Below are 288,358 nucleotides of genomic sequence, written 5' to 3'. Positions count from 1 at the left end.
CAGGCAGCTGCATCTGGTTCAGTCAGAGACAGTGCCTGAAACCTGTTTGTCAGACGCACCGAGGAGGCTTTCTGATCAGCCTTCGGGGACGTCTTTCGCTGCCTGCCACGCCTTGGAACGACCTCCCAATCAACCACAGGCGAGGGCTCAGCCCCACTGCGGGCAGCAACAGGGGCAACCACAGCGGCAGACCGATCTGGGGACAGACGGGACGAGGTTGACATCCCTGTGATACCCAAGTCCGGCTCGCTACAGTGGTGCCCATTGGCAACAGCCTCAAGTTGCGCGACCAAAGTCAGCGCCGCTTGCAGCTGTGAGCGAAGGGTTGCCAACTGAGCCCTCATCTGAACACTAAATGTACTAATTTTCGGTGCCAAAGTGTATAGTGTTACCATAAAAGTTTCTTCTCCACAGGTAACTGATAAGCCACACAAATTGAACGTATATGAAAAGTAATTTTGCTTTGATTATTACCATGAACTAATTTCTGAAGTTAATGGAACTTAATACTTGAATTACTTGCCTTAAAGTATGAACATCTAAATTATTTCAAGTGGGGTTAGAAATCAATACTGGCAAATTGCAATTTGTTTCTGAAATAGTCACAGAATTTGCCTTTACAGACAGTTTCAGATTATGGGTCCCCACTATATTCTTTTCTATTATAAGAAAGATAAACTAAATACTGTTTTCGATAAAGAAATCTGAAGGATTTCCATAAAAGTGTGAATATAAAAAGTGCCTGTGTAATGTTACACTCCTGGAAATGGAAAAAGAACACATTGACACCGGTGTGTCAGACCCACCATACTTGCTCCGGACACTGCGAGAGGGCTGTACAAGCAATGATCACACGCACGGCACAGCGGACACACCAGGAACCGCGGTGTTGGCCGTCGAATGGCGCTAGCTGCGCAGCATTTGTGCACCGCCGCCGTCAGTGTCAGCCAGTTTGCCGTGGCGTACGGAGCTCCATCGCAGTCTTTAACACTGGTAGCATGCCGCGACAGCGTGGACGTGAACCGTATGTGAAGTTGACGGACTTTGAGCGAGGGCGTATAGTGGGCATGCGGGAGGCCTGGTGGACGTACCGCCGAATTACTCAACACGTGGGGCGTGAGGTCTCCACAGTACATCGATGTTGTCGCCAGTGGTCGGCGGAAGGTGCACGTGCCCATCGACCTGGGACCGGACCGCAGCGACGCACGGATGCACGCCAAGACCGTAGGATCCTACGCAGTGCCGTAGAGGACCGCACCGCCACTTCCCAGCAAATTAGGGACACTGTTGCTCCTGGGGTATCGGCGAGGACCATTCGCAACCGTCTCCATGAAGCTGGGCTACGCTCCCGCACACCGTTAGGCCGTCTTCCGCTCACGCCCCAACATCGTGCACCCCGCCTCCAGTAGTGTCGCGACAGGCGTGAATGGAGGGACGAATGGAGACGTGTCGTCTTCAGCTATGAGAGTCGCTTCTGCCTTGGTGCCAATGATGGTCGTATGCGTGTTTGGCGCCGTGCAGGTGAGCGCCACAATCAGGACTGCATACGACCGAGGCACACAGGGCCAACACCCGGCATCATGGTGTGGGGAGCGATCCCCTACACTGGCCGTACACCTCTGGTGATCGTCGAGGGGACACTGAATAGTGCACGGTACATCCATACCGTCATCGAACCCATCGTTCTACCATTCCTAGATTGGCAAGGGAAGTTGCTGTTCCAACAGGACAATGCACGTCCGCATGTATCCCGTGCCACCCAACGTGCTCTAGAAGGTGTAAGTCAACTACCCTGGCCAGCAAGATCTCCGGATCTGTCCCCCATTGAGCATGTTTGGGACTGGATGAAGCATCGTCTCACGCGGTCTGCACGTCCAGCACGAATGCTGGTCCAACTGAGGCGCCAGGTGGAAATGGCATGGCAAGCCGTTCCACAGGACTACATCCAGCATCTCTACGATCGTCTCCATGGGAGAATAGCAGCCTACATTGCTGCGAAAGGTGGATATACACTGTACTAGTGCCGACATTGTGCATGCTCTGTTGCCTGTGTCTATGTGCCTGTGGTTCTGTCAGTGTGATCATGTGATGTATCTGACCCCAGGAATGTGTCAATAAAGTTTCCCCTTCCTGGGACAATGAATTCACGGTGTTTTTATTTCAATTTCCAGGAGTGTATTTAATATCATTTGTGGTGTCTGTATGCTAGTTAAACTAGGACTCTTGTCATCCCCAATTTTAGTCTTGTGAGGTCTTTCGTAACATCTTAGTGCTGAGTTAGCTATTGATTGCAACAGTATCTATTATTACTATGAGTGAAATAACTATTAAATTTCCTATGATTGCTAATTTGTGTAAATAGTAACTACTGCTACCCACTACTCAGTTCGGCCAGTAGTCGTGTGTATTCATTGTACTATTTAAAAGGAGTATTAATGAAAGTCAATTTAGTAACTCATATTCATGTTTGTTGAAACATAATGTTTCAAATTATGATGCCTAATTAGGATGGCGACCATTTCTTATTTCATTTTTATGCATTTACTACTTTCATTATCACCGAAATAAAGCCTTTCAGTTTTCTATTAATTGCCATAGATACGAAATTAATGTTCGATACCGTGTATTCATTAGGCAAACACACAGTCAAACATTTCAAAATTCCTCTCAGAGGGTAACGCTAGCTTGCAGGCGAGTGTCATACTTGGCACTAACTTGCAGCCCACATGTTATAGGCTCCAATGTGCCACATGAGGAGCACGTGGTAACTTTCACCAATTCACAGGCTACAAGAAACTTGAAACTCGTGAAATGAATTTAAAACTGAAACATGGAAAAAGAATTCTAATACGACGAACGGACAACACACAATACATCCACGCGTAAAAGTCTCACACTAACTGAAACGAGACGTAGGTTGGACAACCCACTCTCCCGTCTTTAAGTGGCAGTAGGACAAAGAATCACACTAAATAAGTCAAATATTAATGAGCAAAGTCTCTTTCCCTAACGGAAATAGATAATACAGTATGATTTACCATGGCTTACTTCTAAGGAACGTATTAGCGTCTCAGGCTCAACCAAATCCTTTCGCATTCCAACTACCTAAAGACCCAGCCAACGCTGCCATTCCACGTTTCCGGGCAGAGATCCACTGATAGTAGCGGAAATGGACGGAGAAAATGCGTTCCAGCAAGCAGCACCAAATTATGTAATAGCTACTGGCAGGTGTCCCCTAATTTCTCCTTGGGCCAGCAGAACACTATTTAAACTGTACACCAAACTTAGCTAAACTGTCACTACTATTGACAGAAGTCGCGCCCGTGGATCAAAGTATATGGAAGCATCACACACAGACACTCACAAACTCTCTCTAGCAGAAGAGATAAGAAAGAGAAACAGGAACCCAGAAATATAGTACTGGACACAAAAACATAGTATGGGTACGAAATAAATAGCGTTATAGGAACAGATATATACTAAATATACCTTCAGATGTGTGAGTCGTACAATATTAGTTTAGGAAATACATCATCTGCATATTAAAGCGCCGCTGTGACTATCTAATGAAGCACTCTACTGTTCATTTTTCTCTCTACAATCGAAAGCATAGACGCACCGACAAACAGATGTGCTGCGAAGTATAGAGAGACAGAAAAGCAGTTCAATAGAGCCGGTGGAGCGGCCCACACTGAGACGTTTACCCATACTTACCATCTCCGCGTCTGTGCTAAGCAGGAGGGAATTTAAGTATTTGCCGAACCTAGGCAGAGAAAAGTACTTCCACCTCATTTCGATGTAAATGTACCACCAAGTAACTCATATCTGTACTAACTGAGTACCACGACTGCTACTGCCAATGATAATAATAAAAATAACGATAATAATATTAAATGCATGCGTATTGAATTCATCACACTCAAGTTATGAAAAGCTGTTTACGACGCACTTTGTTTCTAGCAAATTTGTCGATGATATATTCATAGTCTACTTGCTCCGTTTTATCAGAATTCATCGAGGCGACGGCAGGGCTGTTTATTAGATCCTGTGACATGCATGACTGAAAATAATCCTCGAGTTTTTTGAATAGTGAGAGAGGGCGCTCCGCGGAGCAATTGGTTGTAGCGGTTGACATAACAATCCTTGAAAGTCACATAACACTCTATACAAAGTGCATTGTGAGGAAGTTTTTATTTAATTATTCTCCACGTATGTGTTAAAATGAAAAACCTCATCACTCAAAAATTCTTCCAGTCATATTTGTAACGCTGTTGCAGTTTTCTAGCACATTTTAATAGTTCATTGTTGTCTCGTCAAGACAAATTACTTAGGAACTAAAAATTGCTACAAAACTCGTAACTATTCTTTTCTTTTCTGCAGTTCAGATATCAATCGGTCTATAAAAATCAGAAATATACTCACCTGAAAGTCTTCCTTTTCTTCAAAACTAGTATCAAGCTCGCCTGTTTCTTCCGCTTCCAGTTTTCTTTAGTTTTCCCCATTTGTTGCTGTTTTGTACATATTCATCCTCCTCTTCTTGAGGCCAGCGTTTTCATAACACGCCCCGCAAACAGAACGATTTTTTCGAGCGTATTTAAGTAAAGAACTGTGCAACTTTATTTTAGTCCCAATATCGGCATCAACACTTTGCAACAATTTAATTGTTGCATTACATCTCTTCACTATCACTGACCAAAAAGTAGTGATTATCGCAGTTTCCAGGATTTGCAGACTGCTCAGCATTCCAATCGCCTCTCATCATTGTGGAGTCTTGTGGATTACTTCATCTTGAATTACTTTCAAAGTTGATATTATTTCTAATCAGCTAACATTCAGACTATAACAGGCATCGTAGCTCCCTGACAAGCATTTCTCTGAAGACCGTTTAACGGAGAGTGAACTATTTAATTTTGACTGCAAAATATCACACTCATCGAAGCAGGTATGAAAGTGTAAATTTTTTGTGACAAACAGGAAAATGAATCTGCTTGAGGAGAACATACTCTTGCACATAATTCTTCTGCAGCGACATCTACGTCATACTCCGCAAACTACCTAATTGTGTGTGGTCCAGAGTACTTTTTATACCACTAACAGAGCCCTTCAACCCTGTACCACTCGTGAATAGTGCTCCGGAAAAATGATTGTCCGTAAGCCTCTGTACTGGCTCTCGAATTATCTCATTGTGGTCATTACACGAGACTTATGTGGGGGGAAGTAATATGTTGTCCGACTCTTCCTGGAAAGTGCTCTCTAGAAATTTTAGTAGTGAATCTCTCCGTGATGCACAACGCCTCCCTTGTAACGTCTGCCAATGGAGCTTGTTGAGCATCTATGTAACGCTCTTGCGCCGGCTAAACGATCCCGCCACGAAACGCGCCGTTCCTCGTTGGCTCTTCTCTATCTCTTCCTCTCTATCTCTTCCATCAGTCCTACCTGATAGGGATTCCAGAGAGATAAACAGTACTCAAGTATCGGTCGAACAAGCCCCTTGTAAGCCACTTCCTTCATGGATGAGTTACATGTCCTTAAGATTCTTCCCATGAATCTGAGTCTGTCATCTACTTTCCTCACTATTTGTTTTTTTGTTGTTGTTGTCATTCCACTTAAGGTCTCTCTAGATAATTATTCCTAGATATTTTACCATAGATACTGTTTGCAGCAGTTTGTCAACAATAGTGTAGTTGCGCAGTAGTGTATTTCTTTTCCTATGAAAGCGCAATATGTTACATTTATTTATGTTCAAAGCCTGCACCATTCATCAGTTCACTCAAGGTCATTCTGTAAATCGTTACTATCTTCTGGTGTTGATACTTTGTTATTGACAACCGCACGATCTAAGAACGGCCTTGAAAAGCATCCGAGAATTTCTACTAGATCATTTATTGTAGACAGTAACGGTCCTGTCACTCTTTCTTGGGGTACACCGGAAATTACCTTTACATCTGTCGATTTTGTTCCGTTAAGAGGACGTGTTGAGTCCTATCTGCAAGAAAATCTTGAATCCAGTCACAAATCTGGCCCGATAATGGATAAGCTCGTATTCTTTTTCCCTAAGCGGCAGTGCGGGACTGTGTCAGATCCCTTGCTGAAGTCAAGGAACACTGCATCAACCTGATTGCCGTTCTCTACAGCGCTGTGGATCTCATGGTGGAACAGAGCGGTCTGAATTTCGCAGGATCTCTGTTTTCGAAATCCATGTTGATTTTTGTAGAGGAGATTCTCATTCTCCAAAAACTTCATAATTCTTGCTCGTAAAACCTATTCCATAATTCTACAACAAATTGACGTTAACGAAATAGGTCATTGTAGTCGTTTTTCTATTCTGCGATCGGTTATCTAAATATCTGCCGTTTCGACGTTCGTACGACGATTGAAAGAAGGGACCCTGTTACGATCTTCCGCGGTGAAACAATTTTGGAAGATCGAATTCAGTTTTTCTGTCTTTTATCTGCTATGTTTCGTTTCGGTGCAGGGATGATCACTGAGTGAACGAATAGAAGATTTTGACTCAAATACCTCTTAGGGCTTTTACCCAGATCGACTGACGAAGTTTTACATTCAAAGTTATTGAATGCTTCTCTCATTGTTCTCATTACACTCATTTTTGCTTCTTTCAGCTTTTGTTTGTCAACTAGGTTTCTGCTTCTCTTGAATCTGAGATGAAGTTCCCCTTGTTTACGTAGCAGTTTTCTCACACGGCTATTAAACCATGGTGGTTCTCTTCCAGCCCTTAAGACCTTACTCAGAACATACTGCCTAGGGTATATTGCACGATGCCTTTGAATTTTTGCATTTGTTCTTCACATGTTCGTCGTCATCAACGGTTATTTGATGCTGACTTTTCAGACATTCTGAAGTTTGTACCCTGTCACTCTTCCTAAGCAAAAATATCTTCCTCTCTTTCTTCACATTCTTTGTAAAACCCGTTCAACTGATTCGATAAGTTAAGGGAGTGAGCTGCACGCGTAATATACACAGCAAGAGTATTGATTCTAGCTCTGAGACAAGAGTAAGTACCACCCATATCGCTTGTACTGTCATATTGTGGTGTCACCGCCAGACACCATTAGGTGGTAGCCTTTAAATCGGCCGCGGTCCGGTAGTATATGGCGGACCCGCGTGTCGCCACTATCAGTGATTGCAGACCGAGCGCCGCCACACGGCAGGTCTAGAGAGACTTCCTAGCACTCGCCCCAGTTGTACAGCCGACTTTGCTAGCGATGGTTCACTGACTTCTACGCTCTCATTTGCCGAGACGATAGTTAGCATAGCCATCAGCTACGTCATTTGCTACGACCTAGCAAGGCGCCATTATCAGTACTATTGATATTGTGAAATATGTAACGTCAAGAGCGACGTCCATCATTAATGGATTAAAGTTGAGTATTCCACCAGCTACCGTTTATCTCAATTGTAATTCCCTTGTCATGTTCCAGACCTCAAGCCAGCCTGCGTGAGCTAAAACGCATGCATTTCGGCCTCCTTTAGTAACACGGTTGGCTCTCCTGCCAACCACAACACATATGATTGACTTCTGCATTAGTGAGTGGCCAAATCATTTTCACTTAATAAATTTATCAGTGAATCATCTAACTCCTCTGATTTGTGCCCTCAGTTTAGGCCAAAACAGTTAAATCTTTCAACAGTAGATCCACCGTTGGATAAATACGTGGTAACGAAAGACAGCTTATCCGTGTGTATAGTACGGCGGTGGAGTTCAATATGGTGGAAAAATATTTTATTTGAGTCACTTCATCTAAAATTAACATTACCACCCTTTCTGCCAGAATTGACACAAACTCTTCAAACGTTTGAAAAGAAAGATATGCTGTACTTCCTTTTCCTTTGTTTCCATAAAGATCTGTAATATATTTAGCTAGCACAGTATGGAATTCTCCTATTAGCTATAGTGCCATCTCGAAATTTGCGCACTATATTGACCCCAAACCCATAGTTGTGACCCCTGAAACAACTCATATTAACAGGTGCCTCCAACGTTTCTGTCTCAAACTGATATATTAGTTTCTTATCTGTTCTGCCCCTGACTTGTCCTCTATCTTATAAAGTTAATACACATTTCCCATGTTCAGTTGCATTTTCTGGGTATTTAATAGGGACTGACTGTTATTCCCGTCATTAAATCTCCTATTAGCTTTTACAAACTATGATGTTCCCAGACAGTAAACATGGGACACAAATTACACTACCCTTCCTTTGAGAGTCCACTAAAAATGGTCTTTCGTGTTTTTAAAGGGTCTGAAAAGAAAGTGTATTTAGGTTACTCAGAGGGTCGGTATAGCGCCTGCTTGAAATGCTGAAATCATAATCCATATTCTGTGCTACATGACCTTGTTTATCGACGTGATAGTGAAGGAATTAATTTAAATCCAGTAAGCAGGCCCGTCAGAAACTGTATCACTACCATTGGCTCTATCTTCGTTATTTGGATCAACTGAAATCGTTGTTTCTGCGCCATTATTATTGTTTCTGATATCTAAAATGCCTCACTCAGATAGACGACACGCTGCGCTATTTTCAATATTGTTCACCACATTATTATACTCCACGTTACTACACACTGATGTTTGTAGACTTGAGCCCGAGCTAGAACTACCTGGTTGTGTTTGATTTTTAAATAACGCCTCTTTTTGCGCACTAATTCTTAAATTTTGTCTCTCATCATTGCCTTATCATTCGCGATTTTGTGGTACCGAGAACCACTTACTCTTCTCCGACTGTTACTCACTTTGATTAACACTAAAATATAAATCATAAAAGAAACACTGAACGACTGCACTCTTTAGACTTTCAAATTAAACTGAATTGTCAGCCAGGCGGCCGACCGTTAGAATAAGTGGCGACATTTTACTTGTCCTTGAAGTTTGAATGGGCGTTGTTGGGTGTCGACAGTGACAGTGTTAGTAGCGCCTCCCAACACAAAGCTTAATTGGGGGAACGGCATTTGCCGTCCTAGCGTATACCACATGAAGACGCACGACACATCATTACTAGAACAAACCCTCTCCTTTTTCCGTTACGTCACCAGACCGTGCATGAAATCTGAGCTAGTTGTTGCTAATGTTAATCACATCCATTTTACTGTGAGTAAAGTTCTCATTGTCTTTTTAAGAATAATGACTGAAATGTTATTAAAGAAACAGCAACAGCTTGTAAGCCATTCCTTAAATTCCGCTGCCCCTTAAAATCTGAGGCTCTAAACAGCTGCCTAGTCTGTCTAGGCCAAAACACGCCTCTGGTGCTAAAAGTCTAATGACGTTGTTGTTGACAGTACGTTAAACCTTAATCTTCCTTCCTTTTCCCAAGCAAATAACCAAAACAGAGTTTATCGTAATTTTCACTACACGACGCTCAAATAACAACGTTTGTTCCACAGTGGTATGAAACGATGAGTATGTAATATTAGTAATTTTCGCCCCACAAACATTAATATACGCTCAATAGTAAACGCCTGATGGCCTAAAGTTATCGAACAATTAATGCTCAACGTATGTTATTATAATAGTGTAATCAATCCCTGATTCTGTTGCCAAGTGGCCCACCAAAATATTCACTTTTTTGACATAAAATAAAATAAAATAAAAATAACAATTTTTTTCACTTCCATCCCCCCCCCCCCCGCCTCCCCCCCCCCCCCCACAACCAAAGAGCAACGCTACAAGTATCAACATTGTCCGTTAACGAACAATATTTTCTCACGTTTTTAGCAACGGGATAGCTCTGAAGGAAACTGTAGCTTGGTTTCCTCCTTTTTAGAATGCCTAAGCGCAGATACAGGCGATTACTCTTGCAGGCGGCCCGCTGGATCTGGTTCTCGGCTCTTTGACGTCACGCGGAATTCCCCAGCCAGCAGGCTGTGTTTTGGTGCCGCAGTTTGTAGCTGCTACCCGACTTCGCAGTCCGCAAGGCTAGTGCTGCCTTCCTGGGTCGGGAGATCCCGTTGGCCTATCAGACTACGAGTCCTCCGTCGAAGTTGCTTATTTTTATGTCGCGTTCGTCCCGTTTCTGTACGGTATCTTCCGGCGTGCATACAGGTTTTCAGCTCTGTCTTCGTAATTGGAAGTAACGTTAGCTAAATCATGGAATACGGGGGGAATTTCCATGCGTTCATAAGTGTGTGCGGAACGTAATCCATGCCATGCGTTGTTAACATGCGTCATTTATATTTTGTGGTGTGTATTAGAAACAGCCGGCCGTGGTGGTCTAGCGGTTCTAGGCGCTACAGTCTGGAACCACGCGACCGCTACGGTCGCAGGTTCGAATCCTGCGTCGGGCATGGGTGTGCGTGATGTCCTTAGGTTAGTTAGGTTTAAGTAGTTCTATGTTCTAGGGGACTGATGACCTCAGAAGTTAAGTCCCATAGTGCTCAAAACCATTTGAACCATTTTATTAGAAACAGAAATCGAGAGACAAGCCGGAATTAGATTAAATAGATGCTTTAAACTACAGAGAACGTGTTTTCCCGCGGATTAGTTATTTATACCGACTCATGGAGCGAAAAACAGCTTGGCTTGTTCCTTGACTGAGCAAGAGGTGTACGTCTCTAATTTATTGAAACTGAACAGTTTCAGATCGCCGCTGGCCTTACCAAAATCGGATTTAAAGCTCATTGGTGCCCTATCGATTAATACTTTCTTCACAATCATTAAAGTTAATGTGAATACGAAAAACTATTTACTCATTTAACGTGGATTACGATTTTGATATTATGTGCGTATGCTTTTGTTTCTCTTATTACATCTAGCTTCTTGCTATATGGCTGAATGCTGGATCTAGCACCGTCACTTATGTTGGTAAAAGGACGATTCTTCAAATGATGTAATCGAAAATGTTAATATGTTCTCAGAACTGGAAGACGTTTCTGACAGTAAGTCTGCAGTTAATAAGCTGAGAGCGAGAGAAAAGCGATTGGTGTCGAGTTGGGGAATTTGACGAAAAACAAGTGAACGATAGCTGCAAAGGGCGCCGCAGAACTAAATGTCGCGCTCACGAGCTCTGTCTGCACCAAAACAACACGCAGGGAGCTCCAGAACCAGGGAGAAGTAGAATTCCAAAACCAGACACTAGCGTCGCAAATGCCCGTAACAGGAAAACGTGGTACCGAAGCCATAAAATCTGGATTATGGAGCAATAGAATAAAGTCATTTGGTCGGATGAGTGTTGTTTCCCATTGTTGTCGACTTCTGGCCGAATTTACGTCCCAAAAGTGAAACACGGCGAGGGCTCGGTGATGATTATGGTAGGCACATTGTGGTATTCCATGGATCCCTGGTTACTCTGCAAAGTCGCATTACTACCAAGGATCATGTGACCATTTCGGCTGGTCAGGTCCAGAACATGGTACAACGATTGTTCCCAAATGGTGATGCTCTGTTATAAGACAACGGGGTCTCCACCCATACAGGTCGCATTGTCCAGGACTGGAATATTGTGAGCTGCGAGGATGAATCGTATCATCTTCCATGGGCACCATAGTCACCATATCTCAATATTATGAGGCTTTGTGGTCTACTTTTGGAGATAAGGGTGCATGAACGCTATCACCCTCCATCATCGTTACCTGAATGTGCCACTATTTTGGAAAAAGAATCGTATAAGATTGCCACGAAAACCATACAGGATGTGTATTTACAGATTCCGGGACGTCTGAAAGCTGTTTTGAACGCTAACGGGTTTTCCTACACTGCGTAAGGCATGGTAATGTGTTGTGTTTTCGTTGTTCCCAGATTTTCGACTACCTTTGTACGTTGCTATGCATTTAAAGGAATAGTATCGTACCCACACCACGAATGTATTGCTGCATTTACCAGATTTATGAAATAATCGAGTAATAATCGAGTATTGTGTGCAGCCGGCCGGAGTGGCCGAGCGGTTCTAGGACTACAGTCTGGAAGCGCACTACCGCTACGGTCGCAGGTTCGAATCCTGCCTCGGGCATGGATGTGTGTGATGTCTTTAGGTTAGTTAGGTTTAAGTAGTTCTAAGTTCTAGGGGACTGATGACCTCAGAAGTTAAGTCCCATAGTGTTCAGAGCCATTTGAACCATTTGATGCAACTTTGTGTTTAATATTTTGTTTATGGTATGTTTTGTGTTAATGCCGTGGCTAAGCTTCGTTTCATCTGATCTAACTGTAAGTTTAAGAAGTGGCGTTGTTTTTGCGACTTTTCTCAGTATTGTGAAAACTGGTGTAAAAATTATGTTCGTTTCAAGCATATCGTTCAAGAACTCCTCGAGGCTGTTGAAATCCTGAAGGCGATCGTGATTCTGGATCGGTCAGCTCTGAAGTATCAGTCACTTTCGAGACTCTCCCCTCTGCACAGTTTTTAACCCAGCTGGACACTGGATTACCCAACCTCACGTCACCTAAAGAACTTTTCACTGCCAGTAGAGAATTCTACGTCTTGTACTTGTCACATACGCTTTTTTCAAGAGGTGTAAATCAAAATAAGCTACTGCAAACTTATGATTGAAAATCGTAAGCTAAGAAATCGCCTCAGCTCTGAGTGAAACATATAAACTGTGATCGGTCCAGTATTCACCAGATAAACTTGAATGAGACGACACTTGTGGCTGATAAAGCGTCAATCTGTGTTGAGCAGAAATCCTTTCAGATTTTCTCCTCTGCTTTCACCCTTTTCGTCTTCTTCCACTGTCTTCCCCTTCTTACTTTCCAATTGAAAATCATCAAGGCAGCCGTCGAGTTTAACGTCCACATCCGACAGCTGGGTCACCAGCAGCACTGTCATGTGCACTGACTATGAGACACTGTACAGAGATTTGACATTTAATCCATGACATTGATGGGTAGTCTGGTGACATCAGACCTCTCCGTTCGGGGTCAAATATTGGTCATAAGAATTTCGTCTACCCACAAGGTCAAAACCGAAAACCTCCTGATAGAATATCAGCGAAATAGGCATATTAACCTCGCTCGCTTTGACGGTATTTGTCATTCTAAAGTAAATAGATATCACTTGTATTACGAAAAAAAAGTGGTTCAAATGGCTCTGAGTACTATGGGAGTCAACTGCTGTGGTCATCAGTCCCCTAGAACTTAGAACTACTTAAACCTAACTAACCTAAGGACATCACACACATCCATGCCCGAGGCAGGATTCGAACCTGCGACCGTAGCAGTCGCACGGCTCTGGACAGCGCACCTAAAACCGCGAGACCACCGCGGCCGGCTGTTTTACGACTTTTCAGCAAAACCACTATTATAAACCTTTCACACTGATAATGTACACTATCTAGTATTATGGGTAACTCTAAAATATTTCTGTTTGCTGACGACACTAGCTTGGTAGTAATGGATGTTGTGTGCAACATTGACTCGGTTTCAAGTAGTGCAGTACATGACCTCAGTTCATGGCTTGTAGAAAATAAAGTTAAAGCGCAGTAAGACTCAGTTTTTACAGCTCCTAGCACACAATTCAACAAAACCTGACGTTTTAATCTAACAGAATGGGCATATGATTAGTGAAACTGAGCAGTTCAAATTCCTAGGTGTTCAGATAGCTAGTAAGCCGTCGTGGAATGCCCACGTTTAGGATCTTATTCAAAGACTTAATACTATCACTATTCGAACGGTATCGAAAGTGAGTGATACTTCGACACGTAAATTAGTCTCCTTTGCTTATTTTCATTCACTTATGTCTTATGGTATTATGTTTTGGGGTAACTCTTACAATTCTAGAAGGATATTTTTGGCTCAGAAATGGGCGGTTCGGGCAATAAGTGGTGTGAGTTCACGAACCTCTTGTCGACCACTGTTCACGAGTCTGTGTATTTTGACATTGGCCTCTCAATATGTATATTCCTTATTGTCGTTTCTTGTTACCAATATTAGTTTATTTCCAACAATAAGCAGCTTTCACTAGGCTAATACTCGGCAGAAATCAAACCTCCATTCGGATCAGACTTCCTTAACTCTTTTGCAAAAAGGTGTGCAGTATACTGCTGCATCCATTTTAAATAAGCTGCCACTCGAATTCAAAAATCTTAGCAGTAATCCACGCGCTTTCAAATCGAAACTGAAGAGTTTCCTCATGGGTCACTCCTTCTATTCTGTCGAGGAGTTCCTTGAAAAATTAAGCTGGTTCTCATTGTATTGCTGATAGCGTTTGCTTAAACTTATGGACTGTTTTTCTTTCAGGTTCATGAACATTTATTTTTATCTGTTTTTGCTTTTATGTTGTAAGTTCATGTACTGACACGTTCCATGACCTTGGAGATTTGTTCCTCAATTTGGTCCTACGGAACTTGACATGTAAATAAATAAATAAATAAATCTGATCAAAAGTATCTGAACACCTAGCCCGCCCGGTTAGCCGTTCGATCTAACGCATGGCTTTCTGGGCGTGAAGGAGCGCCTGGTCCCCCGCACGAATCCGCCCGGCAGGCTTGTGTCGAAGATCGGTGGGCCGGCCAGTCTGGGGACGGTTGTTAGGCGGTTTTCCATCTGCCACGGCAAATGCGGGCTGGTTCTCCTTACTCCGCCTCAGCTACACTATGTCGGTGATTGCTGCGCTAACAAGTTCTAACGTACGCGTACACCAACATTAACCTACCACACAAACATAGGGGTTACACTCGTCTTGTGTGAGACGTTCCCAGGGGACGTCCACCGGGTGCCGAACTGCACAATAACCCTGAAAGAGTTGTTCGGTGTGGGGCGGCGGAGGGGTGAAGTGGACTGTGGTAGTCCAAAAATGGTTCAAATGGCTCTCAGCACTATGGGACCTAACATCTGAGGTCCCCTAGAACTTAGAACTACTTAAACCTAACTAAACTAAGGACGTCAGACACATCCATGCCCGAGGCAGGATTAGAACCTGCGACCGTAGCGATCGCGCGGTTCCAGACTGAAGCGCCTAGAACCGCTCAGCCACAACGGCCGGCGGACTGCGGTACTCGTCGTGGGGTTGTGGACCACTGCGGTTGCGGCGGGGACGGAGCCTCTCCGTCGTTTCTAGGCCCCCGGTTAACATACAATACAATACATACAATCAGGACACCTATTACATGTCAATCTGCATGACCACTCCGCAATTTATGATTCAAGACCTGGTAGAGGGTTCATAGAGCCACCTTCAAACTATTTCTCTATCGTTCCACCCTCGAACACTGCGCGGGAGGAATGAACACCTAAATTTTTCCGTGCGATCTCTGGTTTCTCTAATTTTATTGCGATGATGATTTCTTTGTATATTGGTGGGTGCCAATAAAGTATATTCGAATTCGGAGGAGAAAGTTGGTGGCTGTAATAAAAAGCACATGTGTTTGAAGGACCTTAGCAAAGATTGTGACAGCCTTTCGCCTTTATGACGACTCTAACTCTGCTAGGAACTCTTTCAATAAGCTTTCTGGATGCCTGTGGAGGAATGACACGTCATTCTCTCTCAAGGACCGAAGCCAAGGAACGTAATGATGTTGAACGCTGGAACCTGAAGCGAAGTCGACGTTTTAACTCATCCTCAAGGTGTTACATTAGGTTCACGTAGGTCTCTGGCCAGGTAAGTCTATTTCAGGAATGTTATTGGCCACGTACCATTGCCTCACAGATGATGCTTTATGACAGGGCGCATTGTCAAGCAGATACAAACAACCATAGTCTCCGAAGTGTTCGTCTACAGTACGCAACACACAATGCTTTATTATGGGTTCATATCACTCCCCATTTAGCTGTTTTTTAAGCACAATAAGGAGACCACACTATCACCACGGAAAACACCCACATACCGTAACATCACCTTCTCTCTACTTTACCGTTGGCTCTACGTGTGATGATTGGTAACGTTCTCCAGGCATTCGCCAAACCCAAACCCTTCCATCATATTGTCACAGCGTGTAGCGTGTTCATCACTCCAGATCACTCGTTTCTAGTCATCCACTGTCCAGTGCCGTCACTGTTTACAGCACTTCGAGGCTCGCTCAGCACTGACTTCTGAAGTGTGTGCCTTACCAGAAGCCGCTCCACCATTGTACCCCGTTATTTTAAACTCCCGACACGCAGTAATTGTGGTGGCTGGCTGTGGGTAGGACTTTGGAAATAACGAGTGAGGCCTTCCGACGATTTCTTGCCATTTCGTACAATCAACATCCGCAATGCTCGACGGCCAATATCTGTCAGTATATAAGGTTTGCACGTGGTTTCCTTCCCGTTTTCACTTTACACACACACACACCACCAACAGTAGCCTTAGATGGGTCGAAATATTCCAAGTGGATTTCTTACTCAAGTGACATCCAATGACTTGTCCACATTCCAAGTCTGAGCACTGCTGCTCAATGCATTCTCCTGCTACTGCTTCTCTACTGGCAACACATTACTCCCGTCTCCTTTTATACTGGTAGGTCCGCCTCTCGTGACACCTAACTTCAATTTCGCATTAATTTGAGGTATCCAGATAAATCTGATACGTTGTGTATGATAAATATCTTTGTATTTGCTTCGCATTTGAGAGGACAATGATAATTAAATGGCACTAATGCATCTCGTAACTTCCCAATGACCATGAATTAACCAGATTCAAAATACACACAACAGTATAATAGCTACTGGAGTTTACGAGCAGCTACTTTACAAAGTAAACATGTTACGCTGCTATAACAAAGAAGAGTATTAAAAAAAATTGTTGCTCATAACGTAAACATTAAGGCAGACGGAAAGGAAACTGATCTTATGAAGCAATGAAATCATAAAGATGTGGAGTGAGTAGGGCATTTTTGATTGGGAGGCCCCTTTTGTAGAGTCCGGTCGCCAATCTTTTAATTTATGCCACATTGGCGACTTGCATGTCGATGAAGGTGAAATGATGATGAGGACAAAACACACACACACACACACACACACACACACACACACACACACAGTCTGCAGCGGAGAAAATCCCCGACTCGGCGTCGAACCGAACCGGGGGGGGCCATGATCGAGGGTCAGCAGCTCTGACGACAAAAGACTGCTGGCTGCTGACGAGAAATATATGTCAGCACATAAACCACAATATAAGGAAATGTTGAAAACTAATGAAAGACATACAAGTCCACATATGACCGCAAAACAACATAATAAACAAGTGCATGCACTATTAAATCCTAAGAGCGTGAATATTCTACAAATGGCGCATAAATAAATTGTAAAGTTTGTCAAATATACACTGCTGACACAGAAAAAAATAGTTTCATAAAAGGTGTAAGTAGGATGTTTAGGTTTTTTTTTATTGGTAACGCCGCCGCCACGTAGCGCTCTGTATGATAATCACTGGCTGTGCCGTGTGCAGTCTGTGGCTGGTTTGCATTGTTGTCTGCCATTGTAGTGTTGGGCAGCGGCAGCTGGATGCTTACAGCGCGTAGCGTTGCGCAGTTGGAGGTGAGCCGCCAGCGGTGGTGGACGTGGGGAGAGAGATGGCGGAGTTTTGAAATTTGTAAGAATTGGTGTCATGAACTGATATATATATATATATTGTGACTATAAAGGTAAATACATTGTTTGTTCTCTATTAAAATCTTTCATTTGCTAACTGTGCCTATCAGTAGTTAGTGACTTCCGTAGTTTGAATCTTTTAGTTAGCCGGTAGTAGTGGCTCTCACTGTATTGCAGTAGTTCGAGTAACGAAGATTTTTGTGAGGTAAGTGATTTGTGAAACATATAGGTTAATGTTAGTCAGGGCCATTCTCTTGTAGGGATTATTGAAAGTCAGATTGCGTTGCGCTAAAAACTATTGTGTGTCAGTTTAAGCACAGTCTTGTATAAATTTTTCTAAGGGGACGTTTCATATGTCGACCCTTAGCCGAGGATACTTCACTTCTGATTTTTTCTTGTAGTTTGTGTAATTAATGTAGATTTTGTTTATTGCTAGCGCGTAATTGTAGAGAGAATCTCCTTTGTAGTTGTAGTCGTTCATTGTTGTACAGTACAACAATTGTGGCATGCATGTAGAGTTGCACCAAGTATTTCGCAGCTGCGCTTGCAATTAACTAGATATTATTTTCAGTGCTACGTTAATGTGTTCTCTTATTTTTGCTCTTCAAATTGTGCTTTCCTGTGTTATCGTGTGAAATATTGTGACAATAATGGCGTGTGAAAAAGTAATACTAGGCTCCAAAGTAAACTGAGAAATGACAGTGAAGACGAAAGCAGTGTGTTAGCGCCACCGAGTAATGAATTAACTAATGTTCAAAGTAGTAATTTGGTAATTGTACATAGGGAAATGGAGCGGGCTGCAAACAATGGTGTAGACAGTGAAACAGTTAGTGAACAGGGAAGCATTATCGATCGATCGGTCGGCAACAGCTTGCCTCAGGAATCCGAAATGACAGAACACAATCTTGCAAATACTGTACATTCAGGTTTTGCGTCCTCACCATTTCTCAAATAAGTCAGGACACATTTTTTGCTTGTCAAAATGTGAATGTTGCCGGTGCAAATGCACTGCCGAAAAGTATAGAGGAACAGATTCCAGACACTAATATATTATTATTGCAACAAATGAAACAAAATCAGAGACAAACACAGCAACAGTTAGACACAATGGAACAAAATCAGAGACAAACACAACATAATCTTCATAAGTTAGGCACAATGGAACAAAAATCTTCGTTACTCGAACTACTGCAATACAGCGAGCGCCACTACTGCCAGCTAACTAAAAGATTCAAACTACGGAAGTCACTAACTACTGATAGGCACAGTTAGCAAATGAAAGATTTTAATAGAGAACAAACAATGTATTTACCTTTATAGTCACAATATATATATATATATATATATATATATCAGTTCATGACACCAATTCTTACAAATTTCAAAACTCCGCCATCTCTCTCCCCACGTCCACCACCGCTGGCGGCTCACCTCCAACTGCGCAACGCTACGCGCTGTAAGCATCCAGCTGCCGCTGCCCAACACTACAATGGCAGACAACAATGCAAACCAGCCACAGACTGCACACGGCACAGCCAGTGATTATCATACAGAGCGCTACGTGGTGGCAGCGTTACCAATAAAAAAAACCTAAACATCCTACTTACACCTTTTACGAAACTATTTTTTTCTGTGTCAGCAGTGTATATTTGACAAAATCACTGGCTATGCTGTGTGAAGTCTGTGGCTGGTTTCCATTGTTGGAATTTGCTATTGTAGTGTTGGGCAGTTGGCTGTTAACAGCGCATAGCGTTGCGCAGTTGGAGGCAGTTGGAGGTGAGTCGCCAGCAGTGGTGGATGTGGGGAGAGAGATGGCGGAGTTTTGAGAGCGGATGATCTGGACGTGTATCCATCAGAGACAGTAAATTTGTAAGACTGAATGTCATGAACTGATATATATATATATATATATATATATATATATATATATATATATATATATATATATATATATATATTACTTTTGAACACTATTAAGGTAAATACATTGTTCTTTGTGATAAAGGATGTTGGAAACCAAGAATCGTACTTTAAGAATTATGAAATGTGTGTAAATGTGTGAATGTATCACAATGCCGGCGAAAATTTTTTGGATACTGTTATATTTATAGGATTTTGTTTCTACACATTTGTAAAGCAAATTCTCGACCTGTGAAATATTTTGTATGTGACTGTCACTGCTGTCGTAAATATTTCGGTAAGAAAGTTAAGTGACCTTCACGTAATGCATTGTGGGCGCCCAGCTGTGCCACCTGCCTGGAGAAGAAAGCCATTAGGTAGAGAAAAAAAACTTTCTCCCGCGATTATCTTCATGCTGCTGATGCCAACTCGTTGAGCTACATAACAGTTCATCTCTTCACTACCAATAGTTCCAGTGATAACTGAAAATATATCCTTAATCAGAAATAATAAGAAATAATGGCACTTTTTTCAGAGAACCTCGTATCTTCTCAGTATCAAGATTATCTCTGGATACAGAGGAAGGCCTCACGTACAGGGCATCCCAGAAATGTTGCAAGATACTTCGAGTGGCTATAGGTGGTGTCTTGAGGAACAAATTGAGAATAGGACCCCGTGCCTGGAAACCTAATCCAATGACATTACAGAGCGTCGACGTTACAGGCGCTACCGTCTGCCATTAGGCAATACCTTGTTCAGCAAACGTGACTTTGCACGCTGACCATAGACGGAACATCTCGCAATGTTGTTTGTTGTTCAGTGATCGCGACTGACTGCCACGATTTACAGTGGAGAAGCTGGAGCTAGCTAATGCGTAGACAGACTTTGCACCCTATGAATGCCATACTCTGTTGCTTTGGTGGATGACGGTTTCAGACACGTGTGTCTGTCTGCAGTTTATTTTTCCCTTGTATACCGAAAAACATTGGAGATTTTATACGATTTCATGAGAAAAATAAGCTGTGCATGGAAATTAGTATCTGAAAACGGCTTTTACCAAGGCAACAGAGTACCTCATCCATAGGATACAAGGCCTTTCTATGGAGCAGCTAGCTCTATCTCCTCCCCTGGCGATCGAAACAGTCAGTGTGTGATTACCAAATAGCAAAGAACACTGCGAGTCGTTCCGCCTACTGTCCGTCAGCATACTAAGCCACGTTTGCTGCAGAATGAATGGCCTAGTGGCAGAGAACGGTGCCTACAACTTCGACGCTTGTAGCGTCGTTAGATGATTTTTCCGGACGCGGGTTTCCATCATCACATTGTTCCTGAAGACACCCTCTGTAACACCCTGAAGTTTGTCGCAATATTTCTGGGACACCCTGTATAAATGTGGTCAAGTTATTCCAGAATGTACTCCAGTGAAAATCTGTATTTATTCACAGATGTGTTGGAGGCGCAAGATAGAAGCAACACAATTCATTATGCCACGACCATGAGTCAGCACTTCATAATCCTTCATCACAGGTATTAAGACTTGTTCTATGATCACGACCAATCAGGTGCACGACCAGAATTTTTCAGTACAATTGATAGTGAAGTAACGCTCAGCCAGCCCGTCCGGTTAGCCGTGCGGTCTAACGCACGGATTTCCGGATTGGGAAGGAGCGCCTGGTTCCCGGCAAGAATCCGCCCGGCGCACTTCTATCGAGGTCCGGTGAGCCGGCCAGTCTGTACATGGGTTTTAGGCGGTTTTCCATCTGCCTCGGCGAATGCGGGCTGGTTCCCCTTATTCCGCCTCAGCTACACTATGTCGGCGATTGCTGCGCTAACACTTTCTTCATGTACGTGTACACCACCATTACTCTACTACACAAACATAGGGCTTATTCTCGTTTGGTGTGAGACGTTCCCTGGGGGAAGGGGGAGGTTGGGAGGGAGGACGAGGGGGAGGTTGGTGGGGTCCACCGGGGGCCGAACCGCACAATAACCCTGAAAGTGTGGTACAGTGTGGGCCGGCGGAGGGGTGAAGCGGGCTGCGGTAGTCGTCGTGGGGTTGTGGACCACTGCGGCTGCGTCGAGGACGGAGCATCTCAGTTGTTAGTATCAAGACTTGCCGTTAGGTGTCGGTACTGGTACGACGATGTAGGGTTGAAACAAAAATCACAGTTGCTGATAGTCAACATGGGTCTGGATAAGATGAATGGTTAAATCTGTTTTATCAAAACAACAGCAACAGGGCTGCTACTCTTCGCGAGTATGGACGCATTATAGGAATATGGAGAGGTCTTCTTTTTGCATCGGAGTTGCAGAACATGATTCGGAAGTTCATACTAACTAGCGATTTGGGAATTACTCCAGCCAGAGGTCGATGGCTATTTGCGCCACAAATTCTTGAAGAAGTTACTGTTGCCACGGCTGAGAATACTGGACACAATGAGCGATCTTCAAGCCGTGCACAGTGCTGAGCAGAACAAACCAGCCGCAGCGGTATTAGCTGAGCGGTCTCAGGCGCTGCAGTTACGGACTGTGCGGCTGGTCCCGGCGGAGGTTCGAGTCCTCCCTCGGGCATGGGTGTGTGTGTTTGTCCTTAAGATAATTTAGGTTAAGTAGTGTGTAAGCTTAGGGACTGATGACCTTAGCAGTTAAGTCCGAAAAGATTTCACACACATTTGAACAGAAGAAACCAAAGCCTTCGATTTGTCCATAACATATTCAGAAACTGCAGTACGCCTGCGGAAGAAATTGTTTACAAACACTTGTGTGGGCTAAACTGGAATACTTCTCAAACGTATGAAACTAGTGGAGGACAACGAACGTATACTCGTATAAAGGACAGCACAATGGTTATAGGTTTCTTCCTCACATCCGAAATTTTAATAAGTCGCCGTGACGGACACTCGAAAAAACGAGCTTAGTTTCAGACCGGAACTTTCTTGCAAAGGAAACTTCCCATCGCGCATCCACACACACTTAGTCGTAAAATGGCCCAATTTTAGTCCGTAAAAACTGAACACAGATCAGTCATGAAAACAGGAAGAAGCTTTAGTGAACTGTGAAAAAATAAGAAAAATAGAAACAATGAACGGTCCAAGTTCAATATGTGCAACGTCGCGTTAATTACAAGAATCACAGCGTCGTGGTTGTGTGGTCACGGTGTTTGAACTTCCCGTCCGGTCACTGACGTGTTTGTTCTCCTTCTGTAGTCTTGGTAGTTCATACAACACATTGGTTACAGGATATGAGTTACGTGGTAAGAATATATTACCGTTCCAAGTACATTTGATGGCGAGAAACCGCATAGAACTTTCACAGAAACGAAGACAACAAATAACTATGATACAACAAAGAAATTCAGGAGTCAAAACTTCGAGAACGGAACGCAAGAGTCATAACATGTGATAATTGTGAACAACAAATAGGAGGCACGTACTTCTCGAGGCCCCTTCCTTACACCTCACTGTTGCAAACGGACGTTACACCACTATACAGACAGAAATTTGAACACAGCAGACACGTCAGTGACCGAACAGAAGACAGTTCACAACTTTGTGAAACAAAAAGGGCACGAGGGTGATTTCAACACGGATTTCGCCCTTTGCAGTCCAACACAACGACCACAGAACCACGAAGCCGCCACTATTCCAATACGCACGATGTTGCACGTCTTGAGTTCATTTTTATTTTTATTTTTAACCTATTTGTGCAGTTCAGTACAGCTTCTTCCTGTTTTCATGCTTGATCTGTGTTCAGTCTTTGATCGGCTATCCGCTGACCATCTTACCACTAAATCTCAAGGGGTCGGTGGGTGGGAGGGGTGTGGGTGCGTCTGGTAGTTTCCCTGTTAGAAATTTGCAAGGACCAACTTTCAGGAGATTTTTAATGAATATAAAGCAAACTCTACAAATCGATCCTGTGCAGAACTTGAATATAAAATTATTCTTATAGCAACTGTTACAGAGGGGTACAAACTATCGTTTCTTCCCACATCTCATTCGTAATTATAAAAGCAAGAAATTCCGATGTAGTGTGCAATGAAAGTGTAGCCTCTTTCACCAATTTATAATGATATGCAGAAAATAGATGTAAAATTTGGTGTCGAAGTGCTCATTAGCCACCAGTGTTGCACAGCTCTACTTCATTGTATATGGTTTCCCCATCAGAGTATTTTACTACATAATTGCCGTAAATTTCTCCTTATTTAATTTTAAACTTCCTTAACTTAATTTTCCTTTATTTAAATTAATATCAACAAATGCAGTCAAAATAAGTTATATGAGAGTAACGAAGAGCTATTGGGAAATATAGTCCGGCCCGTTAGGTGATTGGACAGTTGGCTTTCAGCCGTGATACCGTGCGGACGGGCTCTCCGCGCAGGGCAGCGCTCCGCAGGTGTTGTTTACCCGCAGGTGTTGCGTCGTTGTATTGCCTCATAGTACCTGTGCCGGCCCGCCATGGTGTTCTCAAATCGAAAAGCTACAATCAAACAAACGTTCAACGCATCGCACACGAGACCGAAGGCCCGTGAAATTGAACGGTTTCTCCGAGACATCATGCACAGAGAACCGCAAGAACTGATAGGCATTAATTTGTCTATTGTATCCTGCACAGTGTACCTCAAACTGATTGACGAACCGGCATGCGACAGACTACTCCAACGATCCGCAAACGGCTTTAACTTCTGTCACGCAGACGGTAGTGTGAGCGTGGTAGGAGTTGACCATGCTGGTTCGGGGGTGCGTACCGTGCGCATCCTTGAACTACCGTTGGTAGTTCCTGCCAACATTGTCGTTGATGCGCTGCGACCATACGGCACAGCCGAGGAGAAATGGAACCCATTCGAAACGTACCCTATCCTGAACGGGGTACGACAAGTGCGCATAGAACTTAAGAAGCACGTTCCATCATATATTTTCGTTGGTGGCTACAGCGCAATTGTTATATATGATGGCCAACCGAGGACCTGCACGGGCTGCGGCCAGGATGACCATGTTAGAACTGAGCGTCTGCAGCGCCGCCTCGTTCAGGTGACCCTCAATGAGCTCCCCCAATGATCCACGATGACATCTCTCCCGCTCACGTGTGTGGAGTAGGCACGACATGATGTGATGTGTGATCAAAACTTGTTACCTCCTCAGACCGCTGCGAGCTCCGTTGGAGAGTCAACGCCATCGACGACGCCGCAGCCAAACGGTGCAGAGGATCCTACAGCCTCTCCCCACCGCAGCGTCGTGGGAACCCAGCCGCCGTCACTGTCGGGATTCCTGGTGACCGAGACCGTGTCGAGCCCCGCCCTCCAGTGGATTTCGAATCCCGGACCCGCAAGCAAAAATAAACCAAGCGACACAAGAAGAGGCGATTGTCAGTTGAAGAACGGGACAGGGATGTGAAGCGGAAGACATCGACTTCGTTGACTCGTCCACAGTTGCAACGGACTCCAGTGGCATCATTCACCAGAAGGCGCTTGAAGACAAGAACACTCTCCTACATATGGTGACCCAGAAAACGAGGCCCATTGCGTCGACACCCAAAATGTGGGCTGCTGTGAAAGCGACCAGCCACTTGATATGTCTCAGTATACCGTGTGGGAACAGTCAATGTCAGTGGTGTCCACTCCACTGTCAAGGCCCGCATGTTACACGACATGATCAGAGCGGCAGACTTGGACATTGCTCTTCTCCAGGAGGTCAGTCCTAAGCTGCGTTTAGACATGTATGGCTACACCACCTACAGCCTGCCCACAGGTGATGGAGCAGGAGGAACGGCCATCCTTCTCCGAGATGGCACAGACGCGACGGACGTGACGTACTTGTCGAACGGGCGAGGCATCGCTCTCACACATGGCGCAGTCCACCTCATTAACGTCTACGCTCCCTCCGGTAATTCGCACCGTGGTGACAGGCATGTCTTCTATTCAGAGGAGGTAGTCCCACTTTTACAAGGAAATATGGACCATTACATGGTGGGCGGCGATTTTAACAGTGTTCTGCGGCCAGAGGACCAGATACCGCATTACGTCCCATGCCCGGCTCTTCAAGCATTGATACGGGACCTCGCACTCCACGACACATGGCTCTTACATCATGGGAACCAGCGTGGATATACGCGCTTTACCAGCCACTCTGCCAGTCGTCTAGACCGGATATATGTCTCACGTGCCCTCCGCACAGCAACCCGTGATGCAAAACTCTGGCCGACGGCCTTCACGGATCATCTCGCGTATATCTGCACAATCACCTTACCCCTACAACTCACAAGACACAGCAGAGGCCCGTGGACGCTAAACGTCTCCCTCCTACGCGAGGAAGCGTGTCGGCAAGCAGTTACTGACACGTGGCGTCGATGTATCAGGCACCTGCACATGTATGATTTCACGTTTCTGTGGTGGATGGGATGTGTCAAACCTGCATTCCGAAAGACCCTGATGGCCTACGGGCGCGACAGATCGAACTGGCAAAGGAAAACATCGGAATTATGCTATACAGCGTTACGTGACCTGGCGACGCAACCGCCGCCTCCCGAACGTCGGATGTCCGTACAATGCATCAAAGCTCGTCCACTTCGCCTCAGGGCAGAGCAGCTGGAATCCGTGCACGAGTGCAAGACTGTATCCCCAACGAAACGGAATCAGTCTATCACACTGTGCGCGAGAGGCGCCACCGCAAACGCCAGCTCATTGGTTCAAATGGCTCTGAGCACTATGGAACTCAACTGCTGTGGTCATCAGTCCCCTAGAACTTAGAACTACTTAAACTTCACACACATCCATGCCCGAGGCAGGAGTCGAACCTGCGACCGTAGCGGTAGTGCGGCTGCAGACTGTAGCGCCTAGAACCGCTCGGCCTCTACGGCCGGCGCCAGCTCATTACTGTGGTAAACACGGAGGAGGGCGGCCGCGCAGTGACGCAAACGGACATAGCGCACACGTTCGCCAGACTCTATGGGACCTTGTACATGGAAGGTCCGCGAAACGTACGTGATTATGACTAGCTGTTGCACGATTTTCCCGCCCATAGGGACGTGGCACCCGATGATAGTCTGCTGTTGCCCTTTACATCCGACGAGCTGACATCGGCCTTGGTACGTGGAGCACCGAACAGGTCGCCTGGACCGGACGGTATACCCCTGGAATACTACCGCACTTTTTGCGACCTTATGGGCTACAAGTGGCTCCAAATGTTTCAAGACCTGATCCGCCCTGATTTCACTGTCCCCACTGAATTCACAGACGGCATCTTGATCCCAGTACCGAAATCGAATGGTGGTTCTAGGTGGCAGGACTTTCGCCCACTTACACTCCTCAACAACGACTACAAGATCTTCGCCCGCATCCTCCGCCCGCGTCTCCACACAGCTATCCGGAAAGCCATCCACACCAATCAGACATGTTTAGGTGGTGTCAAAAAAAATGGTTCTAATGGCTCTGAGCACTATGGGACTCAACTGCTGTGGTCATTAGTCCCCTAGAACTTAGAACTACTTAAACCTAACTAACCTAAGGACATCACACACATCCATGCCCGAGGCAGGATTCGAACCTGCGACCGTAGCAGTCGCACGGTTCCGGACTGCGCGCCTAGAACCGCGAGACCATAGGTGGTGTCAGCAATATTTATACGGCGTTAGGAGCATACCGAAACGTAATTGCTTTGACGGCGGCCTGCAAAATACGAGGTGCCCTTGTCGCTGACTCTCCAGAGTCTGCACAGGTGGTCCTTTGACTGGTCCACGGAGCGCGCTCCCGCATGATGGTCAACGGTCATCAGTCTGGTCACACAGTTGTCGGACGGTCAGTGCGACAATGGTGCCCCATGTCGGATATATTATTTGCGGAAGCGCTTGAACCAGCTTTACATGGTCTACGGCAGCGATTAACTGGTATTTCCATGTGGCACGTGACCTTTCGTTGTGGTGCAATCGCCGATGATGTGCTGTTCCTGACCAGATCAGAGGATGAAATGTATATGGCGCTAAAGTGGCTACGCCAGTATGGGGCGGTCGCTGGGAGCGTCATCAACGTGAAGAAGACAAAATACTTGGATGTCGGAGGGGGGCTTTCCCACGCAACGGCGGTGCCCTTTGACAAGGTGCCCGTACTCAAGTGTTTAGGAGTGCAATTCTATCGCAATGTTCGCCGCACGGCGGCGGCTACGTACCGCCGTCTCCTACACCAGACACATGCTCTGCTGCAGGACAACAAATTGCGTCGCTTGGATATGCTCCTCAGAACACGTTATGTCAACACCTATCTTGTCTCCAAACTGAACTATTTTGCGCATGTCCTTCCCTTGACGGCTACAATGGCCGACAGATTTCAAGCAGCATATGGACATTTCGTAAGCACCGGCTTTGTTTTTAAAGTCCGATACGCCACCCTGACACAGCCGCAGCGGGTGGGAGGTATCGGTTTAATTCACGTATATAACCGTGCGCGATAGCTTTATCTCAACACTACGTGTCACACGTGGACCTCTGCCCACACCACTCTGACGGGCACCCTGATAGCGGAAGTGGCACCACACACTCTGCATACCTCGGTTTCTGTAAGACACATTTCACCGCCACTCGCCCACATCAGAGTTCTTGATTGACTTCAGCTACTTACGGTCAGAACTTCCGGAAGCGCAGCACGAAAGACTGTTATCGCCTCTATCAACAGCAGCGACCTATAAATACAGTCGCCTACAGACATCCTTAAGTTGCCTGGAACATGGTGTGGCGAGCGGTTCACACGCCTTTTCTACCTACGACGGTGCGTTCATTGTGGAACGTGGCTATGAACGGGAAGTTCGCTACACGTCAGAGGCTACATTTCATACATCTGACGGACGACCCCTTGTGTCCGACATGCTCCGTCGTTGACTCGGCTACACGCCGTCTGATTTGTGCCGCGACCAGGGAGTGCTGGCTACTGACGCAGCCCGTGCTGGCATTACCCTTGCGGCGATTGCCGGAGTCTATCTCCCCTGATGATATTTTGCGCCCCGACGACGTATACTTTCCATCAACCAGGACGAACGGCGTTAATTGGCTAAAAGACATGGCCTTTTACTACATATTTTGCGATGCTCCCAAAGGCACACTCGACTTTAGGTCCCCACTGATGACGACACATGCAGCTTTCAGCCGCCACACGAAGTACAGAACTCGTTTCGCAAATTATTTAGTTTCATTATTTGCGGATCCTCCTGCTCACTGGGGCGTTCAGGGTATGAGACGCTGAAAATGAAGAAGAATCCTGGAGCATATTGATCCTCTACGCACGGAATAGGGGGGAATCCCTCCCAACAGACGAGAAGACGACTCGGACGCTCGGCTACGGCAGTTGTAGGATCTTTTTTTTCTAATACAACAAAAATAAATCCATAAATACAATACAAAATAAAGATTAAAAAATAAAAATGTTATAAAAATTAAATAAATAAATAAATAAAACAACATAGACAAACCCAACACATCCTCTTCCTGATCTTTCGATCCTCGAACACGTTGCTTGGGCGTGGCGACGGGATGGCCAGGCTTCTTGTTTCGACCCCTGCCCTACCCGTCGTCCAGCTCCTGCAGCGGTTCCTTACACACACACACACACATACACACTCACACAAAGTGGAAAGAGTTCAGAAAAAAAAGTGGTCAGCGTGGCGGTGTGTCACGCCAAGTGGCCCGGGTTCGATTCCCGGCTGGATCGGAGAGTTTTTTCCGCTCAGTGACTGGGTGATGTGTTGTCCTCATTATCATTTCATCATCATCAGTGAAAGGCAACGGGAAACCACCAATGGAATCACTTCCCTAGACTCTCATGCGGTGGACCTCTCTGACGTGGCTCCCCCCATGACAAGACCTGCCGCAAGGCAGAACACAGAGTTAAAAAAATTGGGAAACATAAAAGTGACCAACCCGATATTGTCTTCTTAGGCAGTTATATTGTGAATATTTCTTGCGGAATCGCTAAGTCACCCCAACAGTTGCTCGTGAACGTAATGCACTTGATACCTGCTTAACAAACACGAGCTCTCCAGATGATCAAGCTGCCACTCTTACTATGAGAAAGCTGTCTCTGACACTGCTGTGCTCTGATTGCAACATTCCTCCAAGGTGAACGACCAGACCTGAGACCGAAACTCGAGTGGCCTTTCACTGTCCCTGCTCATGCGCCTCTCTCCTCGCCGTCACACTCATAAACCAGGCCAGAACTGACCTACGATCAAAGCTCCGTGTTGCGAAGTGAGTGTTTTCCAACACGCCATTATTTGATTAGGGCTAAGGGATTAGGCTACAGTTTCATAACTATGCAATATAGATCGTTGCACGCTGAAGTTTTTTAAAATTACCTTCGTAGAATCAGTTTTAGGCGTAAAGATATTTCTTCCAATACTTGGAACGATCTGGTAAATTGAATAAAATGAACTTTCGGATTTGTCGTACAATTTAAGGACTTTCTTGAGCTATTGTCGCTAAATTTTCTCCTTAATAAGTATAAGTTCGGGAATACATTTTCACTTTATAAATAGTAATAAATGGGAAATTGATGAAAATTGACAAATGGTTCTTGGATTTGACCATGTGAAGCGGTGTAGGGGCACCTCATTTAACTTGTGTTCGAATATAGCGGTGTTCCGGCCCTTCTTACTTCCGTTTTATGCGGCTTTCGTGACTGCGTGACAGTGAGTGCACTTCACCTGCGTGCTACCATTGTTCAGAAATGCTACCGTTTTACTCCCTTATTATTTGCTTCTTCTGCGTCACGTAATGCTTCGTTTGCATTTGAACAGAGAGTAACAAGGTCATTCATCTTCGATAGTAAGGAGAAACGAGGTATAAGTAACGCGCATGAAAAACTCGTTCACTAGATGAGGAACAACAGGCGAATCCAAAATAGAGTTCTTGAATGAGGCATAAAGTTCTAGCGGGTAAGATTTGTTGTTGTCTTCATTGTAGCATTTTTGTCTCATTTAAAACTATCCAGCTGTTTGTATGTAAAATTTTCGTTCCGAAGGATGAGGAATAAATGGTCAGGAAGAGAGTCGATGAAGTCGAAATCGAGTCAGACCACACGCCACTCCTTATTAGATGCATCAAGCAAATCAACTTTGAACTCTTTAAGTGAATGTCAAGAAACCAGATCTTTCTTCTACACTCACTCCATAATATACAGGAATATGAGCTGAATGCTAACCCAGTCCACTGGAGTAACTTTATCATTGGAAACCATACGTAGCCACCAATCTAATGCAGATGTAAGTCTGAATTTCTTCAAGCCCTCCAATCTGAACTGGCAAACAGTGAAACGTACTTCATCTCTATTCAGCGTACGTGGTGACGGTGGATGTAATGTATTATTGCTGTTTAATTCTATTCTATTTTCGGTTACAGATGGAGCATGAGAAAAAAATTGATTGTACAATCTATCTACGCTGTAATCAGTCTAACAATGTTTTATCTATAGCACTTCCTGGAATGTTGTAGGGTGCAGAATCCTCTTTCTTCTCGTAGACTGACGCTCTTGGAATTCTTCTCCCCAACGCAGCTAATATCTCTTTATTATTTACTCGATTTACCCATTTAAACTACAGCATCATTCTGTAGCACCACGTTTTACTTCCTCACAAGGCTTCCATTCAAATACTTGTAGAAAAGACTTTCTAATACTTAAATTTATTATTCACCATGTAGCTTTGAAGCTCTGGTAGTAGCTTTGTTTCCAGACAAAAATTACTTGATTTAAGATCCTCCTTAAAACATGTTTCCATTTTACAAAAAATGGTTCAAATGGCTCTGAGCACTATGGGACTTAGCATATGAGGTCATCAGACCCCTAGAACTTAGAACTACTTAAACCTAACTAACCTAAGGACTTCACACACATCCATGCCCGAGGCAGGATTCTAACCTGCGACCGTAGCGGTAGCGCGGTTCCAGACTGAAGCGCCTAGAAGCGCTCGGTCACAAAGGCCGGCTTGCGTTTTACAGAAATGAATAAAATTACCCTCAGATGTTGGCATAAATATGCTGAAACATGTTTATGCATTTATTAAAAAGCAGTTGTGTGAGTAATAGGCGGACCAAAAATGTAGCAACTTCAATTTGTGATTGATAGTTGCAGATATCTACTGTTCAGAAAAACTTTTCTACCTACTGGCCAACAGCCATGCCGCAGTGGTAACAACGGTTCCCGTTAGATCACCGAAGTTTAGCGCTGTCAGGCTGGGCTGGCACTTAGATTGGTGACCGTTCAGGTTTGCCGAGCGCTGTTAGCAAGCGTAGTGCACTCGACCCTTGTGAGGTCAATTGAGGAGCTATTTGATTGAGAAGTAGCGGCTCCGGTCACGGAAGCTGAGAACAGCCGGGAGGGCGGTGTGCTGACCACATGCCCCTCCGTATCCGCAGCCAATGACGCCTTCGACTGATGATGACGCGGCGGTCGGTCGGTACTATTGGACTGTCTGAGGCCTGTTTGGACGGAGTTTTCTAGCTACTGCCAGTCTGCATTTTATATCGCCTTTCCTTTTCCCGTTATATATTGATCACTTCCAGCGTCAAAACTCTTCTAATGCTTTAGTGTCTCGGTTCGTAATCTGATTCGCTGAGCATCACCTGTTGAAATTCGCCACACTCCATTATCTTTGTTTTGCTTTAATTTATGTTCATTTTATACCCTATTTTTAAAGTAATATCCACTAGCGTGAATTCCTGAGATGAACTTCATTCAGACTCAGTAGCTGACAATAGCCTTCTTGTTAGAATTCAAAACTTACGAAAATGCAGTTTGGAAACGTAGGTACTAAATCAGCACATTCCTAATATTCATCTGAAGCCGTCAGTCCATTTTTTTGTGGTGGCCGTGAAAGTACTTACATTACACTCATCGCTGTCATAGACGCGTAAAGTGTCACTGTCACTGTAGCTATTTGACAACGTGATCATTCCTTTACTGAATTTTCTGAAAGCCAGTGACGACCTGGTATCGTAATGACTGCGTGCCGATACGTTTTCGCCAGCTCGTCGATTTTCTGTTTCGGATACAGGGATATGAGTTTCATTTGTTCCGTCATTTTCTGATAATAATTTATTTCGACGTTGCTTAGCTGATGCCACTCATTCATCTTCCTCTCTTTCACTGAATAACATATGACGAACTTCCTTCTAACATCGTTCAGTATCACAAAATACGTAATACTAATAAAAGATATAACATTAACCCCCTAATAGAAAGAAATAACAGCTAAATCTCAGCGTGCAACACTAAGCTTGCTGAGGCACAGTGCAAACAGCTTGTGTTGTAGTGTAGGGGGTGGAGGTTTGCCAACGGCAGGTGACTATTACGGCTGCAGGTCTCCTGATATTGGCTCAATGCGAGCCCTGCCTCTCGCTTCTGACTTGTCCCACCATTTCCTTCATAGTTGACAATCTTACAGAAATGTTGAATGGAATAGGCTATAGTCTTACGTTTTTGATGTAAATACTCGTACTAATTCCATGTTTCCTGAAGCAAGATGCTGCGCACAGGAATAACATCGAATTTACAATTACACTGCTTTTCACTCGGCTCTTTTACTCAGTATCCGTGTATGAGAACAAATATTTAATATCTAATTCAGTTGTGGTATCATTTCCGGGAAATGTTGCATCGATAACCGCAAGTAGATTGCAGTGAAGATGTCCTGTATTATATTTCCCCACATGTGCGTGTTACTTCATATGACTGTCCCAGGCAGAAATAATTTCATTACTCATCTCAGCTGCAAACGAAAAGTAGGCATGATGAGTCAAGGAAATCGTGACTGAAAACAGACAAGAAATGTTTCAGAAATAATCACACGCGACTTGTGATGAAGCACTTACCGTTACTACAATGTCAAAAAATACGCCAGGAGTGTCTGCGGAAAAAAAACTCAACCAGTAACTTGCAGTTCTTGGTACTACAGACGAGGACACAACGGGCTGCTTAACAGACGGCGATAACCCTCGCCCGAAAATAGTTGCGCGATTATGGTTGAGAGCTGCGGGTCGAAGCATTGTTGTTGTCAGCTTTTAGACACAGGCAGGGAAAATCTGGATTTTAGTAAACGTGTGTGGAAAGCTTGCTATGTGCCATACTTGAAAGATGGGGGGCATATAGGAACCAGGTGACTATAATGGCGCGAGTAAGACGAAGTTTCAGCAAGCCACAATTTATCAGCAAGGACAAAATGACATACGAAGTAGAAATGGATTCAAAAGTATACCGGCGTCACATAATGGATTCAAAATCTAATCTTCTGGGTTTCTTTTGCGGCATTTTTCTGGTCAACACTGAAATTATAGTTGTTAGTATTTTACGTAAAGTAATATTACTTGCGTACTGTGGACTGAAAAAGATTAATTTGATCTATGTGTCACACTGCACGAAGGTATGTTAGAGTTTAGCGTCCCGTTGACATCGTGGTCTTTAGTGACAAACACTAGGTTTCGATGGGGACGGACATAGTGGTCGGTTTTAATTAAATAACGATTTCGGTATTCACCTGATGTTCTTCCTTGAATGTTTTTGATTTCAAATAACGTAATTCAAAATAATTACAGAAACTCTCTCGAAATTTTTTTAGACGTCACTGCTAGAAGGAAAACTGATAGGAATCGGATTTAGACCTCTACAACTGGAGAGTGTCTCTTTTTGATATACCAGCACACACTTGTCAGGTAGGGCAATGAAGACTTGGAATGCGTGACACTGCCTTTAAACCAAGTGTTTGTCAGATGTGACGTCAGTTACATGATTCGAAACAAGGCAATGGATGGAACTGTGTCATCACACATAAAAGCTATCCAAGAATAAATTCTATTCAGATATATAATGGCATATTCATAAAGCAAACTGCTTGGTAACCAGAAACAAGTAGCTCAAAAGTATTTTAATCACAATGGACAAGAACTCAACCCAATACAGAGAGAGAAGATAAAGATATCTTGCAGTGTAATCGTTAGGGACGCGTGTCTTGGTATTCTTTCTGTGGTGGTTGGTTGGTTGATGTGGGGGAAGGGACCAAACAGCGAGATCATCTGTCCCATCGGATTAGTGAAGAATAGGGAAGAAAGTTGCCCGTACCCTTTCAAATGAACCATCCCGGAATTTGCCTGCAGCAATTCAGGAAAATTATGGAAAACGTAAATCAGGATGGCCGGACCCGAGTTTGAACCGTCGTCCTCTCGAATGCGAGTCCAGTGTGCTAACAACTGCGCCACCTCGTTTGGTCTCTCTGTAGTGTCGCTGCTGCATAAGGAAGGTGTCCGGACGTAGTCATGGGAATGGTTTGAAGTGTGTTGTTGCTGCGTAAACCCTCCAAAGTCTCATAAAATGATAAAAGCCTGTGAGCCTGTACTTACATATACATTCCTCAAGCCACTACACTGTGTATAGTGCAATGTGCTTCCTACCACAAGTGCAACCACCACAAGTTCTGGAGAGGCCAAAAAATCCATGATTTTTTATACGAGGCAGCAGCCATTTTATTATTGCATGGGCAACAGTCTGGAAGATTCACTGCTCTGTCTTTGCAACATTAGTCAATACGGACTTGCTAGGCTGCCACTGAGAACGTCTGAAAGCAAGGGGAAACTATAGCCATTACTTTTTCCCAATAGCGTGTAGTTCTACTGTATGGTTTCATGATGATGGCATTCTCTTGGGTAAAATATTCCGGGAGTAAAATAGTACCCATTCGCATCTCTTAGCGGGAACAATGCAAGAGGATGTCATCATAAGGGAAAAGAAAACTGAGATTCTATGGGTCTTAGCGTGGAATGTTAGAGCCCTTAATCGGGTAGGTAGCTTAGAGAATTTAAGAATGGAGTTGGATAAGTTGGAGTTAGATGTAGCGAGATTTAGTGAAGTGTGTTGCCCGGAAGAACAGGGGTTCTGATCAGGTGAGTACAGGGTTACAAATGAAAACTTAAATGGGAGTAATGTAGCAGGAGATTTAATAATGAATAAGAAAACAGAAATGCGGGAAACTATTATGAACAGCATAGTGATTACATTATAGTAACCAAGACAGGCCCGAAGCGAAAACCCCTCACAGTAGTACATGTTTATGTAGCTACCAGCTCTGCAGATTATGAAGCAACTGAAAGAATGTGTGGTGAATTAAAAGAAACTATTCAAATAGTTAAAGAAGCAGAAAATATAATTGTAATGGGAACTGAAATTCGATAGCAGGAAGAGGCAGAGAAGGAAAAATAGCCGAAGAACATGAACTGGGTAAAGGAATGAAGAAGATGCCGCATCGTAGAATTGTGAACGGAACATAATTTAATAATCGCTAATACTCAGTTTAAGAATCATGTAAGAAGGCCATATACTTCGAAAAGACCTGAAGACATTAGAAGGTTTTAGACTGATTATACAATGATAAAGCAAAGATTTACGAACCAGATTTTAAACTCTGAGGCATTTCCCGCGGCGACTGTGCACTCTAACCATATTTATAACTGCAGATTAAAACTGAAGAAACTGAAAGAGGTAGAAAATTAAGGCGATTAAACCTGGATAAATAGAATGAACCGGAGGTTGTTGAGAGTTTCAAACGGAGCATTAGGCAACGTTTGACTGAAACAGGAAAAAGGAGTTCTGTAGAAGGCGAATGAATAGCTTTGAAAGATGAGATAAGTAAGGACGCAGAGGAAAAAATAGGTAAAAAGACAAGGTTAAGTATTTATCTCTGGTATTTATCCCTGGATAGCAAATGAGATCTTGAATTTAACCGACAATAGCTGGAAATTTAAAATTTATCAAATGACACTGGCGAAAGGGAATAGAGACGTCTAAAAAATGAGGCTGACAGGAAATGCAAACTGGCTATTCAGGAATGGCAAGAGGACACCGGCAAAGATGTGGAACCATGCATAACTAGGGGAACGATAGATACCGAATATAGGGAAATTAAAGAGACCTTTGGAGAATAGAGAATAAGCTGCATGAATGTGAAATCTATGGCAAGTCAGAATTGAGCAAAGAGAGGAAAGTTGAAAAATGAAAGGAATGTACAGAAGGACTATACAAGAGAAGTGAACTTGAAGGCGATATTATAGAAAGGTAAGAGGAAGTAAATGAAGAAGAGATTGGAGGTACGATACGTCGAGGAAAATTTGACAGGGCATGTGAAACAGGCGAAATACCCTCAGACTTAAAGAAGAATCTAATAATTCCAGTTCCAAAGGAAGAAGGCGCCGACAGGTACGAATGTTATGTAGAGAATTGGGGAAAAAATGGTACTCGTAGAAACTAACCTCGGGAAATATTGCTTTTGATTCCACAGAAATGTAGGAACACATGAGGGAATACTGACTCTACGAAGTATCTTAGAATAGAGGTTGACGAAAAGCAAATCGAAGTTTATAGCATTGTAGGTTTAGAGAAAGCTGTTGACAGCGTGGAATTGACTACATTTTTTTAAATTTTGAACGTAGTAGTAATGAAACACAGAGAGCGACAGATTAGAATTTTTGCCACTTGAACAGAAGAGGGACTGCTGTTATGAGTCGAAGAACATGAAGGGGATAGTAGTGGGACAGGGTTGTAGCCTGTCCCTGAAATTATTCAATCTGTACACTGTGTAAACTGTGAAGGAAACAATGCAGAAATTTCGGAAGGGAATTAAAATTCATGTAAAAGGAATGAAAACTTTGAGGCTAGCAGAGGGCCCTGTAAATCTCTCAGAGATGACAAAGGATTTGGAATATCAGTTGAACGGAATGGATGTCTTCAGGAAAGATTATAAGGTGAACTTCAACAAAAATCAAAACAAATCTAATCGAATGTAGGCAAGTTAAATCAGGCTATGCAGAGGAAATTATATTACGAAATGAGACGCTAATAGTAATAGATGAGTTTTGCTATTTGGGCAGCAAAACAACTGATAATTGTTAAAACTGAGAGAACATAGAGTGAAGACTAGTATTAGCAAGGACAGCATGTCTGAAAAATAGGATTTTTTAAACGTTTAATGTAAGGAGGTTTTTTCTGAAGGTATCTGCCTGGAGCGTAGCCCTGTACGGGAGTGAAACATGGACGACATGCAGTTCATACAAGAGGAGAATAGAAGCTTTCGAAACGTGTTGCTACAAAAGAATACTGAAGATTAGCTGGACAGAGAGAATAACTAATGAGGAGGCAATGAAAAAATGCAATTTATGGAAGAAAATAACTAAAAGAAAGAAGCAGTTAATAGTTAAAGGAATAGTCAACTAGGTACTGGAAGGAAATTGTGTGTGTGTGTGTGTGTGTGTGTGTGTGTGTGAGTGAGTGAGTGTGTGTATGTGTGTGTGTGTGTGTGTGTGTGGGCGTGTGGGGATGGGCGTGGAGGGGGGGCGGAGTTAAATTCTAGAGGGAGACCTAGACACGAATAAAATAAGCAGGTTCAGAATATGTAGGTTGCAATAGTTACTAAGGGAAGAAAAGGCTTGCCCTGGATAGAGTAGCGTGGAAATCTGCATCAAACCAGTCTTCGGACTGAATGCTGCAACTATAAGATAAAAAGGCCTCTGTTTTTTTAGTACTTTGTTTCTTTGAGTCCGATGAAGTTTTGATTACTAATGAAAGACGCTAACCCTAGACCACGAGTGGGTACCCACCAGAAACTCTCTTATCTTATTTTTATGGTCCTTAAGAAGATATGCGATGTAGACAAAAATATTTTTGCTGAGATTTTCTCGAAAATCCATTAGGTTTCTGTGAGAACAATTTTGTCCTCCTTCCAAAGATTCCCTTTTACGTTCTCCGAGCATTTTCGACACATTTTCGTTTAGATTACACCGGTTTTCTTACTTTAATAGTAGAGCAATCCTAGTATTTCTATTTCGCGTAGGCCTACAGAGTCGTCAATTTCTTGTAAAGACATTGAATAATGTTAACCAATAACGCTGCTATAATAGTATTTTATTCAGCTGTTCTTCTGGCTATGAGCTCATTTCGACACTATGGTCATTTCCAAGTCACCTGAAAAAGCGTATAAGCTGTTGATAGAGAATTTTTGTACGTTTCCATTAATTATAAATTACATTATAAATTTTTCGTTACAATTTGGAAGTACTTATGTCCTTAGCAAACCGTTATCTATGGTACTGTCGAAATTTATTACATGTTAATAAGCTGATAGGGTTTTATTAATCTGTAGTTTCTGAGCACTACTATTGTGTCTACGAACTGTTTTGCATACAAGAGGTTTTTACTGAAGTGCTGATTCATTGACAGAAGCTTCTTTTCCTCATTCTCTAGCATCTTGAAACAGGTGGATGTTAACAATAATGATCTCTAATTCTTTGTATCCGTTCTCTAAACTTTTTTATAAACAGTTCTGCCCTGCGCTCTTTTTCAGGCATGTGGGAATATTCGCTGAACGAGAGGTTCTCGATAAAAGTGAGTTTGTCTACAGGGACTAATTCTGCACTGTATGGAATGTTAAGTTTAATACAGATTTTGTCAGACATGATGCTTGGTTCGCTTTGAGCTGCAGTAAATGATTTTTCTGTATTGTGGATGTTCATTTCAATATTTGTCGTATGCAAACGAAGGCAGCGGTCTGACATTGATATTGCGATATCATCATTCTTGAATACATGTTTAAATGCGGACTTAAATAAATTACACGGAAAATGCGTTTTTGCCTTGAGAGAAGACAGTTCTTCTTATTTAATATTAAACAGATTTCGGAGAAGTTCCTCCATCTTCAGTGGGTTCATTTATTTTCTGTCAAATAAATTATTAAGAAAGTTGCATCATAATACACAACAATTTTCGAGTTATGGTATTTAAATTAATAAAAGATTAACAGAAAAGCATTAAGAGTAAAAATATGTACCTCAGTATTACACACTGATGTTCCTTCGACTGTTTGATATTCGCAGTACAACTACAATTGCTAAATTTACCAAATTACGTAACATAACATGGAAAACCCAGATAAACTGCAGATTACTGGAGCAAATTAATAACTGTATTGTGAATGTCTGACAAGCGCATGACTATCAACGTGTAATGTTGATGTAATATATAAGTATATATTTTTCTGTTAGGACTTTTATTAAGGTAAATACCGTATACTCAAAAACTTTATGCATTTTGATGCAAAAATTCTTCATTCGAGGGTCATTTTAAAAAGTTCTGCACACTGTACATGCGTTTGCGTGATCAAGTAGTGACCACGTTTCTATGTCAAATAAAATCCCTACGTGGAAAGAACACAACAAAAATTTACGTCACTTGGAGAGAGTTGTGTGGGAATAGTGAAATGTATCATAGCACAATATCACGTTGGTCTGCTCGTTTCCTTGAAGTTCGGGTAAGCACTGAGAACAATCCAAGGAGTAGCAGGCCATCAACTGCAACTGACTACACTTCTCAAGTTTTGGTCAATGATATTTTGAGAGAGGATCGACAAAAACATGTGAGGAAATTGCGTATGGGGACTGGATTGCGTCACTTCAGTTTACAAAATCGTTACTGAAAAGCTGAAGACGAGAAAAGTTGCTGCTAGATGGGTTCCGCATGACTGAGTGAAGAGCGGAAAGTAGGCCGCAAAAGAATCGAGGGAAAATTGCTTCAACGTTATCGAAGTGAACGATAACAATTTCTGAAAAAAACTGTTGCATTTGCTGAAACCTGGATACTAAATTTTGAGCCAGAACGGAATTCTGAGTCATCACAATGGACAAGTGTCTCTCAGAGCCCGTAAAAAGTTCCACCGCCAACAGTCAAACGAGAAACTGATGATGATCTAGGCTTGTGACATGAATGGAATCACAGCTACAAATAAAGTGCCTCATGGGACATCTGCAACATGCGTGTACTACAAGTTGTTCCTGCAAGATGTTTTGCACCCGAAAATTCGTCAAAGAAGACCTGAGATGTTTGCAGCTGGTGTCCTCATTTTGTATGCTAATGCAAGACCGCATATTTCCATACCAGTGAGAGAAACGCTTGACGAAGACCATAGAGTCTTGGTATGAGCCACCAGAACGATTTGTTTCGCAAACAGGACGAAACTTCGTGGAAAACGTTTTGATTCAATTGATGAAGATTCTAGTAAGGTGAACCGTGTAATGATACAAGTCAACAGTGAAGGTACCCCCTCCGGGATACTGAAGTTGAGAAAACGTTGGAAAGCTGTCATAATAAAGAATGGGGGTTATATTGCAGGCCTGTAAAGGTATTTTGTAAAATAAATTGTTTTCTTAAATACTGCCTTACAGTGTGCAGAACTTTTGAAATGATCATATGTTAATTGGCAGACACTAAATAAAACCACTGAAGATGGAGAAACACCTCCGAAACATGTTTGGGCATTAAAACAAGAATTATGTTTTATAAAGGGAGAACCACATTTTCCACATTATTTATTAGGAAGCAAACGAAGACTAGAAGAAAGAGTTTCAACGACAAGCACAATTTAATACTTCGACTTTCTGTCTATTCTCTTTAGTTTTATCACAAGTCTGTTTCGCAACAGATTTTCTTTCCTTTCAAACCGTTAACTAACTTGAATGACATGAAAAGGAATTTCTAAGATTTTGTAATAAATATTTTGATAGTTTTCCGCCGACAAAATTGTTGTACTCTTCACAAATTGAGTTCCTTACGGATGCACGAGTTTTCATAGAGTATTCTGCTTAATTTTCCCTTCATTCTCAGTGGTAGTGTGAGTGCAGCAGTGTTTGTTTTCGCAAAGTTCTGTTATTTGGTGAAATTAACCTGTGTTATGTCTTTGCAAATGCAAATCAATCAGAAAAAATGGGCCCGAAGCTCTTCAGTTCATACGTGAGCTGTCCCTTCGTACACTGTGTGTTAAACGTATTTTAAAGTGAAATTAAAAGTGTATGCCACTTTTGAATGGCTTTCGTCTTTCCTGTTCGCTCAGCAACTGAAAGCTTCCTGGTGTTACTGTGAGCAGGTCAGCCCATATTCAAATGACTGACGTCAAACGGAACTTGAGGATAACGACTGGCTGTGTAACAGCTGGTAATGCTTATGTCAGAATTTGAGAGGCTCATCGTGGTTCTCTTCATGCTGACGTCATTCTAGGAGTCGTCTGTCCTTGTGTTCTGTTGCGTGTCACCCGACTCCGAACCCACAGGTCGTCTTCTCGTACAGGCAAATGCTGCAGACGGAAAGTTGTGCTACAATTCCTGTTTGCTGCAGCGCCGCGCTTGGGAATGAGACCCTGTCCTGGCGGAAGCTTGTGATTGGATACAACCTAGGTCAGGTGACGAGGTGCTAGTGGATTGATTTGTTGACGCTGTCGTTCTGTTGCGAGATTACGTTTAAATCAGTAAGCGGATCCGAGTGTGGAGGCAAGTCACCACGATCTGTTTTTTGCTCGCGAGACACTTTCTCGCAGTCGCGTGGCGCGGGTTGTGCTTATTGACGACACTAAATAATTAGCAAAATATCGGCGCGGACCACAAATATTTTTCTACGATTAAAACTTTGGAAATCATACGGCACAGCCACTTTTCTTGACAACAATCTCATTACCTCTATTGTTGTCGTCACCGGCAGTAAAGATATATGAGCAGATCTTCGGAACAGCGTCAGTGCTATATTCGAATTAGAGAGGTTGCTACGTAAAGCGTAAGATTACCGATTACCATAAACTGAAATGAAGAAAAATCAGAAAATTATTACACTCGGATGAAGAATAATATAAATGTATTCTTACTAAAACTAGTCAAGTAATTATTGCGGGAAATAATTCGTATTTTTCGAATTGGTATAACTGACGAAAGTTAAGCTCTAATTTAGAAATTTTAGGTAACAGTAAATAATTAATAAAGCATAACTGTAAATTAGATCAATACCGACAAAAACCAAATTCCGTTACAAAGGTGGAAAAACTGGTAACTAGAAAGTAAGCTTTACAATTTTTAGACAAACAAAAGGACAATATGAGAACAGTCAGCTCCGTGAAACTGAAGAACACACACACAAAAAAGCAACACCAGGACATTTTATAAAACTTTTAAAACAACGCCAGATGTGTACCAACCACAAAATCTCTGATTCAAGAAGAAAAGTGGCAGCTGGCACAAACAAAAAAGAAAACTGCAGAGAACTTCGCAGATATTTTTAAAAACTTCTAAAGTGCCCTAAGCCCACAGAAAGATTTCCACCAGAAATTCATCTAAAAATCAGTCCCGCTTGACAAACACTAAACGAAGGGAAATTGCTGGACAAATTAAAAGGTAAAAAATAACAAAGAACTTTATGAAGACGGAATTGTTACAGAACTCCTGAAATCGGCTGGCCCTAAAACCTTAGAACACATTACAGCGAATATGCCAAACTTACGGGAAACTCAGAAAATTCCGTACGACTGGTATACTTTATTGACACATTCACTACATAAATAGGAAAGCAGAATAGATGTTAGTCTTTATGTAGGGATTTTCCTTCTTCCTTTCCCATAGAAAATTCTATCTCACAAGAAACACCTTGAGTGCGAGGTCACAAGTTCAATCTTTAGTAAGGCTCATTTGAAAGCGTTGTATGAACAATTATGACAGGAGAAATATTAGCTGCTAATGATCCACCGTGTGCATAACGAGGGCGACATAAAATGAGTGACCCAGAGGTGCAGAAACCAAACGTATATGGGATGTACGTATTACACTTTACAAAATGGACATCGTCGGCATTCGAGAAATGTTCAAAACAAACCATTAACTTGCACTATGAGCATCGATTTAAGAAAATGGTGGGCCACAGCTATCACAATGGTTTACACAGGAGGAAGAAACATAGGGACAGAACACTTCCAACCTCTAGTATCACAATAAATAACTTTCCAGACCATTTACCATCCAGTTTAACAGTTTGCAGAATAGCACACAAATGCGTTGAGGCATTGATGTTATGTATCTTGAAACAACTCTCTTGGTGCCTCTAATTTCCAGGGTTCCTTCCATATGCATTTTCTCTTCAAATCCCGGTTGGCCGGCGTTGAAAACATATTCCTAACTGAACGATGGGATGAGTTTGCTTATCTTATCTGCTAATTTTCGTATCGATTCCATACAGTGCTGTGCATCGTCAAGTTGACGCTATGTTTGAAATTTCCTTATCTTACGTCTCCCAGTTCTGTAGCACTGTTTGAAGTTATGCAACCATCCACTGTTTGCTTCGAAATCACTGTAATTTACGTCCCGCGTAATTTCAACGTAGTAGGTCACTATCATACACTTCCTGTAAATAGTATCAAACAACCTTGAAATACGCAGACACCAGGTTTTGCAACAAGTGGCCCTTGTCCTCCCTTGAATATCCGTATAGTTTTTCTTATGCACTTCGTGGTCATATTGCTGCGGACTTATAAACGTGTTCATAGTTGTTTTTTATTATGCTGCGGATGGTCTGCCGTGTGCGTAGTTGTGTTTGGTACCCACTTCATGGACAGCGTTTTTCCCTTACTATGGTCCACTGGAGACGACATTTGTGGTTTCCTGTCCAACAACGATGATGAACTACATAGCTACACATATGTTTCAGTATCACTTTCACTTGTTAAGCAAGTATCATCATCATTGCACTCCTCATTTACATTGTCTGCACAGTCGAGAATATACGACACTACACATTCCACTGACTTCCTTTGCAGAAACACTAATATTTCATCTGCCACTTCTTTCTCGCTCTGCAAAATTCATTGGGTTCCTTTCTGATGAAATGTCAACTTCGGCAACTGTTGTAGATATGAAGTAATGTTATCTTTTCTTTGTATCAACACCACCAGCACTGCGGTTAGTTACTTGTCACAAAATAAAAACAGCCTTCACGTTTACAAAAGTCATCGACAGCAAAAACAATGGATGTCCAGTTACACCAGACTAAGACATTACAACGCAGTCATCAAACCAAAGTGTTCTTATGGGGCTGAAGTACACGTTTTAAAAGGATAGAAAGACACTGAAGAAGTCCAAATGAGAGAATAAAAAGTAATCAGGAAAATTTTAAGGAAGCTGATAAATATACGCAGATATCCGAATATGAAGAAACACCGGCTAATATTCTATAGACAATTTACAAGAATGGAACCAACCAACTTGACTAGAAAGGTTTTGAAATTCTAAGAAATTCGCAATAAATCAGAAATTGATACATTAAAATGAATGCATGCCGTAAAGAAGACCCAGAAGAAGCAGGAAAAACACAGCTTGTTTTTCCAGACAGAAAAAAATTTTAGAACGAAAATTCACGACTTGACCATTGGCAAGCAGGAAAACCCAAGAAGACCGGACGAACAACTTAGTCTCAAGAGCGGCGAAGACAACATTCTGAGAAGTTGAATGTATTATGGACACAAAGAAAATCAAAAAGCATTAACACAAGAACTTAATACTCTTAAAGAAACTATAATAAATAATGGATAATCAGGAAAACCAGTTGACAAAATATCCAGCAACAGGCCAACATCATTAACAGATGCACTGCAGGAATAACAACTGACACGATACATAGCTTCACAACCATTCCCTATCCTGGCACAGCGTTACCCAAAATTTTTAACTTGCTTAGAAACATCAACTTGGCAACACTTACCTCACACAGTAAACATAAGCACCCCGATAACAGAATACATTGCAGTACATAAATTACAATGTAACAGTCACCCTGAAGTTTACATAGGCAAAACAGGAGGAAATTTCCGTACATGTTAAAAAGTACACTCTAATGCTTTTGGACTGAACCACTTTGCAAAATCCACAGTAGCTAATCACATGTACGTTAATAGACACAGACTAGTGACATTCACAACAGCCTAATTGTACTCCACACAGCAAACCATATTACAAAAACCGACGTGCAAGAACAATTAGAAATAATGTTACACAAAGAAAAATCTTTTGAAAACATATAGAATGAACAAACGGCGTTTACAAATGTACAGGGGAATGTAAAGTGTATATACGACTATGTATATAAACACGTCTTCTCATGCTGTACTTCAAAACAATGTATCCACTACTGGAAACAGTAAGCTATTTTTTGATTTGTCATGGTTTTGTAAACTTATATTCACGATGTGCCACTTTGTAATATACAAATATAATCTTACTAGTCCGCAGCTCGTGGACGTGCGGTAGCGTCCTCGCTTCCCGCGCCCGGGTTCCCGGGTTCGATTCCTGGCGGGGTCAGGGATTTTCTCTGCCTCGTGATGACTGAGTGTTGTGTGATGTCGTTAGGTTAGTTCGGTTTAAGTAGTTCTAAGTTCTAGGGGACTGATGACCACAGATGTTAAGTCCCATAATACTCAGAGCCATTTGAACCATTTGAATCTTACGAGGACCAAAATTAACCGAAATTTGGAAAAAAGAAATTGATGTAGACTGTCAGAGTCCTTGAAGATAAGTCCCCAAAGTGCGAAATGCCTAGTTCACTGAAATAAATTCACAATTTATTACAAGATGGTTGTTTCTTATTTTACGAAAGCACTACAGTCACAGAAAAAACACTTATAGCGATGGATCAAATTATAGTATCGTTATATGTTGTAGAGGTATAATCTACCAAATTTATAGCTATTTCTTGTTGTCCACTTGGTATATTTATCCGAGGTATTGTGATTATAGACCAGTATAAGACACGCAAGCAAGGAAATTATTCCCTGATGAAATCATTCTGAATTATCAAATGCATTATAGCGAACTCAGTAGTTATAAAAGGAATGGGAGAATGCCACAGGGTGGCGGATTTTGTCACTTCTTTTACTCGAATTCGATATATAAAAGACAGTAATATACCTTTTGTATAAACAATTAAAGGGTTCTTTGCTCTTCGTATCGAAAAATTGTATGCCTGCTTTATTGGTAGTTTGCCATTAAGTTGCGACATGATTCCAGAAGAGAGATGCTGAAGTACATTGTTTTCATTAGCATTACTGTTCTTTGGAGTCTGTATCAGTAATGAAGGGCGTGTAAAAAAAGCTGATGGTCTGTTAGCTTCTTCACTGAGTGAAGAAATAGGCTAGTTAATTCAAGAAATGCAGAGATAATTGCAAAGTCGGAAATAGAGCTCACATGTTGGCACGATGAATATAATATTGCGGTGCGAAACGTAACAGCCTTGTTTCAGGTGGAGAAGACGCGCAGACAGATCATGGGCGTCCGACATATGGAACAGTCCATCTCCGAAACGGCGTAAGCACTGCGTTTTCCGTCAGCACCTCGATTCGGGTGAAACCACCACCGGTGTCATCAACCATCGTTGGTGACAGGTATCGCTGTCAACTGCTATGTATTGTAAAAGCGGATTGACGGGCCAAAATTCAGCATATCACTCGTTAGTTGAAATTTTCACAACAAGCGGTAAGTAAGCACACAATACAGAACTATCGCGTCGCTATGAGGTACAGGAACCAAGGCCAGCCGCAATTCTACCAATACTCACCGCATGCTACAGGTCGTGGACTGAGAACAAAACGACTGGAATCTCGAAGCGTGGGGAAAGGTGCCCTGGTCTGACGAAACGCACTAATGAAGAGCTCTACTGCGTGGCTCAACGCAGTACCGTTCATGCATGTGGTAAAGGGTCGTGGTATGAAACTGACCCCCTTACACGTCTGCCATATTCTTATACCAACGAACTCTATGGAAACCTACTGTCCGATGGTGTGGATTCGTTTGTACTTCAGCAGTATTGCACATCCAGTTTGTTCCTTCAGAAGGTTTGACGGAGATTCTGCGGACATGAGTGTGCTAATATTATTAGTATTTCATCTGTCCTCACTCCTGTTGGAGACATAGAAGCTGGAGTCGACTAAGATGTACGCGCTTTGGGACCACCAATCGCTGATATTTTCAGTATCTCGTAGTGTCCTTGCCATGAGGGGTGGCTATCGTCATAAAGACGAAAGGGCGCACCACTAGGAAGATGTGTCTAATTTAATACCGAGCGAGGTGGCTCAGCGATGAAGACACAGATATCGTATTCTGAAAGATGGCGTCTCCAGTCTCCGTCCGGCCATGCAGATTTAGGTGTCCCTAAATCGCTGGAGGAGAATATTGGGCTGCTTGAAAAGGTACGGCCGATTTTCTTCCCCGCTCTTCCGAATCCTATCATGGCTTTGCCCCTAACGACCTGATCCTCGACGGAACGTTAAACCTTAAACTTCCCTCCTTCCAATTCAATTGCTAATTAACTAACTTGGGTGATACTGGAACACAAACTCGGTGTGAACTCAACTACATATCCCAGGTATTGATTAAATGAAACATGAACTGTCCTCAATTTTTACACAAGTTATGTGGAGCTTCTAGCTTGCTAAAACTTAAGAGAATACAAAGTGATAAAATAATTTCCTGGAAGTTTTACTTTCGCTGCATATGGAAGTTCGATATCTCCTTCGAAATCACTGGATCGATTTCAACCAAACTGGGGTACACGTACCACTTACTGTCAGTGGTGTAAAAACCACTTAACTGTCAAAGGGTTCGGGGTGGGGTGAAAAAGCAATGTAGCCCATGGAGCGCGAATATCCATACTTCAGTCATCCAGTAGTTAAGAATGAGAGAGTTGCTAAAAACTTTACATATAATTTCAAACCGTTAAGAAACACTTTCTCGTTGATGATCGACAATAAATGATGAAAGAAAAAAGTTTATCGCTTACTTCATTTTTGCAGCTCACGCAATAAAACTGCCGCATTTAGCATGAAATTTTAATTTATTACTTCTTTACTACTACCTTTATTCACGAACACATTTCGCAGACAGTATCCACGTATACAACACAATTTACCAGAAAAATTATATTATTGCACGACACATAGTTCAAGAGATATGACACGATAAACACAGACGCGGGAAATACTGCCGCATCATGCATGACTTTTTAATTTATTATTTCACTGCTTCTAACCCTATTCACAAGATGTTTCGCAGACAGTTGCCACTTATACCATTGGATGTACATGCAAAATTATATCATTGCAAAGCTCATAGTTGAAGAATACGACATCATAAACGTTGAGCTGTGTGAAAATGAACTGCAGAGCGAAATTCGTTAGGAATAGAGGTGAGCTATGTGTACCAATATGTGTGAAATATGATAAATGTAATATGTGAAATATATTTGATATGTGTGTACAATGACAAAGCCACAGGTAAAATGTTAATCCTAAGACCCTGGAACGATTTCAATCACATTTAGTACAAGTATTAGTTACTGCCTGGAAACGAATACTGTTGATGTAAGAAACAACAGCCTCCTACTGCAGTTAGCGTGATAACGTACAGAGAATGGGTAATGGGAGCTGGACACACAGTGAGAGGAAAAGAGCAGATGGCCACAGATCGGGGGAAGGAGAAGACAGACAGGGAGAGGGGAGAGGAGTAGATGGACAGAGAAAGGAAAGAGGAGGAGATGGAGAGAGAAAGGAAAGAGGAGGAGATGTAGAGAGACAGGGGAGGAAGAGATAGACCGAGAGAAAGGGTAGGAGGAGAAGAACAGAGAGAGGGAAGAAGAAAATGGACAGAGAAAAGAAAGATCAGAAGATGGATAGAAAGAGAGGAGGAGCAGATGAACAGAGAGACGGGGAGCAGGAGACGGACAGAGAGTCAGGGCGGGATGGAGGAGGTGTATTAATAGAAGATTAGAATAAATACACATCCGGGCAAACACCGCGTACCCAGCTAATTAAATTTAAGTTGTAGACAGCCTCTAAAATTGTACAATATTCATAGTAACTCAGCGGTAATGTGTCATAATAAAAGTTTCTTCAGCTCGTTGGGTGCAGTAATGCCGCAATTTCGCGAAACACACGTACATTGACTTAGCAAACAATTTCCACGTTGACTCAGTCTATATCCGCAGCATTTTAAAAGAATTCAGAAAAGTGGTGTAAAATTGAATATATGTGGCACAAAGTGATTGACAGCAGAATTGATAATATGCTCGAACGAAATATTTTAACTGTCCGTATTTCCATGAATGAACAAAATAATTACGCAGAATACTAAGGTCTTCGTTCTTTTTTTCAGTGAAACCACCGACGTCTCGGTTATGCTCTGACGGAAATGAAAAAAATTACACCATGAACACTGTGACCGAATGCAACTAAAACGGTACTACAGCATTTGCGTGCCTATGATGAATTTCGATTAAAATTTCATCCTTATGCGATCTTATTTACAGTACAGAAAAAAGTTGTTCCCATAGATAAATAATGGTGTGAGTATGTGACGAGTATTGGGTGTGTCTCAAGTTACTGGGACCTTCCAAGCGGAGATTGCAACACACCATGCTCAGAGGACGTGTAGCTCAGTGCCTACTTTCTGACTTTGAGAAATTCGAATAATTGGCGTGAGGGACATAAGGGAATCGCACTAGCAAGTCGCACAGACAGCACGCTGTAGTTCAATGAATGCGGAATGCGTGGTGGCGCAATGGCAGCAGGACCACGGTGTGTAAGAAGAGCGGAAGAACTAAACCATGAGGAGCTCTTAGGGTTGTTCGACTGGATCTGACGAACGGGCAGATGACAAGAGCTAAAATCGGGGCAGGGGTTACTCGTGGATTGTATCAAAGGACCGTCGGGAACAGATTATTCGAAGCTGGGTTGAGATCACGAGTGGCGAAGCGTTGTTTACCGCTAATGCCATACCACAAAAGACAGAGCTTTCATGCTGTAAAGCCATAGTCAATGGGTCGTAGAGTGGCGTATTGTGACGTTCAGCGATGAGTCTGAATTCCGTCTGTGGTGGTCAGAGCGATGCTAACGTGTTCGTAGGCGACCTGGTGAAAGGTGATGGACTCAGCACTTCTCGAGACCCATACCTCTCCAACTCCTTGAATCATAGTGTGGGGAACTATAGGATAGGGTATGACTACAGAAATTATTTGATAATAGTTGAAGCGAGGATGAATGATCGCGAGTATATGGAAATAATGGTAAATCTTGTTGTCATACTCTACATGACCAGTGAACTAAATGGTGTACTGCAGTAGGATAATGTAAGACCGCACGTTGCAGATGACAACAAAAACGCCTTGGAGACTGTACAGGTCCTTAACTGGCCTGCCCTCACCCCAGACTTGTCACTGACAGAGCAGTCCTAAGATACTATGGGAAGAAGCATATTTACATAACAGCCTCTATCCATCAATTGTCATTAACTGACAAAGCCTGTGTTTCAACCATGGCAATAAATTTCTCAAGATGGCAGTCGAAACTGTTTGTATCTGTGCCACAATGAATACGAGGGGATATTCGTGCCTGTGGAGGTCACAGCTCATACTGATGTTCGTGATGGAGATCAGCTCCAAATGGAATGAAAATTTAGTCATTTAATATCCATTTTATGACGAACGTCACCGCGAAGTTTGATAAATATCGGCCTGGATTTTAGTGGTGTAACACCTTGCATTTCAGATCAATGTATGCGTAGGTATCCAAAATACTTTAAGGTTCTCTTTAGCGTTACGATTATTCGTAGGTAAGTGTGACTTTCAGTTCGTCTTGGGAAAGCATTCTAACATATCAATGTGAAACGTCATGTGTGAATACTAGATTCAGCGTTTTGTTAGTATTCTGTTATTTGAGAGTTATTCCATTACTTAGTACTGAAAACGCTGAAAAAGCATTTAAAAAGTATTGTTCTGTTTGCCGAAGATGAATTAGATCCATGTTTCTTTGGGAATCGATAAACTATAAACTTTGCTGTATGGAAAAGAAAATGGCAGCGGGTCAACACGTTATGTGAACATTCATTGCGCATTATCTTTCTGAAGATAGTAGCATAATACTCTTTGCTTGACGGAACCGATAAACAGGAGCATTAATGTAGCACAGATATCGATCACATTGTGTAGGGGAAAGGTGCATTTTCTTATTTAACACTATCCACGGGACACTCTAGAAGTTCAAGTCTGGACCTGTCCTGTGCAATTGTAACTGTCACGGCTTCCAGCTGGAGGAGCAATATGAAACGATTTTCTGCTAAGTAAAATAGGTTTTAAAGCATTTAAAATATAATTTTCGTTGATATTCACTGATAATAGTGCAATATGAATAAAAAGCTCTGTGTCGTTCACGGTGCCCTTCTCTTCATCGACAGTAGTGTGAACACCAATTACTCCGGGCACCTCAAAACTAGTCAAGACGCGTCCCGGTCGTTTTAAACAATAACCGGTTCGTAATTTAACAGAAGAAACGTAAAAAAACTGGAATGAGCAACAAAAGTGAATATGGTTTGTTGGTCACTTACAATAATGACATCTTGATGAACCAGCAAGCTGCTATATGGATAATAATCGTTTATTGAGAATCAGTTGCCATCACTGATATTATCAAAAATGGTTCAAATGGCTCTGAGCACTATGAGACTCTACATCTGTGGTCATCAGTCCTCTCGAACTTAGAACTACTTAAACCTAACTAACCTAAGGACATCACACACATCCATGCCCGAGGCAGGATTCGAACCTGCGACCGTAGCGGTCACGCGGTTCCAGACTGTAGCGCCTAGAACCGCACGGCCACACCGGCCGGCGATATATTATCAGTTGGTCGAATAATATGAAACAAAAGTACAGGACAGCGTTTCTCATATCACTGGTGTTGCATAAAACTCTAAAGATATGATGCTCCCACAAGATTATGAACATTATAGTTGCTTAAAACGAAAATTCTTTGGCGATACAGACAAAGGCAGTCGATAAGTTTCCATCACATTGAGCATAATGAGTCTATGAAAATACTCCATGTGATGGAAAGTTTCCACTTGTTCATTTATCTGATATCAATAAAGATTCATTTCAAGCAAAGACTGTATTGATAATATTACATTACGTTAATAATTGTTCCATAGATCACGCATACGACATTTCATAATGACACGAAACGTGTCAGTTTGACATAAGATTTCTTTACGTGATATTTCAATTTTTTCCTTTTTTTACAATTACTGCTTCAGATCTGAAAAGTCATCTATTGAGTAGAAGGAGTTGTAGTTCATAAATTCTTTTAATGTGTTTTCAGATGCTGGTTGGCTATCTGTCACACTTTTAATGCTATTTGATAAATGACCAAAGACGTTTGTTGCAGCATGATTCACCCGTTTCTTTAAAAAAGACAGATTTAATCCACAATAGTGAAGATCATCCTTTCTATAGTGTTGTAGTTATGCACATTGCTATTATTTTTGATAAGTTAATACATGTTTGTGAAGGTACTAATTCCTTAACTAACTGTGTGGTAGGTAATCTTGGTTGGGCTCCAGCTATTTTTCTGACTACACGCTTTTATGCAATGAATAACTTACCTATTAATTATGAATTACCCCAAAATATGTCATATGAAAGCAGTGAAAATAGGCATAGTAGACTAATTTACTGATATACACTCCAGGAAATTGAAATAAGAACACCGTGAATTCATTGTCCCAGGAAGGGGAAACTTTATTGACACATTCCTGGGGTCAGATACATCACATGATCACACTGACAGAACCACAGGCACATAGACACAGGCAACAGAACATGCACAATGTCGGCACTAGTACAGTGTATATCCACCTTTCGCAGCAATGCAGGCTGCTATTCTCCCATGGAGACAATCGTAGAGATGCTGGATGTAGTCCTGTGGAACGGCTTGCCATGCCATTTCCAACTGGCGCCTCAGTTGGACCAGCGTTCGTGCTGGACGTGCAGACCGCGTGAGACGACGCTTCATCCAGTCCCAAACATGCTCAATGGGGGACAGATCCGGACATCTTGCTGGTCAGGGTAGTTGACTTACACCTTCTAGAGCACGTTGGGTGGCACGGCATACATGCGGACGTGCATTGTCCTGTTGGAACAGCAAGTTCCCTTGCCGGTCTAGGAATGGTAGAACGATGGGTTCGATGACGGTTTGGATGTACTGTGCACTATTCAGTGTCCCCTCGACGATCACCAGAGGTGTAGGGCCAGTGTAGGAGATCGCTCCCCACACCATGATGCCGGGTGTTGGCCCTGTGTGCCTCGGTCGTATGCAGTCCTGATTGTGGCGCTCACCTGCACGGCGCCAAACACGCATACGACCATCATTGGCACCAAGGCAGAAGCGACTCTCATCGCTGAAGACGACACGTCTCCATTCGTCCCTCCATTCACGCCTGTCGCGACACCAGTGGAGGCGGGCTGCACGATGTTGGGGCGTGAGCGGAAGACGGCCTAACGGTGTGCGGGACCGTAGCCCAGCTTCATGGAGACGGTTGCGAATGGTCCTCGCCGATACCCCAGGAGCAACAGTGTCCCTAATTTGCTGGGAAGTGGCGGTGCGGTCACCTACGGCACTGCGTAGGATCCTACGGTCTTGGCGTGCATCCGTGCCTCGCTGCGGTCCGTTCCCAGGTCGACGGGCACGTGCACCTTCCGCCGACTACTGGCGACAACATCGATGTACTGTGGAGACCTCACGCCCCACGTGTTGAGCAATTCGGCGGTACGTCCACCCGGCCTCCCGCATGCCCACTATACGCCCTCGCTCAAAGTCCGTCAATTGCACATACGGTTCACGTCCACGCTGTCGCGGCATGCTACCAGTGTTAAAGACGGCGGCGGTGCACAAATTGTGCGCAGCTAGCGGCATTCGACGGCCAACACCGCGGTTCCTGGTGTGTCCGCTGTGCCGTGCGTGTGATCATTGCTTGTACAGCCCTCTCGCAGTGTCCGGAGAAAGTATGGTGGGTCTCACACACCGGTGTCAATGTGTTCTTTTTTCCATTTCCAGGAGTGTATTTATCACCAAAATTTGCAAAAACCCTAATTGCATAAACAGCTGAATTCAAAAACTTCAGAAGATCATCAATTATGTTTGCTCCAATTCAATGTCTCATCAGTTCACACACCAAGAAATTTTGAATGTTCTGCCTTAGCAACATACTTCTATATTTATCAACTGTCTTATGCCATTTAGTGTACAGAAATGTATGTACTGTGTTTTTTCAAAATTTAGTGAAAGTCCATTTGCAGAGAACTACTTAATAATTGCCTGAAAGACATTATTTGCTATTTCCTCAGCTAATTCTTGTTTAAATATCTGACGTAATAACTACAGAAGACTCGGCGTAAATCACTGTGTTTCTGCTATAAATTAGACATTACTCACGTTGGAATACATGTGGCCTGGCCGCAAAGCACCGAGCTGCGGAACAAGTTCTGATGTGAAATATGTAGTCAACGATTTCTTTATCAAGGCCACCGCCCTCCTCCAAAGATCAAAGCGCTCTCATTTCATAATTAATGTTATTCATGTGAAACTTGAGTTTGTCCCCGCGTATAAAATGTTCGGACTACGTACGGGAATGCAGTCTCAGGCAATTAGCGCTACCATACAACCAAAGCTGTAGTTGTTTACAATGTGTGTGTCCTATAAAAAGTGAATCACCTAAACCTTGCACCGCGAATGTTGGCGCAATGGGAAGCGCTATTGATGTGCGGTTTGCACAGAATGCACTGGTGGTCAGGGGCTCATATTGTTAGTCAATAAAAAGGTTGAAACAATACTTAGAAATTCTTGAGTTTCTCCCGGCGTATTTGATAATCAAAATATCCACGGGTGTACTGCCGGTCTATAGTGTCCAACGGTGCCCGTTGGACACTATAGACCGGCAGTGCACCCGTGGATATTTTGAATACTTAGAAAGTGTGAAAACAGGCACTTTTTTAAATTGAACGATGCCTATTGACATTGAAAAAACTACAAGTAGAGTAATTATAATGTCAGTGGTGTTTATTGCAGGATTCCAGTGCAAGTCGTTTACGGCATATCGTATTTTAACAAGTTTTCACGGCGATCCTTGTTTGTGTCTTTCAAGTTACTTCGTTGCTGGGTACGATGTTGTTATGTTTGCTTATAGTATGCTTGTGTGTTCCCTGAGTGCACTGAGACTTCCTAGACTTTTATTGTGTGACAATCTAAGCAGTAGGTAGTGAGTTGATGATGGAATTTACTAAAGCAGAAAAAACTGTCATGCTCATGGTGTATGGAGAGTTTAGGAAGAATGCAATTCGTTCTTGTACGGTGTATGCGGCAAGGTATCCCAATAGACGTCAACCATCGCTGCTATTATTTGTGAACATCTTCAACCAGTTACGTGAAAGTGGTAGTGCTCACCTAGACAACATAACGGAAGGAAACAAGTGACGATAGAAGAGGGGAAAATTTATGTTCTTGCTGCTATCACAGTTGGTCCACACGCTAGCTCCCGCGCAGCTCACGAGGAAGTGGAATGTGTCAGACAAACGTCCAACGCATCCATCAGCATAGGTTCCATCCCTATAATATCTGTCTCCATAAAGAGCTGCATGGAAACAATTATGAGAATCGTTTTGTTTTATTTTTGTTTTTATTTTGTTTTAGGGCGCAAAAACAACCGGGATAACACGCACCCAAGTCAAAACTATAGAACACGAAGACAGAGAGGAGCCAAAAAACGACTATACGTCAACCCCAACTGACATAATAAAAGACAGCCAAAAACAGGCCCGTGGAAAAAATACACCATACAGAAACGGAGGTCCAAAACTAAAAACCAAATGGCCTTGGCCATATTGCTTTGACGGATAAAAAGTAAAACGCGGCCAACAGCGCGCGCGTCATTTGCTAAAACGGCCGATAGCTCAGAGATTCGTATTAATCTCCGTACATGGCCATTATGACAGGGCCGGCCGGGGTGGCCGAGCGGTTCTAGGCGCTTCAGTCGGGAACCGCGCTACCGCTATGTTCGCAGTTTCGAATCCTGCCTCCGGCATGGATGTGTGTGATGTCCTTAGGTTAGTTTGGTTTAAGTAGTTCTACGTTCTAGGGGACTGATGACCTCAGGTGTTAAGTCCCATAGTGCTCAGAGCCATTTGAACCATTATGACAGGATGACGTGATGTAAACTGCCGAAACAGGCACCGTTTGTCTGTCGACAATCCTCGTTGGCTTCGTCAGGAGGAACGTCCCGTCCATTGAGTGTAAACCCGTGGTGTGGGATAATTAACTATCGGCTCATAGGACCGTTTTTCATAGACAGAACACTGAACGTGCACAAGTATTGCAGCCTCCTAACAGACTACCTTCCACAGACGCTAAAAGACGTTCGCCTGCAGACGAAGATGGCTGTCCAGCCCATAGTGCACGAAGCGCTACATCATATCTTCACGAATTATTTCCAAATTGCTGGACTGCACGCAAAGGACCTGTACCTTGGTCATCCCATCCCCTGCTTTCGACGCCTGTAGTCTTTTTCCTGTGTGGAAAGCCGTAAGATGTTCTCTTCAAGGACATATAACTACAGCCGATGATATGCGATGATGTGTTACTACAGCCTGCTCGGACATCTCCTCTGAAAAGGTAGCATATGTGCAGCAGTCGTTCCATGCCAGTCTGGAAGCGTACATTGCCGCTGCCGGTGGTAATTTTGAATTCACCCTGTGATGGTCAGTTGTCTCGTTAATGGTCAGAATGCACATAACTAGCGTATGCCGTTGTCTTCTTATTTAGTGTGTACTACCATAGGTATTGTGCAGGTGTCGGTGTTGGAACTTCTCAAAATACGATATCTCGTAAAGGACTCGCAGCAGAATTCTCTAACAAACTCCGCTGATATTCTAATTTACCCTACTTTTAGCTTTCTAATATCAATAGGCATTGTTACATTTAAAAAAATTGTATTTTTCCACAAAAAATTCACTTTCTAAGTGTTATTACAATCTGTTGATTAGCTAACAATACGAGCCCCTGACTGCCATTACATTCCATGAAAACTGCAAATAAATAGCACTTTCCATTTCCGCAATTTTTGCGGTGCAAGTTTTAAGTAAATATAACTGCGGCGACGCATCGTAGCATGTAAGCAATGAGGCCTTGGTTGGTCGCTGGTGGGAGTTGATATTACAACTGCACACACGAGTCACCTAATTCCCATAAATTCCTGGGAGGGAGGCTATGAGCTCTGATGCCACGTTCAGCCACATTCCAGAAGTGTTCGATCGAGTTCAGATCTGGCAAGCTGAGGGGTCAGCACTGCAACTGGACATCGCCACTGTGTTCCTCAAACCACTCCATCACACTCCTGGTCTTGTGGCATGGTTTATTACTGTGTTGAAAAGTGCTACTGTAGTCAGGAAGTATGATTGTCAAGGTTGGGTGTGTGTGGTCTACAGCCGGCCTCGGTGGTCTCGCGGTTCTAGACGCGCAGTCCGGAACCGTGCGACTGCTACGGTCGCAGGTTTGAATCCTGCCTCGGGCATGGATGTGTGTGATGTCCTTAGGTTAGCTAGGTTTAAGTAGTTCTAAGTTCTAGGGGACTAATGAGCACTGCAGTTGAGTCCCAAAGTGCTCAGAGCCATTTGAACCATTTTTTTGTGTGGTCTACAACCAGTGTACGATAGCCCTTGACCGTCATGGTGCCTTGCACGAGCTCCACTGGACCGATGGATGCCCACGTGAATGTTCCCCAGAGCATAATGGAACCGCCGCCAGCTTCTCCCTGTCCCACAGTACAGGTATAAAGGATCTGTTCCCCTGGAAGACGACGGATTTGCTTCCTCCCAATTGGCATGATGACGCAGGTATCGGCATTCATCAGACAATGCAACGCTCTGACACGGCATTAATATCTAATGCCGATGGTCACGTGCCAATTTCTTCCGTAGTTGCCGGTCTTGTTGTGTTAACATAGGCACTTGCATGGGTCGTCGGCTGCATAGGAAATCGTTAGGAGTGGTCGGTGCACTGTGTGTTCAGACACACTTGCACTCTGCCCAGCTTGAAAGTCCAATGCTAGTTCCTCCACAGTAAGCCGCCTGTATTGTTTTACCAGTCTGCCCAGCCTATGATGTCCAACATCTGTAATGAGAGGTGGCGGTTCAACCTCACGACGTCTGGGCGTGGTTTCACCTTGGTTTCGCCACGTGTTGAAGACATTCACCACAGTACTCCTCCAACACCTAACAAGTCGTGCAGTTTCTGAAATGCTCGTAACGAGACCTTGGGCTATCAGGATCTGTGTGTGTGTGTGTGTGTGTTGGATTTTCTTTTCTCGTTAACTATTAGTATGACAACAGAGTCAATTACTTGTTTATTTTAAAGAATGTTATGGCACTAAGTTTGAATCATAAGAGTTTTTTAAATTTACAGCACGAAAAACTTCTGTAAAAGTTTATGGACTTTCAAATAAAACAATTTTTTTTAAATTGCATTCTATCAGAACAAATATTCATATGTGTGACGGAAATATACACTACTACCGTTATTCACTACAAAATTAATTATTGATCACTGCTGTAACAAAATTGGCTTTCAGCTGTCACTTTATGTCGCTATGGTCGCAGGTTCGAATCCTGCCTCGGGCATGGATGTGTGTGATGTTCTTAGGTTAGTTAGGTTTAAGTAGTTGTAAGTTCTAGGGGACTGATGACCACAGTGTTAAGTCCCTAGTGCTAAGAGCCATTTTTTGTCACTTTATGTGAAAATTTAAAAGCCTGTTTAAATTTATTTCACTTTTTCTACTAAAAGGGTCTTCTAATAAATAATGACTGTGAAATGCAAATATTAATTAATAAAAATACTACAAATTTCTCCTGTGATTTGATGGTATCTATCAGCAAACCTTATACATAGATGCTTTGTTCTGAATGTAGCAATATTCAGTGGTGCTGGCTATCTGATGTTATTAACATAAAAGTGCTTAATTTTTAACAGTATAAGAAATAGTGCTGGAAGATAGGTAATAAACTCCATTAACAATCCTTTGTTCTTGAATTCTTCTACGTCGTTTATAAAATTGATCAACATAATAACAGCAATACCTCCAAGTAGTTTTGCCTGTAAGTGTTGTAATTTCTCTTCTATGATTACTTAATTCATATTCCTTATACTATTATGCATACTTTCTTATATTCTTCAAGGAAACTTATTTTATTTGGTTTATTTTATCTCTTGGCTGTTAATTTTACTGTTTACTCACTTCACATTGTAGTTCCCAATATTATCCCATAAACGGGTGACTACATATTCTTGTGCTTCCTTGTTTCACCATACTAATTTGTGAGACAAGCTTGGACACCGAAACTAATTGAAATGATGTCACTAAGGTTAAAAGACGGCCAAATGTTATACCTTACAGTGTTAAGAAATATTTGAATAGCAACACTTTATACTGACTGCAATATTTCATACAAAAGAAATAATGAGGGTAATGCCACAGTGTCTACTATAGTGGTAGTTTTGAGAGAAAATAAATGAAATTAGGGGTATTATTCAAATCCTCAGTAAATAAAAAATATATGCAGTTTCAAAGTATTTAGTAAGCAGTCTGAAAAATTATTCCGCACACATTACTATCTGTCTGTTTAACTAGAAAGTAAATTACTTTAGTATCAGATGAGTACAAATTATTGTTCCAAATTTGATCATAGTCACTGGATAAAAAAGTAAAATGGTTTTAGTGTTACTGGCAGTGATTCTGATATGGACCATCACAAGCTCTCAAATAGCGCTATTATTTCCTAAACTTTAATAAATATATGGAGACATTGAATGATTATAAACAGTGTCAAAATCAATTACTTAATAGCAGAAGCGTTTTAATAAATATGTGGGAAATAATAATCAAATTTAATAAATCTGTTGAGAATGAATTTCCTATAAATTAATTATAAGTGTTTATTTGAAATACAATCTGTGTAAAATACACTCCTGGAAATGGAAAAAAGAACACATTGACACCGGTGTGTCAGACCCACCATACTTGCTCCGGACACTGCGAGAGGGCTGTACAAGCAATGATCACACGCACGGCACAGCGGACACACCAGGAACCGCGGTGTTGGCCGTCGAATGGCGCTAGCTGCGCAGCATTTGTGCACCGCCGCCGTCAGTGTCAGCCAGTTTGCCGTGGCATACGGAGCTCCATCGCAGTCTTCAACACTGGTAGCATGCCGCGACAGCGTGGACGTGAACCGTATGTGCAGTTGACGGACTTTGAGCGAGGGCGTATAGTGGGCATGCGGGAGGCCGGGTGGACGTACCGCCGAATTGCTCAACATGTGGGGCGTGAGGTCTCCACAGTACATCGATGTTGTCGCCAGTGGTCGGCGGAAGGTGCACGTGCCCGTCGACCTGGGACCGGACCGCAGCGACGCACGGATGCACGCCAAGACCGTAAGATCCTATGCAGTGACGTAGGGGACCGCACCGCCACTTCCCAGCAAATTAGGGACACTGTTGCTCCTGGGGTATCGGCGAGGACCATTCGCAACCGTCTCCATGAAGCTGGGCTACGGTCCCGCACACCGTTAGGCCGTCTTCCGCTCACGCCCCAACATCGTGCAGCCCGCCTCCACTGGTGTCGCGATAGGCGTGAATGGAGGGACGAATGGAGACGTGTCGTCTTCAGCGATGAGAGTCGCTTCTGCCTTGGTGCCAATGATGGTCGTATGCGTGTTTGGCGCCGTGCAGGTGAGCGCCACAATCAGGACTGCATACGACCGAGGCACACAGGGCCAACACCCGGCATCATGGTGTGGGGAGCGATCTCCTGCACTGGCCGTACACCTCTGGTGATCGTCGAGGGGACACTGAATAGTGCACAGTGCATCCAAACCGTCATCGAACCCGTCGTTCTACCATTCCTAGACCGGCAAGGGAAGTTGCTGTTCCAACAGGACAATGCACGTCCGCATGTATCCCGTGCCACCCAACGTGCTCTAGAAGGTGTAAGTCAACTACCCTGGCCAGCAAGATCTCCCGATCTGTCCCCCATTGAGCATGTTTGGGACTGGATGAAGCGTCGTCTCACGCAGTCTACAAGTCCAGCACGAACGCTGGTCCAACTGAGGCGCCAGGTGGAAATGGCATGGCAAGCCGTTTCACAGGACTACACCCAGCATCTCTACGATCGTCTCCATGGGAGAATAGCAGCCTGCATTGCTGCGAAAGGTGGATATACACTGTACTAGTGCCGACATTGTGCATGTTCTGTTGCCTGTGTCTATGTGCCTGTGGTTCTGTCAGTGTGATCATGTGATGTATCTGACCCCAGGAATGTGTCAATAAAGTTTCCCCTTCCTGGGACAATGAATTCACGGTGTTCTTATTTCAATTTCCAGGAGTGTATATAAGATATTTAAAAAATTGGAAGATGAATACACTGCAATATTCACACAATTAATAGATGATGTACTATCCACTATGAATTAGAATTCACTAAATAAGGTTTTTTTTGGGACAAAATGAAACCAATACTGAACCTTGATCTCAGTTCATTACCTATTATGGCAACTCTGTATAAACGGATCTGAGATTTTTTCAACAGACTGTCTGGGGACAGACTAAAGGTTCCAATCTGGCAATACATCTCTTTTATTCTTTCGAATTCCACACTAGTTTTGCTGTGGTACCCAGTCTTAATTAATTACAAAATTTCACATGTAAATTTCCTAGTTTATCTTCTAAGTTGTTCTTCATTACATTGTTGGGTCTAAGGCATCAAATGCACTAAACTCCAGGTCAAGACTGTAGGTAATGATTTTGGTGTGTCAGTACTGCAGTACCATCAAGATGTAACAATGAAAGAAACTTACTACACAAAGTGCCATGAGCTACTGGATTACATTCTGTAACATGATAGTGCAGATATCAGTCATAATATAGAAATTCAAATGATAGAATTCCTTTTAGTTTAAAGGCTGCAGGTCATTTACAAGAACATTTCATATCAACTCTGCTTCCAAAAATGCACAGTCTTCACATTCATTGTCTCACAGCTTTTTTTATTAATTGTATGATACTGCTAATTACATGTATCGGGAAAAATTTTAAACTAGTCGGTAATTTAGTATATATATTGCAATAATTTATAGAATTCTTGATGATTCTTCTGTGTTTGATGTTATTTTGAAACGAAAAAATTGAAGTTAGGCCTATTGTAAATTTTAAAACAATAATTAAAAATAAATTGAAATCTGGAAAAAGACAACATTTACCATATTAATCTTGTGCAAATCTTGTTTCATAATTTACATGATTTTCAGGTAACTTTGGTCTTAAATATCTGGACTGAGGATACCCTAAAAAATATTTTTAAGCATTTCGACAGGATGCACTAAAGTTACGGAATTGAAATAAAAATATTGATGTATGGATAATAACACTTCAGTAGAAATTCTTAAATAACTGTTTTTCCTTGTTACCCAACCACGTCCACATAATAAAGTTACTGTAGACATTGCAGTGAATGCCGAATTCTAACAGACACCATGTGACTGGGATAAACGTGCTTTACTCACAAAAGGAATCACTAAGTGCTTCTTGGTGGCCTGTGGAAACCCTTCCTCGAAATCTAATGATGGAGGATGCGGACGAGCTGACAAGAGCACTGCTTCCTACTGTAGAGAGCTGACCTAACTATTAAAGACTTGTGATTAACAGAAAGGACCCGCCACCAGACGCCAGACGGCTTTCTACGCTAGGAAAGCACGTTCTATCGCTAAACATGGGCCTTCATGAGAAACATTTATGCAGGTGTGCAATCACCCTGAAGTCACCTGCAGACTCCTCGATAGGGCTAGCATGTTAGCCACAGGCCGTAAGCTGCCATCCTGCTGTACAAGGCCGTGATACACTTGCTGGGCGGATGTACGTGAAAATCTGCCGAAAAAAGCGAAAAGCAGGCTCCCTGAAACGAGGAATAAAGAGGAGGGGCACTGCCCAGGTATGGATCGCATATTGGTTGTCGCTGATGTATCGTCAGCCAACGATAAGATGCGAGGACAAAATTTCAGAGCTGTGGAAACGTAAGAGCAGGGAAATCTGCATAAAAAGCGGCGAGTTGGAGAACTGAGAGTCTTGCTTTCAGTAGAGTGATAACATCCAGTGATAACATTAGGATGACTCGTCTGGAGGAGAACAATGAGTAATGAGTAAGAATTTGTGGCGATTCTTTCGAGAAACGTGGTATTCAGGGCCGGTTTAAGACCCGGGCGGCTTGAACTGGCAAGCTGAAAAAAAGGTTCAAATGGCTCTGAACACTATGGGACTTGACATCTAAGGTCATCAGTCCCCTAGAACTTATAACTACTTAAACCTAACTAACCTAAGGACATCACACACATCCATGCCCGAGGCAGGATTCGAACCTGGGACCTTAGCAGTCACGCGGTTCCCGACTGAAGGGCCTAGAACCGCTCGGCCACAGCGCCCGGCTACCAATCTGAGAAGGGCGCCAGCGGCACAAATAAAAAAAAAGAAAACTCTAAAGATGTTACCACGAAATAACATCACCAATTCCTACGGAATTTCTAAAATAATCGGAGGAAATGACAACCAAATGACTATTCTGGTGGGTTTGTGTCTAGGGAGATGCTATCAGACTTTCGGAAAAACATTGTCCATACAAGTCCAACGGAGGAAGGCAACGGCATATCACCTTCATTAGGACCTTGCCTAGTGCGGCGGTGCGGGTCTCCCGCATCGTTCACCTACGCTGTCAAGAAGCATGGCACTTGATTTCCATTTCCATACAATTCCAAAGGTAGAAACGGCAAACAAGTCCGAGAACTACAGTAGAGTTCACTTAGCAGCTCTGGGTCCTAGTTTCTGACAAGAATAACAGGCAGAAGCCGGCCAGAGTGGCCGAGCGGTTCTATGCGCTTCAGTCTGGAACTGCGCAACCACTACGGTCGCAGGTTCGAAACATGCCTCGGGCATGGATGTGTGTGACGTCCTTAGGTTAGTTAGGTTTAAGTAGTTCTAAGTTCTAGGGGACTGATGACCTTAGATGTTAAGTCCCATAGTGCTCAGAGCCATTTGTACCAGTTTTGAACAGGCAGAAAAGTGGAAAAGAAAATTGATAATTTGTAAGATGAATATCGAGTTGGCTATAGGAAAGGTACAGATACCAGAGAGGGAGCTCTGTTGTGCGCTTGTAACTGGAAGCAAGACTCAGGAAAAATCATGACACGATATAGAAAACAGCATCAGACAACGTAAAATTGTGCGATATGTTTGAAATTCTTAGGAAAAAAAAGTGCATGTTCTTGGGAAAGTTTTTTCCTCAGAATTTCCCGTGACTTTCTTTCAGTAGAGTGATAATATTCGGTGATGACATCAGGAGCACTCTTTTGGAGGAGAACAGTGAGTGACGAGTAAGAATTTGTGGTGATTATTTTGAGAAAGTGGACGACCAAAAATGAAGTGCTCGTATTTAAAAGGGTATAAGACAGGGAAGTAGTAATTCGTCTCTACGATTCAGTCTCTACATCTAATTATTCAGTCTACACATCTAAGAAGAAATGACGGAAATAAAAGAAAAGCTGAAGAATGGTATTAAATTACCGGCTGAACGGGTATCAACCATAAGATTCGCTTATGACGATCCTAACAACAGTTAAAATAAGAAAGATTGCAGGACCTGTTAAAAGAAATGTATAATGTAGAGGGTAGAGAACATGGATTCAGAGTAACCCAAAGCAGACGAAAGTGATCAGATGTAACAAAAATGAGATTCGCAACATCAGAAGTGGAGACCACAAAGTAGAAGAAGTGAAGGAATTCTGCTACCTTGGAGGCAAAGGAACAAATAATGGGTGAAGCAAGGAGAACATACAATACAGAATGGCACAAACAAAGAACAAATTCCTGTGGTGCCATGGAAAGATGTTGAAAATTATGTGGAGTGATAAGACAAAAAGTAAGAAAGTTCTCTGCATGGGACATGTGTGAAGACATCAAGGAATAATTATTACAGTGGTAGTCGAGGAAGATGTAAAGAGTAAAAACTGTAGGGCACGACAGAGTTTGGAACATATCTAACAAATAATTAAGGTCGTTATGTGCAAGCGTTACTGTGAGATGAGGAGGTTGTTACAGGAGGAATTCGTGTCGGTCCGCATCAGACGAATAATAATAATGATGGAGAAGGAAATCCAGTTAAAACCTGATTGGGCAAGGAGGGAGGGGCGCCAAACTATATGTCGCTTGTATGGAAAAATATCCTCGAACTGACTCTGTTCGTGCTGGAACTTCATCTCAAGACGTCGTAATCACTACTTGGTTTGCGCTTGCCCTTGGTACTGATCGTATTTCGTGATGAGTTTAGTCCAAACCATATTGTTCTCACTCCCTTTGCTGGATTTAAATCCAGTCTTGTGCTTATTATCATGAGTCTTCAAGTTTGCTTCCTATTCTGAATTCAGTCTTCCATCTCTCAGCTCAAATTACTATCGCAGTCTGATTCCAATAGTGATTGGAGTTTTCAATGTGCTGCTAATGAATCGCTCTCACGATCCCTGCCCGGTTACAGTAAGATTCCTTGGGTGGCACCTCTGTAATCTGGGCTCATACACAAGTTCAGAGAGCTGACCCACATAACAGAACTACCTGAATGTAAAACGCAGCGACTGTGTGGAACCGGCGACAGCTGTCAATTATTCGTCCCAACGTAGATATGAATGAGAAGATAACAGCCAAACACACACGCCGTCACAGATCGTCGTCCGCCGACACCCAACTCTGCACTGCCGACAGCCGATTCAAGACTTCATTGAGGTCTAACTGCTAAGACAGCTCATCAAAAACCCCATTTGTGCCGCAGCTGTGCAATCCAAGCTCCCCCAAACTCTTTGTTTAATGATGTTTCTTGTTTTTTGTTGTAGTTTTAATAAATTGTTTTGCTTTTACTACGTTCACCTCTCGGTCATTCCAATATTTTGCATATGTTCAGTGAAGGTTAACAACTATTATGAAGGCTGGTGTCCTGCTAGTATTTTCCACTCACCACAGTTTAGCGCCCAACGTGCGATAGATATTATGTGTGTTGCCACACATTTGGCACCCAACATGGGGATCGAAAAGATATGAGTTAGCAAAACGTCTAACCTGCCTCAAGCAGCGACAGATTGATTATAATCATTCAGTACATCTGTCGATCAACATCATGAAACGTCATCAGAGATCAAACCCAGCCCCCAAGCATAATAATAATAATAAGAAGACTGTCACGTTAGAATGTAACTTTTTATTATTATTTATGTGTGTGTTTCCATTTACACTCCTGGAAATTGAAATAAGAACACCTTGAATTCATTGTCCCAGGAAGGGGAAACTTTATTGACACATTCCTGGGGTCAGATACATCACATGATCACACTGACAGAACCACAGGCACATAGACACAGGCAACAGGGCATGCAAAATGTTGGCACTAGTACAGTGTATATCAACCTTTCGCAGCAATGCAGGCTGCTATTCTCCCATGGAGACGATCGTAGAGATGCTGGATGTAGTGCTGTGGAACGGCTTGCCATGCCATTTCCACCTGGCGCCTCAGTTGGACCAGCGTTCGTGCTGGATGTGCAGACCGCGTGAGACGACGCTTCATCCAGTCCCAAACATGCTCAATGGGGGACAGATCCGGACATCTTGCTGGCAAGGGTAGTTGACTTACACCTTCTAGAGCACATTGGGTGGCACGGGATACATGCGGACGTGCATTGTCCTGTTGGAACAGCAACTTCCCTTGCCGGTCTAGGAATGGTAGAACGATGGGTTCGATGACGGTTTGGATGTACCGTGCACAATTCAGTGTCCCCTCGACGATCACCAGAGGTGTACGGCCAGTGTAGGAGATCGCTCCCCACACCATGATGCCGGGTGTTGGCCCTGTGTGCCTCGGTCGTATGCAGTCCTGATTGTGGAGCTCACCTGCACGGCGCCAAACACGCATACGACCATCATTGGCACCAAGGCAGAAGCGACTCTCATCGCTGAAGGCGACACGTCTCCATTCGTCCCTCCATTTACGCCTGTCGCGACACCACTAGAGGCGGGCTGCACGATGTTGGGGCGTGAGCGGAAGACGGCCTAAAGGTGTGCGGGACCGTAGCCCAGCTTCATGGAGACGGTTGCGAATGGTCCTCGCCGATACCCCAGGAGCAACAGTGTCCCTAATTTGCTGGGAAGTGGCGGCGCGGTCCCGTACGGCACTGCGTAGGATCCTACGGTCTTGGCGTGCATCCGTGCGTCGCTGCAGTCCGGTCCCAGGTCGACGGGCACGTGCACCTTCCGCCGACCACTGGCGACAACATCGATGTACTGTGGAGACCTCACGCCCCACGTGTTGAGCAATTCGGCGGTACGTCCACCCGGCCTCCCGCATGCCCACTATACGCCCTCGCTCGAAGTCCGTCAACTGCACATACGGTTCACGTCCACGCTGTCGCGGCATGCTACCAGTGTTAAAGACTGCGATGGAGCTCCGTATGCCACGGCAAACTGGCTGAGACTGACGGCGGCGGTGCACAAATGCTGCGCAGCTAGCGCCATTCGACGGCCAACACCGCGGTTCCTGGTGTGTCCGCTGTACCGTGCGTGTGATCATTGCTTTTACAGCCCTCTCGCAGTGTCCGGAGCAAGTATGGTGGGTCTGACACACCGGTGTCAATGTGTTCTTTTTTCCATTTCCAGGAGTGTATTATTATCTCTGCTACAGTGCAACCGACCTCTGATGATGTAGTCGACCTGCTAGGTTTATAGGAACAGGACTCGCTGCCACAGCATAGCAGCAGCACCCACCTGCCTTACCGTCCGACTTTGCGTCTGCACCACAGCTACAACGCACTGGTGGTACATCACAGCAACAGGACATACAAGAACTCTTCTTCCCAGACTTTCGTTACTGACTGTCACCATTGTCGGGCAGTTACAATGATATATATGATTTTATTCTCTGTAATGTACAATCTAAATATAGTAAACGTGTGGTTGGTGAAATTTCCTCTAGTGTTGAATTGAATATAGTGGTAGTGTTTGAAAATCCCAAGTATAGTGGCATGAAAGCAATGTGTTGCGGCCACATGTAGTAAGCGTTGCTTCACGCAGTGGAGAATGGCAAAACAGAGGCATGTACAGATAGCATTGTTCATCAAAGAAAAGGGTGCTGTCAGGAGTGTCCCAGGAAAGTCTGATAAGACCGCTCTGTTATGGGAATGAAGACTTCCTCTGCGTATCTCGATGATGAAGTTTCCTTCGGTTATCAGGCGAGTAAAGACGTCGTTCTGCGGCAAGGTTTCGATAAATTTACTGCCCATCTTCAGTCGAAGTGTAAGGCCCATGTCCAATGCTTGACTTTATAGCAGCAGGATCACAGGCTTTTCTACAACGCCTGTGCCAATGGCGGGTCTCCGGAAGGGGTGCCGCGGAAGGAGATGGTGAGGCACGGCGCACAGGAGGGTTCGGGCGTAGCGTCACTCGTCTCGCTCACCAATTTATTTCCGTCCGTGCTAGCCTATCCTGTACAAGCCCTGAGGCCTCGGTCATGGGGGGGGGGGGGGGGGGGGGGGGGCTGACCCGAGGCGTACTGGAGAGTTCGGGCGTCGCGTAGCTCGTCTGGCTCGTCTATATGTCTCCGTCCATGCTAGCTTGTCCAAGCGTTATCGCCTCGCTGTTGGTTTCGAAGGGGGGAAGGGGGAGGGGGGCTAGCGGCGCTCTTTTTGGGTCTGGCATATGGCAAAGGGAGCCAAAGGCGCCGCTGTGGTTCCTGCTCAAACGGGTCAGAAACGATGACAACAACAAGTAGATTAAGGCAAAGAAGGAGGAGTGTTACCGCTGCAAGAAATTGGGACACGTCGCCAAGTTCTGCAAGGCCCAATCGTGCGTTTGAAGTTCGAGAAAGCGCATGATACACGCGAATGTGACAAACCACGAGATGTGGCTGCCACATGCGTGAACTGAGGTGGTGCTCACGCCTCCAATTCACGCACCTGCTGCTGCATCAACAGCAGAAGCCAAGGGAAGAAGCGGCGAACAACTAAATGTTATGGCGCCAAACATGAAGAGGTGGCACCATGTGGCACGGAACAAGAAGCAGCGGCCGCCACGACCCCCACTACCTAGTGGTGGAAGCAGGCCGCGCAACTGCGGAGAAGATGGAGACATGCACGTCAAATTGCGTGCGGCTTCCGACGACACAGGGGCTGACCTCACAGCTAATATGGACGCGGAAGATGGTACTAAAGGCGTAAGTCGAAGACATCCACCGGCAGCTGCAGCTGTCAAAGAAAGAGCTGAGGGTGTCAAAAAACAAGAAACGTCTTCCCCCACCATGACGGACGCCACCAAACAGATGGACGTCCCACACTCCCCACCAACCACGGCCCAGGCAGAAATGGAGGAGGCCGAGTACGTGCCCTTGAAGACAGAGACGCTTGTTCACCTTTGTGAAGAGAAGGTCGCATAACAAACATAGGATACTGAAGTGACGCCTACAGTGGCAGCCCACCAGGAGGAGGCTGCGTCTGCGGAGAAACCAGACGCCTGCTCGCCACTCCCTGACGAGCACAGCATGTAGATGGTGCTAAAGAAGATTACAAAAAAGTGGTTCAAATGGCTCTGAGCACTATGGGACTCAACTGCTGTGGTCATTAGTCCCCTAGAACTTAGAACTACTTAAACCTAACTAACCTAAAGACATCACACACATCCATGCTCGAGGCAGGATTCGAACCTGCGACTGTAGCAGTCGCACGGTTCCGGACTGTGCGCCTAGAACCGCGAGACCACCGCGGCCGGCAAGAAGATTACAGAGTCGCTTTGTAAAGGAACATATCTTCACCTTGTGGTACTGAGCTCTTCACCCCCCCCCCCCCCTAATGATTTTGAACTTCCCCTCCCCCACATGCAGCACAATTTCGCTGAGTCACAAGGAATCGTGTTCGACGTCATTTAGAAGAAGGAACTGAAGCTCATTCGCCCCAGTGGTCTGTATAAGTGACATGGAAGTTTCGGTCCAGTGGATAAAGGAGGGGTACCGGTTGGGAAGAAGAAAACCCAGCCAAGAGGAACTGTAGATCCTACAACATATGAACAACAAGAAGAAGAGGAAGTAAAAGACAAAGTCTTTTAATAACCGGTAATCTGCCAGTAGGCTGACAAGATCATCACGGAGCAATATTTCCACTATCTCCTTGATGATCGAAACCCAGAACCTGTTCACCCAGCGCAGCACCTCACTCTACTCAGGAATGTCGGGATAAGGACGTGATGCCAAGGTTTGCTCAACTGTGACATCCCATCAACACGACGAGGACAAAACAGATTCTACAGCATGCTAGTTCAGCCCTGGTTCAGGATCGTAAATACATCGAAAGACTTGAACTAGACAAAATCGGAAGTACTCTACTCACCATTCACCTGCTACTGGCATCTGGTCTCTCGCCCTACACGTGGGACTGGATAGGTGGAAAAATCTTTGGATTTGGTAAAATCTAAAAGCCCATAGCTGCCTTGATGCAATGTAAGAAGCCTCACTGACTTCCAGAGGCTCATACGCAGAACTCTGACACTATGAGCTAGAAGACCATCATCAGTTGGCTCGAAAGGAACCAGAGATGGCGACAACGTCCATGCTGACAAAAGGACTAAATTTTGCACCGATTCCTGATCACTAATCAAACGGGAAGTCATCAGCAGCTTCGAGCAAGCGATTCTAGGACTTCCCTCTGATACCGCGGAAGAGAAGAGGAGAGAGGCCTGCAGGGTCCTTGACAAAGCAAAAAATTCCGAAAACTAACATCTCTGTAACATAACGCAGAGCTAGACATGACCTCCTCCGAAAAGATGAAGATACAACCATTCTAGCAGCTGATATAGGCAATCTGATAATACTACTATGTACAGTTGACTACTTGGAGAAGATTGAGATTCTGTTGCTAGACCCAGCCTACAAGCAAGTAGAAAATGACCCTACACCAAAGGTGACAAGGAAAAACATGTCACTCCTAAACAACTCAGGGATGGAAGGCTGTACACAATAGCAGCAATACTACCAGGGTTGCACGGCCTCCCAGAGATACATAATAAGGGAGTTCCATTACGTCCAATGTGGATACGATAAATTCACGAACGTATGGGATAAGTAAACACCTACCATAGTTACTAAAGCCTCTCGTGGCCCACTGTTCATACCACGTCAAAAACTCATTGCAATTTGTGGAGGTGCTTCAGGAAATGTATATGGACAAAGAGGATCTATTGGTCAGTTTCCATATCATGTAACTTTCCACATGGGAATCGCTAGAGGACTCCTGGACTTTATTCGGGAGCCACTTGGGCCAAGGCACTGTGGAACTGTTCCGCCTTGCACTCACTACAACCTACTTCTAACATGGTGGAAAGTTCTACCAACAGTTAGAGTCGCCAAGCGATCGCTCCTAGCGCCAGACATCGCAAACTTATTTATGGAGCACTTAGAAGAAAAAGTTATTGAAAACAAGTACCTTAAACCAAAGGCACTCTACCGATATGTGAAAGACACATTCGCAGTGTGGCCACATTGAGCAGAAAACCTTCAAAAATTTCTTAACTCTTTAACAGCGTACACGACAATATAAGGTTCACCACGGCTGTAGAAAGAAACGGATGGCTGCCTTTCCTCGATATCCTGATAAAGAAGAAAACTGATGGCACGCTTGGACATTCTATCTACAGAAAATAGAAGCACATCGGGCTGTACCTAAACACCAGTATTGCTACCACCCAGCACAACAGAAATCTGTGCTTTTCACCCTGGTGTACACAGCACGAGATATGTGCGACACTATGAGTCCACTCACAGACTTGCAGCATCTCTGGGAAACCTTTCGCAAGAACGGCTACTCGGAGACACAGATAAGACGCCCTCTTCAGCCGAACAAGAAGAAAAAAGAAGACGACCTGGAACAAGACAGAAAGCGTTTGGCGTTTTTTCTGTACGATGGCAAGAGAGCTAGGATTCTGGAGAAAAATAACATCAGAACTATTTTCCGTTCATTGGCTAAAATCGAAATTACGCTCAATGAAAGACAATTATCACTACGGACAACTCGAGTCTATAGCACTAATTGTGGGTGTGGCAAGCGATACATCTGCCAGGCACAGTGGAGTATTCCGTAGCGAGGCTCAGAACATGCGAGGAATCTTACCCACGGCCAAATCTGCAGTCGCAGAGCAATGCCTTACGAAGATCACATGTTTAATTTTTAACAGGCCAAGTCGCTGTGCCTAGTGAATAGGGTCTAGAACTCAATCATCAAAGGGGCAGTGGAGATACGGTTCCACGATGATATTGTGAACCAGGATAGTGCTTTCCAGCTGAGATCTGCATGAGATGTGACGATTTCAAGAATACAGCAAGAGCGCTCTGACGTGAAGATGATGAAGGTTGCAGATGGAATAGCGAGGCAGCGCCAGGACGCGACGCCTGGTTCCTCCAGTGCACATACACAGACAAACAGAAAACAGAGTAAACGCTTTGAAAATGTGGAATATGTGGGATTGCGGCGACTGGATGCAATCGAGGACAGTGCTTTACTATGCCTCCCGATCAGAAAAACAGCGCATTTCCGCTATGTGTTGGCAGCTGTACAACATTTACAAGCAATTTTAGAACACGGAACGAGAGGTTATATCATGATCGCATGGGTAGAACTGACATAAAATCGATAGAATTGCGAAAAATGGTACTACGCAGGTATATCAGTCTGGGCTGACCAATTTGTCGGCACAAGCTGGGCAGATTGTCGTTCGACAGTTAGAACCCGCGTGCACATCATCGACGGAACCACACTACACAAAAACGCCTTTGAACAATATTAACGTTAGCTTTATTGATCACAGCCATAGGAGAAAGCAAAGAAGACATGGCTTGTTCGCTCGTTCCGAGCTTACAGTTGAAAATAACATGCAAGGAACAAAAGCATCAGCGTTATCTCATAACTATGTACGAACTACTACTGTTAGCATGGAAGATACAAAGGCAAAACACACATACACAAAACACAGCACCTCTGTTGGCTGGCGCGCGAACTGGTTGACAGCGCTATTGTAGCGCTCTGATGGCTGGCGTGCGAAATGTATGACGGCGCGGTTTCGAAACACACGCAGACGACCCGCGCGATTCAACACTACGTAGCTGCACGATATTGCCACAACTCCCATAAGCACGGAATGATAGATTCTGTTACAATGTTTGTGCATCGTAGGCAGGTGTGCTGACTAGCTATCTTAAATACCGCTAAATGCTTATTGATTCTTAAAAATCTCCATGACCACCTAATTATGGTGACAGTCATTTATACTTTCGCCTATGTTGTTAATACAGAACGAAGTCCAGTTACCATGGTAGAAACTTCGTATGTAGACTAGAGATCAACGCCGCGCTGAGTGGTCGCGGGGTTTGAGGCGCCAGTCTGCCGCCGGCAGTGCTGCGAGGCGTTCACGCGCCACAGCGCTGCGGGCGAGGCGCGCACGGTGTGTTTGTGTTTACTTCGGCCGCTGTAAGTGCCGTTTTCCTTCTAGACCACCATGGCGCACAACTATCGGAAAAAGACATTACGTTTCAACTTTTGTTCCGGCTTCGCCCGACCCAAGGCCCTGGAGGTAGAACGATTTATTCGCGATGAAGTTAAAACACCACCAACGGATCTAATTGGTATCTACTTGTCCATAGTTAGCAGTACCGTCTACGTCAAAATGATCAACGATGCGGCGTGCGACAAGGTGCTTCAAGAGGCAAAACGTGGACTGCGCTTCTGTCATTCCGACGGCAACGTCGCACCCGTTACCGTCGATCACGCAGGTCTCCGCACACGGACGATAAGGATCTTCGAACTGCCGTTCGAACTACCTGCAGACGTCGTCATCGAGGCGCTCCGACCCTATGGCAACGTTCTTGAACATTTTGCCGAACGATGGGTACAATTTCAAACCTATCCCGTTTTAAACGGTGTTAGACAGGTCCGCATCGAGTTGCAGAAACACGTGCCTTCCTATCTACGTATCGGAGGCTGCCGTGCCATTATAATGTACGACGGCCAACCTCGGACCTGTACCGGTTGCGGGAAAGAAGGTTACCTACGGTCTGAATGCATTCAACGACGTGTCGCTCAGCTCCCGTTGTCGGAAGCGTCCGTCACACCCACGATGACCGCCCTACCGGTCACTTACGCAGCGGCTCTTGCCACGTCTACAGTTTCGTCCAGTCCGTCGGCACGTCCCAACGTCCCAGTCCCCTATGGACGGTGCGGACGTCCCGCCTGACAACCTTGCCGCCGAACAGGCTCCCGCACCGGACGCTGAGGAGACCAGTACTTCTTCACAACACCCATTTGAAAATTTCATTGTACCCACCGACGCCCTCGAACCAGGTCGACGCTCCTTCTTGCCGTCGTCCGACACTGAGGAACACGTGCGCAAACAACGCTCGCCACGTAGGCGCAAACGCCGTCGCCGTTCACCCACGGGCTCTCAAAGCGTCGCCACCAGCGACGAAGAAGACGACACCCAACCAGCCGACATTTTCACGCAGAGGCCGGCGGACAACTTTCACGATGAACAAGACGTTTCGCAGGACGGGACCACTATGGAGGTCGCCACGCACAATGTAACGATCGGTGCGCCGGTTGGGACGCCTGTCTCCCCGCCGACATCTCCAGATCTCTCTCGCCACGACGCAATTCCCATGGACATTGGACAGACCCACAGCACAGGAGCATGGGCCGACGACATTGATGAAGATACGCCCCCTCCTCCTGATGAGTTGTCTCCGCCGGACAAGGCTGCCTGTTAACATCAAAAGGGAGGCACTGCAGCTGATGGGACGGGACTTCCTATCGGTGCCCTCCTCTTACTTCCCTTGGTGATGGTAGAAGCGCGTCCACCACCACTGAAACAAACGGTTTGCCACACTGAACATCAACATGATCGGCACTGCACCCAAGCTGCAACTCCTATGTGACCTGCTTTGGGCCTCTGACGTCGACGTCGCCCTTCTTCAGGAAGTACGCGTTGCCACACTACCACCAGTCTACAGCTACGACTCATACACGTCCACATGTGATCAGTCGTGGCGTGGAGTGGCTTTCTACATACGCGAAGGAATCCCACTCAAGAACACGACAATCCTTCCCTGTGGAAGAGGCATGGCTGTTACCATCTTCGACACGCGCGTCATCAATATCTACGCTCCGTCTGGCTCCACGAACCGACGGCAGCGGTCCACTTTCTTCGCACATGACGTGGCGCCTCTATTTTCTGGACGCTATGATCGTCTTGTCATGGGAGGCGATTTCAACTGCGTCCTCCATCCGCAGGACAAAATGCCTGGTTATTCGCCATGCCCGGCGCTGCTCACCTTAATCGAAGATTTTCATCTAGTGGACATTTGGGAGAAAATTCATGGCAATACCCCCGGTTTTACCCATTATACAGCACATTCTGCGAGCAGACTGGTCCGGTTTTATGTCTCTGCCCACGTTGGCAACGAAGTCCCCAAGCTGAAAGATGGCCCCTTGCATTTTCGGACCACTGCGCCGTCATTTGCTCCCTGGCTCTGCCACCTCAGTCAGTGTGGCTCAGCAGAGGTTACTGGACGCTTAATACCTCCCTCCTTAATGATCCACACTGCCGACAATGTATTGCCACTACATGGGCGTCTTGCGAAAGACTCCTTCCCTAGTACACATCCACGTTCCATTGGTGGCTCCAATGTGCCAAACCTGCAATCAGAAAGACGTTCATACAGTGTGGCAAGGAAGCAGCAGCATGGCATCGAGACACCACAAATTTTCACTACGCCGTCCTCCGTGAGCTCGATGCGCTCCCTCCATCACCTGACACCCATAGGGAACGACAACGCACTAAAGCTCGTCTCCTCTCTCTTCAACGTGCACGACTGCATGGTGCCGTAGTTCGCTCCCGACGACAAGACCTCCTCCACGACGAAACCCCGTCCACAATCCATGCCGCATCCGACCATAGTCGTCGACGTCGACTTTTCATCCCCAACATCACGACCTCCGATGGTGTTCACCACACAACACAGGCGGCAGTGGTGTCGGCCTTTGCTGAACATTATCGTCAATTTTATGACGATGAACCGATTACGACGCCCATTCCTGATGATCTCCGTCCTTCCCCTGATCGGACCCTCACCGTAGCGGAGTCAACGTCCATGATGTCAGCAATCACCGCAGAAGAGGTGGTAGATGCGATCAACAAAGGAGCCAAGAACAAATCACCCGGACCAGATGGTCTCCCAGTGGAGTTTTCACGCTCGTTCACAACGTTAATGCTTCGTCGCTGGACGGAAATGATTCAGGAACTCAGCAGCGCGCATACTCACCGTCTTTCCTACGGTCCTTTCCCCTGAGCAGACTGCACGTGGTTGTGGGGCCACCTTACAAACAGCCCTAGGAGAATGCCGTGACCTCATTGCACTGGCGTCGGTTTGTCGCCTTCGTGCAGCATTGGTATCCGTCGATTTCTCGAGTGCCTTTGATCGCGTTCGACACCCATTCCTCCTCATGGTGGCGACACGTATGGGGTTCCCATTACTTTTTGTCGTTGCCATTCGCCGGTTATTACTTCCCGCGGTCTCGATGGTACAAGTCAATGGGAGGCTTGTAGGACCGATTCTTATACGCCGCTCTGTGCGTCAAGGATGCCCTATGTCTACTTTACTGTATGCCATTGCACTTGAGCCCCTCATCACTGGACTTACCTCTAGACTGCAGGGCCTCACTTTGCGTGACTACACCTTTCACTGTAGGGCTTATGCGGACGATCTCCTTTTTCTCACCTGTTCCTCCACGGAACTCAATGACGCCATCCAATGAATCCACCAGTATGGACGTCTTTCTGGTAGCATTCTTAATGTCCGTAAATCGACTATGATGCACACTGGGCGCGGCCTCCCGGCTATGGTGCCGACCCCACTCCCAGTCAGTGCCACCCTTCGTTACTTGGGTATCGAATTTACGAGCTCCACACACCGCACAGTGGCCCTGGCTTACCGGCGGCTTTTGCAGTCGATTCGGCACCATGTTCGCGGTCAAGTGCACCATAACTTAAACCAACGTATGTCCTATGTCAACATGTATGTCGCCCCTAAACTGGTAAACGTCACCCAGATCCTCCCAATGCCGTTACTCCTTGACCGAGGCATCCAATCAGCCTTCGGATATTTCGTGTCAGCAGGGGCACTTTTTCGAAGTCCGCTACAACACTCTAACACTGCCTCCTGCAAATGGTGGCCTCGGACTCGTCAACGTGCGGGCACGATCTTCTGCACTCTTTGTCCACACTCTGTTGCGGCACTGGCAGGTGCCGGTCCCGTCCTTAACACGCAGTCTCTTAGATATCCTCCGACCAGCTTCTCTCGATCCACCCATCAATGTGGCTCATATTTCCCCATTATTGTACCTCGTCGCCAATTATTTCGTAGAACTCAGCTACGTTCGGGCCGATCTTCCTGTCACCCGTTCTCCCCGTACGAAAGATTATTATTGTTTGTTTATGCTGTCCAACCCTTGCGACCCCATGGTGCTACAGCATCCTGACATTAACTGGCGCACGGTTTGGGGGGGGGGGGGAGGGGGTTGCATGCAGCCTTTTTACCGTCGCCTGTGTCCGCACTATGGTATGTTTTAGTCTATGGAAAATTCCCGACTTATAGTCGACTTTATCGCATAGGACTGGCCACCTCCCCTCTCTGCCCTGACTGTCAGCTCGAAGACACCGACGAGCACCATCTTACGTGCCCCCTGAAACAAAACGTATGGCTCCTCATCCAACGAATCGTGGGCTTTTACCTCCGTGCCCCGCCAACGACGGTAACCCCGGATTTCCTGTTGTTGCCCCAGACATTTCACTACCCTCTTGCTAAGCACCATACCCTATTCTGGTTACGAGGACAGGCTTTAGAATACCTCTTTCAGAGTGGTCCGCATACAGTCCTTGACTTCTGGTACAAAGTTGTGACTGCGCATAACACTCTCACCCGAAAACTATCTTACCGACAAACTTTTGCCGGTTATCTCCGCAGCGTCTTCCTTGACCCCCCTCAAAGTTGGGGTGTACCATACCTACCTGTCACATGATGCAACACTCTTATCCACGTTCTCATGCATTGACAAAAAAAAAGAAGACAGAATATGTTATATTTTGTTGTATTTAATGTTTTTCTTTTTAATATTTTTTTGTTTAACTAACAGTCATTTGTATATGTTTAAATGGTACCTTGAAGAACGCTTGCATAGTGAATATATATGTACTTTTAGTTTGTTCAATACAAATAATTATTTAAAAAAAGAAAAAAGGCGGCAGGTCATTGACTGCGCGGTCACTCCTGCCAGAGGTTCGAGTCCTCCCTCGGTCATGGGTCTGTGTGTTGTTCTTAGCGTAAGTTATTTTAAGTTAGTTTAATTAGTGTGTAGGTCTAGGGACCGATGACCTCAGCAGTTTGGTACCTTAGGAATCCACACACATTTGAACATTTTTTAAAGATCAACGCTGGAAACAATGTTTGAGGAACTGACAATCCAACTGCAAACACCTAGCCAATAGCGCTATTGCGTGTATGTATATATGATATATGAGATGATTTGTCACATGGTTTGGAAAGGGGGGGCGCATTCGGACTAGCTCCTTCCAGCATTAGATCCAGAGGTAGATCCACATGCATTACAAGCAGAATAATGTTCAGAGGCGGGTCCACCAGTTTCATGTCTGGTAACAGTTCGGGTATGGAGCTACCCGTGTTGCATATGGAATAGTTTGTGAGGTGGATTCACCAGTGCCATGTCCAGGTATGGTTCAGATGTGGACCCACACTAGTTATATCCAGGATAGTGTTCGGAGGTGGCTCCACCACCATTTTAAATCAAGGGTAGTAGCATCCAAAGTAGGGTGTGGCCACTCCCCCAACCACTATAACAAACCTACACACACTCTCTCTCTCTCTCTCACACACACACACAAACACACACACACACGAGCAAATGCGCAATTGGGCAATTGGATGACGTCAGTTCCTTGAACATTATTTCCATCCTGTAACTTAAGCGTGTGCATGTAGATTTGATAGCCATAGCTGTACAGTATTCTATCAACGTAGGGGATGATATAAATGGGAGTCACTTTTGTTATGTGGTGATGAAGCTAGTTTTCCTAAGAATCAGTAAGCATTGTGCTGTAGTTAAAGCAAACACACCTGCCTATGATGTGCTAACTAACACTGTAATGTAATCAAAAATGTTCAAATGTGTGTGAAATCTTATGGGACTTAACTACTAAGGTCATCAGTCCCTAAGCTTTCACACTGCTTAACCTAAATTATCCTAAGGACAAACACACGCACCCATGCCCGAGGGAGGACTCGAACCTTCGCCGGGACCAGGCGCACAGTCCATGACAGCAGCGCCTGAGACCGCTCGGCTAATCCCGCGCGGCTGTAATGCGATCCCCACATTCACCACAATCCTAGTGAATATAAGGATGGGTTTTGACAGTTAGCACTGTGTAAGATAATGGGTTTTTTAGAGGCTGTAAAGAGAAGAAGTTAAATGACAATTAGAAACAATAAAGTAACACCAATATGGAATCCAGATGACACCACAGTTGATCAGTACTGGACAGTGGAGTGCGTATTCTGTAGCTTCACAACCGACTCTGTGTTGACAGGCTATACATACTGCAGGGTCATATTGCAGCACAACTGTGACAATTAAATCGCATTGTCATATTGCAGCCCAAATGCGACAACTAAATCGTCAGCCCTGGCCCAAAACTTTTTGCATGACCCACTAATGCTGATGTTATTATGACACCAGCATGGAGTAGCAGTATTTAAGGACATACATCACTGAACTCTTCTGCAATAATGTGACGTTGAGACTGTGCTCCTGTGTGCCACGCTGATGATGCAGGCGCTTCTGCCTCAGCCGGAACATGAACTACTGCCTACAGCTCAAGCATTAGGGTGCCAGGGACAGCCCCACATTTGGCTGCCATCCTGTGAGTATGACAAGAGGTTTCAGCCATCTCTGCCCTCGCTGGTGTACCAACAGAAGACCACAACGCTCAGAGCCCTGGAGCAGGACGCAACCAGTTGACCTCAGAGCCACAGCCGATGGCCCCACCATCACGACCTGGCAATGCAGCAGCAGCAGCAGAGTGTGCAGTCAGTGGCTGGCGGAAGACACCACTGGCGAGACACCTTCATATTCTCCACACCAATCGCTAATGATAATAAGCATCAATAAAGAAGTCATTTTAACCATTATCAGTCCTTCTGCAGCTGCATAACATTCTTCCTCAGCAGAGAATCCTAGCCAGTCTTAAGCCATCACAGCCATCCTGCTATAATTGGTATCGAAACAACTACTGAATATGAAGACGAAGATAGACAGCCAGAAGATATTAGCCAAAACCACGGCTCTTCTGTAGCAGGGAAAACATACACAGCAACGCGAGTAAGTGCTGAATTCAAAGTTTTGTTCTATGATTGTTTTTCTATCATTTCTTCTTCCTTTCGTTCTGTGAGTACATTGGTATTTGGGTTGATAGTAAACAGACAATATGGAGAAGCAGATTTCGGATCAGGACGCTGCTCAGCAGCTAATAAATCAAATAGCTCTGATAGAAGCAGAATCAGAGCATCTGAGGGCTCATCCTCTGTATTTTTCAATTACTTGGACACAACTGCTATGTTTAGAAATTGGAGTAACGAAGAACTGAAGGGTGCAGCCGAGCTAAAATTAGCAAGGGACGGTAGGATATATGTGATGAGCCACAAAATGTTATGGCATACACAGTCATTCAATGTCTCTCAGGGAAAGTTTGGAAGGCAGGTATAGGGGCCGCACTGAGATATAAAGTAACACATCAAGAGGGACAAGAGTTTTAGAAGAGTACACTGCGTTGTTTGCTCCTCTTGGCCCACTGTCTGCCACGCCTCTAGCACAATTTCATATTCCTACTAGAATAGAAGCATGTGTTTATAAGATACCATATCATCTTCCTGGAGCCCTACAGCCTGCTGTGGAAACTTATATAGGCTAACAGCTTCAACAGGGCTCATAGAAGCAAATAATACCCTCTAGAGAGCATCTGTCACTTGTTGTCATCGTATTGAAAAAATTACAAAATGACAACCAAGCATATCTGTGCTGTTGTGACTACCTCTACTTAAATCAGACAACAGTGTCAGTTGCCTATCAAACGAGGGTGTTTTTATAAGTCTGTTAAAAATGCAAGAAAAAACGTTTGACTCGTGAACAACTCACCTTACTTCTCGTTTAGTCTCCTTTGACATTTACACTTGGCCAACGATCCTCCAACTTTTTCATCTCATCAGAAAAATAGGTTCTCTCAAACACTGCAAAACAATCGTTGACTGCAACTATCACTTCCTCATTTCATGAAAATTTCTTCCCAGCAAGCCAAAGTTTCGAGTTAGGGAACAAGAAGAAGTCATATGAGGCTGCATCTGCTGAGTACAGTGGATGAGGAACAGATTCGAAGCCCAGTTCATGCACATTCTCCATTGTTATCACTGATGTGTGGGATGGCCCATTGTCCTGTTAAAAGAGTACTTCCTTGTGGGTCAAAATTGGTCTTTTTTCAGTCAATGCAAGTTTCAAACGATCCAACAATGAAGCGTAATGTGGTCCAGTTATAGTTCTGCCTCTTTCCACATAATCTATCAGAATTATTCCTTGCGAATACCAAAAAACAAAAAGAACAGTGGCCATCAGCTTACCAGAGAGCAAAATTGTCTTTGCCTTCTTTAGTGCACTTTCACCAGCCCTTGTCCGTTGTTTTGACTGCTTCTACGATTCTGCTGTGTACAAATCGATCCAGGTTTCATCAACATTCACAAATCAGCGCAAAAGGTGTTGCAATTAAACATAGCCAGTAATCGTGTTGAGATGTTGTGCCAATTGCAGTTTTGGTTCACTGTGAGCAGTTGTAGCATCCACCTCGCACACAGGCTCCTCGTAGCTGATTCTCCAGGTACGATTTGGTGCTTGTACAACCACGTTACAATTCATTCACCCGAAAGTAAATGATCTTCAATGACAGTGAAAAATCTGTGTGAACTTCATCCAGTCCTGAAACTTCCTGGCAGATTAAAACTGTGTGCCCGACCGAGACTCGAACTCGGGACGTTTGCCTCATTCTGGAAACATCCCCCAGGCTGTGCCTAAGCCATGTCTCCGCAATATCCTTTCTTTCAGGAGTGCTAGTTCTGCAAGGTTCGCAGGAGAGCTGCTGTAAAGTTTGGAAGGTAGGAGACGAGGTACTGGCAGAAGTAAAGCTGTGAGTACCGGCCGTGAGTCGTGCTTTGGTAGCTCAGATGGCCTCGCCGCGTCAGCCGTGCTGTGCGGACGTGTGCTGAGTTTCGTGCGCCGCGGTCTGCTGTGCTTCGGCGTGGTAAGTCGCAGTGCTTCTTGCACCGTTACAGAAAGTCTACGAGTATTGAAATTTGAAATATGAATTCATGATGGTCCACTTGAACAGACAAGATACTTTGAAATTCTCGTTTGATCGTAATTACGCCCGACCTAAACTACACGAAATCGAAGATTGGTTGGAATAAGAAGTGAGAGTCGATTCAGAGGATGTCATTGGAATGCATCTTTCGATAGTGAGCAGCGTTGTATTTGTGAATTTGAGGAATGCTAACTTATGTGACAAAATAATTGAGTCTTGTGGAGGAATTATGAAGTTTAAACATTGCGATGGAAACGTAGGCGAAGTCACCGTAACACATGCAGGGTTTGGAATAAGAACTATCAGGATATTCGAACTACCATTCGAAGTACCGGCGGAACAAATAAATGCAGTGATAGCGCCGTACGGTAAAGTTCTCAGCAATGTTGCCTAACGGTGGTCCAACGCGCGCAAATTCCAAGTTCTCAACGGAGTGAGACAATTAAAGGTCGATTTGCACAAACATGTACCGTGATACATCAGCGTCTGTGAATACCGAGGTATCTTTATATACGACGGCCAGCCGAGGACGTGCGCGGCGTGCAACTCTCCCGGCCACGTCCGCGCCAAGTGTTTACAGCGACGAGTGGCGCAGCTGCCGGCTGGCGAGGCGCCGCGACCGCCGGCTATGACTGCGCTGTCAGCGACTTACGCTACGGCTGCCCGCGGCCAAGTCCTGACCCCAAGCCCTGATGTGCACACGGAGAACCATCCACCCCGAGAAGAAGCCCAGATTGCCACCACTGACACAACAGAAGCTAGACCACCCGAACCTAAGGAAATCGTGACAGCGGTAACGGTTTCAACACAACAGACACCGAAAGATATTGGGAACCACAGCAAATTCTCCGAATCCTCTGCCGTTGAGAATGACATGCAAGAACCATCCCGGAATGAGCAACCTCATAGTGAACCGATTTCTCTATTGACACCATCATCCACCAGGAGCTCGGTCGACAATTTGGCTCGAAACACCACCCGCTTAGAAGATGTGAAGCATGCTGAGGAAGACAACATCGCCGGCCGCGGTGGTCTCGCGGTTCTAGGCGCGCAGTCCGGAACCGTGCGACTGCTACGGTCGCAGGTTCGAATCCTGCCTCGGGCATAGATGTGTGTGATGTCCTTAGGTTAGTTAGGTTTAAGTAGTTCTAAGTTCTAGGGGACTAATGACCACAGCAGCTGAGTCCCATAGTGCTCAGAGCCACTTGAACCATTTGAAGACAACATCAGACAAAAGCCGGTGAAACCTAAACGGCAAACACGAAAACAGAGCCCTGAAGAGTTTCAAGAACTGGAAAAAAACTGTCCCGTACCAAAAAAATCCTTAAAACGGATCGAAACGGCAAGCAAGGCGTGGCAGACATCGGAAAACCAGACATCCCCAACCCGAATGAGGACGTACTGATGAACCTCGCCCCTCCAATTGAAGAACCAATGGACACTGTTGACCGTTGTGGACCTGATACGGGGACAGCATGGTCTGACTACACTGAATGCGCTTAGCTGGATTACCGAATGACGCAGGCGTTTAAAATCGCTACTCTCAATGTAAACAGAATAGTTTCGGAGGTAAAGTTACAATCTGTGAAGGACTACTTATATGCCACCGACATTGACATAGCGATGTTACAAGAGGTAGTTACGACCAAACTAGCGGATGCGTACGGATATGAGGCGATCTTAAACATAGCCAATGAATGTGGAACTGGAATATTGTTCAAACACGGCATACCATGTACAGCAAAAGCAATACTTGAATCTGGACGAGGCATCACTGCACAAATATATGATCTGCTTCTTGTTAATATATATGCTCCCTCTGGGTCCAGCGGCAAACGAGCAAGGGGCAACCTGTTCCGGGACGAAATTGTCCCATTAATAACGGATCCTCGGCTGCACAGAATTTTGGTTGGAGATTTTAACTGCGTATTGCGTCCAGAAGATCAAGTCCCGAACTTCAACTTTTGTGAGGAGCTGTTGTTGTTAACTAACGGACTAGACATGATAGATGCTTGGTGCCATCTTCGCCCGCACACCCGAGGATACACGTACGTATCCAATACTTCGGCAAGCAGACTAGACAGGCTGTATGTAACTGCGTATTGCGTCCAGAAGATCAAGTCCCGAACTTCAACTTTTGTGAGGAGCTGTTGTTGTTAACTAACGGACTAGACATGATAGATGCTTGGTGCCATCTTCGCCCGCACACCCGAGGATACACGTACGTATCCAATACTTCGGCAAGGAGACTAGACAGGCTGTATGTAACGAAAGGTTTTATCCATAATGTAACTGACTGCGAAATTTGGCCTCTTAACTTCTCGGATCACTGCGCATTTCATATAACCGCGCAGCACACTAAACAAAAAACATTCCTGGGAAGGGGCGTATGGCAGCTAAACGTGTCACTTTTGGAGGACGTCGTACTGAAACAGGAGATCCATGATACATGGCAGCGTTGTCTTCGGACGCAATCCAGATATTCAACACGCATAATGTGGTGGCTACAGTCTGCGAAACCACAGATAAAAAAATGCATCGCACGATACGGTCTCATGAAAGCGTACTGGCGAAAACGCACCCTGGAGTAGCACTTTCTTTGCCTCCGCGAACTATATGATGATCCCATGGGATTAGTAGCAAACAGCTCTCGAATAAAACGCACTAAATCAAGAATAACGGCGTTGGTACGACAATCACTGGAGGGAAAAAAAGTTCGATCACGTCCTCCGATTAAACTGACGCAGGAGAATACGTCCGTATATCACATGATACGGGAAGCCAAGAGAGGTAAACAAAAGTTAATCCACAGTCTCAGTGATGAACAGGGGAACGAATACGATCAACAAGTCACAGTGAAAAACTACGTGGTGCAACATTATACAGAGTTCTACGCCGCGTCGGCGACTGATGCGACTGCAAGTGAGCCTCTTTTTCCAACATTCAATCCACGGTCCATCTGACTGACAACGCCGACCTTGTAGCCCACATAACAGAGGACGAAGTATGTGCCATAATCAAAGATTCACCTACAAAGAAATCTGCTGGTTTAGATGGCCTACCCATAGAATTTTATGCTTGTTTTTGGCACATCATAGGACCGGAATTCACCAAAATATGCAATGAATTATTGGGATACGTGCAGATGCCATCTCAGTTTACCGAAGGACTGATTGTCCTGATTCCCAAAAAACCACGTAGCACTACGCTGATGGATTTTCGACCACTAACACTGCTCAATTCCGACTATAAAATCTTCAACCGACTCATCAATTCTAAACTGAAGACGGTACTGCCGAAAGTACTTGGACCTTATCAAATGAGTGCTGTCCCAGGGAGATCAATGTCGAATGCATTATGTGAGTGTAGGGACATAATATATTTGTCGTGGCTATGTAAAAGCAATGTTGGTCTCATGTTTTTAGACTTCGATAATTCTTTTGATCGCATCAGTCACCACTTTCTACTAACTGTAATGCAACGGATGGGATTCAGTGCTCATTTTATTCAGATCATACGCAAATGTATAGTCGGAACTTCCTCTCTAATCAAAATTAATGGTCAGCTAAGTTCACCAGTCCCGATCAAGCAGTGAGACAAGGCTGCCCCCTTTCTATGGCACTATACGCAATCGCCGTAGAATCGTTACTGTTAACCCTGCATCACAGTTTACAAGGTCTACAGGTGTTGGGTACAAAAACCGTGTGTCACGCTTATGCTGATGACATCAGTGTAGTCGTTAACACGCACTCAGAAATAGAAGTCGTGCAACAAATAATCCACGCTTACGCCACTTCTTCCGGAGCCAAACTCAATGAACACAAATCGAAAATTTTACCTGTCGGACCCCATATGGAGACAATTCAAAGAACATGGCTACAAAGGACAAAGAATACGAACCACTTAGGTATGATTCTAATGGCAAACCCAAAAGAGATGACAGTAGCCAACTGGGACCATAAAATAAATATATTCAGGTCTACTCTCCGTGAACACAAAACCCGAACGCTCAATCGGATACAGAGAGCTCTCTTGATTAACAGCTATGCGCTAAGCAAAATATATCACATCGCAGCAGTGTTACCAGTACCCCAGGATACAGCGCAAAAGCTTTTAGCTGCAGCGTATTGGTTCATATGGAGCGGAAACATCTTTAAAGTCACCATGCCAACCATGGTGTTAACCCGCGCCGCTGGTGGTTTGGGCGTCAAAGACATCAAGAACCAATGCACTGCCATATATATGGACCGAATCCGCAAAATACTGCAGACACCCCACCCGACCATTACGAAAACATTATTCAACAGATTAGCTCCAACGAGCACAAAGGCCCCAGTCGATGTTGGTCGCATCAGCGCTCAACTCGATCACGTCCGGACTTACTACCTGGAAATGAGCTATATTCAAGATACTTCACAGCTGCTTAACACCAGAAGGACCTATTACTACCTCACGAGACACCATAGGCAAAACCCAATGGAAGCGAAATATCCAGCGGTCAACTGGAGTAACGTCTGGAAAAACATTAACAATCCCATCCTCCACTACAAAGTTGTGTCCACATGGTATCACATTGTAAACGAGAAGGTCCCAACAGGTGAAAAGCTGCACAATATCAAAATGAAGCACAGTCCATACTGCGACCATTGCCATACTGTAGATACCTTGGCACACATTCTCATTTGCCGAGACCAATACCACATATGGAACTGGACTAGGAAAAAACTCGCAATAATTACTAGAACTACAGACACTGCTATAACACTTAAAGATGCACTTCAACCAGAATGGCATTTCTTTCCTGCAACAACGCACAATAGCTACACTTGGATCATCGGCCAGTTTGCATATTTTGCAGTTACGAATACGCATACAAGTATAGACGACTACATACAGTATATAATGGAAGAGCACCACAACCTTTAAATGAGTCGAAAATACAATATTTTGTTTGAAAATTTCTTACTTCACACTTTGCCATAATGAAGCGGCAAGTTTGGTTGATGCACAACACTACAGCGAGACGATATTAATTTTGCTTCATTATAATTAAGTTGCCATTTATTTATTTTTTATTTTTGTAGTACGGCAATGAAAGTGTCTCAGTAAAACTAATTTTGCCAGAAGCAGTAACATAAAAGAAATCAGAAGTGCTTGCTTGATTTCGTGTTCTTCTGTTTTACGGGTATTGGGCAGTTTGCCACGGAAAGAAGATTTATTCAGTTTCTTTATATATTATTTTTTTAAAAATTACAAAAAAACAAGACAGTAGGTTAAGTTAGGGTGAAAGTGTCGGTGGCAACAGATTTTTTTTATGTTAGATAGGATTTTGGGGGTGATAAGGGTGATAGGAGCCAACGCCTGAAGTGGAAGAGGTCAGGTAAAAAAATAAAAAAAATTAAAAAAATAAAAAAAATTTAAAAATGGTGTAAAAAAAGACGGTAGAGCACTTGTCCGCAAAAGGCTAAGGTCCCGAGTTCGAGTCGCGGTCGGGCAAAAAAAAAAATTAAAAAAAACCTGGTCTAGGGTAAAAAAAAGTGGTCAGCGTGATGGATTGCCGTCCTAGGGGCCCGGGTTCGATTCCCAGCTGGGTCTTGTTGTCTTCATCATCATTTCATCCCCATCCGGCGCGCAGGTCGTCTAAAGTGCCGTATTAGACCTGCACCAAGGCGGCCGGACCTGCCCCGTACGGGGACTCCAGGCCAATGACGCCAAACGCTCATTTGCATTTCCATTTTGAACAATGACGTCATGAGGGAACAGTTTTACATTTTTAGGGATCTTGAGGCTTGTTTTCCTCTTGAAGTTTAGGAAAGGAGGAATAAATAGCTCAGATGGTAGAGCACTTGCCCGTAAAAGGCAAAGGTTCCGAGTTCGAGTCTCGGTCGGGCACATAGTTTTAATCTGCCAGGAAGTTTTATATCAGCGCACACTCCGCTTCAGAGTGAAAATCTCATTCTTCATCCAGTCCTGTTTTGATTTGTGTGGCAGTCCAACCCTTCAAATGAAGATGTTTCATAACAGCATCAAACTCGGTTTTCTATATTTTCGGTGGTAGTCGGCATACTGACCAATTGAGGCAACTGTCAACAGTGAACTATACACTGCACATTTTTTTTTAATTCTTTACTCAGTCCTTGGACTAACCAAGCTTACCAAGCATGAAGACATGAATGCACAACAAAAGTGCTCTATTCTTTCATGGAAATTTACCAAACTTATCAGATCACCCCGGCAAGAGAAACATTAGATAGTCTGGGCTAGTGACAAAATTTTACAGCTATTGACCTATGTGGTGGGTACCATCACATGAATATCGTCCAAAGACAATATTCTCAAACTGAAGTAGGCCCATGATTCGATTTCAGCAGGACATGCTGGTTGCAGGGCAACGGAATGCATAGTAGTACAAAATTACTGGTGGCAGATCATAGGCCTAAATTCTGGGGAGACCAGAAAACATATTGGAATATCCCCTTTCCTTCCCCTTTAAAGTAAGTATACTTAGCAATCTTAACGACGACGACGAAAACCACCACCACCACAACTATTATAATTACTGCTACTAAGATGAAAATGACGATGACTGCCACCACTACTATTAATACTACTACTAAACTGCGTCCAAACAGGTCTCGGATGACCCAGTGGTCCTGACCAACCGCCGTGTCATCATCAGCCCATGGCCATCACCGGATGTGGATATGGAAGAGCGTGTGGTCAGCACACCACTCTCTCGGCTGTTGCCAGTTTTCGTGGCTGGAAAACTATTACTACAACTAATAATAATAATATTAATAGTAATAATGACACTTTTATTCGCAAACGAACTGGTAGGTTGGGCGTTTGAGCATTGTTACTTGTCAGACAAAGCTGACTCGACGATCCTTCTCCTTTCCAAATCTACCAATTGCATCGTCATGTCATGTATGTCTGCTTTCAATTATTCACAGTACTGGTTATTCAACTGAGGTCGAGCAACGGCTGATAAGCGATCCTGGGGCATACTGTTCCTGAAATACGTTTTTACGCCTTTAAGGCGAGAGAAACTCTTTCAGATGAAGGACTTGTTGCAGGGATGTTAGCAATTAGACAAAACAGTTTGAAAACTCCTTGAATAATTTTTTCCGTTTCATTCTCAATCATCCTTTTGATAATGTCTCCCAAACTGACATAACTGGCGAACTGGGTGGTATCGCCCAGTCGCCTAGAACTTAAAACTAATTAAACTAAACTAACCTGAGGACATCACACAGATCCATGCCCGAGGTAGGATTCCAAACTGCGACCGTAGCGCTTAACGCGGTTCCAGACTGAAGCGCCTAGAACCACACGGCCACATCGGCCGGCTGTGCAAATCGTCTTTCCAGTCGTGTTACGATATCATCATATACCTCAAATTACACCTCTTTGTATTTTGAGATGGCCGGCCGCGGTGGTCTCGCGGTTGTAGGCGCGCAGTCCGGAACCGTGCGACTGCTACGGTCGCAGGTTCGAATCCTGCCTCGGGCATGGATGTGTGTGATGTCCTTAGGTTAGTTAGGTTTAAGTAGTTCTAAGTTCTATGGGACTGATAACCACAGCAGTTGAGTCCCATAGCGCTCAGAGCCATTTGAACCATTTCTATTTTGAGATGAATGGATTGCCAGTGTATTCTTCCATCATTTCATCCCTATTTATGGAAGGTTCAGTTTGGAATTATTCGAGAGTTTCGTGGAATTTAAAAATTCTTTCTACTTATTTATTTTCATTTCTTAAGTTTTTGATGTAAAGCTATGCATTCTGAGACAGCACTGTTGGAAAACTACGCTTCATTGGCTTTTTTCTGAAGAAAGTTTTCAAGTAGTTCAGTCTTTCAAAAACAGAGAAAAAAACACAGACTGCCTAGGAGGGAGTATTTGAAACCACAAGAGGCCGGACTGTCAATTATACTACTGGCCATTAAAATTGCTACACCAAGAAGACATGCAGATGATTAACGGGTATTCATTGGACAAATATATTATACTAGAACTGACATGTGATTACATTTTACCGCAATTTGGTTGCATAGGTCCTGAGAAATCAGTACCCAGAACAACCACCTCTGGCAGTAATAACGGCCTTGATACGCCTGGGCATTGAGTCAAACATAAGCTTGGATGGCGTGTACAGGTACAGCTGCCCATGCAGCTTCAACTCGATACCACAGTTCATCAAGAGTAGTGACTGGCGTATTGTGACGAGCCAGTTGCTCGGCCACCATTGACCAGACGTTTTCAGTTGGGGAGAGATCTCGGGAATGTGCTGGCCAGGACAGCAATCGGACATTTTCTGTATCCAGAAAGGCCCGTACAGGACCTGCAACATGCGGTCGTGAATTATCCAGCTGAAATATAGGATTTCACAGGGATCGAATGAAGGGAGGAGCCACTGCTAGTAACACATCTGAACTGTAACGTCCACTTTTCAAAGTGTCGTCAGTGCGAACAAGAGGTGACCGAGAAGTGTAACAAATGGCACCCCATACCATCACACCGGGTGATACGCCAGTATGGCAATGACGAATACAGGCTTCCAATGTGCGTTCACCGCGATGTCGCCAAACACGGATGCGACCATCATGACGCTGTAAACAGAACATGGATTCATCCGAAAAAATGACGTTTTGCCATTCGTGCACCCAGGTTCGTCGTTGAGCACACCATCGTAGGCGCCCCTGTCTGTGATGCAGCGTCAAGCGTAACCACAGCCATGGTCTCCGAGCTGATAGTCCATACTGCTGCAAACGTCGTCGAACTGTTCGTACAGATGGTTGTTGTCTTGCAAACGTCCCCATCTGCTGACTCAGGGGTCGAGACGTGGCTGCACGATCCGTTACAGCCATGTGGATAAGATGCCTGTCATCTCGACTGTTAGTGATACGAGGACGTTGGCATCCGCACGGTGTTCCGTATTACCCTCCTGAATCCACCGATTCCATATTTTGCTAACAGTCATTGGATTTCGACCAACGCCAGCAGCAATGTCGCGATACGATAAACCGCAATCGCGATAGGCTACAATCCGACCTTTATCAAAGACGTAAACGTGATGATGCGCATTTCTCCTCCTTACACGGGGCATCACAACAACGATTCACCTGGCAACGCCGGTCAACTGCTGTTTGTGTATGAGAAATCGGTTGGAAACTTTCCTCATGTCAGCACGTTGTATGTGTCGCCACCGGCGCCAACCTTGTGTGAATGTTCTGAAACGCTAATCATTTGCATATCACAGCATCTTCTTTCTGTCGGTTAAATTTCGCGTCTGTATCACGTCATCTTCGTGGTGTAGCAATTTTAATGGCCAGTAGTGTATATGCACCTGGCGCGCCAACGTCCAAGGGTTTTCCGCCGTCATTTCCGGTGAGGTTCTCTTGCTACTTGCGACGGTCGTTCGCTGCATCACGGGAAGTCAGGATCCGTTTACCTTGAGGATTTCTTCTTACTTGTTGAAGCTATTCTCGTGTTTATGTGTTTCTATAGCTTGTTTGAACAAGCGGGTGTCATAGTTCTTGTCTACAGCCAGAACTTCCACGTCGTCGAATTTCACTACGTGGGCGGTCTTACACAGTGCATGCTCTGCCACGGTTGATTTCTACCTCCACCTGCCCAAATCTGCAATGTCTCTTATGTTCTGAGATCCTGGTGTTGATCGATCGTCACCGGCCGTAGTGGCCGAGCGGTTCTAGGCGCTACAGCATGGAACCGCGCGACCGCTACGGTCGCAGGTTCGAATCTTGCCTCGGGCATGGATGTGTGTGATGTCCTTAGATTAGTTAGGTTTAAGTAGTTCTAAGTTCTAGGGGACTGATGACCTCAGAAGTTAAGTCCCATAGTGCTCAGAGCCATTTGAACCATTTTGATCGATCGTCCAGTCATTCCAATATAAACTTTTCTACATGTGCATGGTATGCGGTATATTCCCGACATTGTTAGTGGGTCCCTTTTCTCCTTTTCAGATCGGAAACACTGATATTCTTTGTCGGTTTGTAAATAGTCGCGTTTTCGCAATATACAGCCGATTCTGTCCGTCACTTTGGGAATGTATGGCGGAAAGGCAGTAGCCGACATTTCTTTTTCGGATTTGTCGCTTCGCCGAGTATTTGGCTCTGTTGTAGTTCTAATATAACTTGTGGAGTATCCATTTCTCCTCATAACACTTTCCAGGTGTTTTATTTCGCCTCTGAGGTGCTGCTGCTCACGCATTAGTCTTGCTCGCCGTGCTGCAGCGAACGACCGTCGCAAGTAGCAAGAGAACCGCACCGGAAATGACCGCGGAGAAGCCATTGGACGTTGGCTCGCCAGGTACATATAGTTTACGGCCGCGAGTTCGGCTCCAGTCTACCACCAGCAATGGAGGGTGAAACTTTGACAATGTCAGCTACTCGTGATGGCGAAAAGTCAGAAAAATTATCAGACGAGCGTCGGCCGAACAACTCGTGGCAGAAGCCAACAGGCAGTTTGTCAACAAGTGGTCACAAAAGCCTTAACAATTCTGTATTTGTGACGTTGATTAGAATTTCCATAATGTCTCTGTTACCTTTCACTTCACTTTTGTGTCTGATTTTCATCAGTTTGTGATATTCCTTAAGTCGCTCCGAAATACTAAACACTTGTTTGAATAATTCTTTATGTGAACTAAAACTGTGTATATGATCTTTAGAAGAGGCATACCGTGCTAAATCTCTGAACAGATTGTTCAGATCGTCGAAACTCTCAGCAGACCCTACAGTTTTTCTTGTGTCAAGGTGGCCAGCACATCAATTGTCGTATTGTAGGGCTAGCACATAACCACTTGTGCTGCTCATGCCAAGAACTTTGGAATGCACGTGTTTGGAACTTAATCTTTCTGAATGTAACGCCGGTGTTGGACGCCCGTTCTTCAATATGTAATATCTTGCAGTTTCACATCTCCTTGGAAACGAAAGCTCGTGAAAGGAAGTAATCACGTCCTCATTCGAAACCGTTACGCCAGTACTTGTATAAGGCTGTGTTTCATCTATAATTCACTGCATACAGAACAACTAACGTAAGAGAACCATGGAGGGTGGTGTACGAGTGCATGGCAAAATGGTTGTGACAGCTTGCACCTCCTCTTCCGTTCCTAGTAGTGTCATGGTTACTATGGCAACTGAATGTTTGCAGTCGGCCTGGCATGTGCCTGGTCTTCATGCTGCATGATTCGCGCCTCCGCCTACTTTAAGTTAGGGCTAAGCTTTCGCACTTCGACTTGCTCTCTAACGCTGGTGGTTTAAAAGGAGCAACACAAGTTAATGTGTTTGAAGCTCGCTGGCATACGTGCGTAAAGGTTTATTGTACAGTGATATTTCGGTAGCGAAATATTTCTCAAAGGGTTAAAAACTACTTGAGATAGATGAAAAACATGAATATCAAAGCTTTGGAAGGACAGAACAGCACACATAATAATAAGAAACAAGTGTTACCTAAGTATCACGTAGGTCAGTGGGTTATAACGACCAATCTGTATGCACTGAAAGGATGAATTAAGAAGTTTTTGACACGGTATCAGGGCGCCTCCCGTGTGATACAAATGACGTGTCTATTAATGTTGAGCTACAACTTGTAACTCGCCCCAGGATGTTCATGTCGTGCTAAATGGTAGACATTTGGAAGAAGAGGAGGAAGTATACTTTGCAAATACTCAGGCTAGGAGGAGAACGTGTATTATAGGTGGTTTGTAGAGAGAGCCACCCACACCTGGTAGGCTATTCACTAAGAACACAATTATTTTTGCACAAAATCATTATTAATTTGCGTACACATTTACACACAGAATATGGAAAAAAAATCGGGATATAAAAGGACTGCATATTCTGGTCACATGTTGGTGTATTTGCAGGAAATCGAGTATTCGAGGACGTTTACTACTTTGAGGACAATAAGAAAATTCTGTTTATAAACCCGTCATTAAATTTCGATCTGCTTAAAAATGGGTAGTCATATTGTTTGAGCATGTGCTGCGCTGGACACTGCACATTCTGTTATTCCACAGAGATTACAAAGAAAAAACAATGTATCTGATTGACTTAAACAGATCCCTATTAAAGAAATTATGTCGGCGCAATTAATGTGGAAAACTTTCTCACAAGGACAACTACAAATTGCTAGTCGAACAGAAACAGTCTGTTGTATGGATTGCATGTTACTTTAAACAGAGTATATGGATAAAATCCGAACATGAGTGGGGGTACAAGATGCCTGTATTTACTGTAAAATGTAAATACTAAAGAATGGTGATCGTATCATGTTGCCAGAATTGAATCAATTATTTGTAATTACAGAATGGATGGTGTATTCGGCCCCATAGTGACTGTCTATTTGTATTAAACACCAAAAGCTGTATCTACAAGGTGCACTGCTGGACTTTGTGCCAATCATTTCTATATGCAGTAAATTACTGGACAATTTACAGAACAGTTACTTAGTTGTGTTTAATAGTGAAACTTCCTGGCAGATTAAAACTGTGTGCCCGACCGAGACTCGAACTCGGGACCTTTGCCTTTCGCGGGCAACTGCTCTACCATCTGAGCTACCGAAGCACGACCCACGCCCGGTACTCACAGCTTTACTTCTGCCAGTACCTCGTCTCCTACCTTCCAAACTTTACAGAAGCTCTCCTGCGAACCTTGCAGGACTAGCACTCCTGAAAGAAAAGATATAGTGGAGACATGGCTTAGCCACAGCCTGGGGGATGTTTCCAGAATGAGATTTTCACTCTGCAGCGGAGTGTGCGCTGATATGAAACTTCTTGGCAGATTAAAACTGTGTGCCGTACCGAGACTCGAACACGGGACCTAGTTCTGCAAGGTTCGCAGAAGAGCTTCTGTAAAGTCATCCTCACCGGAGCAGTTACCGCTGGATACCAACGATGCGCCAGCCACCTCTGACACTAAGCCGTGTGCTATACAGGAGCGGGAGCAGATCAGTTTGCCTGAACCATCCCTATCGGTAGAGACTGCAGCAGAAACGAAGAAAGGCCGCCGAAGGAGAAGCAAAGGGAATAGTAGCAAAGAGGAAAAGTCGGATGATTTGAGACCCGTACATATGTCAGACAGTGGCAGCGAGTCTGAACCTCAATCTTCTTGCTCCGTGCGCTGCGAGGACACCGCGAGGCAAGAAAGCATTCGTGAACAAACCGAACACCTGAAGGCACTACTGAGCGCTGAGAGGGAACAGAGCACTGTTACGGCTAATGGTACGTTGTCCAAGACGCGACGCTCACTAGCGACTGCGACGGGTCGCTACGTGACGTCAGAAGTTGCCGGCAGCTGCCGCAGCACTGCACCAGCGAGCAGTGTTGCGACGGAAGTCGGACGACACAAAGACGTACGGCTACCAGAAAGATGTCGAGCCAGTCAAGGAAAACTGAAATGAGCCACTCACAGGATGTGATGCTCTGTGAGCTGGTCTCGCAACATCCTTGCCTTTACGATTTGAAGAACCCTAAATATGGGGACACTTTGTTCAGAGACAGAATTTGGTAAGAAACTAGTGCACAGTTCAAACTGGCTCGTGAGTGAAATATATATTATTTTCCCATTAATGCAAATTTTTCATTCCTGTTATGAAAATCAGTATAATCCATGTAGATGTAGAATTAGAATGATAAAAATGAACTTGCAGGTCACTTTTCGCATTACTCTTTTTTGTCACGATAAAAATTGAAAACGGCAAGTACATTATAAAATGAACAATCTAAAGTACAACGAGAAAGTTACATTTTACAATACCTTTACTTTGAAAATAAACGGTAGATTGGTGTCTTGATATTAAACTAATTTTGAACGTTTTTTCGCTCTGTTGAAAAACGTAAATTTTTGACATTTGTTGGTTTTGTTAGTGATTACACTTTCTGCAGGACCTGACCATCATTTTGCAGGACAACACTCAGTCACGTACAGTGCAAGGTGTTACTGATTTGTTTGACTGATAGGACTGCTAACTGCTATACCACCTACTGCACTCCCCTGACTTAAGCTCCTCGTGAGTTCAACTAGATTTCTAAACTGAATGAAACACTTCAAGGTATTCGCTTCGCTTCAGAACTGCTACAAATTCGTCGGGTAATAGAGCGCGCTGCTCGAACTGTCAACACAACTGGCACTGCTAAGAGTATCCTTCGACTTCCACATCGCTGGCAACGAGCTATACACAATACTGGTGACTACTTTGAAGCTCAGTAAAACTTTGAAACACGTACCTATTTTGTACGAGCTGTAGATAAATAGTTGCCACTATTTAAGTTCAAACCCTTTATGGTATATGGAAAGATAATATCCATCTTTTTAAGATTCCCGAAATCTTCTGTTATGCAGCTGTCATGTTTTGCAATCCCGACAAACTAATTTTAACCTCCTGTAATCTGGTTGGATGTTTTGTTGAAAATTTTCTTCTCAGTTTTCCAAGACTGCATGTAGTTGAAGTATAAACTAAGGAAGAAAGCTATTTTTACCTACATAATCTCCAGAAATTTACATTGTATGCTGGTGGTCATCTTATAAAGATTATATTAAGTTGCAGCTGGAAGGTTTATGATAAAATATCATTGCAGCCTCTTAACCTGACTTCGGAAGTGATGCCAATGTAAGGCATTTACTAATAGAAAACAGATATCCATGTTATATAGTATTCACATAGATATTTTCACTTACATTTTGTACCTTAAATGCACCCTGTCGAGAAGCCATAGTAACATCACTTAGACTTAATAAGATGTTGTAATATCTTAGTAAAATAAACTGTGACTGTGGATTCCACTTTTTCTCTATATCATTCTGTGATTTCGTATGATAATACAACACTAGGCCCCCATAGACTCTATGAACCGACTGTAACAATCGTCTTGTAACACACTATGCACACATTTTCTTTTATTTCTCCTTGCTTCTTTATACACATTAACAAAGAGATATATATGCAGTTCATTGTCTTCTGTGACGCAGAAGTCAAATACACAGCTTCATTCTCTTCACTATCGCTGAAAAGGCGAATGTTGGGCCTAAAATGAATTGTCTATGTCAGTACATCACCACTGTATTGCAATGTACAATGAGAACAAAACACAAAAAACGTAAAAGACATTGTAATAAAATTTCTGGAGTAAGTAGAACAGATTTTTCGTTTGAAATTACTTGTTACTGACCTTTGATGGTCCTCTGACATTGTAATTATACCTATTTCCATCGAAAATGAATTGGTAAATAAACAAAAAAAGCCTAGGACTTGCAAACGAGTTACTACTGTGCATTATTTACTACAATAAATCCTAAAAAACTATAGTGGCAGAATTTTTTATGAGAGATAATATTATTTCAATTGAGGAAGTTGGTTAAAATTTATATTTTATGTCAATTGTGTCTGTATTGAAGTTACTCCCAATAGTTGTCTGTCTCCTAAATAACTCAAACTGTTAGAAAAGAAAACCGATTTTGTGATGTAATTGAAATAGCTTCCTTGTTTCTGGGAGAGAAAATATACAGACATTATGTTTTAATCAGGGTAAGGTAGGTAAACACTAACAGCACTTTTCAATATAACTTAATGTAATATGGAACTGTAGCATTGAGGACGATTGGAATCGAGTAATGGAAGGGTTAGGTGGATATGAAAAGCATAATGCTGACTTATTACGTACGTTTTAGCGAAGATGAATCGAACAAGGTAGACAGGCAATGTACTGGGTGCAGAAACAAACCAGTAAGCAAACAAAAATGAGACTGAAAAATGCTAATCAAACTCGCAATACTTAAATGGAAACATCATAAGCTATAGGGAACGTGATAATAACTTACACAATGTATAAAGAGTATATAGGGACGTAAGGAAAGGAGAAAGTGTTACGCAGACCAGGTAAGAGGCTGGGGTTAGGCCTCGTTCCATGAAAGAAAATTTTGCTATTACTAAAGATGCTGTGATGAAGCTAACAGATGACATAATATGGTGAGTGGGAAACCGCCAGGAGAAGTCGCATCGTGCCAACAATGGCTTCCTGCAGCCTCACAACTTTGCGGTGTAGGGTCAATGACTGGTGGGAGCCCCGCCCGTCGCACCTGTCGAGAGAGCGCAGCGTCCGTGGGAGACACCTACCACTTAGTGCCTGGGAAAAGGCTTCCCGCGCTCAGCCTTGCGTGTCTAGCTTTCTAGAATGCCAAACCTAGTAGTGGTTCACTTTCCGACACAGCATATCCCCCGGTCATGGTGTCTTCTAGTTAGCAAACTTCCGCATCTGCACCGTTGTGCCGTACATGTAGTTAGGAAGGAGATTGCTGTAGCTCTGTGCTCACGAAAATATGGAAACGAGACTCGTCTACGAGAAGTTATTGTGCACATCGTATTAACAAAATTGAGAAAGGTGGGTCAGAAGATAAGTGCAGAAGGCGATCCTTCTGTTAAGCAACAGAACTTGGCATCAGGTTAACGATAGATGTTAAAAGAAAGGGTTTGTGAAATATTTGGTTGTTTGAATCACGCTCGCACCTTTGGAAATAAGTTTTGTAAAAACATAGGAAATAACTTTTATTTGAAAAATTTTTCTCTGCGTAATCTTACTTGAGTTTAGTGCATGTAGTTCAGCGAAACTTTTACTCTCTCAAAATAGAACATTGGTTTCAAAACCGCGCAATTCTTAGTCAAGACCAATTTATTTTTCGAGGTTGGGAAACAGAAAAAATGTGGAAATCAGAGTCAATCGAAGACCAGTTTAACGACCTGCTTGTATACTCTAGGAATCGCTAATCCTGATATGCGAGAAAGCGTATAGTCGTAGTGCAAGAGCAGACTTTTGTGCATTACGCAATCATTTATGGCTTTAGACTTTCAAAATATCAATCGTCTATGTGAGACCTAAAAATGTTGACATAGCTTTTCCCTTACAAAAATCTGTTTTCATTGCTCTCAGTGGAGTTTCGCTTTAGCCAATTCTCTGCTTTGACTGCAGTGCTGCCCAAAAGCGCGAGTAGTCTTTCGTATTGCGCTTTCAAATCTGAAATTGCTTTCATCGAGTGTTTTTGGTATAGAGCCTAAAAGTGAAAAAGGAATCATGCACTTAACTTGTTCAGATTGTGGTATTACCTATGCTTTTAATAAAAGTGAAGTCTGAGCTTCCATTCTGTCATGCCACAGATCGTACGTGCATTTCATGAATGATGTAATGTGATGAAGTTTTATGGCTCCACTCGACTGCAGGTTTCTGGTCCAAAGTTCACTTGTCTGTTAGGTTTCTGTTACAATATGCCACGTAACTAATGACATATTAAAGTATGTCTTCATAGCACAGTATTTATTTCGTGAGCAACTCACGACTCTTACAACAACAGCTGTCATCGGACGTTGGAAAATTGCGTCTGGATGGCGCTCACAAAAATTAAAGGTACTGCACTTCTGCATGACCTGCCAAAACACTTAATTCACTCTGAAGTGACGCTTGATGTCTCTCTCCCCACCAGTTCAAGAGATGTAAGGTCACAAAAGGAAGTGTAAACATGTACTTAATAATAGAATGATGCTGCCTGATACCTATGGTTACTTTAATTTAAGTTAATATTAATTTAAAAGATTTTTTCAGACGCATATTTATTTTTTTCGAATATATAGTAATGTGACAGCACTGATTCACTAACTGATTTCATGACTGTTTCCACAATACTGTCTGCCATCATACAAAATAAAATAAACGAAATGTTTACTAAATTTAAGAACACTCAGAATTGGTATGTGAATTGTGTCATCTTAAAGAAATTTTCGCGCTAATTCCAAAACTGGTCTTAGATTTTCCGAGTGAATAATATTTCCAAAGTTATGAAGAATTAAATATCATGATTTACATTTCAATAATATTCAGTTGATGCATTTGGTTACTGTTGTGTGAGTAAAACATGACCCTTAGGCTCCAACATAAGTTGAATAATAGTTAATTTTCAAAACAAGTGCTTAATTAAATTTTAATATCGCACGTCAGCTTTCTTTCTTAATACGTGATACAGTTTTGGAATTAGGTCATAAAACCTATTACCCTATTATGGTCTTTAGTTTTTATAGATCGTCGACTCATGGTAGCAAGATATAAAGTGACGAATTAAACTTGTTTCCACATTCTAAATATGTGTTTCTTACAGAAACGCAAAAATGCAGTTTCAGAAGGATTGAGTGGTATCAATGAAATCAACAACTAATCAACAATTTTATCCTGTTATCACAAATATGTGTCTTACATATAATAAAAAAAGGAATTCACTGGATGTTAATTTTGGTTAGGATCAGGAAGTTTGTTGCTAGGTACTGCTACCGACTTTGATTCGATATTCAATTATGAATTTATATCCCAAGGTACTGAACTTTATCCACAACACAATGTATACGTTATTTATATGTGATGCCTACCACATCAACAGTCTCACGAAAGTTTATGCTTTATGCTTCTTCAATGACATTATACATTTCTTGAGAAGTCACCTTAATCGACGTGAACGTACCAAGTTTATTGCGCCCTGAACGTACATCGGTTCGGTTTTTATGTTTACTTGGAACAGAATGAATGTTAAAATGTCGATTCAACGACCAATTTACAGTGTAAAAAAAAAAAAAAAAAACACTAGAATTTACGTGTTCCGAAGGTCAGGCATTCATCGTCAGAATAATTGTACAAGATTATCTAAAAGTGACCAATATAAAATGTAAACAAAACAATAAGAGCAATAATAAAATAACGTCTCTACTTCTCGACTAACCGTGTCCTAAGATGTCTATCCCCGTCATGGTCAATGGATAAAATAGATTAAAATGGAATGCGATATGCTATCCTGGATACTGGCAGTGTCATAGACTAGAATTTAATATTTCTTTGAATTTGTGTGTTTTGTTAATGCATTCACAACAAAGAATCAGAATTAATCATAATGCTTATTTCAGTGTTACGAAAACTTATTACGGTGGTCGTTGTTGCTTGCGGATGTCCAAGGCGATTAGGAGTGATCGTGTGCGATGAAACAGCGGGAACATGGCTGCTGTGCTAGGGTCGCTGAGGTGGTTCTCGTTCACGGCGCTCCTAGGACGACTGTCCTGTTCTGCTGGTGGCAGAACATTGAAGAAGCGAGAGCACTCCGTAACAGTGACAGGTCTACGGCCACACCATTAGTTTACATAGCGTCTGGTGTTCTAATTATATGTTTTGTGACTTATTTGCCCCTGATCAACCACATCTTTTAATCATGGGCACATTTTTAGTGTTCCATACCTCAGCCTGTAAGAACGGGACCTTTATAGGACCACTTTGTCCTTCGTGTCTGTCCGTTTCTCAGGAACAGGTTGAGGAATTGAGCTGAAACTGATGTCAAATACTAAAGGCTACGATCCCTTGGCGGTGTACACAATTTAAGCTACTCAGACAATGTAATCAAAAGAAACGGCTACTTCTGTCATATATTTTGAAACAATCAGCAAAACCTATAGATGAACTACACTCCTGGAAATGGAAAAAAGAACACATTGACACCGGTGTGTCAGACCCACCATACTTGCTGCGGACACTGCGAGAGGGCTGTACAAGCAATGATCACACGCACGGCACAGCGGACACACCAGGAACCGCGGTGTTGGCCGTCGAATGGCGCTAGCTGCGCAGCATTTGTGCACCGCCGCCGTCAGTATCAGCCAGTTTGCCGTGGCATACGGAGCTTCATCGCAGTCTTTAACACTGGTAACATGCCGCGACAGCGTGGACGTGAACCGTATGTGCAGTTGACGGACTTTGAGCGAGGGCGTATAGTGGGCATACGGGAGGCCGGGTGGACGTACTGCCGAATTGCTCAACACGTGGGGCGTGAGGTCTCCACAGTACATCGATGTTGTCGCCAGTGGTCGGCGGAAGGTGCACGTGCCCGTCGACCTGGGACCGGACCGCAGCGACGCACGGATGCACGCCAAGACCGTAGGATCCTACGCAGTGCCGTAGGGGACCGCACCGCCACTTCCCAGCAAATTAGGGACACTGTTGCTCCTGGGGTATCGGCGAGGACCATTCGCAACCGTCTCCATGAAGCTGGGCTACGGTCCCGCACAACGTTAGGCCGTCTTCCGCTCACGCCCCAACAATGTGCAGCCCGCCTCCAGTGGTGTCGCGACAGGCGTGAATGGAGGGACGAATGGAGACGTGTCGTCTTCAGCGATGAGAGTCGCTTCTGCATTGGTGCCAATGATGGTCGTATGCGTGTTTGGCGCCGTGCAGGTGAGCGCCACAATCAGGACTGCATATGACCGAGGCACACAGGGCCAACACCCGGCATCATGGTGTAGGGAGCGAACTCCTACACTGGCCGTACACCTCTGGTGATCGTCGAGGGGACACTGAATAGTGCACGGTACATCCAAACCGTTTTGGAACCCATCGTTCTACCATTCCTAGACCGGCAAGGGAACTTGCTGTTCCAACAGGACAATGCACATCCGCATGTATCCCGTGCCACCCAACGTGCTCTAGAAGGTGTAAGTCAAATACCCTGGCCAGCAAGATCTCCGGATCTGTCCCCCATTGAGCATGTTTGGGACTGGATGAAACGTCGTCTCACGCGGTCTGCACGTCCAGCACGAACGCTGGTCCAACTGAGGCGCCAGGTGGAAATGGCATGGCAAGCCGTTCCACAGGACTACATCCAGCATCTCTACGATCGTCTCCATGGGAGAATAGCAGCCTGCATTGCTGCGAAAGGTGGATATACACTGTACTAGTGCCGACATTGTGCATGCTCTGTTGCCTGTGTCTATGTGCCTGTGGTTCTGTCAGTGTGATCATGTGATGTATCTGACCCCAGGAATGTGTCAATAAAGTTTCCCCTTCCTGGGACAATGAATTCACGGTGTTCTTATTTCAATTTCCAGGAGTGTACCTATACACACGATGAGCGTGGTGGTCTAGCGATAAAGCGTGTGCCTGGAAGCTGAAAAGTCACGGGATAGAATCTTGGTCGGATCGCGGATGACGTAGCTTGCATATTGCTTATAGATACTGAGGAGTTACTCTAGTATCCGACATACTTTGGTTCCTGTACATTTGATGTTAAATTCTGTGTAACAGTAACGTTGAGTATCTTAGGTTATATTATAGTTATTTCAATTTTTTCGTCTCTATAGCCTTGAAGGTTGTTCAGTGTAACCAATCATAGCATCAAAACAGATCTGTGTAAATGTACAATAAAGATCTGTTTTACAAAATCTACCAGATGTCAATTAAACACACTTTCCTTTGTTTTTCTGTTCAGTATTAGTCATAGAATCTATTATGTTGCGCAAAATTTCTTGTCTTTACCATCAAGAAATTTCACACCATAATTCTAAACAGCAATTAAAAATTAGTTTTAGTATTTCTTTTATCGGATGGGACCTGCGCTCGTATAAATCAACTGAAATTCCTCCAGAGGTACGAGATTTCCAGTTTTTCATGCTTCTTCATATTGCCACCATATGTGACAGTGTTATGTGTTTCACGTTATCATCTGAGGAAGACCTGCTGTCTATTTATCACTTGTCTCTTAAAACATATCTGAAAATACCTTCGTATTTATTAACTCGGTTAAATTAATCTATAGGAATTTTTCGTTTTCCTTGCATTCACATCTTCCTGCTGTACGGTGGAAGCATTTTTGCAGCAATATCTTGCATTTTATTTCGTATCGTATTTATCTCCATCTATATAACACTCCGCAAGACACATAACGGTGTATGGCGAAGGGTACTTCTAGGACCGCAAACTTTTTGCCACCAATCCTGTTTCACTCGCGAATGGCGCGTGGGAAGAATGATTGTCGGTAATCCTCTCGATTAACTATTATTTCTCAAATTTTTTCGTCGTTGCCATTTCACGAGATGTATGTGGAAGGGAGTCATATGTTTTCCGACTCTTCCAGGAAAGTGCTCTCTCGAAATTTCAATAGTAAACCTCTCCATGATGCACAACGCATTTCCTGTAACGTCTGCCAATGGAGTTTATTGTGCATCGCTATAATGCTCTCATGCGGAGTAAACGATCTCATGGCGAAAAGCGATGCTCTTCGTTGGATATTTTCTGACTCTTCTATCAGTCATATATTGCAGGGATCACCGACAGATGAACAGTATTCAAAAACGGGTCGAACAAACGCCATGTATGGCACATCCTTCGCGGATGAGTTACATTCTCTTAAGACTCTTCCTATGAATCTCAGTCTGACACCTGATTTTCCTATTATTTGCTTTATGTGGCTATTACACTTAAGTTCGCTGTAGATAACTACTCGCAGATATCTTACGATAGATACTGTGCCTAGCAGTTTCTCAGCAGCAGTGTTTCTGTATAGGAGTGGATTTCTTTTCCTATGTATGCCCAATGTGTTACACTTATCTAAGTTCGGGGATAGGTGCAAGGCCCTAACACCATTCATCAATCGTCTGCAGGCTATTTTGCAAATCGGTACTGTCTCTACATCTACATGGATACTGTGCAAATCACATTTAATTGCCTGGCAGAGGGTTCCTCAAACCACCTTCACAATTCTCTGTTATTCCAATGTCGTATAGTGCGCGGAAAGAATGAGCTCTGATTTCCCTTATTTTATCGTGATGATCGTTCCTCCCTATGTAGGTCGGTGTCAACAAAATATGTTCGCATTCAGAGGAGGAAGTTGGTGATAGGAATTTCTTGACAAGACTCCGTCACAGCGAAAAACGCCTTCCCGTTAATGATGTCCAGCCCAAATCCTGTATCATTTCTGTGACACTCTCTCCCACATATCACCATAATATAAAACGCCCTGCCTTTCTTTGAATTTTTTCGATGTACTCCGTCAGTCCTATCTGGCAAGAATTCTACACCGCGCAGCAGTATTCTAAAACAGGACGGACAAGCATAGTGTAGGCAGTCTCCTTAGAAGGTCTGTTACATTTTCTATGTGTCCTGCCAATAAAACGTTCTGTTGATGTTGGTACGTTCTTATAGACAACCGTATCATCTGCGGACGGCCTTAACGAGCTTCCGATGCTTTCTGCTAGATCATTTCACACTTCCTTGGAGTAATTCGGAAAATACTTATAGCCTACATGTATTGATTTTTTACGTTAAGAACGGCGTGTTGAGTTCTCTTTGCAAGCAAGTCTTAAACCAGTAGCAAATCTTGTCCGATACTCGATAAACTCGATTTTTTTCCCTAACCGTCAGTGTGGCATGCGTCAGATCCCTTCCTGAAGTCAAGGAACATGGAATCAACCTTAGCACCGTTGTCTTCAGCGCTATGGATCTCATGGAGGAACAGAGCAAGCTGAGTTTCGCAAGATCTCTGTCTGCGGAACCCTTGTTGATTTTTATAGAGGATATTTTCGTTCGCAAAAACCATCATAATTCTTGGGCATAAAACTTGTTTCATAATTCTACAACATATTCACACAGGTATTTCTGGGCCCCTTAGTTAGCTTACATTTATCGTGAATCTATAGCCCAATGCGAAGTCCCAAGCGACTGAGAGAAAGCGCAAGTGACTCCAGTGTATAAGAAGGCTAAAAGAACGGTCTCGCCAATGTACAGGCAAATATCCTTAAGATCGATTTGCTGTAGAATTCTTTATCATATTCTAAGTCAGTCTATAATAAATTTTCTTGAGATGGAAAAGCTTCTGTCCACGAATCAACACGGTTTTAGAAGGCAAGGCTCGTGCGAAAGTCAGCTTGCCCTTTTCTCACATTGTACACTGTGAACTACGGTTGAAGGGTAACAGGCAGACTGCATAATTCTATATTTCCGAAAAGCAATTGAGATGGTGCCCCACTGCAGACTGTTAACGAAGGTACGAGTATGCGGAATATGTCCCTATACATATATGTGAGTGGCTAGCCTTGACTCGACTGATAATACGAGAAAACTTGATCTTCGGGACTGCTCTTATACGCATAAATTACCTGATGGACAGGACGAACAGCAATCTGCGGCTGTTTGGTGATGATACTGTGGTGTATGGGAAGATGCCGTTGTTGGCCGCCTGTAGGAAGATGCAAGACGACTTAGACAACATTTATAGTTGGTGTGATTAATGGAAGCTTGCTTTAAATGAAGAAAAATGCAATTTAACGCAGGTGCGCAGGGAAAACAAACCCATAGTGTTCGAATACAGCATTAGCAGTGTGCTGCTTGACAGATTCGCGTCCATTAAATATCTACACGTAACGTTGCAAAGCAATATGAAACGGAGCAAGCGCGTAAGGACTGTAGTAGGTAAGACGAAAGGTCGACTTCGGTTTATTGGAAGAGTTGTGGGAGAGTATGGTCATCTGTAGAGGAGGCCACATATAGGACACTTGTGCGACACATTCGTGAGTACTGGTCGTGTTTCCGGGATCCACGCCTGGTAAGATTGAAGGAAGACACAGTAGAAAATCAGACGCGGGCTGCTAGTTTCTTTTACTGGTAGGCTCGAACGACACGCAGGTATTGCTGAGATGCTTCGGGAACTCAAATGGGAATCCCTGGAGGGAAGGCGACGTTCTTTTAGAGGAACGCTGCTGAGAATATTTAGAGAACTGGCATTTGAAGCTGACAGGACAACATTTTTACTGCCGCCAACGCATATTTCACTTAAGGACTACGAGGTAGGGTAAGAGAAATTAGGGCTAGTTTGAGGCATACACACAGTACTTTTTCTCTCACTCTATTTGCGAGTGTAATAGGAGAGGAAATGACTAGTGGTAGAGCCAGCCAGTGTGGCCGTGCGGTTCTAGGCGATTCAGTCTGGAACAGCGTGACCGCTACGCTCGCAGGTTCGAATCCTGCCTCGGGCATGGATGTGTGTGATGTCCTTAGGTTAGTTAGGTTTAAGTAGTTCTAAGTTCTAGGGGACTGATGACTACAGATGTTAAGTCCCATAGTGCTCAGAGCCATTTGAACCATTTGACTAGTGGTAGAGGGCACCTCTCGCAACGCATCGTATGATGGCTTGTGGATGTGGTGGTGGTGGTTAGCGTTTAACGTCCCGTCGACATCGAGGTCATTAGAGACGGAGCGCAAGCTCGGGTTAGGGAAGGATTGGGAAGGAAATCGGCCGTGCCCTTTCAAAGGAACCATCCCGGCATTTGCCTGAAACGATTTAGGCAAATAACGGAAAACCTAAATCAGGATGGCCGGAGACGGGATTGAACCGTCGTCCTCCCGAATGCGAGTCCAGTGTGCTAACCACTGCGCCACCTTGCTCGGTGATGGCTCGTGGAGTATGTATGCAGATGTACATATATCTTGCGTCGGGATTTCTTTACTTGTTCAATTTTGAGACGTTATTTTCTTGAGATAATGTAATTTCTACATCTTTTCTTTTGCTGAGCCATTAGAAATTGTAAACACATTATTGTCGTTTCTCAAGGACTTGATAGGAAGCATCATTTCAACCATCAATGTTGTTAGGGTTGTAAACACTCATCTTTTTAAATTACCGTAGCTGTTGCTAGGGTAGGGGTGCTAAGTCATTATTTGAAGAGCACAGCTTTGTATTTGAGTTACTCTGTTAATCTGTAAATACGATTCCTTCCGGTTTCAAAATTTCCGCGTTTTCCTTAAGACGAGAAACTGTTTGCCTGAAGCGTTAAACAGTCTGTCCCAGAATCGGCTCTCCAGTAAACGCTTACATCACTTACTCTAATTGAGGAAGACTGCCGTAACATTATGTTATGGACTTCAGTTGCCTTGTCAGGTGGCTCTGCAAGTATTTACTGATACTGTTCTGCTAGGCACCACATAAACTACACAATGAGAAAACTTCTCTTTATATCACCAGCCTGGTACCACTGTTACTGATTAAGTCTTGTCCACACACTCCGATAAAAATCTTTTTCTGTTGCTCAGATTCGTTTTTAAAATCATACCAGCACTAAGTACTACATCATCGAGACCTTCTTATTTCTAATTTTCACTGTGATATGTTTGCTGGTGTAGGTGCCTGATCCTAAAATTAACATCATTTAATATTTCGGTGACCCAGCTAGCCACTATCTACAGATGAGAAGTATTGAAGAGTCTCACCGAACTGGTTTCAAATTATAGACGTGCAAGAACAAGCATAATAAGGGTGAGCCAAAAGTTGTCAATATAACTTTCGAAAAACATTTCTCCCGGCAGAGAGAATAGCGTTGGAATGTGATACAGGTCGAAACACACTACTCCTGCTTAACGGATGGCTCTTATTTCTATTAATGAGATTATCCGCCAACCTGATTTCAGTGGCCTCCTTAAGGATACAGTATCAATAATGCAACATGCCGGCAACTACTTCTGTATTCTCATATTTCATGGCATTTCCCTCAGTTATGCAGTGCTTGGCGACCATGAATTTTGACAGTTGTGTCTTCCGTGGCAGTACTAATAATTCGATCAGTATACAACTTGTCACAGTGACATTTTGTACAATGGTCTGCCTTCCCTTTAACAGGGGCGAGAAGGGGCTTAATCTCGGCAGACAGGCGAAACAGACCCTTGAAATTTAGTATTTATAAAATCTTCTCAATTTGCAAGGACATTATTCTTGCATAAGGTACAAAAACAACTATTACACATCGTTAGTCATGGGTCTCCGGCGGTGCTATGGACTTATCAGAATAGCCTTTCTCCGTCAACAGACACTACAGATTTTCCGTCTCCACTGCATAGCTGTCGTCCTCAGAGATGGTGTACACTCCTCACAACAACGTTCTACGGACCACAGGGAATTAATACCGTGGTTGGGAGCTCGTTCCGTACGACATGTCGTGATGAAGTTATATCACTTCAAGAAAATGAAGTTATGCTTCCAGCAGCGTCTATTGTTACAATGACAAGAGCTTTCGACGAAGCACTCCTTGGCTATTGTCAAGTCTTATGCCTACCTGTGAGCTGCTGATACGCCTTGCTGGCAGTGACGTCTCTTGTGCTGACGGCATCGCTTGGCTCGGCGGTTGATGCGCCCGCTTCAGTTTCGCGAGCGCTGGATCCCACGCTCCGTTGAGCTGCAGGCCGCCGTCTCTGTTAAAGAGTGTTATCGGTGATTTTTATTTCGATGGATTCCTTGATTACACAGTCACGGAAGCCTTTAGTGCGAACAATGACAGAGGTTTCCTTGAATTTAACCCAGTGACTATTTTTTACAGAATGTTCAGCTAAAGTGGATTTTTCGTGGTGGCGTATAAGATAAAACCTCTCATACTCCTTCCTGTTTGTTCTACAGTGCGCGTTGTCCGACCTAAGATTGGCCACACTCACCAGGTATCTTTTAGACCCCATGTGAGTTGTTCGAAGACCTGCCGCTCCTTTAGCTGGTTTCATTAATTGCCGGATCTCTGTCACAAGCCTGAAAATCGATTTGACTTTGTGTCTTTTCAGCAGCCGCTTATTTTGTCCTAGACGGAGCCACAGAACGGTAAAAAAGCAATTTTCGTATTCCATCGTCGTCGGTGGTCTTACTGTGAGTCTTGCCTTAGAGCTCTTAATTTATTTGGTGGAGGTTGTAGTCATTGTTCCTGCGTTGGTGGTTCAGCATTTAAATTTGTAAACAGCGCCAGCATAGCATTAACAGTAAGTTCCATTTCACAATGGAAGTAGAAAAAGACAATGTGAAACGTCCCCTTAGAAAAATTGTACAAGACTGTGCTTAAGCTGACATACAATATTTTTTAGCGCAACGCAATCTGACTTTCAATTATCCCTACAAAAGAATGGCCCTGACTAACATTAACCTATACCTTTCACAAATCACTTACCTCACAAAAATCTTCGTTATTCGAACTACTGCAATACAGCGAGCGCCACTACTGGCAGCTAAATAAAAGATTCAAACTACCTAAGGCACTAACTACTGATAGGCACAGTTAGAAAATGAAAGATTTTAATAGAGAACAAACAATGTATAGTGTTCAAAAGTCATATATGTATATAGCAGTTCATGACATCCAGTGTTACAAATTTCAAAACTCCGCCATCTTTTTCCCCACATCCACCACTGGTCTCGGCTCACCTCCAACTGCGCAACGCTACGCGCTGTTAACATCCATCTGCCCAACACTACAATGGCGAGTATTACAACAATGCCAACCAGCCACTGACTGCACACAGCACAGCCAGTGAATTTCATACAGAGCGCTACGTGGCGTTACCAATATAAAAAACCTAAACAGCCTACTTACATAGCCCCCATGCTCCCCACAAAAATATTTACAAATTGTTTTGGGCAGTGGCCAATATTGATTTGATAACATTTTTCATAATTACAATAACAAAGAAATCAAAGGCACACACTTATTGATACAATGTTGGTCAAAAGCTAAAATTTTCTCACAGTCCATAAAGACAGTCCTGATCATTCATTACAGTAAAATTGCAGTGGTTTTTCTTCTCAAAGTCTGAGCAGTAAAAGAGAATCCACACGGAAGTAGTGGATTTCCATGCAGTCTCGAAGAAGTAGTGTTGTCCTTCCAACAGAAAGACAGTGCTGACTCTTAACATGCAGACAGGTAATGGGCCACAACAGAGCAAACCCACAGCAGAGTCAGTCGAAGTTGAAGACTATTCGTAGGTAGGTCATCACAGAGCAGACCCACTGTAGTCCTGGTAGAGATTATGGTACTGATGGGCCACCAGAGGTGCAGACCCATTGCAGTCCTTGTAGAAATAATGGTATTGGTGGGCCATCGTAGGTGCAGACCCACTTCAGTCCTTGTAGAGACAGCCAGCAGTCATCTGTTGCGACTGTGCCGGTGCACAATCACCATCGAAGAGTCTTGCGGAGAATATAGCAAGTCCATCAACCACCACTTGTGCACGCACAAAGTTTTTGGAATCATCCTTAGAACCAGCAATGCTAATAACCAGTCCCTTGCTGAATTATGAACACACATGCTAACACTAACAGTCCCTACTTCTCACATATTGTTCATATACTATGACCAACAGAAACGTGTGCAGTGAAATGTAACTTACAAGTTACTTAATTTGATGAACTGGTGTCAATTACAATTTTACAGCATTAGAATACAACAACAAAGGTACAAAATACATCATTAAAAACATAATAATACAGATAACATTTGTAGTAAAACAGGCTTTACAAAAGAATAGAAATAAACATGCACATCAGTGTTACAAAAATTATGACATAAGTACATACATAAAGATCAGAATAACTTTTGAAACATCATCTTCACAAATGAGCAACAAAACAGAACAGATAAATAATGTCTAAACATCTTTACAAAGTAAATAACATATTATCAAAAACATTATACTACGTAATTCTCATCAGATAAACAAATAAAGACAGGAAGAACAAAAATACCAAAGGGTACACAAACACATAGTGGGATAACACAAGAGGAAAGGGCAGGGTTTGTTTTCAGTGTAACATTTGGTACTGCAGTCCAACCCAAAACATCATTCCACAGATCTTTCGACTTATTTGAACATTTGTTTCCACCAAAAAAATCCTATCCAGGCATGCTTTCTGTATATATATGTTAACGTATTTCTTACCTCATTATTTATTTTCCAATATCTTACCTCATCATTTATTTCCAAGAAAATCCTACCTATACCTGCTTCTGTACATTTTTTCGTATAACTTCTCAATGAATTTCTACCAATTCATGACGACTCGTTCTCTCATATAGTTTACCCCCTCTTAAGCTATCTTAAATCTACTGAGCTCAGATGCTAAACTAAGGGATGAGGCAATGCAGCAGCACAAAACAATTAACACAAACAGCAGTGACAAAAAAATGGAAATTGGCAAAGCAAGCAGCAGCAAATGCAATAACTTATATCTAAACATGACAAAGCTCAAACACAAAAAATATTACAGTAAAAATGGTCATGTTTACTACCTATGTCACAACTTAACACTAGAGTGATGCATCATGAGAAGTTACCCTAGCAGATAAGTTACCAAATCGTAAAAAAATTATTTATGCAATTTCCTGTGAAGGGAAATGTCTATTTATGTGCCCTCGTTTTCTTGGAAGTAGATCATAAATTTATTATTGACTGGATCTGTAGGCATAAAATAACTATATTAGTACATCTATTAAATTTTATTTTAACCAATGCTGCAATTCTGCTAGAAACTAGATATTAAAGAAAATGAGCAAATATATATATATATATATATATATATATATATATATATATATATATATATATATATATATAAAGCAACATATGAAACGTCATTCACTAGGCAAATGGCGTCTCCAAAGGCGAAAAAATTCTCTCAACTAGAGAGACAATAGATGTAAAATGTTTCTCACCATTTCATTAGGCATTTTAGTAAATATCATAAATTAAGAGCTCCACAGTATAATCATATGTTCTCAAGATTGATCGTGTCGCATTTGCGATGCTTTCTACAAAGGAATGTCAATAGCAAGGATAATGGCCTCTTTTTTTTTTCCCTGTGCCTCTGAAAGGCACACACTAATGGCTTGTTTCCAGGTGGCTGTCGTGCAGCTGGGTGCCCACGACGCATTACGTGCAGGTGGTCACTTAACTTACTTACCGAAATATTTAGTTTCCGCTACAGTGGCAGTCTCATACAAAAATTTCGCAGTTCGAGAATTTGTGTTGCAAATCTGTAGAAACAAAATCCTACAAATATAACAGTGTCCAAAAAATTTTCGCCAGCATAGTGATACATTCCCCCCCCATGACCCATGGACCTTGCCGTTGGTGGGGAGGCTTGCGTGCCTCAGGGATACAGATGGCCGTACCGTAGGTGCAACCACAATGGAGGGGTATCTGTTGAGAGGCCAGACAAACGTGTGGTTCCTGAAGAGGGGCAGCAGCCTTTTCAGTAGTTGCAGGGGCAACAGACTGGATGATTGACTGTTCTGGCCTTGTAACATTAACCAAAACGGCCTTGCTGTGCTGGTACTGCGAACGGCTGAATGCAAGGGGGAAACTACAGCCATAATAGGGCATGCAGCTTTACTGTATGATTAAATGATGATGGCGACCTCTTGGATAAAGTATTCCGGGGGTAAAATAGTCCCCCATTCGGATCTCCGGGGAGAAAGCTTTTGACAATGTTGATTGGAATCCTCTCTTTCAAATTCTAAAGGTGGCAGGGGTAAAATACAGGGAGCGTAAGGCTATTTACAGTTTGTACAGAAACCAGATGGCAGTTATGAGTCGAGGGGCATGAAAGGGAAGCAGTGGTTGGGAAGGGAGTGAGACAGGGTTGTAGCCTCTCCCCGATGTTATTCAATCGGTATATTGAGCAAGCAGTAAAGGAAACATAAGAAAAATTTGGAGTAGCTATTAAAATTCATGGAGAAGAAATAAAAACTTTGAGATTCGCCGATGACATTGTAATACTGTCAGAGACAGCAAAGGACTTGGAAGAGCAGTTGAACGGAATGGACAGTGTCTTGAATGGAGGGTATAAGATGAACATCAACAAAAGCAAAACGAGGATAATGGAATGTAGTCAAATTAAGTCGGGTGGTGCTGAGGGAATTAGATTAGGAAATGAGACACTTAAAGTAGTAAAGGAGTTTTGCTATTTGGGGAGCAAAATAACTGATGATGGTCGAAGTAGAGAGGTTATAAAATGTAGATTGGCAATGGCAAGGAAAGCGTTTCTGAAGAAGAGAAATTTGTTAACATAGAGTATAGATTTATAGAATGCATTTCCATTCCAAGTCCTCCTCGTCCGCCACAAACGAAATGGATGCCTTGATCACAAAGTCTACAGAAAACCTACTCACAATGATCTGTACTTGCATGCCATCAATCAGCATCATCCATTACAGAAGCACTCTATATTATAAACAGTCGCCGATAACCTTCCCCATGTACTGAACCACCTTCACAGCATTTTCAGGAACAACGGCTACAACCTTCAACAAATAAATGAAGTGTTCTTGATCTGAAGCAGGACCTATAATAAGACCAACGATGAAGATTGTGAAAAGGAGCTTGCATTTTTACCAGTCTGTGACTCCACGTCGTATAAAATAAGCCAACTACTGAGAAGAACAAAATCAAATCGATCTTTAGGCCCGTGACAAAGATCCACCAATTACTGAGACCAGTTAAAGATGCCACAGGTCTCCAAATATCTGGGATCTATAAGGTACCTAGTGAGTGTGACCAGTCTTACGTCGGACAAACCGTACGCACTGTAGAATAAGACAGAAAGGAGCACGATAGATTTTATCGCCTACGCTACCACGAAAAATCCGCTGTAGCTGAGCATGCTCCAGGAAATGGTCACCTGATTAAATTTGACGAAACTTTTTCGTGACTCACATTAACGCATTCTGGGACTGTGTAATGAAAGAAGTTATCGAAATAAAAATCACCGACAACACCCTTAAAAGAGACAGTGGCCTGCAGCTCAGCGGGGCGTGGGGTCCAACGCTCGCGAAGTTGAAGCAGGCGCATCGAATGCTGAGGCAACGTACGGCCATTTATGACGATGCCATGCCCGGATGTAAGGGGGGGAGGGGATGGGGAGGGAGCCGGGGTATCTGCCCAGGCGGCAATTTTGGGGGGCACCAAATTCATGTTCTTGACGAAATAAACCTTGTTTCACAAAGCGCCTAGCATTCAGCACACGTTGATCTATCGATTACTCATATGATTTTGAAACGCATCCCTGTTGGTTTTTGAACATTTTTAAACACATTCTAAGTTTATTTCTGAACGAATCATGAGCTGATTTTTTAATACGTGCACAGTGTACGTGATGTCTCTACAAGAGATATCTCCCTCGCAACTAGAAATAAACTTTCCCTGCAGACAAAAAGAGATGGAGCTATACGAACTGATCGGAAGGGGTTAATGCCAATCACTGTTTGTTTATGTGGTTGACTGGGGGTGCCAATATTCAGCGTTGTTATAATCATTAGCGAAATCCATAGATTCAGACTACCAGAGTAGAAATAAACGACTAACAGGAATAACAGGTAAGAAAGATTACATATTATCCTCTCGGTGTAGCAAAGAAAATAAAATTTTGGCAGAAATTTTTTGCCCGAACACTATATTAGTATGGACCAGTTGTACAATCCCCGATTAGCAGGTGCTAAAGTTCTATTCTAGGAATAGTGCGGAAACGCTTTGTACGAAAACGTAATAACGCCTAACCGGAGAATAAACTGAATTGGTGATTCTGTCAGCTTTAGTGAAGTTAATCGTAAAATAAGTTTTGACAATGGCAGGAATGGTTACAGAATTAGTGATGAGAGGATTGTTCGTCAGAAAGAGGAAGAAGAAGAAACTGGAATATCACACAAATTATATGGAAGTATATAACGGTTCCTAATTTATATAAAAATTTCGTACTACTAATTTTCGATCTCTTGCCTGAGAAACGAGTGTATGAATGAAATGTGAAACTATTCCCTGACATAAAACGTTTTGCTTGTAGTAGGCCTAATAGGCATTTGATATTGGTACTTCGTGAATTATATTCTGGTGTGTTATAAAAATGATCATTTGCGCCAAAACAGTTTCGCTTTTTTGGTGTGTGTTACAATTGCTGTAATATTAGAAAGGCATACTTCGTTATATCTAGTAGACAGTGAAAAAATAGATGTGATCAAATCGAGAAACCACACCTGTCCTGGATACTATTCGTATTAACAGCTTTTTCAGTATTAGACAGCGACATTTTGATTTTTAATGTAACAAAACGTTTGCCGAATTTTGATGAGGTAATAGACCCTTTCACAGAGAGGAAAGCACGTGGTGTAAACATGTAGCAAGATTAGAGAGAAGAAAATGCTAGAATCTAAGGATAGAAGTAATGTGTACTGTCTTGCTTGCCTTCACTGGTTTTATCTTATTTAACTTTGTGTCGCACAAAAGGGAAAGTTATTAGGTAATAGGCAAAAAACAGTGCAAGTTTGTTGAAGAGTTCTGATTCTCCAGATTGCAAATAATCGTAGGATGGCAAACCGGCCGACTGGGAGCAGGGGAGGCACCACAGGTCATTTTACTTTCCACTGTCCTGAATATAGGTTTGATAGCTTCAATTACAAAATATACACGTTTGAATCCCACATAGTGAAATACAGTGACGTGCGATAGAAGAATGCTGTGTGAAGACGCACGACACTGCGGTTTGGCACACATAAGACCAAATAACATATCTTACATGTCCTCGAACATGTATGTTTTAGATATAAAACCATGGATAAAGATGTGTGACTCTTGAAAAATCGATGTTTCTAAAATTTTGCCCCGGTTCGGAAATATCGTAGGTCCGGGGATGGACGTCACAACCAGCAGCTAATATTTATAAGGCAACACCAGCAGTCCACTGGCAAGCATAAAACTTGACAATAGCGAAGGAGTACTTCGTCGAAAGGTCATGGCATTTTAACCACAGGACGCGGCTGAAAGTCTGGTGTCGTGTTATTCAATCAATTAATCAATCCGCGGCGAGACTGCGTTCTTACAATTAAGTTTTAGTTTGTTTACAAGACAGGTCTGCACTTCTGGTGCACACTGTGATCCTCGTGAAACAGTACCGCAGGACGCTGTTAGAGGACCCAAAACAAAAGTGGACAGCCATCGCCACTTTACGAATGGACTGTGCCATTCTGTTTTAGCTCCTCTAGTGACGAGCTGCGGTACTCTTTCATGGAGATTTCAGTGTTTAACAAGACTGCAGAAATATACCCGCGAACAAAACTTAATTTTTTCGTGAGGTAATAATAAAATCCTTATGACTACCTCTCATAGGGATTTTGGTTGGTACGCATAGACTTTCAACAAATATTATATGCCAGATATCCAACATTCCTTTTATACACCATTGCACCCAATAACCAGATGTTTCCATCAGTTTCGTCTTCCATCGTATATTATGTGATGAAGTGAATTTAAATGTTTAAAGAAAGAATAAGAGTACCTAATCCCCCATGAACCATGGACCTTGCCGTTGGTGGGGAGGCTTGCATGCCTCAGCGATACAAATAACCGTACCGTAGGTGCAACCACGACGGAGGGGTATCTGTTGTGAGGCCAGACAAACGTGTGGTTCCTGAAGAGGGGCAGTAGCCTTTTCAGTAGTTGCAAGGGCAACAGTCTGGATGATTGACTGACCTGGCCTTGTAACAATAACCAAAATGGCCTTGCTATGTTGGTACTGCGAACGGCTGAAAGCAAGGGGAAACTACAGCCGTAATTTTTCTCGAGGGCATATGATTAAATGATGATGGCGTCCTCTTGGGTAAAATATTCCGGAGGTAAAATAGTCCCCCATTCGGATCTCCGGGCGGGGACTACTCAAGAGGATGTCGTTATCAGGAGAAAGAAAACTGGCGTTCTACGGATCGGAGCGTTGAATGTCAGATCACTCAATCGGGCAGGTAGGTTAGAAAATTTAAAAAGGGAAATGGATAGGTTAAAGTTAGATATAGTGGGAATTAGTGAAGTTCGGTGGAAGGAGGAACAAGACTTCTGGTCAGGTGACTACAGGGTTATAAACACAAAATCAAATAGGAGTAATGCAGGAGTAGGTTTAATAATGAATAGGAAAATAGGAATGCGGGTAAGCAACTACAAACAGCATAGTGAAAGCATTATTGTGGCCAAGATAGATACGAAGCCCATGCCTACTACAGTAGTACAAGTTTATATGCCAACAAGCTCTGCAGATGACTATGAAATTGAAAAAATGTGTGGTGAAATAAAAGAAATTATTCAGATTGTGAAGAAAGACGAAAATTTAATAGTCATGGGTGACTGGAACTCGGCAGTAGGAAAAGGGAGAGAAGGAAACGTAGTAGGTGAATATGGATTGGGGGAGAGAAATGAAAGAGGAAGCCGCCTGGTAGAATTTTGCACAGAGCACAACTTAATCATAGCTAACACTTGGTTTAAGAATCATGAAAGAAGGTTGTATACATGGAAGAACCCTGGAGATACTAAAAGGTATCAGATAGATTATATAATAGTAACACAGAGATTTAGGAACCAAGTTTTAAATTGTAAGACATTTCCAGGTGCAGATGTAGACTCTGACCACAATCTATTGGTTATGACCTGTAGATTAAAACTGAAGAAACTGCAAAAAGGTGGGAATTTAAGGAGATGGGACCTGGATAAACTGAAAGAATCAGAGGTTGTAGAGAGTTTCAAGGAGAGCATAAGGAAACAATTGACAGGAATGGGGGAAAGAAATACAGTAGAACAAGAATGGGTAGCTTTGAGGGATGAAGTAGTGAAGGCAACGGAGGATCAAGTAGGTAAAAAGACGAGGGCTAATAGAAATACGTGGGTAACAGAAGAAATATTGAATTTAATTGATGAAATGAGAAAATATAAAAATGCAGTAAATGAAGCAGGCAAAAAGGAATACAAACGTCTCAAAAATGAGATCGACAGGAAGTGCAAAATTTCTAAGCAGGGATGGCTAGAGGACAAATGTAAGGATGTAGGGGATTATCTCACTAGGGGTAAGATAGATACTGCCTACAGGAAAATTAAAGAGACCTTTGGAGATAAGAGTCCCACTTGTATGAACATCAAGAGCTCAGATGGCAACCCAGTTCTAAGCAAAGAAGGGAAAGCAGAAAGGTGGAAGGAGTATATAGAGGGTCTATACAAGGACGATGTACTTGAGGACAATATTATGGAAATGGAGGAGGATGTGGATGAGGATGAGATGGGAGATGCGATACTGCGTGAAGAGTTTGACAGAGCACTGAAAGACCTGAGTCGAAACAAGGCCCCCGGAGTAGACAACTTTCCATTGGAACTACTGACGGCCTTGGGAGAGCCAGTCCTGACAAAAATCTACCGTCTGGTGAGCAAGGTGTATGAAACAGGCGAAATACCCTCAGACTTCAAGAAGAACATAATAATTCCAATCCCAAAGAAACCAGGTGTTGACAGATGTGAAAATTACCGAACAATCAGTCTAATAAGCCACAGCTGCAAAATACTAACACGAATTCATTACAGACGAATGGAAAAACTAGTAGAAGCGGACCTCGGGGAAAATCAGTTTGGATTCCGTAGAAATACTAGAACACGTGAGGCAATACTGACCTTACGACTTATGTTAGAAGAAAGATTAAGGAAAGGCAAACCTACGTTTCTAGCATTTGTAGACTTAGAGAAAGCTTTTGACAATGTTGATTGGAATACTCTCTTTCAAATTCTGAAGGTGGCAGGGGTAAAATACAGGGAGCAAAAGGCTATTTACAATTTGTACAGAAACCAGATGGCAGTTATAAGAGTCGAGGGACATGAAAGGGAAGCAGTTGATGGGAAGGGAGTAAGACAGGGTTGTAGCTTCTCCCCGATGTTATTCACTCTGTATACTGAGCAAGCAGTAAAGGAAACAAAAGAAAAATTCGGAGTAGGTATTAAAATCCAGGGAGAAGAAATAAAAACTTTGAGGTTCGCCGATGACATTGTAATTCTGTCAGAGACAGCAAAGGACTTGGAAGAGCAGTTGAACGGAATGGACAGTGTCTTGAATGGAGGGTATAAGATGAACATCAACAAAAGCAAAACGAGGATAATGAAATGTAGTCAAATTAAGTCGGGTGGTGCTGAGGGAATTAGATTAGGAAATGAGACACTTAAAGTAGTAAAGGAGTTTTGCTATTTGGGGAGCAAAATAACTGATGATGGTCGAAATAGAGAGGTTATAAAATGTAGATTGGCAATGGCAAGGAAAGCGTTTCTGAAGAAGAGAAATTTGTTAACATCGAGTATAGATTTAAGTGTCAGGAAGTCATTTCTGAAAGTATTTGTATGGAGTGTAGTCATGTATGGAAGTGAAACATTGACAATAAATAGTTTGGACTTGAAGAGAATAGAAGCTTTCGAAATGTGGTGCTACAGAAGAATGCTGAAGATTAGATGGGTAGATCACATAACAAATGAGGAGGTATTGAATAGGATTGGGGAGAAGAGAAGTATGTGGCACAACTTGACGAGAAGAAGGGATCCGTTGGTAGGACATGTTCTGAGGCATCAAGGGATCACCAATTTAGTACTGGAGGGCAGCGTGGAGGGTAAAAGTCGTAGAGGGAGACCAAGAGATGAATACACTAAGCATCTGCAGAAGGATGTAGGTTGCAGTAGGAACTGGGAGATGAAGAGGCTTGCACAGGATAGAGTGGCATGGAGAGCTGCATCAAACCAGTCTCAGGACTGAAGACCACAACAACAACAACAATCTATGTGCGCATATCATGCACGTGTAGCCAACGTAACTCCAAAAACAGATAGTTTTGAAGGTGACGTCCTCAGTACTGTAGCGAGATCTTCCGTAAATAATTAGCAACTATTGTATCTGTGAATTCGGTATGTTTAAGACACTTGTAATTTTGGAACTTAACTAGCTGCTGACATGTTCAAATAATGGTACTGAGTCCCTAAAGGAGTATATTAAATTTATTTTGGTTGATAATCTAATTAATATAGACACGATCGTTCCATTAAGAAGGATACTGACGTCACTGAACATTTATGTGATGGCAGTATCTTTTCGTTACACAATGTACAAAAATACTGTCTCGTTCCACGTTAGAGCGGTAACACAGAGCAACAGCATTTGAGCTGAAAAAAATAGCCGCTTAGAGCGTTGAAACATTATTTAATGTTTGTTTTACGTGCTGGTTGTTAAACTGGCAAATACGTCACAAATACTGCATCGAGAAAGCACGCGCATTCTGGCCTTTCACTGATTGGTCAAAATCTACTGTAGCTACGGTAAAGCATCTACGACATTATTACAAGTATTTTGGATAGGTCCTATTTATGAAAAACACGTCATAATACTGTCACATAAAAGACATTAGCGGTGTGTGCCCTTGCATTTTTCTGGGTAAAATAACTGTAGATATTTTCGTTATGTGTTAATTCTCCGAAAAAAGGGTACAATACATTGTTCACATACCTATCACAAGTTATGGTTTATTTGAGAACGATCGTTCCAGTAATTCGTGTTTTAGCAGTTGCACGCCAAATTCTGTTATCACGTGATGCACAGGCACAAATGTAACTGATGGAGATCTTTCAATATTTCAACATCTAATATTCTGCGAGTTTACATGTCCGATAAATGAGGCCATGTAGAAAAAAAGAGCATTCCACGACCAACTTCCCCATCATGCAGTCGTGCAATACTGGCATGAAGCAGCGGTACCTGCACTGGTCGAGCCACTACCGTCCTCTAGTAAGTTGTCCGTTCGCTGTTGTGCACAGCTATGTGAGCACAGCCAACTGACACACCAGTGTGACGTGTTAAATGGCACAACAAATATTTTGGACTTCGTCCCAACGCCACTCCGGACTTGTCATTTCGGCGAAAACCGATATTACGTTTATCAGAGTCAGAGGAATTAGCTACAGTGTAAGAATCGACCGGAGTGTGCTTCCTCCGCATTGGTTCCCTCGCAATGCCGGACTCAGCGCTCGATTCGTACGCGGAACACCGTCGCACATTACTACATCACTTGTTGCATATCGGCCTCTGATTCCATAGGTGTTTTACATAAATGTTTTATCGTTATGCCTGACTTTACATCCCTAATTTCAATTTAATTTGTTCAATGCAGTAACTATGTCATTTAGCTGAGCTCTCTGTCTAATAGTGACGTTTACATTTCTACAACTAGTGGTTATCTCACACATATTAAACGTTCATTAATAATGTGTATTTTCAAAATTTAGATAAATCATTGTCGACAGAATTTCGGAGCTGTAGGGTGAAGTATAGATGTACACATGTTTTTTTTTCTTTTTTCTTTCAAGCTTATGTGAATATCCAAATGTATCACTAAATAGCTGTTGCCGATTCCCTTCTACATTTTGATCAAGACTGAGCGAGTTCTTCTCCTCCAACGTCCTCACCCACACGCAAGTGGGACAGAAATACTCTGTATTCTACATCTACATCTACATCTACATGACTACTCTGCAATTCACATTTAAGTGCTTGGCAGAGGGTTCATCGAACCACAATCATACTCTCTCTCTACTATTCCACTCCCGAACAGCGAGCGGGAAAAACGAACACCTAAACCTTTCTGTTCGATCTCTGATTTCTCTTATTTTATTTTGATGATCATTCCTACCTATGTAGGTTGGGCTCAACAAAATATTTTCGCATTCGGAAGAGAAAGTTGGTGACTGAAATTTCGTAAAAAGGTCTCGCCGCGACGAAAAACGTCTATGCTGTAATGACTTCCATCCCAACTCGTGTATCATATCTGCCACACTCTCTCCCCTATAACGTGATAATACAAAACGAGCAGCCCTTTTTTGCACCCTTTCGATGTCCTCCGTCAATCCCACCTGCGAAGGATCCCACACCGCGCAGCAATATTCTAACAGAGGACGAACGAGTGTAGTGTAAGCTGTCTCTTTAGTGGACTTGTTGCATATTCTAAGTGTCCTGCCAATGAAACGCACCCTTTGGCTCGCCTTCCGGACAATATTATCTATGTGGTCCTTCCAACTGAAGTTGTTCGTAATTTTAACACCCAGGTACTTAGTTGAATTGACAGCCTTGAGAATATTACTATTTATCGAGTAATCGAATTCCAACGGATTTCTTTTGGAACTCATGTGGATCATCTCACACTTTTCGTTATTTAGCGTCAACTGCCACCTGACACACGATACAGCAATCTTTTCTAAATCGCTTTGCAACTGATACTGGTCTTCGGATGACCTTACTAGACGGTAAATTACAGCATCATCTGCGAACAACCTAAGAGAACTGCTCAGATTGTCACCCAGGTCATTTATATAGATCAGGAACAGTAGAGGTCCCAGGACGCTTCCCTGGGGAACACCTGATATCACTTCAGTTTTACTCGATGATTTGCCCTCTATTATTACGAACTGCGACCTTCCTGACAGGAAATCACGAATCCAGTCGCACAACTGAGACGATACCCCATAGCTCCGCAGCTTGATTAGAAGTCGCTTGTGAGGAACGGTGTCAAAAGCTTTCCGGAAATCTAGAAATACGGAATCAACTTGAGATCCCCTGTCGATAGCGGCCATTACTTCGTGCGAATAAAGAGCTAGCTGCGTTGCACAAGAGCGATGTTTTCTGAAGCCATGCTGATTACGTATCAATAGATCGTTCCCTTCGAGGTGATTCATAATGTTTGAATACAGTATACAGGTATGCTTCAAAACCCTACTGCAAACCGACGTCAATGATATAGATCTGTAGTTAGATGGATCACTCCAACTACCCTTCTTAAACACTGGTGCGACCTGCGCAATTTTCCAATCTGTAGGTGCAGATCTATCGGTGAGCGAGCGGTTGTATATGAGTGCTAAGTAGGGAGCTATTGTATCAGCGTCATCTGAAAGGAACCTAATCGGTATACAATCTGGACCTGAGGACTTGCCCATATCAAGCGATTTGAGTTGCTTCGCAACCCCTAAGGTATCTACTTCTAAGAAACTCATGCTAGCAGCTGTTCGTGTTCCCAATTCTGGAATATTCCATTCGTCTTCCTTGGTGAAGGAATTTCGGAAAACCGCGTTCAATAACTCCGCTTTAGCGGCATAGTCGTCGGTAACAGTACCATCGGTACTGCGCAGCGAAGGTACTGACTGCGTCTTGCCGCTTGTGTACTTTACATACGACCAGAATTTCTTCGGATTTTCTACCAAATTTCGAGACAATGTTTCGTTGTGGAACCTATTAAAGGCATCTCGCATCGAAGTACGTGCCAAATTTCGCGCGTCTGTAAATTTTAGCCCATCTTCGGGATTTCGCGTTCTTCTGAACTTCGCATGCTTTTTCCGTTGCCTCTGCAACAGCGTTCGGACCTTTTTTGTGTACCACGGGGGATCCGTTCCATCTCTTACCAATTTATGAGGTATGAATATCTCAATTGCTGTTGCTACTATATCTTTGAATTTGAGCCACCTCTCGTCTAGATTCGCATAGTCAGTTCGGAAGGAATGGAAATTGTCTTTTAGGAAGGCTTCTAGTGGCACTTTATCCGCTTTTTTAAATAAAATTATTTGGCGTTTGTTTCTGATAGATTTGGAAGAAATGGTATTGAGCCTAGCTAAAATGACCTTGTGATCACTAATCCCTGTATCAGTCATGATGCTCTCTATCAGCTCTGGATTGTTTGTGGCTAAGAGGTCAAGTGTGTTTTCGCAACCATTTACAATTCGCGTGGGTTCGTGGACTAACTGCTCGAAATAATTTTCGGAGAAAGCATTTATGACAATCTCGGAAGACGTTTTGTGCCTACCACCGCTTTCGAACAAGTATTTTTGCCAACATACCGAGGGTAGGTTGAAGTCCCCACCAACTATAACCGTATGAGTGGGGTATTTATTTGTTACGAGACTCAAACTTTCTCTGAACTGTTCCGCAACTGTATTCGGCGAAGACTGTGGGAACGCTATATGTAGGGTACCATCTGTTCAGCAAAAGGAGTACATGTCGTCTTGTTTTCGTATTTTGATTGTTTCCAGTAGGCATTTATAAAATTCGGTAAGTGTCCAGCGATTTATTCTAAGTAAACTTAATATTTAAAATGCTTTGACTTATTTTTATTACTTCATTAATTTCTGATTATGTTAATAATGACGGCAGTATGCTTCTGATTATGTTAATAATGACAAATAAACTCAGTTTTAAGCATGCATGGTGTTATTGCCAGGACTCATTGACGCGTTAAAAAAAATTTTCAAGCGATACATTATTACCATAAATTATGTGGTTCATTGGTGGACAGCCTGGATAAAATTGCGCTATGAGTAAGAAGAAAAAAATGTTACTGTCAACTTTCTTTCTATTAACTGTTGTTTTCTGTAAGTACAGGAGAGTGTTGTACCTTGGCACACTTTACGTACTTTGGCCTGTAGCCATCCGAGTAATAGAAATTTCATATACTTTCTTATTCCATTTTTAAATGATGACATTTACTTTTTATGTTCTGAATTTTTTTCTGAAATTACAAATATTTCTCCGAAATTTAAGATTTCTCCAAACATGAAAACATGTTCAAGGTACAACATGGTCATTTACCTAGCAACATATATTCGAATGAAATACGAAAGTGATGCAGTCGAGAAAACCTTGTTAGTACTCTATTTAATTATCTCTCTATTACGTTATTCCTCTACTATTCACCAAAAATCAGTAAGTAAGTCAAACTAAGCAGTAGTATTGCCAAAAAATCACTTATACATTAAAATCATTTCGAAATAGAAACTGTTGGAAACTAACACAGATCTCAGTTTTCAAGACAGTAACAATTGTTAGGAAATTAAAGAAACTCAGTTCATCTGCAAGTGTCACTTGTTACATGGTGAAAGACCTTCATTTTCAAGGTACAAGATGATACACGACTGACGAAGTATGTCTCAACTGTCTACGTGTTATATAGAATTTTTAAAAATAGATAACATTTTGCTCAATATAAAATTCTGTACCTGAAGAATTAACAACATATATCAAATAGCTTTAATATATTATACAAAACTTACATCTAGAGCGCGAAATATTTGTAAATGCTGCGAAAAACACCAACTCAAGTCTGACAACAAATAAAACTGTAGAAAATATCGGAAACTTTTTGTGGTGGTGTCTAACGCACATTCCTTCATGTGATTCTAAGACCAATTACTAGATTGGAGTACCGACCAAAAGATTTTGTGTGTTCCAAGGTGCACTATCCTTTAGATACAACACTCTCTCCCAGTTAAGTTTGACAAAGTTTTGCCATGAATAGAATAACTACAGTCCAAGAAAATCAGTACTGATAATTCTTAGCGGTTTGGACAGTTATACCATTTACACCGTTATCTCAGCTTTAGCTTAAGACAAAAATGGTGTAAATTCTGCAGCAGCAAAAGATATGCATGTTCTGCATCTTTCTCAAAACTTTTGAAAACTAGCCTGTTTTATTTTTCAGTGTCAAGCGACAATCCGAACATTGAAAGGGTTCTCTCTTAAAACATCTCAGTGGACTAAAAAGAGAAGGTGACACTCACCAGAGTCACTTCAGGGGATCATAATAGTGAAATTCTATTTTGAAGACATGTCCCCTGAGGAGTTTAAAGTTATATGCTGCAAAAGCAGACTCAAATTGGTGGTAGTAACAAACTCGAATCTAATACCACTCCATATGTCACAGATGTTTTTGATTACAGCCAGGTAAGTATTTCCAGAATGAGATTTTCACTCTGCAGCGGAGTGTGCGCTGATATGAAACTTTCTGGCACATTAAAACTGTGTACCCGACCGAGACTCCATCTCGGGACCTTTGCCTTTCGCGGGCTAGTGCTCTACCATCTGAGTGCTTCGGTAGCAGGAGAGCTTCTGTAAAGTTTGGAAGGTAGGAGACGAGATACTGGCAGAAGTAAAGCTGTGATTACCAGTCGTGAGTCGTGCTTCGGTAGCTCAGATGGTAGAGCACTTGCCCGCGGAAGGCAAAGGTACCGAGTTCGAGTCCCGGTCGGGCACACAGTTTTAATCTGCCAGGAAGTTTCAGGTAAGTATTTGTTTTTCTTTTAAGTTGGAATGCTAATAATTATTTTAATACTTGAGTATATTTTTAAAAGATCATCTCTTTTGTGTTCTGCTTTTCACTAAAAATATTCTACTTTAATAATTTTTCATCTGTTACCCGTAATCGTATATCTCTGGTAGTGATCATGAGATTAAGATAGGGGTGCTTAGGGCGCGTGCAGAAGCATATCGATAGTCATTTTTCCTTCGCTCAGTACGCGATTGAAATAATTAATAATATTCGCAAGAAGTACTGTCTGTCATTCACTGTACAGTGGGTTGTGGACTATAGATGTAGATGTAGACCTCACTGTCGGTGTGACATTGAAGCCATACTTTTCTTTTGAGTCTGATCTGGCAACTCTGTTCCAGGTTGCCCCTATGTTCACTTTAATAATGGTTGACAGCTTTTTAGAATTAATATGGATCTATTATGGATTCACTGTCCCGAAGAACCATTTTAGGATAACATGCTATCAAATTCGTGCTTCAGAACACCTGTGTATCCCTTAGCACTGCACTCACCTGTCAGTCAAGGTACAGGTTTACGCCTGTGCTTCTTCACACAAGCCTATGACATCCGCGTGCTTGGATGCAGGAAGAATGTCGAAAAAATTATGTCTACCCATCGTTTCAATATCGTTAGTTCACTGCCGATAGATACTAATGACGGCAGCATGTGAGGATACAACGATTCTCGTTACTTGTGCATTACCTGTTTCTGTACACCAGACCGTCTCAAACATCCAATGGTGAAGTCACTGAAATTAGACTTCTCACTCTTTGCAGAGTGTTGAAACACGTTTTTTATCTATAATTAGTACATTTTTATAAAGGCAAAGAAAAGCTTCTTTTACAATAAGTGAATGAAACTGAAAAAGTCAACGTTTCCGTTACATTTAAAGTAATACTTATTACTGGTACTTTGTTACAGTGATAACAGTTCGAAGTTTCCCTTTTCAGTGTCCAAAAATAAAAATAAAATCTTAATGGCTCTCGAAGACAATCTCGAATGTCACTAAACATTCCTCGCATTTTGTTAATAATTTCTAATCCTGCAGAAGTGTGAGATTCAAAATCTACTACTAGCTACACGTTCGAAATACACAAAGATCTTCATTGGTTCCCAGTAATACGTTTACTGATGCCAAATACGGTGATCTTTTAGGTCGAGAGTTAAGATCCCTAGAGAAATAGTTCAGAGTCAAATATTTTCTTTCTGATATAAAATATTTTGTATAAAAGCCCACTACCATTGTTAAAAGTTTACAGGAGATTAATATCTCCACAAACGACCCGAATGAATCAAGTATCGGAGTGTGCGTAAAATTTTGCAACTGCAATAAGTGATATTGATTACAAAGATGTCGTGAAACATGGAGAAATGTTACCGTGGGCCGATGAAATCAAGTGGAAACTGGAAGGGCGTAGATTTTTCATGTGAGTTAGAACGGGGCAGAATGAACGAACTCCTGGGAATGAGACTCGGTAATACAAATGTGGATCTTAGTGAAACGCGACGACTGGTTGTACCATGGTATGGGATGACAGCCATCGTGTCCTCGAAGCCGAAAAAGACAGTGGAGCATTGTCTTCAGTGTTAGACCACTTCAACTGGGGTAGGCCGTGTGAGATTCTTGCCCCTTTTTACTAACATAGTTTCTTAACATTTAGGTCGGCACTGGGTTGTTTGGAGTGGTGCAGGCACACAAAATACGATCATGGTTAGATTTCTTGCTTACTACTGTACAGAGTTTAAATGACAACTGTTTACGTAGTACCACAGTTGTGTAGGGGATTCGTTCTGAAAGATCTCATATACGGGATGAGTCGCTAACTATTGCCAACTAGAATAACTTTGGTGTACTTCCTGCCATTAAGATTTCCTTCGATGAAATAGTGGCCTACAATTCTGTCCTCCAGAATCCCACACCATACATTCATCGACTACGGTTTTTGGTGTGCAACTTGCAGCAGCCAACATGGATTTTCAGTTGCCAATAATGCATGTTATGCAAATTAACATTTCCATGGTTCGTGAATGTAGCCTCGTCAGTAAAGAAAATTAAATTAATAAATGTGTCATCCCTCTGAATCTGAAGTGAGACCATAGGCAGAATTCAATGTGACGCATACAATCCGTTCCAGTTAATTCTTGGTGGAGACTGATACGGCAAGGATGATATTTATGGAGAATGCAGAACACGAACAACACTACTCTGGCTCATGCCAGACCCATTGCGATTTGACGCGAACTAACGCAAGTATCTCGAACCAGAGTGGCACGAGTATCAACTTCCGTTTCCTCATTAATAACTTTTCATTCTAGAATATGTTTCCGATGCGTTAAAGGTCCAGTTGTTCTCAATTTATCATACACATATTTAAATGTACGACGTGTCGAGTGAGTACGTTGAGAATATCTTTCAGCGTATAAGTCTCTAGCTCTCACTGAATTACGATTGCATTCTCCGTATATGAGAAGCACACTAACTTGTTCTCCGAAGGAATAAATCATTCACATTCGCTTGATTCAACGATACTAGTCTTAACGTTCCTATTAGTGTTGTATTGCAAAACCGATGAATGATGTTTACATGTCAGTGGCACGTTAGACGGATACACCGTGTTCTGCGAATATCTACCATATGCACGATATACGAGAGAGAATTTTCAGAGCATGTGCTTCCATAAGTGCCGAAGTAATGAGGAATACCACTCAATCCACGATAAGAAGATTGCAGCACTGCACTGATACCAATGGTCATCACTTCGAACACCTTCTCTAAATCGACGTTCATGGCCCCTTTTTTGACCTTCAAAGACCTTACTATTACACATCATTGGATCCGTCTCGAAAGCCGCTATCAGAAAATAAGTTCCAAACTATAGCATCCCATTTAAAAAAATTGACCTTCATATCTCTGACGCGACCCCACCCAGCAACAAAAAACCAACGTCGTAATATGGCTCTCGTTGTCCCATGCAACATTTGGCCCGCAAACTTTTCACCTACTGTCATACTTTCGGAGTTATTCTGGGTGGCAATAGTTATTGACTCACCTTGTATATTAGATACGAAAGTCAGTGTGCGAATATGTTTTACTCCTTCCCGCTGAAACAGCTGGGCAGATTTGGAACAAATCTGTAATGGAATTAGCGTATCCCCTGATTTAACACATAGCCTACTTTTGCTAGTGTGTAGTACAAGAATTTGTTGATGTCAAGAAAATACTATGAAGTGTGTTATAATAATTATACTCAAAAAAAATTATTTACTCTTTGACTTTTGAATTGTGCCGTATTTGTGAAAATGCTTTTATTGTTTAATATGTCCTACACAATACGACTGCCGCGCGGAATAGCCGCGCTCTCTGAGGCGCCTTGTCACGGTTCGCGCGGCTCCCCTCGTCGGAAGTTCGAGTCCTCCATCGGGCACGAGTGTGTGTGGTCCTTAGCGCAAGCGAGTTAGATTAAGTAGTGTGTAAGTCGAGGGACCGATGACCTCAGCAGTTTGGTCCCATAGGAACTACCCACAAATTTCCAAATGCCCATAACACAATTCAACGTAATTAACACAACGCTCTGTAATCCAAGGTTCTATGCAAACGCGTGGCGTTCTAGCCGCTGAGCGTCAGGCGCATCTTAGAGTTCCTCAGACGCTTGAAGACTCACAACGACGGTATCATCTAAACGACAGAGACACGTCGTGCCTTTACATGTAGAACGTGGAAGGCGTTTTGTGTAGGCTGGATTTGATTGCAATATGCGAACGTATCAGCTGATAAAAGGCACAAACTTGAGGGCAGATGACGTTGCACTTACAAGTATTAAAAATCTGCGCTGCACCGAACTAGAAATTGATGACTTTCTACTTTCGTCGAGTTCGCATGTGTGTTAGCCCCTCACGCTGTAGTGGATGGACAGATTTGGATGAACTTTGGAGTGGAGATAACCAATGCCCTGAATTAACACATATTCCGAAAAAAATCACCACTCCCGTGGGACGGTTAAGGCATTACAGCTGATTTCTGGCTCTTCATACACGCCAAGACAATAACGGATTTTTCCGTGCTAGGCATGTCGCAGACAGTCGTAAAATTATTTACTCCCTTCCATGACACATTTTGTAATTCGCTTCTCGGTTGCGTAAAAATTTTCTTCCTAAAATAAACGAGTGAGTCTCAAAATTTAGCAGGTGTTTTTTTTCCTATGTGTCGTGCGGTTTGCTGGGCCACAAGTGACTCGCGCCTAAATAGCTCCAAGAGATAACTTTTTTGATGGTGCATACGAGTGGATAGAGATTTTCCGCAATTCGATTTCTGTATAAGTGCCAGTTAAGCCGCGGGTACCACCAAGGGGCTCAGCCAGTTCGATATAAAACACTTGTGATCTATCATGCTGGGAAACAGCCTCAAAATGGCCTACAGAACCTACCCAAGCTACAACAGATGAGAGCTGCTTCAGATTTGTAATGTTGTTTGGCCCTCTTATACCACCGGTTTCCGTTAAAGTTAACTTTCCTGTAAGAGTAATGATAGGAAAGGAATATTGAGCACGTTATTTACAATCGAATTCATTTGAAGTTATTTTCGGAGATCATACAGTTACGAAAATACTTGTAACTCATTCCGCATATCTCATATACATCGACGGTACTACATGAAATCATTTAGCGGACGCTGCTCCGACGCAACCACGCGCTTTGCATTCCTAAGCCAGATCATTGTCCCGCGACGACAATACCTTAACTCGCGCTAGACGTGCGGTAGCTCTAAGATACCTACCGGCAGAAGAAAAGGTACACATTCTCCAAGTGTGAAGGTATGCGACAAGCTCACAACCAGTTAGCGACGATGTAATCATCTAAGACGAGCTGGACTCGTGGAATGCAGGCAGTTGCAACGGCATCTACTGCGCAGAAGCTTCGAAAGTCTCGGCCTTTAATTGGCCCGTGAACTACGTCGTTGCCATTCTGGGGAGAAAAATGTAGGTTTGGACAAATACTGGTTCAGCCACCGCCACAGCGATGGTACCATGCATGGTAACGGCTATCGACTTGAAGCCCTTATTTTTGAAGCGTTATGGAGGGCAAAGGCCAAGTAAGATCTGAATGCCATTGGATACAGATGACGGCCCTTACTATGTACTGAAGAAAAACTCAATAGCAACCACTTCACAAGCGAGGCTTTAGATCCCGAATAACTACCTTTTTTCCAAGCAATACTACGAGCCATACTTCAACAGACCAATACCCGTACGCATAAGATGAGGGATGCGCTAGCCTTCTTTGAAGGATGATTACCGCCGTGTTTGACCTTTGAACATGTCATTTTGTCGCAACTTGTTCTCCAGCAATCACTATTGATGATTTTTTTCACTTGCATCAAGAATGTGTGGAGCCTGATTCCCCGGATTATTTCCTAGCCGTCTAAGACTCAATGTCATGATTAAAAGCTCTGATTGTTATACTTGAAGATTTAACCATAAACTGAATTCATCAAGTTAGAGATCATGAACGGTTTCGTAATCTTAATCAGCTGTGTATTATCCTGTTCCTAACTGTTCTACAAAGTGCATTTCAGGTGTTGAAATTTTTACGACGATCAACGTCGTTTTGGTGCACAACTCCTTTTATGGGCTTCTAAGGGTTGTTGAGGGATTCATAAAGTTCTGATAGAGAAACCATGCCCGGATATCGCATCACTTCTAAATCAAATTTCCCGCTTCCCGGTACAAAGGTGGTGAAGACTATGAACTTCAACCTTTGTGCTCAACAGAATACCATGGCATGGACAATATTTCGAGTATTTTTCCTCGGACTGTCGTCTACGTGATGACGGAAGTCCTCATCAAACGCGAGAGTGCAGCGCGTCCGTGGACGACCAAAATCAACCATCTGAAATGCGAACGTACCAATTTCTCGAAGCCGTTGTTGTAATCAGATGAATATGGTATGTTTTATCATAATTATAACAGAGACTGACAAACTCGCCCTCTTTCCAGTCTGTGTGCGTACCACGAAGCGGACGATTTGAAACTGATCCAGTCTTTCAACTTAATTTATATGCAACGATTCATTCACGAACATAAGTTCTTTTCCTAAACTTTATCTATTATATTCGATCTACAAGATATACATGTCTGTATTAGGAATTGTCAAACAACAGGGATATTTTGCACTGCCTCATATCTGTACTGCGTGGCCTAGGCCAGAGGCCTTTTTTTTTTTAATCAGACCAAAATGTTGAGGTCATTGCTCCCTAAGCTTACGCGCTACCTAATCTACCTTAAACTAACTTACGCTAAGGATAACACACACACCCATGCCCGAGAGAGGTCTCGAACCTCCGACGGGGGAAGCCGCGCAGACATTGACAAGACGCCCTAGACCGCGCGGCTACTTCGCGCTTCGCCAGATGTCTGCTGCTAATCTTTTAATATATTCGTATACTAAATCTGGGGCATTCCTTATCACTTATAGTGCATACTAGTCTATATACAATCTCCCCACTACGAGGTGATATCTCTCTTGTGAGTTAATAGGTCAGTTTTCTTAAAAGGGAAACAATTACCTTAGATAAAGACTGAATGTGCCCGTTGCCTAAAAGATTTCCTAAGGAAAGTATAGAATATCATCTACCTTACAGAACAGCAGCACGCCTGATGAAAGCCTTCAGTCAGGTAAATATACATGTACAGCTGTGCTTTGGCGGGCTCTCACTAATCGTAATGAAGGGGAAGTACAGGCTGGGTTCGCGTTGATCGAGAAAGATCTATGCCGTATGGTTTCGTGAGTTATTCCACGAGACTGTATTATAGTGAAAGACATTTTCAAAAGCTGAAGGTATTAGAGACATAGTGATAGTCCCACGTCATTTTACGGCTGTGCACAACGAACGAAAATAGGGTGTATTGGTACACACTGATATTACAATGCGTAATTTATTTATTTATTTGTTTATTTCTTTAATCTGCTCATATTAGGCCCAAAGATCCTTTCTTACCTCAAACCAGGCAGTCCATATTTTTGACGTAACACCCATCGTGTTAAGCATGTCGTAAATTAGTTTTACAGGGCCCAGTCACATTGATGGGACCACCGCCTATGTTCGGCGTCAACGAGCAAAAACCACCCACAGACGGCAGATGGCAGCACTAGCAGTGGAAGATTACAAATTGCACCAGGGACGCGGAAAGCAGTGCAGTCTTCATAATGTGAAAACGGAGCGATTTATCTGAGGTCCAAAAGGGCATGATCATGTGCTTTCCGAGCCAAGGGTGGAAGCATTTATGAATCAGCCAAGTTCGTAAACTATACGCGCGCTGCCGTGGTTAAGGTATACCGTACATGGCAGGATGGTGCTTTCCAAAAGCAACGCCAAGGCAACTGTGGTGGGCCACGAGTCATAGATGACAGGAGGGATGACTCCTGGGGAGATATGTACGGGCGAATAGACGTGCAACTGATGAACAGCTATCCACTGAGATGAACCAGAGGGCCACCAACAGTGTCTCCTCAACGACCGTTCAGCGAATGTTGCTGCTTATGGGCCTCCGCAGCAGGCGCATAGTTCTTGCACCCGTGCTGAGTGCAACAAAGGCTGGAATTTGCACGCCAGTACTGCAGCTGGACATTCACTGAGTAGCGACAGGTGGCCTTTTCAGATGAATCATGCTTTATGTTCCATTGGACAGATGGCTGTTGGCGTGTACGGCCTTGTAACAACCTTCGGAAAGTTCCTTGTCGTAGGAGGAAGCGTTACAGCCTGGGGAATGTTTTCGAGGGAGCAATGAATCAACACGGGTATGCCTATATTGTTGGGGACCATGTCCATCGCTACATACAGTTTACTTATCCGTGGAATGATGCCATCTACCAGCAGGACAATGCAACGTATCACGCAGCTCGCAGTGTACGTGCGTGGTTCGAGGAGCACCAAGATGAGTTTACCGTACTCCCCTGGCCACCACCCGCCACGGATTTAAACCTAATAGAAACTATATGGGACCACCTTGAACGGGTTGTTCACGCCATGGATCCTCATGTGTGAAACCTAGCCCAGACGGTGGCTCCTCTGTATCCGTGTCGGTACCTTCCAGAACTTCATTGACTCTCTTCCTGCACGTCCACGCTCCAAAAGGTGGTTATTCAGACTTATGACAGGTGGTCGCATTAAAGTGACTGGAGCATGTAATATAAAACACAACATTTTGAAATCACTATTGTACAGAAACGAAACACGGTTTACATAATTGTTCATAAGAAGTATCACAATAGAGACAAATTACAGGAGTGTAGTTATAAGATATGATCACTAGCAGTAATATACATGAGAGAACGGTGGAGTAGAGAGAGAGAGAGAGAGAGAGAGAGAGAGAGAGAGAGAGAGAGAGAGAGAGAGAGGGAGGGAGGGAGGGAGGGAGAGAAAGGGAGAGAAAGAGGAACATGTTGAAACGAAATCAATGAAGATAGGGGAGAAGAAAATCACGTCACTGGGGAATGAAATAGAAGGAAGCGTGACTGCGAGACGACGCGAGCATTTAGTTTACTATTTGACAGGGGGAAAATTGGCTATGTAGATTGATTTCTAAGGAAACGTTACGAGGCTGATAGAAATAAGTGCTTCAGCTTCTCAAGTGAAATACAGCCCTGAATTGTGCGTATAATCCAGGGAACTCTGTTTCAGAGGCGGACGGGAGCGATAGAGAAGTTTCGATCTCGTTTGATTTTGTCGTACTGTTAAAGGAGAAGAATGAGTTCTGACGACGGATGACATGCATACATGTCGGAGGATTTTAAAGTCAGAAATTTTCTGGAGCAAAACTACCACTTTATTGCAGTTGTAAAATTAATAATTTCCACAGTCAAAGGCGAATATGACGTCGTTTCAAAAAACAGAGAAGGGGTTGGCGAATGGTTTTGTTCTATGAAATGGCACATCTAGGGTACTTGCTAAGTGAGACCTTGTGCTTCGATTAAGATATAGCAGATAATGTCTGACGCAAGGTATTGGTGAAATGCACACTGGGAAGTCGCTGAAGTTCACGTAACGTAATTGTTACGATCGCAACCATAGTAATTGGGCGTATGAAGCAACGACACTATCAAATAGACGAATGTTGCAGACCTAACGCACATCAGCATTCATGCTTCTCACTACTCATGACTTGCTGGATTACATCGCAGTAGTGGAGTTTCGGTAGTTGAGTTATTGCACAAGTTAGCATTTCAAAATACCGTGGAAACACACTCCGAAACTTTTTGGGGGCATACAGGCAAGCGGAAATCTTCCCGCTTGTGGCGACAGTATATTCTGACCAGTTGAGATGTTCGTACAAAGCTGTACCCCAGTTCTTTACTGTAATCCGATATGGTGTTGGAATACAGCCGAGAAGAATAGGAGACAGTTGTTTTCGGAATTCAGAAATTGTTAATTTATGGCACGATACGAAAATTACGTGAGACTTTCCGGAATTTAGATTAAATCTATGGCTTTGCGCCCATCTTACCAATGAAGACAGATCATCATTCATATTGACGATCACAATATTTTTCAGGTCTGGAACTTAGGTAAAGCTGGAGACCATACGCATAGAAATGATATTAACAGGAGGACAGAACCGACTAGATATCATTGGCAAACAAGGAAAAGAATAGTAGTCTCAAGAGTGACCCCTGCGGCAATCCTGAGATGACATGCTTCCAGGAAGGCGTTGCATTTGCACAGACGACACGTTTCTGTCTGTTTTTCAAATAGATTCCAAATAACTTAAGACTACTACCGAGAAATTGTAACTGTCGCATGTTTCTGAGCAGTATGTCAAAGCTGAAGGTATGAAATACTTTGCTGAAGTCTAGTAGTGTCAATACTGTGACCTCGTGGTTGTCCGTGGCATATTTCAGTTCATCAGTTACCTTATTTAATGTTGTGTATGTGTTATAGGGTTTACAAAAGTCGAACTGCTTTGTCATAAAGTTGAATTTGAGCAAGTATGCAATGATTTGCTCGTGAACAATGTATTCCACGCCTTTGGATACAGCAGATAAGATGCTGTTTATGAGTTTTTTCCTAGTTCGAACTATGCTTCTTTTCCGTGGAGTGAGATATGTTTCATTTACGAGAAGAAAATTAAATAAGTGTGTTAACACAATCACGTTGCAGACGGATCCCGAGTTTCCTAGTGTTTCGCACGCCATCGGTTGCGGACGGATCGCGATATAACTCGTGTTTACTACACGTTGCGTGTAAATTTTGTCGAGTTCCGTGTTTGCACGAACAGGGAACGTAGAAAACTTGATTGTTTTAATGTACTTCTTGCTTATCTAGCACTGTGAGTATACGTTGATTTTACAAACAGTTACCATTACCGTCTTTCAGTTCCTCCTGCTTTTAGAGATGGCCATGTTCAGAAAAGGGGAAGGAAATGAACGACTCAAATACTTTCAGAGGTTTTTGCCGGTGCGTATCAGATGTTGCTAGTGGGAAAGAAGATCTGGATGGCTGTGTGAAGGGATGAATGTGCGGTACTGAGGACGATTCCCGTGACTGTGACAGTTTTAGACCTGAAAAGAAGCGTACGGTGGCAATTTTATCACGATTCCTACAATAACTCTTTTCGTTTTGTCATATTAATAACTATGATTGGTGTGAAACTGATATTCACTCACACTTGCAACAGTTTGAAGGCCAACATGGGGTCATTACATTTACAACTCTGTTCCCTCTGTGACAAGCCTGATGTTTGGTTACGACTTGTTTGAACTGTTTTGCAAAGAGTTGCGCACCTAACGTGATCAGATCTCAGTGAAACATAAAATGTTGCCTAAAGCGCTGAAGTAGTCTCCTGTAGCACAAATAGATATGAAGCAATTCTAGACGCTTCAGTCTGGAACCGCGCTACCGCTACAGTCGCAGGGTCGAATCCTACCTCGGGCGTGGATGTGTGTGATGTCCTTAGGTTAGTTAGGTTCAAGTAGTTCTACATTCTAGCGGACTGATGACCTCAGATGTTAAGTCCTATAGTGTTCAGAGCCATTTTTTGAAGAAATTCCTTGACCTATTCTTCTAATGCGAGAGAAGAAAGGATAAGTGGAAAGATTAGCCACCCCAATATTTTCAGACTATGAGTTGCTATAGATTTAAACAGATTTTGACATTCTGACGCATTACTGACACATTACTGACAACGCGAAATTGGTCAATAGCTCTGGGAGACTCTTCAAAGTTCAACCTATGCTGGATTATTCCTTCTATAAATTCAGTACACCTTACCATCCATGAAACAGTTTCATTTGGACGAGGGGGCGATTCCATGGAGAATACGCCTGAGGGCTCGAACTTACAATCCTGTAAAAATTATGATGCATGGAAAACTTGTCAGGATGTTGTGCGAGAGTGGCACAGGCCATATTTGCAATACGATTTACGCTGGTTAACGGAAGAAACTGCAGTTGTCTGTTCTCTCAGTTCTTGGCCCTTATCTTGGTATGTGGCACCATATCTACCGACATAATTCTTATAACAGGACCTCTACTGCAGAGTTACTACTGAAAATGAAACAACTTAGTGGTACTTTTGCTGTGAAATGAGATTTACCACAAACTCTGAAAGTAAAAGCATCAAGAGTGAATAAAAGTAATGTTGTTTGCTATAGAACAGGTGGCCTTCTTCTCCTCGGATGGAAAAGCAATCGGTATATCAGAATGATATCAGCAAAATATGACGCTTCTGTCTCAAATACAGGAACGAAAAACAGAAAACACAGGAGAGAATGTATTGAAGTCTTTGTGTAAATCAATACAGTATCCAAATGAAAGGAGTTAATCTTGTGCTTTAGTGCTATCCTATTCTAATGAAACCGGTTAAATGGAGAAATAGTCTTCCTTTATCCAATGGACTGTGGACTTCTCACTTGGTTTAGAATTTACGATATCCTGAACCCAGAGGAAAAATAAAATGTAAGCTGTTTCTCTCTTCAGCGGCGAAATACTTGTACATCTTCGATGTAATGAATGCTCTCCGGACCCAAAAAGAGACATGTCCAGCCCATCCCCTAGTAGAACGGGAAGAACACCATGCGAAGACCAACCTGGAAGGCTGTCGGGTGACATGAAGCAGCATGAACATGTGCACATTTCAGACAATGAAAAGAAGACATTTCTTATCAGAGCCTGTGGAGTCTGTGCTGCCAGCGGAAAAGTGAAACAAGGTATTATTGCAAATTTTGCACGGTTCAGCCTTATAGACAGATATGCTTTACTCGGTACCATACATTATAAATGTACTGGGAAATAGGTGTATTTTTTACTTGTGTGATGATTTTTTCACACTAATGTGGTGGATTTTGATGAAAATTTCTGAATGTACGAGTTTACAATTATATCACTATTATAGTTCATAAAAGTGGTACTTCTCTGTCTACATTAAAAATTTTTGTTCCATTATTTATGTTAAGGCAGTGGATGTTTAAAACAAAAATGATGCAAAGATTATGATGTGTAAATTTGTTAATGGTTATATGAAAACACGAAAGTGTCAGCAGAAAAAATTCCGTTTTGTATGGTCGAACTACTATAACGAAAGAAGAGTAGAGGGACTGCAAAACAGTTACGTTTTGTGGGCTGCATGCAAATCAGGCAGCGTTCAATACCAGAGCACTGCGGTAAGTTGGAATAAAAATAGCCGGTCCTTAATGTGTTAAGACAGGTACTAAGCTATCTGTATCGTTCTTGATCATGGTTATGACGATCACACCTTTGTCTGTAGCCTCAGAAGAGATTCTCATTTTTTTTATTTTCTTGATGTGTACAATTATAACGTATTTAGGTGGGGAGTTTTGGGATTAGTTATTTAACCTGGGAAGTTTTGCGGGCGATAGTAATTTGAAGCAAAACGGCTGAGTGACGCTCAGAAGAATTTATTTCGTTAATCAGCTGAGAAGTGAAAAACAGTTTCTATCTTTCCATTCCGACACGCAGGCTGCTGACATTCTCTAACAGAATCACGGATGTCACATTGCTCCACACATTGGAACGAGTCTGCCCGAGTTTGGTGTTGTTTTGCAGTGTTGTGGTCTTGGATTTTCCTTGGAACGTCTGTGGGCAGCACCCTTGTTATTCACCATCTGACGTAAGTCAATGTCAGCCAAAGAGATGAGTTTTTCTTACATGGAGAGTACGTGTAGCAGCGCGTTTGTCGGACAGAACCGTGGGCTTATCATGAAGTTCATGAATTTTGCCATCAATTGAGGGCTCTCTGATTATCTGATGCAATTGTGTTTCTGAGCAGTCAGCTGTCAGAGCGTCACAATCTATATGTTTAATGTTGCTGCAAGTTTTGTAACGCGATTTTAGTTTTGGAAGCTGTGAAACGTGGACCAAGACTATTTCAGCTTACGGTGAGAGGTCTGGAGCCGAAATTTCACCTATACCACTTACTTTCTCAATCTGTTACATTGTGATTACATCTCTGAGAGTGTGGTGGCGCTCCGTGTGTTGTGAGGGTTCCAACTGAAAATTGCTCGTTTTGTTGCAAGTAAACAATCCTATTACGTTTATTATGTAACAAGTGTCTCTCTGCAAGTCTATGTGAATGTCTCCCGTTAAGATTCACACTGAACTGAATGTAGTTCCGACTGAAAGGAAGTCATGGTGCTCACACCTAGTGGCCAATAGACGACATAGATATGGGCTACATAGATTATTTTGTCAGTATACTACTCAACGCGAACAGATACCAGGAACAGCTGATACGTACGACTGATGGCTCTCTAAGAATATACCATATGTTTTAAACAGTCATCTTTTTCGTTCCTGTTGTAAATAGGTAGTGTTCAATGTTTATGTTAAACTGTCGTACTAAAGCCGCTGAGAATGTATGAGCGATCCCCGGAAAGACTAAGCAACGGAGGAGTGAAGAAACTTCATGGTTTAATTCCATCCACTGCTGTCAGTGTAGTTCCCGCGACTTTCTTAAAATGAAAGACAAGCCGCCTTGAGTCAAAATCGTGATTTTTATTTCAATACAAGATGTGTAGTGGTTGGCAGGAGAGCCAACACATTGTAACTGAAGGAGGCCGAAATGCACGCGTTTTAGCTCACGCAGGCTGACGTGAGGTCTGGAACATGACAAGGGAATTACAATTGAGAAAAACGGACGTAGCTGGTGGAATACTTAACTTTAATCCATTAATGACGAACGTCGCTCTTGACGATACATGGTTTACAATGTCAATAGTACTGATAATGGCGCCTTGCTAGGTCGTAGCAAATAACGTAGCTGAAGGCTATGCTAACTATCGTCTCGGCAAATGAGAGCGTAGAAGTCAGTGAACCATCGGTAGCAAAGTCGGCTGTACAACTGGGGCGAGTGCTAGGAAATCTCTCTAGACCTGCCGTGTGGCGGCGCTCGGTCTGCAATCCCTGATAGTGGCGACACGCGGGTCCGACGTATACTACCGGACCGCGGCCGATTTAAAGGCTACCACCTAGCAAGTGTGGTGTCTGGCGGTGACACCACATTCCTCCCCCGCAAATCGGCGTACGGTTGTGGCATAAGGCTTCTGCCCACAGTGGGGAGGACCGCATGTTGACGTATGCGACGAGGTGGGGAGCCTAACAACAGGCGAGGCTGTGCCACCCGCACCCTGCCATTCGGACCGCGGGGAGCTAGGAAACGGCTGAAAACCTGCTCCAGGAGAGGAGGGGCCGAAGGGTCGACCTCCATCGGGCCGGGGCACCCGACGGGCGAAGACGACATATGGTCCGGAGCGGTCAAGAGTTCCATGGCGGAGGACAACGGGTCACGGGAAGCGATCGGCGGCTCGTGACCCAGGGAGGTGCCCGGCGGTTGCAGCGACGCGTCCAGTGCGGGCGTCGCCGGCGGGAGAACAGGCGGCGGCGCATCGCCATGGGGCAAAATGGAAGGCAGCATCGGTAACACCTGGGGCTGAGGCGAGCCAGTAGATGGGTCCCCGGGGCGCTGACCGGACGGCACCGTCGCTGAAAGCAGACGGCGAGCGGCAGATCCCGTGCGACGACAGAGGCGCAGCTGATTGAGATGCCGACGCACCTCACCAGAGGCCCCCAAAACCAGATACATAGCGCGTCCGAGGCAGCGAAGAATGCGCCCTTCGAACCAACGCCCTGAACTTCGGTAGTGGCGATAGTAGACAACGTCGACTGGAGCAAAAGCAGGTGTCTGCCGCTGCACAGGAACCTGATGCGGCGGATGTAGCAAAGACATCAAGGTTCGATGAGGGCGACCATGGAGGAACTCACCCGGCGAGCGACCATCTCGGGGCCGAGAGCGGTACGAGGACAAAAAGAGCAATAACGCGTCCTCCCGAGAATGCGACTCTTTGAACTTCAACATCTGAGACTTGAAAGTCCTGACCAATCGTTCAGCGGCACCGTTTGACTGTAGCAAAAACGGCGCGGACGTCAGATGTTGAATACCATTGGCCTTGCAGAATGACTGAAATTCTGCGGACATGAATTGTGGGCCATTGTCGGAAACAATATTCTGTGGAGGACCTTCAATGCAAAAGAGAGCGGATAACGCTTGGATGGTGGCAGATGACGTCGTGGAAGACATCCGGACAACAAAAGGAAAATTACTGAATGAATCTATCACAACCAACCATCGAGCATTCCAGAATGGACCAGCAAATCGATGTGTAAGCGTTGCCAAGGGGAAGTGGCTTTTGGCCATGCAAAGAATGTCCGCGGTGGTGCTGATTGTTGTTCGGCACACACCATGCAAGAAGAGCACATATTCGTAATTGCGGCATCGATTCCGAACCAAGTACAATGCTGACGAGCAAGTTGTTTCTTTCTCACTATACCCCAATGTCCTTGGTGGAGACGCCGTAAGACAGAGGACTGTAACGAACGTGGGACCACGACCCTGGACTGATCATTATCAGAACGCAACAGCAAAACACCACGTCGTTCAAAAAGTCTCTCCTTGTGAGCAAAAAATCGGTGAACCAACGGGTCCGCGATCCGTGACTTTGACAAGGGCCATTGCGTAGCAACAAAACGCAGAACGGGAGCAAGGACAGAGTCGGCAGCTGTGGCTGTAGCTACACGACGAAATCAATCGGAAACGATTCGACCACGTCATCGGTTTCCGCATCAATGAACATGCAAGCAAGTTTGGAGGAATCGAATGCCCTATCCTCAGCAACAGGCAAGCGGGACAACGCATCGGCGTTTCCGTGCTTAGCAGTGGACCGATACAAGATATCGCAGGGGTACTGCGAGAGGAAAATAGACCAGCGAATGAATTTCTGCGCTGTAGGTGGAGGTACAGGCTTGGTCGGATGAAAAAGCGATGTCAAAGGTTTGTGGTCTGTGATTATGGTAAAGTGACGACCATACAAGAAATCATGAAACTTTGTAACACCAAATACGAGAGCCAATGCTTCTTTCTCGATCTGTGAGTAATTTCTTTGCGCAGGCGAGAGCAATTTGGACGCAAAGGCAATAGGGCGATCGTGCGATCCATCTTTGTGGGCAAGCACAGCACCGATCCCGAAATGCGATGCATCCACCATCAACAAGAGGGGCTTCTGGGTATCGAATGGCAAGTATTGGAAAGCAACGCCGATTTCAACTGGCGAAAGGCGCGTTCGCATTCCGTCTTCCAGACGAACGGAACACCTTTACGGCGTAAGCGATGAAGCGGAGCTGAAATGGAAGAGGCATGCGGAATATATTTATTATAATAGTTGATTTTTTCCAGCACACTCTGTAGCTGCTTCAAATTCTGCGGCTAAGGCAAGTATTGAATGGCACGAAGGTGCGTGGGACTGGGATGTGTGCCTTGGGCATTGAGTACATGTCCCAAGTATGTCAAGTCACGAGCAAAAAACACACATTTGTCCTTCCGCAAGCGAAGACCATGTTGTCGCAAGACCTGAAATAATGTTCTGAAATTGGCCAAATGTTTTTCTTCCGTCTTTCCGGAGATCACAATATCGTCCAGATAATTTGCTGCAGTAGGGACCGATGCACAAACAGTTTGTAGATATTGCTGAAACAATGCAGGGGCGGATGCATACCCGAATGGCAGTCTTTTGAATCGATACAAACCAAGATGCGTGTTAACCACCAAAACGCGCTGGGATTCTTCGTCCAACGGTATTTGCAAGTACGCATCTGCTAGGTCCAAGTTAGAAAAATATTTACCCGGGCACAGTTTGTCAAAAAGATCTTCCGGGTGGGGTAAAGGAAAGGTGCAATCACTAGATGTGGATTCACTGTTGCCTTGAAGTCCACACAAAGTCTCAACTTTCCGGAAGGTTTTGGCAAAATTACTAAGGGTGATGCCCAGAGAGAAGCCTGCACACGTTCAATTACACCTTGTGATTCCAAATCGTGTAATGTTTTTGCGACCTCATCATGCAATGCGTGACACCACACGATGCATTTCGAGCGCATTCTTCCTGTTCAATTACTTGGTCAATCTACACCTAAATTTGAAAAGCATGCAGAGTGACTAAGCACATGAAGAGAGACCCCCAGGGCTCGAAATTCGTAGTGTATGTGTAGGCTATTACTTTCTTGATTATTTACGCAATCAGTCATTATTGTCCTGCAGACTGTTTATATATTACGGTTTGTCTGGCAACTGAAGTAGATTTCACTGACCCCTTTTTTTTTAAACTAGTTCAACGTGTCCATCTCACAAGGTGACAAGGTCACAATAATTTGACATACGGTGATCGTTGCTAACAAGTATTTTTGTAAAATCATTAATTCTCGTAACTTAATAATATTCATATCGGAAAAGAAGGACAAATAAATGGTACAACTTCAATACTTTTAGTGCCGGAAATAAAATTATACTAACGTGTTTGCAGGACTCAACGCGCAACTTAACTGGATTTCTATAGAACGAAAAACCAGTCCATATTGCAAATGTGTTATTTTACATTCGATGACTAGTTTCGACTTTGTTATGGTCATCTGAAAATGGGTCTCGGCTTGAAACTAGTCATCGTATGAAAAATAAATTATTCACAACTTAGACTGGTTCTTAGTTCCACTGATTAACAGAAGTTACTCCAACATGCCGGAAGTTCGCTAACTGGATTTGTTCTATCGGTGGTTCTTTAAAGAACAGTCAATTATCTATTACCTATTCCAGTATTTCTGATGGAGATTATAAATCTAAAGGTATTATTAGAGTGTGACGGGTAGATTTGCTTGTTTAGTCTTGTAGAGGGTCGTTGACGTACGCTTGCCTTGTGTCCGCGATTATGCTATAATCTGCCGTAGTTAAGACTTTCTTGATGGCCTTATTCATAGCTTATTGCTGCTCGTTTATTTATTATGTATACATACGTTTGGCCGTCACAATTTGTGAGTGTGTGACTGTCTGTGAATGCGCGTGGACGTCTGCCCTGCTGCCAGTTGCTTGTAGTTGGGGAGATTCTTGTTACGCGCTTGGATACTGACATTTATTTTCTGTGTGTGTCTGTCTCTAAAAGTTTGGATTTTGTTTCTTTCTGGGCTTTATCTCAGTTAGAATTTGCTTCCCTAAATTAGACCTGATAAAGAACAGTAGTTTCATGAGATCTATACAAATATATTCACTTAATTGGAAAATTGTGCCCCTCATAGTTATTCCATTTACACATATGTCCGAGTGCATGAAATTAAACCCATTATTCTAACAGAAGTCTCTAAAAAATTTTAAGTTGATAGTTGCTTCATTCTTTCCGTTCTACGGCCACAGCTTCAGGTGAAATTCTACCCGTTCTGGTGAGGAGCCTTTTGGTGAACCCTTAAGTTAAATCTACGGGGAAATACATTTTCACCTGTTAGCTATCATTTTTAACTTTACGTTTCCATCAGTAACTGTAATTGGAAATGTGGTTGTATAATTAGACTTTGAGGTTAGTGGGATATTTCTCTTTCGCTTTGGTCTCTTTACCTCAACTAAAAAGGAATTTTCATAAAAAACCCTCCAGACTTTACCTGAGGAGCGAGTTAAGTTTTAAACGAATTATTGGTTAAAATTCAACATGTTGACTCAATTAAAGATCTGATGGGTTGTGTCTGTGCAGAATGTATTTCTCAGGTTTTCTTTGACGACATTGCATTGTGTTCTAAAGAAGACTTGTGAAGACGTTTGCCGGAAAAAAGGCTTCTAAGAAAAATGAAAGCTGTCCGTTACGATTTGAAACATCATTTATAGAACAGTCATACACATTACCTTAAGAGTTACTACGCCTTACTATTTAGATAACGTCTCATTTATAGCGTGTACTGGTATAATTACTTTTTCTGGTTAAAAACTAATCTGAGGTACGAAAGAAGTTTCGAAGAAAAATAATTGATTTTTTTATCTTGACCGCCAGACGTAGATATGTTATACTTCTAGACAGCTATGAATGGCAATAGGACAATTACAAATTTCTGTAATTTATACTTCGAGATCTATCTATTAATTTTACGGCAAAAAGGTGATCTAGTCTCTCTAGGGTGACAATAACAGAAATTTATTAGAATGTTCTGTTCTATTTAATGAGGTCTGCTGTCGTTTGGTGTATAAAACAGAATAACCTCTATCTTATCAAACATCGAAATAAGTCAATTTATGGAAAAAATAGTAATGGTAACAAAAACTAATTTCTCAATTTTCTTTGATGACAGTTTGTATGACTTGAAATTAATCCAAATACGCGATAGCACTAAGCATTAAAAACAGACAAACTTTCTACAGGATGGGGCAAATAAATGAGTTTATGAATACCAACCGATACACAAGGGACGCTTTAGAACCCAAATAAATACCATTGCTCCAAGTAACACCATATGACAGATTTCAGTAGACTAATACTCGGACACATATGATAAGGGATATGCTAGCCTTCTTCGAAGGAAGAAGTTTACTGCAGCCTTGCGCCTGTGAATATAACGGTTGTCGACGACTTATTCTCCAGCGTTTAGAATTTGTGATTTTTTCACTTGCATGGTGGTTACTATAAGTTAAGTTGTCAGTGCGTTATGTAGGAGCTAAGTAAATTTGAACGTGGGCAAATTGTTGGTGGTCGGCAGTGGGTGCTCCTATAACTAAGGTAGCCGAACAGTTAGGTGTTCCAAGAGGCACCGAATCGAATATTCAGGATAAGCGGAAAAGCATCATGTTCTAAGTCACAGCGCGGACGAATGTGTGTTGAGCGATCGTGTCAGACGGTCATTAACGGAAAATAAGAAGTCAAGATCTGCAAAAGTCGCTGCAGAAATGATTATCACATTCGCAAACTCTCTCAGCACCAAAACAACACGAAGGGAACTTCATAGGCTGGAAATATGCAGGGTGAGTGAAATTTGAAAACCACTCATCAGTGATACAAATGCTCATAACAGGAAAACGTGGTGCCAAAGCCATAAAATATGACCTATGGAGCAATCTAAAATTGCCATTTTGGTCGGATGACACTTCTTTCACGCTATTTCCAACTTCCTGCCAAGTTTGCGTCCGAAGAGAGAAACATGGGAGGATCCGGGGCGGGGATTCGATGACGATTTGGGCAGCTATATCGTGATGTTCCATGGGCCTCTTGGTTGTTAGAGGCCCCATTACTGCCAATGCTTATGTGATCATTTTGTCCGATCAAGTCCATCCAACGGAACAATGTTTGCTTCACATTGGTGATTCTTTGTTCCAAGAGGATAGGGCCTCTGTTCACAAACCTCGCTTCGTCCATTACTTGTTTTGTGAGCACAAGAATGAATTTTCGCATCTTCCCTGGCCAACACAGTTACCAGATCTCAATATTATTCAGCCTTTTTAGTCTACGTAGGAGAAAAGGGTACGTGATCGCTATGCACCTGCATCATCGTTACCAAATTTGCCACCAGTTTGCACGAAGAATAGTATAAGATTCCTTTGAAAACCATGCAGGACATGTATTAGGCACAGAAACGTCTTGTGTTTTGCTGTTTCCATATTACAGTTGATCTTCTGTATCTGTGAGGCATGTAAACCACTACAACCGTGGCACGGTCCGTGGTTTATGGAACTTTTGTAAGCATACTTTGAAGCGATGATCGACGAAGTGGGAAAGAAGGTTTGAGTAATTGCAATTTCACTAAATTTTGTACATTTGCTTCTTCGTTTTTGACTGCTTTCCTTGTATGAAATACAATAATCAATTTAAAAACCAAGTATTGCAAATGTTTTCTGGGTATCTATTATTATTTCTAGAAGTCTCAAGTTTCTTAGCATGAATTCTCTCACCTTTTACAGAAATTTTTCATTTTGTTTTTTCTTGATTGCCCATATCGGTTTCATTTTTTTCCAGGGTTGAAAGTTTAAAGGACAATACACATTTTCCTGGATTTTGTTATTATACCTTTTGCTTGTATGTTGTATTATTTACAATGAATAAAATATTTCCATATCATTGCCTGTTTTAGTTGTCTTGTAAACTTCGCTATATTGTCTCTGAAGATACTATGATATCAAGATTTGTGTACTGGTTCTCTAGAAATAGTAGTAGTGGCGGTCGTGTAATTATCCATTCTAAAAACGAATGGAAATTTGTCTTTGATTGCGTAGTACTGCCACTTAACTTATTGTAAATTTTAGTTAAATTAAAATTTTATAAGATCTGTCTTGAAACTTGGTGTTTGTGGTAATGATGAAGTTGGCTACTGTATCTGATGTTTCTGAGCTACGCTTGTCCCCTAATTATGCAGTGGAACCCACTGTGCACCCTATACAGGTATGATAATCCATTGATGATAGTCTCCATTCTGATTACTGAACACTAGATAGCCGTATGTACACATTAGCTATCAAAACGTTCCTTTTGAATTACTAGTATTTGAATTGGAAATATTTGTAACAGACTAATTCATTTTTGATGGCTGCTCGTCGATCAAAATTGTGCAAATGGTATAGAATACTGAACTCAGTACTTCCAGAAATTAATGGCTGGAAGCGAATATTTCACACGGTGTGAGGTCTTGAGTACGCAATGAATGGATCGAATGTAATTGCAAACAACTTAAGTTTCAATACAACAATTCCCTGTCACATCAGTGTTAGTGGCGTTACCATTAAAAATAACATACAATCGTTTGTGATGTGTCCATCATTGAGTATACTATAGTTTACAGTTGATGGCTCGTTGTCGAAGATGGAGTATTCATAGCTACAGGAACTTCCAGATACGCATTTATTGCATGATGTAATCGGATGTATTGTCTATAAAGCCGAAGTAATATCCAGAAAAATGTTTCATGAAGTTGTCTTCGTCAGTAGAAGATACTTACCGCAGCGTTTAGAAACTTGCGAAAACTGTGTCGTTCAGTACGTAGAGTGAAGGCCATGATTCTCGACAAAGAATTGTTCACACAATGCAATGGGTGAATGTCGCTGATCGTGTGGAATAAGATTCATCAAGAAATCACGCAACAATATATCCCTGAAATACTATGAATACAATATGGAGAATACTAATGAAGTAACGATTTTGCCCCTATCCTAAAAAAACGTGTGCAGGCAGTAGGGACTAAAGATTTTTGAACTAAGAATACAGTTTTCCCAGTGGATTATCTATGCATGCGTTGAGGCTGGTATTCGTCTTCCTGAACAGTTCTATGAGTTTCAGTTGTCCCAGTTACGACTGGATATTTATCTCAATAAATAACTATTTTCTTTTTAATTTTATTCACATTTTGCAGCTGTAAACGTTACTGTATTCAATACAAAGAAAGTGTGGATAAAAACACCTTCAGTCACAATTTTGCCCTTGTTTTATTAAATTAAACGCTGTGTTTGGGATCCTGTGGGTCTAATAAATAACTTATATTTCCTCTTCGGTGAGTTGAAATACAATTTCCTGTATGAGAAGGTTAGATTTTAGGTTTCGTATTTTATGAATCGCGTGCGGAAATGTGTGAAAAAAAGTGGAAAAACAGCGGAAAACTTACCAAATAAAGAGGGAAGAACGTTTTTAGAATAGCACGTCACTTTATTCAGAATGTAGTCGTAAATCACGTCACTCAAGGCGCAAATTTGTTTACAACTGTTTAAAAACCTTTCACAGATTTAGTTTAACCGTATATGATCAAAGACGAATTATAAAACGTAAAGTTTCACGGCTGGAAATGTCACAATTAATAAAACGTTCCGGGCTATTACGCCGTGGTAGAATGGTTTTTACCTTAAAACCCAACGTTTCGTCCACATCTGTGGAGGTAATTTTCAAGAGGGGTCGTAGCTTCTGTGACTGTCTGACTCACACCTTGGCTTGCCACTGAATACAGCAAAATTTCGCTTACGCGTGCTTCCGTGCAGAGGCGTGACGTCACATGTTTTGAATGCACGGGAGCAATTGGCCGTTGTCGACTGTCGTCGTCCGCTGTTGCTATCACCATTTGGCGGAAGACTGGTACATATCTTCTTCAACAACAGAATCCAGATGTCATTCAGTTTAATGCCTTCCTCCTGTCTACTGAAATTCCTGGAATGTTTTACAGTCTCTATGGCCTCTCTATACAGCCTGTCATGGTATCCCCTTGTGGCTGCCAATACTTGAGTCCTCTTAAAATGAATATTGTGATCTTCTGACTGCAAAGCATGTCCTTCAACAGCTCATCTGTCAGTCTCTCCTCTTTTGCAATTGCCCATGTGTTCTTCTAGTCGTTTTTTGACCGTTCTTTTTGTAATACCCACGTACACCTCCCCAAAAATACACGGAATCCTATAAATTCCTGCTTTTTCCAGCGGTTAGCGAGCATCCTTAGTCAAATTTAGGTGATATTGTATCTTCCCGGTAGGTTTATAGATTTCCGAAATGTTACACTTCTTCAAGATTTTTACTATGCCGTCAATAACGTCTTTAATGAAAGGCGGAAAATTTACAATTTCATCGGCACGATCTTCTCACCTCATTGAACGAATAACCATTCTTGAGGAATGAATTGTGAGATGTTTTAATTCTGCGTCAAGCAGCTGTGATTCGCAGATTTTCTTGATCTATCCGCCAACCTTTTTAATAATGCTTCGCTTTCGTTGTGGGGGGTGGTTAGAATCACGGCGTAGGTAATGGTCTCTGTATGTGGGTTTTCGGTAAACCGTGTGGCCCAAGGTACCATCTTCTTTTTGAAAACTAGTACTTCAAGGAAATTTAATCTTCCGCCTGCCTCCACGTCCACAGTAAATTCAATCTTTGGAATGACGCCCTTGAGGCGTTTGTGAAAACGATTCAGTCCCTCCCTACCATCCCACCAAAAAACAAATGTATCGTCCACGTACCGGAACCTAATATTTGGTTTCTTGTTCGCAGTTTGTATAACCTGCTCTTCGAATTTTTCCGTAAAGAAGTTTGCTACTACTGGGCATAAGGGGCTCCCCATAGCAACACCACCCGTCTGTTCATAGAACTCACCGTTCCATTTGAAGGTAATATTTAAACAGTTCTGCAACATCGGGAGGAAAAATCCGATTCAGCTGTTGAGCGGAACCAGTGTATAGCGATACCGCATCAAAATTAGCTAATATGTCCTCCGGCTATACCAGTAAATTAAACGGCATAGTGGTACTCTTCTTCGCTGTCATTATATCAAAATAGAGACTCTCATACGTGGAGACGTGAAGGAAGTGAGGATCGCAGAAGGGTAGAAAACGTCATTACGAGGCTGTTACAGCGCACACGTAATAAGCACACATTAGTTGCGGTTAGCCGCTTTGTTGCGTCAGGACTGGAAAAACACCCGTAGACGAGTACTGTAGTTTCCATTCACTCAGACGCGGTCACTGCGTAGAAGAGGAGGTGGTTCGAGAATCTTATCTACGTAGGCACTAGGCAACCAACACATTTTATTGGATTATCCTCAAATTTCAAGAAAAATCTGAACTGATGGAACTCGAAGAAACAATGAGAAAGAGAACGCAACATATGGTATTGTTATTTAGTGTTTGAAAGAAGAAAGTTGGAGGGAAATGTTTGTACCTTCGTTATTTGCTCCCATGTCACCGAGGAGACGAAACGTGAAATATATTTCGTTTCCCTAACGTAAATTCGACAATGACACATAAATGAATTGTTAAACAGTTTCCGAGTTCCTGGTTGATTTGTGATATATGCCATTTGACCATTTTTTTTATAAAATTACTCTTCTACAATGATCAAATGTGCAATTCTATTAGATGAAACACCTTACTTGATCAAAATAACGAAAAAGCTATAAATGATCTGTATAATGCAAGCGTTAAAGCCGCAAATAACGATGCTCACACTATTGTCAGCGGGTATTCACGAGTTTAGATAATTCCGATATGCATCTACTGTCACCAGAGCTACAATACTGCGTGTATTCTGATGACACGTAATGTTTCCGTCTGTTGTAGTGTAAATATTCGCTCATAAATTTTGTTACCATTTAAACAATAATTGTAAGCAATTCCTGCTTCTTAACTGAGGCATAACCGTTTCCCACAATTTGTCAACAGGCATGTACAGAGAGAAGGAACTATGACAGGTCTACATCTACATCTACATCATACTCAGCAATCCTTCTAATGGTGTGTGGCCGAGGGTACTTTCGGTACCACTAGCTGATCCGTCCAACCCTGTTCCACTCGCGAATACTGTGTGGGAAGATTGATTGTCGGTAAGCATCTGTATTGGCTCTAATTTCACGAATTTTCTCCTCGTGGTCAATACGCAAGATTTATGTAGTGTAAAATAATATGTTGTCCGACTCCTCAAAAAATGCTGTCCCAAAATTTCAATGGTAAATCTCTCCGTGATGCACGACACCTCTCTTGTAACGTCTGCCAGTGGAGTTTGGTTAGCGTCTCCGTAACGCTCTCTTGCCAGCTAAACGATCCCGTGACGAAAGGCGCCGCTCTTCGTACGATCTTCTCTATCTCCTCTATCAGTCCTACCTGATAGAGGTGCCAGATAGATGTAATATTCAAGAATCGGGCGTACAAGCGGCTTAAAAGCTACTTCTTTCGTGGATGAGTTACATTTCCTTAAGATTCTTCCAATGAGTCTGAGTCTGTTATCTGCTGTTACTACTATCTGTTTTATGTGCTCATTACAATTAAGGCGCAGATCTGTATAGTTACGCCTAGATGCCTTACAGCAGACGATGTCTCCAGCTGTTTGTCATAAATAGTGTAGTGACACAAAATATACCTACAAGCAGCAAACATACTCAGGTGCAGCTTTCGCTAAGTTATAACGTACAGTGTGACTAACTGTCTGATGTAGGCGAGTAGTTTTTTATGTCTATAGCTGCCGATTTATGACACTCACTAACGTTTGATCAAACTATATGATTTTTGCTATGATAATGGGATGAGATTTTAATTTTGTTTACGGAAATATCTTAGTCTACAAACCTTCAACAAATCAGTCTGCACAATATGCACTATTGTCCAGTGAGAAGTTGACGCTGGCTGAAAGAAGTGGATAAATAGTGACCTTGACTTGTCAACGCGTGGTACAGCCGTTTTAAAAGTCACACTTTTGGTTCCAAATTTACTGGCTGGAATCTAAATAAACACAAGTATCTACAGCTTCTAACAGATAAGCTCTCACAGTTATTGGTAGACATTCCACTCCACATAAGGCAGTCCATGTGATACCAACAAGAAAGATGTAGCGCCCATTTCACACAAATAATTCTTAACAGAATAACTGTGTATCGTAGGATAGGCAGAACTTTACGGAGGGTTTGTAAGGGCTAACCAGTGAAACTTCTGCAGCGAACTCACAACAACTTTCACAACACGTGGGTAGCATTATCTTGCAAGAGAATGATGTCGTCCGTCAACATTCTCGGCCGTTTGGACTCCGTGATCCAGTAATTCAATGACCAGCGGGCGCTTGTGGTCAAAGAAAAAGATCATCCTGACTCTTCCTGAGCTGGCGTGCACTGATTTGTATTTTTTCAGTGAGGCCGAATCCATGTGCTTCCATTGTTGGCTCGGGCACTTGCTCTCTTGAGAGACGAAGGAATATCAGGAAGTAAAATGCATGTCCGGAAGTCTGCTGTGTATGGTGAACACAGTATGTCACGTGGGCGTATGTTTGTCTGGAATAAACGATCTCGAGATCGTCGGATGCCACTGAAAGACGGTAGCCTTCCAGGAGAGGTCCATCTTGTCATTGCCCGATGTGTCACTGCTGCGGTGGATGCTACCACTAGAACTACCCTACCGACGGCGTGCTGTGGAAGACATTCCGCTGTTGTTGCGCGTCAGTCGCAGTACCGCGCACGCCATCAAGACAGAGCATCTGAAGTTCCGGAAAATATTTGAGCAATGACGGAGGAGCAGACGTTTAACAGAGTGCCGACATCAATGTAGCAAGAATGGTTCAAATGGCTCTGAACACTATGGGACTTAACTGCTGTGGGCCGACCGCGGTGGTCTCGCGGTTCTAGGCGCGCAGTCCGGAACCGTGCGACTGCTACGGTCGCAGGTTCGAATCCTGCCTCGGGCATGGATGTGTGTGATGTCCTTAGGTTAGTTAGGTTTAAGTAGTTCTAAGTTCTAGGGGACTAATGACCACAGCAGTTGAGTCCCATAGTGCTCAGAGCCATTTGAACCATTTTTTTTGAACTGCTGTGGTCATGGGTCCCCTAGAACTTAGAACTAATTAAACCTAACTAACCTAAGGACATCACACACATCCATGCCCGAGGCAGGATTCGAAACTGCGACCGCAGCGATCGCGCGGTTCCAGACTGTAGCGCCAAGAACCGCCCGGCCACTCCGATCGGCCCATCAATGTAGCACTTGGAACAGTATCAGGATGAAGAATATCGTCAGTTCCAGTATTAGCCGGAAATTAATATTGGGAGACTTGCGTTTACATCATCCTGCGTGGGAATAAGGACGAAAGGATGTTTTTTGGATATTAATGGCAGAGATCATTGATGAAAGTAATTTAGTGACACTCAACGATAATCAGACGTCCAAACCAACGGAGCAGTGCAGCTGACCTGTGTTTTTCGTCTACATCCATGGGTACAACTTTTACAATGGGGGACGTGGAGCATTCAGAAGGCTCGAACCATGTGCCGGTCATCCAGAGATGTATTCCAAAAAGTCCTGATAGATTGATTATATATTTCAGCTACCACTGGAGCTTACGCAAGGCAGAGCGAAGCCAATATAAAACGATAAGAACACTTTCGAAGTTAGAGGAAAGTACATCAGTGTCATTAGGAAGTATTGAAGAAGCAGCGAAGATGTCATTTCTAGAGAATAAACCGAGAAACCGACACATTGGTGGCACGAAGAATGTAAAAATGCGGTGGAGGCACATAGGAATATACTGAAATTTTACAGACGACGAGCCACACTGTAAAATTACATTAATTTCTATAAATAGCAGGTAGAGGTGGGAAACTCTTAAAGGAAAAGAGAGAAATAACTGGAAGGAATTTTGCAGATGTTTAAATGCAAGGACACCCGATTTGGCTGTGTGAGAAAAAATTAAACGTGTCAGAAGAGTTGAGACACAGACGTTCAGCACGATAGCTTTCCCAAATAGTATTATGGAACTGTTTGTACAACGTCTTACAGTTGACTCTGTGGACTTTTAGTTAACAAAACCGGTGTACAACATTACTTGGACGAGCTCATAAGAAAAAGTGAACTAGTTCTAATTGCACTCATTTGGCACAAGTACGGCATTGGGTCTTGGCAGCATCCGTTACCCCATGCTGTATAATGTGACAGAGAAAGGAAAATCTTACCTGTGCAATATTTTAAGTAATTTTTGACCCAACAGGAATAACGGTCCTGGACTGAAGACAGAGCCAGTTCTTCCAGTTATGAACTTAACCGATGATCTGTCCTCATATAGACTCACAGGTATTAGAAAGGATAACAAATCATATGACGGAATGGTGGTACGACCGTAACAGGTTGTTACAGACTGGGCACGTGTGTTTCCAAAGAGGAAGTCCAACCTATGATATACTATGCACGATATCTATCGACATGACTGGCTGTGAAATGCATGTGAAAGAGAAGCGATTTGCCTTCACCGTGACTCGAGGTATGCCACTTCGCTTACTAATCTTTAGATTGCATACATCCACTATCTTTGGCCTCTGCAGTGTGTAGTGGTTCGCGTCAAAGTAAGGTGAAAAATCAGACATGATCGATCACATGGTAACAGTAATAGGTCGCCATCAGACTTCGTCTGGAAATCGGCAGTCTAAGAACATTAGGTAAGCTGATATAAGAAATAACTAAAAACAATTGAAACCTTTTAAATGAACTTTGTTTCAAAGACCTATGTGGCCGACGAATTGAAACTGAAGAACATTCAATGTGATACAGCTTAAATTCTTTGAATTATTCTTAACCTATGAGCTGACGCTGCTCTACGTGTATGAGTTTTAACAAATATCCATTCCTCCCTGTGTGATTCACCTTATACTACCTCTTGCAGTGCCAAGTGTTTCAGTGAAGAACGTCTACCTCCCAGCTAGATCCATCACGAAATAGGCGAGTTATGTCTCGTCTCTACTCATGTCTAACAGTTGTACAAGGTGGGATATTCTGACCAATGACGAGTCTAGCTTCAGGACATTGTTTGGATTTCGAGAACTGAGCTTTGTGATTCGTACAGTAGTTGTCTCTCTAACTTCCGCCTGACTATCTAAGCTGTTCTGTTACCCGAAAGCACCAGCGGCGTTAAAAATACCCAGGAACCTCCCTTAACAAGGATACATGGTGTGGGGTGTTTGGTACGAGCCAGACTGGCCCTTTGCACTTGACTACTTTCATACGACAGCTCCCACATCTGCGTCCGTCCTGCAGATTCATATAATTAAATATTCTGCGACTCACAGCACGTTAGCCTTTAACAATTAGCCTACAACATTTCTGCACTATATTTCGCCTACAATCTCAACACCTGCCCCTTCTGTATTGCTCAGTACTCATTAAAGAAGTTAGGTATTCCCTCTCACTACCAACGTTAATTAAACAAGCTATGTGTTCTCTCTCAATTAGCACAACTTATTACATAAAATAGAGGTTTATAATCATACTGAGGACGCCCTGATGCAGCTGATCACTGTTTACAGGTCAGGATGATGGAGTGGCCCAGTGTCCCTCATTCTTTATTGGAAACCTTATTTCTCTACTTAAGGCCAGACTACTTTGTACGAAAGTGGGTACTAACAGAGTGGGATCATAAATGACGAATAAGGGAATCTCGCAAGGATTACTTCCATCACCAGTACTGTTAATTATCTACAACGGCGACATGCACACCATTTTCGACAGCAACGTCAACATACACCGATGAACCAAATATTATGACCACCTGTTTAACTGTGCGTTGTTCCACTTTTAAAACACAGTACAACAGATATTCTGCTTGGCATGGATTCTGCACGTCCTTGACAGGATTCCAAAATTATGTGGCACCAGATGTCTACGTACAGGTCTAGCAATTCTACATCTACATTTACATTTACGTGATTACTCTGCTATTCACAATAAAGTGTCTGGCAGAGGGTTCAATAAACCACCTTCAAGCTGTCTCTCTACCGTTTCACTCTCTAACAGCGCGCGGGAAAAACGAGCACTTAAATTTTTCTGTGCAAGCCCTGATTTCTTTTATTTTATCCTGATGATCATTTCTCCCTATGTAGGTTGGTGCCAACAGAATGTTTTCGCAATCGGAGGAGAAAACTTGTGATTGAAATTTCATGAGAAGGTCCCGACACAACTAAAAACGCCTTTGTTTTAATGATAGCCATTCCAATTCACGTATCATGTTTGTGGCACTATCTCCCCTACTCCACGATAATACAAAACGAGCTGCCCTTCTTCGTACTTTTTCGATGTTATCCGTCAGTCCCATCTGATGCGGGACCCACAACGTACAGCAATACTCCAGGATAGGGCGAACAAGCGTGGTGTAAGCAGTCTCTTTAGTAGACCTCTTGCACCTTCAAAGTGTTCTGCCAATGAATCGCAATCTCTGGTTGGCTCTACCCACAATATTATCTATGTGATCGTTCCAATCTAGGTTATTTATAATTGTAGTCCCTAAGTATTTAGTTGAATTTACAGCCTTCACACTTGTGTGACTTACAGAGTAATCGAAATTTAGCGGATTTCTTTCAGTACACATGTGAATAACTTCACACTTTCCTTTATTCAGGGTCAATTGCCACTTTCCGCACCATACAGATATCTGATGTAAATCACTTTGCAATTCATTTTGGCCATCTGATGACTTTACAAGACGGTAAATGACAGCATCATCTGCAAACAATCTAAGAAGGCTACTGAGATTGTCTCCTATGTCGTTAACCCATTACTGACCATTGTCCCTTTTTTGGGACGCGTATATTTTACTTATTTCTACGTACGCAATGGAGCTTTTAGCCTTTATTGTTGCACCTGTAAGTTCAGCTAACTGCTATAATGCCTCTCAATATAAAATAAATAACTTTTTTCTAAGTACTTCACGTCTGGATAATTATAAACTTGCCGATTTTTTGTTCTCTCACTTGGCAGCACTGCTGGTAGTTTCTGGACGACAATGAGCTGTGATTTAGTTGCCTGGGCGTGTTTGTTATGCACATATGGATGTCCTTGTAAGATTAAGTATACTTCAGACTTTTTCAAGTAAGTGCAATATCGATATATTTTGTGCGTCCCAATAATGGGACAATGGTATGTTGCACTATCATTTATTGTTGATGTGCCCTATTCTTGTATACACGTATTATACAGAGAAGAATTGCATTTTACGTTCTTTATATCTGATTTTTTCATATTCTATTCGAATTTTACGATTCCTACCGGATAAAAACATGCCGCGTGGACTTACACCTGAAGAAGTTCTAGCAGAACTAGAGAACCATCAGGAGAGTGACGATGAAGACAATGACGTAGAATTGGCGATTATTCCACCCGATGCAGATGTAATAACAGATCAAGAACGCATTCACGAAAATGTACTGAAAAATGAGTCTGTTGTACAAGATGTTGGCGGTACTTCAGGGCTCATAACCAGCCGAGATGAAGCTAATGCTACAGGTGTACCTCGAGAAGCGAAGGAAAGCGTTTGGAGATGGAGCAGAAAGTGGTACGTTATATACAAAAAAATATAAATGTAAGTGGTATAACCAACGTACACAGACAGTAGTGAACCAGGGGAGAGCAACGAACATTATGTTGCAGAATGTCCAGCAAATAAGACAGTGGCCCAGGTTGTTGAGGAATTTTTTTGTGAGAAACTAATGGGTACTATTATTGAACAAAGCGAAACCTATGCTTGCCAAAATAACAAAATAAATTTTCTGTTAACCAAATAAGAACCAAAATCATTCATTGGTATACTACTTCTGAGTGGTTATCATAAGCTTCCCCATGAGAATATGTACTGGGAACAGGCTCCTGATGTCGGTGTTCCTTTAGTCTTCAACTCCATGTCAAAAAATAGGTTTCGGGAAATAAAGAGACTCATTCATTTCAATGACAACTCCAAAATAGACAGAAACGACAAGATGTAGAAACTGAGGTTGTACTTTGAAATGCTGAAAAAGGAATTTGGTAAATTTGGTGTATGTAATTCAGAACTCTCAATTGATGAAATAATAGTACATTATTATGGAAAACATTCAGCTAAAGTGTTTCTGAGGGGAAAGCCTATCAAATTTGGATATAAAATTTGGTGTCTTTCAAAATGTTCAAATGTGTGTTAAATCTTATGGGACTTAACTGCTAAGGTCATTAGTACCTAAGCTTAGACACTACTTAACCTATATTATCCTAAGGACAAACACACACACCCATGCCCGAGGGAGAACTCGAACCTTCACCGGGACCGGTGTCTTACAAGTTCCAATGGCCTTCTTTATAATTTTTCGCCATACTGTGGCAAGACTGACAATAAACAGGAGCCTTTAGGTGCAAGAGTAATAAATGAACTAACCAGAATGTTTCCACAAGCTTTTCTTTGACAACTTTTTCACCAGTGTTGACACACTGATCACACTCGGAAAGAGTAAAACGAAAGCTACAGGAACAATAAGAGAGATCCGAACTAATGCATGTCCTTTGATTGACTCGAAAAGAATGGCAAAAGAAAAGGAACGAGGATTCTATGACTACATGTTTGACAAAGAGAACGAAGTTTTGGTTGGAAATGGAGTGACAACAAACCAGTATGTGTAGCGACAAATTACAGTACTATTACTCCTCTGAGTTCTACTAAAAGATACTCACGGGCAAACAAAAAGAAAATATCTGTTACAATGCCACATCTCATTGAAGAATACAATGCCCATATGGGTGGCGTAGTTTTGGTTGGAAATGGAGTGACAACAAACCAGTATGTGTAGCGACAAATTACAGTACTATTACTCCTCTGAGTTCTACTAAAAGATACTCACGGGCAAACAAAAAGAAAATATCTGTTACAATGCCACATCTCATTGAAGAATACAATGCCCATATGGGTGGCGTAGATCTACTGGACAAGCAGATATCACTTTATAGGACGAGGATAAGATCAAAGAAATGGTGGTGGCCATTATTCACACAGATTATAGATATCTGCGTAGTAAACACATGGCATGAATACCAAATTGCTAACTCTAATGAGAAGTTCTCACGTTTGGATGTCCGACGGAGAATAGTGATGTTTTACGTGTCATAGAAAACAGGATCAGTACCAAAATTCAGAGGACCACAAGGAAGCAAATTGATGGGAGGACAGGTGAGCACAGATGTACTCGTACGCCTAGATTTAGGAAATCATTTCATTGTGCCAAGTAAAACACAGAAGAGATGTACTTACTGCAGAAAAAAAACAACAAAAATTTGTGATAGGTGCAATGTTGATGTACACAAGTGTTCTTCATTTCATACTGAATATACATTCAATAATATTAAAACAGTCTTTATTTATTGTTTGTGTTCTTTCTTGTGAATTTGGATGGCGCATGTGGCTAATGTCCCAAAAATGGTAAGGTCTGTAGTTTTTGTTCTAATAAACTGAAAATATTCAGAACATCTTTTTATTCAACTAATCACTCAATGTAACGTATTTATGTATAAAAGTTTGCAAAAAATGCTCCGATAGAGTTTTGACCAGTAATGGGTTAATATATATCAGGAGCAATAGAGGGCCTATAACACTTCCTTGTGGAACGCCGGATAATATTTCTGTTTTATTCGATGACTTTCGGTCTATTACTACGAACTGTGACCTTTCTGACAGGAAATCACGAATCCAGTCGCACAACTGAGGCGATATTCCATAGGCATGCAGTTTGGTTAGAAGACGCTTGTGAGGATCGGTATCGAAAGCCTTCTGGAAATCCAAAAATGTGGAATCAATTTGACATCCCCTGTGGATAGCACTCACTACTTCATGTGTATAAAGGCCTAATTGTGTTTCGCAAGAACGATATTTTCTGAAACCGAGCTGACTGTGTCAGTAAATCGTTTTCTTCGAGGTACATCATAATGTTCGGATACAGTACATGTTGCAAATCGGCGTTAGTCATATGGGCCTGTAATTCAATGGATTACTCCTACTTCCCTTTTTGGGTATTGGTGTGACTTGAGCAATTTTCCAATCTGTAGGTACCGATCTTTCTGTGAGCGAGCGGTTGTATATAACTGCTAAATATAGAGCTATTGTATCAGCATACTCTGCGAGGAACCTGACTGGTATACAATCTGGACCGGAAGCCTTGCTTTTATTAAGGGATTTAAGTTGCTTTGCGACACCGAGGATATCTATTTCTATATTTCTCATCTTGGCAGTTGTTCTTGATTGGAATTCGGGAATAATTACTTCGTCTTCTTTGGTGAAAGAGTTTCGGAAAATCGTGTTTAATAACTATGCTTTAGTGGCGCTGTCATCAGTGACGTCACCGTTGTTACCGCAAATTACGGGATGGTGTCCTAGTGGGAGCATATCAGGAACATTTGCTGGGCAAGACATCAATGTAAGTTCACTGCAATGCCCCTCAAACCACCGTAGAACAATTTTTATCTTGCAACACGGAAAGTCATCGTGCTGGAAGATGTCAGCGCTATAGGGGGAGACTTCAAGCATGAAGCGAAGTAGGTGGTCCGCAATAGCGTTCACGTATTTTACTGCTGACATTATGCCTTCCATTACCACCACCATGGAAGCCCAACTCAATGCACACTTTAGAATAATTTTGCCTTCACCATCCTGCATTTCTGCACAGTGCATGTTTCGTCTATGCATGAGCTTGGATGATGTCGTGTAAGGACCCAACCGTCGAACCGATGTAACACGAAATGCGATTCATTCGACAGGCGACACGTTTCTATTGGTCCGCGGTGAAGACCAAGTGATACTGTGCCCACTGTAATCATAACTGACGATGCCGGCTCAACGCAGGGACATATAGGGGTCGTTTGATGTGGAGATCTATGTTTAATAATGGCCTTTGACTGGTTTGCTCCGAAACACTTGTAACTGCACCAGAATTCTCCCTCTCACCTTTTACTTTCCCCTCCTTGGGGAAGTGTATAGAGGAATTTGTAGCCTGTTGGCTTTTACTCCACAATGAGTGTTGTGAGTGTGCGATTGTCTTTGACTGTTTTGGCTGTCTGTGTGTTGCGTTGGTGTTCTGGTGGTGTCTGGTACTTGCCTGAGGTTGGAGAGATGTTGGGTATTTTAAAGATTAAGGACTGGTGTTAGGATATGGAGATTTTGGGATTTTTCTCCTCGACTAAGTCGTCGAAGATCGTCATGGGGCGTTTGTGCTTATCGCGGGACATATCATACCAACCTGAGGAGTGGATGATGTTATTTCCACATCTAGAAGAGCTCTCATAGAAAGCCTTTCCCAGATTCTGGAATTTTTCTTTGAGGAGTGGAATTTCGGCAGTGACGTGCAGATCATTTGTGGGGAATCCCATGGGAAGGTGGAGTGCCCTTCTGAGGGCGCGGTTCTGCAGCCTATGGAGTCTATCCAGGCGCTGCTTTGCCGCCTATTCACAGACAGGGCACGCATACTCCATTACTGGGCGTATGAGGGCCTGATAGATGTTTAGTCCCATAGAGCAGGGAAGGGAGCTGTAGTGTTGAGTACTGGCTATAGGATGGACATTCGGGCACAGAACTTCCTGTGGATCTCGTCTATATGGTGTTTCCACGTTAATGGTTGAAATGGCTCTGAGCACTATGAGACTTCTGAGGTCATCAGTCCGCTAGAACTTAGAACTACTTAAACCTAACTAACCTAAGGACATCACAGACATCCATGCCGGAGGCAGGATTCGAACCTGCGACCCTAGCTGTCGCGTGGCTCCAGACTGTAGCGACTAGAACCGCTCGGCCACTCCGGCCGGCTCCACGTTAGTCTCGAGTCCAAGGTTACGCCGGTATACTTGGCGGATCTGGGCCAGGGGAGTGCACCAGCATTGTATCCTGTCGCCGTAGCTGCCACAGATCGCTGCCTATCCTGGATTACACAGTGGGGGATTCTCCGACCTCTATGTTTTCTGATGGGACATGGTCGTCCAGTGCCATACACCCTACTCGTTGTTTCACCATCCTTCAATCACTTTCTGTAGGTGCTCACGACAGCACTACGCCAACAGGCGACCAGATTCGCAGTTTCAGAGGTTCTTGTTTCTAGCCGCAGGGCCATAACGATGTGCCATTTTTCACAATGGCTTACATTAGTGGATTTCTGCATTTGGGGCCTGTATTTTCGCTATAATGACTGCCCTTTCGTCTCTCTTCCTCTTAAATTGTTCCCGTACTGCGTTGCGCTCCCGAAACACCACCAGGAGACGATCAACTTCGCTGTGGGCGATGGTTATAAAGTCTTGGCTCATCAGTGTACTTCAACAGGCTGATTGTGGTGTCACCGCCAAACACCACACTTGCTGGGTGGTAGCCTTTAAATCGGCCGCGGTCCGGTAGTATACGGCGGACCCGCGTGCCGCCACTATCAATGATTGCAGACCGATCGCCGCCACACGGCAGGTCTAGAGAGACTTCCTAGCACTCGCCCCAGTTGTACAGCCGACTTTGCTACCGATGGTTCACTGACTTCTACGCTCTCATTTGCCGAGACGATAGCTAGCATAGCCTTCAGCTACGTTATTTGCTACGACCTAGCAAGGCGCCATTATTAGTTACTATTGATATTGTAAATCATGTACCGTCAAGAGCGACCTTAATGGATTAATGTTAAGTATTCCACCAGCTACGTCCGTTTTTCTCAATTCTAATTTCTCAATTTCTAATTTCTAATTTCTAATTTCTCAATTTCTAATTTCTCAATTCTAATTTCCTTGTCCTGTTCCAGACCTCACGCCAGCATGCGTGAGCTAAATCGCTTGCCTTTCGGCCTCCTTTAGTAACACGGTGTTGGCTCTCCTGCCAACCACAACACTGATAACTAGCAACAAGATAGAAGAACGACACTACTAGATTGGTGGAGCGATAACTGTTATCAGCTACCAGCTGGAGGAAAACTGTCAAACCATAGCCCAGAAGAAGTCTGGTTTTACCCCAGATACCGGAAGCAAGGGATACCATTGTAAATCTAGGAGCATATGTTCTCCCAGCGAAACCATTAGTTAAATACCTTGGCCTATATATGAGGACGGTGAACTATGAGGAACAGCACAGATAAAATAAGAACAGTGGCAGATGTAACATGGCGGCGAAGACTAAAATTCCTGCATGAACGTGTATTGTGTCGTAGTGCTATCGAACTTGAGCTATGAAATTACGATGATTGTAACTTTAACAGTGGCAAACCATTAAGTAGTCATCAACAATTTTATGCGGAACTCGTAGAGTACCCTCAGCAGCGCCAGCTGTCTTGAAAGGCTTAGTGAAGCTATCTATCGCACGACGAGTCACTGTAACATTTCTGAAGCGAATGTCATGGAAGTGCTTCCTTCTACTTAGGAATTAAGTCGAAATCACAAGAGCTAAAGCCAGGGGGGTGTTGCGGGTTGTATGGCACGACCACAGCCCCGTAGTGGCGGTGCGGTTTGAGGCGCTGTGTCAGGGATTATGCGGCTCCTCCCGCCTGAGGTTCGAGTCCTCTCTCGGGCATGGGTGTATGTGTTGTTGTTAGCATAAGTTAGTTTAAGTAGTGTGTAAGTCTAGGGACCAATGACGTCAGCAGTTTGATCCCTTAGGAATTCAAACACATTTGAACTTTTTGAACATGGAACTAATCAGTTACAACTTGCGCCAATGCACCCCAGCATTGTCCCGCAAAATGACGGCCGGGCCCCGCAGAAAGTGTCGCCAATTCTTTCTCTGTGCTGTTCACCTTTAGAACACAGTCTATGAACAGATCAGAGAAAGAAGCGGCGACACTTTCTGCAGGACCTGTCCTCGGTTTTCAGGACAATGCTCGGGTAGATATGGCGCAAGTAGTGACTGATTTGTGCGAACGATGGGGCTGGGAAGTGCTGTACAAGCCATCAAGCTCCCAGGACTTACGCCTTTGTCACTTCAAATTGATTCCTGAATTGAAGGAAGGACTTAATGGCATTCGCTTCAGAACTCTTCGGCAACAGACCGCTCCGCTCAAACTATGCATAAAACTGCTGCTGCTATTGGTGTCCTACCGCTCCCGCATCGCTGGCAACGAGTTATTCATAAAACTGGTGACTACTTTGAAGGGGAGTAAAACTTTGAAACTTGCTTCTATTTTGTATACGTGTATATAAATAACTGGCACTATTAAAGTTACAATTCTCGTAGTACTAAGAATCGACAACGGACACCTTACTGGATAAAATTAATAAGGCACAATGCAAAGCGCATAGAAGATATCTTGTTGACATAAAGTCAACGTGCCTCGCGGGATTAGCCGAGCGCTGCAGTCATAGACTGTGCGGCTGGTCCCGGCGGAGGTTCGACTCCTCCCTCGGGCATGGTGTGTGTGTGTGTGTGTGTGTGTGTGTGTGTGTGTGTGTGTGTGTGTGTGTGTGTGTTTGTCCTTAGGATAATTTAGGTTAAGTAGTGTGTAAGCTTAGGGACTGATGACCTTAGCAGTTAAGTCCCATAAGATTTCACACATAAAGTCAACGTCAACAAATGTTTTGCTTGCAGAAAGCAAAATACAACTCTTACACCTGTGGTGCAAATGTTTAATCATAAAATTCTTAATGGAGTGAACTCAGTTTTCAGGGTCGCCTTGCTATCCTGCATCTAGAAACTTTCTGTAACAGATTACACGGTTAATTATTGGTTTTATTAAGAATCTTTCTCTAATAGAAAGGGAATATGCATCTATAAAGGCAGCAGTGGACATTCGTTTAGCCATCTCTCAACGACGACTGCTCATGTTTGCACAAAATTATTTCCGTACTGTCATTGAATTTGACGTAAGATTTGGTCTGCCAATTACATCAGCCATATAGAAACAAGCCTTACATGAGCTCAGAGCCAAATACCTACAGTTAAGTATACTCTTATGCAGAACGGTTCAAGGAACTGCACCTTTGAGAATCTCATGCAAAAGCATGATCTACGCAAAAGCTGCCGAAAGCAATTACAATAATGAGAACAGAACGTATAAGGATCTTGGAATCCCTTAATTAAATTCATACGGTACCGGAAAAAAATATTGTAGTTTTCACGAATTCTAAATCTATGCTCATTCTTCTTAAATATTATCAATGACGGCATAAAAACCACACCCCGAGGTTATAGCATACATAAACCAACTGGAAAGGAATAGCCGCAGTGACTCCATGTATTAGTTAAAGCGCACAACAACGTAGTGGAAAACGAGATCGCTGACTCTCTTGCTATGGAAACAGTGATCTCAGGTGTAGAGAATATACATATGTTCAAACGGAGGATGTAAAACTGACTTGCAGGTTGAGAATCGGGATGACTGTCAAAGATTACAGTCTTCTCCCACAAATGAAGGAAAATACTAAGCGCAAATAACACCAGGGCTATCTGCCAGGCCTCGATACCATGGATTCACATGTACTCGTAAATCTGCAACTGCAGGGCGGTTGAAGTTCAACCACTGCCGTTTTGTGTAGCTTCTACACCACATAAGCATAGCACCTCTCCACTCTGTGACTGCGGCTAAGTAGTAGGCACAAGACACATATTTTTTGGATGCAGCAACCGGTGTATCGTCACGTCAAAGTCACTAAGGGATAATATGACTAATAAATACCAGTTACCAACATCTGTGTCTACATTATTGGCAACTAGAAGCTTTTCAGTGTATAAATAGATTTTTTAACGTAATTGAAAAGAAAATATGAACTAGCTGACGTAAACTAAACACTTACAGCAGTTGTATGTAATACTGATTTATTTACGAGGGTAGCTGTAAGGTATATACTCAGTGGCCAATATAAAATTTAAGAAAAATAACTATTCCGAGTTTCACCGTGTTAACCACCCGTGCAGGTGCCTAAGCACTAGCACAATATTGCTTGGTCGCTGTTAGGATAGTGTTGTAACAATGTTATTATCGTTTGCATTGATAGTTTATAAACATAAGTAGCTAGACTAATAATTTTGTTCATTATGTTAAAATGTGTGTGAATTCCTAAGGGACTAAACCGCTGAGGTCATCAGTCCCTAGACTTACACACTACTTAAACTAACGTATGCTAAGGACAACAGACACACCCATGCCCGAGGGATGACTCGAACCTCCGGCGGAAGGGGCCGCGCAGTCCGTGACATGGCGCCTCAAACCACGCGGCCACTACTCGCGGCTGTTCATTATGTTCCGGTGTCTCTTATTCGCTTCTTCAATAAGGCACTATTTTACGCTTGTCAGAAAAGACGCTTACGTATCTGATGATAGATTTTCTCTTTATAGACTTGTTGTTTAACTTCATAATCTGGTCTATTAAAAGGCCCCTTTTAATATTATGTACGTGGTCTTTTCAAGTGACAGAGACAATTTACTCCTTTGGACCAGTCGATGCAATTCTTGAAGAGCTGCGTCATATTCGCCTTCCGGGTTACTTCTAGAACTTCCATTCTTTAGAATCTTCACGTCGGCGGTTTATGCCACTGATCTTATGACCGCTTCATTGTTCTGCAACTCTCCAAACACCGGGTCGAATACCAGTTTCCTGAATACAGGACCATTTGTGGAGCCTTGTGGGCAGCCTTTCCAAATTTCTTTTGTAAGGGTCCGTCCTGGGTATGAGAGAGTTGCCTGTCTGTTTTGGCAACAGTTATTTAAACCGTCGTACAAAGCTATTGGGCAGCCTGTCTCAGGCGATCAAAAAGTGTTGGTCAACATAAATGATCGAAAGCCCCGGCGAAATCTACATCTACATCAATACTTCGCAAGCCGCCTCATGGTGTGTGGTGGAGAGTACTTCCTGGACCACTAACTGATTCTCCCTTCCGTATTACACTCGAGAATGACGCGTGGGAAGAATGATTGTCGGTGAGCCTCTTTATTAGCTCTAATATCTCGAAATTTCTCATTGTGGTCACTTCGCGAGATGGATGTTGGAGGAAGTAATATCTGGATTATCGCTACAACATACTTATTTGTAACTTTTCTGGCAAGCCTTATCCCTTGTATGCGAACGGCCTTGCCGCAGTGGTAACAAAAGCTCCCGTCATTTCACCGAAGTTAAGCGCTGTCGGGCTTGGCTAGCATTTGAATGGGTGACCATCCGCTCTGACGAGCGCTGTTGGCAAGCGGGGTGCACTCAGTCCTTGAGAGGCAAACTGAGGAGCTACTTAAATGAGAAGTAGCGGCTCCGGTCTCGTACACTGACATACGGCAAAGAAAGCGTTGTGATGACCACATGCTGACCGCATCCGGTGACGCCTGTGGGCTGATGATGACACGGCGGCCGGTCGGTGCCGTTGTGCCTTCCAAAGACTGTTAGACTGTTCGGACGAAGAGAGAGAGAGAGAGAGAGAGAGAGAGAGAGAGAGAGAGAGAGAGAGAAAGAGGGGGAGGGAGACAGAGAGAGAGAGAGAGAGAATTACCCCTTATACACTTTGTGATCAAAATAATGCGGACACTTGGCTGGATCAAAAGAATCCGGACACCTGGCTGAAAAGACTTACAAGTTCGTGGCGCCCTCCATCGGCAATGCTGGAATTCAATATGGTGCTGGACCACCCTTAGCCTTGATGACAGCTTCCACTCTCGGAGGCATACATTCAATCAGGCGCTGGAAGATTTCTTGGGTAATGACAGCCCATTCTTTACTGAGTGCTACCAGGCGTGGCCTGGCACGATGTCTGCGTTCCAAGACATCACAAAAGTGTCTATAGGATTCAGATCAGAACTATGTGCTGGTCAGTCCATTACAGGGATGTTATTGGCGTGTAACCACTCAGGCCGTGCATTACGGACAGGTGCTCGATAGTGTTGAAAGATGCAACTGCCATCCCCGAATAGCTTTCAAAAGTGGGAAGCAAGAGGGTGCTTAAAACATGAATGTAGGCCTGTACTGTGATAGTGCCACTCAAAACAACAAGGGATGCAAGCCCCCTCCATGAAAAACACGACCATACCGTAAGACTACCGCCTCCGAATTTTGCTGTTGGCACTACACACGCTGGCAGATGACGTTCACCGGGCATTCGCCATACTCACACCCTGCCATCGGATCGGCACATTATGTACCGTGATTCTTCACACAACGTTTTTCCACTGTTCAGTCGTCCACTGTTTACGCTCCTCACACCAAGCGAGGGGTCGTTTGTCACTTAGCGGAGTGACGTGTGACTTATGAGCAGCCTCTCGACCATGAAATCCAAGTTTTCTCACCTACCGCATAACTGTCATAATACTTGTAGTGGATCCTGACGCAGTTTGGAATTCCTGTGTGATGGTCGGGATAGATGTCTGTCTATTACACATTACGACCCTTCTTCAACTGTTGGAGGTCTCTGTCAGTCAACAGACTGAGTTCGGCCTGTACGCTTTTCTGCTGTACGTGTCCCTTCACGTTTCCACTTCACTATCACATCGGAAATAGTGGACCTAGGAATTTTTAAGAGTGCGGAAATATCGCGTACGAAGTCCGTGAGTTCCGCGGAGCGCCCCATTCTGCTCTCTCACGATGCAGGGTTAAATCTGACTTTGGCAGAGATGTCACTGATACGGAATACCTGGCACGTGACAGAACAATGCACCTAATACGAAAAACGTATGTTTCTGGGGGTGTCGGGATACTTTTGATCACATAGTGTATACGATATCTTACGTTGAGCTTCCACATCTGAACCCATTGTGTTGGGAGTTCGTTCCATGAATAAGTCTTTTTTCCTGTAGTCTACCTAATACCAACTTCTCTAGTTTTTCCCTAAGTTATCGAGAAGGCAAAGAGGTCCATAGGACTTTGAAGCTGGGAGATCTTCGTCTTTACATTTTTTCTGTTTAATCACATTTGCTTTCTTCCAGATATATGATATTCTTAGCTGCTGCCGCTGATTATGGGTTTAAGGAGACCAAACATCCTCACTCTCCTTTTCACCTCCCCCCCCCCCCCCTCCCCTACAAGATGAAATCAGGATACCTCATCTGTCTGTGTGTAGATTAAATTCTATGGTCAATTGTGAGGAAGTTTTCTAAATGTTTGCATAGCGTGTATGTGAGGTGGGATGTGAATGCCAAACCAGAGTTCATCTAGAGGGATGTGGGAACCGCCTAAAAACACATCCAGATTGGCCGTCACAACAGATTTCCTCGGTAATCCACCATGCAGATTCGAACCAGGGCTGGTGTGCCTCCCTGAGTCCCAGATGAGGGTGCTTTAATGCTTTCAGCTATTTTTTCATCTTTGTCATCAGTTCTGTGGAAAAATCACAAAACACTTATCAAATTTCGTCTATGAAAACTTCAATCAGTTTTTTTTTATTACAAAGGGTTGCCAGTCTCCTGACTGAACACGCTGAGCCACTGTGCCAGCTTGCTATCATGGCGCACCATTTTCTTCCCTGCAACAAACATGCCTTATACAGTTTGCACAGATATGTAGAACTTTAGCAGGGATAGCTTCAATACCAAGTGATTTATTCTTATCAAGTTTCACAAACTATCTTCACCTCTTCTGAAAATAGAGAAACCATCCTATCTCCGCAGTGTGCTAAACTACCTTTGTTCTGGCCAAGCGGTTCTAGGCGCTACAGTCTGGAACCGCGCGACTGCTGCGGTTGCAGGTTCAAGTCCTGCCTCGGGCATGGATGTGTGTGATGTCCCTAGGTTAGTTAGGTTTAAGTAGTTCTACGTCCTAGGGGACTGATGACCTCAGAAGTTAAGTCCCATAGTGCTCAGAGCCATTTGAACCATTTTTACCTTTGTTCCACAGGCCAGCTCCTCACAATAAACCAACAAATATACGAAATAGCGCACTTGCCGTAGATGTTTACAGTTGGATAATGTCACCAACCTGAACATTAGTTCCATCTGTTGCAAAAATATTGGATCTTTATAGTATACATGAAGCTTTGACAGCTGCTATGTCACCTTCTTTAGGTGGTCATAGAGTGAAATTTTCTAAGAGTCAATAAGCATAAAGCTGTATTTAAGATTACCAACTAACACTGTTGTGCACTCAATCTCCACCACAGTCCTAGTGTTTTATTTAGGGATGTTTTTTGGGGATTGACGTTTGGAGGAGGTAAAAGAAGAATAAATGTTCCTGAAAAATCTTTGTAGGGTCTTTGGCTTCGGGAAGAGAATCACTGCTAGACGCTAAACAAACCAACCCACGCCTGGCAGGCTGCGAATTTCTGTTCCCGCAAATACTGTTACTCCACAAATCTTAAAAAGAAACAATGTATCTCAATTAAAGAAATTACACCTTTAAGTGTGATTCATGTGGAGAAACTGGAAATGGAATAGACGTCTCCATAACTAGAAAAAATATATTCGCAATTGCGAATATGATTAGACTTAAGCTGCACAATTTATTAGTGACATATGAAGATTTGGACCAGACCGGGACTTGAACCCGGATTTACTGCATTTCGTGCGTGGTTGCTTCAACTAGTTTGGCTGCCCAACATGCCTCCTGCACCGATCTAAACCTCCATGTTTCACCGATGTGTCCGAGTCTTGCACTCATATGGTTGCTGTGATTCCCACACAGGGATTTATTATTTGCTATTGTCTCCATGTGTCAGATCATATAATACTATTTTGCAGTATCTGTGTTCTACAGTGTACTATGCAATGTCTGAGTGACACTGTGTAATAGTGACAGTCTTCGTAATTATTTGATACTACATCTTTCTCGAAACTCTGAAATTACTGAAATTTTTTCATTACAGTTGGTTGTATTGCTGGCAGTGGTCAACGATGTGAATAGTTCTAACCACTCATCATTTCTGATGTTTTTATTTTCGTAGCAGATGTATTTTGAAGTTTGGCTGTTACTTTTCTTATTCTGAATGTCTATAATGACTCTGTCAAGTCCACCCTCTAATGTGGGTTTAATAATGCTTTTTATTTTGTATCTCGTTGTTAATAATCCTACCCAGTTCTAAAGTAATAGCAGTGTGCATAGCTATAACACCAGGAGAAAGGATGATCTTCACTATGCAGGGTTAAATCTGACTTTGGCAGAGAAAGGGGTAAATTATGCTGCCACAAAAGTCTTTGGTCACCTACGAAACAGCATCAAAAGCCTGACAGATAGTCAACCAAATTTAAAAATAAATTAAAAGAATTTCTAGATGACAACTCCTTCTACTCACTGGCTGAATTTTTAGATATAAATTAAGGGAGGAGAAGGAAAAAACTACATTAAACATTAGTGTCATGCAATATTTTGTGTAATGTAATATCTTGTGCAGACATCTTTTATTAACCTGACACATTCCACATCATTACGAAGTGTCGTATTCATGATCTATGGAACAAGTATTACTCTAATCTAATCTGTGGGTTTTCGCTATTACTCCATTGCCTTTCTTACACATATCAGTCACACATAATATCTCACCACATATTTCTGTCTGTCAATGAGTACTTACCGAATTTTAAAGTTTTTTAAGATTACTGGAATTAGTAAACCTGTTGTTCTTTCAATTTCACTATTCATACATGTATCACATGTTTGGTTAAACTTATAGACTGCATACCCAACATATACTGTTTTCCCAGACAGACTTATGAGTTTCAGTGATATCATCATCATTATCACCACCACCACCACCACCACCACCACCACATCATACGCATACACTTCTTCTTCTACTCTAGTAACTCCACCTACATTTACAGATACATTGTTGTCTTTGATGTTACCATTCTAATATTCTTTAGTTTCCTTGTCTTTGTCTTCTTTTTCTTCTTCCTCTTTTCTTCTTCTATCTGAACAGCTGTCCTTCTTGAATCAGTCTGTTTAGAAATTGTGGAATGCGTTTAGATACTAACAGTATGTGTAGATCGATTAGGGTTATGGGTAGAATCAGTCTGCATTGTATGACGGAACTGCTGTACTATTATGAAATTTGTTCCTTATTTATTACTGGTCTGCTTCAGTGAAGAGCCCACTGTCTCTTTTACCACTTTCTCTTCTTGTGTCATGTGTCTACCTCCTTTTATAATTTTTCACACAGTCTTCACAAGGAGAAATACAAAATCAGGAATTGCACTTGATATTGGTGTCCTGCTGCACTGCTGTAGTTTGCAGCAAAATGTAACAAGTTGTCCACACATCATTCTTTCATATTCAGTTATGCACATATTACTGAAAGTAAGTGTTCTGGGGGGTATTCTCTTTCTTCTACATTTCAGTGTTCTTCGGTAGTGACCCACAGACAATGTATGGTAGTCGAGCAACACTGTTATTGTCTTAGAGTTACATGATGCATTTATACATATTCATTATAGAGAGTTGCGAGACGTCTCTTCATAAAGCTATACAGCATTTATGTGCACTGAGATAGGTATGTTTTATAATTTCAGTATAACATAAGGTATTTTTTTATCAAATTTTTCTGAAACATGGGGTATTCTGTTGCAGTTCAGTGGCAATTAGTTACAATTTACAGTAAATTAATTACACTTTGGAGCCAATTTGTTACACTTTTTGCTGAAATATCGGCCTAATTGATACAGTTTTTGGTGTTACTGTGGGAGTGCCAATTTGTAACAGACTGGGGCAATTTGTTACATATACTGCTGAAATTTGGAATAACTTGTTAAAATTTTTTGCTGTAATATGAGGGTAATTAATCACAGTTTGGGAGCGTTAATTTTTTTTATAGATTTGGACTACTTTGTTACAGTTTTGAGACAGTTTATTACAGTTTTGGGGATATTTTGTTGCAGTTTCAGGGATCATTTATTACATATACCAAGCTCCTTTTGACATGGGGAGAAAATGCAGTTGTTATGTATCACAGTGGTTAAAGGAATACACCTGCATTTCAGCAGCTAAGGAGAGTCTCATACAACACAATAATAAGCCGATCAGCTCAAGATATTTTCTGGAGCAGCTGGGTGGCATATCGCAGATGCAAAAAGAGTCCATAGAAAATTTTGCTGATAGAATAAGGGGAACTAATGCAGATAAATATGAGTTGATGGAGAATGGTGAAGCAACAAAAGGTCATTGGGCTTTTTCTTTGGAAACCATCTTCTCATACATCACATAATGTACCAGCAAAATTGCATCATTGTATGACACGTAGTTCAGAAAGTGACACTATAAACTTTGAGATGCTTGAAAAAACTGCCGCATCATGCTCGACGTATCAATTTATTACTTCTTTACTGAAAACCATGTTCACAACGTATTCCACAGAACTCAATCGCCTATACCACTGGATGTACATAGAAAGTTATATCGTTGTATGACATATAGTACTGGAGATACGATGGCATAAACATCGACCTGCGTGCAAATCCAACGGCAGGGCGAAATTTGCTAGAGATATAGCTGGGAAATGTGTACAGATATGTGTGAATTGTAATAAATGTATGTGAAATATGTGTAACGTGCATATGCGTGTAACCCAAGCTGTGGGTAAAAGACTCATCCTCAACGAAAATTGGCACATATATTACTTCCTATCTACAAAGAAATACTTTGGGGGTAAGAAAGGCCAGCCTAATATTGCGGTGGAGGTGATAATGTGCACAGAGAAGGGGGCAGGAGGAAATGTACAGACAGAGAGGGGAAAGGAGGAGATGGAGAGAGATGGGTAGGAGGAGGAGATGGACAGAGACAGGGACAGGGGGAAATGCACAGACAGAGAGGGGAGAGGGAAAGGAGGAGATGGACAGAGAAAGGAAAGAGGGAACATGGGGAGATGGACAGAGAAAGGAAAGAGGAGAAGCTGGACAGAGGAAGGAGAGAGGAGGAGATGGACAGACAAAGGAGGGGTTGATGAACAATGGGAGGATGAAATCTCATCAATAGCAGGAGGTATGGACAGAGGGGAAGGAGTAGATGGACAGAGAGAGGGGAAGGAGGAGACAGACAGAGAGTGGGGTAGGAGGAGATGGACAGAGAGTGGTGATGGAGGAGGTGGATGTAGAGATGGAGTAGAGGAGATCTGAGGAGAGCAGGGAAGGAGGTGATGGAGAGAGAGAGAGGGGAAGGAGGAGGTGGACTAATAGAAGATTGGAATAAGTGTATATTGGAACAACACCGGACACTTAGTGTTAATCTGTTGTTGAAGTCCAGTGTTCTCCAGTTTTGTAGGTGTGCACTCGTTGTACTAATTGCATGAAGCTACAAATGTTTTTTTCAGAAGTCACGGGACTTATGTGACTGTAATTCTCATCCCTCAACACGACACTACTGATCCTATGGAAAAGGTACCTGCACATGAATTTCCAATTCTCACCTGCCACAACTATTCTATGCTGTACAGCATATGATTTATGCTATCTGCCTTGTGGGTCTGTTTTCACCAATGTGACGTTAATAAAATTCTACATATAGCTATATATTATTCCACCTGGTTCCAGTTCCCTGTCGTTTAATATAATGCTGAGATGAGCGTGCGCAGTGGGATGACATACCACTCCCACATCTCATCCCCCCCCCCCCCCCCCCCAAAGTTTTTGAAACTTGTATGACTTTTGAATAACAGTATCATAAACCACTTTTTCTGCTTTAACAATTTTTTAAAATTGAGATTCGTGTGCACAGTTTGATGGCATACCATACCACATCTCACGCAGTTAAACAGCAATCACTTTAGTTAAGTATGTATTAAAAATGTCTTAATATTCACTAGCCCTGCTGACAGCTGAGATGTGTAAATGGTTTATGTTTTCAAAGCTATAGCACAGATATCGAATGAAGCTGCTGGCAACTGAGATATGTAAATGGCATATGTTTTCATCGATGAAAGTGTTCTTCTAACATCAGTGATTGATATGAAAATGAGAAAGTAATTCCAGGAAGGGCGCATCTGAGGCACAGAATTTTGTGAAATCTGCACCAGCAGATATTCAGAGAAGAAGAATCTGGAAGAATCTGAAATATGATGCTAGGCAAGAACTTTAAAGAAAAGTGGACAGATAAAGAATGAAATGAAGAATCGCTGGAAACGTGTGGATAGAAGGCTATGGCAACCTTATCAGGTGAAGGACCTGACAGTAGCAGTGCTGAGTACATACAAATGCAGAACATATTGTTGTCAGATTTCCTCCTTCCCCTGCCCTCATCCACCACTCTGATGTTATTGATTACATTGGTCATCATTACCAGATTTCTCCCCCACTACTCACCCCACCCATTTGATGTCAAGGTCAATTGCCCTATGTATAAAATAAAGGGGAATTTTAAAAAATGGTGAATAATTCAAAATAGCTCATTTGTGCTACAAGGCTTTCTTCCATTCCTCTGATCTCCTGGTTGAAGTGGACCGTTTGCGCTAAGTGTAAAATTACGAGGACTTAAAGAAATTCAAGATAGGAATTGGTCTATTGGTGGGAAATTGAAAAAGCCCAAGATGGCCTGGTGTTCTAAGTACAGAATCCAATATGGTAACCTGAGGATTCTGATAAAGATAGCATGGTTGTCGCATTTCCTGAGTTCTCCACTGCCCTATGAGGTCAGAATCCTAGATGTAGGAACTGGGTATACAGTTATAGCTTAACGTGTATGGTGGACACCAAGAAGGTGGATCTGGCGATATTGGCACAGTTCACAGATATTGTACTTCAGAATCCAAGGTGGTGGGCCTGAGAATACAGATGCAGTCTGCATGGTTGCCAGGGTGCTTGTTCTGAGTAGCGAATTAACTATGGTGAGCCTGTGAGATATGGGTGCTGTATGCATTATTGTCATGTCACTTTGCTGACAGCCAGATTGGCGTAAATTTGAAACCAATGACAATTCAAAGAAGTCAGGCTGTCCTAAGTTTAAAACAATGGCGTATGAGCATTTATGGTATATGTGCAATAAGATGGGTTAGGGAAAACTACATCTTTATTTAAACAAATTCAGCAATGTGGAGTGCCTCTTACACGCCACAACTGCCGCCCCAGCAATGCCACTGCCAGGTCTGGGCTACTATGACAGCCACGACACCAGAGAGAGTGTTGCATACCTTGTACCTCAAGCTGGTTAAGCAATATGTCCGTACAGTTACGCCACTGCCATAATAAGTGTGGCTGCCTTGAGCAAGGGTGACTGGGATGCTGCTATACAGTGTCCTCTTCACAGGCGCCTACCCAAATCACATCACAGCGATAGCCGCTGGACTCTTGACGGTATGCATCCAGACACCTTACCGCCACGGTTGCCTGCCAGATCCCCTACTGCTGTGCCACTTTTACTGGCTCATGACTCAACCAGTATTCGTAGTCGGGATTTGTGGTGCATATGTGGTTTCCCCTATTCAGTTTTTAGCTAACACAGGAAGCCATTTAGATGTGTAAAAAGATCTGACCTGCTTATCCTATTATCTGCAGAACATTCCAACTCAAAAATACAGTCCTTTACGCTGTTTCGTCTACTTTTAACACAAACATGTTTCCCTTGCAAGCTGAAGCCTCTGTGTACGTGCCTAAAGCAAACTTATTTGGGACACTATTCTTACCTTACTTACAACAACATGAAAATGTGCTTTGCGGGGTGCTATTTTCAGCACATAACCATGTCATTCAATGGCCAGGGACTTGGCGCTCTCATATTGAAATGCACATATTCATGCACCAAAATCTTTGCTATTAACATTCCACACTTACACAACGTTGTTTCAAAAAAAAAAAAAAAAAAAAAAAAAAGACCGGTGTATGCACACTAAAATTCACATTTCATGAATGTGAAGGACAGCTTTCAAGCACCAGGGATTTTTATATATCTATGACTACTGTTTGAATCTTCTGTTTGAACCTACTACTATGATTGCTATAACTGCCAACTGCGACACGGCATGTGTTTGTGAACTTTTAGCTTGGGGATTACCTAATTATGATTATGATCTTCAAGGTTCTTTATTTGCTCATCGAATCAACACATTCTCTATAAGTTGGGTACGAATCGACAAAGGGAAATTCACGAAATAATAAGTAAATCAATATCCTTTGAAGGCCGTAGACATTCTAATGTGACAACAAAAGAATCTGTTGATTCGTGGATCTCAATAAGCAAATATAGAATCTTGAAAATGATACTCATAGATTAGTAGCTTTAGTATTAGATTTCATCCACGTGAAAATTAATTAAAACTTATGCTTGATGTGAGACAGTTGTCAGTTGTAGGAATCGTAACAACCTGTTCAAACCAAAAATTTAAACAGTAGGTCACACAACCATTTGTACCACATGGACTACACTCTTTTCTCAGAGTGTATCAACTCTGAAATGCGAAAATAGCACGCATACTGACAATAGAGAATGGTTTTAGTTAGCAATTAGTCTTCAAAGATTTAACATCGACACCTTGAAGTGCCAGTCCGCACCAAAATAGTGAGCATCATGTAAGAATTGTCAGTGAGCTTGAGCATCTGTGTATATCTGTAGTGCATGCACCGCTTAACTGAATTTTTGATGTTTTCAAATGTTGTTATGGAATATCCAATAAACGCACTACAACAGGAGTACATATCAATGTTCAGCATATCACTCAGTTTTAATTCAAGTCATTGTAAACGTATCTGTTTTGGTATGATATTAGATCATGAATTCAACCCTGCTGTGATTTTTGAAAACCCTTGATATTGTGCAGTAAAGTGATACTATCGCCTACTTAGTGCTACAAGACGTGTGATTTACGCAAAATACTCAGACACGAATACTGTTACTGTGTTATCAAAAGATCACCACAGGCGACTTCCCAGGAACAATAAAGTTTTCATTGAAACAGAATCTAGTCAAACAGCAGCAAACCTTCGAGACTTTGATGTACAGTAGTTATGCTATATAGTACACACTCGACCAGAAATTGAGATGGCAGCCTTATTTTTATAACTTTTATTAAAATGTATGGAGCAATTTAACAGACTTAAGTGGAAATCTCCAAAGTTCACTGAAGAAAATGAAGCCACAGAACTATGTTTGAGTTTACCACACTATATGTAAGTTTAAAAATGTGTTTTATTTGACCATGCACATACATCTGTATATAAGTAAGTGTTTATAAAAATAAATAAAATGTATGTATGAGTTGTGTGTTCTTTTATCCGAACCTGCAAAACCCTATGCTAGCTAATGTAGTCATACAGTCTTCACGTGGATGAAACACCCACTTCACAAGGACTTTGTGGCAGCTGATAAGTCGAGGGACACTGAAGAAAAACAGAATAAGGAGAAGAACAGTTCATTGGTTGCAGACATTATACATTCGATAATAATTGTATGTCCATCAGATTGTGGGAGTTCAAATGTCCTCAGTTGCCAACTATTGCATCCAGATGTAACTCGCTTCTAACATGTATATGTATTTTCAGAAACGATAATCCAACCGAAATATAAACTACTGGAGGATATAATTTTCGGGCATTGATAATGTTACATACAAGCCTTTCACCAAAAGCAGTGATGTCCCACTGCCTCAAGGAGTACAACCAAATATGTTGTTTATATTTGATGACGTTGCAATGGAAAATAAAAATCAAATACAAAACTACTTCTGTATCAAATGGAGGTTGATGTCGTTTATCTGAGTCGGACATATTCTAGGATACCAAAACAGTTGGAGTTGGTAAAGGATAATGTGACCCTTATTATTGCTTTCCAATAAGATAATATAAATTTAAAAAAAGCATTTGTGTCCCACTGATCATACAATGACATTCAATGAATTTACAATTTTTTGTGGGGATTGTTGAAATTATACATAATGGAGCTTTCTGATCATTAATAAAACAAGGCAAATGAATAACAGCTGGCAGAAGACTTAAAAGATGATTGCTTTTACAGATAGTGGAGCAACGAGGTCATTTCACGATTGTACAACACGATCTCGACAAATTTTGACATATGTGCCCCACGATCAGGCTTCTACTGTAAGAGTGCAGCACATTTGTCTGTACATTGATGGGAAAATGAGTACTTAATTATAACGTGAAACGCCGTACCGATGGAAATGAAACACTCAATAAAATTATCAGGGACGCAAGTGGTCACTGTCAGATCATTTTGAGGTTAATCAATCAACTGAATGCAAAAATAAAATAAATGATAATGTATATAGTATGTTCAAAGTATGTCCAAAGTATGTTCAGTATATGTTTAGTATGTTCAAAGTATGTTCAGTATATTAAAAAAAAAAAACATGTCAACTAAACATAAAGTAATTGAATCACAAGGCTATCCAAGAGAAACTGCAATTGCTATGACTAGCACATTTGGAAACAAGGTCGACCACATACACTGAGGAATCTCTCGAACAACTCTCAAAGGCTAATACCTGCAAAGAAAATGCCACTGACGGTTTAATAAAACATCATAGCAGTAGTCAGACAGAACATATTGAGTAAGCAGAGAAAAACTGTATATGCTGAGTATAGAGGGTGTAAGCTTAACCAACAATGGAATACAGGTCAGTGACAGAGAATGAGAAAGACTCTCAGGTTTACTGAATCTAATAATATCAAAATCTTCAAAACTCAAGTACTCATCAAAAGGTATAGAATATATGGTCATATATTACATATGACTGATGAATATGAGAAAGCTGATGCAATAGGAACAAGTATCCCAAATAGTTCAAAACACAAAAAGTTGTTAAACCAGTGTTAGGGGGCTTTACGAACATTCAGAATACAAAAATTAACATTCAGTCTCTACTGTACATGTATTATGACTGCTCCAACAAAATAGTTGAATGATGACTGCTCGCAGCATCTAGCACAGCTGGGAATACAACTCACGTGAATCATTTTAGTAATTCGAGGGTTTCGAGAAAGATACATTGTTGAATGATGGAGACAGTAGTTCAAGATCTCCACAAGCCAGCAATAAGACATTCCCACATAGGAATGACACAATTGGAAGTTTGTTGGAAGTTTGGACTGCTTACGGCAAGCATATTTGGTAGATATGAGACATTATTCACTGGAATAGAATGGCTGCAAAACTATTTTAATGACCAGTGATATGTACTCAAAATTTGCTTGGGCCTTATCTGTCAGAACACAGACTAGGAAACCAGTTGCACAAGAGACTCATCAGTTGTTACATACAGGAATTAACTGCATACCACAGAACCTTAATATAGTTTATGGTGGAGAGTTTTGTAACTTCAAGTTGAAAATGGAGTGATACAGAAATGTGTGGAAACATCCTCCCTGTTGAAGGCAAGCATCATGAATAGCTTGAACAGAAAGACAAACGCTAAAATATGGATGTGTTCTAATATTCGAAGATCTTATAAATTGACTGATATCCCCTGCAAACCATTGACCAGTCTAATCCAGTGACACACTGAACAATAAAAATTAAACCAATTGAAGTTCATGATAATGAACTTCTAAATAGTGTGTTTATTAGAACGGTAGATTCATGCAAACAGAAATTTAAAAAAGATGATTTATTACGTATTGCAAAATAAAACTGCATTCAAGAAATCATACTACCAAACTGGTTAACAGAGATATGCGAAGATTCCAAGGCGCAACAAAAAACCCTAGAACTTAAATCTTAAGAAACACAACTGGCACTGAAATAGCTGTTTTTTATGCAGAAGTATTTAAGAGAAATACTGAGCTGGGTGTCTTTCTCACAGAAAATGTAATAAGGCTTCAGAAGATTCTGGACCCTGTTGAATGGCTTCAATTCCCTTCATCACACAACGCGTGGGTAGATGGCAATTATTTGCTACTTAACAAGGGACACAAACTTAAAACCATTAAGTAGCATAACAAGCACCATACGAAGTGCATCAGCAGGGATAGTCGTATTCTTGACAATAAAATGTAAAATTACTGAGGACCAGAAGTGAATCTTGTGAAACGACTTGCAAATGATGATAGGGCAATCAACATAGTCTTGAGAAGGATGAGAAATTAGCCAACCTGTTACATGACACAGGTTAGTAAGGGACCATGTCCTAGGATTCAATAATTATATAATTTTATCCAGAAAAAGATGGTACATTGAAGTAAAAAAGAAACAGAAAATGCACGTAAAATACAAAAGCCAAGAATTCACCACTTTCTTGTTAGGTGATGTATTCGCCGGCCGGTGTGGCAAGGCGGTTCTAGGCGCTTCAGTCTGGAACCGCGCGACCGCTACGGTCGCAGATTCGAATCCTGCCTCCGGCATGGATGTGTGTGATGTCCTTAGGTTAGTTAGGTTTACGTAGTTCTAAGGTCTAGGGGACGGATGACCTTAGATGTCAAGTCCAATAGTGCTCAGAGCCATTTAAACCATTTGCTGTATTCAAAGGCTACGTTAGAATGAAGCCATTTAGTATGGTCAAGTAAACATTTACCTCAGATGTGATAAAATAACAAGTAATGGTAATCAGATAACATCGATGTGAGCTTCATGGATAAAACTTGTCAACTAACAAACACACTATGCTCTTAAGTCAAAGTAACTTATGTACAGAGGGCACTATGTGAGAGCATAAGAAATGTGCAAATAATCTTGCTGACAGCTTTCACAAACAAAATTGTGCGTGATTAGGCCGAATAAAAACAAAGCCGTTAATACTATTACAGGCACAGCGAATAAATGTTCCTTCTCTAGTCGCATAGACTGTTGCTTCAAGGAGATGGTATGTAGTAGCCGCTAAAATTTTAGACTTTAATTAAAGCTCTAACGAAGTAAAAATAAAAACATGACATCTTAATCAATTCGTCGATAATCTAAATATCCAGGTCTGTAAAAGTGATATATGGTAGCGTGTTTTAGGAAAATAGGATCCTCAACATAGCCATGATCAAATTTTTTGGAATAAGTGTACTACATGAGGCTCGCAGACACCAGGCAGGTAGCACAGTTGCAAACACAACAAATTAAGATCTCGAGGATGTCGCACATTGGATCGAACTTGAGCTGACAGAGCTAAATAAATACGTGCAAGGAAGGATAATGACATAGGTCAGCATATTGCCATACTTGTTGATAAAGCAATGTGTGCAAATTGTTTTCAGGGCTCTCGGGTGTCCAGGCGGATGCGATGGTTGAAGTTCCACGATATTTCGGCGAATAACCTTTCCGCCATTATCAGGTGGTTCTGATGGAATGGTTTATCTGCTTTCTCTCTCACTCTCACACACACACCTTTTACTCCCCCTCCCCCCCCTTCCCGCCCCCCTTGGGGAAGTGTATAGAGGAGTTTATAGCCAGTTGGCTTTTACTCCAGAATGTATGTTCTGTGTGTGATTTTCTTTGATTGTTTTGGCTGTCCGTGTACTGCGGTGGTGTTCTGGAGGTGTCTTGTACTAGCATGAGGTTGGCGAGATGTTGGGTATTTTAAGGATTAAGGATTGGTAATAGGACTTGGAGATTTTGGGATTTTTCTCTTCGACTTAGTCGTCGAAGATCGTCATAGGGCGTTTGTGCACAGGTCATGTCATACCGACCTAAGGAGATATGGAAGAGCTCTCGTAGAAAGCCCTTGCCAGATCTTGAAATCCTCTCTTTGAGGAGGGGGAGTTCGGCGGCGACGTGCAGATCGTCGGTGGGGAATCCTATGGGTAGAAGCAGTGCTCTCCAGAGGACGCAGTTCTGCAGCCTCTGGAGTTTGTCGAGATGCTGCTTCGCCGCATATCCCCAGACAGGGCACGCATACTGCATTACTGGCCGTATAAGGGCCTGATTGATATTTACTCCTACAGAGCAGGGAAGGCAGCTGGTTGTGTTGAGGACTGGGTATAGGATGGACATTCTGGCACAGACCGTCCTGTGGACCTCGTCTATGTAGGGTTTCCATGTTAGTCTCGAGTCCGAGATACCTGGAGGATCTGCGCCAGGGGAGTCGGGATCCATTTTGGTGCAGGTGAAGGGGGAGGGGCGCTGAGGGGGTTCACGTCTCCCGAGTCTCCGGGTGATCAGCATAGCCTGTGTCTTTGCAGGGTTGGTGGTGATGTGCCAGCGATCGACCCAGGCTTCTGTGTTATCTAAAACCTTTGTAGCCTACGAATGACCAGTCCTTATTTCCATTAGGAGTGTAAAAGGCTGTGCGGTGTGCACCAGGGGCCTGTGGGAGTGTCCACAGTGTACAGACTGTACAAAACGGGCCCCAGGACCGATCCCTGGAGCAACCCAGCACGAATACGCCTTTTGGTAGAGGTGGCTGTTTCTACCTTGACAGAGAAAGTTCTGTTCATGATATAGCTTTGGATTAACCGGACTATGCTCCTGGGGAACCCCTGTGTGTATAACTTGTATAATAGCCCTACTGAGTCTAAGGCTTTGGCTACATCAAGTAGCACTATCCCGTAGTAGCCTCTGTGGTTGAAGTCCTCTGTGGCTGCTTCCACCAGTCTCGTCATCTGTTGTGGGGCAGGGTGCTTCTGTCGGAATCCGAATTGGAAACCCGGCAGAAGTCGCTCGTTGGTGATGTGGTCTCGCATGGGAATAAGCAGGAGGCGCTCATATACCTTCTGAGAGTTGGCAAGTGGCTAATCGGCCAGTAGTGCTGTGGGAATAAAGGGTCTTTCGCTGGTTTGTGTATCGCGACCACTTCAGCGTGTTTCCAGTAAGCTGGGAACTCACGGGTACGAGTAATCCAGCTGATGGGGTTCGCCAGGTGTTCTATAGCCGAGGGCGGGAGTTCTTTAACTAGCTGGTTGGTGACACTGTCGTGTCCTGGCACCTTTTTTGTAGGGAGGGACCTAATTACTTTTGCCACGTCTTCGGGGACGAAAAGTGGGGGTTCGACCTCTGGGTCCTCCTCGGAATTGAGGAAGACAGCCAGTTGACGACGGACTACCTCTTCGCGTTCGTTATCCGCTTGAAACTGCTTCTCAAAGATGTCGGCGAGGGCTTTGGCCTTTTCAGCATGGCTGTAGGCCAGATCCCGCTCTCCGTGCAGTAGCGGCATCCTAACGCGTCTTTTGGCGAATTACTTGGTTGCTTGCCACAGTGTGCGATCGTCTACTTAAGGGCTGTGAGGCGGTTTTGCCATTTAAGGTTCCTGCGCTCATTGAGCGCTACCTTCAGCTCTCTGTAGACGATTGAGCATCCTCCTGGTGGCCTGTCTTCCACTCTTTTGCCACTCTGTTCTTGTGTCGGATTTGTGCTGTTAGGTCTTTTAGCGCCTGTTCTACTGCCTCGGCAGTAGGTGGCGGAGCGCGGACGATATCAGAGGTGACAGTTTATCGGTATCGCTCCCAGTCTGTACGTTTGTAAGACGTCTGGTACCGTGTGAGTGCTACCCATTCTCCCACATCGACCTCTAGAATCGCTGGGTTGTGGTCGGAGGACATTATGTTGATTGTCCTTGCGGCCACAAACACCGCGATGCTCTTAGTGAGGGCTATGCCTAACACGTCGGGCCTATCACCATTTTTTTTTTAATGTGTGGGCTCGAGCGGTCCTCATGTTTTGAAGTGGTGCTTGCTCGCTAGTTGTTGGAGTTTGGCGACTGCTCTGGAGGTTACTCTTGAGTTCCAGTCCGGGTGTTTGGCAATGAAGTCGTCTCCTATTATGAGTTTCCCTTCAATTTGTCCTAGAGCAGCTATGTCTCCCTCGTGTACCTCGTCTTAAATGGTTCAAATGGCTCTGAGCACTATGCGACTTAACTTCTGAGGTCATCAGTCACCTAGAACTTAGAACTAATTAAACCTAACTAACCTAAGGACATCACACACAGCCATGCCCGAGGCAGGATTCGAACCAGCGACCGTAGCGGTCGCTAGGCTCCAGACCGAAGCGCCTAGAACCGCACGGCCACTCCATCCGGCTATCTCGTCTTACTTCCACCGCCTGTGCTTCGCTTTTATTGGTAGCTGGTAAGAATACGTGGTGGTGGGGGATCACTGTTTCTATGTATATGGCCACTACTCCGCCTTTGGTTGGCTTGTCTTTACGGTAGCTAACGTAGTTGCGAACTGTCGCTTTTATTCCCGGTTTTAGGAGGGTTTCCCCCATCATGCATATGTCGGTAGAGAACTCCTTCATTAGTTCTCTGAACTCGATCTCTTGATTAACAATGCCGTCTGCGTTAAAGATGCACATTGTCGGCCCTTGGATATTTGGTCGTCTATCCATTATGGGGTTTTGAAACTACTGAAGGGCAACGAGGATCTGAGTTTTCTGCTTCTGGGCCTCCCTGAATATCTTCATCATTTCTATGACGAGGTGCATAGTCTGGAGCGTAATGCCTAACAACTGATCCTAGGGGAATGGCCGAGCTGTCTTGGTGGACCTGGTAGTTGTGTTTTTCCCGGTGTTCTTCTTGCGTGTTTGTCTGGTGTTGTGGTGACTGGGCTTACGTCGATTTCTTGACGTTTTCGTGGCTCTTTGGTGGAGAGACCACTTCCACAAGTGTTTCCATTGGTGTGTCAGGCTTTGGTTTTACCCAAGTTTTGTCTGTGTGTGTTGTCCTCTTTTGTCTCTCTGTGTGGTTTGATGGGGTGGTGGTGACTTGTTTTCGTGAGTGGCGGGCGGCCGTCGCACGCTTTGCCTTCTGTGTGTGTCTGTCTGCTCATTGTCGGTGCTATTTATGTCCGTCAGTCGCGCTTCGATTCCCTGCGCCGACGGTCCGAATTCGGCCGTCGACAATCCGTTTGCTGGCGCCGACCCAGGTCCGCGCCATCCACGGCGTACCGCCGGTTGGTGGAAGATGCAAAATCCCGTGGATTGTCCCCGGCGGCCGTCGTGGAAAGATCTTGTGTTCGCTTGAGGCGTGACTCCTTGATGCAGATAATTAAGGATTTCCATGCCTTGCTCAGTTGAAAACCTGTGTCTCGTTTTATGAAATTGTCCATTACGCGAATTTCCATGGCCTCCTAGAAGATGCTGTCCCAGTAGAAGTTGGTTGGGGCCAGAATCTTGGTCTCTTCGTATTTCGCGTTGTATCCAGTTTCCAAGCAGTGTTATGCCAGTGCCGATTTGTTGAGCTGGCCTAGGCGGGTGTGGCGTTGGTGTTCTTTGCAGTGGTCTTCGACTGTTCGGATCGTTCGACCGATGTAGGATTTGCCGCAACTGCATGGAATATTATATTCGCCCGCTTTCTTGAGGCCAAATCCGTCTGTCACTGTTCCCAGTAAGGCGCGTGTCTTGGACTGTGGTCGGTAGACAGTATCAATTTATTAGAGTTATTTTAGCAGTCTCCCAATTTTTGACGCCACGTTTCCCGCATACGGTAGAAAGCCAAGGCCTGGTTCCTCATCTTTACACTGTTGTTCATCTGGGCTTCTGTTGTGTTTCCGTCGTCTGAAGGCTATCTGGATCTGTCGGTTGCTGTACCCGTTCTTGCGGAACATTTTCTAGGTGTTTAAGTTCTTTGTGTAGATTTTGTTCATCCGATATCGAGTATGCCCTGTGAACCAGTGTGTTGAGCATCCTCTTGAGTTGTGTAGGATGGTGACAACTCGAGGCATGTAAATACAACCTAGCGTCCTACCACTAGTTTGAACATTTAGTGGAAATGTTCCATCTGTAATTACAGCACTTGCAGGTCTTTCAGCAATTGGCTCTTTAGAGGGTAGCACTAGAACCGTGAAAATGCGGAAAACGGTCAACAGCAGCTTCTAGAAGCGAAGAGACGTAATAGGCTTATGGAATTTGTGACTATTGGGGTTGTCTGTGTTTAAAACCGCACAAGAAAATTTTTGAACCGTTCTTAAAAATAGGTACTATCTGTACTGTCAGACAGACCACTTACAAAAATCGACCGGCTTCAATTCGTGTAAAATTCTTCATCCCAAGATTTCGTGGAGTGTTTATCTGAAATGCACTATCCAAGACTATATGAAAATATACTGGATGTGGAATTGCAAATTTAGGCTTTGAGTCGGGACTTGGATCTTACTAAGTGACACATGCTACAAAAAGGAATCGAAATAGTGTCTGCTACTTTGACTTACAGATATTAGATGAAATACGCTGCTACTTTACTGGGAATCATGCACTCCAAATTTATCAATGCTACCAAAAGTTCGGTACGTACCTCTGTGGACATCTGTGTGTCATCTTCATTCTAAGAGCTACAAAGTAGATATCAGTTCATCATTTGAGCTTCAGGAAGGATGTCATACACTTTGAATTTAGAAGAGTAATCGTTGATACTAGGTGCAAATTACTTTCAATCAATCGAATTTAATAATAGGCTTGAGTATTGCGCCGGTAGGGTTAGAAGCATACAACACTATTCTTGAAACGTCCCCTTGGAAAAATTTATACACGACTGTGCTTAAACTGAAACACAATATTTTTTAGCGCAACACAATCTGACTTTCAAAAATCCCTACGAAAGAATGGCCCTGAGTAACATTAACCTATACGTTCCACAAATCACTTACCTCACAAAAATCTTCGTTACTCAAGCTACTGCAATACAGCGAGCACCACTACTGCCAGCTAAATAAAATATTCAAACTACTGAAGGCACTAACTACTGACAAGCATAGTTAGCAAATGAAAGATTTTAATACAGAACAGACAATGTATTTACCTTAATATTCATAATATATAAATCAGTTCGTGACACCAATTCTTACAAATTTCAAAACTCCGCCATCTCTCTCCCCACGTCCACCACTGCTGGCGGCTCACCTCCAACTGCCCAACGCTACGCGCTGTTAGCATCCAGCTGCCGCTGCCCAACACTACAATGGCGAGTATTACAACAATGCCAACCAGCCACAGACTGCACACGGCACAGCCAGTGATTTTCAAACAGAGCGCTACGTGGCGGCGGCGTTACCAATAAGAAAACCTAAACAGCCTACTTACATAGCCCCATGCTCCCCACAAAAAATTTTTACAAATTGTTTTGGGCAGTGGCCAATAATGATTTGATAAAATTTTTCATAATTACTATAACAAATATATCAAATGCACACACTGATTGATACAATGTTGGTCAAAAGCTAAAATTCTCTCACAGTCCATAAAGACAGTCCTGATCGTTCATCATAGTAAAATTGCAGTGTTTTTTTCAAAGTCTGAGCAATAAAAGAAATTGCACTTGGAAGTAGTGGATTTCTAAGCAGTCTTGAAGAAGTAGTGTTGTCCTTCCAACAAAAGACAGTGCTGACTCTTGACATGCAGACAGCTAATGGGCCACAGCAGAGTCAGTCGACGTTGAAGACTATCGGTAGGTAGGTCATCACAGAGCAGACCCACTGTAGTCCTGGTAGAGATTACGGTATTGGTGGGCCACCAGAGGTGCAGACCCATTGCAGTCCTTGTAGAAATAATGGTATTGGTGGGTCATCAAAGGTGTAGACCCACTGTAGTCCTTGGAGAGATGACCAGCAGCCATCTGTTTGACTGTGCAGGCGCACAATCACCATTGAAGAGTCTTGCGGATAATATAGCAAGTCCATAACCACCACTTGTGCACTCACAAAAATTGTTTTTGAAATGTCCTTACAACCAGCAATGCTGTTATCCAGTCCCTTACTGAATTATGAACACACGTGCAAACACTATCAGTCCCTACTTCTCACATATTGTCCATATACAATGACCAACAGAAACGTGTGCAGTGGAATGTAATTTACAAGTTACTTAATTTGATGAACTGGTGTCAATTACAATTTTATAACATGAAAATACAATAACAAAGGTACAAAATACATCTTTAAATAACATAACAATACAGAGAACATTTGCAGTAGTACAGGCTTTACAAAAGAATCGAAATAGCAAATACATCAGTGTTACAAAAATTACGACATAAGTACATACATAAAAGATCAGAAAAATTTTTGAAACATCACTTTCACACATGAGCATTAGAACAAAACAGAATAAATTATGTGTAAACATGTTTACGAAAGTAAATAACATGTTATTAGTGCAAGTTATATTTGAGGATAACAGTATTCCTCATCATAGTGAATGTAGCTTAGTATTAGAAGAGAAAAAATTCTATGAAACAGTACACAGAGACAGGAAGAAAATAAATACACAAGGGTACACAAACACATAGTGGGATAACACAAAAGGAAAGGACAGGGTTTGTTTTCAGTGTAACATTTGGTACTGCAGTCCAACCCAATACGTCATTCTGTAGATCTTAGTCTTATCTCAACATTTGTTTCCACCAAAAATATCCTATCCAAGCATGCTTTCTGTATTTTGTTCACATCCTCTTTCAAAAATAGTTTTTCTCCACTGTACACTACTTTTTTGGCAAAACCATTTTCTTATAGCTTCTCAATGCTTCTCTTCCAATTCATCATAGTTAGTTTCTTATATAGTCTACCCCCTCTTAAGCTAACTTAAATCTGCTGAGCTCAGATGCTTAACTAAGGGACGAGGCAATGCAGCGGCAAAAAACAATTAATACAAGCAGCAATGACAAAAAAATGCAAGTAAGCATAGCGAGCAGCAATAAATGTAATAATTTATATCTAAATATGACAAAGCTGAAGCAGAAAAAATATTACAGTAAAAATGTTTAATACCTATGTCACATCTTAACACTAGAACATACGCTAGCAGATAAATTACCAAATCGTAAAAAAAATATTTGTGCAGTTCCTGTGAAGGGAAATGTCCATTTATGTTCCCTCGTTTTCTTAGAAGTAGATCATAATTTATTTTCTTTTACTGGATCTGTAGGCATAGAATAACTATATTAGTACATCTATTAAACTTTATTTTACCCAATGCTGCAGTGCAGCTAGAAACTAGATATTAAACAAAATGAGTAAATAAATATATAAAGCAATCCATATGGCATTTCTCTCAATAGCCGTGTAATGTTTCTCATCGTTTCATTAGGCAATTTAGTAAATATCATAAATTAAGAGCTCCACGGTATAATCATATGTTTTCAAGTTTGAGCGTGTCGTATTTGCGATGCTTTCTACAAAGGAATGAATGTCAATAGCGAGGATAATGGCCTCTTTTTTTTTCTTTTTTTTTTTTACCTGTGTCTCTGAAAGGCACACACTAATGGCTTTCTTTTTGTCAGGTGGTTGTCGCGCAGCTGGGTGCCCACGACGCATTACGTGCAGGTGGTCACTTAACTGTCTTATCGAAATATTTACGACACCAGTTTCCGCTACAGTGGCAGTCTCATATAAAAAAATTCACAGTTCAAGAATTTGCGTTACACATTAGTAGAAACAAAATCCTATTGATATAACAGTGTCCAAAAATTTTCGTCGGCATTGTAATACATTCACGCATTTACATACATTTCATAACTCTTAAAGTACGATTCTTGGTTTCCAACAAACTTTTTCACAAACCAGAGTCCCTAACCACTACTCATTATTCCTTACCTTATTACACATATGTATATTCGTCGACACTTCTTCAATATGTCATCATAACAGATACGTAGCATAACCAAATAACTCATAGCATCAGCTTAAGCATACTTCAGCAGCATAATTCACATCGTCGTCGTAATAATAACATCATAACACCACAGTCAAATTCTCAAAATCTCCGTAGCTTCCTCCAATAATTTCAAAACCTTAAAAAAATTCTCTGCTCATGTCAAAAGTGTCATCTACCTCAAACGTACTTTAAAAATCATGATCCCATACCAAATACGTCATTCAAAGCTCTCATAGTATCACAATGGTTCTGGAAAAATATGAACAGTTCACAAAGTACAGAAAAGAATACAATTTCGTAAGTGTGAAGTTATCCAACTGTGTAATTACGTAAACATCTGTCACTGATGTAGTGTAATAAATGTTTGTTTCTCTCAGTTAAATGATCAGATAGCTGTGTAATTTGTGTGTTAGAAAAATATGGTACCGTTGTGTAGAGTTGTATAAGCAAATACCATATTAGCTAGGGCTCCTTGTGCTTGCCATACACATGGTACACAAAGTAAGCGTGTACCCCCCTGAGGATTAATGTCATTATATCCTCAGATGTTACAGATTACAGCAATGGAATGAAATGTATCACAGAAAACCTTTGTATCATTGTACTTCAAATATCTTAAAAAATAAATGTTTTAAGTACAAAATTAATCACTCAAATACGTGTACTGTAGCGATAAACTGTGCGTCTTGTTGCAAGATAATTATGTGGAAGTGTCGTAGTTATCGTCCTCTGTAAGCGAAGTTCTACTGAAGTCAATGTACTTACCTCGTAATAAAGGAAGTGAATTGCTTTGCGTATAAATATCTTAGTTATTACGCTTATTGCCGTGATGAAGACAGTACTATGCTGTAACGTATTGCTGTGCTATGGAAAAGGCTGTCTAATTGTAGCTATACCACAAAAGTTACCACTAAAACATGTTTTACTTTCCAGAAAAATTCAGAAAAACTGTGCTGATATAAAACAGATAAACTGCAAAAGCAACATTGTAAATTGTCACTCATTAGTAGCGTCGTGATAAAATCGTGTAGCTGTCACATAAGCTAACCACTGTGTCATCTGGTATCTCACAGAAAGTACTTTAAATCCAGAATGTATTTTCAAGTAAATCAAAATGTTGCATTAAAATCTCATTAGCAATACTGGTAAATGTTCTAAGTATGTAAGCCTTATAGTCGTTACGTAATCGTGCAACTAACAAGCAAGAATGTACACACAAAATAACACAGTGACGTCTGTTCACTATAACAATGCACTCGTAAATACTGTCTAAATATGTTCCGTAGGTTCTAGACTGGATAATAAACTTCAAACATTGTTGCATGTTAACAGTTTCTCAGTGTGACAAAGCATACTAGAAATGTGAAGTGAAATGTTTTATGGCAAAGACAAAGTTAAAAAGCAGATTATCTTTCAATAAACGGTTTTACATGTGAAATGTGGTGTAAACCTTTACTCTTCCTAGTACGCAGAGTTTCAACTTCAACGCAATTATCATGTGGTATATGTCGGATTCTGTAAGGTCCATTGTAAACTAGAAAGAATTTGTGACTCAAGTGTTTCTTCTTATGTGACAATGGATGAGCCTTAATGAGAACTTTCTGACCAATATATAATTTCTTTGCATTTGCTTTACCATGTAATTTTTTTCTTTTGTCTGCAGCAGAATTTATATTTTTAATAGCCAAATCAATTATGTCTTTGTGTCGAAGTTTACGTGTATTCGGAAAAGGTACAAGCTCTCTGATTCTGTTTGGTGGTTCTTTATTCTTCAGTACAAGAACAGGTGGTAAAGCAGTGGAGTCATGAGGCATTTCATTCAGCACGTTTTGAAATAAGTGTAAATATCTGTCCCAATGCTGATGCTTTCTGTGACAATAAAGTCTGCAAAGCTTATTGATTTCTTTCATAATCCGTTCAGACGGGTTACAATGTGGTGAGTACAATGAAATAAAAACAGATTTGATTTTATGGTTACGAAGCATGCGTGACCAAACAGCAGATCTGAATTGCGGTCCGTTATCTGAAATTACTTTACTAACGTGTCCAACTTCACGTAAGAAATTTCTAACAAAGGCGTTGGATACAGACCGTCCAGTGGCTTTACGTAACGGAGTGAAAGAAACAAATTTTGAAGTAAGTTCAACAGCGACTAGAACGTACGAAAGTCCATTAGATGTGCTGACAAGCGGTCCCAAGAGATCAACAGCAGCAAATTCTTTTAATTTAGAAGGAATGATAGGAAACAATGGAGCACGATGAGAGACAGTAGATGGTTTCGCCTTTTGACAAAGTTTACAAATAGACAAGACTCTTCGAATTCTAAGTCGTTCGAAGAATATGATAACATTTTCGTGGACCAAAATGTGCATAGCTGAAATGAATGTACCAAATGAGCTTATTAACAAAATCGTCTGGAATGCAAAGTACCCATAGCTTGTCATCAACAGTGCATCGTTTGAACAGTATGTTGTTTCTAACCAGATAATAATGCCGAATCTGTGTGTGTGTCTTTTCATGCCATTTACATTTGATGTCTTTCCAAATCGGATCTTTATCTTGTTCATGAGCAATGTCCTTTAAAGATGTGGTGATGAAGTTTTCAAAGGCGACTTTCTGAATGTAAAGAATACTGAAATTTCTCTCGAGGTTACTTTCTGTGTTACTTTTCTCAAGCCCAGCCGGTGCGCGTGACAGTGCGTCCGCAACGATGTTCTCCTTGCCTGGAATGTAGACTATTGTGAAGTGGAATTCTTGCAGAAACAATGCCCAACGTTTTAACCTGTCACGATTTAATTTTGAAGACATAAGAAATTGTAATGCACGATGGTCACTGTATACTTTAACGTGCTTACCATAAAGAAAGAAACGGAATTTGTTAAATGCCCAAACGATAGCTGAAGCTTCTAATTCAGTAACAGAATAATTTTTTTCAGATTTTGTTAGCACTCGGCTAGCAAAAGCAATGATTTTATGAACAGTAATGTCATTTTCTGTGGCTTCTTGAAATAAATGGGCACCAAGACCGACTTTAGAAGAATCCGTGCTAAGGCAAAAATCTTGTGAGAGATCTGGATGAGCTAGTATTGGCGCGTTAAGTAACGATTCTTTCAAAGAATTGAATTCCAACTGTGCTTGGTCGTCCCAGTTCCAAATAGTATTTTTTCCAGTGAGAGAACAAAGTTTTGGTGTAACTAGAATTTGCATATTCAGAAAACGACGGTAAAAATTTACGAGACCTAGGAAACTGCGGACTTTTTTTTTGTGGATGGAACTGGAATGGCTCTGATTGCTTCAAACTTTTCAGGATCCGGCTGGATGCCTTCAGAAGAAATAATATGTCCCAAAAGCTTCACTTTTGTCCTACCGAATTCAGACTTTTCCAAGTTAACTGTAATTCCAGATTCTGCAAAAATATGTAACACGCTGTTGAGGATGCGATTATGTTGTTCCCATGAGGCTTCTGCTATCAGAATATCGTCCACATATAAGGTGATGTGACGTTTTAAGAGCTCAGGTAATATGGAATTTAGCCCGCGAATGAATGCTGCCGAGGAAATGTTCAAACCAAAAGGAAGTTTCCGAAACTGATTACAAACGCCGAAACAAAGGAAAGCTGTGTATTTTCTACATTCTGGATTAAGTTCAATCTGATAAAAGCTGGATCTGAGATCAATGGAAGACAACACTTTTACACCATTAAAATTTTGAAGAAGTTCTTCCAACGTTTGCGGCCTGTCTGTTTCAGGAATAATGATAGTATTGATTTGTCTCGAATCTAAGACAAGCCTGATCGATCCATTTTTCTTCTCAACAACATGTAATGGATTGTTGTATGAGCTTACTGCAGGCTCAATAATGCCCTCGTCAAGCATAGATTGTATTTCTGTTCTAACACGGTCCCTATAATGTGCTGGAATTACGTATGGTCTAACACAAAATTTTGTATGCTCACGAACACGAAATTGGTATTGAAATCCCTTGATTGTTCCTGTTCTGTGATTAAAAACTGTGGAATGCGCTTGTAAAATCTGAAAAAGGTCCTGCCTATCAGTGTCATTACAATTCTCAATTGTTTGAATTTTATTCTGAATTAACTCACTAGTTTCAAATGTGCCGTCGATATCATCCCTGTCAGTACTTGCAGAGCGACTGTTAGTGTCTAGTTCCGTAGAAAATTCCGAACTGTTGTCTAACAGAAGGTAAAGCCGATTAATTTTCTCGTCATGGTTTGAGAGCCAATCTTCAAATTTCAAAGCTATTGACTTACCTTCTTTCTCTAAACTTATTTCAGCATCGTGAAAGTTTAAGATTGCTTTGTTTTCATTCAAAAAGTCTACTCCCAGTATAATTTCCGTCGACAATAATGGAACAATAAGAAAATTCATAGAGAATCTGTGGCTTTGACAAAAGAATTCTAAGTTGGTTTGTTGGCGTACATCTACACTTTTTCCAATGACTGCACCTTGTAATTTAATCTTGCGTAACGGAAGTGTGGGGCAATCTTTCGATTTGCTGCATTTACTAAAAGCTGTTTCACTAATTACTGAAATGGGACTGCCTGAGTCAAGTACTGCCGTAAATTTTACGTCATTTACTGTAATGTGAATCACAGGATATGCAATGTTGTTATGTTTTACGTCCTGTTCCTGGAGTAAGATGTCTCAAATGTCTTCCATTTTTACGTAATTACTAGCTACGGCAGCTGCGTCGTCAGTTTCATGCGTACGTTTTGTGGCTGCCAGCGGTGTGAGTCATGGCCTATTGTGTCTTTGTTGGCGCGAGTCGTTAATGGGATTTGGAGACCTAACTTCTACAAATTCACCTTGTCGAGAGGGCCCTGCTCTGTTTGAATCCCGCCAGTTCTGCTGCAATTCAGGTCTGTCATTACGATCATATCGTGTGTCGTCATGTCGGTAGATTCCATAGTTTCTTTCTTGTCGGTCACGTGGTGGAGAATTTCTCCCTGAATCGTAACTGCGCGCTGGACCGTTGCGTCTTAAGTTATTCCGTCTCCCTTGATAATAATTATTTTGGTTTCCATATTGTATGTTTCTCTGATTGTCTCTCTGATAGTCATTACCGCGGAGAGGTGATCTTTCCCTGTAATAATTACTACTCTGCCAACGGTTGTCATACGGGTGGTGTCTGTTTTGGTCACGATTTACGTTGTACGAATAGCCTTGTCGTGTATTATTTCTGTCATCGCGGAATTGTGACAGGTGTGACCTGTAATTGTTGTGCTCCTGCTTTCGCGTTCCGCGATTGTCAGTGTCAATTTCCAGTTCTTGTAACAGTCCCTGAAAAGCTTCAATGTCGTCTTTGCATCGTCCTGCTAAAATAATCTGTCGTAAATTGTCAGGTAATTTGATTAAGCAAATGCGGATGAGTTCTGAGGGGCTGTATGGGTTTGAAAGATACTGATTCTTTTGTAACATGTCTTCAAAATATTTGACAAGACTGGAAAATTCAGATTGCTCGAAATGTTTCATCATTATGATGCTATGTTTTACTCGGTCTTGTGTAGCTTGAGACCAATATGCTGAGAGGAAGGCATGATAAAATTCTCCTTCACTATGACAATCGTGAATGACCGATCGCATTCTTACAGCTGGTTCATTCTCCAAGTAGCCACACATAAATTCTAATCTGTGCTCTAATGACCAGTTGGGAGGAAAACAATGAGAGAATTGATGGAGCCACGCTTGTGGATGAATGTCGTTGCCAGAATTCTTAAATGTTTTGAATTTACGTGCAGTAATGAACAGCTTATAGTCAAAATCATCGTGTCGGCGGGTAGCATATCGTTCATTGTTACGTCGTGTCGGCAGTTCCATCTCAAAATTCGGTGCACCTTGCCAATTTCTTTCACAATTTCCGAAATGCCCTGTGTTATTATTTTGTGGCTTTTCCGTATTTATAAGTCCCTCTTTCCGTGTTGGAGCGCGACTGTCCTCTGAAATACGTAATTCTTGTATTACCTGTGTCAGCTGATCTTGCACTTCCCGGATTTCACTTTGGTGTTGTGTATTAATTTGATTCCGATTTTGTTTGAATTTCATAATTTGTTCGCACCCTTCTGTATCATTCAGATCATCATCTACCTTTGTAGATAAGTTAGTGAACTGATCTGAAAGTTCGGCTACTTTCTCCGATAGTGAACACATTTCCTCAGTGTGTTTTTCTGAACCAAGTTTCAGAGTGTCCATTTGTGATGAAATCGAATCTACTGTGACCTTTAAGTTTTCCTGAGTTCTTGCAAGTTGCGTAACCGAATCGGTGGATGCAACTGAGTCCATTTTAGCTTGCAAGGTGTCGTGATTTTCACGAACAATAGTTTGCAGTTCTTTTATGGCTGCTTCATGATTCTGTAATGCATTTTCATGCCGCGAAAAAATAGGTTGAAAATGCTCACAAATTTGTGTTTTAACGTCATTACAGATTTTTTGGCATTTAGATTCAATGTTATGTAACTCAGTAGTTAAATCTTCACGTGTTTGTTCAAGTGTGGTGTCTAACTTTCGAAGATTTTGTTCCATTGTGTCTAACTTTTGAAGCTTTTTCTGTGTTTGTCTCTGATTTTATTCCATTGTGTCTAACTTTTGAAGCTTTTGTTGTGTTTGTCTCTGATTTTGTTCCATTGTGTCTAACTTTTGAAGCTTTTGCTGTGTTTGTCTCTGATTTTGTTCCAAGATGTCTATCTTTTGAAGCTTTTGTTGTGTTTGTCTCTGATTTTGTTCCATTGTGTCTAACGTTTGAAGATTTTGTTCCATTGTGTCTAACTTTAGAAGATTTTGTCCCATTTGTTTCTGATTTTGTTCAAGCGTTGTGTCTAACTTTTGTAGCCTTTGTCCCATTTGTTGCATTAACTGTAATAACAGTGCACTGGTGTCTGAAACATGTTCCTCAGTGCTATTCGGCAATGCATTTGAACCGGCAATATTCGCAGTTTGAAAAACAGAAAATGTGTCTTGACTTATTTGAGAAAACGGTGAGGACGCAAAATCTGATTCTACAGTATTTGCAAGATTGTGTCCTGTCATTTCGGAATCCTGAGGCGAGCAGTTGCCGACAGATCGATCGATAATGCTTCCCTGTTCACTAATTGTTTCACTGCCTACACCATTATTTGCAACTCGCTCCATTTCCCTATGCGCTATTACCAAATTACTACTTTGAACATTAGTGAATTCATTACATGGTGACGTTAACACACTGCTTTCGTCTTCACTGTCATTTCTCAGTTTACTTTGGAGCCTAGTGTTACGATTTCACACGCCATTATTGTCACAATTTTTCATACGACAACACAGAAAAACACAATTTGAAGAACAAAAATAAAAGAACACATTAACATAGCACTGAAAATAATATCTAATTAATTGCAAGCGCAGCTGCGAAATACTTCGTGCAAAACTACATACATGCCACAACTATTTTACTGTACAACAATGAAAGACTGCAACTACAGAGGAAATTCTCTCTACAATTACGCGCTAGCAATAAACAAAAGCTACACTAATTACACAAACTACAAGGAAAAAAATCAGAAGATTCCAGTGAGGTATCCTTGGCTAAGGGTCGACATATGAAACGTCCCCTTGGAAAAATTTATACACGACTGTGCTTAAACTGAAACACAATATTTTTTAGCGCAACACAATCTGACTTTCAAAAATCCCTACGAAAGAATGGCCCTGAGTAACATTAACCTATACGTTTCACAAATCACTTACCTCACAAAAATCTTCGTTACTCAAGCTACTGCAATACAGCGAGCACCACTACTGCCAGCTAAATAAAATATTCAAACTACTGAAGGCACTAACTACTGACAAGCATAGTTAGCAAATGAAAGATTTTAATACAGAACAGACAATGTATTTACCTTAATATTCATAATATATAAATCAGTTCGTGACACCAATTCTTACAAATTTCAAAACTCCGCCATCTCTCTCCCCACGTCCACCACTGCTGGCGGCTCACCTCCAACTGCCCAACGCTACGCGCTGTTAGCATCCAGCTGCCGCTGCCCAACACTACAATGGCGAGTATTACAATGCCAACCAGCCACAGACTGCACACGGCACAGCCAGTGATTTTCAAACAGAGCGCTACGTGGCGGCGGCGTTACCAATAAGAAAACCTAAACAGCCTACTTACATTCTGAGTGTCACAGTATCATCCTGCAGTCTACATCTAGGGAGTGGTACAGTTGTGCCATTACCCCGTAGTGCATATGGCACTGATGATTTGTAAATAAACAGGGTGTCGGTTTAACTTGAGACAATTAGTTATCTCGAAAATACACATCGCACGAGAAAATGTTAACTTTACTAAAGGGGACAGCTGTCTGTGCTACAACAGACCACCTACTAACCTCCCCTCCTGCGTGGTCGGGGTCAGCTTTGTATTTTCAATTGGGGAAAAAAAAATGGTTCAAATAGCTCTGAGCACTATGAGACTGGTCATAATTCCCCTAGAACTTAGAACTACTTAAACCTAACTAACCTAAGGACATCACACAAAACCAAGTCATCACTAGGCAGAGAAAATCCCTGACCCCGCCGGGAATCGAACCCGGGAACCCGGGCGTGGCAATTGGGAACCCTCATCTTTATTGCATATTCAGATTATAAGCCAGAAAATACGTACGGTTTACTCAAACCATTGTTTCCCATTAGTGAGAGATGGCGCTGTAATCGACAAACATCAAGTGTGCTATTTTTGCAATTAAGAACCACAGTATTTGATTCTATATTTCATTTGCCATGTAAATATAAATCTTTGTGTTCTCAACGGTTGATATTTATCTTTGAAATGTTCTTTAGTGTTGCAAACTTGATTGTACAGTACAATACGGTTAGCCGTTTCAGTGTTTGGTTAGAAACTACTTTTAGCAAGTTCCAGGAATAATGATGTGGATGAAATATTTTTATGTTCCCATTGAGATGCCTGATGTGTGTGCGCGCGCGTGTGTGCGCGCGTGTGTGCTGCGCGCGAGAGTGTGTGCGCGAGTGTGTGTGCGCGCTCGCGTGTGTGTGCGCGCGTGCGTGTGCGCGCGTGCGTGTGTGCGCGTGCGTGTGCGCGCGTGTGTGAGCGCGCGTGTGTGCGTGCGCGCGCGCTTGTGTGTGTGCGCGCGTGTGTGTGCGCGTGTGTGTGTGCGCGAGTGTGTGTGCGCGTGTGTGTGTGCGCGTGTGTGTGTGTGTGTGCGCGTGTGTGTGTGTGCGCGTGTGTGTGTGCGCGTGTGTGTGTGCGCGTGTGTGTGTGTGTGGCCCTAAAATTAGTATTTGGCGCATCTTCGGGCGGCTGGCATCGAATTTCTAGCTGTTTCTCGCCTGCAGCATAGGACTGAACTTCAGCCAAGCTCTAAGCCATTAGATGTGAAAAATGAATAATAAGTGTTGTGGACTGCATACACTTATCTTGGATTGGTATGGTGTTCGTTTTGCTTCTTGAAACTTTGGACAACCGCAGACGTATGTGGCATGTACTGTATGTTGCTAATACTGACTAAGACCCTGCATAATGGGGAAATTCCACTGGAAATTGATAAGGTGAATCAAATCATTTTCATAATTGACTTACTGGCAGAACTACAAATGACTGCAAGATTGATTTCTGTTGCTTCACCTTTTTCCTCAATTCTTTACAAAGCTACTTTGCAAGGTAATAGTGGAATCTGGATATAAATGAAGAAATGCTTTCTAGCAATAAAAATTCCAATTTATTGTTAACATGAAAATAATTTTGTAGATAGTGCAGTCATCACCTGTGTAGAGGTGGTAAGTAGAAGAAAATCAGAACGAATGTTCTATAGTCCAAAACATTATATGAAGATACAACGAACTTTTGATGTTACTTATGTTTCCTGCTTAAAATTCACAACATTTTGATCCCATTTCTATACAGACTTTGCGCAGTAATGAATCCGCAGAGTACGAAAAAGAGTAAGCTATGCTAACACCCCATTGCAAAAAAATTGTTCAAATGGCTCTGAGCACTATGGGACTTAACATCTATGGTCATCAGTCCCCTAGAACTTAGAACTACTTAAACCTACCTAACCTAAGGACATCACACAACACCCAGCCATCACGAGACAGAGAAAAGCCCTGACCCCGCCGGGAATCGAACCCGGGAACCCGGACGTGGGAAGCGAGAACGCTACCGCACGACCACGAGATGCGGGTACCCCATTGCAAAAATGAACGAACAGCGAATGTGTTATGGCACTGTAAATTGTCTATAAATCATTATGTAAAAGCTGAGCTGAACTATTCCACTGTGACAGTGGCAGGGAGTGCAGTAGAAACTAGCACTATGGGCTTTGTATTGCTTGCACTCTGCCACAAGCACGGTCTCATAGGCTCAGACCTGAACTGAATAAATTTAAAATTTGTAGTCTTGTTCAGTTACTACTAGCCTTCTGACATAGTAAACATGGGTACAAATCGCTACATAAAACATGCGTCCTTGCACCGATTGGCATATTAATTGTGATGCCGCTACTTGATTCACTGCGCGGCGGATATGTTAATCTCTGGTGGCTGAGTGCCAGGTAGTAATTTATATGACGAGCTTCTAGGAAGATATTCTACACTGATAGGCGAATGTCGCATAGAACCATGTCTCTCCTTATTCCTAGGGCCCTGGTGTTTCCTAGTGCAATATTCAGTTGGATCTCTGTACGCAAATGAAGTGTAAATATTGAGTTGTTACAAGAGACTCGGATCGTGTTTGGGAAACTAAAACTATATTCAGATCCATCGTACTAACATCGTCTTCCTGAAAAATCACTGTAGCTTTTTCTAATTTTGTTTCCTTCTAGATTGCAATATGGAATATGGTCAGCATGCCGATCTATGGGTCGAGCATATCCATTATCGATAATGGTGTTCCTAACTCTCTTTCAAAATAACTCATCCGTTGGCCCTATGAGATAGCGTCAAACCCGTTCTGTTTCTCATATTAATGGCGAATCTTTGAGTGTAGCCGGGATCAACGCGGCTCCTTGCCCGTCAGTGAGAGGATAAAATGTCGGTGTTTTACATAACCTTTTAGTCCACCCTTTCAGAGTCACGTACGTACTATGCAACACGTGACGTTTCAGTATCAGACGGAATGAATGACACGTTTTTCTTCAAAAAGATACTGCGGAGCAGCTTTAGTTCAGTCTCCGTTCATTAGTAATTTGTTTATCTGTTTCCATCTGTTGGTAGATACATCATTCATATGCTAATTTCATAAGCTATTCCACGATTTACACATCAAATTATGTCCTTACAAGTAATGAGCCGAACCTCGAATTGCTAAAATGAAATAAAATTTAGTTTAAAATATGGATATGTGTTTGTTTTACCATCGATAAAACTCGTTTATTTCCAAAACTCTGCATCTGTATGCAGCTGAAGTTTGGAGGTTTACGAATCTAATGTTATTTAACTTACCTATTCAGAATAGGGCCTTCAAGCACTCTCTTTTATCGAACCATGGTTCAATAAATGTAGAACCATTTTTACATCGCAGTTACCTAAGAAATAGTAACTTTAGTAGGGCAAACATTAATAAAACCATTTGAGTATCTGTAGAGACAATGTGAATAAGTAGTACTGACTAAGAGCTAAAAAGTTAATACTAACAGTATTTCTTCTACTGCTGCTCCCAATAATAATAATAATAAACGTTCTACGCTGTCGTTGCAAGCGGAGAGGTGATAGGCCCACGTGGCGCATAGGGAGACCTCACCGTCTTGTTGACAGCCACTTGAAAGATAACTCAGATAAGTCTGAGCATCTGGAAATAGCAAAGATTGACAGAAGATCAAAATTAAGACAATACAGGACAGATAAACCACACAGCAACAAACAATATAAATTCCATCATTCATTCAGGGAAATTAATTTTATTTACCAACACCATCAGTTGCTATGTTTACGTAGATTTATCTAGGTTTCAGTAGGGATAACCCAACCTTCTTCAGAATAAAAGTAACTACCGTTTGTCGATAGGGGACATCGTCTAGCTAAAACTACAGCGATGTCCATTATGGACAAACGGTAGTTACCTTTATTCTGAAGAAGATTGGGTTATCCCGACTTAATCCTAGGTAAATCTAGGTAAACATTGCAACTGAGGCTGTTGGTTATTAAAATTAAAATTGACATTTATACAATTGCTGACACGGCCGCGAAATGTTGAAAATATTTACATGCAGGGAAACGCAAAATCTGGCAGGTGAAACGGATCACAAAGGGATTCTATCAACTGGACTTCAAGAAATGAGGAACACTGATCAGGAACCAATAAAATCACAAAGATATAAAATTTGTAAGGATATACCAGAGTAATGAAGCAATGTCCACAATTCGGAACAGGATTTGTGGTCAGTCTCAAAGTAACTGAATTCGTAACAGACCTTAAACCACAATCTCTCAGGCTAGCAACACTAACTATAAAAGCTACACATAAAATATGCACAATAATAAATACCTATGTGCCAACTAATGATAATAATAATACGAAACAACAGAGAAGACGTGGATGAGTTTAGGGAGTTTTTAGATGAGACGATAAAAAACATAAATTAAACTTACATGAAACTTTTAACTGTAGACTTTAATGTCCAGTTAAGAAGGGAGAAGAGATATAGAGGCGTCATAGGGAAATAACCAGCACAACGGCAACTGTATAATGTCTACATGGATAAAAATTACCGCAGGGAAATCTACAAAATGTAAGTTCTGAAAGGAATAGATACTGGATCATATCATTACATGACAGAAATTAAATTCACCCCATTCACAAAGAGAGAAATGACCCCCCCCCCCCCCAAAAGAAAAGGAAATCTACGACCCTCATAAACTGATAAGTAACAAGGAATATAAAGAACAAACAAGGAATATAAAAATAACATATGATCTAGAGGAAATAGTTCCCCAGTTGAAACAAATATCTGAATGGGTAACCCCAGTAAATCCAAGGAAAAAATCTCTGATGGTGCAACGTCGAGTGTGATAAAACAGACGTAGGTAAACATCAAGCCTGATTAAGATACCACAATCAAAAAACAGAAGAAACTCACTTGAAACTCATAGAACAAAGAAAGATAACCCAAATAACAATAACGGTTAAACTCCAAAATCAAAGAGAGAAACAAATAGGGAGAGAACAAACTCAAGGTATTACTGCAAAGTATTTAGCAGTTAACTACAAAGATATAACACCTCCAACATTAATATTAAAGGATAAAAATTATGAGACGGCCCATAACGGTAGAAAAAGTACAGAAATTTTCGGAGAAACATTTAAAAATTACAAAATTGCAAAAATCCTCCAGAACTACTGCAAATAAACACAAATACCTTCACTAAAATACCAGCAGAAAGTATGAGCCCACCCGCAATCCATGAAGCCTACGAAGCTCTGAAAAACCTTCAGATCTATAGAGCGAATGGAGAAAATGAAACATTTGCGGGACTTTGGAAATATGCAGCAGAACCGGTGAAGATATCAATAAACAGTGAAAATTAGGAACAGAGAAGAACTACCAGAACATTGGACTCCAGCTATAATCCAGCCATTACACAAAAAAGGGACAAATCAAATACAGACAACTTTAAAGGAACTTCCCTGTTGGATGTGACATACAATGTCATATCAAGAAGAAGGAAAGACCAATTTGAGCTGGAAGTAGGAGAATATCAAGGGGGATTTAGACCGTGGAGAAGCTGTCCAGAACAGATAATCATTTTGAAATTCGGAATGTATTGCTACAAAATAAGACAAAAACTGCAACTCATGAATGTTGTACACTACAAAAGTCTGTATCCACAGACTTCCAATGATGAAGATACTAAGGAACTTCAGTCCCCATCCCAAATTAATAAAAAGGATAAACTGAACTCTAACAAACACTAAATCTGAAGTTCAGAGGAGAAATATCTGAGCTAATTAGGATTATAACAGGGTTAACACGGGGTGATGGTTTATAGCCATTATTTTTCAATTGTGCGCTCGAGTACTTGATGAGGGAATCTTACAAGGAAAACCCTAAAAACATGAGAATTGGCCTAAGAAAAATCAAATAAACTTTAACTGCTTGGGATTCGCAGAATTGCTTAACGTTACTTGCTAATAACATTCACGAAGCAAGGAATCAAATAACAAGTCTATGATATATATAGGACAAAAAGGAGCCCAGACATCACTTGAAAAAAGTAAGATAATGGCTTCATATCCACTAGTAATCAACAACATAACAGCAAATAACAAGAAAGTGAAAAATGAAAGTGAAAGTGAAAGTTTAAATACCTAGAAGAAATTTTAACATATAACTTGGGCGGGAAACCTGCATGGCCATTAACAACTGAGAAAATGATACAAGCTCAAAAACTTACACGGTCTACATACAATAAAAATGTCTGTCAATCAAAACTAAATCAAAACATTACAAAGCGGTGGTTCTATCAGAGGAAACATACTGAAGTGAAACTCCTTTCAGAGTCACCCAGAGAAACAGAATCGACAAAATCCTAAACGTAAAGAGCAGAATGGCTAGAACATGCATAAATAAGGAACATCAAGAAACGGATGACGGCAGATAGTGCCAAATGAAGTGCGGTCCAGTGAACTGGACCCCATTACAGACACTGCACAGAGAAGGATCTCTTTCTTGGTCACATTATTACGACACAAGATAATAGATTACCAAAAAAAAATATAAAGAAAACCTGAAACTTCAAGCAACAAGGAGGATTGGTAAAGGAAATCAGGAAGAATATGAAAAGAGGTAGAATTAACACTGAGCTATTTGCAAAACAAAAAAGAAAATTTCAAGAAACTGAAAAACACAAAAATAATATTTAAACTAAAAATAGAAAAACAATGAAAAGGTTGTTTACAGATGAGGAACGACAAGAAAGAACAGAACGAATGAAAAAATAGTGGGCGATTCAGACAGAAAACCTATTGAAGAAGATGATGAAAAAATGATTGAAGTGGTCCAATGAGCCCGTAAAAGCAACAGAAACAGAGAATGATAGTAGCAGATATAAAAAGAATTTGTAGGTGTAGAAAATAGATATTTTCTGATGTGGTGCGTTCTGAGGAAGGGAAAGTTAAGGAGATTGCACAAGCTAAGAACACTGGAAAATCAGGAATATGTGGTTCGAAAGAAAGATGTAGAGGGCTAACAACTGCGTACACCAAAAGTGGGAAAGATGAATGGTCGACTTCGCGTTCATCTATAAAGTACACTGCATATAGAACTCTAGTGCGACCCGTTCTTGAGTACTACTCGACTGACTAGGATCTCCATCAGGTGAGATTGAAGGGATACGTCGAAGTAATTCAAAGGTGGGCTTCTAGATTTGTTGCCAGAAGGTTCAATCAACATGAAAGTATTACGGAGGTGTTTCAAGCGCTCAAATGGAAATCCCTGGAATGAAACGATGTTCTTTTCGAGCTAGTAAGAAAATTTAGAGACCGGGGTTTGAAACTGATTGCACCAATCTACTCGTGTAAGGACCATGAATACAAGCTAAGAGAAATCAGAGCTCATATGGGGGCATATAAATAATCGTTTTTCCTCACTCTGTTTTGTGGTGGAACAGGAAGGGATGTGATTATTAGTGGTACAACGTACCCTCCGCCAGGCATAATACTGTAGCTTGCAGAATATATACAGAAGTGACAATAACTATTTTCACAAATACATTTTCGCCGCTAGGGCGTGCGTCGTGCGCTTCCCTGCCTGGCCAGCCCGTCTTGGCTCACTGTGTGGCGTCGCAACTAGTGCGCGATCATCCATTTGTCGATTAAAAGCTTGACTTCAGACTGTATGTGGGCTGCAATGTAAGCCGGAAGAGTATTACACGGTCAGTAACTGACGAGTTGTGTCCTACAGACTGGCGTCACGACCATCTGTTGCAGCTGCGCGTGTGAAAGCAGTGGAGTAGCGCTGGCAGGCCACTTACATTATACGAAACTAAAATTATTAATAAGTAATAAAGGAATAACCTGAGGAACGTCATATTTGATGTACATCCTGTTATGAAAACAAATAATATGTCAAAGTCTGAGATCAAAAATAGTTGTATTTTGGAAGTTAGTAAAATTCCATAAAAAACGTAATATTTCCGACAGCCAAGAATTTAAGTGAATACAGTGATGTAATAATTCACCTTCAGTGACTATGTACGATGATCTGATAACACTTTCAGTGTTCATATATAAATTTGGAAAGTTTTTAGTTTCAGAAAACCTCTGTGACTTTTCTATAATAATAATTTCAAGAATTCTAAGTAAATATGTGTATTGTGTGTTAGGGTGCGTGTGAATGAGAATGCGTGCGTGACAGTATGTGGGACGTTCGGCATTATTAAAAAATCCTTCATGTAATTCTCTACAGGAACTGGCAAGTGTTCCAACTCTGTAACGTGGGAACGAATCCACTAGTGGTTCCCCTACTAGTGAATGTCGGATGTCCACGTACGTATGCTTATGACTAAGACAGACAGAACATTCGCGACTACATAATAAATTTCCAGATATAGGGTAAAGCTTATAGTTCATTTTGTTTTGTTTATTTAATTAGAGAGTTATGTGTTACTTAATTTGATGACGTCAATAAGCCTAGAGAAGTGGTTGGTGCTTGCTAGAATTTGGCGCGAGCCGCGCCCTAGAAGTGAGTTCTCATTGGTCGTAAGTGCTGACAGGCAATGAGAAGCGAGACGGTTGGCCGCCTAGCGAGGAGATACAGTTTTGAGTATGGGAGAGAGAGAGGGGAGTCGCGAGCTAGCTTTGATTGGAGGCGGTTACGCTGGATGTGACTTTTCGCATTATGTGTAAGATGAAGTCTTTGGATGACTTCCGCGTTATGGTCCAGTGTTAATGGTATCTGGTTGTGACCAGAAACTGTTTATGAAAACTTTAGAGTGTTGTGATAATTCGTTCCGACGAAAATCGCGAGTGAACTTTGAATTATATAGCGTGGCGGTACTGAGTATATTCTTACTGAGTATTTTATGGTGAGCATAAACTTTAACTAAAGAAAACCACTGAATATCGTGTGCAGAAGTAATTGGCCGATCATTGACTGTGTTACAAGTAATTGGTTTCCGAATTTGGGACGGTAAAAGTTCTGGCTGTTTTAGGTCTGATGATAACTGTGAGCAGAAACTTTAGTAATTTTCGCAAATGTGGGCTGATGGTCTTGCTTAACGGCAATAAAGATCTATTGAAGGTTTAAATTTGAACTTCATGTTTAAAGTACGAGTGACATCCCCTTTCCGAATCATTTCTTTAAAGTACATAGACAATTTTCAGCAAATTTTACTTGTAGCGGTCTCCGGCGTGTATCTATGAGGTTACAGTTTCCTAAACACTGCTTTTCTGTGATGTCGTAAGTAGCTGCAGTCAGGAGTTTACGTGCGAAGATCTACCACTGTAAAGAGGTAGGTGAACAAAAATTATAAAAGAAATTGCATTGCAGCAGCAACGTATAATCCGTCGCAGCTGTGCAACGGCAAGGGTCCGTATAAACATACGTTTCAGGATTTAGCGCTGTGGCGGTAAGTGCAACACTGACGTTGTTGTTGGTCCAAAAGTATTTTGACACAGGGATTACTGTAGGAAAAAAGTGCCTACGTCAGTATTAGGTCGAATACGTTTGGTTTACTTTAGCTTTTCTTTCGTTTTTATGCAGTTCGCAACATGATGTAGGTTAAAGAGTATCCAACAGACCTCAAAAATTTGGGAATCGATACCCTACAGCGAAGCACGTCTCAGGCAGACTTCGGGACATTCGTTTGTCTAGACAAATTGTGAGTGTTTGGAATAAGAGGAAACAATTATCAGGGACCACAGATAATAAACGACGAATGGGTAGACACACCAAAGTTACACTCCTAACGAACAGCCTCAAGGAGGATGTCAGACGGCGACCCAAAGCAGACTGCTATTGACAAACATAGAGCTGCGTGAATTCTACGACATGGAAGTATCTAACAGTGCCGTAGAACGGATTCTCAGAGAGTTTAATCTTCGCTGCCAGCGCCCAAGCAAAAAGACATCAGTATGGCAAAGAATAGGAACGCCCGACGTGAGTTTGCTAGTATGCAAAGGGACTGTACACGTCAACAGTGGCCGCGTATGCTCTGGAGAGATATGAGCCGATATGAGCTTTCCTAAGAAAGTCATTGCAGGACAACATCGCTGTAAGCAATAACTGGGAGTATAAGTATTTTTACAAGTTTCTTTTTCAGGTAAAGAGGGAAGAGCTTTCCACGTTTTTGTAGGGAATGGAGAGATGCTGATCCTTCTTATACACTGCAGTTACGAGCTCACAAGGAAACTGGCCTATTCGACACGTTGAAACCTCATCTGAAATATGTTACACTGGAAGAATACACCGAAAGAAACGCACTGTAAAAGTTTTAGCCACTGAGGTACACTGCAAGTATTTTTAAAAATATGTTAAAGTTACTCATTTTTGCCTCACGAAGAACCTCCTATAACGGCGGTTTATATAGTCTTTCTTGTCGAGCACCAAATCCGCGAATAAGCAAAGCAGCCGTGACAAGCGGATGTACACCCCGTAATGCTACACTGTGTTATTAAAAGTATCTGGACACCTGGCTGAAAATTACGTACAAGTTGGTGGCGACCTCCATCGGTAATGCTGGAATTCAGTATGGTGTTGACCCACCCTTAGCCTTGATGACAGCTTCCACTCTTGCAGCATATGTTCAATCAGTCGCAGGAAGGTTTCTTGGGTAATGGCAGCCCATTCTTCTCGGTGTGCTGCACTTAGGAGAGGTATCGTTCGGTGAAGCCTGGCACGAAATCAGCGTTGCAAAACATCCCAAAGGTGTTCTAAAGGATTCAGGTCCGGACTGTGCAAGCCAGTCCATTACAGGGATGTTATTGTCGTGTAACCACTCCGCCACAGGCCGTGCATTAGGAGCAGGTGCTCGATAGTGTTGAAAGATGCAACAGCAATCCCCGAATTGCTCTTCAACAGTGGGAAGCAAGAACGTGCCTCAAATATCAGTGTAGGCCTATGCTGTGATAGTGTCAGACAAAACAAGGAATGCAAGCTCCCACCATGAAAAACACGACCACACAACAACAACACCGCCTCAAAATTTTACTGTTGGCACTACACACGTTTATAGGTGACGTTGACCGGGCATCCGCCATATCCATACCCCGCCGTCGGATCGCCACATTGTGTACCGTGAGTCGTTACCCCACACAACGTTTTTCCACTGTTCAATCGTCCAATGTTTACGCTCCTTACAACAACCGAGGTGTCGTCTGTCATTTACAGGAGTGACGTGTGGCTTTTGGGCAGCTGCTCGACCATGAAATCCAAATTTTCTCACCTCCCGCCTGTCATAATACTTGCAGTGGATCCTGATGCAGTTTGGAATTCCTGTGTGATGGTCTGCATAGATGTCTGCCTATTACACATTACAATCCTCTTCAACTGTCAGCGGTCTCTGTCAGTCAACAGACGATGTCGGCCTGTACGCTTTTGTGCTGTACGTGTCCCTTCACGTTTCCGATTCACTATCACATCGGAAACAATGGACCTAGGGACTTTTAGGAGTGTGGAAATCTCGCGGACAGACGTATGACGAGTGACACCCAGTCACCTGACCACGTACGAAGGCCGTGAGTTCCTCGGAGCGTCCCATTCTGCTATCTCACGATGTGCAATGGCTACTGATGTTGCTGATATGGAGTCCCTGGCAGAATGACAGCACACTGCACCTAATATGAAAAACTTGTTTTTTTGGGGTGTCCGGATACTTTTGGTCACATAGTGCAAGTGCAAACTACACGCAAGCAGCTTGTTTATTCTCTGTGATCGTCACAAAAATGGTGTCTACTGGAAGACGAGAACAAATGTTTTCCTTGTACCAAACACGTCTGATAAAAGAAAACTTAATGCATTCAGGCACTTCACGGTAATTATTTGTTTTACTTAGACAGAACTGTAATGGTGTAAGAAATTCTTATGGCCCCCCTTTTTTGCATATTGTACTATGTACCAGCTACACTTTAACAAATTCGTAAAATGTGGTTATGCAAATTGACAATGCAGAAATGATTGAAGTTTAACAGTACTGTTCTGCTGATAAATCTGAAATAAAATGACAAAGAGCTACCCGGCAAAATATTGCCCGACAATTTTCTGAAAAATACCTTCGACTGTTGAAAAACGTTTCTTATCGAGAGGCTGAATCACACTATTGGTTCATGGCGATCTCCGAGTTATATTATCAGTCTTTTTTCCGTCCTAAAGACAGATGTCAAGGCGAAGAGTCCAATAGTTGCAATAAATTATTTTCTACAACTGGTAGGAAGACCTTTCGGATGTAACATTGAAAATTATTTTCTCACATTTTTCCATTCTTTGCTATTTCGACTACATGTTGAAAATGAAGAGTTCCTTTTTTAATTTTTGTTTCTAATTTGCCTTGATACTCATGAAGACTGATATAAAGCTGCAGAAACAGTAACTCACTGATATTTATCACTGGCATTGTTGTGTACGAGTGTATCACAGAATTCATCGACTGCACAAGTGACTTTTATTTCGCTCTAAATGATGAAGTGTGGTAATGTTTACACTATTCCTAACGAAATGTCGAGATCATTCTGATGAATGTCCAAAAAAGTGACTAGTAAATGGAATATATGTAAGTCTTTAGGAGAAGTAGGTGATTTCGACTGCATACTACGTTCTTCACGTTTCAAGTTTCCAAGGAGTCAACATTAATTGTATTCTGCATTACTGCGAGTTTCTAGAACGTGCAAAAAGACATGTTATTAGAAAGGGTATACGAAGAAATCACAAACAAAATTAATTGAGTTTTACATCTGTGGTTAACCATTACCGATACTGCAAAGACAATTACTAATTGCTATGGACATTAAATGAGTTGCAAATTCAAGCAAACAGAACTGAACAAGTATCAGAGAAACTATCAACAGGAACTGAAACTCTATTTAGATGTTTTGTTCGAGTTTTGCCGTGTTATCTATTTACCGATGTGCCATAAACCAAGGATATGTTCCTACCGTGTTGCACATGTGCTGTGTGCTATAGCTACAGCAGGGGTATACATTTCATCAGCTGCCTCACAAGGTACGAATTTGATATATTTCAACATAAAAATAAAAAAAAACTTGCAGTGTGTCTTAGCCGCTTCAATTTTGACATTGTCTTTCTATCAGTTAATTTTTCCTGCATAAAAAATTTCAAGGCAGATTACGACATGTCTGTTTCGACTGTGCCCCTGTTAGGCCAGTTTAGATTTTCATCTATTGTTACTACTTGACTCTTTGCTGAGCGATACAAGTAAACTGAACGAAGTGGCGCACTGGTTAGCACACTGGACTCTCATTCATGGATGACGACGGTTTATACCCGCGTCCGGCCATCCTGATTTATGTTTTCCGTGCTTTTCCTAAATCGCTTCGGCAAATGGCGGGATGGTTCCTTTGAAAGGGCATCGATGACTTCGCTGTTTGTCCCCTGCACCAAACCAACCGACCAAACAATACAATTTGATATTTGTATCATTTAGAATTAAAGATGATAGGAATAGGAATTCCAGATATTTCGGGCCAAGCAGTCTACAATGACCAACTAGTACCGTTTGGGTTTTGGATGGGTTGAGCTTTAACCCTAAATTCTGTTCCGATTTTGATAGTGCACGCGAGTTAGTATTGAAATATTCCATAGCTGTCATCTGGTTTATTGGTTTTTCACTTACAAGGAGAGGTCCCCAGTGGTGGGATCGAGTGTTTGAAACCACCTGTACGGTGACGTAGGTTAAGATCCCAGATATTCGCCCTGGTGCACCCTCTGTTGGGGGCAATAATGGAAGGACAAACGAATTCAGAATTTTGCATGGCATTCAGTACCATTAAATAAGTAGAATTGTGTTGTCTGGTTCTGAGGTGGAATGGAAGGAGTACTACTTTCACGTAGAAAAGGTTGTGATTTAAAATCTTGTCAGGTGACTTATTTTTGTTTTTAAATCTATATTGAAATGTCTGATCATTAGTTTTCTTCACTTAAGTAGTTTAAATGTAATTTAATATTTTTATTCCTATGTCACGTCATTTTTATCATACCGAAGTATTCATTTGCCCTCATTTTTCTTCCTACCATTTTTTTCGCTTGAAATGGTTGTTCATGTGATTTTAATTAATTTTATCTATTAATTTCGGTTTAATTTCTTCGTTCGTTTAAATTTTGATCTGCGTAATCCTGTCTATAGTTCAGTAGGAATTTAGGCAATATTTTAAATGCCTGTGTGATGATTGCCACAAAAAAAAAAAAACACATTTTGAACACCATTCAACCATATACATAAATATATTACTTCATTTTTTGGTTTTTTAACCGATAGATCATTATTTTCAAATATTTAAGTGTTATAATAGATCAAATAATTAAATTAACATTCACAACAATTCCGAGAGGAAAGAGGATGAAAGATAGGAAAACGAGAGCAAATGAGGAAGTTGATATGATTTTGCTTATTCATTGTTACTGAATGCCATGCAAAATTCCGAATTTGTTTTTTCGTCGATTACTCGCGAACGAGGGTCCACCAGAGTGAATTGCTGCAGCGATCTTAACCTACATCACCGTATAGATGGTTTAAAGAAATCGACCCCACCGCTGGCGTCTCTCCTTGGTAGATACAGATGTAGGTCATAAGCATGCATTTGCTATTTGCAATGGAGCAAAACTGATGACACATCACTGACTGTGTTGTTCAAATGTGATGTTATAAACAGTACACGAAATCGATCTGCATACTAGAATATCTACCAATGGTTGTACTGGAACATGTGATTGGTGCTATTACACTGTCCAGGCATATTAATGTGACCACGTGTCAAAAGCCTGACTAACCTCCTTATGCAGCGCTGCTCCAATGCCATCGCCAGCTACGATAGCTTTCTCTGTTGAGGATCCATAGCGCAAACCTGCCGAGCGGGGTGATCTCTCATATTCTCGATTGGGCTTAAAACCGGGTAGTTTGGTGACTAGGTGAGTACGGAAATCGCATCCTGGTGCTCTTTAAACCAGGCTCGTTCACTGCGAGCTGTAGATACGTTTCATTGTGGCGGCGGTTGATACCATCGTGCTGAGGAAAAACAAGCTGATGTAGAGGTAGAAATAGTTCCAAAGGATAGATGCATACTGCATTGTGTCAACCAGAATCACGAGATCATTCAGTGAATGCCACTGAAACATTCCAAAATAAAATGGCTCAAATGGCTCAGAGCACTATGGGACTTAACTTCTGAGGTCATCAGTCGCCTAGAACTTAGAACTACTTAAACCTAACTAACCTAAGGACATCACACACATCCATGCCCGAGGCAGGATTCGAACCTGCGACCGTAGCGGTCGCGCGGTTCCAGACTGTAGCGCCTAGAATCGCTCGGCCACCCAGGCCGGCCTGAAACATTCCCCGGACTATATAGCTCCTACGATTGTTGTAGGGTGTTTGCTTCCAAACGTTTCACGCCGCTAATGTCGACGGACATTTGTCCACTGGAGCGCAAAACGTTGTTCATCTGGAAAGGCCACCCGCCACCACTGAGCTGACGTCGACTCGAGGTATTGGCGCGCAAATTACAGCCTTTGTCGCCGATGAAGAGCAGTCGGCAAGGGTGGACGAACCAGCCGCCTTCTGCGGAGGCACATGTGCAGCAACGTTCGCTGAACGGTCTTTGAGGAGACATTGGTGGTAGCCCCTTGGTTCATCTCGGCCGTCAGTTGCTCAACAGTTGAACGTCTATTCACCCGGACACATCTGCGCAGCCGTTGTTCATCCCTGTCATTTATGCTCTTTCGGACGTGAGACGTATCGCTCCGTTTCCACATTAAGACGACGACTGTTTTGTTGCCCGCCTACCCCTGACATGTTTATATGCCCTCTACTGCCCATCTTGCCACCTGCTACCAATGAATAGTAATTGCACGTTGACGCCGAACATAGGAGGTGGTCACATTGATGTCACTGGACAGTGTACATTTGAATAAGTCCATGCCTTGAATGTCCAGAACTGCCGTACAGTCGGCGCAAATAAGGAGAAAGTAATGCAAACGTGGAGCTACATCTACATCCATACTCCGCAAGCCACCTGACGGTGTGTGGCTGCCATCGAAGTGATTGAAACATGGTGACACACCCCGTGGAAATTATCTGAATAATGGGATTACTATGACTACTGATACTGGACTACTACAGTACAGATACACAACGAAATGTGTAGAAAGACCAAATGTTGACCATGTCAAGAGAGAATACTGGTGCATTCCATTATGTTTAATCACTTCATTGAAATTCATTACTTGTACTTCGAAGTTGAATGAGGCAAGAATGTACGTAAACACAGCAGCTTCTACTTTTTTTAATGTGACTTTGTAAATACTACATGTTATTATGAAATGATATGAAATGTTCGTATGGTATTGATGGCCGGAAGTCCCCACATGGGGAAACTCGCCACCGAGTTAGAAGTCTTTCCAGTTGGAAACACATTGAGCGATTGAGTATCGATGAGGATGTATCGATAATGAGAACAGAACATCCACTTTCTGAGCGGAGATAATCTCCGACTCGGCTGGGAATCGAACCCGGACTCGTTGGATGGCAGTCAGACGCGCGTACCACTCAGCGCGGGGACGGAAAGTGCACATTAATAGACTTTGCTTCGAGTGATTGTCCAGCTGCTTGTCAAATAATGATTAACAAAAGAAGTAAATATCCCCCATATTAGGCTAGCGTTCTCTTTCACCCCAAGATGGACGCTGCACATGCCAAGGCTTTAAAGAATAATTTCAGTATCTATGTGTACTTCAGTTAAATGCGTTTGTATTTTCACTGTAGACTTAAGGCGAGATTTATGCCTCGAAACATGTTAATTTATTAAATAATTCAAGTAAATCGACGAAAATTTCTGGCTGGTGTCGATCTCTGAAAAACGTTTCCAAATTTTTGAAACAGTCTCGAAATAATTGTGCGTAGTGATAGTGATATTGCTTCGTTACCGAACAATGTGCGAATTCCGCCTCATACGTAACTAAAATGCAAGTTCTGAACTACAGGCTTTCAATGCTCCGGCTTAGAATACATTGACAGAACTATAAACATTCGTTGCAGGCTTGTGGCCTCAGAAGTTGAACAAGCTGTAAGCTATGTGGATAAAGCAACTGATCGTGCAGATTTGATTCTGCCTTCGGCAGCTCCATTTCTTTGCATATTTGTGCGAGGCTCATCTTCCACTTGTCACAACACTCCCTTCACTATATCCTATGTGCAAGCTTTGCTGTGATCCTACAGCAGTCTACTGGACTTACAATAGAACCCTCCGGTAGCATAGGTCCACAATTTGCCACTTCTTGGTGCTAGAAATCGCGTGTAGTCGAACCTAATTCTTGTGTCACAGTGTTTGGTTTAGTATTACATAAATAGACCTGTGTGATGTAGTCTTATTTCGATCTTCTAAGTTAATAACGTCCTTCCGGGCGAAGTTCCACCAAATCTTTAGCATACGTGGTGCACAATTCTTGCTTGCTAGTCGTTACACATAACTGCGAAAATTTGTACCAGACCGTGACTTGAACTTGGATTTCTCGCTTTACTTGAGTAGTTGCCTTAAAAGCTTTGGACATCCGTGCACGAATCACGGCCAGACCAAAACTTCCTTATGTCGTCGATCACGTGTCACAATCGACATTCGTACATGCATGGATGGGTGTCCCAAGGAATAGTGCATCGTACTTCTTAATAGCACACGCACTGCTATTTCATATTTAATTTCCAATAGCAGGCCTCCGAATCTCAATAAATATGGACAGGAGTATACGTAACGTATGTGTGCAGGTAGTGATACATGGACGACGACATATGGAAGTTTGGGCCTCGCCGTGATTCGTGCTGGGATGGCCGAAGCGGATAAGGTGACCGCTCGCTTAAAGCGGGAAATCGGTATGCGAGTCCCGGCTGGTACAAATTTTCATTGTCACTCCAACATATAGCTGAAGGAGGTTCATATTTGCAACTGTGGAGACATTTTCTGTTACACACAAAAACTGTCGCTTGTTCGACTGATCGCAGGACCTTAGTGTGCGCCCTTGTCTGAAGCTTAACGTAAAATTCTGCCCATGTCACAAGCCATTTACAAAACTGTGAAACCCTATTTCATCCAACGTAATATAGTCATTTATCTTATACTGATCAAACACATTATTAATTACAACTTTGAATAATTCGGACTGAAATTTATTATTTTCAAGGTGGTCGACTATTTGTCTCCAAAGTTCAATCGTTATCTAGAACACACAAAAATATTTCACTTCAGGGTGTACTCTAGTTATCCTCAAATCTGAAATAAATGGACCTGAAATAAATATTAATCTAAGGAAATCGGTCCCAGGTCGGAAGGAGTAAAAATTTATGTTACTACTTCTGAAATTTACTTCAGGATTATGAAGCCAAATATCTTTTGTCGAACTCAAGTTTCCTGAAAATAAGATGGATGCAAGCTGTGTAGCTCTTACGAAGCACTCATGTTTTAAAAAACTGAGACTGAATAATTGTTAAAAGTAATTATTAAGAAACTGTGTAGGTATTTCAAGGAAACTTACCATCCATAAGGAAAAGGCAACCACAACCATTAGTATATTTGAAATTACAGATTCTTTAGTTAGTGAACACTTTATGAACTTCTATGGTCGTCAAACGATGTCTTAACATACTGATGCAATCTTTGAAATAGTATATTAGAAACAAAAAAAAAGAAAAATAAACAGTGAGAAGGAAATCAGCAATAAGAAGTGTCTTTAGGTAAGCTACTGAGAATATTCTTTAAAGTTGAGCATAGTTAAACATGTGATTATATACGGCTGTATAACCTTGTACACTTCTCAAAAAATTGATTACAATGCAGTTATAGCCTTGAAAGCCGCTGTGCTTTCGAAAACAGTGGTGGCAAATAAATTTCTACTAGTTCCTGACGACTCTGGCCATATGGGTTAAGAAGGCTCATCCAGATGCCTATAGGAGCCGTTGTTCATGCAGCAGCTGCGGCTCAAATACTACAATAAGAAACTGGCTGATATTAGGAGCATTCTACGTGCTACATTCTACAAGCCTGTTGTTAAGGTTTTCAAAGGTCTGACCATAAATTTTTCAACAAAATTTTGAATAGGACTGAAATGTATGTTACACCAGAAAAACTGCCCTGTAATGCCTCACCTGTCAGACAAAAATCTTGTAGAAAGTACGATAGAAAATCTTAAAATAAGCCTTGATAGCTTCAAAATATACGCTTCTTGACAAACGAGGGTAGCTCATGATGTATGTAGTATTTGTAAGAAACATACAGTTAAAAACTCCTGTAAATTTAATTGTGATAAAATATTAACTGAAATATCAATGCCAAGCTAAAATAAAACAATGTCCTTATAAGGAAGTATAACAAAGGGAATGTTGTACTCGTTGGTACTCAGAACGAATATGTGTCTCCACCATTACAATTTTTGGAAGAGTTTAATGCTTCGGCTCTAGATGAGGACCCGACACCCATTATACAAAAAGAAATCAGACTTGTCATTAATAGCGCTAATCGTTTGCTTAAACCGTTTCATAGAAAATAGTTTGTTAATTTAAATCCATAGGACCTAAAATTGCGTTCCCAGTTTAAAGTACATAAAAGTCACCATCCGATACGTCCGATTGTGAACTGTATGAACACTGCATATCATGAGTTAGCCACGTTTCTTCACGATAAAGTAAAAAAAAGAAAACATTTAATTTTCGAAATAATTATTCTGTAGTCAATAGTCTAAATCTAATTAGTTAAGTCAAACATCTGCAGTGTGATCAAGATACTACATTGTTTTCATTAGATATTACGAACCTTAATACTAACGTATCTGTTCAAATAACCACCGACATCGCTGAAAAAAAAAATACGTACTTTTAAAAAAGATATTTCTGACGAGTGAATCACTGGCCGAATTCGTTTGCTAAGAGTAGTAGTACAATACAACTATTTTGTTTCCAATAGCAACCTATACCATCAGCCTGACGGCCTGGCAATGGGTATCTCACTGGCAGACATCTTAGTCGATATTTCCATCAATTCGCTGGAACAGAAATTCTTTAATAATTTTTCTGCTGTTGTTCTGGGTATTTCATCACATGCTCCGTACGTAGACGACATTTTGATAATATATACTGGTTCTCAGGAAGGAATTCAGCATTTGTTTCAAATTTTCAATATCCTCCATGAAAAAATCAGCTTCACTCGTGAAAAAAAATAACGATCGTCAGCTTAATTACTTTGACGTCAGTATTGCTATTAACACCTACAGACTTACTTTCGGTATTTTTCGAAAAGCAACTAATTCGTGTCAAATTATTCCCGCCAGTTCAGTGCATCCTCATTTCCATAAAAAGCATTTTTCCATTCAGCCATTCATCGTTCAGATTCTGTACTTTTATCACCTGACAGGCTCAAAGAAGAGATTAATATAACAAAAACTACGGCAGTTAATGATGGCTATGATCCCTCGAAAGCTGACAAGATCTTCAAAGTTAAAACTCCCCCTGAAGTGACCACTTCAAGCATCAGTAGAATTTCCGACAGTAACGGGCATTTCTCGATTGCATTTCTAGGCACTATTTCTTACAAAATTCGTCGTCTTCTTATTAAATATTATGGATGCGAAGTTCCCTCTTCCACTAACAATAATTTGCAAAGAAATCTTATTTACCATCTCAAGCCCACAGCTGTTCCGATATTCAATCAGGAGTGTATAAAAGCACTTTTGATACGTGTCCCGTTTGTTATATAGGACAAACTGAAAGATCTTTTAGTGTCAGGCACAAAGAACATTTCTTAGGAAAAAGAGTTACTAAAGTACATAATTCCTCTTTTGCTGATCATCTGTTAATTTTCGGTCACAAATCGAAAAGCCTTGAAGAAATTTCTGTTTTACACAGAGACAAGAAAGGTTACAGGCTCGACATGCTCTAACAGCTGAAGAGTTTCAAGCATATTTGTAAGAACGATGGTCTTATCCTTAATGAACAGTTACAATTACGTAACAAAAATGTTTTCAATGATTTTAATCTACTACCTGCGGAATTGTGATTCCTCTATTTTTTACTATATTTTTCTTCCTCTAGTTCGGAACCGTCATTTTCTTAGCATCTCATAGATGTTTACTACTTCATGTAGATATTTTTTTGATTGTACAGCTATTTGTATAAATTTTTGTATTATTCTACCCTTTACGTAATAGTAATTTTTGTAAAGCCTAATAGATGGCTGTTATACTTCATGTGCTGGACCACTGTGTAACTTTCCAAAATACATTGGTTCAAATGGCTGTGAGCACTATGGGACTTAACATTTGAGGTCATCAGTCACCTAGAACTTAGAACTACTTAAACCTAACTAAGCTAAGGACATCACACACATCCATGCCCGAGGCAGGATACGAAACTGCGACCGTGGGCGGCCAAAATACATTAAGCCCTTTTCCTTTGTACTTTATTTTTATTATTAATTGTCGTTTTCTCAGTTACTTCTGTTATAATGTTTCAAATGGGCAAATGTCTCTGTCCGCGCCCGGTAGGCGGCGCAACTTCTATTGGTTTCGTGACAGCAATATAAGCCACTGGGCCGAACAGAATTCTCTTTGTATTATGTTACTGGGTTCCTCCAAATTTCATTCTGATGCAGACACCCTTAGTAGGTGTCGAAACCTAGAGTAATGTACCAAACAGTTATATGTAACCGGTTGGCTGTATAATTCCTATGTTTGACTATAACAGTTATTATGGCCGTAAAATCTAGCATTCTGCCACCCATAAATTTCAGGGACGACTTCTGTGTATGTACTCGATTGCTACAGCCATATTATATGTGATTCGAGACAGTCCTCGGGAGCTTTACAAAATAATATCGTTAGTCACGGACTCCATGTCGTCGTCCACGCTCAGTGCTACACTGACAGCCACGCGCTGCTACAAGCTCATCCACACAACTGGGAAAGAATAACTTGTTGTGGATCACCGTATCGAGTGTTTCAGTTTTAGAAAACTGAATTTCAAAAACAACATTCAATAGGAATATTATAGTCATTTCCAATGACACATTGTTTGTTAACCTATTACAACAACTATTTAATGCACATCAGTACACCTTCATTTAGGTGGTTACAAAGATTCACAACATTGCTAGTAGATTAATGTCGATGCTTCGTTACATAAATTTATGCCAAAAAATTAATGATTTTAATGGTGTTTACATGTTAAATATAGCTGTTACGTCACAACTTTTTTTTATTGGAATGCGATGTTAGGGATGTCGCTTGACGTACCTAACATGATACGTGTCTGTTATTGAACGCCGTTGTGGGCGAAACCATCTGAATACCATGATTGCCCATTCCCTCGTGGAAATGTAGGAGCCCATTTCAATCTTTACCTTATTCTGACTCCACAGAATCTCTAAAAAAATTCAAAACAATAGGTACGCACTGGACGTAGGTTTATAGATTTTTTCTAGTTTTTAAACACTTCTTACGTACCAACGACTTAACAGGTAAGATAAACGACAGCATATTTATTTCGACGTTATTTGTCAGAGTGTGTCATCTGTAACGACTATACTATTGTTCCCATCTTTACAAATTGCCATTTGGCTCATACAATTGCAACAAGTTGTTTATGCAGCGAATTGTGAACATGTACTCCATACTAAAGTAAAAATATTATAGCCTTTACTGAAACAATTCATACCCAAGAACTGCAGGCAGTAATCTCAAATAAATAACTGGCAGTAAAAATAGGTGAAGATATGCAGGGAAATGCTCATATTGGTTCACTTGTAATTAGAGAAAGTAGAAGGCTCTGATCCAGTCTAAAAATGCTGGAGAACTTGCTTGAAAAGTGCTGTTCATCTATGAAAGGGGTTGAAATTTAACACTTACACTTTACAGTCAAATACTGTTGAAATGAGTGGTATCCTTATGGAAGACACAGATCATATACAGGATGTTACGAAAAGGTACGGCCAAACTTTCAGGAAACATTCCTCACACATAAATAAAGAAAATATGTTATGTGGACATGTGTCCGGAAACGCTTAATTTCCATGTTAGAGATCATTTTAGTTTCTTCTTCCACCTACGCTCAATGGAGCACCTTATCATGATTTCATACGGGATACTCTACCTGTGCTGCTGGAACATGTGCCTTTACAAGTACGACACAACATGCGGTTCATGCACGAAGGAGCTCCTGCACATTTCAGTCGAAGTGTTCGTACGCTTCTCAACAACAGATTCGATGACCGATGGGTTGGTAGAGGCGGACCAATTCCATGGCCTCCACGCTCTTCTGACCTCAATCCTCTTGACTTTCACTTATGGGGGCATTCGAAAGCTCTTGTCTATGCAGCCCCAGTACTAAATGTAGAGACTCTTCGTGCTCGTATTGTGGACGGCTGCGATACAATACGCCATTCTCCAGGGCTGCATCAGCGCTTCAGGGATTCCATGCGAAGGAGAGTGGATGCATGTATCCTCGCTAACGGAGGACATTTTGAACATTTCCTGTAACAAAGTGCTTGAAGTCACGCTGGTACGTTCTGTTGCTGCGTGTTTCCATTCCATGATTAATGTGATTTGAAGAGAAGTAATAAAATGAGCTCTAACAATGAAAGTAAGCGTTTCCGGACACATGTCCTCATAACATATTTCCTTTGCTTGTGTGTGAGGAATGTTCCCTGAAAGTTTGGCCGTACCTTTTTGTAACACCCTGTATACAGGGTGTCTCACCTAAGAGTCCTCACGCGTATTATCTGTGGTACTTCGAGAGATGTTAGTGATTTCGTTTCTGCTACATGTAGCTGTGTTCAGTACAAACAAATAATGCTAATCACGTCTCACATACGACGCCCAGCGTGGATGGAAATCATCGGTTCGTTTATAGTTACAAACAAAATAATTTTTAAAGTTGAATTTCATGTGTCCATTTGACAGTGAGGTCCCAAATTATTCTGATGTGATGTTCATTTCATCGATGTGCGTTAACAGGGACAGTTAAACATGAAGAATAATAATCAGTGCTTCAGCAGCGACATTGCCGTCCTGGCCCATAGTGGCTGCTATCCTATGCAGCAGCCCTGCCCAGTCGCTGTTGGAGTACTGATTACTCTTCGTGTTTTACTGTCCCTGTTAATGCATATCGTTAGAAAGAGTAACGCACTAGACTAATTTGGGACCCCTCTATCGAATAGGCGAGTCAAATTACGATTAAAAAATCTTTTTGTTTGTACTGGGATAAAACCGACGCTATCCGTCGACACTGGGCGTCGTACGTGAGATGGGATGAGCAGGATTTGTTTGGACTGAGTCCAGTAACACCTTGAAAAAACGAAGTCGCAAATATCTGCCAAAAAACAGAAAAAATGCACCTGATGACTCTTAGGAGGGACATCTGGTATAGAAGAGCAGTACAAAAGGGAACAGGCTAGGCGATTGCAGGAGAGTGTAGCAGGTTGCTGAAACACATTAACTGGCGAATAATCGGACAACGAAATTTAAAAGTTCATACTAACTTACTTTGAAAGCTGCACAGTCCGATTCTCTGAGCGCAATTGACGACTATTGTTAAACCAATTAATGTTTCATTTCCATAGCAACCATTAAGAGTAAATCGGACTAAAAAAGTTCGCACAGATGCATATTCAACAGGTATTCTATCTACACTCTAGTCGTTACTCGTACCGAGGCAGTATGTACACGAGTATTGATAAACGTTTTCCTCTTCCACTCAATATACAGTAATACGCAGCCTGAGGAAGTAGCTATGGATCATCTCATTCTCTACTTGTATTAACTGCCGTTACCTGTACCTTACTATCATTCCCAACCACAGACAGGTTCCTTCTCCTCATCTCCGATTGTGGCTGAAAGCAACAGATTCTCTTGTCGCGTTCCCTTGTTTGTTCCTGCGACAAAGATTGCTGGTCCAGTAGAGTGCTTATGAAGTTTCGCATTCCACTCCTCGCTGTATTTACCTTTGTAAACCCCCGTGTGCATGTCGCCTTACCTGAGCTTCTTGTCATCTCTCGTATAAAGGCGCATTAATTATTACATTGAGTCGTTATAATAACAAATATAAGGTAATTTACTTGGAAACAACAACCAACGCTCTGAAACCAAATCAGATTCTTATTACATGAGTGAGTTAAGATGAACATGCTAGTACAACTATTGCTCTACGTTTCATGACAGAAGGGCTGTGTTTCTCAGAAATGTATTCTGACAAACACGCATTCGCTTCATCTCAATAGCTTCCGTCCTAATATTTTAAAAGTTCATATATGAATTAGGTTTTTTCAATACTGTTAACTATCTCGTAATCTACTACTGATTGACGATATGATATTCTAAATTTTCAAATAGCTACTCATTTTAATTTACTCTCGATATGTTGGCGAAAGTACATGTTCAAATCCGGAGGTTCCTTTCAGAGTATTCTGATACCAGAGCTCCATACTTAATCATATACAACCGCCCGTTCGATGAAAGATCCCTATCCAAAGACTGGAAAGCTACACTTGTCACACCAATACTCAAGGAAGGCAGTAGGAGTAATTTACTAAATTACAAGCCCATATCATTAACGTCGATATGCAGCAGGATTTTGGAACATATATTTTGTTCAAATATTATGGATTACCTCGAAGAATCAACACGGATTTAGAAAACACCGTTCTTGTGAAGGGCAACAAACTCTTTACACATACGAAGTGTTCAGTCCTATTGACAAGCGATTTCAAATTGATTCCATATTTCTAGATGTCCAGAAGCCTTTTGACACTGTACCATACAAGCGGCTTATGGAATATCGTCTCTGTTATGCGACTGGATTCGTGATTTCCTGTCAGAAGGGTCACAGTTCGTAATAATTGATGGAAAATCGTCAAGTAATACAAAAATGATTTCTGGCGTACCCCAAGCCCCTCCGCTGTTCCTTATTTACATAAATGATTTAGAAGACAATCTGAGCAATTGTCTTAGGTTGATTGCAGATGATACTGTCGTTTATCGTCTAGTAAAGTCATCAGAACATCAAAACAATTTTTGGAAAGATATCTGTAGGGCATGAAAATTGACCTTCAGTAATGAAAAGTGTGAAGTCTTCCTCATGAGTGGTACAAGGAATCCGTTAAGCTTCTGTTACATGATAAGTCAGTCAAGTCTAAGGGCGTACATGCAATAAATACATAGCAGTTACAATTACGAGCAACTTAAAATGGAATGAACACACAGAAAATGTTGTCGTGAAGGCAAACCAAAGACTGCGTTTTATTGGCAGAACACTTAGAAAATGTGACAGATCTACGAAAGAGGCTGCCCACACTACATTTGTCCGTACTCTTTTAGAATACTGCTGCGCGATGTGGGATCCTTACCAGATAGGACTGATGGAATACATCGAAAAAGTTCTAAGAAGGGCAGCACGCTTTGTATTACCACGAAATAGGGGATGGAGTGTCACTGACATGCTACAGAATTTGGGGTGGTCATCATGAAAACAAAGGCGTTTTTCATTGCGGCGGATTCTTCTCACCAAATTTCAATCACCAACTATCTCCTCCGAATGCGAAAATATTTTGTTGACACTAACATACGTAGGGGGAAACTATCATGGTAATAAGGTAAGGGAAATCAGAGCTCGCACGGAAAGATATAGGTGTTCGTTTCTTCTGCTCGCTGTTCGAACGTGGAATAATGGAGGATTATTGTGAAAATCATTCAGTGAACCCTCTGCCAGGCACTTAAGTGTGATTTACGGAGCACCCATGTCGACGTAGATGGAAATGTAGTACGACGCCTTCCGATGTGCCTATCCAGGTTTGTCACTGGATCGAATATTTCCTGAAAGACAATACGCAGCACGCTATCGTCGATGGAGTCACATACACTGAAGTAACAGCTGAGGTGGTCAAGGGGAGTGTAACATGACCGTTACTGTTCATGATATACTCTAATGACTTATCGGTTACGATTATTTCCTGTAATAGCCTTTTCGAAGATGATTTAATTATCTACGAAAAAATTCTATCTGTGAAAACTGAACTAATATCCAGAACGATCAACAAAATGTCACATTTGTCGAAGGACTGAAAATTATTTCTTGGTGTAGAGAAAAGCTAACATGTGCACTTTTCTAAACATAAAAGCAATGTATCAATTAACTATGGGATTAATATGCCGCAATTAGCGTAAGTCATGTCATACAATACTTGGGAGTACAAATCTAGAGACGTTTTACTTGTCTTGTTTTAGATAAAGGTTTCTTGTTCTTAATTTTCGTGTGTGTATATACTGTAAGTGAATGTTTTTTTAAACTGAACAACGCAAGTGGTGTGGTAACGCAAACGCTATCCGATGAAAAGAGTCGCCAAATCCACCTGAAAGTTTGTGACTATATTCCAATTGACTTTTACCAAAAATTAAAAAACCTAAAACTGTATACTAAAGAATCTATCATGTGAAACACTATATTAAGTGCAGTGAACAGTGCTACAATGCGAGGAATCACAGTACGTATCTTGCAATTATAACACGTAAAACAGAGAAAAATCCTGCATAAAAATTGCAAACTGAATTTCAGAAGAATAAGTGGTCAAAACGCTTCTGTTAAAAAGCCCTATAAATTTACATACCCAAACTGATTAAGTAAGATTTTGAACACTGACACACACGCGAAAATGTAGCATAGTGCTGTAAGTGTAAGTGTGTCTCACAAAACAAATGAGATCTGAACTAAACTTTAGCTGAACTGACCCTGATGACAATTCTTAATGCAATGCTGGACTGTAAACACTTTAGCTGAACTGACCCTGATGATAATTCTTAATGCAATGCTGGACTGTAAACAATCTCATTAAGGCCTAATACCGATGTCAAACTGGCCCTGAGAAACGTCTGTGGCTTATCTTGTGGCAAAAGAAACTCTGTACTGCTAGAAAGTGGTGAATGTTAGAATGCAGGGCAGCATCAAACGATCTAAAGGAGAACTTTCCCAAGTGCAATGCAAGGTGAAGCAACTATGTTAAGCACATAATACTTTAACCTGTAAGTAAATGTGTTCCGCTAAGTGCAACGTGGGGACACACGATTACAAACTAAAACTTTAGTAGCGGGATGGTGACGGACACTGGTCCTGCTGAATCATACAGAGGAGACTAGCTGTTGCAAAACTGTATTATGAAACTGACTTTTAACGATTACAACAGCCTTTACAAAATCCACGTCATATGGAAACATATAACTGTGCCATGTAACTCGTTAGTGAAATGGTAAAGGAGCTGTGGTGAATCTTTGACTCTGAGTCCAAGTCATGTGAGCACATAATTTTGTTTAATCTCTTCTCGACAATCTAACTAAGTGAACTGAATAAATAAAACAAAATCATACCGAAAATCTGCCTTTCCAAAATTTGTCACAAATTACGTGCGAGCAAGTAATGCAGCGGCAACATTACCTGAATATCTTCATATTTCTAAAACTGGTCTTTACAAACCCATATTTCCGAAACCAAAAGCCTCTGCGTCTGCATCTATGTGCTCTGCTCTCTATTTTCCTAAACCACAGATCAGCGTGATCGACACCAGGCTCTGTCACTTAATACGCTAATGCTTCACTAGCAACAACAAACTACTGATAACCAAAGATCACACCGCTTGTATTCAGAACCTCTGTGGCGTAGCATATCGACCATTAAAAACATCGGTCTGAAAAATATGGTGTACAAGTATGAAGTATGACTCGTCGAATAAAAAGAGAACTCACATCACTCTCTTCGACTAACAAAAATCGGTCAGAGACCTTACATCACATTACGTAATAACACCGTCCCCTTTTTCCCAACAAGAACTTAGCTGTATGTTTCTTGGAAATAGGGAGGAATATACACCCCTGGAAATTGAAATAAGAACACCGTGAATTCATTGTCCCAGGAAGGGGAAACTTTATTGACACATTCCTGGGGTCAGATACATCACATGATCACACTGACAGAATCACAGGCACATAGACACAGGCAACAGAGCATGCACAATGTCGGCACTAGTACAGTGTATATCCACCTTTCGCAGCAATGCAGGCTGCTATTCTCCCATGGAGACGATCGTAGAGATGCTGGATGTAGTCCTGTGGAACGGCTTGCCATGCCATTTCCACCTGGCGCCTCAGTTGGACCAGCGTTCGTGCTGGACGTGCAGACCGCGTGAGACGACGCTTCATCCAGTCCCAAACATGCTCAATGGGGGACAGATCCGGAGATCTTGCTGGCCAGGGTAGTTGACTTACACCTTCTAGAGCACGTTGGGTGGCATGGGATACATGCGGAGGTGCATTGTCCTGTTGGAACAGCAAGTTCCCTTGCCGGTCTAGGAATGGTAGAACGATGGGTTCGATGACGGTTTGGATGTACCGTGCACTATTCAGTGTCCCCTCGACGATCTCCAGAGGTGTACGGCCAGTGTAGGAGATCGCTCCCCACACCATGGTGCCGGGTGTTGGCCCTGTGTGCCTCGGTCGTATGCAGTCCTGATTGTGGCGCTCACCTGCACGGCGCCAAACACGCATACGACCATCATTGGCAGCAAGGCAGAAGCGACTCTCATCGCTGAAGACAACACGTCTCCATTCGTCCCTCCATTCACGCCTGTCGCGACACTACTGGAAGCGGGCTGCACGACGTTGGGGCGTGAGCGGAAGACGGCCAAACGGTGTGCGGGACCGTAGCCCAGCTTCATGGAGACGGTTGCGAATGGTCCTCGCCGATGCCCCAGGAGCAACAGTGTCCCTAATTTGCTGGGAAGTGGCGGTGCGGTCCCCTACGGCACTGCGTCGGATCCTACTGTCTTGGCGTGCATCCGTGCGTCGCTGCGGTCCGGTCCCAGGTCGACGGGCACGTGCACCTTCCGCCGACCACTGGCGACAACATCGATGTACTGTGGAGACCTCACGCCCCACGTGTTGAGCAATTCGGCGGTACGTCCACCCGGCCTCCCGCATGCCCACTATACGCCCTCGCTCAAAGTCCGTCAACTGCACATACGGTTCACGTCCACGCTGTCGCGGCATGCTACCAGTGTTAAAGACTGCGATGGAGCTCCGTATGCCACGGCAAACTGGCTGACACTGACGGCGGCGGTGCACAAATGCTGCGCAGCTAGCGCCATTCGACGGCCAACACCGCGGTTCGTGGTGTGTCCGCTGTGCCGTGAGTGTGATCATTGCTTGTACAGCCCTCTCGCAGTGTCCGGAGCTAGTATGGTGGGTCTGACACATCGGTGTCAATGTGTTCTTTTTTCCATTTCCAGGAGTGTACATCAAATTCTTACGTAGAAATTCATACTAAAAGAGACAAAAATTTGTAGTGAAATTCCGAACAAGGGTATGAATAACTTATCTTAGTGCATAGTAAATTCTTCAAAACAGTTGTGAAAATGACTATGACTAGCAACAAAAAAACTACAACACAAATACGTAATGTAGAAGTAATGTAAACTGGTGTTTTGATTGTGCGTGAGTTACGTATGTACATTTGGTATGTCCAAAAGGCATAGCATAACATAAAACCTATTCAACAAGGTAACTGGAGGACACTGTTCTGCTCAGGGAGGAAAATAAAAGTGAATCACAAAGTTGTTACCACACATCACACTGAAAAATCCAATTGGTATTAAGTGATGAAATATTTCATGTGTGCTAACTACAGGGCACGCCTAGGAAGGCCGTATCTGATAGATCTGCCACTGACAACCAATCTGACATCTTCTACTAAACAGTAATGATTGCCACATCACACGTTAGAAGTAATATTGTTGCAAGAAACACAAATATGTCAAATAGGGGAGACTCAGCAAGACAGATGGAATGTGTTCATTACTGACAAACCATTAGTCCATCAGTCGTAGCAGCAATGGATCTCATGATCGCTCATTTGTACCATTAGACCACCTCGTCAGTTTGTAATGCCATGAATATCTAGTTTCTTCCGATGACAGCACAGATCATTTGTGTATTAAGTGCCCCACTGCCCAATCAATTTCATCATTTGCTGCAGTGACTACAGTACTGTTATTACCATAGTGAATGTTCCCCTCTCTCTCAGAACAAGAGATGAGTTATTTGGTGGTAATGTTTACCACCCTCATGGTCTAACAAAACAAACATAAAAAGCAACAGAACATTTATTACCACTTATAACAGAGCGGCTGCCAGCAGCAAAACTCACTAGTCAGAAAATCTTAGTGTTGCGAAAACGAAAAAAAAAAAAAAAACCGCATATCCTCGTCCCGTAAGTAGCTAATTTGTTTTTGTTTTCGAAATACTCTGTAGGCGTCAGAACTAATTCATAGTACAAAATTATATTATTTTGGTGTGAAGAAGGAAAAATGGATTGAACTAGTCGGGGTTTTGGGGAATTCACTATGGACGCCATTAATATACTGCATAATAATATTATTATTACATACCATAAAGATTTTATTGTGAGGCTGAAGTAACATCTTACGACATGTGTTAGTTAAACTATTATTTATTAAGGAAAGAGGATAAATATGTGGTATAAAGCATACAGTCACATCTCAAAACGTCAATCTTCACATCCATCACTATTGTCATAACTGTTTGTTTAATAGGCACAACTGGTTTTAGGTGAATCCACTGATGCAGCTGTGCCAAATAGTCTTGAGTAGCACTCTTTGTTTGCAGATTTTCGAGGTATTAGGCAAGTCTTAATACGTCCTTAGCCTTTGCCGTCTTTACTCGTTGTGACCTGATTGTGTCGGAATTTTGAACATCGGAGTTATGATGATGTGACAGCTCCAAGTACCATGGTACGCATGTCACAAACATTTAGCTTTATTTCTGAAATCGAATTGGGGAAGGACATGATATGGGCCACAGTCACCTTTACAAGTTGTCCTGGTGCTTGCCGTGTACGGTTGCAATGTTTACCACGTTTGTTTGTTGGAGAGTTTCCACAGTGAACTCAATTATTTTGCAGTCTTCTCAATCTGTTGCAACTAACTCCGTGCAAATTTAAAAAAGCATTTATGCAGAGAACAACTTCTTCTCCTCTAATTCACACTTTTTAGATGAATGTCGCTGCCCGATGCTTCGTATTGTCTTCATCATCCGTTCCTTGTCGAAACCTTCCACTACCATGCACACCTATCAAATAACAGAGATGACTATCTTCTACGAGTTTCGACATCGTTTTGTCAGTCTTCCCCACTTTCCCAAAACAGAGCAGCCTCGAACGCCTAGCCAAAAACAGATAGAAAAAAACTGATAACTTTTTAAAGATAAACTGATTTTGGACTTCATTTTCCTTAGATATGACAGCTACACTACAATCAAAGAAATAATAGGAAGTAACAATAAAAATGATGATAATGAAGGTGGCAATTCGTACTGGTTTTATCCAGTACAGCGCTGGTTCTTTAGTCATTGTCCTGGCTAGTTGCGAAATAAAAAAAAAAAAGTGGGAAGCCTTTAAACATCAAATATACATTTTGTTTTGGAAGATTACTTCTACACTATAAATAAAAGAAGTACACCTTATGACATTCTTTCTCTTAAATTTAAAAGAAAGATAAAGACCAATATAGATAAAACTGACGTCTGAGCTATTTTAAATGTGCTAGTTAAACATTTTTAAATATAGTCACCTTATGATATTGAGTGCGATACCAAAGAGTAATGTAAATACAGTGAATAGTTGATACTACGAACCTGCAGCCCTCTCCAGTCATGTGAGCTGGTACCAAATTCGCAAGGTGCTTAACGTGTTCTTCACCACGCACTTTGGTATCACAAATATTATCCTCGTTTTTCATATTTCTTCCACTCTTTTGCGGTCAGTCTGGAACACTTTTGTCCTATTTTTTTAGTCATCAGTCTTCGGACTTGTTTGATGCAGCCCGCCACGAATTCCTCTTCTTTGCCAAACGCTTTGTCTCAGAATAGAACTTGTAACCTACGTCCTCAATTATTTGCTGTATGTATTCCAGTCTCTGTCTCTCCTACAGTTTTTACCTTCTATAGCTCCCTCTAGTACCACTGAAATTATTCCCTGATGTCTTAACAAATGTCCACCGTTCCGCACCTTCTTCTTGTAAATGTTTTCCATATATTCCTTTATTTGCCGATTCCGCTGAGAAACTCCTCGTTCCTTACTTTAACAGTCTACCTAATTTTCAACATTCTTCTGTAGTACCACATCTCAAATGCTTCGATTCTTTCCCGTTCCGCTTTTCCCACAATCCATGCTTCAGTACCATACAATTCGGTGCTCTAAAAGTATCTTCTCAGAAATTTCTTCCTCAAATTGAGGCCTATGTTTAATACTAGTACACCTCTCTTGGCCAGAAAGTCGTTTTTGTCAGAGCTAGTCTGCAACAGAGGTCCTCCTTGCTCTGTCCGTCATGCGTTATTTTACTGCCTAGGTAACCGATTTCCTTATCTTCATCTACTTCGTGATCACCAGTCCTGATGTTAAGTTTCTCAGTGTTCTCATTCCTGCTAGTTCTCATTGCTTTCGTGTTTCTTCGATTTAATCTCAATCCATATTCTGTACTCATTAGACTGCTCATTCCATTCAGCAGATCCAGTAATTCTTCTTCACTTTCACTGAGGATTGCAGTGTCATCAGCGAATCTGATCATAGGTATCCTTTTAGTTTGAATTTTAATTTCAATTTGAACCTTTCTGTTATTTCCGTCATTGCTTCTTCGATATATACCTTCAACAGAAGCGGCGAAGGACTACATCCCTGTTTTACAACCTGTTTAGTCGGAGCAGTTTGTTCTTGGTCTTCCAACCTTATTGCTCCTTCTTGGCTGTTGTACGTACTATATATCACTCACCTTTCTCTATAGCTTATCCTCATTTTTCTCAGAACTTTGAGCATCTTGCATTATTTGACAGTCTCGAGCACTTTTTCCAGATCGACAGATCCTATTAATTTGATAATTCTATTAGTTTGATAATTCTATTAATTTGATAATTGGAACACAGCACTGTATGATACCGCTAGACGGACTGTGGGAAAACCGGAATAGGAAAAATGAAAATTAGGTTGCGATTATTATTATTATTATTATTATTATTATTTTTTTTTTTGTTTTTTTTTGCTTCCATTAGCAACCGCAATGTCAGAACTGCATCCCTGGCCCCTTAACCTTCCCTAAAACCAAACAGGTTGTCTTCTACATCTACATGATTACTCTGCAATTCACATTTAAGTGCTTGGCAGAGGGTTCATAGAACCATAATCATACTATCTCTCTACAATTCCATTCCCTAACAGCGCGCGGGAAAGACGAACACCTAAACCTTTCTGTTCGAGCTCTGATTTCTCTTATTTTATTTTGATGATCATTCATATCTATGTAGGTTGGGATCAACAAAATATTTTCGCATTCGGAAGAGAAAGTTGGTGACTGAAATTTCGTAAAAAGATCTCGCCGCGACGAAAAACGTCTTTGCTGTAATGACTTCCATCCCAATTCGCGTATCGTACCTGCCATACTCTCTCCCCTATTACGTAATAATACAAAGCGAGCTGCTCTTATTTTTTTCCATTCTTCTGTATATCATTCTTGTCAGAAAATTGGATGCTAGTGCTGTTAAGCTGATCATGCGATAATTCTCGCATTTGTCGGCCCTTGAAATATTCGGAGTTGTGTGGATGATGTTTTGCCGAAAGACAGATGGTATATCACCCCACTCATATATTCCACACATCAACGTGAATACTCTTTTTGTTGTTCATATTAAGGTAAAAACCTGAATAACAGGTGTTTAATCTAGAAGAACGACGGCTGTTGTGAACGAAGTGTAGCTAGCATATCAGTGGTTTATCGAGAGTTTAGCAGGTCGCTCTGGCGGCAGCTGCCTGAAGCCCCACTGACTAGTGGTGTTCCTGCTAGCAACAATCCCAACTTATAGGTTTTTTGCCTCATCGCCATATTTTAAGTGGCTTATACAGTACGACTTGAGAAGTTTTTGACAGTTGTGTAATCACTGTTCAATGGTGAAAACTACATGATGGCACCTCTAGCTCATTTTCCGATTTTTTTTTTTACTATTGGGATTTTTCCTAGTAACTCCTGAACTACAAGCGACAAATCTGATGACGTATGTAGTGTCTAAATAGATGTAAGCAATTTTCTGATAAAAGATTAATATGAATGTTTAACATATTACTCTTCCATAAACTGCTGAAGTAAGGCTGCACATGCAGTGTTATCATGACATTAGAAATGAACAAAAACATATCCCTAGCAGTTTGGAAGGTAAAATATTTCCTATATTACAAGGGATTACAGAAAGTATACACCTATTAACTGACAAAATAGTTTACTTTCGTATTTCATGACAAGAATAAAATTAAGGAGCAATATAATTTATCCAGAATGAGATTTTCACTCTGCAGCGGAGTGTGCGCTGATATGAAACTTCCTGGCAGATGGTGGCAGAAGTACAGCTGTGAGTAGCGGGCGTGAGTCGTGCTTCGGTAGCTCAGTTGGTTGCCGGCACGGTAGCTCAGCGTGTTCGGTCAGAGAGCGGGTTGGCCTCTATAGTAAAAAACTGAGTGGAAGGATCAACAAAACGAACTTGACCGGATGTCATATGACGTCCGCAACGACCAAACACATCGACCAACAAAAACAAAAAAGAAAAAAAAAAGTTGGTAGAGCACTTGCCCGCGAAAGGCAAAGGTCCCGAGTTCGAGTCTCGGTCGGGCACACAGTTTTAATCTGCCAGGAAGTTTCAGTATTATTTGTGTTAATTGATGATTTTTAATGATGAATTAATGATGTTTCACTATTTTTACTAATTACACACAGAACACAAACTACTGCTAACTGACTACAAACACACAATATGTACAAGTTATGTCATCACATAAAATTCCGTTTCCGAATTAATTAGCGTTGAAGTTAGCCCATCAGGGCACCGCGTGCACAAATTCAAGAGACACGCCAGATACAGTCATTGCCAGTTGTTCTCATAGCGTAGATGATAAAGCATGAGACTGCTCAGCCTTTGTCTCGGTTTCGGTCCTTACTACCATCCCATGTCCAATTTTTTGTGTCTCTTGTTCGGTTTTAGGAAAGCAAATGGAGGACATGTTTGGTGCCACTGTCCATGGCTGGCTGCTTGAATCTGCGCACGCTCCGGCCTGATTGGTTAACGAAAACGGCGCAAGTTATAGAATCTTTTTCTTAACATTATTTCTCAGCGCAACCTACCCTGCTACCCCCTTACTAGCTGTTCAGGTTGTTTCTAACCACCCTCCGTAGATCTGTTTTCTGAGTGGGATACAGTCAGTCGACTCGTAATTTGGAGGAGTGGGAATACCTCAGAGCAGTGGACAGCGCACAACCGACCGATAATTTATCATCTGCGTAAGGCTTCATTGAACTGCATTTGTGGAGGTGGTAATCACACTTTTCTCTTATTATTTACGATGACTTTCAAAATTTGAGACCCTACCATTCCTTCACCTTCTTTGTCTTGATGAGTGTAAGGAGACTCCGTTCCTAATTTTCTAATAAGAAAGAAGTCATTGGTAGTTGCAGGAACACAACCCAAGTCTCCCTCGAGCTGACTTCCCTCCCACACAGGTGTTCCATTGAGAAGTGGAGTGGCGTTTAGATAGTACAATTATCCTGAAACGAATTTTGAATTTCTTTCTGTGGCGAATAACTATAATGGAAAACAGGAAATGTTAGACCACGCAAAACAGTCAATACTGAATTCCTGTCATACACGGTATTCCCTGTGGAGACTCGAGAGTAAGGGTTTAATTATTTATGCATCTTACATTCCTGGGCTGCAAATTGCATGGCCGCAACCTGAGTTTGTATTGCTACATCAGTTGTATCTTCCTTTTTACTTCATTCGTCGTTAATCTATTTATTATGTGTGTTTTTTAATTCCGAGTAATATCTTTAGAATTAATGAAATTTTAGGAAAACGTTCTTAAAGAGGCAGCAAAAAATATCGTTAGGTAGTGTTGTAACACTGCTCTAGCTGTGTTAAATCATGTGCACTCCGTCTTCAGGCCACGAGTGGCCTACCGGGACCATCCGACCGCCGTGTCATCAACAGTGGAGGATGCGGATAGGAGGGACGTGGGGTCAGCACACTGCTCTCCCGGTGCGTTCAATCATACATTCCAAAATAACGTTGGGATAAAATTCTCTGACACTGTGAAAGTATCTTCCTTTTCTACAGCACATAATATTTTCTGATCGTTCTTCTTTCTTTGTTACAGCCTTCCGTGAAACAGTCTTGCTGTGTTATATCCTTTTGCAGAATAACTTGGGTCATTACAGAGGCAAACATGTTCAGGATCGGCGATGTCGATTTCCTTGGCGGCCTATTGCGTTCAGACGACGCCAGTTGCCGATAAAGTACCTGTTGTCTACAATATTCTGGCGCGTAAACCAGTATTCCCACTATTTTTGGCCTCTTCTCAAGTTTCCAGTTCTTTCTGAAGGTCGCCAACTTTGTGGCTAGCACGAACTTGCTCCAGACCTTCAAAAATGTACCAGGAACTCACCCTAGCTGCTCTCAGTGATTTTTGCAAAAATACTGAATTTGTATTGATTATTCTACCACTATTTTATACAAATGGATTCGTGCAGATGGTTATCTTAAATATTCAGTTTGTAAGAGGCATTAATTTAATACCAAAGATTCTAATTATGCACCAAACCTACTCGTTAGCACTTTGCAATTGTGTTCTCCGTTTGTCTTCATGAATAAAGAGAGAGAGTGAGAGAGAGAGAGAGAGAGAGAGAGAGAGAGAGAGAGAGAGAGAGGGAGAGGAGAGAGAGAGAGAGAGAGAGAGAGAGAGAGGAGGAGAGAGAGTCATACCTATATACAGAGAACAAAATATACTCCGAATACTGTGGCACACAAGTAACAAAAAAAATTATTAAGGAATGAGGTTAGGAACCATATGCCTCTGTTATCTGACAAAATATTCCTTAATCTACACACATGCAGAAATTATGTACTAAGAATAGTTTTAAAATGACGTAAATTATTTAAATAATAAACGTAGTATGATAATAATGGTAACTGAAGTTTATACTACAGTGTGTCTAGGACACAATGATTGTGTTTGATTAACATATTCCTTCTTTCCATAAAATGTCGGCATCCTTCGCCCAAGGAAAAACCTGGAAACAAAGCTGCACTCCTCTGTAATTCAGGCTAGGTACCCGATTCCTCACGAACTGCATGAAATGCATACTTTCTGTCATCGCCTTTAGCTGGAAATGAACCTTGTTTCCATAAAGCTTGGAAAAACTTTGGTGATGATGTTAATTTATGTGTCTCGAGTGAAGTGAAACATATTACTCATCACAAAATATATAAATAACCATTTCTGTTTTTATGTGAAGATATTAATTAATGGACAATTTCTTTGTTTGACGAGTTTTCTCTTCTTGTAGGAGTGCATGATAGCTTACTGCTTGTCATAAAGACGCACATAACAGTGAAGGATTCCAATTCTATAAATGTCTGCCATCAAACGTCGGGCTCGAAAGACATGGAAACATGTCGGTTGACTTAAAGATCAATGCACCTACTCAGACAAAGACATTCCTATAATGCTTTTTGATGGACTAAAACGGTCTCAGCATTCCCATCAAAGCAAAATATTTTTCTGTTTTTCTTTGAAAGCTAAACCGAGATTCACTTTTGAAGAGAACATGTTTGTTTGCATGGCCATCTCCGCAGCAGCTGTTAAAATCAATTAATATTGGTTTCTCCATCTTAACCTTAAAACTAGTTAACAAAAATTTTACACCTGACACATTTCTCTTTTATTTACAAACCGCCCTCTGTGGTCATTCTGTAAATACAGATACATATAATTGTACATGTTTGGTTGTTTTATATTAAAAATAGTACTTATTCACAGAGTTGGTGTGCAGTTTACTTATGGTGTTTCTGCATCTTGTTCACATCTTCTCCAAACCACTACTTCTTCTCTCTTTGTTAGCGGAGGTTGAGGTCGAAAGTAATTTCGTTACATGCATACACTAATCAGTTTTTACCTTTTCACACTTTCTCTTATGCTTCATTGGCGCTATATTTACACTTCACTTTGCTCTTGGCAATAGATTTGGTGCTGTGTGTATTCGTTCTGCAGAGATGTGAGTTAAGGTTCAGGTGGGAGGAGCAGTGAGGGGTTGCGAGTTGTGGTTCGAATTTTTGGGGGATGATGATTATAATAAAGGAACTGGAAGGAGATGGTAAATGGGGCTGTGGGTGTATATATTAAATTGAATGTTAAATTAGTTTAAAGCACGTGTGATTGGTCTGATCATCAAATTACCAGAGGATAGAACTATAAAAAGCTCCACACTGTTGACACAGTATATAAAAGACATACAGTTTCCAGACACAGCCATCCTCCTGTCATTTGATTTTGGGAACTTATATTCCAATATACTAATAACCGAGACAATTACCTTTATAGAAGAAAGTGTTAAGACATGATACACTTTTACATGAATGTATTAAAAAAAGTCAATCTACTAGAGCTAATATCAGAATAGAACTATTTCCAGTTCAATAATGAATTACATTTACAGAGTGAAGGATTACCAATGGGATCCGCAATTTTTGGAACCAAAGCAAATATATTTATGAACCATGGAGAACAGGTCACATTTAACAAAATAGTGCCAAATATACACAACATCCTGTACTGGACTAGATATATGGTTGACATCTTGAACCTGATAAATGAACCGGGCAGTAAAATTGACCAATTACAGACATAAATTCATTTCATGATAAGATACATTTTACAAAAGGAAATAAATTTCTAGGAGATTACCATAAAGATTCAGAACAACCAACACACGTCTGACATACAAAAGACTGACAACAGACAGAATTATCCAAGAGATATCACAGCACGCAAATTCTCAAAAGCGGGCAGCACTTAGGTGCATGTTCCACAGACTAGACGCATCATTAAACACAAATAACTACCAAAAAATGAGTACTATACTACAAATAGCCACAAACAATGGATAGAAAGGAAAACTTAGTAACAAAGCTGAGCAATAAAACCAAGAAAGAGAAGACAGAAACCACCCATCTATCACCAACGTAAGGACAGAATTCCATACAGTCAAAGACATGGAACGCCATATCAGGAACAACGCAAGATGAGAAAGAACCAGAAAACAAGCGATGGTACACAATGACATACAACCACAAAATATCGAATACTTTCACTAAACAAGACGCAAAAAATAGCTCACTAAACTAACAATTAATTCAAAAGTTCTTTTCAAAAATAAAAGGAAAAACTGATGTATATCAGAAATCAAGAATATACAAACTGAAATGCAATACATGTGATGGAAGGTACATAGGTCAAACCAGGAGGACATCTGACACCAGATATAAAGAAAAATTAAGAGCATGGATGTACAGAACAAATCAGTCAACTTTTACAGGGCACCTACACCAACGCCAACGTTAAGTTACTACCAGAGACATAGACATGGAGCCGGCCTCAGTGGTCGTGCGGCTCTAGGCGCTACAGTCTGGAACCGAGCGACCGCTACGGTCGCAAGTTCGAATCCTGCCTCGGGCATGAGTGTGATGGCCTTAGGTTAGTTAGGTATAAGTAGTTCTAAGTTCTAGGGGACTAATGACCTCAGAAGTTAAGTCGCATTGTGCTCAGAGCCATTTGAGCCACAGACAACAACAAAAAACACCTCCCTATCACACAAGAAAACTAGCACATTCATACAATCATAAGAGAGAAAAGAAACAACTCATAAATGATCATACCAACCTGGCAATCCCCGAAAATTCGAACAACTCGCAACTCAACACACTCCTCTGACCTCCACTCACATCTCTGCAGAACTTGTTAGACACCGTCACTAATTTACGTTTCGCAGTTTGGCAACAGTCGAAGCCTACATGAAAAACAAATGAACGAACAAAAACACTGTAGTACTGTGCCGAGTGCGATCACACGTAACTGCAGTTCTATTTCCAAGAGCGGGGTGATGTGTAAATTACGCCAATGTAATGCAAGAGAAAGTGAAAAAATTAAAAAACACCTAAGTGTATATGTGTAACGGAGTTCCTTTCGGCATAAATAAGTTTTTTTCCGCTAACAGGGAAGAAGAAGCAGTGATTTGCAGAACATGTGAACAAGAGGCAGAAACACTGTAAGTAAATTGAACGCCAACTATATGAAGAAGTACTGTTTTTATGCTAAAACAACCAAACATATACAAACACATGTATCCATAATTACAGAACGGCCACGGAAGATGTTTTGTAAGTAAGAGTAACTCGTCTGGTTAAAATTCTCTTTAATTTGTTGCAGTAAGCTTAATATGAAGAAACCAGTCATAATTGGCCGAAGAGAATAGTTTGATACTGCGTTGCGGTACACGTTATGGAAAGCATAATGCTCTATCCCATTGCTTGTGGTGAATGTGTCTCTTGTAACTGATCGTCCTTGGTACATACCAAATTGAAGGAGCCTTCTGTTCACAACAGTCTGTTATGTGATCTGCTTGGTGGATGCAGCAATAGAACACATAACCACAACCTCATTTCTTCAAGTGCAAAGCAGCCAGTATCAATGGAATTACATCTTCTTGATGACATGTGAGTCTACACTTTATCTTCGATCAGGATAGAAACTGAAGTAATGAATTAAAGTTTCTGCCCCAGCTGGAACCTGAACCCGGATCTGTTGCTTAATAGGCAGATGTGGTTCCTATTACCCAGTCAGTCTGCTCCCATAATCTGTTCATCTGCTCCTCCCACTCTGTCCATCTTCTCCTCTTTGTAATTCCATGTCATCGTCACTCTTTCTTTACCAGTCTCCTCTTCCCCTCTTCCTGACCATCTCGCCTCCCCCCTCTCTCTGTCCATCTGCTCCTCCCCATCACTCGTTCATCACCTTCGGCTGCATTTCTTTGTCCATTTCCGCATCCTCTTCCTCTGTCCATCTAATCCTCCCTTCTATCTGTGTCCATTTCCTCCTTCCCTCTCGATGTCGGTTCGCCCTCTCCTCCCTCTTTTATCTCCACATTATCACTCCCTCCCAAATTTGAGTTTGTTGGTTATTATTCCAACAGTATTTCTTTCCAGATATATGGAGAATTTTGCTAGAAATACAGGTGAAATATGTGTACAAATGCGTGTGAAATTTGTTATATAACGAATTTCATATACACATATGTACAAATTTGTTGTATAACAAATTTCACCCACATTTGGACATATATTTTACCTGTATTTCTAGCAAATTTCTCCATTAGCTGGAAAGAAATACTGTTGGGATAATAACCAGCGAACTCCATTTCTTCCTGCAGTTTTATTTTCAGGAAGCTCGATTTTTATGACGACATTTCTCCTGAACAATACGTTGTCCAATGACAAATATTTGCAGTTACGTTTAATGGTATACGTAAGTACGGACTGCAAAATATGTTGTTAATAGAGTTAGTAGTAAAGAAGTAATAATTTAAAAGGTAATGCCCAATTCAGCAGTTTCACGACATGAACAGCGAAAATTTAGTAAGTGATAAACTTTTTTTTCATTCATCATTTTGTGGGGGTCCTCAGTGAGAAATAATTTTGTAAAGGTTTGAAAGGCTGTGCAATGTTTATTTCAAGTCTATTTGGTCTCTTATTTTCAAATTCTGGTTGACTTAATTATGGGTATCTTAGCGTCGTGAGCTACACTGTATTTTCACCCACACACTCAAACCTTTGATAGGTGGTTCTTACCTAAACAGTCATTCTTTCCAGACAGTAAATGATGTGTGCATGAAGTCTGATTGAAGTCGATCCAGTGGTTTACGGGTAGATGTGAAACATCTACACATACATACAAGCATACATACATATAGGGTGTATATGCACATCTATTTTCATAATTTGTATGGATTTAAATCAATGTCACTACTACGCGAAATAACTGTTGATATCTATGAAGATATTGATTTGTGTGATGATATGTATGATTAATATGAGAAGTTGACAAACATTTGTGATTATAACCTCGAAAACATAAAACTGCAGCCCAGTGATGAAGTGGACACCGGCTGTACCATTTTGTGTTGCTCTTCAAGCCGCGTGCTGCGGCTTCAATAAATACGAGGACTGCTGCCATGTACCTGAAAACATACGAAAAAATTAGTTACATGATTTTATTTTTTCTAGCTGATAATTAGAACTTTGTGACTGCTTCTATAGGTATAAATACATATTTACGATCATTTATAGATTATTCAACCTTGCACAGACATATTATTACTACAGGGAAGTATCTCTTATTGACATATTGCCTGAATTTTCGCCAGATTTTTATGGTGGTAGAATATTTAGTTTCAATTTCATTCCGCATAATGTAACACTGTAAACACATGCATTCCCAGTGTTTGAAATACTGGATGCCAGTTATACCAGCTCCTTTTCTACTTCTACGCATTACTTTCTAACTCTGATCTAGGACTTCTGTACATCACAATATATGCCCGTCGTAATAGACTCTGCGTGACAGTTATGCGAACCCAATCTGGCTTGATGACTAGTGTGACAGCTCTGAGAACATTAAAACATTGTTATGTTTTTGATTTTTTTAGACACAGTATATAATATCAACTACCTGAATTACGTTATTCATCATTATAAAATGATATAAACTCATACTGTGATACTTGTATTTAGAGGTGTGTTACTCTGATCAAAAATATATGGTACAACTACTATAATAGACTTTTGATTGTTAGTTCGTGACAGATACGTGTAAAATATAAAATTATGCAATTCACTGCATGCTAAGAAGATTAAACTGGAAGTACCTTACATATCATCGTGCAGATTTTGAGAAGTAACTGGTGGTACCTAGATTAATGTTTGTTTGCTGCAAACATTGCGATTAGACTAAGTGGAAGTTAGTAAGACAGACGCTCATAGGTTGTATCGCTATTGGGAGCATTCAGATTGTATCCTTTTCGGTAGATTTTGGAAGACAACAGGAGAAGGATTCATAAAGAAAACACTACGATTATGTTGGTCCAAGTTATTTTCTATTCGGCAAAGATGCAAGAAATCCGGATGAGTGAGGGGAAGCACTAGCTCTCTAAACGTTCTAAGTCACGTCTGGCTCTGTGACGCGTTGCATTATCATTCTGAAATTTCTCATTCTGCCCAGTGAAAATAGTTATCACAATCTGCTGAACGTGATCTTCGAGGATTGATTCGTAACAAAACTGGTCTAGAGTGACATCGCGACTCTTTCAAACATAAATCATATTATGTTTCCAACACCACCTTGCTGTCTTCTAGTAACGTTAGTAGAGCAATTGTTTTCCAAAGCTTCTCGTCTAACACTGCGACGTCCATCTCATCTGCGAACTACAAATCGTGGCTTATCGAAGAAGGCTGCCACTGAAAAGTTGCAAGCCTGAGTTGCAGGCCTGTTTGTTCACATTGGTTACTGGTCCATAACACACATTTACCATCGAGATAAAAAGAAGTTCGTCACTTGAGATTTCCCATCGACTTGGTTCGCAACCCGAGGATCCTCGCCTGTAAACCACAACAGAATGAAGATAAATGTCAACGGAAAATATATCACTCGCTTATGAATGAAGCATATCACTCGATATTCCTCATGAAACAGGCACTGTAGACGTCACATACAGGAAGGGATTGTACCAATGAGACTACAGTATGTTTTCCATCACATTTAGGTTCTGATTTTTCATACGAAGAGAATTCTTTCACATACATTATTACTCGTGTGGAAGCTAATCTTGACAAAAAATTTATTGAAAAAGTAGAGCATTTTGTATCGTAAGTCCCGCAAGTTTGGCATTCGTAATCTGATGGTGTTAGTAGATCGTTATAACAGTTGAAGATACTTGTAATTTTTAATAATATCAATTTTATGGACCAGATATAGTGGTTATTGAGTCCGTAGTTATGTTTATGTAGCATAAAACACATAATAAAGTGATGTTAAGACACACATACTCGTTTTGACCGTCTGATTATCATCGTCCAGTTATTCGTGTTTAAATTACTAGTTCGATAATCACGTAACTAGGTGTTAGTTTTGATTTACTGCATGTTTTATGTTAAATAAATAAAATTCATTGTTCCTTTTTAACCAGCGTTCGTATTTTGTCAAATGAGATTGCTACCATCGTAGAGTTAATGTCTCCCTTATTTTAACTATGTTTCAATTATATTTATTGTCTATTGGTAATTTGTTGAATTAAAGCAATATTTTCGTACTCTGTAAAGACTATTATGTACGGAGCTGTTTGCTAGTTTCGTGATTCTTGAAACCTGTTTTCTGAAAGTTTTAAAAGCTAAAATGTAATTGACATCTAATATGGTATTATTTGTTCTTCTGAAGTTTTGTGGTGACTTGATTATTCTTGTGAAATGTATTAAATTGGTCAAGTATCATTTAGCTTCTTGAAGATAGTTAACTAATTACATCACCAATTGTGTTTAAATACTTTATACGGCACATACTCTTTGGTTCATTAACCGCCTTCTGCCTGAAGTAAAGTACATTCTGATCGTGAAAGTAACGCATGGGGTGATTGGGAACGGCTGTAATACGTGTATGAAATCAGTGAGCAGTATTAGACTCTGAACGGGATCGGGTTCCATAAATTAATTTCAACACGAAATTAATTCTTATTCAGTTGTACATTCATATAAGGTCAAGAGTATGTAGCTACTTGGGGCGCACAACGTAAAAGAAAGGTAGTTCGTGCCGCAAGTTGTATATTCACTTTTGCTATCGAAAGTGGTGACACAATGGTTAGACTAGATTCGTATTAAGGAGAAATGGGTCTCGATTGCTTCCTTTCTTTATCCTTATTCGTCTGTAAAAATGCTCCATCTCATATAGCTTCGGCGTCAACGAAACGTTAAATTCTAACATTTATTCCATACTTTACCTTTATCATGTTTAACAGGTACGCGAAAAGCTTCGTGCCGTTAATGAGAAGGAGAAAAAAACAGTTAAATAGTACTTAGTTAAGAAAATACTAATGAAGAAGCAAAACTAAGTTTTTGCACTGATTGAGTCTCTAAAAGTGCTTTTCTCATCAATGCCAGTGTCTAGTGCACATGTTAAAAGGAGTTATGAGAGGATCCTCTCTGTGAAAATTACAGTAGATAGAAGGAGTAGGGCTTACGGAGTAAAATGGACAGGAAAACTACGTTGTAATGAAATATCTTGTAATTGTAATAACAATTTCTATCTTTACGTGGTTGCGAAACACTGACCACTGAAAATTATTGTTTGATGTACAAGCAACATGCCAAAACGAGCATAGATTCAGACGGATGTAACCGACGGATTCCGAACGTGGCATGGTTTTTCTTTTGCTCTAGCCATCTACATCTAACCATGTTACTCCTAACTGCAGGTAGAGACAGCCATAGAGGGCCTCAGGATGCCGTACTGAGATATAGCCAGTGATGAGATGAGTGTCGTGTACATGGTCACCGTGGCACAGAACCTTGAAAAAGCGCGTCTGAAGTAGAGGCCAGCACTGAACATTCAGCAACGTCCACTGCGCTATATAATGTGACACCCACTTGTCGAAGACTTGTTGCATGAGCGACGGACAGCATTTTTTCCTTCGACTTCACGTTCAACCGGTATGTCGGCATGTGAACAAGCGTCGAACTTGTTTCCCCAGAGACTGGTTTGCACGTGCGCTGTCTGCACCGGCAAACCACGGACTCACCCTGAAGCAGACTCGCTGTCCCTGTCCGAGGCCGGGATTTACAATCTTTTGCAGTTAGTGTCACTCTGTCTTCAGGCTGTTGAGGCTGCAGCGAACTTTACACAATAACTATTTCCTGAGAGAGCAAATAAGATTAAGGATAAGTAATGTTCTGAGACTTATGCTCAGTAAATTTTATTGATATCTCTAGAAGTGATTCGGAGTAGTGCGCCGTCGAAAACTGATCCATACTTACTTTCTAATAAATAATCATCATACAGTTTAGGACATTTTAATTAATTTTTCAAACTTTGATTCAATAATGAACGTTAATTTACATTTCGAAGCGTGGACCTAATCTACATCTACATCAACATGATTACTCTGCAATTCACATTTAAGTGCTTGGCAGAGGGTTCATCGAACCACAATCATACTATCTCTCTACCATTCCACTCCCGAAGAGCGCGCGGGAAAAACGAACACCTAAACCTTTCTGTTCGAGCTCTGATTTCTCTTATTTTATTTTGATGATCCTCCCTACCTATGTAGGTAGCGCTCAACAAAATATTTTCGCATTCGGAAGAGAAAGTTGGTGACTGAAATTTCGTAAATAGATGTCGCCGCGACGAGAAACGTCTTTGCTTTGATGACTTCCATCCCAACTCGAGTAGCATATCTGCCACACTCTCTCCCCTATTACGTGATAATACAAAACGAGCTGCCCTTTTTGGCACCCTTTCGATGTCCTCCGTCAGTCCCACCTGCTAAGGACCCTACACCGCGCAGCAATATTTTAACAGAGGACGAACGAGTGTAGTGTAAGCTGTCTCTTTAGTGGACTTGTTGCATCTTCTAAGTGTCCTGCCAATGAAACGCAACCTTTGGCTCGCCTTCCCCACAATATTATCTATGTGGTCTTTCCAACTGAAGTTGTTCGTAATTTTAACACCCAGGTACTTAGTTGAATTGACAGTCTTGAGAATTGTACTATTTATCGAGTAATCGAATACCAACGGATTTCTTTTGGAACTCATGTGGATCACCTCACACTTCTCGTTATTTCGCGTAAACTGCCACCTGCCACACCATACAGCAATCTTTTGTAAATCGCTTTGCAACTGATACTGGTCTTCGGATGACCTTACTAGACGGTAAATTACAGCATCATCTGCGAACAGTCTAAGAGAACTGCTCAGATTGTCACCCAGGTCATTTATATACATCAGGAACAGCAGAGGTCCCAGGACGCTTCCCTGGGGAACACCTGATATCACTTCAGTTTTACTCGATGATTTGCCGTCTATTACTACGAACTGCGACCTTCCTGACAGGAAATCACGAATCCAGTCGCACAACTGAGACGATACCCCATAGGCCCACAGCTTGATTAGAAGTCGCTTGTGAGGAACGGTGTCAAAAGCTTTCCAGAAATCTAGATATACGGAATCAACTTGAGATCCCCTGTCGATAGCGGCCATTACTTCGTGCGAATAAAGAGCTAGCTGCGTTGCAAAAGAACGATATTTTCTGATACCATGCTGATTACGTATCAATAGATCGTTCCCTTCAAGGTGAATCATAATGTGTGAATACAGTATATGCTCCAAAACCCTACTGCAAACCGACGTCAATGATATAGGTCTATAGTTCGATGGATTACTTCTACTACCCTTCTTAAACACTGGTGGGACCTGCGCAAATTTCCAATCTGTAGGTACAGATCTATCGGTGAGCGAGCGGTTGTGTATGACTGCTAAGTAGGGAGGTATTATATCAGCGTAATCTGAAATGAACCTAATCGGTATACAATCTGGACCTGAAGACTTGCCCGTATCAAGCGAATTGAGTTGCTTCACAGCCCCAAAGGTATCTACTTCTAAGAAACTCATGCTAGCAGCTGTTAGTGTTTCAAATTCTGGAATATTCCATTCGTCTTCCCTGGTCTTCCCTGTTGCTCTGACTGTTTCCATATATTACATAGGGTAAACCCTAACTCAACCGATAAAATTTTAGAGTTTCTTGAGGGATATTTTCTGAGTATTTTGATGTAACTTACCTGTGGTCTTCAGTGACCCGCTAAAGAGTAATTACATTCTGTTTGTTTATTGCCCTCCATTTTTATATGCATATGTATTGGAAGGAAAATATCTGCACAATAATGCAAATATCGACGCTATGAGCTATATTCCTTGGTTGGAAACAAACGTATCTTCTCAGAGCTCTTGCTGACGGGAACAGAAGCTCCCACATTACTCATCGTAGTCAAGCTTATATTCACTACTGCTCGGTTCTATCTCGGGTTTGTTTTCCCGGCAATGTTGTTTGTATGTTAAACAGTTGTGTACAACATATTTGCACGTTAACAGTTGTACACAACAGTATATTTAGGTTTACTGAGAAAGAATTGGCTGATATGCACCTCCTGTATGGGTTGTCTCAAAGAAATAGAAGAGAGACATAATAACTCAGTGCTGAGATGTTCCCGCGGTGACGGCAACCACGTCACAGCACTTCTACGTACGGCCTGCGAGAAAGCAGATCATTTGCGTTGGAATGGAAGATATTGACAGTGTGACATTTATTAGAACACCTGATTTACAAGATAATCTGCTTCTCTATATCACTGACAATATTGCCACCAGTAATTGGCGGCATAACATGGACTTTAAACACATACTGAAGAAGATCCGTGGGGTTTAGGTGAGGTTTCACTAACTCATAAATGCGTCTTCAAAAAATAAGATTGACAGAAACAATGTTCGAAATTTTTCATGTTACACATAGAACTTACACGAAATGGGTGAGCACATGACAATGTTTTCACCATGAGCCACTGTTTTTATTAAGAACTAACAGTGATCTTTAAGAATTTATACCATATCCAGTTACTCGAAAGTAAAATTGAGTGAAGGTGATGTTCCGCCTTCTGGACCTACACGGGCCACACGGGTCCAGCCTACCGGCGTGTTATCCTCTGCAAAGGGCGTCATTCGATACAGTATGGACGGACATTATTTCATTTTTTTCTTGCTTACGAGTCCGTTAACTGATATTCCGACACCGAGACTGCCTATAAATTACGTAAACATCTATATAATAGAGGTGAGACCTCGTAGGCAAGCGAATGAAATAAGAATATGTAAAGAAAAGTAAATACTGACTATGCATTTACTTTTTGTTGGTGGGTTCACATTTATCATATAAGTCGCCTACATTATTTATATACACTCCTGGAAATTGAAATAAGAACACCGTGAATTCACTGTCCCAGGAAGGGGAAACTTTATTGACACATTCCTGGGGTCAGATACATCACATGATCACACTGACAGAATCACAGGCACATACACACAGGCAACAGAGCATGCACAATGTCGGCACTAGTACAGTGTATATCCACCTTTCGCAGCAATGCAGGCTGCTATTCTCCCATGGAGACGATCGTAGAGATGCTGGATGTAGTCCTGTGGAACGGCTTGCCATGCCATTTCCACCTGGCGCCTCAGTTGGACCAGCGTTCGTGCTGGACGTGCAGACCGCGTGAGACGACGCTTCATCCAGTCCCAAACATGCTCAATGGGGGACAGATCCGGAGATCTTGCTGGCCAGGGTAGTTTACTTACACCTTCTAGAGCACGTTGGGTGGCACGGGATACATGCGGACGTGCATTGTCCTGTTGGAACAGCAAGTTCCCTTGCGGGTCTAGGAATGGTAGAACGATGGGTTCGATGACGATTTGGATGTACCGTGCACTATTCAGTGTCCCCTCGACGATCACCAGAGGTGTACGGCCAGTGTAGGAGATCGCTCCCCACACCATGATGCCGGGTGTTGGCCCTGTGTGCCTCGGTCGTATGCAGTCCTGATTGTGGCGCTCACCTGCACGGCGCCAAACACGCATACGACCATCATTGGCACCAAGGCAGAAGCGACTCTCATCGCTGAAGACGACACGTCTCCATTCGTCCCTCCATTCACGCCTGTCGCGACACCACTGGAGGCGGGCTGCACGATGTTGGGGCGTGAGCGGAAGACGGCCTAACGGTGTGCGGGACCGTAGCCCAGCTTCATGGAGACGGTTGCGAATGGTCCTCGGCGATACCCCAGGAGCAACAGTGTCCCTAATTTGCTGGGAAGTGGTGGTGCGGTCCCCTACGGCACTGTGTAGGATCCTACGGTCTTGGCGTGCATCCGTGCGTCGCTGCGGTCCGGTCCCAGGTCGACGGGCACGTGCACCTTCCGCCGACCACTGGCGACAACATCGATGTACTGTGGAGACCTCACGCCCCACGTGTTGAGCAATTCGGCGGTACGTCCACCCGGCCTCCCGCATGCCCACTATACGCCCTCGCTCAAAGTTCGTCAACTGCACATACGGTTCACGTCCACGCTGTCGCGGCATGCTACCAGTGTTAAAGACTGCGATGGAGCTTCGTATGCCACGGCAAACTGGCTGACACTGACGGCGGCGGTGCACAAATGCTGCGCAGCTAGCGCCATTCGACGGCCAACACTGCGGTGCCGCTGTGCCGTGCGTGTGATCATTGCTTGTACAGCCCTCTCGCAGTGTCCGGAGCAAGTATGGTGGGTCTGACACACCGGTGTCAATGTGTTCTTTTTTCCATTTCCAGGAGTGTATTTTAAGATCCTTAAGTTCGTAGTCAAGACCAAAGCTGCTGTAACTAAGTTCGATTTAAAATATTCTAAATACTGACACTGTAATAAAATAAGCTCTTTAATATGCAAGCTGTTATTAGATGAATTGATTTAAACTGCTTTGTGGCCGCTGCTATGGAAAAAGATATGAAATATTTTATAATATTTGAAATAGCAGCGTAATGGCGGCTAATTTTTGCACACCAGCGATTTTCCTTCCCCTTGCGGCGCGGCAGCTACAAATTGCTAGTAATTGTTTAAATGTTCAAAAAAATTGACGTGAGAGATCGGAAGAGTACTTTTAATAAAAACAAGGCTAAAATTTCATTCATATATTAACAGCTACAACATACAAACCTTCTCGACGAAAATGACTCTTTCTCCAAGAATAGCGAAAACAAAAGTGAGACAGACAGACGACGTAGCGGTTATTACGACCGCTTCTTTCAGGAGCATATTCGTTCACAATTTGTGAGTGGAATTCTATTTAAGCGTTCAGTGTCACTTTATTACACAAATAATATGAGTTTTTGTTTTAACAAGTTCGAAAATTCACATACATTGCAATATTTGTACACACAATTTAAAACGTATTTGAGTTGATAGTGTCTTTGAGTCCAGATTTGATTTCATTGGTATTACATACACCCAACGATTAAAAACTTTACATATTTCTACATAGTTATTTGTTCACTAGAGTATAGTCTGCAGATTACTGTATGCCGGGGACTATTTTCCTTTGGATGCTTCTACACTTAGATTTCTTTAGATGCTTTTCCATTTAGATGCCGGCCAACAGAAAAGCCCCAGAAAGCCCTGGTGGAGTAGACAGATTATATCTCTCATTTCTTTCATTTTATGCTTTCGTTTGTCAAACGTCAAGGCGAAATGAAAATAGTTTTATAGAAGCAGTATTGAAAATACTACAATGAATAATCCAAAAGATATCATCTCTAAATCACATGACATTACACGGCACATGACAAAAGTTTTCCAGTTTACTTTCTTAATTTTTCCTGAGTTCGGTTTTTGTTTTGTGTTGGCTGCTCATTCAGAGTTTAGTAATGTGGGCACAAATGGGATCACTATATTTTCAGATTAAAGGTTTTTGTTATTATTTCTTTCTAGAAGTCTTATATGGTTAAAATCTCTAATTTCCTCTATGCGCTTCTGTAGTGTGGTGTACTTAATTATTTTCTTGAATGCCGTTGTCCTGATGCGTCGCCATAGTCGTCATAAGCCTACACCGGTTGGAGTGGCAGTGCGTCGTCGGTGAGGTCAAAGGCCGGCCGGAACACGGGTTCAGGTCTTGAGGTTCGAAGAAGCAGACATGCTGCTCCTGGTCTCGAACGTCGCCGCTCGGGGTCGTGTAGGGCTACGCCCTCCCTTCCGACGCTCAGCATGACAGATCGATTCAGCACGAACGGGTTCATGAAAACAAATCTGAACATGGTATAGACATATCAACAAATAATCCTGAGTTAATAACGAGCATCAAAACAGGTACAAGGATTATTGAACACAGGGTTGTCGTAGCGAGACTGAATATTGTAACCCCCAAATCCTACAAAAATAAACGAAAAATATACCTATTAAAAAAAAAACAGATAAAAATTACTTTGACGCCTTCCCGAGAGACACTCTCCAATGCCTCCAAATGAATGACATAAGTGTAGACCAGATGTGGCTTGAATTCAGAGAAATAGTATCGGCAGCAATTGAGAGATTTATACCAAATAAATTAACAAAAGACAGAGATGATCCTCCTTGGTACACAAAATGGGTTACAACATTGTTGCAGAAACAGCGAAACAAACATGCCAAATCCAAACAGAGACAAAATCCCCAAGATTGGCCATCTTGCACAGAAGCTCGATATTTAGCGCGGACTTCAATGCGAGGTGCTTATAACAGTTTCCACAACGAAGCTTTGTCTCGAAACCTGGCAGTAAATCCAAAGAGATTCTGGTCGTATGTGAAGTATGTTAGCGGCAAGAAACAGTCAATGCCTTTTCTGGGCAATAGCAATGGAGATACTGTCGAAGACAGTGCTGCCAAAGCAGAGTTACTAATCACAGCCTTCCGAAATGCCTTCACAAAAGAAGACGAAATAAATATTCCATAAATCGAATCAAGAACAGCTGCCAACATGAGTAATGTAGAAGTAAATATCCTCGGAGTAGTGAAGCAACTTAAATCACTTAATAAAAGCAAGTCTTCTGGTCTAGCATGTATACCAATTAGGATCCTTTCAGAGTATGCTGATGCAGTAGCTCCTTACTTAGCAATCATACACAACCGTTCGCTCGACGAAAGATCCGTACCCAAAGACTGGAAATTTGTACAGATCACACCAATATTCAAGAAAGGTAGTAAGAGTAATCCACTTAATTACATGCCCGTATCATTAATGTCAATATGCAGCAGGATTCTGGAACATATTTTGTGTTCGAACATTAGGAATTACCTCGAAGAAAACGGTCTATTGACACAAAGTCAAAATGGATTTAGAAAACATCGTTCTTGTGAAACACAACTAGCTCTTTACTCGCATGAACTGTTGAGTGCTGTTGACAAGGAATTTCAGATCGATTCCGTGTTTCTGGATTGACACTGTACCGCACAAGCGACTCGTAGTGAAATTGCGTGCTTATGGAATATCGTCTAAGTTATGTGACTGGATTTGTGACTTCGTGTCAGAGAGGTCACAGTTCGTAGCAACTGACGGAAAGTCATAAAGTAAAACAGAAGTGACTTCTGACGTTGCCCAAGATCGTGCTATAGTCCCTTTGCTGTTCCTTATCTATATAAACAATTTGGGAGACAATCTGAGCAGCCGTCTTAGGTTGCTTGCAGATGACGCTGTCGTTTATCAACTAATAAAGTCACCAGAAGATCAAAACAAACTGCAAAACGATTTATAAAATATATCTGAATGGTGCGAAAATTGGCAATTGACTCAAAATAACGAAAAATGTGAGGTCATTAAAGTGAGTGCTAAAAGGAATTCGTTAAACTTCGGTTACACGAAAAATCATTCTAATATAAAGGCTGTAAATTCAAATAACAACTTAAATCGGAAGGAACACATAGGAAATGTTGTGGGGAAGGCTAAACAAGGACTGCATTTTATTGGCAGGACACTTATAAAATGTAACAGATCTACTAAGGAGACCACCTACACTACACTTGTCCGACCTCTTTTAGAATACTGCTGCGCGGTGTGGGATCCTTACCAGATAGGACTGACGGAGTACATCGAAAAAATTCAGAGAAGGGCAGTACGTTTTGTATTATCGCGAAATATGGCAGAGAGTGTCACTGAATTGATACAGGATTTGGGCTGGACGTCATTAAAAGAAACGCGTTTTTCGTTGCGACAGAATCTTCTCACGAAATTCCAGTCACCAGCCTCCTACTCCGAATGCGAAAATATTTTGTTGACACTGACCTAAATAGGGAGAAAGTATCACCACGATAAAATAAGGGAATTCAGAGCTCGTATGGAAGGATATACGTTTTCGTTCTTTCTGCGCGCTATACGAGATTGGTATAATAGAGAATTGTGAAGGTGCAGAGTATCCATGTGAATTTTGGCTACAGGCAGATTTTATGTTGCTGCAGGGCAGAATTTGATTAATCTAGTATTTATTGTTCCGTACAGTCCCAGTTTCTGTCGCTGTCTCTTACTCTATACTCCCGGTCCAAGCAAAGGCGAACGAGAAGTAGGAGAGCCCGCCCCGGCGGGAACAAGCGGGACATTAAGAGATTATGTATATGCCATCTCAATATAGAAGGATACACGAAGACGAAAGGAGAAATCCTGGAAAGAATCTTAGTAAGGGAAGGAGTAAATGTAGTGTTTTTACAAGAAACACATCTGACGAAGGAAACGATTTCGACACTTAAAATCCCTGGTTTTTCTTTGGTTGAATATAAGGGACATGACAAACATGGCCTAGCAACCCTGGTCCAACAAAATCTTACAGGAAATGTGAATACAGACCTAGAACAACCGGAATATGCCATAGGAATCAAAGTGAAAGACCTAACTCTCTTCAATGTGTACAAACCTCCATCTGAACTCTGCCCACTGGATATACTGCCAAAAGCCGAACACCCAGCTGTGTATGCTGGCGATTTCAATTCGGATCACACTAAATGGGGTTATTCAGAATGCAATACAGAAGGCGAAAGACTGAGTAACTGGGCTGAAGGAAGAGATCTCCACCTCCTGTACGATCCAAAAGACCGAGCGACCGTTTCATCAGCAGCATGGGGATCACAAACAACACCTGACCTGACATTCGTTACAACGGGAGCAACAGGAGACGTGCTCCAAGCGCAAAGAAGGGTATTACCAAAGTTCCCTAGAAGCCAACACCGACCTGTGATCGTCGAAGTGGGACTGTCAATTCCTGTCATACAAAGCCCTCCAATCCCAAGATGGAATCTAAAACATGCTGACTGGGAGACATTTCGGACGCTTACAGAGAGAACAGTGAACGGTATTCCACCTATACCAGAGAACTATGAGCGGTTCACTACTCTGATATATAAATCTGCACTGAAAAGCATCCCACGCGGTGCGAGGAAAGAATACACTCCGTGCTGGACGCGAGAGTGTGAATCATTATTGGAAGAATACCAGGAAAAACTATGAGGTCGCGGAACAACTAGTTCAAACTATGAATGAAGAACGCAGGTGTAGATGGATGGAAACGATGGAGAGCATGGATTTCACCCATTCTAGCAGCAAGAGCTGGAGTCTGCTAAGAAGATTAGGAGGAGCTACAACCCTACACAGACCACAGACGAGAATGACACCCACCCAGATAGCGCTGCACATAAAACAAACCTCGAAAATCCATCTAAGAACATCTGAAAAGAAGGACTTCGATCATATGATAAAAGAGGTAATGAAGAACAAACAAGAGAACACAGATCTGATAAAAGATGTAGAGTTTCAAGAGATCAATAACGCACTGAAAGGAGTGAAAGCTGGCAAAGCAGCAGCAGTAGATGGAATCCTACTAGAATTCCTTAAAAATCTAGGACCAGCAGGAAGAAACTGGCTAGCAAAACTCTTCTCTCAGTGCATCAAGCAGAACAAACTACCTTCTATATGGAAAGAAGCCAAGGTAGTCGCTGTCCTGAAACCAGGGAAGACTGGAGAAAACCCCAAACATTTTAGACCAATTTCTCTTTTATGCACTGTATATAAATTATTTGAGAGAATTCTGATGACCAGACTCTCCCCATATATAGAACCCTCCCTGCCAAAGGAGCAAGCAGGTTTTAGGTCTAAAAGAAATTGTTGTGATCAAGTCCTTGCCCTCACAACCTTTATCGAAAAGGGTTATCAGGATAAGAAGAAAACTGGCGTTGTCCTTTTGGATCTAACCTCAGCATACGATACAGTGTGGAGGGATGACCTACTTTATAAACTGATGGAAAAAACTCAGAGCAGCCAGACCTATAATCTTATGAAGAACATTCTAACTGGAAGAAAAATTAGAGTTACTCTTAATGGCAGAACCAGCAGATGCGTAGCGCTCAACAACGGACTCCCACAGGGCTCGGTACTGGCCCCCTTATTGTTTAACTTGTACACTGCGGATATCCCAGAAACAGCGTCCCGTAAGTTTATATACGCGGACGATATGGCAATAGCTTATCAAAGCAAATATTTTGAAACAATAGAGCGGAAATTGAACGAAGACCTAAACCTGCTGCACCTATACTACACCAAATGGCATCTCCAACCAAATCCAGACAAGACAGTAAGTGTAAACATGCATCTCAATAACAGAGCAGCCAAGAGAAAGCTGAACATCTGCATGAATAACCAGACCATTAGACATGAAGACAATCCTCGGTACCTTGGAGTGAAGCTCGACCGATCCCTAACGTACAGAGCCCATGTAGAGGACACAAAACAAAAACTGAAAACTAGAAATGCCATTCTAGCTAAACTCACCGGAACCACTTGGGGATGTGATGCAAATACCTTGAGAACTTCTGCCTTGGCACTGGTATACAGCGTGGCCGAGTATTGTGCACCTGTATGGGCCAGAAGTGTGCATGTATCAAAAATCGATATCCAGCTTAGAGAAACAATGAGAATAATATCGGGAGCACTTAAACCTACCCCTATAGATTGGCTACCTGTACTGTCCAACATAGCACCACCTGAAATCAGAAGAAATCAGCTGCTGTCAAGAGAATATAACAAAAAACCGCCTGAGATCGAGGTCACCTCTATGGCAAATAGGTGAAGAGGTGTTTCCCTTCGACCCAGAAAATGAATGGAAAAGTTTATGGAGTAGAAGCGCAGTAAAGAACAAAAAACTAGTTACTGACCCAAGCATACAAATAGAGGGCTTTAAGCTTCCCAGAAGAGTGTGGACTACGCTGAACCGTGTGAGGACGGGTGTCGGAAGATGCAGGGAGATGATGACAACATGGGGCCTCGCAAACGACCCTCAGTGCGAATGTGGACTCAATCAATCAATGGCCCACTTGATCGAGTGTACTGTGCATGGTTTTAATGGTAAACTGGAGGATATACATAATCTCACGGACAATGCCATTGAATGGCTAAAAAAAATAAGTCATATAGTCTAAAATTTTGTATTTTGTATTATGTAATTAGGTAAAGCTGAATGTCTCATTTTTAATGCTGTAATGTTCAAATTTAATATTTCGCCTTGTAAAAAAAATGCCGATCGAGTAAATAAATAAACTCTATACTCGTGTGAGCATTTAGTGTCTTCATTTTCCAAAACATGGTCGCATTAATTCGTACGACATAAGTCAGTTCACAAATCGTTCAGAAATAGTATGTAAGGCTGTTATTAATTCGTTAGGTTTGTAAAATTGTGGTGCACGTCACTACATAGGCACTTAATAAGTGTTCCTCTACTTTGACTGTTTGCATCCGACACACGATTCCACAAACAGTTCCACTCGCACGAGCTCGCCTTTCATTTCAGGTACAGTCGGCAGCGAAGCGCAAATTTACATTGCTGAAGTGCTACAACTCACGCCCATTCCAGACACAACAATGTTTTGTTTCTGCACTCATATTATCATCTTAACCATTCGCGTTTTTTTCCTGCATACATTGTCTCGAAATTTGGTAGAAACTCCGAAGAAATTCTGGTCGTATGTAAAGTACACAAGCGGCAAGACGCAGTCAATACCTTCGCTGCGCAGTGTCGATGGTACTGTTATCGACGACTGTGCCGCTAAAGCGGAGTTATTGAACGCAGTTTTCCGAAATTCCTTCACCAGGGAAGACGAATGGAATATTCCAGAATTTGAAACACGAACATCTGCTAGCATGAGTTTCTTAGAAGTAGATACCTTAGGGGTTGCGAAGCAACTCAAATCGCTTGATACGGGCAAGTCTTCAGGTCCAGATTGTATACCGATTAGGTTCCATTCAGATTACGCTGATACTATAGCTCCCTACTTAGTACTCATATACAACCGCTCGCTCACCGATAGATCTGTACCTACAGATTGGGAAATTGCGCAGGTCCCACCAGTGTTCAAGAAGGGTAGTAGGAGTAATCCATTTAACTACAGACCTATATCATTGACGTCGGTTTGCAGTAGGGTTTTGGAGCATATACTGTATTCAAACATTATGAATCACCTCGAAGGGAACAATCTATTGACACGTAATCAGCGTGGCTTCAGAAAACATCGCTCTTGTGCAACGCAGCTAGCTCTTTATTCGCACGAAGTAATGGCCGCTATCGACAGGGGATCTCAAGTTGATTCCGTATATCTAGATTTCCGGAAAGCTTTTGACACCGTTCCTCACAAGCGACTTCTAATCAAGCTGCGGAGCTATGGGATATCGTCTCAGTTGTGCGACTGGATTCAAGATTTCCTGTCAAGAAGATCGCAGTTCGTAGTAATAGACGGCAAATCATCGAGTAAAACTGAAGTGATATCAGGTGTTCCCCAGGGAAGCTTCCTGGGACCTCTGCTGTTCCCGATCTATATAAATGACCTGGGTGACAATCTGAGCAGTTCTCTTAGATTGTTAGCAGATGATGCTGTAATTTACCGTCTAGTAAGGTCATCCGAAGACCAGTATCAGTTGCAAAGCGATTTAGAAAAGATTGCTGTATGGTGTGTCAGGTGGCAGTTGACGCTAAATAACGAAAAGTGTGAGATGATCCACATGAGTTCGAAACGAAATCCGTTGGAATTCGATTACTCGATAAATAGTACAATTCTCAAGGCTGTCAATTCAACTAAGTACCTGGGTGTTAAAATTACGAACAACTTCAGTTGGAAGGACCACATAGATAATATTGTCGGGAAGGCGAGCCAAAGGTTGCGTTTCATTGGCAGGACACTTAGAAGATGCAACAAGTCCACTAAAGAGACAGCTTACACTACACTCGTTCGTCCTCTGTTAGAATATTGCTGCGCGGTGTGGGATCCATAGCAGGTGGGATTGACGGAGGACATCGAAAGGGTGCAAAAAAGGGCAGCTCGTTTTGTATTATCACGTAATAGGGGAGAGAGTGTGGCAGATATGATATACGAGTTGGGATGGAAGTCATTACAGCATAGACGTTTTTCGTCGCGGCGAGACCTTTTTACGAAATTTCAGTCACCAACTTTCTCTTTCGAATGCGAAAATATTTTGTTGAGCCCAACCTACATAGGTAGGAATGATCATCAAACTAAAATAAGAGAAATCAGAGCTCAAACAGAAAGGTTTAGGTGTTCGTTTTTCCTGCTCGCTGTAAGGGAGTGGAATAGTAGAGAGATAGTATGATTGTGGTTCGATGAACCCTCTGCCAAGCACTTAAATGTGAACCGCAGAGTAGTCATGTAGATAGCTGTAGATGCCTTGCCACAGTTTGTACATAGTAAGGCTAACGTTCAATATTACAATCTCTTGTCACTATCCATAGTTAATTCACAGTCGCCGTTACCACAAATGTTCAATTTTTTTCCCTTCATCAACATATTTTGTTTTCAGGTTCATGTCAGCTTAGCATGTTTGGTTGCAGTGACTTTCCCACATTACGTTCCTTTATGTTCCGCAGTTCACAGTTTTAGTACATCTTGTAACATCTAGGTATATATTTATTTGTATTTCCATGTCAAGGATTTGGGATCGACCGATCATTAAGACTGAAGAATCTGGCCAGAATTTAGAATATTTCTACTTTATTTTCAAACCAATCATATTTTTGTAATTACATTTATCTTAATAGGACCACCACGCATATTCTCGTTTTGTATTCAAGTAGCAAACCGCGGATCCCATAGTGAAGTTAAATTTATACAACAGGGCCAAAACGTAAGAAATACATGTGCTCAAACGGTATGAAAAAACTAAAACGGATAATCGTGCATGTTTTAATACCATAGCATCATAGATCATGTTCGCTACTTCCACTGCATTACACACATACCACTTCCTCCACTGATTTCATTAAAGTCTCATTCTGTTTTCATTAGCATGATTGCTACATAAATACTTCTAACTGCGAGTAATGAAAATCTGACATAGCTTCTATATCTACTGTTTCAAAGAACTAGAATTATATTTGAAATGGATATAATAAGCAAATAATTTCGTTACAGACATAAGATCCCTTTTATTCATCGACTTCTTAATCCTAAAAAAAAAGTACTAATCTCCAAGGTAATATGCGGTTAACTCCCTAAAAATGACTAGGCCTTATGTCCAGCTGTCATGGCAAACTTATCTGCACAAATACACGAGACAATTGGCGGAAAAGAGTTCATAAATGATGCAGTAATCAATGAGAACCTACAATTACAGTCAAACGACGAAGATTCGTTGAATACTTATATACTAACTCATAAAAAGAGAAGAAATTTTCTACATATACTTTACAAAATTCATTGTGTATATATTTCAAGCTCTTTATCGTGTCCGTCTCCATATTTGCCAGCACATAGCTACAAATGTGTGGCGTATGTTCGATTTTGTAAGGTCCTGCGTACAACATTTGCCACAACTTATTTCCCTTATTTGTTAAGGACGACTTAGGGTGCTTTCTAAGTAAGACTAAGTCACCAAAGATGGTTCTATTATTCCCTATTGTATAATTTTTCTTATTTCTGTAGTGAATGCCCCTTTTTTTTCGTGACAAAATAATTTGTGGGACACCACTTCAATATTAGATACAACCTTTACTTATACCTGGTTTCTCCGAAACAAAACATCTAAATAACCATTCAACAGCTGTCTCAAATCCTTTTCTGTTTCGAAATCCAAATAATCCGATTCTTGCAACTTGGAGTTAATAAACTTATCCTACCAAGAGCATCATCTTCCATAGTGTCCGAATAATAAAACCCTGGCCTGTAAAGTCGCAGCTAATCTGTAGTATTTGAAGTCCCCTAAGGTTTACTTGGATACTCTGACAGTATTTGCTGTGTATCTCCTTGGTTCGCACGAAATCCAGAACAATTCTCCTACCTCCATTCATTGTGCTGAATTCTCCTATCGACAGGTCAATATTAGCCTTCCGCTCACGTAAGAAGTCACTCCCCTATGATACAGGTCAGCGTTAATCCCTTAACCAGAAGAAAAGAGCATTTCATAACTCCCTTTGGTATGAAAATTTCTACCTGCACCTCGTACTTAATAGCTTGTGCCTGTGCACCAGTGGACCCAGTCACCTTACAGTTCTGTACTGGATACATGGGCAATTTTTGTGCATTACTTATGGATTTAAACAAATCATAGCTCATGACACCGGGTGTTGCTCCTGTGTCGATAAATGTGTCCATAGGTATGCTACTTATTACATGCTTTGACTATCGCTTGCACTATTTCAGCTCCGGTGCTCTTGCACTATGTGATTCCATTAGGAGATCTTTGTGCATATCGATACCATCATTGCACATTCACGTTATTGTCAAGAGCTGTGAGTCCTCTCTGCTTGTCGGCCAACAAGGCGAAGCTTATTGCGGTCGATTTTAGCTTGACGGCCGCGAGGGGTCCGAACAGCTTTCGTTCGTCACGTCGACAACTCCTACGTTGTGATTCGGATTAGGCCAGGTTGTTGGTTGAGGTTTAGATTCTGTCCTGAATTCCTACTGTCTTTTCGATAAGCAGGATTATTATCCTATGGTGGTGGTAGTGGTGGTGGTCCTGCGCTCTGGATCAACTGTACTGGCTAATTACTCTTATTGTTGTTATTATTACTATTCCACTGATTTCCGTTATTTATCCTCCACTGATTATTATTGTTGTTATTTTAACCTGGATTAGACCTTTCTGTGTAAACTGCGCATGACCATTTCCTTTTTGCGGTCCACCATTACCTTGTTGTTGCTCATACATCTTCCCATTACCATTGGAATTAGCATTTCGGTTTTCGTATTAGCACAGAGACGATTGATTATTCCCGTGATCTCTGCTTGCTTTCGTGTCTTCCTGTGCCGGTCCATGGCGTCTAACATAGAAACATATTTTTGTAGATCATCTTCCGATATATTTATTAATTCATCTTTGACGTGACTCTGTAGTCGTAAATCACAACTCGATTCGAAACTGGTTCGTCCGAGTACCTGGTCTAATGTATATGTTTCTCAAAGTACTTTCGTAAAGTCCCCTATTTAGGATTATATGTCTCAGGGCAGTAGACTTCCACTGTAAGTCGTTCTTGCATTGAATGCGACCAGTACTTCACCAAAAATACTCTTTCAAATTGGTCAGCAGTGTGACACCTATCTATCATCTCGTTTGCCCACAGTACGGCATTGCCTTGCATGTGGGAAACAATGAACTGGATTTTTTGTTTCACTAGCCAAGCTTTAGGTAATATAATCCTAAACCCTTTGATAAATATAACAGGGTGGACAGTCTTCTTTTCCGCACTGAATGTTCGAAATTTTCTATGCTTGGTAAGGCTTTCTTCTATCACCATGCTAGATACAGACGGAGCTGCCCAATAATATTAGCAGTTATCTGCGGTTGTCTTTGTGGGCTAAAACTCCCTGTATTATATTCATGTGGGAGTTCGTGAGTTCTAAAAATGCTTGCTGCATTACCGTAGCTATTTCTACCATGCGGAGTGCTAATTTCTGGTTTTTTGTTAAGTGAGCTTTCGCGTTCCAAATGGGAAATGAGCTTCACTTCACTTCGCTAGCGTGGTAATTCATCAGTCAGTTTGTCGTTAGTGTGTTCTACGTCGGTTTTACTTGCTTCAGCTTCATTGTTGTTACTGAAGCTATACCATTACTTGCTTGCTGTATAGCATCCCTTATCTTATTGTCAGTTTGTTCCGTAATTTCGTTATCCTTTACCATTAACCAACCATTAAATTCCTTTTGTACCTTCTTTGCTTGTTCAGTAAGTTGCTGTTCAATGGTTTCCTTATGAACAGGCTCTACGTAGATTTTCTAAACGATTAGTCATTATATCCACCGTCGTCCTTAATAACTGTGTGGGCAGTCTTCAAATTTTGTACATAAGTGACACCGCTACTGACGAAATTTGGTAACTCGCTACCGCTTATTTTGTTTAGGATATCTCCGATTGAACCTTTTGAAACTGCTTGTTTGTCTGTTCGGCAAGTTACTTACCTCTTTACGTTTGTCACCGTGCTCTCTATTTCTCTCGTTCCTTTTCCCTATTGGCTACTTTCTCACTCTGCTAGTTTTTGTTCTAATAGTCTGTCTCTTTCTTCAAGCTTTCGCAAAAATTCAGCAAAAGGAACCGGCAGTGGTGAACACACCGGTGCCGCCGTCGTTCTATCTGCTTGCAGCCTGCTACTTATTGGTGTGTGTGCTGGCTGACCTATTTGATCTACATCCTGGCTAGTCATAGGTCCAGTGGGCTATAACTGATTATCGTCACTAGCTCTCCGCATAATACTAGCTACGTTAGTGACTACATTTATGTTTCCTACATTGCTTGTTTCTTGTATGTTTTCATGTATTATTAAATTTCAGCTAGACTGTGAATCCATATTACGTCCAACCTTGACCGTAACTGAACAAAAATTACTGTATAACTTCACACGAGTTACGTGCATACATAAAAAAATGCTTTGTATCACCTCGGTTCCGATGGTTCCGGAACCTGTACAGAAAATGGGAATAGAGATCAACAAAAAAAGGTTGAAATGGCTCTGAGCACTATGGGACTTTACTTCTGAGGTAATCAGTCCCCTAGAACTTAGAACTACTTAAACCTAACTAACCTAAGGACACCACACAAATGCATGCCCGAGGCAGGATTCGAACCTGCGACCGTAGCGGTCGCGCGGTTCCAGACTGTAGCGCCTAGAACCGCTCGGCCACCCCGGCCGGCAGCAGTGGTAATCATCTGGTTCATTACTGAAGAGTAAACTGTTTTGCTCTATAAGCATAATTCTGCTACTTCCTTTATCTCCCATTCTTCTGTTTAGATTGACGTGATTTTTGCTGTATTTTTCCTTGTACTGTTACAGTATATTTATAATCAAAAATGTCTTCACGAGCTATGTCGTTGTCGCCTCTAGTAGAAGTATTGTCTATAACTTTAGTTCATCACAGTGCACTGAATCAGTACACACACTTACCGGTCAGAACATTGTGACCACCTACCTAATAGCCGGTGTCCACCTTTGCAACGGATAACAGTGGCGACGCGTCGTGGCATGGAAGCAATTAGGTGTTACAGGTCGCTGGAGAGTGTTGGCACAACATCTACACACACGTTCTCCTAATCTCCATAAATTCCTGGGAGGGACGCGATGAGCTCTGACACCACGTTCAATCACATGCCAGATATGTTTTATCGGGCTCAGATCTGACGAGTTGGGGCCTAGCACATGTAAAACTGCCACTGCCGTCGGGAAACGTGACCGTCGTGAAGGGATATACATGGTCTGTAACACTACGATATTCCTTGGTCGCCTTGCACGAGCTCCACGGCATCCATGGATACCCAAATCAATGTTCCCCAGAGCACAAAGGATCCGCCGCTAGCTTATCTCCGTCCAGCATTACAGTCTCAAGGAGCTGTTCCCCTGTAAAACGACGGATTCGCACATTCCTATCGGCATGATGAAGAAGGTATCGGAATTCATGAAACCACGCTCTGCCACTACGCCAGCACCCAGTCACTATGGTCACGTGCCAATTTCAGTCGGTAGTTACCGATGTCCTGATGTTAACATTGGCACAGCCATGGGGCCATCGTTAGAAGTGTGTCGGTGCACTGTGCGTTCAGACACACTTGTACTCTGCCCAACATTAAAGTCTGATGTTAGTTTCGCCACAGTTTATCTCCTGTCTTGTTTCACCAATCTGTCCAGCCTGTGACGTCCGACAACTGTAACGAGAGGTGGCCGCCCAAATCCACGACTTCTGGTCGTGGTTTCGGCACGTGGTGAAGACACTCACCATACTACTCCTCGAACACCCGACAAGTCATGCAGTTTTCGAAATGCTCGTTCCGAGCCTCCAGGCCATCACAACCTGCCCTTGGTCAAACTCAGATACATCGTGCGCCTTCCCTATCCTACACACGGACAGACAAGCAGTTATTCCCTGCCAGGTGACGTTGCTATCGTCTGTACGGGTTTATATCCATAGTAGGTCGGTGGTCATAATGTTCTGGCTGAGCAGTGTACGTTGCTGTTGGAAGCAGGTGCTATTCTCATAGGGATTGTGAGTTCAGAAATGTGAGAGCAGATAACTGATTGTTGGATCCGTTCACTTGACTTCGTGATAAACCATAGAAAGTGTATGAGTAGGCAGTTCATATTTAACAATAGATTCCAGTTTAATAGTCACCGATACCATGACAAGCACAAGCTATGCTAGAGAAAATTAACACAGTGCACTGCAGTCCTTTGGTGGTCAGACAAATTATGCTGGCTGTTTCTGTTACGACGGAACTTAATCTTAATTATGACAGACATATACAAAAGGCAAAATTCAATAGTTTTAAATGTTTATCCATGATGGATGTGAAACACTAGAATTGTGATGAATAAATATTTTTATAAACGACTTTTTTGAGAGTGGAAGTTTCATTTTCTCATTGCCATTTTCAAATCACGAAACGACTCATCATTGGATAGTACAATTAATAGAATTTTTATTCACAGCGTTGAGGACCGGCCCGGACAGTCGTACGTGTTAAAGTGCCGCTTCCGGGACGGTGAGCTGTGCCACCCCCGGATCGAATCTGCCCGGCGGATTAACGACGAGGATCGGTGTGCTGTCTAGCCTGGATGTGACGGCCACCCATTAAACTAATCATGCGAAATCCGTTAATAACGATGCAGATCCTGCGCCGATAGGAACAAAGGCACACCGGAAATGAGAAGGACCTTCTAGCATTTAGGGGACTGTTGCGTATCTGCAGAAAGACAGAAAAAGATAAAAGCAAGTAAGCACTGGATGTGGCTAGGTATGTGGAATTATTTACGTCATAAAATCATAAGGTCGACTTAATGGCTTTCTACACATAAAAAAACAACCATAGTATTTCACCCACTGTGCACATGAGGAACGGGATGGACCTTATGAAACAATTAGAGATTTTTACCCACATTCATAAAACACTCCAAACCGTCTTAAATGAACAAAGATCTCCATCCCATTCCTTACAGTCCCACCACACTCCTCAGTCGTTCACTTAGTTACTATCTCTATTTTATGTCTCTCACACATTGGCCCCCCCTCACCCCCCCCCCCCCCCCACTACTCCTTCATCCCAAACGCCCACATCACTCAGCATTTTCATTAAGTGATACCATCAATGTGCTAAGCTCTGATGTCCAGTTGATAATCAATATGTAATGAACAATAGTAAATCTGCTAAAAGTAATAATAAATATATGAGAAATGTCGTACTGAATATTTGATTTATAGTCTTTTACCTTAATTTAAATCCATCTGTATATGTAGTATCATTCAAGATCAATGGACAAATTTTTTAAATACGAGTGATGAGTAAAGAAAGTCTCTGCTCCATCACAAAATCTCTGAACTTCAACGTAAGTCACATTCTTTGATTTGTTTATACTCCGCAGAACACGTGGGTGTTGTTACCTGTGGCCGAGTGTGTGCAGTATTGTGTACTTAACGTAAACGGCGAAAATAAACAATTCCAAAATGATTTGTTCAAATGGTTCAAATGGCTCTGAGCACTGTGGGACTTAACATCTGAGGTCATCAGTCACCTAGAACTTAGAACTACACTCCTGGAAATTGAAATAAAAACACCGTGAATTCATTGTCCCAGGAAGGGGGAACTTTATTGACACATTCCTGGGGTCAGATACATCACATGATCACACTGACAGAACCACAGGCACATACACACAGCCAACAGAGCATGCACAATGTCGGCACTAGTACAGTGTATATCCACCTTTCGCAGCAATGCAGGCTGCTATTCTCCCATGGAGACGATCGTAGAGATGCTGGATGTAGTCCTGTGGAACGGCTTGCCATGCCATTTCCACCTGGCGCCTCAGTTGAACCAGCTTTCGTGCTGGACGTGCAGACCGCGTGAGACGACGCTTCATCCAGTCCCAAACATGCTCAATGGGGGACAGATCCGGAGATCTTGCTGGCCAGGGTAGTTGACTTACACCTTATAGAGCACGGTGGGTGGCACGGGATACATGCGGACGTGCATTGTCCTGTTGGAACAGCAAGTTCCCTTGCCGGTCTAGGAATGGTAGAACGATGGGTTCGATGACGGTTTGGATGTACCGTGCACTATTCAGTGTCCCCTCGACGATCACCAGAGGTGTACGGCCAGTGTAGGAGATCGCTCCCCACACCATGATGCCGGGTGTTGGCCCTGTGTGCCTCGGTCGTATGCAGTCCTGATTGTGGCGCTCACCTGCACGGCGCCAAACACGCATACGACCATCATAGGCACCAAGGCAGAAGCGACTCTCATCGCTGAAGACGACACGTCTCCATTCGTCCCTCCATTGACGCCTGTCGCGACACCACTGGAGGCGGGCTACACGATGTTGGGGCGTGAGCGGAAGACGGCCTAACGGTGTGCGGGACCGTAGCCCAGCTTCATGGAGACGGTTGCGAATGGTCCTCGGCGATACCCCAGGAGCAACAGTGTCCCTAATTTGCTGGGAAGTGGCGGTGCGGTCCCCTACGGCACTGTGTAGGATCCTACGGTCTTGGCGTGCCGTGCCGTGCGTGTGATCATTGCTTGTACAGCCCTCTCGCAGTGTCCGGAGCAAGTATGGTGGGTCTGACACACCGGTGTCAATGTGTTCTTTTTTCCATTTCCAGGAGTGTACTTAAACCTAACTAACCTAAGGACATCACACACATCCATGCCGGAGGCAGGATTCGAACCTGCGACTGTAGCAGTACCACGGTTTCGGACTGAAGTGCCTAGAATCGCTCGGCCACCGCGGCCGGCTAAGTGACTTGTGCACCAAGAGTAATTCTATAGAATCAGATGACTGCAAGTAATGCCATCAAGTCGATTGTACGATTTTATAACGTAAATAACTCCAGATAGCTCGCTACATACAATGCTTAATGTTTCGACCTTTTATGCCTTCCCACAGTTGCACAATGATCTGCACAATACCACGGACGAATACTAAGAATGGTACCATCTCATAACAAGTCGCTAGGCGATCCACCGGTAGTCGGTTCAAAATGGTTCAAATGGCTCTGAGAACTATGGGACTTAACATCTATGGTCAGCAGTCCCTTAGAACTTAGAACTACTTAAACCTAACTAACCTAAGGACATCACACAACACCCAGCCATCACGAGGCAGAGAAAATCCCTGACCCCGCCGGGAATCGAACCCGGGAACCCGGGCGTGATAAGCGAGAACGCTACCGCACCATCACAGAAGTCATTTCTGAAAATGAAGAGTTCTAAAACTCTCGAGTGAAACATTATAAGTCGTAGTAGCGCTGAATTTCCGTGAAAATAACTGAAACCTTTCAAGCAATCAGTAGATGAACAGAAATCCTTACTAATATCTAGAACATTTAACAAGCTTCTGGCAGCAGCTGAACTACCCTACCTAAATTACTACCAAAGAGAGAGAAGGGAAATATAAACCGAGGTAAGGTGCCATTTTATCAAAGTAGACTGAGGATATGACACATTAGAGATGATGGGAAAGTGCCAAAATAGGTCACAGTGTTATTGCATGCACGGATACGGCGGATATCAGCCCTCATTGAAGTAGTTCAATGCCTCAATCCACGTGTACTCTGTCAGGTGACAAACGCCGTAAGATACTCGTACAACACAGATCTTACGTCAAAACATGTGTTAACAAGGCAGGAAGTAATTATACCAAGCTAGTTCAGTTCGTCGGTAGTAACATAGTTTTGCAACAACCAAATATTGCTCATAAGTGTCATAGCGTGGTACGGTGAGTGTGGACATCCTTAACTAAAGGAATAGATGCAGAACACAGTGGCCATAGTTGGCAGCCGTTTCTTGGTGAGTCAAACTCAAGCAGTCTCGATAGTCGAGGCCGTTGCCGTCGATGATGTCAGCTGCTGTGACGATAAATGCGATTATGTCAGGTCTCCTCGGAAGTGCTGTGCTGTGCCTAAAAGAGGACTTCAAGGCCCCGTTGACACGGCAGAAGTAGCATACTTCCGCATTGCAGCGTCGCGCGCATGGCCGTGGCTCCGGAAACATTTCTGGATAGAGTGATTCTTAATCTTCAGAGCGTTGCAGCCAAATAGGAACAAATAGTCTCTATGCCGAACAAGGACGAAGTTTGTTTGTGTCCACAATCCGTTTAATCAAGTGCAGTTGCAGTTGATATAATCGCTCTCGCTAAGGCAAACGGTGGCAGGAACCTTGAACGAGATTTTCACTCTGCAGCGGAGTGTGCGCTGGTATGAACTTTGTTCGCGAAAGGCAAAGGTCGAGTCTCGGTCCGGCACACAGTTTTAATCTGCCAGGAAGCTTCACGACAGGAATCTTGATTTATTAGTCTAGAGTTCGATCTGTCGAAGGGGGTGCGGAATCGATATGGCACTCTTTACCTCATGTAGAGAGCCAGATCGAAGACTTCTACAAAGACAAGATGCGTATCAAGCTCAGCAGTTTCATGTCAAAAGTTTGCTTATGACCATAGTCTGCCATAATGTAAAAAAGGTCACGAAGTGTAACGTGCACGCAAAAGGGAGACTTATAATTACTCGCAACATTTACATCAGATACTACAGCCTAAATATGAAAACAGTAAGCAGAGATCATACTAGCAGAATACTCAGTGTCTGCGAAATTGTGGACGGGCGGGGACAAGGGGAGTATCAGCTCACGTCGGTTTCGGGCTGAAACAGTTTTGAGATTTCAAGACAAATGACTCTGGGTAAACTTGCTACTGGTCAGTATTCCTTACATAATCTGACTTTACTCCAACGGTCATCTGTCTCTTTGGTAGGACAGGATTGTAATCCAGTTGGTGTAGAGTTTGCTTCCATATGATTGGGCGACTACTCTCCTCTGCCCCTGACTGGACACACTCGTGGACTATACCTCAACGTTTCTGTCTCCTTTAGTCTTATTTACAACATCTCCTATTGGTTCTGCAAAACATATTAAATATGGAAAAATTGGAAGCATAAAACTATTTCAGGAGATCGTAACCATCTGGCATGAAATTCCAATATAGTATGTGCATAAATGTGATGCACAGAAATATTGCATATAAATTAACTGTGTTGTAATAATTTTTCCTTATCTGCCTGAAGCTGACAGCCTCTGTAGTTGAGTGGTCAGCCCTACTAACTGCCATGTGAGCGACCCAGGTTCGATAACCGGCATTGCCAGGGATGTTCTCTCTGTGGGAGGACTAGTATGGGGTACACTCAACCTCGTGAGGCCAAATGAAGAGTTACTTCAACGATTAATAGTCGTTCGAAGGTCAAGAAACCCGACAACGGCCGGGGGAGCGGTGCGCTCACCATACCCCCTCCATACCACAAGTGATGATACCATTGGTAGAGGACGTCATAGGGGTCGATCAGGCAGTAGTGGAAGGCAGAAACGTAATAAATGAAAACACTACACTTCGCAACAACACACTTACTGATTTAACGGAACTGAAACAGGACACAGAAAAGATATAACGCACGTGCACACACACACACACACACACACACACACACACACACAGATACATACACGCAGCGACCTATGTTAGGAACAGAAGACGTCAGATCTCTTCCTACAGCTTTCAAAACCTTGTAGCGATACGCAATACATGTCCCTACACACGAAAAGTGCAAAATGACGCCATGATATGAATTACAGCCATAGTGTTATGTTCTTCTGTGTTATAGAGCAACTACAAGCCGATCAACGAACGTAAGTACATGACATATTTCGTTATAACCTAGTGCCTACCAATATTCTATCCACAGCACTAATACATTTCCCAACAGATATAGTAAGTTCACATTTTCATACATTTTGTTAATAACAGCCTCTCATATCGTTGCAGATGACGTACTTTATGCTGAAAAAAGGCAACAAACGTAAAACCATGCAGCGACTCACATATAAAATGGGGTATTCACACAATACAATATCTGTAACCAAACAGTGTACATGTAATATCAGTTTTGTAATATTTTCAGCAGATGCTAATTTTGTAATTTTGCTTGTTTTAGTGTAAAGAAAGACACGGTAAAGACGAAACTTCCGCTGAAACTAATCCGAGGGAAAAAAATTAAACAAAAGGGTTTTGTATCAAGGATTCTTCGCAATTCCATGTAGTCAATTTGATCAAATGATATTAAGGCATTGTTTTTGTACAAACTGAGATGAATGTATGATGACAAATTACAGACAGAGTAAACCTCAGACAGAACTGGCTGTAAGGTTACTTGTGTCAGCACTAGAAAGTTGTTTTACTTGTGGTACAACAAATTACAGCATCCATTTACTTCCTATGAATTCTCTTCTAAGACAATTTCAGTAAAAAAACAAGGAGAATACGACGCCACTTTTAATTTATTCAACACGGCGGCTACTCCCCTACCTCTCCTTCCTGGCCCGCATCTCGTGGTCGTGCGGCAGCGTTCTCGCTTCCCGCGCCCGGGTTCCCGGGTTCGATCCCCGGCGGGATCAGGGATTTTCTCTGCCTCGTGATGGCTGGGTGTTGTGTGTTGTCCTTAGGTTAGTTAGATTTAAGTAGTTCTAAGTTCTAGGGGACTGATGACCATAGGTGTTAAGTCCCATAGTGCTCAGAGCAATTTGAACGATCTCCTCCCTGCCACCAGATCATGTGGAAGGACATAGAGTGGTTTTTATTTATTTTGGGGTGTTATCGTGTTGTAAACTGCTACAAAAATTTTTTTGTGCATGTGCTCACTTTGAGATGTGGAGACCTACTGACCTAGTTCACATTGCCACCACCAGAGGGCTCTAAAATTATGTCGTCATTGATGAAAAAATTGACGGGAACCGAGAGAAATGCTTATACAGGGCATGCAGATCGAGACACATCGGGTGTTGTACACGTCCTTCAAGACCACCCACATACAGAGCACACGTGGAAAGACAGGGAATGCCTTTGACAGCGTTCACCAGTTGTTCCTGGAAGGATGGAATGTCTTTGTTCCAGCTGCTACAGGTATCAACACGCCAGAGACCACTACCCACTTTGTTCTGGGAAACACACTTGACGACCTTTGTGGGACAGATCGGAAATGTCGTATTTGTCGGTGTTTCAAGTGGTCAGCGACACTTAGGTGTGCAGGCGCCAGTGACTATTGGAAGCAGAGAGGACATTTTCGCTGTTAGTTTAGCACAAAAAAGTTGTAACTCCCAGTCTAGCAAACAGCCCTATGTGGGAATGTTGGATAATGATTACAGAACCGCAAACTATCACTAAAGTGCAGGGAAGTAGCCTCCCGCTGATCTACACGTAAAAAGGTGGTAGACGGGACAGAAACCCATTGTCCCACTGCTGCTGTTTTTTCGCCTTTATTGTAATTTCATACCTTTTCCCCACGTGGACAGGGGCGGGACGGCAGCAGCACAATTCGCCGCCCCTCAGCCAAGAGACTACACAAATAACACGGGAGAAAGTTGAAAACAGATAATAAGGGGATAAAAGGTGAATTTAACACATAATTGGGGTTGAAATGCACAAAAATGGAGTTTAATGAGAGACGTTTTAGTGAAGTCCACGTATAAATAAAATCACATGATGGACAGTAAACTGGAGTATAACTGGAAGGACCTGCAATTGAGGGGAGACCAGAAAAGAGGAAAAGAGGAGGTACAGGAGGAGTGTAGGTGGAGAAGGGGGACAGGAAAGGGTGGAAGGGGAGATCTGGTAGCACAGTAATTGGTAGGAAATGGGGAAGGTGGGGAAGGGAACAATTCAGGACGGAGTGCAAAATCTGGAAAAGGAGGAAGGAGAAAGACATGGAGTAGGAGGGAGGTAACAGGAGGTGTCGCCTATTGTGAGCTTTGGATTGGATGGTAAGGAGATGGGGAGTCCAGATGAGGTGATAGTCAAAAGTGAAGCCAAGGTATTTCAAGGCTGGAGTAAGGTAGATAAGACAGTCATAAATGGTGAGGTAGAAATCAATGAGCCGAAAGGAAGGGGTGGCACATACTATGATGATTGCCTGGGTTTTTGAAGGATTCATCTGAAGGGGCCACTGGTTATATTAAGTGGTAAATTGTTCTATGTGGGTTTTCAGGTAGTGCTTGGAATCTTGAAGAGTAGGATAGAGGACAAGGAAGGCGGTGTAATCATCATATTGAAGGAGAATGATGGATGGGAGTGGTTTTAGCATATCAGCAGTATATAAGAGGTAAAGGGGATGAGAAAGGATGGAGCTTTGGGGGACACCTGCAGCATGGTAGAAGGTATGGGAATTGGTATTATGGATGGTGACATAGGAAAGACAGTGACAGAGGAAGGATAAAATGAGATGGACGATGTTGACAGGAAAGGCATAGGTCTGGAGCTTGAAAAGGAGCCCAGAATACCATACACAGCCTTAGGCACTCTGGAGACCGAAGCAAAAAAAAGTAGCAGAATGACAAGTGATAAGCTGGAGGGAAAGGCGATGGGAAAGGTTAAGAACATAATAAGAGGGAGACAATGAGGGCTAAAAATATACTGACATGGAGACGTTCATTGTGGGACACAGTTAGGAAAGGTCCACATAAAGGTAAAAACACATTTAACAATGTGCATAGCACTTAAAACACATTGGAGTCACAAGCACAAGATAAAAGTAGACCACAGTGTTAAACCCACACCAAAGCAATTGAACTTCTAAAACACTGCACTTGACATAGCGCACATGGCAAAGATTAAAACCAAGAAGAAAAGGAACGATAGAGAACTGCTGAGGGATGGGAGACCTTACGGGATGGAAGAGAACTGAGAGGAGGGGGAGCGGAGGAGGGGAGGCTGGAGTGGGTGGGATGAGAAAATGGGGTCTGATGGCACACCAAGAGGCAGGAGATTGGTGGGATAGAAGAGGGAAAGCAAGTCAGAGGGGCATTGAAAGACTCAAAAGGGGTTCAATGGAAAGGTAGAGGGAGTAGGAGGCAGGAGAAACCGCTCAGGGGAAAGAAAAGAAGGGAGAGGGAGCCCTGGGGAGGGTGGGGGGTTAGTTTTCGTAGATATCATGGCGAAACTTGTCATCTAGAATAGAAGGGGCAAATGAGGTGGAGGGTGTAGAGATGGACAGAGGGATGGACACAACAGTAAAGGTGCATCAACAGTTGGGATTGGACGATAGGGAGGATAGGAGATGCCAGAGGAGGATCAAGTCTGCAGATGATGTGCAGGGTTTGGATTCGTTTGAGCAAAAAAAGGAGATATGGGAAGGGATGATGTCAAATAGGCTCCTTGTGGGGGAAGGGAGGTAGATATGAAAAAGCGAGGAAGAGTACATGGTTTTCAAGGTTTTGGAGTGCATTATAGCATCTAGGTGAGGCAGAATTCCAGGCGACACTGGCATAGCAAAGGATGGTATGGATCAAGGATTTGTAGGTGTGAAGGATGGTGGAAGGATACAGTCCATATGTCTGGCTGGACAGGAGTTTCAGGAGTCAGAGTCTATTGTGGGGCTTTGTGTCAGACCATAAGGAGATGGGGAGTCCAGGAGAGCTGATGGTCAAGGGTGAGGCCAAGGTATTTAAAGGTAGGAGAGAGTTGGATAGAAGACCATAAATGTTAAGGTAAAAATCGTGGAAGCAGAAGGTCGGTGTGGTATGTCTATGATGAGTGCCTGGGTCTTGGAATCGGTGATGTGAAGGAGTCACTGGTTGTACCAAGCAGGAACTGGTCAAGGTGGGTTTGAAGGATACCTTGGAACTATTGAAGGGTGGGATAGAGGTCCTGGAAGGCGATGTCATCAGTAAACTGGAGAAGGTGAACAGGTGGGGAAGGTTTGGGCATATTGGAAGTTTATAGGAGGTAGATGAGAGAGGAAAGTACAGACCCTTGGGGCAAGCCCACAGTGGCATAAAATGTATAGGACTTGGTATTGTGGAGAGTGACAAAGGAAGGACGATGGGAGAGGAAGGAAGCAATGAGATGAACGAAATTGATAGGAAGGAAGTAGGTATATACACTCCTGGAAATTGAAATAAGAACACCGTGAATTCATTGTCCCAGGAAGGGGAAACTTTATTGACACATTCCTGGGATCAGATACATCACATGATCACACTGACAGAACCACAGGCACATACACACAGGCAACAGAGCATGCACAATGTGGGCACTAGTACAGTGTATATCCACCTTTCGCAGCAATGCAGGCTGCTATTCTCCCATGGAGACGATCGTAGAGATGCTGGATGTAGTCCTGTGGAACGGCTTGCCATGCCATTTCCACCTGGCGCCTCAGTTGGACCAGCGTTCGTGCTGGACGTGCAGACAGCGTGAGACGACGCTTCATCCAGTCCCAAATATGCTCAATGGGGGACAGAGCAAGAGATCTTGCTGGCCAGGGTAGTTGACTTACACCTTCTAGAGCACATTGGGTGGCACGGGATACATGCGGACGTGCATTGTCCTGTTGGAACAGCAAGTTCCCTTGCCGGTCTAGGAATGGTAGAACGATAGGTTCGGTGACGGTTCGGATGTACCGTGCACTATTCAGTGTCTCCTCGACGATCACCAGGGGTGTACGGCCAGTGTAGGAGATCGCTCCCCACACCATGATGCCGGGTGTTGGCCCTGTGTGCCTCAGTCGTATGCAGTCCTGATTGTGGCGCTCACCTGCACGGCGACAAACACGCATACGACCATCATTGGCACCAAAGCAGAAGCGACTCTCATCGCTGAAGACGACACGTCTCCATTCGTCCCTCCATTCACGCCTGTCGCGACACCACTGGAGGCTGGCTGCACGATGTTGGGGCGTGAGCGGAAGACGGCCTAACGGTGTGCAGGACCGTAGCCCAGCTTCATGGAGACGGTTGCGAATGGTCCTCGCCGATACCCCAGGAGCAACAGTGTCCCTAATTTGCTGGGAAGTGGCGGTGCGGTCCCCTACGGCACTGCGTAGGATCCTACGGTCTTGGCGTGCATCCGTGCGTCGCTGCAGTCCGGTCCCAGGTCGACGGGCACGTGCACCTTCCGCCGACCACTGGCGACAACATCGATGTTCTGTGGAGACCTCACGCCCCACGTGTTGAGCAATTCGGCGGTACGTCCACCCGGCCTCCCGCATGCCCACTATACGCCCTCGCTCAAAGTCCGTCAACTGCACATACGGTTCACGTCCACGCTGTCGCGGCATGCTACCAGTGTTAAAGACTGCGATGGAGCTCCGTATGCCACGGCAAACTGGCTGACACTGACGGCGGCGGTGCACAAATGCTGCGCAGCTAGCGCCATTCGACGGCCAACACCGCGGTTCCTGGTGTGTCCGCTGTGCCGTGCGTGTGATCATTGCTTGTACAGCCCTCTCGCCGTGTCCGGAGCAAGTATGGTGGGTCTGACACACCGGTGTCAGTGTGTTCTTTTTTTCCATTTCCAGGAGTGTAGTTTAAAGAGGAGCCTGGGTTCCATACATGGTTATAGGTATAGGTGATCTTGAGGCTGAGGGAAACGAAGGCAGTGGAAAGACAGGAGTTAAGCTGAGGGAAAGAAGGTTGGGAAGGTTAAGGATCTCTTCATCAGTAGAGAAGGAGAGCCGGGAGCCACACTAGATATGGGGAAGAAGGTGGTGCTGTTTGAAATGGTGCTGAATGCGTCAGGAGAAGATGAAGTTGAAGACCTTACTGAACAGGGAGGTGAGGCAGATGGGATGATAGGAAGAGGTGCCAGAAGGTGGTCTATTGGGCTTAAGGAACAACAGGACACGGGGAGTCGTCCACAAGTTGGGATAAAAGATGGATGAGAGGATGACACTATACAAGGTAGCAAGGAAAGGTGTTGCGTTTGGGGCAGAGTATGAGTTTGATATCATTTGCTGTATTGGCAGTGTTTAAATCTGAGGAGGGTAAGTGATCCAAGTACTGGAAACTGGGGCAAGGGTTGGGATGGAGGTATCGGGGCATTCGAGTTGGTTGGGAATGGATAAGATTTCAGAGAGGTGGGAAGTATAATGGTTAACCTTACTGAAGATGTCAGGTAAGGGGCGGTTCTCATGGAGAAGGTGGTAATGTAGGGTGGGATGGCTACCAGTAACGTAGTGGAAAGCAGACCAGTACTAGGAGGAGTTGACTGGGAAGGATAATGGTTAACCTTACTGAGGATATCAGGTAAGGGGCGGTTCTCATGGAGAAGGTGGTAATGTGGGGTGGGATGGCTACCAGTAAGGTAGTGGAAAGCAGACCAGTACTTGGAGGAGTTGACTGGGAAGGTGGCTTTGAGTTGTGTACATGTCTGGCGCCAGTCTCGAGTTTCCTTTGCTGTTAATAGGTTGCGTATGTGTAGTTGTAATTGGCAATGGTGGAGGAGTGTATGCTGGTCATAGGTGCGAAAGAAGGAGTGGTAGAACCTGTAGTATTCGCAGAGAAGGACAGACTGTGGTGGAAGAATAGGGCAGTGAGTGTGGGTAATTTTGGCCTCTACGGCGTCTGTGATGATCTTCTGGAAGAACAACGAGGCATGGGTGATGTTAGTGGGATGTTGAAGGGTAAGTGGGTGGCTTTCGACCTGGGTGGCAATGGATTCCTGTTAGGCCTCCCAGTTGGCTCATCAGTGGTCATGGACGATGTTTGAAGTCGCAGCAGGGTGGGGGGCAGAAGGTGGCTGATGTGCTGAGGAGATGGTGAGAAGGACTGGGAGGTTGTTGCTACCAATAGAATCTAGGACTTTCATGGAAAGGTGGGGGGAAGCGAGGACGACATTGAGGGTGAAGTCACTTTTGGGACAGGTGTGCTATGGGAGGGAAGAAGATCACCTTCGAGGGAAGCAAGGAACTGATGCCACCACCAAAGGGTGGCATGTTGAGGTCTGCAGCAATCCCATAAGTGGAGAAGGTGCAATAAACATGGAAGATGAAGTTGTAGGGGAGGGGAGCCGCTGTATGGACATAGATTGTGGCACAGGTGTCTGTGACAGAGGGAAAAAGACGCTGAGGATGAGGCGTTCGGTAGGGTCATTGAGCAGGGGTTGTGGCTAGACAGGGATACACTTCAGGTAGCCAATAGCGACCCCTGCTTGTGCCAGGGGAAGGACATTGTCAGTGCAGTGCAGGACATAGAGAGAGGTGTGGACAACATGGTGAGGTTGTAGGAAGGTTTCATTAAAGATGAAGGAGTCGACCTGGTGCTGGGACAGGATATGCAAGCACAGTTATTTGTTGGCAGGAAAGAGCATATGTTTTGGTAAAGGAGACGATACTGTTGGTGCACCAGGGTGGAGAGGGGGGAAGGAAGTGGAGGGACGAGGTTAGAGGCTTAAACGATGGTGTCAGGGTGGATAAAGGTGAAGTGGGCCTGGTTATGGGAATAGGTGGTGTAGGTGTTCAAATGGAAGATAAAACAGGTAGCAAGAGAGATCTGCTGGAGAGCGTGGGGGCGTTGGAAGGGGTGTATGTTTGGGAGGACAGATGATGTCTTTGGCCATATGGGGTGGGCAGAGGGAATTGTTCGGGTGGATGGACTGATTGATGGGGTGAATGGGGACGGTAAGCTTAGGGTTGGTGGGAGGGTATTTGGCCTTACATTTGCAGGAGTAGGTGGGATAGCATTCGTTGCAGATGTTGCAGGAAGGAGGAGAGACGAGATTAGAACACTATTTTAGGAAGTGGGAAGCGTTACATTGGGGGTAGATAGGGGGATTGGCAGTTTTGGGTGAGGTGATCATTGTATGGAAGGCATCATTGGCAGTGGTAGGATTAAGGAGGGGAATGAGATGGACCAACAGGGTGGTAATGATTAAAAATCATGGTTCTCTGAGTGAAGAGTTGATCAATAGAAGAAGTGTACTCAGTGAATGCACAGATCAGAAAGATAGGGCCTGAGTCGGTGTAGATTCGTTGGGCTGATCTGATGTCTACGGTGGGGTGGGCGTCCAGTTCCGCCAATACCTCTACCTCCGTGACCATGGGACTGAGCTTGATGGTCATGGCAATGAGGGTTGGAGGATGATGAGGGGGTTGGGGTTGATGGGGAGAAGAGTAGATAAGTAAAGGTGTGGGAGTCGCATTTGAGCCAAAGGTGACACAGGGAATTTTCAGGAGTAGGTCAGTGTACAATGAGGGAGAAGGGGATTTGATAAGGATGGAGTATCTGTGGGGGATAAGCTGAGCAATTGGGGCACTTGAGACATACTTGCATATTTATAGTGTGAGGGTGTTGGTATCGAAGAATTAGGGTTTGGGGTCGGGGAGAACAAATGTGTGCAAGATGGGGACTGGGGATGGGGGAGGAGGGGTGGTGTCCATGGGGGATCTGAAGGAAGAGGGGTGGGCGGCGGTTTCTAGGTGGAGGAGGTGGAGGTGAGGTTGGCGCTTGGGCACTTAGGTTTCTTTGAGGTGGCCTGGTAGGAGTGGTGAGGGATTGGTTGGAGAGGGAGGTGGTGAGAGGCAGGCCACTTGTATGAGGTGTAGGCATTTGGAAGTGAAGGTGAGTTCTCTATGGTGGCGACTGTTGAGCTGCAGACGATAACACAGGCGGGGAAAGAAGGAGCGAGCATAAAATGGAGAGAGGAGAGTGGGGGAAAGTCATCCAGATCGGTGGTGTTGGCGGGAGTGGGAGCAGAAGCATGAGTGGGACCTGGAGCAGGAGCAGTATACAAGTGGGGATATAATGCAGGGGAGGAGATGGAAGGGGAGGAGACTGTACAGAAGGGACGTGGCGAATGGGGGGGGGGGGGGGAGGGAACTCAGAGGAGGCACTCTAGGCAGGGAAAATGGAAGTGTAAATGATTGTGATGGTTCATTGGCCCATGGTGGATTGTGCGGACAGGTGTCGCTGAGGTAGGAGGAGAAGACGAAGACGGGACTCACCAGAAGGCAACTGTGACAGCGATGGAGTCGAAGCATAGAACTGACGAACAATACCAGCATCGTGTCATCGTATGCAGTTTTCCACGGTGTTATGAAAAGCCTCATTTCATCTTCCAGCAGAATATAACTGTTAAGATCTGTGCTATAAAGTTCCACATGATCCAGTAGCAAGTGCTTTGCGATTGTACTCCCACTAAGCTAGTAAATACTAGATTCTATATTTGGGTGTTTTTCAGGGACAAAAGAAAATATGGGTGCTGTCTATTGCTATGCGTCATATTACTTCAGTATAAAGCATTACACAAGAGATGCAATCGGAATTGGCGGTTGAAGGCTCTTGGTTTCATAATGTATGCGTTATATACAGGGTGGAAGGATGATGCCACATATCGGTACCTTATTAGGTGAAGTCTATGCACTATAGGGACATTGTTCCATACGTCATCGTCAGGAGCATGGTGAATATTAGGAGAAATCGGAATCGAATATAAAAGCTACTTGACGTTGGAATGGACCATCAGCCTGTGCTACTAAAATGACCTTCTTGAGATAACCACTACATTATGGGTTCAGATAAAATGCTAGATTTTCTTTAATCCGAATGGATATGTTGAGTACATAGCGTCTGGAGAAACGTTTACATCTTTCTCCGCTAAAAAGAACCTGGTTTTTAAGCTCTGATTTATAACTAAGGAGATGGACTGTTCAAGTTTCATCCTGTTTAAATGGTAGTGATATGGAAGGACATATTTTCAAAAATCAATATGGGATGTATCTGGCGTGGAAAGCTGTAGTTTGAATGGAACATTTGTTAATGGTGGGAGACAGTGCGATACAAAGCATTACTGTACTTCAATAAGTGTGACAGGCGTTTCTAAATTAAGTTAGACACTTCTCATTTCATCACGCCTCAGGATTGATGGCTATTCTCTTCTTCGTAAATCGGAAGTGCTAGATGAATGTATATAGCACGAGAGACTGTAGTTTTAATGGAACATTTGTGAATTGTGTGAGGGAGTACCACAAACAACGTCGCTGTACTTAAATAATATTGACACATGTTTGGAGACTATGCGCCAGTATTTCGCAAATAATTGAATTTGTATGTTTTAATACAACATTTATTGCATCCAAAAGATTTTGGGCTATACCACCTTGCATTGAAATTTCACTGATCTTAGAAAGACTAGATGACCGGAGTCACAAACAGTACATCTCCATCTCAATGCTCCCACCATCATAAGAACGACAATACCACAGATCTACTCTCGCTCCACTGCAGCACATACCTCTTCCTGCATGACAATTTGATGCTTTATGAATACGCTCTGCGATGACTCTCGAGCTGTTAATTTTGACGTAGCAAGATCAAGCACAATGAGGGATGATACACTAACACTGCTGTCGTCGGAGACGGGAATGTCGAGACAAATGCGTCTTATTTAACTGTCAAGTGGCACTAGATATATAGATGTCAGGAATGATACACTAACACTGCTGTCGTCGGAGACGGGAATGTCGAGACAAATGCGTCTTATTTAACTGTCAACTGGCACTAGATATATAGATGTCAGTTTCTCGCACAGATTCTCCCACTCTAATTGAACGACCCTGACCTTCACACCTGACCATACATTTTAAACTTCCATTATAACTTCACTGTCATTTTCAACTGATACCCGACATTAGCACACGCATGCCCATTTATTGTTAAATGACATATACTGGTGAACAGTAATATAGATTCGACGGCTCAACACTACATAGTCGCTGTCCACCAATCATGTGAGCCCTTATCAGTTCACGTTACGTGGCTGACGGGCGAAGCAAAAGCACTACGTGGATGCTGCTAGCATCGTTTAGGCCATTCGAATGTGTAACGAAAAAAAGGAAATGTCTGGTAAAGACGATCCATTTCTCTTGAAAGCGTAAGGATGGAGCAGAATATGTATGGAAGTATATAGACAATTTTTTTTTTACTCGATCAGAGCGTGAGATTCGTGTAGGACCCCCGCGAACACGCAGAAGTGTCGCAACATGACGTGACATGGACTCGAGTAACGTCCGAAGTAGTGCTGGAGGGAATTGACACCATGAATTCTGCAGGTCTGTCCGTAAATCCGTACGAGAACTAGGGGGCTGAGATCTCTTCTGAACAGCACGTTCCAAGGTATCCCACATATGCTCAGCAATGTTCATGTATGGGGAGTTTGGTGGTCAGCGGAAGTGTTTAAACTCAGAAGAGTGTTTCTGGAGCCACTCTGTAGCAATTCTTGACGTGTCGAATTGTCCTGCTGGAATTGCACAAGTCCGTCGGAATGCACAGTAGACATGAATGGATGCAGGTGATCAGAGAGGATGCTTACGTACGTGTCGCCTCCCAGATTCGTATCTAGACATATCAGGGGTCGCATATCCCTGCTACTGCACACGCCTCACACAATTATAGAACCTCCACCAGCTTCAACAGTCCCCTGCTGACATACACGGCCCATGACTCATGGCATTTCTTGACATAAGATACGTGACGTATCGCCAAGATCCTGCACGGCCGAGCAAACAATGTTTCTGATCTCTCAGGAGCTAGTCGAGTGGGACCGCTGAGATTTTGAATCGTTTTGATTATGGCCCTTCTCAACCTATCGATACCCATATTCATCTTATAGTCGTGTGATTCCCACCAACGCGAGAAGAAATAGCTCGCAACAATAAGGCCCAATATACACACATCAAAAAATGTTTTGCCGAACCCCAGTTCCCAGAACTCCTGAAGATAGACGTTGACTGTGGATATTGTGTCATAGACACAATGCCTTTGACTATTCAGAGATATCACTAAACCCGCCCAGAGATGTAAACAACCGTGCATGAGCTGCGCCTATTAGACGGAAGGGATCCGATGCCGATCAATTCCAGTCATTCCACCAGGATGGAGGTGCACGGCTCGTGTTGTCTGTAGTTCAACCATGCCTAGACGGTCAGTACCGCTGTTAGATCGCGTCCCAATTGTTACTTTGTGCCAGGAAGAGTTCTCAAGTCTCCAGGCGACTCGGATTGAACGAAAGCGATGTTTTTCGGACGTGGAGGAGATACAGAGAGAAAGGAACTGTCGATGACAGGCCTCGCTCAGGCCGCCCAAGGGCTACTACTACAGCAGTAAATGACCGCTACCTACGGATTATGGCTCGGATGAACCTTGACAGTAACGCCACTATGTTGAATAACGTTTTTCGTGCAGCGACAGGACGTCGTGTTACGACTCAAACTGTGCGCAACGGGCTTCATCATGCGCAACTTCACTCCCGACGTCCATGGCGAGGTCCATCTTTGCAACCACGACACCATGCAGCTCGGTACCCAACAACATGCCGAATGGACCGCTCAGAATTGGTATCACGTCCTCTTCACCGATGAGTGTCGCATATGCCTTCAACCAAGCAATCGTCGGAGACGTGTTTGGAGGCAACCCAGTCAGGCTCAACGCCTTAGACACACTGTCCAGCGAGTGCAGTCAGGTGGAGGTTTCCTGCTGTTTTGGGGTGGCATTATGTGGGGCCGACGTATGGCGCTGGTGGTCATGGAAGGCGCCGTAACGGCTGTACGATGCGTGAATGCCATCCTCTGACAGATAGTTCAACCATATCGGTAGCATATTGGGAAGGCATTCGTCTTCATGGACGACAATTGATGCCCCCATCGTGCACATCTTGTGAATGACTTCCTTCAGGATAACGACATGGCTCGACTAGAGTGGTCAGCATGTTCTCCAGATATGAACCCTATCGAACATGCCTGGGATAGGTTGAAGAAGTCTGTTTATGGACGACGTGATCCACCAACCACTCTGAGGGATCTACGCCGAATCGCCGTTGAGGAGTGGGACAATCTGGACCAACAGAGCCCTGATAAACTTGCGGATAGTATGCCACTACGAATATAAGCATGCATCAATGCAAGAGGACGTGCTACTGGGTTTTAAAGGTACCGTTGTGTTAGCAATCTGGACCCCTACCTGTGAAGGTCTCTCTATATGGTGGCACAACATGCAATGTGTAATTTTCATGAGCAATGGAAAGGGCGGAAAAGATGTTTATGTTGATCTCTATTCCAAATTTCTGTACAGGTTCCGGAACTCTATGCACCGAGTTGGTGCAAAGTTTTTTTATGTGTGTAGATAGGTCACGTTCCTACAGCTGTAGAATTTCGACACGTGCTGATGGACATTTCTCCTTCTTACACGAAGCATAACTAGATCTTTCATAAAAAAGCAACAACCGAATGTGACATCTAAGGAAGACCTACCTTCGTAATCTATCCTTATATACGATTGTATGTGGAGCAACATCCTTCTATTTTGTACGGCTGCAGTGAAATGCATATCACTTGCATACCGAAGCACATAGTACACTTGACATCAGTTTGACGTTTGTTACATGGCACTACCATGGTGTTGAATCACTGTGTTGGAAAAATAGCTCTACGAGACAATTTTTTCCAGAGCCAAGAGTAATGCTAATCAGTGGCAAGGCAGATATTTACACTGAGATGATAAAAATCATGAGATAGCGATATGCACATATACAGATAGCGGTAGTATCGCGTACAAAGGTATAAAATATCAGTGCATTATCGGAACTGTATCATTTTTACTGAGATGGTTCATGTGGAAATGTTTCCGACGTGATTATGGCCGCACAACGGGGATTAACAGACTTTAACGTGGAATAGTAGTAGGAGCTAGCAGCATGGGACTGGCTATTTCGGAAATCGTTAAGGAATTCAATATTCGGAGACGCACAGTGTCAAGAGCGTGTCGAGAATACCAAATTTCAGGCATTACCTCTCACCGGCGACAACGCAGTGGCCGACACCCTTCACTGAACGATCGAGATCAGCAGCGCATTCGTAGAGTTGTCAGTTCTAACAGGCGAGCAACACTCCGTAAAATAATCACAGAATCAATATGGGAAATATGACGAACGTATCCGTTAGCACAGTGCGATGACATTTGGCGTTAGTGGGCTATGGCAGCAGACAACCGACACGAGTTCCTGTACTAACATCTCTACATCGCATGCATTGCCCCTCCTGGTCTCATAACCATATCGGCTGGACCTTAGAGGACAGGGAAACTGTGGCCTGGTTAGATGGGCCCTGATTTCAGTTGGTAGGAGTTGATGGTAGGTTTCGAGTGTGGCGCAGACCCTACGAAGCCATTGGCCCATGTTGTCAACAAAGCTCTATGCAAGCTAGTGGTGACTCCATACTGGTATGTGATGTGTTCACTAGGGCTGGACTGGGTCGTCGGTTATGTTCAACAACCTGGAGACCATTTTCAGCCATTTATGGACTTCATGTTCCTAAACAGTGATGGAATTTTTGGGGATGACAATGCGGCATGTCACTGGACCACAATTGTTCACTATTGGTTTGAAGAACATTCTGGACAATTCGAGTGAATTATTTGGCCACCAGATCGCCCGACATGAATCCCATTGAACATTTATGGGACATAATCGAGAGGTCAGTTCCTGCACAAGGTCCTACACCGGCAACGCTTTCGTAATTATGGACGACTACAGAGGTAGCATGACTCAGTATTTCTCTTGGAACCTTCCAACGACTTGTCGAGTTCATGCCACATCGAGGTTCTGCACTACACCGGGAAAAAGGATGTCCGACACGATACTGAGAAGTATCCCATGATTTTCGTCACTTAAATTAAATTACTTACGTTTTCAGTGTGCTTGGCTATTGGACTGGAGTTATTACGAAATTTTATCGCGCTGAATTACTAAAGAAATGCTTTGCCAATTAGAAATTCCATTTTCTGAATGTTACAAGTCCATCTCGCTTCTTGTAACCCGCGCGGTGCCTTCTGATATGAAGTAAATCAACGAAGAGCACAAGATGGAATTCGTATTAATTACTTCAGTAATGAAATGAGCTGCTATGAAGAAAATTACTACATTACTTTTTAATTCTGTTCGCCATTTCTGACGGTCATTGCTCTTCGTAAAACTCATTATCTTCAATTCTGCATTATCATTACATTTTTCCATCAATATATTGTCATTGCTCGCCTGTGAAAGGTTATTGGAGTGAACAGCGAAGACTATATTCTTAGATAGTCTTATAATTATATGTTTACTTATTTCTATACCTTTTGTTTTGTCAGCAGTGAGGCCATAGGATATGCACGAACCAGGTAGCCACAGAAGTCTCTGGAGTTTCTCTTAACTTGCCTTCTTTGCTTGTATCTGCAGGAGCACTCCATACTTCTTCATTTTCTCACCCCTCTTGACGTACACAGGAATTTAACTGTCACGTATGCAAACATCACTGTGCTACTTTAGCCTTGAAGCTTCTGACAGCATCTTACGTACAAAACACTTTAACTTTTTTCTTCTCTTATTTATGGATATGACTTGACGATAACAACAATCATGCTATCGTTGAATTGGCAATTATGTGTCTGGTGACACTGAATTTGTAAGTGCTGCATCAGCGTGACGTATTCGCAAACATACAAACACACATACACAATCACACACACACGGAGAGAGAGAGAGATAGATAGATAGAGAGAGAGAGTAAGAGAGAGAGAGAGAGAGAGAGATGCAGGAACTCACATCCGTACACAGTTCTAGTAATTACTACCACTCTACAGGTCGCGCAACTTATATTTGATTCAGATCCGGACAAAAATCAAAATAGTCACTTTGATTAACTTCAGAGACATGGTAAATTTTTTAAATGTACAAGAATCTCTTTCGAAAAGAAACATAACAGTCCTTGAAGAGAAAAGAGGCCAGCGATTCCTTTCTTTTAGGCAAATAATAATGTTGAAATGAATGTATTTGGTTAAAAACTACAGAAGTGACAAATTTGTCGTTATTGCAACACAGCGGTTGCGTAAAATGTGTTTCTTCTGTGTCCCTACGTCTTTGTAATTTTTCAGATGCTAGTGTTTTCAGTTCTATAACAACATATGTCATAATCATACCTGATTCGGTTTTGCCGCAAGTATCTCGTCCATTAATATTACTTCTTGATTTCCTACCCTGTTTAATCGAAGGAGAGAAGTTGTGCTACACTTCTGTAATTTTGTTACTAGTTCCTCTCGTTGTGCACGATTAGGAAAATTTTGAAATTTTCTCCTACTTAATCGATAGTCATTTTCTTTCGTAACATATAGCACCTAAATGTCATGTTGTCACTGTATCATGATTCAATATTTTCAGAACTGCCAAAACTCT

The sequence above is a fragment of the Schistocerca gregaria genome, chromosome X (assembly GCF_023897955.1).
Source record: "Schistocerca gregaria isolate iqSchGreg1 chromosome X, iqSchGreg1.2, whole genome shotgun sequence".
NCBI classification, from domain to species: Eukaryota; Metazoa; Arthropoda; class Insecta; order Orthoptera; family Acrididae; genus Schistocerca; species Schistocerca gregaria.
This window is presented reverse-complemented; position numbering follows the sequence as displayed.